The following is a 258363-nucleotide window of genomic DNA, read 5'->3' as shown; positions in this document are numbered from 1 at the left end:
GATGGGTTTCCCCATTCAGAACGTAGAGCTGTGCGTCATTGTTCTAAGCAGCCCTGCTACGCGTATCTGAAAGGAGGCGTGCTTCACAATCACAGCCTGCCAAGAGAGGAGGCTTACCTGCGCCTCAGGAGAACGTAAACAGCAGCAGCAGCAGCAGCAGCAGCAGTGACGTCACTACAAGACGGAATTCAACCTTCCCTTTCCCTCTCTTTCTGCCTCTCAGGAGAACTCTTGTGATGGCACCTCTCTTACTTCCTTAAGAGTCCTCTTCAAGACCCACATTTTCTCTGAGGCCTTTGGCTCAGCTGCTTGTTCCCATGCTCTGCTGTATCCAAGGCTATGTACACATTCATAGCTTAAAACGCATCAAGGTCTTTTCCACCTCACTGCATTTCAAGCCACATCTTTACAGCGCTGTGCACCCCTGAGAGGTGGTGGAGATGCGCATCACCTGAGATGCATTACCTGATTTGTTTCCCCACACCTGCAACCCCCGTCCCCTATTCCACAAAGCACTCACATGCACACGTGCAAAGAATGCCCCAAAGGTACGCACCTCAGCTTAACTGCTGCTTATGCTTTCAAACTGGATACAAGCATACTTTGATGGGAAACGCATCCAAGAGGAGTATTTCTCAAAAAACTGCAGGGTGCATATGCATTCTGGCTAGTGCCATATGTGCTCAGTTTCAAGCACCAGCAGTGGGGATTCACTGGAGCAAAGGGGAATGTATATATGGTCTAAGCCTGCTACTGAGTCTGAGCACCAGCAATGGAAACATGGGATATTATTTCCTTGCTTACCATGGCCTCCACCAGTGGCGTAGCGTGGATTGCCAGAACCTGGGACTGCATGGAGAGGTGGGTGGGTAGGAAACGGATGGAGTATGCATGCACACTCAACTGCCGAATGGTGTCCATGCCATCCAGGAGATCGTAGCCAAAGAAATAAGAATAGAAAACGTCATTCCATTGTCTGGAAAGGCAATTTCCTGGTTTGCATGGAGAAGCCATTTTCAATGGAGACCAGAGATGGAAGCATGCAGCTGTACTGAGGCAGTACCGGGTGTTGAAACCACAGAGCCTTGGGCTTGCCGATCAGAAGGTTGGCAGTTCAAATCCCCGTGATGGGGTGAGCTCCCATTGCTCGGTCCCTGCTCCTGTCAACCTAGCAGTTTGAAAGCACGTCAAAGTGCAAGTAGATAAATAGGTACCGCTCCGGCAGAAAGGTAAACGGCGTTTCCGTGCACTGCTCTGGTTCGCCAGAAGCGGCTTAGTCATGCTGGCCACATGACCCGGAAGCTGTACACCAGCTCCCTCGGCCAGTAAAGTGAGATGAGCGCCGCAACCCCAGAGTCGTAATGGTCAGGGGTCCCTTTACCTTTTTAAACAATTTTGTGCCTGGGGCAACCACCCCTGTGCCCCCCCATGCTACACCCCTGGCCTCCACCCCCCCCAGACTTTTGTTTCCCTTTTGTCAAATTTTAGGCTAAGGATGGGGAGCCAGATGTCATTGATTTTCAGCTTCCATCATCCCTGATTGCTGGCCTTGTTAGTCAAGGCTTATAGGAATTAGAGCCCAGACATCCAGAGAGCAACAGGCTCCTTATCTGTATTTGACAGATGTGTCCCCTTACACTCTGTTTATTTCTTTTGGCACCATCAGTGCACAAACACTTAAAAAAACCAAACCTATGATTCTCCTACCCACCAGCAGAACTGGGACAGTCTAGGAAGGTTTGCCCATGGCATGACGTTCCTGAAAGTTCCCTCACAGTTTTTTTCTGACCAAGACAATGCTCACGCCATACGTCTTAAGTTATTTATAGCTGCACAAGAACAAATGTGTTGTCTGACACTGTTATTTTTCATAATTTGTTTTACATTCATCCTAGAATTATTTTCAATGCAGAGGAGAGAGAGAGAGAGAGAGAGAGAGAGAGAGAGAGAGTGAGTCAGTCTATAACTCACACCTCTTGATTTCTGTCCTGTCAATCTTACTCTGTTGTTTCTTCACATTCAGCACTGATTTCTGCTCTCACTTTGTGTGTCAGTCTGTGCCAGATGGAGAAACATAACAATTTTCACCTTGTGGGCTGCTCCTAAATTGCCTGCTTTGACTATTCATTGTGACTGGAGTTCCCCCCCCCCCTGCTGTCCCAGGACACACAGTGTTCTAACTCTCTAAACTCTAAATCTTGAAGGCTTTCAAGATTTCTGCCTTCAGGGAACCATTTCCACATTTTTTTTACATTTCTGAATGCCCAGAATGCTCACACAGAGTCCAGACCTGGCCTCTGGGGGCCTGATCATTGCTCCACATAAACAGAGAGTGCAACCCAGAACACAACCAATGCACCTCTGCAACCCTGGATTGCAAGGGAATATCAGTAAGGGTGAGCTCTCTTTCTCTCTCTCTCTCTCTCTCTCTCTCTCTCTCTCTCTCTCTCTCTCTCTCACACACACACACACACACACATACACACACACCATTAAGCTCCTTGATAATCTTCCAAGAAACCCCAGAGTTCACTAGAAGACAATCTGAACACTGCTGGAGGGGTAGCCCTGTTAGTCTGTAGTACCCAAAGCAGCAAAGAGTCTTATAGCACTGTGAAGACAAACAAATTGAGTATGGCACAAACCATAAAGTCTTGGCCAATGTAGTGCCTTCCAGCTTTTTGGACTACAACTCCCATGATGGCTACAGCACAGCCATCATGGTTGTTCTGGCTGTGGGTGATGGGAGCTGTAGTCTAAAACGGCCGATGTGAACAGTGAGTTGTGTTACACAGTGCTTGGTCTCCAACCCCCTTGCTAAGTGTGCATAGAATTCCAGCCTGGAGCTGCAGTCCTATATACACTTACTTGGGTGCGTCCCATTGAGCTAAACGGGGCTTAAAGTAGAGTGGAAACGCATAGCATTGCACCGTAAGCAGAATGTTTGTAAAGCAGAATGTCTCTGTAATACATCAAAATCAGGCAGCTATAATCACAAATTAGTACTAGCGAATCTCTGAGGTTGCTATTTAATCAGCATGCTAGCATGATTATTTTCTCGGCCAAATGATTCTTGCAATCAAATGATTTAGCTATTTAAGTCATTGACACGTTGATGGGTGGGGCCCCTGCCATTTCCCTGCCCTCCTCCTCACTGCCCAAATGCTGCTGAAATCACACTATGACATCATAATGTAGAATAAGAATTAGACCACAGACCCATCCTCTTCTCACAGTGGCCAGCCAGATGCCTATGGGAAGCTCATAAGCAGGACCTGAAAGCAACAGCCCTCTTTCCACACTTGTGATACTCAGTAACTGGTTCTTAAATGGCATAGCATCTCCTACACTGGAGGTAGTAAATAACCACCATGCTAGTAGCCCCTGATAGCCCTATCCTTTGGAATAAGGTCGTCATATTTCTAGAAGTAACACACAAACTCTAAGACAGTGTTTCCCGAACATGGGCCTCTAGCTGGTTTTGCACTACAACTCCCATCATCACTAGCAGGCAAGACCAGTAGTCAGGGATGGTGGGTATTGTAGTCTGAAAAAACATCTGGAGACCCAAGTTCGGGAAATACTGCTCTAGGAGTTTGCCTAAATCTCATTCAGAGCCATCCAAGATGGTGACCATCACTACTTCTTGCAGCAGTGAATTCCAGAACTCAACATCGCTTTTCATTTGGCTCCACCAACCTCACTCTGACCGTAGTCAACCTGCCACAGGCCTTCCTTCCTACTTATAACAGGCACCACCTGTCAGCTTCCTCTACCTTAATGTGGCTCCAGATGGCATGTTTATCCAGTATTCATTTTGATTTGTTTGGTGGAGAGATTATGCAATATTACATCAAGCAGATGTCACCCCACATTTCCCGGTGCATTTCCCAGTTACATTTCTGGTTTGTAGCAGTTTTGCATATCCTCCAACATTTCTCCAGTGAAAATAGGGATGTCCTATTCCATAGTAAGATGGTGATGATTTATACTCCACCCATTTGACTGGGTTGCTCCATCATATATAAAAACATAACAAAACATTTATTTATTTTTAAAAAAACCTTCCCTATACAGGGATCCCTTCAGATATCTTCTAAAGCTTGAATAGTTGCTTATTTTCTTGACTCAGGGGTTGCATAACTCCATACCTTTCAACATTTCTCCAATGAAACTAAGTACGTCCCAAGGAAAAGCAGGACATTCCGGGATCAAATCAGAAACTGGCTTGGCTTATGAAGATCTGGGACTGTCCCTGGAAAATAGGGACACTTGAAGGGTCTGGGTTTGTAGCAGGTTTGTTGTGCAAGACCGCTTCAGGGAAGTTTCTACTGACAAGTCCTCCTCCTCTTCCTCAGTCCTATGCATGAGAGACTCTTTAACCAGGCATCTCTGGCTGATTTCAATGGTGGTTGGCACACTGCAATGCAGGGATAGGCCGAAAGCAGATTGGGATCTAGCTGCAGATTCTTAGCTACTTGGCAGTAGAATGGGAAGGGTTTCTGACTCTCCGTTAGCAGCAACTCAGCTATCATCCCCATCTAAATTAGGCTGAAATTAAAACGTTATAAAAGCTGTCCTCCTGGTATGGACTTTTGAGTGCAAGTACTGAGAGCTCAGACAGTTCAGTTCTGAAGTCAAACTCTGCAATTCAGAATGGACTCAGAGAGGCACCTGGGTACTCTTGAATTATAACCATATCTCTTTTGCGCTTGAATCTGCTTGATAGATCTTGTGGTTTTAGTTTTAAAACAACAACAACCAAATGGATCTGACCAATCTGAAGTCTGTCCATCTGCTGTGGGGAGAACATAGCCTCTGTTGTGTGAGGGGAAGTGTGGGGCTGGTCTTGATGGGCCCTCCCCATCTCTCTCACCTCTGTCACCAGACCCCCCTCAGTTTCCCATGTGTTCAGAAGTGCTCTCACATGAGGTTTGACTCCACATGTTTTACAATCTTCAGGGATCTCCCCAGGGTTGCAGATTGTGCAAGGAGCTGGGATGGGCTTCAGGCCTTCCCTCTCCAGTGAATTCCCTCCCATAGAGTTGGAAGGGAACCTGAGGATTATCTAGTCCAACCCCCTGCAATGCAGGACTATGCAGTCGTCCTATATAGGGATCGAACCTGCAGCCTTGGCATTATCAGCACCACACTCTAACCAACTGAGCTGTAGGTGGCAGGACTGGATAGCAGGGATGCAACAGAGGGGAAGCCAGAGAGCATGCCCCTTCATTTCCCCTCACGCAATGGAGGCATCACACCTGAAGACAAGCCATTTAGTAATATCTGTAGCCACTCAAAGGCTGCTCTGGAATCTCCTGCCTGTGCGAATTGGATCCGAGTTTAGGCTAATTTAATCCTGCATCAAGTGTTTTGTAAATGTACATGGCGTACCTTGGCACCATTATACGGCATTAATTCCTGACCAGAAAGTGAACCAAGGGGAATTCATAGCCTTGTTGAACATTTTCTTCTACAGATATGCAGCTGTTTGTTTAAAAAGTCGGGGGAATTGCTAGTCAATCGTGTTGCAATAACATTAGTTGCTGGCTCATTGAACTGATCCCTGCCAGCAGATGGCTCATTGCTATAGTTTTGGATGAAAACTCTCCATGTCTCAAGTGAAGAGTTTTTCAAAGAAAGGGGCCTGAATAGAGGCAAACAACTGCTCTTTAGCTGGTGGGTGCTGTGTGAAAGTCCTATAAGGTCTGAGATGAAGACTGGGCAGAACAGAGTCTTTCATTAAGACGGCTATGCATTTATTGGAACTCTTTCAACGCTGCTCTTCAATTTACAGACCAATCTGCAAGGTGGCTTACAATTACAGTAACTATTTCTTCTTCTTCTTCTTCTTCTTCTTCCTCTTCCTCTTCTTCTTCAGCCAACAGCAATTTTTAAAATTGCTAAAACAGCCAGGTTGATTGAAAATGAAGAGGAAATAAAAGCAACAGGTAGCAGCCACAGCAGAATCTTACACCTTCTAACCATTGAGTGATGTCAATGGGATTGTAGAGGGTTTCAAAGGTGTGGCAAAGAGTTTGTGCTGGATCCAGGAGCAGACTGGAAGACGGTGCCAGTTTCTAAGGAGGAGCTTCATTTGACCTGAGCAATGAAACAAGAGAGTGGAATGCTGGGCAGACATCAGGGGGCCAAGCTGAGACCAGAGAGAAGGAGGCTGCATTGCAGTAGCCCAAGTGAGAAGTGGCTATAGCATGGAAGCAGAGCTTTTTCCTCAAGAGACAGAAAGGATAGATCCCATTCATGCAATGTAAAGTGCATTGTTTGATTATGGGCCATATATGGGGGGTGTCAAAAGAGAGAGAGAGGAGTCAAAGATAAGGCTTTGTGCATCATCATTGGGGTGGAAGGGAGAGCAACATAGTGCGCTCTGTACTCAACACAGGGTACTCCAGAACTTGTTGGACTACAACTCCCATCATCCCTGATTATTGACCATGCCAGCTAAGACTGATGGGAGCCTCAGTCTGATAACACCTGCAGGGTGCCACATTGGCTTTTCCACCTGCCTAATCTTGGGGAGCAGGGGCACCTGGAGAAAGGCCCCCGTTGATCCCCTGCTGCAGTCTTCCCTGACCTGGTGTCCTTCAGCTGCTCTGGAGGATGCTGGCCAGGGCTGATGGAAACACATCCAAGGCACATGACTTTCCCCCCAAACAATCCTGGGGCCTGTAGCTTCTTCCTCACAGAGCTCCAATTCCCAGCATCCTTAACAAACTGCAGTTCCCAGGATTCTTTGGGTGGGGGGAACCATGTGCTTTAAATGAGCTTCGAATCTCTGGTGCCAGTGAAGTGGGGTGTGGTCAGGAAAACCCACATCACAACGTTTGGACATGGGTAAATGGAACTAGATATTACAGAGGGGGAGGGGGAACCGGACACCGACATCTCATTTTCAGTGGCTGTCGTGTCACCTTGTAACATAATAGTTCCCTGCATGGATTTTTTTTGAAAATGGGATGTTGTTGGCAGAGCTGATCTTTGCAGAGGAGCAGCCTCTTCCTAACAGGGGAAGTGTTTGGGATGGGAAAGGAAGAGCAGTGGGAAGCATAGATTCATACCTTTGTTCAGCTTGAATCGCAAATTCTGACATTGGTCAGAAAGGGGTGGGAAGGGGGTGGGAAGTCCATTCTTTGAGTCGCTCAGGCCGTGGCTTTTATGTAACAACAAAATGCAATTACCGTTCTCATAGCTTCTTCACAGTGATCCAAAATAATGAGAGATGCTGGGATGGCAACGGCTTTAATTCTGGATGCACTGCTAACCTGTCACCCTGGCAACTTGTGAGAATGTGCTCCTTGACAACTATGGAGAAAATGGAGAGACTGCTGTGGACATTTCCATAATACATTTCCAGGTTATTATTATGTTTCCCATCCATCCTGGCATTGCTGTGCATCCCTTAACTCACTAGGTTCTTTCTTTCTTTCTTTCTTTCTTTCTTTCTTTCTTTCTTTCTTTCTTTCTTTCTTTCTTTCTTTCTCTGAATACTGTTTTCTCTGTTGAGTTTCTAATCTGTTAGCTGATAAAGTTGTGGCAGAGCTGTCCGTTGGTTGAGAACACATTATTGTGCACATCAGATGCTGGTCTTGTGCACTCTGAATTTTATCTTTTTGGAAAGACGAGAAGAGCTATTTCTACAGATTGAAGAAGCTGAAGGGGAGGACTTCTACTGATGCTCAGCTGCATTTGCCTGGTGCTGCAGACCCAATCTTGCACCATATCAATTACTTATACATTCCACTTACTTAAGAAAGATGCTGGGAGGCGATCTGCTCTTCCATTAGAACAGAATGAATTTTGTGCCCATCTCAAAATGAGTTCATGTCCCAGCCAAGACATCTAAATTCATTTTAGCCAGCTGAGGTCAACCACTATGCCAGGGGCAATTGTAGTTTTGACCAGATTGATTATATTTTCAGCCGCTTCAGCTGGTGCTCTAGACACCCAGAGCCTGTGCTTTTCAGGAATTAATGGTAAAAGGAGGAACACTAGTTTGAAACTCTGTTAGACCTTTGAAAATGTTATCCTAGGCCTTTCAAGGGATATAGCAGCCTTTGCCAAGCTGGTACCCTCCAGCTATCAGAGACTAAATCCCATCAGCTCCAGCCAGAACGTCCTGACTTTTCATGTAAAAGGGTGTGTGTGTTTTAAAGTGCAACACGGTGAAGTAAACAATCCCTTCAAGCTACGTTTCAAAGTGCAATTCAAAGTGTTGGTACTGACCTTTAAAGCCCTAAATGGCCTCAGCCCAGTATACCTGAAGGAGCGTCTCCACCCCCATCATTCAGCCCGGACACTGAGGTCCAGCTCTGAGGACCTTCCCGCGGTTCCCTCACTGAGAGAAGTGAGGTTACAGGGAACCAGGCAGAGGACCTTCTTGGCAATGGCGCCCTCTCTGTGGAAAGCCCTCCCATCAGATGTCAAGGAGATAAATAACTACCGGTATTTGACTTTTAGAATACGTCTGAAGGCAGCCCTGTTTAGGGAGGTTTTTAATGGTTGACGTTTTAGTGTGTTTTTAATATTTTGTTGGGAGCTGTGCAGAGTGGCTGGGGCAACCCAGTCAAATAATAAAATGATGGTGCTAATAATAAACTTCACCTCAGGTGAGAGATGAAGAAGCATCTTGACCTGAATTCTAGTTCATAAGCCTGCGACTCCTTGTTTCTATATATGAGGGTGCCATACAACTACAAACGCACTTGTGATATACAAACTGTGTAACTTTGAGAACTTCTTCTTGAGCTTCCTTTGCCCCTCCTCCTTCCCGTTCCTTTTTCTATGTGTGCCATATCTCTTTAGATTGCAAGCTTGAGGGCAGCGACTGTCCTAGGATTCTTCTAAGTGCTCCAAGAGCCTTTTGGCTAAAGGGCAGGGGTATAAATGGCTGATGGGACACAGGTACTGAGATGTCCGAAACTTCTTCTTGCTGATAAATCTAAAGATCCACTTTGACCCCAAAGTTTGAGCATTTTTGGCAGAAATGATCCAAACAGAATGGCTTAAATTGATCATGAGTCACTCTCTGGGTACTGTGAATCTGTCCTGGGCTGTTGTCAATTGCCACAATATAACCATTTCTGCATAATGAAAACTAAACACCAACAAATCACCAGACCTCTCCCCCCCTTGCAAATTCCCTGTGATTCTGTTTGATGAGGGTTGAAGTGACCTTCAGAAGGTGAAGAAAGCAATTTGTTGCATTCATATTAGTGTCTGTGTTTGTCATAATTCTCAGGAGGTACGAGTGGCACATTGATGTTTGTGCTTTCTTGTGTCGAGCTTCACATTGATCCAGCTCTTTATTCTGCTGGCTCTTCTTGCAGAAGGCATAATAAGCCGTCAGGAGACCACAGAGACTGTAAAAAAAGTCATTGATTAGCTGCACAGAACAGTTGCCACAGAGAAAGTGGTGCATTTAGTTTCTGAGATGGCTTTGTGTGTGTGTTGATCTGTATCTGGGTTAATTACCAGAGGAACCAGAGAATGATCAGAAATTTATTGTGTGCATGCTAGTGCTGCCAACTCTGCTTTCCTGCAATGGATCACTGATGGCATTAAGTAATAACAGAAACCAAGTGATAGCTAGTTTTACGAAAGGCAGAAGCTTAAACACACTCCTTCCCCATGGGGCAGAGTAAATGGACTGTGATAAGCATATTCCCTTGCAGTAGTGCTCTGGAACAAGCCAGGACTGATATTTTTTCATTCTTTTTGTCTAGTTCCACAAACGCAAGATAATCCAGTGTCCTGAATTATGATGATCACATGAGAGAGAGAAAATGAGGATTGTCGCATTTTGGGATGAAAAAAATTACCACCGAAAATGGGTTCCCTGAATTATGATGATGATCATGTTAAAACCCCCAAAGCTGGTTCATATTGAGATAAATGCAATCGGCCAGCAAAAGGGTTATTACCCATGGCAAACAAAAGTATAGATTTTACACGTGGCTGAGATGGAGGCAAGAAGCTAACACTAGCACATGCTGACCCATACTGACCACATTTGGAGAAAAAGCAGGATGGAAGTGAAGCCTGTAAGGAAGTTATCTACATTACCAACAAGTAGTTACTAAATCTTTCTGCCTATTGCCCCGTACAGGATGTTTATTGCAAGTGTTGTTGTTTTACTCCCAACCTGGGCTTAGTGTGTTTTAATACACTGAGAGCAGTCACTGCTTGTCACAGAACCAGATGTACAACTTAACACCTGTAGCATCTAGTAGGGAACGATTCACCTTCAATCTCCATCTTGGGACTGAATCTAAGTGCAGACCTTTGGTTGGCCCCCAAAAAACTAATGCCCGACTGTGGATTCTGGAGTTTTGAAATTTGGTGACTCTTGAACCTGGCATCTGGAAAGGCAGTTGCCTCATAGACCACTGTGACATCGCCTTCCCACCAAAGGGGTTTACGGTAGTCTGCTGCTGAACCAGGAAACCTGGAGGGCAAAGCTGGGAGAAATTTACGTTGCATAACTCTGCCAGCAGTGCATGAGACTCTTAATCTCGAGCTCCACGTTGGGCAAAAAGATTCCTGCATTAAAGGGGGTTGGACTATGCCACAAATGGCTAAGACGGGGTGCTTGGGAAGATGGGCTGGTGACATTTCCGGCTGCGTTGCGTTTTCAGTTGGAAAACTACAGAGGAAATTCCCTGAAGTTATGACTGTCAAAAGTTCACAGGTGTTGTAAAAAGCCCAATAACAACAAAGCAGTTCTATAAAATCCATGGGATGTGGGTTGAGACTATGCATTCCAACAGCCTGCCCTGTTCTTGTTCAGCTGCAATCCATATCTGCAGATATCTGCCTTGCTCTTGAGCAAGTGTTTTGAAGCCTGCAGCTATCATGTCTGAAGTATGCACACACTTTGGAAAGCCTCGGTGCTACTGAGGCTTTTTATTCAGATTGAGATGGAGGATAAGGATACCAATTTCCTTTTAGTTGTACAGTATATAGAGGGGTTGTTTCAGCACCGTGGAAAGCGGCAGAAGAGGCACCACAGCTTTCATTTGGGGAAGTTTTGTATTGTATTTCTCTCTCTTTGGACAGTTCGATTACTGCGTTGAAAAGCAGCCTGGAGGCTATGATAAGGAGCAGAAGAATGTGTGTAGCTGCTCAACTCTTCCCCCCCTCCACTTGTCTGCTCAGTCCACAAACCTGAGATCTGCTAGTGCAAATTTGGTTGTGTGTTTCTCCTGCCATGAATGAGCCTTGTTTTGCATGCTCTGAGTCCTCTGTCCCTACATGGGATCCTGATGTCATAGGACTCCATGCCACAGTACAGGACTCAAACATTTCTAGAGAGGTCTAGCTACTTTTGGTGGGCTTGCTAGGACACGCTGCACATGATCTGGTCAGTGGGGCAGGATTGTTCCCCAGAGTGGCTGGGGAAACCCAGCCAGATGGGCGGGGTACAAATATATTATTATTATTATTATTATTATTATTATTATTATTATTATTATTATTATTATCATCATCATCATCATCATCTCTCCCCATGCCCCACAGCCAGCAAGGTTTGAATGAGAGGTGGGTGGCACCACCACCTGTCAATCATGTAGCATCACAATGATGTCAGGTGACCCATTTTCTTTTGCCCGTGTGCTTGAAATCAAACCACATGGGTAAAGGCACAGGGCTTTGCAGGTGCTGCTGAGAGGCAGGACTTGCAAAGCTCACCAGAGGTTCCATGCTACTGCCATAGACATAGACCCTATTCTGGGGTACAGGAACTTGGATCATATTTTGGATCCGGGCTGAACTTTTTTTTAGGAGCTGGCCCTGAACTAAACATGTTCTAGGGTCAACCAAAACAATGCAAAGCAGATCTGGCAGAGTCTGTCATCATCTCTAGTAGTTTCGCATCTCTACTGTTTGCACTTCCAAAGGTCCTTGAAATTATTTTGGATGTAGAAAGTAACACAAAGAAATAGAAACAGGACCTGAAGTGTTATACTGACCTTCAGGAAGAGGGGTCAGCTCCAGCTTGTGCCTCCATAGCAGGTTCCTCCTGGCAGGGTGGGCTGTCTTCTCTTGATGCTATTAATGTCATGATGATAAATAACTCTGTGCCATCTCTGCTAGGCCTCCCGTTCAGGGTAAGGCAGAACGTCTCATAATTTCTTTCTCTTTTCTTCCTAATTACTAAAACTGTGTCCCCCACACTCCTTTGTGTGCTGGAGATGAGAACGAATTTTTAATTCTCCCTATTCATTCTTTGACACCAGCTCACAAACTCAAATGTTGATCCCAAATTGTGCACTTGGGAATAACAGCTGACAAAGTCAAAGAAATCTGCAACAGCCGCACATTAAAAGGCACCAACTAAAAGCCTTTACATATATGGGTGGGTGAAATACAACCACGCAGTTTGTGGTAAGAAGGGATTTGAAGATCAGCCTGGGCACAAATGAGGATCCCATTATCCCTGGTCACTTTCCATTAAAAGTATATTTTGAACTCAGGGATGGGGGTAGAAATCTCACAATAAAATAAGATATGGCAGATTTAGTTGACTGTAGGCTTCCATAACTGCACAGAGTATAAACACTGGCCCCAAGTTTGATTGCAATGGCACCTCTCCCAGCCAGAGTCCCGATCACCCAGCCTGGTTATAAATCTTTTAATGACTTGCAATTACTGACACGGCACTTGGGCCAGGTATGTAACACATGACATCCATCACCAGAGCTCCTACTGGCCTCCCTTTCCTTCTGTTCTTGGACATTGCGTTCGAGGCAAAACCAATATTTGTGGCAGCCAGTCACAGCTCTGCACCTGAAGGCAAAGGGAACCGATTAATTGCATTTGGCTTGTTTTGCTGCTGCTTAATAAGAGCACTCAGATGATTTGCCTTAAAGGTACCGGTATGTTTTTGGCCCACTGCATTGCCAGCCCAATGTTTACACTGTAAAGCAGCCAAGCCCATCAGATAAGTGGCTGGATGCATATCACAGCTACTTTACATGCCAAATGAAAATATCTATCTATCTATCTATCTATCTATCTATCTATCTATCTAGGGTTCCATGATCACTGCAGATGGTGACAGCAGTCACGAAATTAGAAGACGCCTGCTTCTTGGGAGAAAAGCAATGACAAACCTAGACAGCATCTTAAAAAGCAAAGACATCACCTTGCCGACAAAGGTCCGTATAGTTAAAGCTATGGTTTTCCCAGTAGTAATGTATGGAAGCGAGAGCTGGACCATCAAGAAGGCTGATCGCCGAAGAATTGATGCTTTTTAATTATGGTGCTGGAGGAGACTCTTGAGTGTCCCATGGACTGCAAGAAGATCAAACCTATCCATTCTCAAGGAAATCGGCCCTGAGTGCTCACTAGAAGGACAGATCCTGAAGTTGAGGCTCCAATACTTTGGCCACCTCATGAGAAGAGAAGACTCCCTAGAAAAGACCCTGATGTTGGGAAAGATGGAGGGCACAAGGAGAAGGGGACGACAGAGGATGAGATGGTTGGACAGTGTTCTCGAAGCGACTGGCATGAGTTTGGCCAAACTGCGAGAGGCAGTGAAGGATAGGCGTGCCTGGCATGCTCTGGTCCATCAGGTCACGAAGAGTCGGACACGACTGAATGACTGAACAACAACAACAACAAATCTATCTATCTATCTATCTATCTATCTATCTATCTATCTATCTAATCTATCTATTTATCTCAAGGCTTAATTAAGGGGTCCACTGTTTATTCTTTTTCCTCACACTCCAAAATGGTTACAACGAAACCAGGATTCCCTGGGTATACATGTTCCTTTGAATAAACAAAGCCAGCTCATGTTTCTGGTCCTCATGGCTGTGGAAAATAATTAGACCACAGTGCTGGCTCCAGGTTTTGTGAGGCCTATGAACAAAGCAACCCCCCACAGGCATTTCCAAGACACTTTTGCCTACTTCATTTCCTTCTCCCTCGGGGCCCAAACCATAGAAATGCCCAGCAGGAGAGGACAGGGCAAGCATTTCCTCACACTGGTCACTGCATGCATGCTCACAGCCAGCAGGTGAAGACCAGCAAGGACGGTAGAGGATGTGCAGCAGGACTAGGAGTCTTCAGAGTGTGGATGTGAGGACCCTGAAGTGGTGTGTGGGATTTTGCAAGTGCCTAACAATGTCTACCCGTGATGTCGGCCCAGCATATGCATGTAGCATCTGTCGAAAGGCTCAGGAATCAAAAGGATCAGAGTCGGAGTGGGCAATGCCTTGCAGGGAACAGAGGATGGAACTTCTGCGCTTTATTCTGTCCTCCATTATTCGCCGCCTCTGTCCCCAGTTTCCCATGAGCAAACACAACTTCTATTTCGCTAAAACTGGCGGAAAGATGCTAAATATGCCATTCAAAGCAGGCAAACTGCATGTGCAAATTTACTCAGATGTGAGCACTGTATGTTTTATCCAAGGTTTCATTAGCATGAAACTCGGATTTCTGAGGGAGGAGCAGAGCAAAAGCTGTAATTTGCCATCTGCGGAGCTGTTGATGATCTTGCTGAACCTAGCGAGGGCTCCAGTGACTTTAAAAACAAAGCAAAATATCCAAATGTATGCAGTGTTGCAGGGTGGGGTGGGGTGGGGTGGAGCAAGCATGAAAGGGTATTGTTTGTGGGTATGTTAAAAGAGATCAGTTTAATATTGAGTCCTAACATCTGTCAGCCCTTTGGGGCTCTTTGGTCAAAGATGGCTTCCATTCCCCCAGAGACCCATAAATATACATGATGCACTTTCTGTGGAATGTTAGTGCAGAACGCCATCCCTTCTTGTTCTAGCCTAGGTAAAGGGACCCCTGACCATTAGGTCCAGTTGCGGACGACTCTGGGGTTGTGGCACTCATCTCACTCTATAGGCCGAGGGAGTCGAAGTTTGTCTGCAGACAGCTTCCAGGTCATGTGGCCAGCATGACTAAACTGCTTCTGGCAAACCAGAGCAGTGCACGGAAACGCCGTTTACCTTCCCGCCGGAGAGGTACCTATTTATCTACTTGCACTTTGACGTGCTTTCAAACTGCTAGGTTGGCAGGAGCAGGGACTGAGCAATGGGAGCTTATCCAGTCGCAGGGATTCAAACCGCCAACCTTCTGATCAGCAAGCCATAGGCTATGTGGTTTAACCCACAGCGCCACCCGTTCTAGCCTAGGGGCTGCTAAAGGCAAACATCAATCTGCTTTCAGTAAGAAAGAGAGTCCTAACACCCTTGGACAGGAGGCATCCCAGAAGAGGGCATTCTCTGTGGCAGCCCCTGAATGGTGGCTTTCTCTCCTCCAGAGAAGTGCATCTGGCATCTTCACTGAAAATAAAATAATTAATAATAATATAACTTTTGACATGGGCTGAAGACGTACCCTATACCCAAGCCCTTGATAACTCATATTATTAGGGCCCACCCTATTCTTCTGATGGTAAATGGTTTCCACTGGTTTTTAATGTTACATTGCTTTGGCAGGGCATGAGACTCTTAACCCCAAGAATAGCTCAGTTGGTAGTGCATGAAGCTCTTAATCTCAGGATCATGGGTTCGAGACCCATGTTGGGCAAAAGTTGAAACCTTGTGTCCCCTTCCAATTCTACAGTTCTATGATTTTATGCTGTAACCAGCCTAGGCCCTTATTGTGAAGGGTGGTTAATAATAATAATAATAATAATAATAATAATAATAATAATAATAATAGCCGTCTTGTCTCTTGAGCGGCTTGCAGATGAATGTTCAGATGCCCTCCTGCAAATGCAGCATAGCTCAGTTAATCCTTCGCTCTTGCTGCTTCAGTTTTGCTCAGAATCCCACCCTCCACCCACCTCATTCTTGCAATGAGAAGGCAGCTTCCATGGGCATGAAGGACAAGCAACATACACGACCATTGTCACAACTACTTTGGTCCTAACTCTCCATTCTCAACTCCCCTCCTTCTCCAAAAGATGGCCATTTCGCCACAGGTGTGACCCACCTTAGGTAAGCTTGTGAACTGCAAGCCATCAGTTGAAGACCAAGAGGTGTACCAGGCAGCTCAAATGCAGAGGAATACTGTACGTCCATCAGGTATGTAGCTGTGTTTTCCCCAGTACAAAACAACAACAACAACAACAACAACAACAACAACAAAAATGCACACTATGGCCAATTCTATAGTGGATTTCTTGCTGGTTAACTTGACATTTAACTAGTTTGCTTTTGAAATGCCAGTTGTGAGCAGCCGAGTACGACTGCTGATTAATGACCTTTTGAGGGGCTTTGTCTAGGCTAGGAAGAATGATTTCCCCAAGAACTTTCAGTATTTCTGCAGAGTCAAGTTCCCTCTGTGATAAGAGTGGAGTTTGCCTACATACGGACAGGAGTGCGGGAGATGAGGAAAGGCTGGTGCTGTTGGCTCAGGGACTGAACCTGCTGTCGGAGGACTCTGCATCCAATTGGGGGTTAACCTAGGGAGGCTTGAGCCCAACGCCCGCCAAGAAACGCACCTCCTCCCTTTTTGCCAATTTCTCAGTGGGAAGGGTCTGCAGAAAGGGAAGCAGTGCTTGCAGCACAGATCCCTCGCCCACTCTTGAGTGACGGCAATGCTCCACTCCCTCACTCTGAATGAGCTTTGTGACATCACCACAGCCAATTCAGAGTGAGAGAAGGAAGCTCTGACATTGTCACAGAGCCCACTTGTGTTGTCCACATAGTGCAGCAATGCCATCTCATTCACCAAATGGTTGAATTCGCAGTTTCTGAGACACAGTTAAGGAGGGGAAATGAAGCCCGATCAGCAATTGGAGAGTGGCTGTTAATCCTCAGAACCAGTCATGGAAAAGTTAAAAACATTTTGGGAGTGGGGATTTTGGGAGTTTGCACACCCCATACCAAATATACTTCCAATATATTTCCACACCAAATATACTTACTGAAGAATATAATTTGGCCTGGCCTTACTTGCCATGTACTTAATACATAATTATTTTTTTTGCATTGGCCACACATTACAAGCTGTAGAATGACTGAGAAGTGAGCGATGATTCTGAAATTGCAGAGATGGTGGAAAACTAATCTAAAAGATGTTTATTATTACCCTCACCCTGCTCTTCACCCTGTAAAACTGACCTTTGCAGTAGATACGGGAGTTAATAGTGGTTCATTCATTCCAGATGCCACCCCATAATTGTAGAGGGTGCAATTTAGACTTGGAGTGCATCTCCAACATACTCGTTTTTACTCGGTGGAAATTCAGAACCAAAGGGTGGGATAACAATTGCTTGACCTGACAGCGTAAACCTCTCTGCAAATAAAGCCACATAAATGCTCAGTAAACTATGGACATTGAATAATCTCCCTGCAAACTTTGTGCTAGCCGGTGGGGATGAATGCTAACCAAACAGGAAATGACCCTGGTATTTGTTTCTGGTTTTGTGGCTTTATTTCGGTTTATGTACAGTGCCTAGTTTATGCAGTTTCTTTTGCAAACAATAAATAACAATTGCAGAAAGCCGACAAAATCAATGGCACACTGTTAAAACTCTTGGCGTAAATCTTTTTTTTTATTTTAAACTCAATAAACTAAAGACTATTGATGGTGGGAAGTGGAAAACCTATTGTTTCCTGCAGGTGTTTAAACTCACTGTGCTGTGGGAGATTGGGGTTATTTGCAAGTTGCAGCAAACATTTTGCCCAGGGGTTGCACGTATAGGACAAAACATTCATAGACTCCACTTGGGCAAAGGGTGTTACGCAAAATCAAGTCCTACAAATGGTAGGAATGAGGCATTTGCTCATTAGGCACCCTTGAACACAGGGCCCAGTGCAAATATAGTACCTTCAGCACACAAATCTGAGGTGGCCCAGTGAGATCCCAATTCTGCACTGTGCGGTAAGAGTCTGAATGTCTGTATAGGGCTAGCATACTGCACTGTGTCTGAAAAGTCACTCCTGAGAATATATGCAATTTTTAAAGTTCTGTTCATTTGTGTCTGAATGGGGACAATGGTGTTCCTTTTCCACTGCAGGCGTTAAGTAACACAAGAACCTTAGCATTATGAATTGTCGCAAATTACCTCTGCTGTAAAGGGCATATATTTAAACATTAACTGAACTGTCACAGATAATGGGCAATATTCAACAAATTTTTGCGCTAGCGGAAGGATTGTACTAAGGGCGAGAGGAACCCTCTTCACACACACACACCCATCGCTGTCCCCAAATCTGCTCAAGAAGGTTGGGGAGCCTCCAAGAACAAATTCAGGGGGTGGCAGTGAGATACTTCACACAAAGATAAATGTGCCAATTGAGGATCACCCTTGATACGGCTGATTAAGTGGACTTCTGCCCGCAAAAGCTTATGCCAAGATGAAAATTGCTAGTCAGGTGCTGCATGGCACTTCGTTATTCATGAGAATATCTGTGTGCTTTCAGTAATCCTATTTTTATATGTTTGTGTGTGTGTGTGTTATAAATCTTCCTTATCACCTTAGTGTTTACAGTATTTCATTTGGCCCCCTGATCCCAATTTGTTATTGTCCTAGGGAAAAACCTCCCTAAAAACCTCCCAAATGGGAAACAACCAGAGAAAACAATAGGCAATTAAACTTGCCTCTCCGGCAGCAACATAACTGATGAAGGACCTTCAACAGGGATAGGGAACCTTTTTCAGCCCAAGGGTTGCATTGCCTTGAGGGCACCCCTGCAGGGACCACAGGCCTGTGCGTGAGGCTCAGAGGCAGATGTGGGCAGAGCCACAGATGTGATTCTTCCCTTTGTACAGTAGGCTACATTCCAACCTTGCAAAACCCAGAGGTTTCTCTCTATACCTCCAGGCAGGCAAAATTGCCGCAGTTCAAGGACCCAATCGAGCCAGGCAAAAGCACTCGAAGAGCGTGTGGAGCAGAGTCAGTAAAAATCAGGGAGAGAAATGTTGTAGCTTTGGGGAGCTTCCTGAGCGCTGGATAGATTTGGCCCTCCAGACCTGAGATTCCTCCCCATTGTCCATGAGGAAGCAAAGTTACAAATGAAGAAACGCACCCCCCCCCCCGCAAAACAGGGAAGTGGAGCAGTAGCCGTGAGCAACTCTCTAAAGCTGCCCTTCTTTCCCAGAACTGAACTAATGTGATGTTAATGCTTCCTCCATCATCTCTAAAATGGCAGAGTCAAAACAGTCTTGGTATCTGATCTGGAAAGCAAGCAAAGCGCAGTCAGCCCCCATGAAGCCAAGATACAGCACTGTGAGATAAATTATGTACATCCCCCAACTGCAAACATAGAAGCTGATGAAAGATTAGAGTTTTTGCACCTCTCCTTTGGGCTGTGCCCCAACCTCTGCTGAAGCTTTTCCTTCTCTGATGCCTCCACCCAGATCAGCTCTTTATCTATCTGCATGATCACTATTATTTTAGTAGTATATAGTATTGTTTTAATTAAGGGAGTATTGGGAAAGTTGGAGGGGGGGTAGGAAAGCATGCAGGGTTAAGGGGCACTGTGAGGGGCACCCTGTATACCTGAAGGAGCGTCTCCACCCCCATCGTTCAGCCCGGACAATGAGGTCCAGCTCTCAGGGCCTTCTTGCGGTTTCTTCACTGCGCGAAGTGAAATTACAGGGGACCAGGCAGAAGGCCTTTTTGGTAGTCACACCCGCCCTGTTGAATGCCCTCCCAACAGATGTCAAAGAGTTAAGCAACTTCATAGAAATCTGAAGGCAGTCCTGTTTCGGGAAGCTTTTAATGTTTGATGCTGTGTTTTACTTGGAAGCCTCCCAAAATGGCTGGGGCAACCCAGTTGGATGGGCAAGATATAAGAAATAAATACTACTACTACTACTACTACTACTATGCCCATTTTAGGGATGGACCAATCTGTCAGTTTCTCCTGGTTTCTCATTTTCAGAAGGTATGGATTAGATAGGGCTGCACGAAAATGCAAACAGAGCAAATGCCTCCCCCATCCTTGTCCATTTGGCTGTTTGTAATATGACATTGATCCGAAGCTAACCCACCTGCCTTGGAATAAGATGAAATTGAAGAAGAAGAAGAAGAAGAAGAAGAAGAAGAAGAAGAAGAAGAAGAAGAAGAAGAAGAAGAAGAAGAGAAGGAGTTTGGATTTGATATCCTGCTTTATCACTACCCTAAGGAGTCTCAAAGCGGCTAACAATCTCCTTTTCCCTTCCTCCCCCACAACAAACACTCTGCGAGGTGAGTGGGGCTGAGAGACTTCAAAGAAGTGTGACTAGCCCAAGGTCACCCAGCAGCTGCATGTGGAGGAGCAGAGAATCGAACCCGGTTCACCAGATTACGAGTCCACTGCTCTTAACCACTACACCACACTGGCTTAACACTTAACCTGGGCTTAAGGGCCTAACAGCACATTATGTTAACAGTGAATCATGTTTTTTGAGACTGCAAACAGGTGCAGCAAGGAGGGTGGACTGATTGTTACTGCCTGGCACTGTAGCATGAAGGGAGGGGAGGTTTAAGCCTCCCCTCCCTTCATCTCAGTAAACAGGTGGGCACACCTGTGGACTTAGAGAAAACTACTCAGGGTAGAGATGCAGCAGTTTCTCCCGTCTTTCAAATCCCAAAGTCATCCCAGTGCTGCAAAGTGCTTCTTCACCTATCACTATGAAGCTTGTATTGTGCAGTGGATGGGATTTCAGAGGATCAGGCCGTTTATTTGCCAAAGCAGGAAGTCTGTCAATCACACCCTGAAAAGGAGAGGGGAACAATAGCCTGCAGGGGTGTGTGTGTGTGTGTGTGTGTGTGTGTGCGTGTGTGTGCAGCAGAGGAAAGTAATTTCCAAGAAAATCCCATGGCTATAGTGCTGAGAAAGAAAACAAAGGAATCCCAAGCTGCAACCTAAGGTCAAGTCACTATGCTCCAACTAATCAAAACCAGAAACTGAGCATATTGCAGCATTTTAAAGGGCTCTTTCAAAACCAAACAAACAAAAAGCGAGCAGCTTCCATAAACATGGGCTGCTCTGTGGAGGAAGGATGAATCTGGTAGTTTTCCACTGACAAGCACATAAGCACATAGCAAGCCTTTCCCCATGCTTAAGGTATAACCAAGGGGGTACTCAGCCACTCACAGCTCAACATGAAACCCCTTCAGCAGAGGGTGTGTGTGTATGAGAGAGAGAGAGAGAGAGAGAGAGAGAGAGAGAATGGGATGCAGAAGGAATACAGCGCTCATGAGATTTTGGAATCTGCTGCTTTCACGTTGCACAGGGCAGCAAGGTGGAATCTAGACACGTATAAAAAAACGCTTTGAAACTGTTTTTAAAAACAGGTTGGGCTGCAATTGCCATCAACCTTATCCAATGGTCAGGGACAATGGGACCTGTAGTCTAGCAATATCTAGAGGGCCACACGTTCTCCACCCTTAAGGTATTCTGTCCACACCTTTGTCAGTCCAGGACTGGAGAGACCGTTGTATGTCCTAGGAAAGCTGAGAAAGAGAGCCATTTTTCTTTGCAGGCACAATGTGCTTTCAGTCTATTCACAGTTTAGCAGAGATTTGGTTCAGCAAGGACCACTGTGGTTTGGCAGGAACATCATGCTTCCTGCTCCTTTGGAAGCCCACAAAACCTAACACATGCAGGAGCAGCGCAGCCTTAGGAAAGCATCCTAGCTCAGCAAACACTGCCTTCTTTTCCCTTTACAGCCATGCCTCATTACGACTGCATGCCCAAAAGTCCATCGCGGGTCAGACTCTGGGGGCAGCTGGAGATGTCAGGAGGTCAAACTTGATCAGAGGCCTGGCGATCACTCGGATCTCGTCATTTACAGGGTTTGACTTGAGGTTCACACTCTGCAGAGACTCCATGGTGGCCAGCTTCTCGACAGGCACATCTGTAGCGAGGAAAAAGAGGGGTGAAATCAGTAACACCCGAGCCTGAATGCCAGCCACCAGCATGTTAGACATGGATAGCGGACGCCCTCCATTAAATCACCGTAAAAGAAACACAAATACGATTGGACACTTGGTCAGCCAAATGCTGCGAAAATGAGGCATGTATTCACAATATTAATTTATTTAAACGGTGCAGAGAAATGTATTAATTGGCAAAAAGGGCTACAGCTTGGTGGTACAACGCAGGATTTGCAAGTTCGTTCCCCGGCGTCTCCAGACAGGGCTAACGAAGGCTCCTGTCTGAAACACTGAAGAATCACCTGTAGTCTTCAAGGTTTTCAGGTCTGGGATCCACCTTTAGCCCAAACCTGTACTGCGGCAAGGCTCTATCTCTTCCTTCACAAATGACTGTAGCTGGTGTGCCAGCTGGAGCTGGAAATAAGCGTTCTCTACCACTGATGCCACTTGGGCCTTTAGTGACAAAGGTGGATCAAGAAGTACCTCCGAGCTATGTACCTACCTGTTCATTTGAGGAAAAATGCAGCCCCATCCAGAACAGGGCATCTATCCAATTCCCAGACCTGGGAACCAACAGTCCACAGCACCTATCTTGTGAAGATTTAGTAAATCACTTTAAAGGGGGGGGGGGAGGTTTGAAGTTGTTGCTGTTACAATCAAGCCATGTATAAATCTTATTAAATAAATAAATTCAGCTTCCGTTTATTGGTCCTCACCCAGTATATTACTGATTCCAGTATTTCATAAGGCTTTTGCAATCAGTATGTCCACTTGAAGCTCATGTATAAATCTTATTAAATAAATAAATTCAGCTTCCGTTTATTGGTCCTCACCCAGTATATTACTGATTCCAGTATTTCATAAGGCTTTTGCAATCAGTATGTCCACTTGAAGCTCATGTATAAATCTTATTAAATAAATAAATTCAGCTTCCGTTTATTGGTCCGCACCCAGTATATTACTGATTCCAGTATTTCATAAGGCTTTTGCAATCAGTATGTCCACTTGAAGCTCATGTATAAATCTTATTAAATAAATAAATTCAGCTTCCGTTTATTGGTCCTCACCCAGTATATTACTGATTCCAGTATTTCATAAGGCTTTTGCAATCAGTATGTCCACTTGAAGCTCATGTATAAATCTTATTAAATAAATAAATTCAGCTTCCGTTTATTGGTCCTCACCCAGTATATTACTGGTTCCAGTATTTCGTAAGTCTTTTTCAATCAAGGCATCTCTACCTGAAGCTCATCTAGCCAGTTTTTGCTACTGTACAATTTCTGCAGTGTCCATATTTAAAGGAAACAGCCTGCTGTCTGTACTTGCATTGACAGCCCGGCAAGAAGTAAACAAATAAAATTAACTAACCAAGTAAACTGGCTAATGTGACTCTTAGCACCGTGGGATGCAAAGCCCTCTGCTGTGAAAATAAATCTGCTGTTGGAAAGCAGACTCAGTCTGGCAAGTGAAGGAAGTAGTTCACATCACTGAGGGGAAAGAAATACGTGCTATAATGAGTTGGTTGCTGCCAGCTTCCTGCAAGTACCTCACTGCCTCCAATGAAAAACATCCAGAGGATTGCTTTTCTTTTTACATTTAATAACCACCCCCACATGCATGTTTAAAGCTTTCCCCCCATATTTTCACTCAAAATGGTATCAGATACACCAAGCCACATTCACGGGGCCGTGCCCCTGCTTGCTCCACTCACCAACTCCTGGTCATGAATCCCCAAGAGTTCCCCCTTTCATGCAACTGCTAAGCTCTGGTTTCGCTTTCCCAACCCCATATCTGAAGCCGCTTCTCTTTTATTCTGCAGCCCTGCTTTGCAGCCATTTTTCACCGTTACCCCTATGCCCATGCCCAGGACCGGATTTAGGTTTGATGTGGCCCTAAGCTTCTGAAGGTAATGGGGCCCTTTATATGTCCAGCTGTCCTTTGTCAACAACAAATTGTCACTGTTTTTCGTGTTGAATATATGCTATATGGTAATTTGTGGACCTAATAGGTATCTAAAGCCATTTGCCACTGTTGCTGTATGTAGGTTTAATTTTATTCGTTTTTTAATCTTATATTTTGGAAATGTACATCCAGTTTTTTCCCTTTAAATTTTTTTTGGAGGGGCCCCCAAGAGAGTGGGGCCCTAAGCTACAGCTTGTTTAGCTTATACGGAAATCCGGCACTGCCCATGCTTCTCCCCCTCCTTTTGTGCAACACCCTGACCTTGCACACAAACTGTAACTTCCTCCATCTTCCTCCTCTCACAACTACTAAGCAACCTTCCATTCAACTATGTAGCTGGCATCCCCCCCTCTTCTCCAGATCCACCCATGCCCCTGCTTTCATCTTCAACCCAACTCCCACGCCTCTCTTCCTTCTGAACCCCCTTGGGACCCCTGTCCCCCCCTCCACCTGCCTCCTCACTTTTCTCAACTCTCCCTTGCACAAAGACCACCCTTATTTCCATGTCTTATCCTCTCTCCTATTCTGCAGCCCCCTTTGCGCGTGCGCACACACACACACACACACAGACTCCCCATGTTGATATACCCTCCTGTATCTGTAAAGTGACTGCGAATCTCTTAAGAGTGAACTTGTCAGGCGCAGCTTGCCCAGTTAGAGGTTTGGTTCAGCTGGTGGAGGATGCTGTATGTATACAGGTGTTTGCTCCTTAATAAAGCATCACTTCAAAAATACGACATAGAACCTAGAACTTCGTGATGAAGGCAACGCATGGTACCAGGAGTGAAATGCATGATTGTGGGAAGGTACTATGGGATATTTAAAGCTAACAGGGTGGAGCTTTTCACAGCCCACTTCTCACTGTACTCAAACTTTGTTTCAAGCTGTCACTCACACTTTCTCAATGACACCCCTTGCTCACTCTACTCACACCTCTGCCATTGTTTAAAATGGCCCCACCGTTTCACTTTCATTTTCCTTTATCCAAACCTCTGCTGTTGTTTAAAACAGTGTGGTGTAGTGGTTAAGAGTGGTGGACTCGTAATCTGGTGAACTGGGTTCGTGTCCCCGCTCCTCCACATGCAGCTGCTGGGTGACCTTGGGCTAGTCACACTTCTTTGAAGTCTCTCAGCTCCAGTCACCTCACAGAGTGTTTGTTGGGGAGGAAGGTAAAGGAGATAGTTAGCTGCTTTGAGACTCCTTAAGGTAGTGATAAAGTGGGATATCAAATCCAAACTCTACTTCATCTTCTTCTTCTTCTTCTTCTTCTTCTTCTTCTTCTTCTTCTTCTTCTTCTTCTTCTTCTTCTTCTAAATTTTCTGTTTTACAATTTCAAATAAACAGTTTCGGTATAGGTAAAGGGACCCCTGACCATTAGGTCCAGTCGTGTCTGACTCTGGGGTTGTGGCGCTCATCTCACATTACTGGCCAAGGGAGCCGGCGTACAGCTTCCGGGTCATGTGGCCAGCATGACAAAGCCGCTTTTGGCGAACCAGAGCAGTGCACAGAAACGCCGTTTACCTTCCCGCTGGAGTGGTACCTATTTATCTACTTGCACTTTGATGTGCTTTCAAACTGCTAGGTTGGCAGGAGCTGGGACCGAGCAACGGGAGCTCACCCCGTCGCAGGGATTCGAACCACCGACCTTCTGATCAGCAAGCCCTAGGCTCTGTGGTTTAACCATACTTAAAAATATCTAATGACTTCCCTTATTCTATTTCCATGGTTCATTTTGCATATCTTACATCCCTGCATATTTTACGATAACCATTCCAATCGGTTTTCCACTATTGCATCTGTCAAGAATTATTTACTCTGTTGAATTTATCTTAATGCTGCCAGCGTTTTCAGCTGCGCACAGTTATTTTCTATATACTCAATAAACGTTTTCCAATCTTCTTTAAATGTATGTTCTTCTTGCTCTCTTATTCTATATGTGCAATCTGCAGGTTGTGCATATTCTGTCAACTTAAATTGCCAATCCTCTTTAGTCATGTAAAGCCGCCATTTTAAAAGCTGCCTTCTCTTTTGCTCTCCTCCCCACCCCACAAACTTCATGCAAATCCAGGATTGTGATGAGGCACTACAAATCCTCCAGGCAGACCCATGCAGAGCTTGTCTGAGGCCTTAATGTTATAAACTCAAAGGGAAAAAAGCAGCTGGTCCTTAGCAGGTCTCCCTGGCTTGCTTAGTCCTATGAGGCGGGGGGGGGGGCTGCATGGGTTTGCCTCCGGGGCGGGGGCTGTGTGATAACAGCCTTACATTTTTATGTATATAGGAAGATATAGCCTCTTGCTGTACTCCAATTTAGACTTGCTAATTTCTTACAGCTTCTGCTATCTCCCAGTAGTCTAACAATGAGATCTGAATTTAAACACAGTTAAGGCACTAGGGGAAAGACCATTGGCTGATGCAAGCTACAGTCCTCTATGCGCCTACTTGGAAGTAAGCCTCTTTGGCAGCAAAGAATAGACGTGAGTAGGATTGCACAATTACTAAGCGTAAACAAGGCCGTCTGCTGAGAAGCTGGCAGTCCATCACATGGATACTCCTCTAACTCTCCTGCTTCATGCTCAACACACACAGGCAGAGGAGCTTACTTGTAATGAAGAAAGAGATATTTATTCAGGAAAGTAGTGCTACAGACTTGGCAGCAGACATGGAGTTCAGAAGTCATGATTCAAGAGTTCAGAAAGCATACAAGGTGTTCAGATCTGGATGGAAGCAACCAAGATGTCCCAAATGTTTCCACACCCAGTTTCTAAAGAGAAGATGCTTCACTCATGAGACTTGCTCGCTTTGTAGGGATATTGTAATTACAAGCGTGTGCTCCTCTGAGGTGGTGGTGGTGGGGGGTTTGGCTCCCATCTGTGGAGACAGTGCCTGGTTCTAGATGACAACACTGTACCCTCTCGTTCAGGCTCTGCTTGTTCCCTGCTGCCTCCTCTGTTGCCTCCCCCCTTGGCTGCCCACAGCCCTCCCCAACCTCCAGTGAGACTCTGCCCTGCAGGGAGGTGGGAAGAAGAAGCCAGTATCCCTGCTCCCTCTTCTCGGAGAGCCCGTTCTGTAAGGTCCAAAGGCTAACTTTTGAATGCGCTTTTATCATCTCATTGACCTTGACACAATTAAGCTGACACAATGAAATGCACCATGGAGACATTCTTCCTCCTCCACCACCACCACCACCACCTCTTCTTCTTCTTCTTCTTCTTCTTCTTCTTCTTCTTCTTCTTCTTCTTCTTCTTCTTCTTCTTCTTCTTCTTCTTCTTCTTCTTCTTTGTCTTCGTCTTCAAGTGCAAAATGAAATAAAGAATTTGAAGGCACCCAAAGGTATGTGAAGGGATAGATGACTGGCTTCACAGGCCTTTCATTGCTCCTTCAAAGGACAAATTTGCACATTAAGGCATAGAGCTCAGGTGGTGGTTTGTTGTTTCTTCAGTGCCACAATGGAAAATAAGTCAGAGAGGGCTGGGAAGTGTTTCTGGTTGTTTGTATGGGAAGAAATCCATAAATGCTCTCTCAATGTTTTTGTCTCATTCTAGTAATGTCAGTTTGACTGCACCCATAGGCACTGTATATAATCACTCTAGATAGGCTATGTGGCATAAACAGTAACTGATTAAGTCCCACGTTTTCCTTGTAGTAAATTATGTTCTTTACTTTGTATGTTAGTTTGGCATGGGCTTTCGGACAACAAACACATGCGACCCAACCATGGCTTTGATAAAACCAGGTGCTTTCACTATCCTTCCCCCACAGATTTTTCTTACTTAAAATACTACAAAAATGAATTAGAAAATAAACAGATACTGTACAGGATTGCTGGCTTTAGATTTGTTGTAGAAAAAAAATTGGGGTTTGCTTTTGCAGCCCAACTCCCCAAGGAGTCCCTTAAGTCCATGATCAGTCAGAGAAGAATGGATGGAGGCAGGAACCAGTAGAAGGAAAGCAAGGAAGATCTTTATTTTCCTGTTGCAACAGAGTTACCCCCCCCCCCCACTTTCCAAGGAGGTGATGATCCAGAACAAAGGCGTGCAAGAACTTTTAAAGACTTTAGAAATTGCCCAGCCCCTTGGCTAAAGACAACCCTAAAACATCTCACATGCATCACAGACAAAGGCTGTCTACAACAGAAATTTGAGGGTGTGGCTTGTCCCTTGTTTGTCAAGATACCTGATAATGTTTGGTTATCATCAGTGCTTTCTTTCTTTTAAAAATGTTTAGGGGTGCTCTCATTTTGCTACTCATATTTAACAGCTTTGGGAGAGGGCAATTTTGAGCAAAGAAGCAGTGCAGGGAAGAAGACGCTTATCATTTTTTCTTTGTACAAAATTGCCTCCCCAACCACCCTTGGTTCAAAATGTAGCACAGAAAACTTTGGGATACAAGGAATCTGGAATGGAGAAAGGGCAACAAGAGAAAAACGATTAAGTGGCCAAGTACCTGCTCTCACTGGCAACTTCTCTTCTAAAAACTGCCCTCCCCAAGGCTGTTTTTCTTTAAAAATTAAATAAGCCATGGTGCCTTTAAGTGTGTTTGCACATAATACAATGCACTGAATCCATATATGTACTATTTATTCATCCTGTGGCATTCATCGGTCTGTCTCTCTGTGCCTGTTCATCCTCCACTAAAGGCCCTTAAATGGTGAGGTCACTCACAAGAGGACATAAATGAATTCTGATGGGTTTTCAGACACTGCAATAGATTCTGACTTCCTGAATGATATTTTGCCTTGCAATCCTTTTCAGTCCTTTGCAAAATATTGCACTTACATCCTCTAAGCTATGGCAGAATGACTAACAGCCTTGCCTGAGGCCAACAAACTTTTTTGGGGTGTGTGTGAAAGAATCGAATTCTACCTAATGAAGGAAATTTGAATCACATACCTACATTGCAACAATGGCCTGAGGCTACCAGCTTCATGATGCTAACGAGCAGGAAAAAACTCAGCTGCCCAAAGTCAGGAAGTTCAGCTACTTTTTGTGTCTGCCAGTTGGTAGGGATTCCAGAGCCAAGTTTCTGAAACTCTTGGGAGAGACTCAACCACAACAAAACTTTAGACAGTTCTATGGATGCCAGGATCACAAGCAACACAGCCAACTTCTTCTCCAAGTTCCAGCTTTTTATGGCATGTAATGTTGCCATGCTGGTAGCATTTGAAAACCTAAAGTTTCGACAAGAGTTAGCAATTCCAAACGTAAGTGTTTTAAGTTTCAAACAAGCCTCTTTTTTTACACACACCAAAAGCACACATGACCAAGTATGGCTCTGATCTACCACCAGAGAATATACAGTGGTACCTCGGGGTTACATACGCTTCAGGTTACATACGCTTCAGGTTACATACTCCGCTAACCCAGAAATAACGCTTCAGGTTAAGAACTTTGCTTCAGGATAAGAACAGAAATCGTGCTCTGGCGGCGCAGCGGCAGCAGGAGGTCCCATTAGCTAAAGTGGTGCTTCAGGTTAAGAACAGTTTCAGGTTAAGAACAGACCTCTGGAACGAATTAAGTACGTAACCAGAGGTACCACTGTAGAGGATTCTGGGCTGTGCATGGGAGCCTGCAGACCAAGCATTAGGAAAAAACAGTAAAAGGCTATTGTTGGTCCTCCTTTGACAATATCCATCCATGTTAAGGTCCTTTCATTTAAAAAGTACATGCAATGGAAAGGCTGCACTGTGGAATGAAGCTGTTTGAGATTGCGGTCACTCCATTCCATCTTTCTCTCTCTTTCTCTCTCCCCCCCCCCCATTTTCTATCCCTTTATACCCATCAGCCCACATTCCCTGGCCACCGAGCATGCTCAGTCCTTGTTCAGCTGCTTTTTGGTTCCCTCCCATATGGTTCCTCAGCCCCCACAAATTGTTTTTGTCCTTCTGCAAACCCTGGTGGCGGGAAGGGCTGCCGATACCTCTCTCTTGAACAAGGAGCAGTTCTATTTTGGCCACATAGGCAATGGCGCTCACAGTCTGAACCCTGGAAATAGAGGGAACCAGTGGGATCGGCAACAAAACGTTGACAGCGTGTAATGCTGCTGTCCAGGATACTCCATTATCATTTCCTATCCCATCTGGTTTCCTACCTCCCCACCCCAACAGTGACTGAGTCAACCATCAGTGGCCACCAGTCTTCAATGGGAAGTGTTAGGAGTCCCCCCCCCCCCCAGGTGTTTTCTCTAAGGATTTTTTTGGGTACGTTTTCAAAACCTTTGGTTCCCCCAAGCTGGCTGATACATCCCTCTTTTGCAGAGGTACCCAGTCCCCAAAACAATCCTTTTGGGGTTTTTAGGGGGTTGCGGTGCCCTGCAAACTCCCCTATTTCTCACCAGGAACTGGACTCTCCCTGGAGGGCTGAATCCCGTCTCCTTTCGGCTCCTCGTCCCGGCCGGAAGTCGGCCATCAATTTTCTTTTAAGAAGCAATGATGAGCTGCTACACAATGACAAGGCTATTTGCACCCCACTTTCTCAGCAACAGTAACCCTTTATTATCTGGGGATTGAATATAACGCTTCTGATGCCAGATTCCTGCAAATGTATAGCTTCTTTCAAAAAAACAACAACAAACATTTGAAAGGACCCTTATGGAGCCTGCTGGTACACTTACTTGTTTTGCCCCCAAATGCTATTATTATTATTATTTTAAATAAAAAAAATAAAAACCCACTTGAAAGGGGTTTTTCAGATCAAAGTGCAGAGAAAGAATATATATGTTTTTGTTGTTTTTATTTTCTTTGAGAAAACAAGGGCAAGTGAAGTCCAGCAGGGACCTGCTCTTCTAGGCAATCAAGGATAAACTTCAAAGCAGCACACACAGGCTCCTGCAGGAAGTAAGTGAACTCACAAGTAGGATTTTGAAAACTACAATTCCTCACCCTGTCCCAGCTATTCTTGAATATGTGAATACCGTAGTCACGGCGTTTAACTATGGCTAGCTTTAGAATGTTGAGATTTGGAAGTCAACCTTCTTAAATCAAGAGTTCAGCTTAGAAATCAAAAGAGATGAAAACAATATATTTTCTGTTTGGCGGACGGACCTACTTGTGTTTTAAGTTTATTGTGTTTATTGTGTTTTAAGCTTATTTCCTGCAATCATGAAGCCTAGAAACTTAATTTTAAAATGGAATTTTTGAATTCTCAGGTTTCTGTATGACGAGCTTTCAGGCCACTGAAATGTGCCTTGTAGTTTGCGATCTGTCCACCTCTGCAATACGATTTAGGGCTTCTTCCGTTCTGTAGGCAATTTTTCACTTTCAGGTCGATGCCACGTTCAGTTTCCTTTGGTGGCATTTCCAATTAAGGCAATCTTCTTTGGGACAGGACACAAACAAATCCAGACGATCTGGACATTCTAACAGTGTCTTCTTCTGAGGGTAAAACAGAGTTGCTGAAGCAGCTAATTCTGATATGATCGCCTGTGCTCAGTGCCAGATTTACATATAAGCTAAAAAAGCTATAGCTCTCTTGGTGGCCCCAAAAAATTTAAAGGGAAAAAAAACCTGGATGTACATTTCCAAAATATAAGATAAAAACAAATAAAATAAAACTTTTGTTATTGTCAAATGCCAATGTGTTTGCATTATTAAGTTTGTTATGAATAAAAAATCATTTTTAAATTCGAGCTTAATAATTATTTCACTATTAATATACTTCTTCTTAATTGTATTTCAGTTCAACCATTACTTTGATAAAATACATATTTTGTTATGTGCAAATGGCTTTAGAGACGTATTAGGTCCATAAATTACCATATAGCATATATTCAACACGAAAAACAGCGACAATTTGTTGTTGACAAAGGACAGCTGGACATATAAAGGGCCCCATTACCTTCAGTAGCTTAGGGCATCATCAAACCTAAATCCGGCCCTGCCTGTGCTGATGATTCATGCCTGGCATTTACAGTATCTCTCTCACTGCACTGTCTGATAAAAAAATAATATCCAAAACAGAATTAAACTCAGACAACTCACTGTTGCCACTTCAGCCCAGCCACGTGGACTTGAAGTCATAGTAGAGTTTTTCACATGTGCATGATAACCCCCCACCATTTTTTCCTGTTCATCATTAAGAACCCTTACTTTTTTCTCCTTCCAGAGGTAGCACTAACTATTCAGGCTCATTTACAAGAGTTAATTAGCAAGGCTGCAACTCCAGTTGTAATAATTAGTCTTGCTCTCTCTCTCTGCTTCCACTTCCTAGGCAGAAGAGGAAACACCCACTTTCTCCTTTCATTTTCTGTAGATTTTACGGGAACTTCTGAGAAGCAGCTATCTTAGCCCATGGCAGTAAAAACAAGAAAGCAACGTCTTGCATCTTAAACACTGACAGATTGGTTATGGCATAAACATTTGTGCACCAGAAGCCACTTCGTTCCAGGTGTGTGTTTTCTGTATAGTCGTACCTTGGTAGATTTTATTTTCATTTTCTGTAGATTTTACGGGAACTTCTGAGAAGCAGCTATCTTAGCCCATGGCAGTAAACACAAGAAAGCAACGTCTTGCATCTCAAACACTGACAGATTGGTTATGGCATAAACATTTGTGCACCAGAAGCCGCTTCGTTCCAGGTGTGCCATGGATATGACTATGTCTTATGCAACATGTGGTTCAGCAGTAAGAGGGCCACAGTTCAGTACAGTCGTACCTTGGAAGTGGAACAGAATCCGTTCCGGAAGTCCGTTCGACTTCCAAAACATTTGGAAACCAAAGCATGGCTTCTGATTGGCTGCAGGAAGTTCCTGCAGCCAATTGGAAGCCGCAGAAGCCCCGTCGGACATTCGGCTTCCCAAAATAGTTCGCAAACCGGAACACTCACTTCCAGGTTTGTGGCATTCGGGAGCCAAAACCTTCGAGAACTAAGCTGTTTGAAAACCAAGGTACGACTATACAGAAAACACACTTGCTCCCACGCATGAGCGCTTATATCCTGCTGAGCTTGGATGGGTGGGTTGGGGTGGGGACTTCTTGTCTGAAACACTAGAAAGGCACTACCAGTATGAACACTCTGTAAAACAGACCCATAGTCTAATTCTGTATAAGGCAGTTTCCTATGCCCCTTTGATTCTGGTCCTATGCTGTACTGAAGCAAAGCTTGCAGTTGTGCAGGAGTTCTGATAAACTGAGCACTGTCTGCATCACATCATCTAGGGCAAATACAGTATTACCCTCTTGAGCCAATGGAGGTTCTCCAGCTGGTTACGCAAGGGTGATTTCCAGCCCTGCCACCCAAGTTCCTTCTAACTGGACATGTCAAGGAGTGAGTCTTTCGCTTGCAAAACCTGTGTTCTGTCACTGAGCGACGACTCGTCCCCAATGTTGTGTTTAAAAGGGTCCCACCAAATGCAGAGTTTGCAACCCATGATTGTCATGAGTCCTGTGATGGTGTCCTGGAGGGAATGGTCAGATCTTGAAGAAAAAGTGGGAGGAGGTTGGGGATTTCACTGGATGACCTTGGGGAAGGGTCCAGCAGGTTAGTGGGTGGGGATGGATGAAATCTAGGAGGCATCTGAACTGGAAGGGGGGGAGACAGTGATTGAGGGAGTCAGGATTCAGGGGAGGGACCAAGTAGGTTGGCTGGCAGAGAGGTGTTTGGCTCATGTTAGCAGGCATTCCTAGTCAGCCACCTCCTAGAGTACAGTCAATGCCACTACTGGCTGTCAGCTGGGAGTTAGCCAGATACTGTGCTGGCACTGACGCCACCTCCATAGGCTAGGACAAAGAGGCACCAGGGCCATTGCGAACAAACCCCATAGGCTCAACCTTATGAGTAAAGAAGGGCCCATTTGCTTGCCCAGTTCCAAGACTCCAGCTGCTGAGCCTGCCCTGCTCTTCTAAAAGGAGGTGGAAGGAAGGAAGGAAGGAAGGAAGGGGCACGTCACTCATCAACCTCTTCACATCTTCACCATGCACCTATGCCTTTCTTGTACCTTCTACACCTTGCAACTAGTTTCTTTCCTACATACCAACCATTAAAGAATTTGGCAGAAACAGAAGTGAGAGTTTGAGTTCTACATCTGGTGATGCCAAGAAAGTAGGACTTTTTTAAAGCATGACACCTGTGGCATGGAGCTCTTACACAGGTAAGGGATTCTGGTAGTAGTGCATGCAACCAGCATCGTAGCCAAACTGGACTTCAGTTGTACAAGGACCAGGTGCCCTGATGAAATGAGGACTATGAATTTAAGCGACCTCCCTCTCTGCTCTCCAACTCTCTTCCATTCGCTAGCACGGAGTAAGTTCTAGCACGGAGACGCAGAAGCAGGAATAAAATCAGTCTGTGCCATTCAAAGTCTTAGTAATCAGGTAGCATAAAGGCAAGTTTTTCCTTCTTGCTTTTTGGCAAAAGTTTCAGGAGATGTTTGCCTTCATAAATCATAACAATTTGAATAGTGATTTCCTTCCATTATCAGCCAGTAAGTCATTTCAATGGCTTATTTTATTATTTAACAGTGGTAAGATGCTCACTGGAAGCTTCTGTATCACTTTATAGACAGATTTACAATTACCAGCAATGGTAATATGAAGCAATGGCAAGTGGGGAAAGCTCCAAGGATGAAAGGACCCATGAATGGCTCCCCGGCAATACACCGATAGATTTTTGCAGCTAAACAGCAATTGCATTTTAGTTCAGCTTCTGAGTGGAAATGAGATTAAATTGCTGGTTTTCTTTTGTAACACACTTCACAGCAGGCACCACTGAAAAACTTACAAAGCGACTTTTACTTAGCAGAAATGCCACACTTATCTGGGAACCCAGTAAATAACAGGCCGGTCAGTTTATAAGCTGCAATAAGTCGTCCTCCATACCTGTGTTCAGATGTCATGGTTTATCATGATGGACACAAGCTCAGACAAGCCCCTCCTCCCTCCCTTCTATTAGCACAGTCATGAAAAGAAGTTTGGAAGCTTTCGGTTCCATTTCTAATTAACCACAGTTTGTCATGTCATCAAAACCCAACAAACTGTGGCTAATCTTAACTGTGGTTTCGAAACAAGCCAGCTTCAAACCATGGATAATGAAGCTGGCCTGTTTCAAACACACTACAGTTAAGATTAAGTGCAATTTAGGGTTTGGAAATAACACTAAACAGTGCTTAACTGAAATCAGAAACAAAAACTTCCGATCTTCTTGTGGCCAAGAAGGGTGGGGGGTGGGGGTGTAATGTACAAGCCCAAATCTTCCTTGTCCAAATGCAGGCATTATCTTTAGAGTACATGAATGGTTTGCCTTGATCTGTTTCAACTAAGTACAAAATGTATTCTTCTTTGGCAAGAACGTTTCAGAGGAGTGGAAAGAAAACCTTTTAATTAAAAGGATGCCCTCATAATTTAAATAACAGTAGCTGATATATAGCCCATACTATTCTCTGGGAAGAACTGTCCCTAGTAGTTTACTTTGCTGAGTCACTGTAGATGGGCTATGTCAAGCATCTTGGTTAGTAGACTTGTGACCTAAGTACTCCAATTACTCTGGAGACCAGGTAGACACTGGGTACTACTTACTAGAAGCAGGTGGTAAAAACTTTGGCCAATTATGAAATAAGAAGAATGCAGAAGCTCCAAAAGTCAATTTAGGGACCAGTCTTCTATAGGATTCCCAAGGTGGACACAGCCACAGGTCTGCTGTTCCATCATGGAACGTGGCATCAGTACAGAACTTGGCAATTTGAGAATCTTGGTTGTAGTGCCCCGAAGTGTTTCTTTGGCTGCTGTTCTTCTCTGCCCTCAATGCCCATAGACATACACATACTAATCATCCCTTCCTTTGCTCTTTCCCTCCTGTCTCCCACATCTATCCCAGCATCCCCCAATTCTAAATCTCGGAAGCAAAATCATGTAGAAGAGACAAGTAAAAATGCAATCAATCACTACAGGATGGCTGGACTAGATGAACCTTGGGGTCACTTCCACCTCTATAATTCTATGCTTCTATAGTTGAACTATGGAATCTGTAGCTCCCCAGATGTCCCTATCACCTCTACTCCTGCTAGCATGGTCAACGGTCAGGGAGATGGGAGCTGCAGTCTGTCCACAACGTCTAGGGGAGCCCCCACACGTCCCCCACCACTGATATAGAGGATATATTCTGGGCTCTGAATACACTTTTTCTATCGAATTTTCACAACTGCTTTCTTATCTTGCGTTTGTTTATCAGAGCTTCATTGTATTTCTGTCTCGCTTTTCTGCCTTTGATACATGGAAGGCATTAGCTCTTTTGACATTTTTCTTTTCTTGTTTAATGGGCTCCGTTGGTGTTCAGGTTATGACAGCATCGCAAGAGAAGTCAGAATGTGTACAATTAAGGAGCAGATCAATGCCTGCGCTCTCACAACGGTGACACATACTTGTTATACAGGAGAGATTGGGTGGAACGTGCAGCAGATGCGGAGGTCTTTTAGAACTGTATGCTTGGGATGAAATTAAGGTAATTGCTGTCTTCTTTGTCCCTGTCTAGTAGGCAGCTGCAGCACAGAGGTTGCCTGCCTTGAACAATCATTAGAGGCTCCTGCCTTTCATTAGTAAAACAAAATATTGCTGCACTAGCCTGTTGCTCTTAGAAGAATATTGGCACTTCTAAGTACATATTCTTTAAGGCCATTGTGATAAAAAAATTCTCCTTGAAAGGCCCTCCCCGCATCGCCTTCACAGGACTTGAGGCCAAGATTGCATTCTCCCCTTTGGCAAAGTATACACCATTTGAACAACACCCAAACCATGCTCACTAGTCAGATGAAGGGACGAGTAGGTTTAATCCAGAAGTGGGGAACTTTCTTGTACCCAAGGGTCTTGTTCCCTTGTGGGCAACCTTCTGCGGTGTGTGTGTGTGTGCATGTCAGTGGCAAAATCAAACTATTGTTCTTGAACACCAAGGTATCCTCATGAAATCTGGTGCTGGCGTTGGCGGTCGCAATTTCGTATTTCGTGGGCACGAATGGTTTTTGACCCAAAGGCCTCTTCCTATGCTGCCATGTGCAGTGTGGGTGTGGAACTGGGCTTTCACCCACCTCCTCCAGGGTGCAGAGACAATCTGTGCAAGTTGGAGCATAAGTACATATAGATGTGTGTGACAACCTTGCACCCTCAGTCTGATTGCACACATGCACACACGTGCAAAATTGAAATACACACTAAATTGTCTATGTCAGGGTTTGGGAACCTGTGGCCCCTCAGATATTAGTTTGTTCCCTTCCTACGAAAGGTAGGCAGGAAGGTAAATAAATAAATAAATAAAGGTAGGTAGGTAGGTAGGTAGGTAGGTAGGTAAAAGACCCCTGGACGGTTAAGTCCAATCAAAGGCGACTATGGGGTTGTGGCGCTCATCTCACTTTCAGGCTGAGGGAGCCAGCGTTTGTCCACAGACAGCTTTCCGGGTCATGTGGCCCGCATGACTTAACTGCTTCTGGCACAACAGAACACTGACCAGAGCGCACGGAAATGCCGCTTACTTTGCCGCCACCGCAGTACCTATTTATCTGCTTGTACTGTGACATGCTTTTGAACTGCTAGGTTGGCAGGAGCTGGGACACAGCAACGGGAGCTCACCCCGTCATGGGGATTTAACCTTCTGATCAGCAAGCCCAAGAGGCTCAGTGGTTTAGACCACAGCGCCATCTGCATCCCATGTTCTACGAAATGAGCCCCAAATGGCAAACCAGGGATAAAACAATAATAAATAGAGAGTCAGTGTGTTGCAGTGGTAAGAGTACTGAGCTAGGACCTGGGAGACCGGGGTTCAAATCCCCACTCTGCTATGAAGCTCACTATGTGACTTTGGGCTGGCCGCCACCTCCCAGCCTAGCTTACCTCACAGGGTGGTTGTGAGGCTAAAATTGAAAGGGGGACAAGCATTTCGGCCACCTTGAGCTCCCTGGAGAAAAGGTGGTGTATAAATACATAAAATAAATTGAAAGCCGCTTAAGAGCAATTCCAGTACAGATGCAGAAATGGGGAAGAACTCAAAAGGCTTGTCAAAAGAGGGAGGTCTTCACTGGGTGCCGGAAAGACAGCAGGGGTGACACCTGCCTAATATTCAAGGGGAGCGAAATCCGAAAGGTAGGTGCCACCACACTAAAGGCCTGGTTCCTATGTTGTGGGTTATGGAGCTCCTCAAAAGATAGAATCTCCAGTAAGCCTTCGCCCACAGTGTGCAGAGGTTCAGGTGTTGCTGACTTACAACTCCTCTCATGCCTGACCACTGGGCATGCTGGCTGGGGCTGATGGAAGCTGGGAATTCAGCAGCATCAAGAAGGCCCCACCAGGTTCCCCATTCCCTGGATTATGAGAGAGCATGCAGGGTTTGACAATGCGTGAAGCAGCCTTGAAAACTGGGCACATTGGTGACTCAAATATTTTGAATCACTGCTGCAGGCAAAACTCTTTGTGCTGATCTGTTTCTTTCTTTCTTCTTTCTCCCGCTCCTCCTTTAAATCAACATTCCACTGAGAGCTGAGCACTCTTCCCAACAAATCACGCCTTAAGCAAATTGAAACTGGTGCAGAAAGATGCCAAGCATGTAGCATTCCTAATGGGATCAATGCCATCATGTACAGGAAATAACCTGGCTTTTGTTTGTTTGTTTATGCACAGGGAATTCAGTATTTGACATGTCACTGGTTATTCATTTGTTTTTAGTGGCACACTATTTTTTTATTTTTTTATTTTTACTATTTTTAGGTGTTATCCACCTACCAGGGCGGTCCAGCTTTTCATATAAAATGGGCCACAAGAGTACTTTGACACAGAACCCACAGGACTTGTTGCATGGGGGGTGGGCAGGAAGCCCAAAATTGGGTGCCCCCCCCACCCCAGACTTCACGCTGCCTTCCCAGCAGCAGAGGCACTGGGCTTTGGGAAGGGGGTGCAAGGCTCTGGGAGGGTCCTTGTGCCCTCCCACCTCCTTCCCAAAGCAGGGAAAGCGCTATCCCCCATCCCATTAATTTCCCATTTTTCTTTTTCAATTGTCAATATTCCATGAGTACCAAACATGCTCCGCCTTCACTAGGAAGTTTTTAAGGTTTTTTTTGTTTGTTTTTTGCTGGGAGGGGGAACCAAAACTCTGCAAAGCTGAGGTTTCCCTCTGAGAATGCTGATACCTCCTTCTTGTTTCTCAGTGGAACTTGCAATCTGAATTTGCTATTAGATGATTAAAGTCAGTGTGGTGTAGTGCTTAGACGAGTGTTGGACTAGCACCTGGGAGACCGGGGTTCAAATCCCCACCCAGCCCTGAAGCTCACTGGGTGCCCTTAGGCCAGTCACTGCCTCTCAGCCTAACCTACCTCACGGGGTTGTTGTGAGGACAAAATGGATAACCACTACTTGGAGCTTCTTGGAGGAAAGGTGGGATATAGATGCAATCCATCCATCAATCAATGATCAGTATGTGTGCATGACTAGAAGCAAGCAGAAAGCACAAAGCGAGGGACATGCTTGGTCAAGAATCTTGCAACTGCCTCATTTCTGCTGGGGCTCGGTATTATTGTTATTGACACAAAGTCATCAGTGTCAATGGCTCCTGACAGGCACAATGGGTTAAGTGTGTCTGGCTGCTAACCAGAAGGTTGGTGGTTCAAGCCCATGCGAGGATGGCTATAGGCAGGATTCCTGCATTGCAGGGGGTTGGATTGGATGACCCTTGGGGTCCCTTCCAACTCTACAATTCTATGATTCTATGACAGTTTCATTAGTATATAAATGAAAGGTCCCTGCCCTCAGTTTCTACTGAAAAGTGGAATGCCACGACGGCTCATGTTTAACTGCTGCCTCCACAAACAACAACTTAAGTGGAGCTTTGTTCCTGAAATTGTCTTAAAGTAGAATTAGCATTCTGAAATTGCCGTTCACAATATACCATATATACTTGAGTATAAGCCTAGTTTTTCAGCACACTTTTTGTGCTTTAAAAGCTGCCCTCGGCTTATACTCAAGTCAACCATTCCTTAAGAAGTGTACAAGAACGGCGGTTCTTTACTCTCCCCAGGCAGCTTGTTGCATTCCTTAACTGCTCACATAAATGCAAACTTTAGAACCCAGAAGGCAGAAAGCCTATCAGTTAGGGAAGTATTAAAACCCCACAGGTGCTCACTTTCCCTGGCTCCTGCTTAAACAGGACAGGATCCCAGCCTTCTCTGTATAACACAAGGGAACATTGCGCTGTGGGTTAAACCACAGAGCCCTAGGACTTGATCAGAAGAATGGCGGTTCGAAACCCTGCGACGGGGTGAGCTCCACAGCAGCAAAGGAGGAAGAGGAAGGAGCAGCCCAAATGGCTGCTTTGGGCTGCTCGTTCCTCCTCTACCACAGTGGCAAAGGTGAACCGGCTTATACTTGAGTCAATAAGCTTTCCCACATTTTTGTAGGGAAATTAGGTGCCTCGGCTTATATTTGGGTCGACTTATACTCGAGTATATACGGTAATACTTCCTCCTACAGTTGTGTGGAGTCATGCACGTTATGTATGGAAACAGAAATAAATGTCCCTTTTTGTAAAGTTTTGATCCGTCAAATAGATTATGATTAGTCACCTAACGTATACAGTGGGGAGACATGTAACAGAAGTCATCCAAAAAAAGAGAACACAACTGTTTCATAATTAAGCCAATTACAGGTAGTTTCATTCATAGGATGCAAAATAACTTCTCTTGAATGGAAAACTTGATCTTTTAAACTCAGTGGGTTCCTGGTGTTTACGGAACTCTAATGGAACACAAATAACGAATTCTGGATGCCAATTATTTGTTCACATAAGAACCCTCCTAATCTGAAAAGGTTCTATACAGAATAAACGTTCTTCATCAGTAGAAACCATTTTTTTTTTTTATAAAGATTTTATTATTTTTCCATATGCATATATAAAGAAAACAAAACATACACCAATACACTAAAAATACAAAATACAATAAGCAATAAACAAATCAAACAATAACACACTAAACATAAGAAAGACACATACAAACCTGTCTAAGCACTAATCTTTATCTCATTCTTATTTTATCTTCTAAGCATAGGTGGGACTTCCCCCACCCCCTCCACTGCATTGTTATTCCAATATACTTTAGGTAGCTATATATCTACTTTCATGACTATTAACCATCTTATTTGTCCTTAGATTCCTTTACTAAAAACATAGTTCTTAATCCATTCTCCAAATCTTCAGACATTCTTATTTATATCTTATATTATAAAATTCTTACCAAATCTTTAACTTAGATTTATCAAGCTAAAGCCTGTTCGAAAGCTAATTCTGCTCAGATATTCAGTTTTACACCATTAACTAAATAATCCTTAAATTTCTTCCAATCCTTCGACACCTTCTCCTCCCTCTGGTCTCGGATTCTCGCGGTCAGTTCAGCAAGCTCCATAAAGTCCATTAACTTCATCTGCCATTCTTCCACCGTTGGAATCTCTTCACCCTTCCAATTTCTTGCCAGTAAAATTCTAGCTGCTGTTGTGGCATACATGAAAAATACTCTATCTCGACTGGGTATCTGTTCGTTGGTCATGCTCAAAAGGAAAGCCTCTGGTTTCTTACTAAAGGTAGTTTTCATTACCTTTTTAAGTTCATTGTAAATCTTGTCCCAGAAGGCTTTGACCCTTGGGCATGTCCACCACATATGATAAAAGGTACCTTCCACTGATTTGCACTTCCAACACAAGTTGGTCGTTGACGGGTTCATCTTGGCAATCTTGACTGGTGTTAAGTACCATCTATATAACATTTTCATAATATTTTCTCTTAAATTATTACAAGCTGTAAATTTGATACCTTCCTTCCACAGTCTTTCCCAGTCCTCTAACATGATATTATGTCCCACATCCCTTGCCCAGTCTATCATTGTTGATTTAACCATTTCATCCTTCGTATGCCACTCTAGCAACAAATTATACATTTTGGAAAGATTTTTTGAGTTCGGTTCTATTAGCTCTGTTTCCAGTTTTGATTTTTCGACTTGAAAACCAATCTTCTTGTCTGCTTTAAAAATCTCATGAATTTGATGATATTGCAGCCAGTCGGTGACCTCGTAGAAACCATTTTTAAGTGTTATCTGCAAATAAAACTACAGTCGTACCCTGAAAGTCGAACGGAATCGACTCCGCAAGTCCATTCGACTTCCAAAATGTTCGGAAACCAAAGTGTGGCTTCTGATTGGCTGCAGGAAGCTCCTGCAGCCAATCAGAAACCACGGAAGCCTCGTCAGGCGTTTGGTTTCCAAAAGAATGTTCGAAAACTGGAACACTCACTTCCGAGTTTCGATTGTTCAGGAACCAATTTGTTTGGGAGCCAAGGCGTTCGGGATCCAAGGTATGACTGTATTGATAGTTGAAGGAATACACTTGGGGAAATACCTGTTATATTATTCCTTCTGTGAGGCTTATTGTACAAACACAGGTTATCCTGGAGCCAAGCTTCACAACTTCAAACACAGAAAGCATTTTTCCATGTAGGAAAACAAAATCCATAGAGTTTGAGAAGCAATACACAACTGCTATTTTTTTTTACCAAGAGTACACAGGGCAAAAAAAAAAGAACTTCTGCACCAGACTTCAAAGCACACAAAATACATTATTTCTTCCTACATTATAACATCTGAAAGAGGTCCAAGCCTGAAATAAACAGGTGACAGTTTATGTGATTGTGGCACCCAGCGCCCAGAAAAATGGTTTGAGAGCGCATAATACTGTTAAACAAGATTCAAGGGAATAAATGAGACACTGTTTCAAAGAGATCCTTTGAGCTGTCATAAGAGTCACAGCATCACAGAATTGCCGAGTTGGAAGGGCCACCAGCATGAAGCGTCCCTGACAGATGGCCATCGAACCTCTGCTTACAAACCTCCAAGGAAGGAGAGTCCACCAGCTTCTGAGGGAGCATGTTTCACTGTCAAACACTGAAGCAAACAATAAAACAGCAGGGTGGAGAGGGGAACATTTTGCAGCCCAAGGGCCACAGTCCCTTCAAAGCAATCCCTCTGCACAGGGGATATAACAGGGGTGGGTGGGGCAAGAGTCAAAAGTCGGGCACACACACACACACACACACACACACAATGAATTGAAATGTTACCTCTGCACACTGGGCTGATTTCTACACACATGCACACACTTCTCTCTATCCCTGCAAGCAAAAGTTCACCAGAGTTCAAGGACAAATGCTAGCCAAGCAAAAGCATTTAAGAGTACGACCCACTGCCTGGCTAGTGAGGGATGTGGTCTGGGGAAGAGCCCCAAGGCAGAAAGGTCTGAAGGACCTCAGTTGGCTCCTGGACCTCAGACCCCTCACCCATGCTGGATGAAAACCACAGCATATTCCACATTATGGCTTTGCATGAATTTATAGGTCTCCGTGTTGACATACGTCCTCTTTCTTTCGGGACACACTCTCCTTTTCATGGGTATGTAAAATGAGAGTCGTCATAGCGATCCATAGTTAAAAGTAGAAGACAGCAAATGTTAAAATGACTGTAAAACTATTGAAATTCATATAACTGAAAATCATAAATAAATATTGACAAACACTAAACAGACAATAAAACCACAACCAAATCTAACAGAAACCTTTCTTGCAAGGACAGGTAAAATGGATTGTGCAAATTACATCTCTTGAGTCCCCTTTACAATTAACGGGTTACCGGTATTTATCAAAATTATTTTCCCTGATTTTCCTAGCTGCCAAAGCATAGAGAGCAACTCTATATAAGTTGTGGAATCATCGGTGTCACTCTAATTCTAAAGGAGGAAAACAAGCAAACCTGAATCCTCCTTAGGCTTTCCTATTTTTGACTTTTTGCAGGGTGCTCCGGTGGCCAAGAGAATAATGTGACAATGCGGAGAGCAGGTATCAAGCCGCATTTCTGTGATGGCCTGACTGTGCGGACTTCAGCAATTCATGGGCTCTTGTAGATTCCATTCCTTATCTTTCAAGTGGAAATAAATATTCCTACCTCACACAGTTGATGGGAGGCTGGACACGTTAAAAAACCTTTCATTGTGCTTTGCAGGTTTAAAAAGTGCTACATAAATAGGCATCCAGTCATACCAAACTGCTGAGGACTGGAGGCAAATGGTGTGTTTAAGAGCTTCCTAGAAAGAGCACCCCCCCCACCCCACCTGAGATACTGAAGAAGAAGAAGAAGAGGAGTTTGGATTTGATATCCCACTTTATCACTACCCGAAGGAGTCTCAAAGCGGCTAACATTCTCCTTTCCCTTCCTCCCCCACAACAAACACTCTGTGAGGTGAGTGGGGCTGAGAGACTTCAGAGAAGTGTGACTAGCCCAAGGTCACCCAGCAGCTGCATGTGGAGGAGTGGAGACACGAACCCGGTTCCCCAGATTATGAGTCTACCGCTCTTAACCACTACACCACACTGGCTCACTGAGAATCAATCTCATCTTAGCTTTTTCCGATGATCTTTTTTAAATAGCCAAACGTGTTCCTGCAAGACAAACTCCACAACTGTTTATGTTCCTGCTGCCTGCTCGACTTCAAAAGTGTTCTCTCTGGGACCTGCTTGCAATTCTACAGCGAAGGTTAACAGACTAATTGCACAGAAGCCTTGTAAACAGTTTTATCGGCAATGCCCAGCCGCACTGCTGCCCAACTTCTTTTAGAAGCGCTCATTATGCGGAGCTAACAGAGACATCAAGGAGCAAAACAGTACCATTGGAGCCAAAATGGTCCTGAATGGTTCCTGAGTCTCATCCGTTAAGGCTGCTGTTCCACTTCAGCTTTAGGGGTGCATCAGGCCCGTGGCAATCCTTGACCCCCGAGGATCCTGGCAGCAGAAAGCCCCATAAAGATCCCTGGTAGCAGGCAGCACAATGGAAAAATAGATAGCAAAAGTCCTGGGCAGGCAGAGTTGCAGGACAAGGCACAACGGCAATCAGAAGCCATCTTGCAAGTACGTGAAGCTTTGTACCATCAGACCATGGAGCCCAGAATTGTATAATTTGAATGGCATTAGCTCTCCAAGGGCCTCTTCCCAGCCCTACTTTTCAAGACACTTTATTAAGAGTTTCTGGGGACTGAAAATGGGGCCAAGGAACATAGAAAGCTGTCTTCTACTGAACCAGACCACCGATCCAGCTAGATAGCAGGCAGCAGCTCTCAGGGTTTCAAGCCAGGGTCTCTCCTAACCCTACTTTGAGATCCTGGAGATTGAACCTGGGACCTTTTGCATGAAAAGCACCTGCCCTTCCCCTTCTGCATATTCTCCACTATTGAGTTATGGGTGTTCCTCAAGAACTGCCAGGTGAACCAGAGCACGAGTGAAAGAGGCAAAACGTTGTACTTGCAGTGGTCAGAATGAGGCAGAATCTTAAATCAATGAAACACGTAAGGTAAATGACCTTGTTTAAGCATGGTTTATCTACTTAAGAAACTGATGAATTCCATCTTTTACCAAAATCGGTAAGGTTGGGACACTCCCGTCACCAAGCTAAGCAGGACCAAGGATCAGAAACCTAGGAACCTCTGACCTAGGGATTTCAGCAGTTTTTTAGGTGGCACCCTTTCAAAAATAAGAGCTACAGGCTGTCTTGTTCTCTGGAAACAAACTTGACAAATACAAGTCAACAGGACCAAAATCCCAACCTTTATCAGTTTTGCAAATCTAGTTTTAACACCTGCCCACCAGCGGAATGATTACATGTAATAAACAGACTTTCTTCTTGCGTGTGCTGAATTTTTTTTTAATCTTTGCCACTGAGAGGAATATAAAAACAGAAAGAGAGAGATCAGCTTGCAACAGAATCAATCCCTTCTTCTCTGTTCTTCATGCAGTTCTATTGATCTTTTCTTCTCTCGTGTATCACAGCATGAAAACAATTTAAACAAACAAATATTCCAATTGCTGCTCTATCCAGAACGCCAGGGGTTCTTGGAAGAAGCTGGGGTGTTGCTTCTCAATAGCTTTGATTTGACCCAGTGGCTTGTTGCAACAGAATCAGCGTCTACATGGTGGGAATCAATGCCGCCATCAGCAATACAAGAGCCAGAGAGGGATGGGCTAGTTCAATCAGCACCATTCTTGCATGATGCACAGCTCTGAGCACTGGGGATTGTTATCACTGTCAAAAACTGATCCTTTCACATTTACATTCAACATTTACACTGGTACCATAACATACCTCAGGTTAAAAACACTTCGGGTTACAAACTATGCTAACCCGGAAGTAGTACCATAGCTTAATAACTTTACCTCAGTGTGAGAACAGAAATCATGTGCCGGCAGCGTGGCGGCAGCAGGAGGCCCCATTAGCTAAAGTGGTACCTCAGGTTAAGAACAGACCTCCGGAACGAATTAAGTTTGTAACCAGAGGTACTACTCTATAAGAATTAAACGGTGGCATTTAGGATGGTATTGGTGTGCAACCTTTCCAGTACTAGAATAAGGAGACACTTTTGTTTCCTTGCTCCACTGCTGGGCCTTGAACTTTGCTCCTTCTGTGTCTGGCCCCCACCTGCCAGATCACTGAAGAGAAGACAGAGCCTTTCAAAAGCACCTACAAAGCTAGCCCTGGCCATCTGCACAAGCTGCAGGATGAAAAGCGAGTTGTTGATGCGGCTCGTGTTGGAAGTGTTGGGATGCAAGTCAGCTTGTATCGGAGGCTGGACTTCACGGGAGAAAGCAGACAGAGAAAAACCTCCAAAGCTGCCCTGTGCTGACCCTCCCTCAGGTGCTGCACTGATTATTTTATTTCTTAGATTTACCCGTATTTTTCGCTCCATAGGGCACACCGAACCATAAGGCGCACCTAGTTTTTAGAGGAGGAAAACCAGAAAAAAATTTTTTCCTGGTTTTCCTCCTCTAAAAGGCTGGGGGGGGGGCGTGGAGGGATGCTGCTGGTTCTTCCCTGCCAACCCCATAGCGAAAACAAGCCTGTTTTGGTGAACGGGGTTGGCGGGGAGCAACCAGCAGCATCCCTCCGCCACCGCCCCCACCCTCCGCTGCGTTCAGGGGTGACAGAGAGTAAAACAAAGAGGGAGAAGGAAGGAAGGAAGGGGTGAGAGAGAGAAAGAGAAGGAAGGAAGGAAGGAAGGAAGGAAGGAAGGAAGGAAGGAAGGAGTGGTGTGTGTGTGTGAGAGAGAGAGAGAGAGAGAGAGAGAGAGAGAGAGAGAGAAGGAAGGGATGGTGTGAGAGGGAGGGAGGGAGGGAGGGAGGGAGGGAGGGAGGGAGGGAGAGAGAGAGAGAGAGAAAGAAAGGGGGGAAGGAAACCTGCTCTTGTGAGAGGTGGCGGTGGGATGAGCGCCCCGAAAGGAGCGCTTTCGGGGTCCTGATCCCGTCGCCACCTCTCGCAGCGACAACCGCGTCTCCCTTCTCCCTAGCTCACTGTGGGGCGAGCGGAGGGAAAGTGGCCCAGACAGAGCCCTCCCTCACCGCTTGCCCCAAAGCAGCGGGGCTAGGCAGGAGCTAAGTGTCTCCCGCGCAGCTCTGCTGCTCCAAAGCAAGCCGCGAGGGAGGGAAATGGAGCCCTCCCTTGTGGTTCGCCCCAAAGCAGCGGGGCTGGGCAGGAGCTAAGTGGCTGCTGCCCAGCTCAGCTGCTCTGCAGCTGGCAGCGGAGGTGGAGGGGGGCGAGGAAGCCCGATTTCGGGCTGCTCCCCCCCTCTCCTGCCACTCTGCTGCTGGCGGCGGCGGTGGGGGGCGCGGAGAAGCCTGATTTTGGCCTGCTTGCCCCTCTCCCGCCGCTGGGAGCCATGGCTCCAGCGGCAGTGGCATCTCTCCGATCGAGGGATCCCACTGCCGTCCAGTGCCTTTGCTCCATAAGACACCTAGATATTTCCCCTTCGTTTTTAGGAGGGAAAAGGTGCGTCTTATGGAGCGAAAAATATGGTATATACTGCCCATCACCAGAAGATCTCTGGACATGTTCACAAGATAAAAAAACACCAAGATAGAAGCACAAAACAGAAACAACAAAATAATAACACCCCATCCCTATCACAAATACATTTAAAAGGCTGTATGTAGAATATTAATCAGCAAAAGGCCTGGTTGAAGAGGAATGTTTTTGCCTGGCGCCTGAAGATATATAATGAAGGCGCCAGAAGAACCTCATATGGGATTCCACAAATGGGAGGCCACTGCAGAAAAGGCCCGTTCTCGTGTTGCCACGCTCCAGACCTCACATGGAGGAGGCACACAAAGAAACTCCTGAGGATGATCTCAGGGTCCAGGTCTGTTTATACGGGGAGAGGTGGTCCTCAAGGTATTGCAGTCCTCAGCCATTTATTTTCAGGGTTAGTGTCTTCACTACTTTCCCCCTCTTTCTTCCTCTTCATGTTGGGAGAGGAGACATATTTAAGGACAAAGAGCAGGCATGGCTCCTTGTATCTTGACCCTAGTTAGATAAATAGAACTAGGATCTTTCCTGCCTACTGTGTAGTTACTTGGACACACAGATTCCAAGAGCTCAGTGGCAAGAGGAGAAAGAGAAAGCAAACCAGTGATCTTATAAGTGGTAAGATTGGAATTGAAACCTCCTCAGATACAGCTCATGCTTTTCCCACTGCCATATACCAGCAGTCTGCCCAGCATCACATAGTGTTTTAACTACAGGGACATTAAATGAGCCTTTGCTTGTTTGGCAGCAGCTGGCCTACATTCTGGGTCATGGGAACATTAACTGGCCACTTTTAGCTATGGAGTTGCACAGAAGCTTAGACAGAAGGTGGACTCTTCAGTATGGAGCCCAACAGCATTCATGCTTCTCTTCCTCGTCCTGATTAAGAGAAATAGCTCTGATGCCACGTAGCAGGCAACATAGGATGTAATCTGAAACACGACAGACTGCTGCACGACGGACTGCTTCACTTGATTCACAATGCAATAAATCATACAGAGGCATCCCTATAGAGCCCAGGTAGGAATGAAAGATGGATGGCATTTTGTGAAAAAATGGGCAAGAAACCTCTGAATTCATCAATGTCTTTGGGAGAGACACTAACAGGTTATTTACAAGAGTGGTGGCCTCATTCCATGCCTTTTTTTTGGGGGGGGGGAATATTACAAGATAGAAAATGTAACTCAGGCCCTTGTCTCACTTCAAACTCTGCTTCCACCGCCAGTGTAAAATGCCATTGATTCTGCAGTAGTTTTGGAAAAATTGCCTTTTAAATGGTGGGGTCTTATATACCAATGCTAAGCAATTGCCATTACAAGATTCTGTGTTAACAATAGTCACTTATGTTCCATTCATCCTAAGGTGTACCTGTTTGTTGGCGCATACCAACCCACTGCTAAATTTAAGACTGGAATGTTTTAGCACCTGATTGAGATTGGTAACCAGGGGCTGCTGGAGTTTTTGAAATACAAAACACACAAATCTCCCTATGTATCAAATCAATAGAGCATTACCAATGTAAACACTGAAATATTCTATCACACACCGTTGTGATGAAACTGGTAATTCGCAACTTGTTGTGGGATGAGATTGTGCTGTGTTTGGGGACATGAACAAATTTATTCAGATTTATTTTCTGCCTCTAAACTATTACAGTGGTACCTCTAGTTACGAACTTAATTTATTCCAGAGGTCTGTTCTTAACCTGAAACTGTTCTTAACTAGAGGCGTGTTTTCGCTAATGGGGCCTCTTGCTGCCCCTGCGCCGCTGGCACACAATTTCCGTTCTCAGCCTGGGGCAAAGTTCTCAACTCAAGGTAACTCTTCCAGGTTAGCGGAGCTTGTAACCTGAAGTGTTTCCAACCTGAGGCGTTTGTAACTCAAGGTACCACTGTATATGGCACAGTTGTGGAACAATATAGACTGGTGCCTAGACAATCTGCAGAAAAGAATCATCTGATCTCTGCAGTTTAATTCATTATCCAAGACAGTTTATTCATATGCACAATTAACAGGAGAAAAAAAAATTAGTATTAGCTCTCCAAGTTCTCTAAGTTAGATTCATATTACATCATAATATCTCAGTGTGTTGCTGAGCTTTGGTACAAAGAAAACAAAAAATAGTCTGTACTTTACTTGTCTTAGGACTCCTTAGGTATGATGCAAGATGTCTCTCTCTCTCTCTCTCTCTCTCTCTCTCGGCCCAACAAATACTCTTCCATCTCAGCAAGCCAGTCCTTGTTTGTTTCATCATGTAATGCTTTTATAGTATGCAAAATACTTTACAATTGATTATTTACCTTCCTTGTCTTCACAAATTCATCTTTAATCTAATTTTTACAGAGGCTTAGATGAAGTGGCTTGGACATGGCAAGGAGAAGATGTTAGGGGAGCTGCGGCACAAACAGAAAACAAAGGTAGGCTGGAAATGCATGGAAATGAACGGCATGGTCTGCTCATCCACCAGATTAAAGGGAAAAAGAAGAAGTCATTATCAAGCATTGTTAGAACAGCTGCAAAATGGCAAGGTAACCAAAGACCCTCTGGGACCTTTGCAAAAGCAGGAATCAATGTCTTCCCCAAGGAGCCATCCAGATTGCTGTTTTATTGTGCATACATACAGCAACATGTTGTTGATAAATTAATAGTGTGTTTGAAGTGGATTTACAATGAACTGTCCACACACCAACCTGCTTTATCAGTTGTCTTCCGATGCTTCCCCAGTGTTCCTACAATACTGCATTCACATTCTAACTCCACTCATTCCACTGTCCATGTTCATGCCATCCTCAATGTGTCCCCCTGCCCCAAGCACATGTAACTTGCGCTATGCTGCTATGCCACCATTCTTCTATTTGCACACTTTTAAAGTTTTTATCTTCACGTTGTGGCTGCTGCACTAAAATCTCCACTCCTTTCAGCACAAAACCCCACAGGAATGCTGGCATCTTCTACAGACACTATGTGAACCAAACCTAATTCACAAATGTTGCCAGGATGCCTTAAGGCACAGGTGCTACAGTACAACAAAAGTGGGATGAAAACAATAAAATAAAATGGGAACGTTCGTGATGTAAAAAGTTTTGGGGTGTCGAAAAGGAAGGTATGGCTCATGCACCAGCTGATAATGAAGCAGTATGATTGCCCCAAAACTTTTGTGGGTCCAAAAATGCTGGATGTGGGAGCACATATAACCCCCCCATGCAATCATGAGCACAAATCATCATGAATGCACAATAAAAAGGATGTCTGGAGGCCCATTTTTGCAGCAAACCTGTCTTGCCCAAATCTGGCCCAAGTAGTCTCCTCCCCACGCCTATAACTGGAGGAAGGCCGCTAATCTCAAAATGTCCTCTTCTTTCTGGGGAAAGAAGCATGCATAGATGATTTTTTGACCTCTACTACTGCCCATGTCTGGAGAGGAAATCAAGGACACAACTAAGAGCAGGGAGAGGGTGCTACTATGGCATTGCAGCTCTGTCTTGTTTCTCTGGGCAGGGGAGGGTCCACAGGTATCTTCACCAGCTTCTCCTGGGGGAGGACACTGGGAAACCAGGTGTGGTGGAATGGTGTAACCTAGAAAAGGGCATGGCTGACTGCTGGGAATCCTGACCAGGAGGACTAATCTCTGCAACATTTCGTTGCAGGTCCCACTTGTTGCTGTATAGCCTAGACAAGACCCAAGAGAAAGTTGAGCTACATGGAGCAGAACTAAACCGACGGCTGCATTTAGGTAGAGTGGAGTGGAAAGTTATTTTTGTTAGGCTTGAATAGCTTCCTGAAATAATTAAGTGATGTTTACCAGCGCAATCTCGCAGTTCCCTGCTGTTTAATAACACTGTTCAAGCACTCTCAGGCATCACATAATTGGCCTAAACTGCTCGTGAAAAATAAAATAAAAGGCAAGGCAAGACGAGCTGTTCTGAACGGACTTTGTGCCACCTGGCACCATTTGAATAAATATGGAGCAGGTGGTTGTTAAGTTCTTTTGGGGGGGGGGGTGGCATATATGGCGGCAATGCACAGGCAACTGCACAACCATCACTCTCCAAACCAACTGAAGCACCTCTCAATTAAGAAAAAAAGACACCCAATGTAGGACAGTTATGCAGTTGCTTAAAAACCTACACATGGTTAAAAACTATTTTGACACCCTAAACCAAACCTAATCCAGCAGCAATGCATTGCAGTTTACCAGGTTCTTTATCATTCTCATTTTTGTGGTCCTAGGCAAGAAGCAAAAAAACAAATAATTCCCAGAAGGTTTGTCCATCTAGTTCAGCACTGTCTACCCTGACAAGCAGCAGTTCTCCAGCCATTCCAACAAGGGTTTTTCCCAGCCCTACCCAGAGGCACCAGGTATTGAGCCTTGGTCTTTTTTTGCATACAAAGTCTATGCTCACCACTAAGCTGAGCTATGACTCGGGCCAGTCTGAATAGGAGGAGACTTTCTTGGGCTTAAGCAATTCTAGCATGCGGGTATCATTTGCCAAACACCCAGCCTGGTACCTAAGGCCTGATCTGCAGGTATAAATTAATGCCGCAGATCCCGTTGGAAGTTACACAGCAAGTTCATCTCATTCACATGCAGTTCATACAGCTTAAGTTCCTCCCAGCCACACCTGGGCGCCAAGCCAACCGCTGCACTTCTGCTGTAGCGTCTTTGTTGGACACTATCCCAACATGGCCCTGGATGGGACGGGATGCTGGAGCTTCTGCAGGTAAAAGGAGAGTGAAGGATTCTCCACCATTACTCCTCTAAAAGGGGAGAAGGGGGGGATTCAATAAATGCACCCCTGGCACATGTTGGAAGTATGAGTGCAACTCTGCTTGGTGAGAGAGGTTTGCATGGGTTGAAGAGGCCAGACAGAGCCGTCTTAAGGGGATCTGCCACCCTGGCGCGGCTATCCCTCCGGCGCCCCCGCCATGCCGCCTCTCCACCGCCTCCCTCCCACGCTTGCCGCCCCTTGGGAGAGGGGTGGGCGAGCGGGGGGTGAGGGGCGTGGCGCTGGAGCGGCGGGGGGCTCTGCGCGCCCTTCAAGCGCTTCCGGGACGGGAGGCGAGGGCGGCCGGCCCGCGCAACCGGATGGCGCGGCACAGCCGAGCAGCTCGCGCGCCCGTGCGCAGCCGGCCAGCTCGCGCTCCTGTGTTCTGCTGGGCAGTCAGAGGGCGCTGCCGGCAGGCGCTGCCAGCGGGGCTGGAGGGCGGAGGCGCCCTCCACGCCATTGCGCCCTGGTGCGCCGCGCCACCAGAGTAAATGGATGAGACGGCTCTGAGGCCAGAGAAGGGAACCCTCAATTATTGCATTATCTCACTCCTCTTTCCCTTTGATCTTAAGACTGATGTTCTTAGGTTGCAACCCCCTCTCCCTCTCTACTTCTTTGGACCCTCTATGGAGACGTCATCTTGGAATGATCTCTGAGAATAAAGGAGCAAGCATAGCTCCCTTGGACTCCCAAGTCAGTTGGAATGAAAGAAACTTTCCTATCCAAGTACAGTCATACCTTGGATCCCGAACGCCTTGCAAGTCAAATGTTTTGGCTTCCGAATGCTGCAAACCCAAAAGCGACTGTTCCGGTTTGCGAACATTCTTTGGAACCCGAATGTCTGACGCAGCTTCCACAGCTTCTGCTTGGCTGCAGGAGCTTCCTGCAGCTGCAGGAGCTGCAGGAGCTTCCTACAGACAATCGGAAGCTGTGCCTTGGTTTCCAAATGTTTTGGAAGTTGAGTGGACTTCCAGAAAGGATTCTGTTCAACTTCCGAGGTACCACTGTATGTATTTCCAAGAATAAACATATTTGCTATTGTGTGTGTGTGTGTGTGTGTGTGTGTGTGTGCGTGCATTAAGGTCAGCCTGCTTGCCTACCAAGAATTTGCAAGCTGAAAGCTTCCAGGCTGTGTGCAAACCTTACTTATCAATCTAACATCACAGATGTCCTTTTTATGCCAACAGGTCCAAGTAAGATGTTATTAATCGAAGGAGCTGAGCTGAACCAGGGCTTCACAATCACAGTTAACTGTTAGCTTGCACCGCCAAATTCACAGTGTCATGAAAAACCTGGTGTCAATCAGGCAAGGCACATCGAAGTTGGCAGAAATCTCATTGATCCTAGTGGCTGGAAATGGTGCAACACACTGTGATCACGGAGACGGCTGCCAGGCAGTCCCCAAAATATACAGCCTTGTTCACAGTAGCTTTTTCCTTGATGGTCTTGTGTAACCGGATGGAAGAGTTTAACAGCATGAATCAATGAATGTGCTGAGAGTCGATAAGGTGATTAAGCATCAAAAGAAGGAACATCAAAGCAAATGCAATTGAAGTCCCATAAATGCTCAATCAGGTCAACAGATAACAAGCACCAACTGGTTATTTAGTTGCATGCTCAGAGAACCGACTTTCTAATTGATTATCATGAAACCTGATATTAGCCTCCACTACTGCCCAGAGCTTTGTGTTCTACTACTCTATGGGCCACTGTAGAATGTGCAGCCAAACGCTGCTGTTAAATTACAGGTGGGTAGCCGTGTTGGTCTGCCATAGTCTGCCATAGTCAAAACAAAATAAAATAAAAAATTCTTTCCAGTAGCACCTTAGAGAACAACTAAGTTTGTATGCGCAACTGCTGCTATGCTCAACTTCTAATCCTGCTTTCATTCAGAGTATCCTGGTCTTGCTCCTGCATCCCCATGGATTGTGGGATTGCGCCTCCCAGCCTCAAAACCTCAACGTGTTATCAAAACTGTTCCTTGTTATAGATCATATTTTTGATTTGCTGTACTAACAGCACTTCATAGTTCTGAAACAACTTGGTGGTGCCTGGTTATTTGACATTGGTGCATGTCAGGGAACTGTCCCCTATGCAGCGCAAGGTGGTGGAAGTGCTCTCCGGATGCTACAGAGAGCCCCAGTCCCACCTTGCCAGCAGCACCTCCTTTGGTAGCGAAAGGAGCGGTGAGACGTTCAGCGAGGAGGGGGAGAGTTCACAGGGGAAAGGGAGTAGTGGCTGTGGGGGTGCAAGAGAGACCCAGCACTCCCTTAGTCCCGAGGGCAATACAGGGGGAACGCAATTTCCATCGTCCCAAAGACGTCGTGGGGTGAAGAGAAAGGCTGGAAGGCGGGGTTTTCGGATACTGAAACTCTTTTGTTGGGGTCAGAACCGGAAGGGGCCATTCCCGGATTCTGACACCGCTTGATACAGACGTGAACTTTTTAGCTCTGCACTGTACATAGTTTGCACAATAAAATCATGGCTGCTTACTCATGAGCAACTAACTGAGAACCTTACAGTGCAGAATGTAATTATCGAAATAAAAGCGTTGATCGCTATTTTTGGTGTTGGCATCCGTCTGTCTCGAGAGACAATGGAGCGCGCTTCTGGGAGTGAAGTCCAACCACTGGAGAATCACAGGGCCTGCTGTGACTGCAGAGAACAGTAACTCATAGCTGCTGCCTCCCATGTTGCTTTTTGCTACGCTGTTTTGCAGATACTACAGAAAATAACTGTGATTTGGGCCTGGAATATAACACTATTATCACACAATTCCAGGAACCCTTTCTAGGCCTATTGTTCTATCTGCAACATTAATATATCTGCTGCAGGAAGATAGCTTAAAGCTTTTCAATACACCCTCCCTCCTAGCACATCTATATGAATTGATTCAAGCAAAAAAGAAGGGGAGGGGAGACATTAATCCTATCCTCACACCTTTTTAAATGTAGCTTACTATTAAGGTATCAGACCGAGATTCTCAGTTATTAAATCTAATGTATAGTAAAGTCTGTCTAAATGACTACCTCTGAGATGTCAAACTACATAAAAGCAGGAAGGAGCCTAAAATAACAATGGACACATTCTGAAAGCAGTTACACAGACAGAAAAATTGCTGTCCAAAAAGGATACTGTACTTTGATTTGTCTTCTTCAATCACATCCAGTATTTTGTGCCTAAGAGCACTGGAGGCCTAGTGGGAAATTACTGTATACAATGAACTAAAAAAGAAAAAAAGAGGACTACCATGTCCAGTCCTCTCTCTCTGAGGCAGCAAATTGGGTATTCATCATACTTCTAACTATGTTTGCCATACGCAAGAAGGGCATTTGTAGTCCTTCACTGTCGTGCCACTTCTCCCATTACAATGCTGCAAAAATACAAGCCTCTTCCTTGGCACAATCACTGGTTCATGCTTTGATCACTGCTTGCCTTGACTTCTGCAATCTTGTAGTGTTTGGTCTTCTATAGTCTCACTTTGGTCCATTGTCCACAACAATATTGCCAATGTCATTCAACCGTCCCATCGCTGCCTCTCCTGAAATCCCTACACTGGCTTTTCATCTGCCGCGTATCAAGAACAAACTCCTTGTGTTTACCATCCAAGTGTCTTCCATTTTCCTTCTGCTCGTATCTTGATATATTCCCTGCCTGTGACAATTGCTCATCCACCTGAGCAGACTGTTCCTTCGAACGACTTTGCCCCTTGTTCTTGCTGCCTTTTAAGTCTGCAGCTGCCTCTCAGAACACCTGTGCGATGCTGCCTCTCTCCATTCTTCCAAAGTCACCTTTTCTGTGAAGCTTTTGGAATGTCCCTCTGCCCAAACGATATCCACCAGCCCCAGCCAACCTGGCCAATGGTCAGGGATGATGGCAGCTGTAGTCCAACAACCTGAGGTGGGCATTACAATGGCTATGCCTGCCTCACAGAACCAAACCCAAATAAGTGCAAGTGTCACTGAGGGCCAAAATGCATGTGCATTCAGTTATGTGTTTAAACAAATATTCTTAACCTATTTTTATTTTGGAGAGGACGCAGTTGTGGGGCCCCCAATCCAGAACAACCCTGGTCTGAAGCGAGGACTTGCACCAGTTTTCAGTGGGTGGGAGCTATTTCTCAAAAAAATAAATGGTCTAGTGAAGCATGCTTGTTTGTTGTTGTTGTTGTTGTTGTTCAGTCGTTCAGTCGTGTCCGACTCTTCGTGACCCCATGGACCAGAGCACGCCAGGCACGCCTATCCTTCACTGCCTCTCGCAGTTTGGCCAAACTCATGTTAGTAGCTTCGAGAACACTGTCCAACCATCTCATCCTCTGTCGTCCCCTTCTCCTAGTGCCCTCCATCTTTCCCAACATCAGGGCCTTTTCTAGGGAGTCTTCTCTTCTCATGAGGTGGCCAAAGTACTGGAGCCTCAACTTCAGGATCTGTCCTTCTAGTGAGCATTCAGGGCTGATTTCTTTGAGAATGGATAGGTTTGATCTTCTTGCAGTCCATGGGACTCTCAAGAGTCTCCTCCAGCACCATAATTCAAAAGCATCAATTCTTCGGCGATCAGCCTTCTTGATGGTCCAGCTCTCACTTCCATACATTACTACTGGGAAGACTTGTTTAATGCTTGTTTAATCATGTGAAATAAGCAAAAACCCTAATCCTCTCTTCCATCTGTTGCCTTCCCTGTGTTGAACTTGAGATTGTATACGGAGGGTCCTATATTCATTTACTCTGGAAAGTGTCAGGCGCATCGATGTAACAAACAACAGCAACAACAGCAGCATTTGTTAATTATAATCGAGGGTATTGCTATCTTGAGCATTTCCAGAGCTGCAGAAGGTCCTTGTTTGCATTCCTATGTAAAAGTCCCACAACAAGTGATTCCTGCTGAATTGGGCAAAGTTTCAACCTTTGGGGTTCCAAATATTGATCCCAGACCTCTCTGCCCCCAGGACTGATCTAAATTTAAACTGGGTTCTAGGAAGCTTAAATTAATAAGCCATATTAATGATTAAACAGCAGATAGCCTGTTAGGTTGGCAGGAACCTTAAAAATGTATCTTTAAAAATAAAAACTTTTTAATAAATATTTTTAAGGCCACTGTCAGTCCAGCAGGTTATCTACTGTTTAATTATTAAGCTGAAGTGGTGGGAGGAAAAGGTCATCAATTAGTCACTGACAGATAGTCAAAAATATTCTCATCACACTGAGACGTGGCTGTCCTTGTTCTTCAGGAAAGCAACCGGGTCCACATTATAACTGCTGCCTCCCAGATGTGAGCCATTCACTGGGGAAATGTGACCATGAAAACTGTCAAGTGGGGCTTTTTATCACTGTTGTTATGAGTTTGTAGGAGCCAGGGTTTGTGGGTGCAAGACACCCACAATTCCTGGATTTTATTAAGTATTAGAATTGAATCAATGCTTGGAGTATTAATGATGGGCTGCCAAACGCTGCATTTGGCCTATTCGTATACAAGTCAAACTAGCTGAGGGGAATGTCATTGTGGGACTTGGGTCCAGTTCCCCATTCCTGGTGTATATAAGGACATGATCCACATACCCACTGACTTTAAAAGTCACCAGATGCCACTGCCTGTAAGACAAGCTTGAGTTAAGCCAGTGTTAATTCACAAACATGCCATGCAGGAAGTCGAGAAAATAGTGGTTTGCCTAAAGGCTGCCCAGTGAATTCATTGATGAGCTGAGATTTGAACTAGGGCATACCAATTCATACCTCATGTTTAAAATTGCCATGTTGCACAACCAAAAAACGACTTGAAATGATGCTTTATTGTGCATGTACACACACACACACACACACACACACACACATTTATTGTTTCTTACTGCCTCCTGACCATTTTTATCAATACGGGCCTGACGGACAGCTTTGCCAATATATATATTTTTGTTATCAGTAAAACGGGAGATAAAACATTTTGGTATTGATCATCCGTGTGGCTCCCTACGCTACATCTGAGACCAATTTATTTTCGAATTCACACTGACAAGTCCCTGTTCCCTTTAATCTATGAATTAATTGCCTGTCACTTCTCTCTGGCATTTTGAGATGCCAGCTGATTTCGTTTTGCGATATTAAAGATGTGTCCATGTTTCAAAACTAAAAAGAGAGTGAAAAAACACAGATAAAACTAAGCGTATGGCAAGCAGCCAAACAGTTGAGCTCAAGTCAATAAAGATGATTCCCCCCTCTCCCTTTTTTTATAAAAACAACAACAACTCAGATTTAATTAGTTCATTAACTTATACTTGCAAATTAAAATAAAAACATTCGACAAACTGAGAACGGGGAAGTCATGCTTCCCTGCCCGTTCCCACCCTAAGGAGTAGATCACCACTGACACAAAATTTACGTGCAATAAAGTTCTTCATCTGAAATCTCCAGTTTATCTAAGCAGTTATTCCAATATCCAGCGGCTTTATATATCAATCGAAGTCTAGCTCTGCAGTGATAGCACGGCACAGTGAGCTATCCTAGATCACAGCTAGGAATGCAAATGACATCCCTGCGTTTGGTTTAAGAACCATGCAAGCATTTATTTCCAGCACTCACAAATGCTCGAGGATGTTTGCAAGTACTGAACTTGGGGGAGAGGGGGGTGGGAAACACCCCACTTGCAAATGTCTAGTGTTTCCCTTGAAGAAGCTCTGATGGGGAACATATATAACAGCTTGGAGCTTTCACCCCTTCCTGCCTCTCAGTCAGCAGAGGTTTCTATGCATTTTCCTTCTCCTACCATGTAGCCTCAACATGCAGCAAAGATGGGCACTACAGCAGCAGCTCTCTTGCCTGGCTCCTTATCTTTTCTGCTCCCGTGACCTTGGAGGAAATGGGGTGGGGGCAGTCTGTGTATATTTTTAAGTGTTTGTGTTGCACTACTTGTCTTTGTAGTCAGGTCGCTGTTGGAAGCTTTACCTGGAATGGACAGAATTTGTTTTAAAAGGATGCAGGTTCCCCACCCCGGACCCAAATCCAAGATACTTTAATTTGGTACTGAGGATAAACATCCCTGCAGGGCACAGCTGGATTATGGCTTGCAACAGAAGCTCCTGGGAGTGCTCTGATCTGCAGCCCAAGTTTATAAGAGCCTTATACTTAGACATAAGCTTATAAGTAATTAAAATGATAAACACAACTAAAACCACCTCCCCACCCCACCCCACCCAGCCTACAACGCTTCCAATGATTATGTGCAGAAAGCATGAAAAGTTTACACGGCAGCAAGCAACAATCACATCATACAGTGGATGCTTGGGTTGTGAACGTGATCCGTGCAGGAGGCACGTTCGCAACCCGCAGCGCCGCTTCTGCGCACGTGCGGGTTGCGATTCGGCGCTTCTGCGCATAGCGTGATTAACGCTTGTGCGCATGTGCCAAAACCCGGATGTAACCCGTTCCGGTACTTCCGGGTTCGGCGCGAGCACAACCTGAAAAAACGTAACCTGCAGCATTCATAACACGAGATATGACTGTATAAGTTTTCTGTTTCATCTTTATTATTATTATTATTATTATTATTATTATTATTATTATTATTATTATTATAGCCTCAAATTAGACTTGCCGGTTCTACTAAATCTTCTCAGGATCTAACCAAACAACCTGTAGGAGATCTCCCGAAGTTTTATTACTATTTTTAATCTAAGAGCAGTCACAAGGGCCTCCAAATTTAACTGAGCAGCTGTTCGTTTCTCTTACATAAATGCACCCATTGTACTTATCCTGAAGCTCCTATCAGTCCTACAGCAGAAAACGTAGAGGGGCAACAAACAGTTCTTACACCTTGCTGGCAAAGAAAAAAAAAAGTCTTCTAAAAGATGACTCGCTTCCAGAAAAATAAAAATGAGCAGCGTCTTCTGCTCAATATTCAATTTCAAAGGGAAGCATGTGACCTGAGGGGGTCCAATTTCTTAGACTTAGTTTGCTCTTCAAAGGAATTTTCTTTTTAAAAAATGATTTTGAATCGTTTTCAAAGGGGGGGGGGAGCTGAAACAGCCCAGAAAAGGAGAAATACTTATACAGTATTAATGAATGAAAATAGCATAACTTCTTTTTTAAAAGTGTAGCTCTAATGCTTTCAGGTTAGAAAAAAAAACAGTGATGAGAATATTACTGCTGAGCAAAAGTGCCTTTTCCTTAGACCCTTCAATCGCAGGTGAAGTTCAATGCAAAGCATCGTCTTAAGTGATGAGACGTCCTATGAAACTCACACAATTGCTAAATTATGAAAAGTTGCTCATGGCAGAGTTTGGAAGATACAGAGACCAATAATAGCAACAGTAGTACTATTGCTTGCAGGCAATTCCTCTTCACGGCTGGCTACCAGGCTAGTGCTTAAACGCAAGGTTGCATTGAACATCCGAGTAAGTTTTATCTCAAGATCTTCGCTACTCCACAGTTGCAACAGAGAAGTCCTTGGATGCACAGATACAGTGCAGTCTCTTACCTGCGATCTCATTCTCTTCTAGGTTGATTGTTTCAAGAACTGGCAAAGAGGTCAGCTGTTCTGGAAAGTGACTAAATTTGTTCCTGGACAGGTTGATGACTCTCAGGTGTAGCAGGGTTCGGACCTCTTCTGGCAGGCGGTGGATACAATTCCCTTCCAGATTAAGTTCTGCAATTGGACAGGGTGAGAAATCATGAAAACCTGGCCAATTCAGAAAGACATTCCGCCAAACCGTCCTTTATTTCAGGCAGTGAGTGGCCCTGCTGTTAAAGACAAGTAATAAAAAAGAAAACAGAGATTGAAGGAGAGAAGTTGTCAGTGCTTGCTGGCCTCTTGCTAACAAAACAGGCCTAACAGCAGAAGCCAGCTTCTGTGATCTAATTCACATGTGGAAAGCTTGTTTCTCACACATTTGTGAGAATGAGCCAGTGGAGAAGACATTTCTGTCTATCTAAAACTCTCAAGTAAAGGTTGAAGCTGGGCTTCTTTTGTGGTGGGGTGGGGAGGATGCAGCTGTTCTGCAGAATTCTAGATGTCTCTTTTTGCAGACTGACACAGATGGAACAGCTGTGGCCTCCCAGATGTTTTTGGGCTGCAACAACATCCTGAGGGCCACAGGTTCCCTGTCTCTGATTTTGTGTGTGTGTGTTTTATTAAAGATTTTCTTGATTTACAAATGTGAAATGTCTCTCTTGTATTTTTTCCAAGTAACATTTTTACAAATCAGTTTCATTTCTTCAGACATTAGGAAGAAAAAGGGGGAAAGAGGTGGGGGGGGAGATAGGTAGGGTGGGGTGGGGTGACTATATTTCTATTTTACTTAATGTATGTAGGGTTTGGTGTCAGCGTTGTTTGTGCAGGTTCTCTGTTGTTCGCTTGTGTTCCTTTGGTGGTGAGAGGTTGGGGTTGGCCTAGGGTGTGCTTGTTCGTTTGTGGGTGGCGGTGGTGGTCTTTGTTTTCATGTCTGAGTGGGGTGGGTGGGTGTTTTGGATCAGGTTAGCCATATTGATTTGTATGCTGTTGGTGGATTTTTGTCATTGTCTTGTTGGGCTGTGTGTGTGTTAAGATATTTTTAATATACAGTCATACCCCGGGTTGCGCACACCCCAAGTTGCAGACGTTCGAGTTAAGAACGCCCGCAACCCACAAGCGTTTCCGGAGTGCGCGCGACCCCTGAATGCGCAGAACGCTTCTGCACACTTTGCACATGCGCAGAACGCTTCTGCGCACTTTGCACATGCGCAGAAGCGCTCAAATCATGCTACTTCCGGGTTTTTTCTTTTGGGGGGGGGGCGTTCGTGTTAAGCACGCCCGTGTTACGTAGTGCGATCCGGAATGGATCATGTGCATAACACGGGGTACCACTGTACTTCCATTCATCAGAATAAATTACAGGGTGGTTTATAAAAAAACAAAAACCTAAAACTATAGCTAGGGGATTAAAATGCAGAACATTAATTACAAGCGGAAGAAGACAAGAAAAGACACTGATACTTAAAATGACTGAGAGGACAAAGAAAAAGTTTTTTCCTGGTACCTAAAAAGTCAACAAGATGGTATCGGGAGAGTCTTCTCACATAGGGTATTCCACAATGCTACAAACAAACAAACAAACAAACAAACAAACAAACAAACAACCCCTCTGTATCTAGGTGACTGAGCCTCACAATGGATGGGGCTAGGGGGGTCTCAGGAATTATCTTAGAGCTCAAGCAGAATGGCATGCAAAAAGGCAGTTCATGAGATTCCCAATCCATTCAAGGCTTTAAAACAAGTAAGTGCCAGAATTTTGAAATGTGCTCATAAGCAAACAGCTATCCAATGAAACTATTTCGTTGTTGTTGTCATCACTAATTGGATTTCTTGCCTGCCTTTCACCATAAGGTCCCATGACAGGTTACAACAATATATACAACAGGCTTGTAATTTATTTTATTCAGATGAATATGGTGGGTCCTAAAAACTCACATCTCAGTTGTCGAAAGCGACACCAGGCTTAATGAGCTGGTCCATTCAAAATCTGGCAGCTTTATTTTGCACAAACTGAGTCTTCATGAGGTCTTCAAAAGGCCTGGTTTTCCCCCCAATTTTTTTTATTTATTTTTACAATTTTAAGCACATTACATAGTCAGTTAAATTTTTCATCCTTTCCCCCCTCCCACTGAGGAAAGCAGTCCTCTAAACCCCTCTCTCACAGGAGCAAATATTAATCATTGCAAATTTAACCTATTAAACATACAAATAATCATTGCTTAGGTCTGGCCCTTCCATAGGCCAGATATATTTCTTTCCTTGATTCCATTATATATTGACTTCCTCAGATCCCCCCCTGTTGAATTCACTGTCTATCCTCTTTACCAGTTTTCCAGTCATGGTCAAATCTATTTTTTCCCAATCTCAATATATTTTCTCCTTATCTTTTTAAACATATTCTTATAATCACTCGTAGCTCCTAACATTTTAAACTCAAACCTCAGCTCCTACGTACTTCTGAAACTTCCTTTGACCCGCATCAAATTTACCCCTATTTATCCTGATTATAACCCCTTAATTCTTCATTTTTCTCACCCTTCCCTCCCTCCGGTCTCAAAAAAATAGCTATTACTTCTTAGCATCCTCTCCTTGCATCAACATCCAAATCCATAGGTCTAAACCATATAAACAAGAGAAATAATAAAAACATATCCTTATTCACCCACACCAGCCCTCTCAAAAACAAAGATGCAAAATTCCTTCTCTCTTCTGTTTTCTTCTTATTTTTTGCAATATGAACTTCCAAATGTCCTTCTCATAGTGAGTTGCAGACCACACTGGCTGCACCTATTTTTTTTCCTTTTGCAGAATCAAATTTCTATTATCCATTCCAACATCCACATCTTCCTCTGACCGAATGTCACAGGCTGGCTTTTTTCTTCTTCTAATTTCTCCTCTTCCATAGCTCCTCGAACTGGTATTGTCATCTCCATGTCAATATTTTTATCCAAACTTAACTTCTGCGAAGTTAAATTCAAAGCTCTGTTGGCATATTAAGCTGAGCAGCTGCACAACAAGAAGGTTGAGGAGACTGTAGAGCAAAACTAGGAGTGGTTTAATGAAAAGCAAAAATAACAGAAATTACATCAGCTAACATTACATTACAGAAACATGACCCATACGGTGACCCACCACCCAGGGCACTGAGGAAGGTACGCAGACCTCCTTATATACCGTACCCGATTTCTGCCACGCCCAAATCAAGACAAACTCAGCATCACCTGCTGCACTGTCCCACAGCTGGAAAACTAGGTCAATTAATCTTCTTCATACTTTTAAAGAGATATTCCTGTGGAACAGTAATGAACCTTGAGTTAACATCCAACAAGCTCTCATAGCTTGGTCCATCTGTTTCACTTGCGTAAGGTCAAAATCGATGGTATCGATATGGGTTTTTATGTATAATTTACTTTTACTGTATGTTTTAGTGTAAACCCCTCTGAGTTGTCTCAGGTTTTTAAAATTTGTATGGATGATTGTGTTCTGACTGACGGTCGAATAAATTGTTATTGATTGATTGATTGATTGACTTGCTGCTGCATCTGTTGCAAAAACTCCAAAGTTTTTTTCCTGAAACTCCGCATAATACTTTCCCTTTGTCATTTTCAAGGTCAAAAAACAACTTAATAGTCTAAACAAAACCGTTAGTTATGCTGCTCTCGCAGCCATTTTGCCATTGTTTCTTGCCAAGTCTTTCAAGACCTCCGGAAGAAATGGGTAAAACTTTTTTAAACCAAAGTTCAGTCCAATTAATCCTGAATCATTCCCCTCTTTATTGGGGAAACATTTTCAGAAGTTTCCAAGTCTTTAACTTTTTTAAAAGCACCCCAGATACAAAGTTACACTGTTCCTTCTCTTTCAACTGTCAGGGACCGACCTCCGTTATTTTAAGTCCCTTCCTGTGCCGAATTCTTTTAAAGCCTTTTTCATAAATTTTTACTCACAGAATCCGAATGCAATCCAGATTTAGGAGAAATTGAGCACTCTCTCTGTCAGCAGTCGCTACTTCTCGCTGTGGGGGGTAGTGCTTGATCCACAGCTCCCGCGCCTTCTACCCCGCTCGCTCTCGGCAGCCCTTACTAAGGCTTACCGGAGAGTAGGGGAGGTGCGCTGGGTACCCGCCGGATCCCACGTCTCCAGGATGCCCTTCCTGGAGTTTTTCTGGGGGGTCGCCGCGCAGTTGCGACTCCCCCTTCCCCCACAGCGACAGAGAAACCTCGGAGCCGAGGTTTCTCCCGACTGAGCAGGATAGAGCTCAACCGGAGGTCGACTGGCAGCCTGGTTTAACACCTGAACAAAGCACTGCATAAACAACGGGATGAGACTACAAAGCATGCTAATAACCACCCCTCTCAGAACAGATCTCCAGAGCAAGAGAGATCATCTGAGTGTATGTCTGGTTTATGTTGTAAGAGATCAGAATTTATTTCTCCATATGGATCTCCATTTTCCTGCTTCACTTTATGGTTATTGTGGGGGTGGCACAGAAGACAGATACATGCTAAAATTTGGGTCTTAATTAATTTAAGGTTCACTTGGGTCCAATATATAGACATTTAGTTTGAAAGTTTCAGGATTTTGGTCTATTTCCAAGACTCCTAATTTCTAGAGCAAAACCTTGACTTTTTAGATAGATAACTTGAGCCTTCATTCAATATTCTCTCTAATGAGAAGTCTATAGAAATCTCTACAGGCCAATTTGAAGAGATACAGTGCTTCTGATACAATGCAAAAAGCATTCATTATTAAGCATGGTTTTGAAGACAGTTCACCAGGCAGTACCATGCCTGCCCACTATGTGGGCCTGCTGAACCCCCTTTTTTTTGCAAACAATTAACTAAAAAGAAAGAGGGAGAAAGCAGAGAGGGGGGCCCTTTCTATCCTACAGTTAGAAAGCGGTAGATTTTGAGGCAACATATCATAGAGAACCCACTTCAGCTGTTCTTAACATTTAATAATACTGTACAAAGAAATCCACATTGTCCCATTTTAGGGCAAGAGGCAAACTTTACACTCAAAAACAGGGAAAAAAGTGTTCCTTGCTGCATGGCGTTGTGCCATATATTTAAAAGGTACAGTATCATGCTTTTCTTAGCATTAAAGCAGTTTACGTAGCAGTAAGATCTAAAAACAAAAAAATGCACAAACTGAACCCAACAAATTGGGCAGGCAATCACAATTCCTTGTAAACAATTTGCTTCAGAGAAGGCTGAAGATGAATAAAGCCCTATCAGCCTCTGCCAAGCTCCTTGTCTGAAGAATGGAATTCTTAACAGGGCCAAACTCCTGTCCCGAAGACAGGTGCTACTTCTCCTAACTGAGACACCCTTCAATGTACCCACTTTCATTATAACTTCTTTAAAGGTAAACGAGCACAAGAACTCTGCTGAATCAGAGCAAAGGCCTATCTAGTCTAGCATCCTATTTCCCAATCAAGTGCCTAGGAGAAGCCCAAAAGGAGGACATGAGGACAACGACCTTCTGCAGATGTTCTCCAGCAAATGGTATCCAACGGTATATTGCCTCTCGACCCTAGAGCAGGTGGTTGCAAACTTAGGTCCCCAGCTGTTGATGGACTACAACTCCCATCATCCAACAACAGCTGGGGACCCAAGTCTGAGAAACTCTGCCCTAGAGGTTATGTAGCCATGGGGACGGCCTCTCTAGGAATCTCTCTAATCCCCTTTCACACTAAGTCGGCTGCCGTGACCACAATTTAGGGCAGCATATTCCACTGTTCAGCTACATGCTGTATGAAACAATTCTGTCTATCCTGGATTGCTATCTACTCCAGTTCATTGGATGATGCCAGGTTCTAGGGTTAGGGAGAAAAACACTTTCTACTTTTTCACACCATGGAAACTTTTATGGACTTCTATTATATCCCCCCCCCAATTAGCTTTTTTTTTTTTTTAAGCCCCAAATGTTGTAACCTTTCTTCATTACAGAGCTGCTGCAGCTTTTGATCATTTTGATTGGCCTTTTCTAGTTCCACAATAGCCTTTTTGAGATGCTGTGAATACCTAATTACAATTCATTTCCCAGCCTATTCTCTGCCATCTTCTTATGTGAGCAGCAAGTGGAAAGAGGAAGCCGCTGCCAACCAACAAAGGAAGGAGTCGGAGCAGCAATTTGCTTGTCTCTCCAGCACGGAAAACACTACCCCCTCCCAATGTTGCCTGTGGTGCAGATGGATGCCACAGCAATGATGGGCCTCTTCTTGCTGGGAGCGCAAGGCGAGGTGTCTGCTTTTGAGAGCTCTCCAGCTGCTGTAATGTGCATGACACTCAATAACTGACAAGGAGAGGCAGTCAGGCAATAAGCCTTTGCTGTCTGGTGGATGCTTGGAAAGGTTTCGTTACATCGCAGAGTAAGATTGCTAATACTGTACAACAAATTAGTATAATCAATGGAAAAACAAAACCCCCCACAAATCATACATAAAGGTGAATGATGCTTTTTACAAGAACAACCAGATCATGGGTAGGCAAACTAAGGCCCGGGGGCTGGATCCGGCCCAATCGCCTTCTAAATCCGGCCTGCGGGAAACAGTGTGTTTTTAAATGAGTAGAATGTGTCCTTTTATTTAAAATGCATCTCTGGGCAATTTGTGGGGCCTGCCTGGTGTTTTTACGTGAGCAGAATGTGTGCTTTTATTTAAAATGCATCTCTGGGTTATTTGTGGGGCATAGGAATTTGTTCATTTCCCCCCCCCCCAAAAAAAAATATAGTCCGGCCCACCACAAGGTCTGAGGGACAGTGGACCCCTGCTGAAAAAGTTTGCTGACCCCTGAACCAGATGAATTTTGTTTGCACGACAGAATGTGTTACCAGTTGGACAGGAGTTGGACTGGACACAAAAAGTTCATTGTAGTTTATTATTTCTGGCTATGGCATTTATCTTGCCCCCGGCACCCCCTCGGCCCATCCTACACCAAGATACTGCTATGACAGTGTGTGGATAGTTAGCAGAACTCTTAGGTTCAGCTGGCAGCGCCAGACAGCAAATGTTTTCCTTTGTGCAGTGGGAGTTAAAAATGTATGAACAGGAGTGGGGAAAGCAAAAGTGCATACAGTGCACATTATTCAAATTACATGGGAAATGTCAGCGGTTTTTCACCTGCAAATGAAAAAAAAAATTCATATCATACATATTTTATACATGTCCCATATTTGAGACTATCTTGCTTGGTTCTGAATGATTTCACTCCCCACCTGTTAACCTGTCTGCCAGGGATCTTGTTGGAGATAATATGAAAAATAATTATCGCCTTTTGGGGTGCATTTCCATAATGAATTGCACCACCTGCTATTCGGCAAGCAGAAGGCTGAAGGAACAGTCTCTCTCCAAGGAAGTAGTTCTAATCCCATGCTTTATAACTTAATGATGTGTATACACCTATGACCCAGTGCTATTTTTCTAGAAAAAGAGGTGCCAAAACTCACCATGAACGCCTTCCTTGTTCTCTTTATAATGGCAATGGTGCCCACCTGAGAGGTGCTGGAACCAAGTTCTGCTGAGTTCCGGCTGAAAAAAGTCCTGCATCTATCTAGTAAAATAGATACAATTTTAAGCAGGGTTGGGGAGCTTGTGACCCTAGTGTGTTGGACTACAGTTCCCATTATCCTTGTCAACTGAGCATGCCAGCTGAGACTGATGGGAGCTGCAATTTGGCAACATCTGCAAGATGTCTCATTGGCTTTTCCACATACCTAATCTTTGGTAGCAGGTGCACCAAAGAACGAACAAGAAACACATGACTCAGAGAGATCCGACTTTAGCTCAGACAAGTCCCGAACCAGCCCAATCCTATACACGAATCATCAACAGAGATCCATTATTTTGTTGCAGTGAACTCTGCCTCCATGCTGACATTTACAAAAAAGAAGGAAGGAAATATTGGCATGGGGGGGGGGGTTCACTGCAAATAAGCAAATAAGGTATCTCCGTTGACAAGTCCTCATGTCATATGAAAATATTTGAAAGCTATGGCTGAATTGCAATTGCAAAGGTAGCATTCTGGAGGCATTTGCTTTTTGATAGTATCCCAGATCACTTTGACACACACCCTGTTTATATGAAGGAAAACAAACATCTTGTTCACTCCAAGCTTCTGCTCCTTATTTATTTCTCTTAATCTTAAGTCGTGAAAAAATATGATTTTTTTTAAATGATGGCTTTCTTAAACGAATGAAGCATCATCATCATCATCATCATTATTATTAATGTGAAGAGTGAAATCTTGTAAGGGAGGACTGTTTTAAAACTTCTTCTTTGGCGATCACTCGTAGCCAAGTAAGATTGTCTTCCACAAAAACGGTTTTAACAGTGAGTCCGTAGGTGACTGTGGGGGCCAATTCTGGATCTACACATCCATCCACAGTGGGGACATAGGTTTCTCAGCGGAAGTTGATCATGGTGAGGGTTTGCCAAACGTGCCTTCCCCTTAGCACATTTCTCCCTTTTGCTCTGAGTTCAAGTATCTTCAAAGCCTATGACACCTTTGGTAAAGACCGTTCTCCAATTGGAGCGCTCGCATTGGAGTGTTTCCCAGTTGTCGGTGTTTATACTTGAGAGAGTCTTTAAACCTCTTTTATTGACCACCAGCATTACGCTTTCCATTTTTAAGTTCAGAATAGAGTAGTTGCTTTGGAAGACGATAATCAGGCATCCGCACAACATGACCAGTCCAACGAAGTTGATGTTGAAAAATCATTGCTTTGACACTGGTGATCGTTGCTTCTTCCAGTACACTGGCATTAGTTCGCCTGTCTTCCCAAGTGATGTGTAAATTTTTTCGGAGACATCGTTGACGCAATCTTTCAAGGAGTTGATGGCGTTTATAAGTGGTCCATGTTTCACAAGCATACAGTAAGGTTGGTAGTACAGTGGTACCTCTGGTTACGTACTTAATTCGTTCCGGAGCTCCGTTCTTAACCTGAAACTGTTCTTAACCTGAAGCACCACTTTAGCTAATGGGACCTCCCGCTGCCGCTGCGCCACCAGAGCACGATTTCTGTTCTTATCCTGAAGCAAAGTTCTTAACCTGAAGTGTTATTTCTGGGTTAGCGGAGTATGTAACCTGAAGCTTATGTAACCTGAAGCGTATGTAACCCGAGGTACCACTGTATAATAGCATTGAAAACAAGCATTTTGGTTTGCCTGCGAATGTCCCGGTCCTCAAACACTCTGTACTTCAATCGGGAGAAAGCTGCACTTGCAGAGCTCAGGCGATGCTGGATTTCGGCATCAGTGTTGGCCCTTGTGGAAAGATAACTGCCCAGGTAGGAAAAGTGATTGACATTTTCCAGCGTTACACAGCTCAGTTGGACTTGTGGCACTGCAGAGTGGTTGTTTTGTGCTTGTTGGTTCAGCACTTTTGTTTTTTGGATGTTTAGTGATAGGCCAAGCTTTTTGTAAACTTCTGTGAAGATATTTAGGATGGTTTGGAGGTCATCCTCCGAGTGTGTGCACACTACGTTGCTTTTAAAACTATGAACTCATGAAATAAGTTTCAGCACTGAAAGCACCTATAGCATTACAATTTGCCAATATATTTCCTGTTGTCTGCACCAAAAATTCAGGACTTATGAGAAATGGCTGCACTGTTATTATCAACAGACAGTTCAATCCTACAACACAACCTCGCCTGTTCTCCCTGTGCAAGAGAAAAAGGATACTGGATGAGACCAAGGGTCAAGCCAGCAAGCAAAATGTGAGTGCTTGGAAATCTGTATACTTCATATCCAAATGACCCCAAAGTGGTGCACTATCCAGTATGTGAAGCCTTAAACCACTTAGAACCATCTGCACTGTACAGTTAGAGCAGGATCATACCACATTAAACAGCCATGGCTTCCTTCAAAGAATGCTGGAACCCAATGGAGGCTGGTCCATTCAGGGAAGTGGGGCACTGCCCCTGAACCTGACTTTTACAGGGATCCAGGCAGAGGGCCTTCCCAGTAGTGGCACCCGCCCTGTGGAAAGCATAATTATGCAACTTCTAGAAGACACCTGAAGGTAGCCCTGTGTAGGGAAATTTTTAATGTTTGATGTTTTATTAGGCTTTTATATCTGTTAGAAGCTGCCCAGATGGATGGGGTACAAATATGATAATGATGCTGACGACGACTTGATTTCTTACTTTTCCCAGTGGATTAAATACTAGCTAATCAGGAGACCATGCAGACTGAGGAACAGTTCTGTGTATCTTTTAAAAAATGCCCTAACTAACATACCTATATACTTGAGTATAAGCCTAGTTTTTCAGCACATTTTTTGTGCTGAAAAAGCTGCCCTCGGCTTATACTCGAGTGAGGCAGGCGGTGGGGGTGGTGAGAAAGAAGCCCTTTCTCTCCACTCGTGCCGCTGTCGCCCACTCACCCCAGTCAACCATTCCTTAAGAAGTGTACAAGAATGGCAGTTCTTTACTCTCCCCAGGCAGCTTGTTCCATTCCTGAACTGCTCACATAAATGCAAACTTTAGACCCCAGAAGACAGAAAGCCTATCAGTTAAGGAAGTATTAAAACCCCACAGGTGCTCATTTTCCCTGGCTCCTGCTTAAACAGGACAGGATCCCAGCCTTCTCTGTATAACACAAGGGAACATTGCGCTGTGGGTTAAACCACAGAGCCCTAGGGCTTGCCGATCAGAAGAATGGCGGTTTGAATCCCCGCGACAGGGTGAGCTCCACAGCGGCAAAGGAGGAAGAGGAAGGAGCAGCCCAAAGGGCTGCTTTCGGGCTGCTTGTTCCTCCTCCTCCTCCTCCACAGCAGCAAGGTGAACCGGCTTATACACGAGTCAATAAACTTTCCCAGGTTTTTGTGGGAAAATTAGGTGCCTCGGCTTATATTCGGGTCGGCTTATACTCGAGTATATACGGTATTATCTGACTGTCAGTGTGATATTTGAACAGAAGCATGCTTAGTTTCTATTACCTCCAGGGAACCGATTGCCATACGGTGATAAATGCCATTGAAGACAACACTGACCGTACTGGGAATTGAGGGTGCAGAGCCCCAAGTTTGCAGAAGCTCAGTAGTTTGTACAGGCTGGGATTTCTGCTGTTTGCCAATTCGCTACACACTCTTACATTCAATTCCACTTTCAAGGCATTGGGCTAGAACAAAAAGCAGACAGTAAGAAGCCTAGAGTCTCCGAGATGATCAAAATTCACAAGCAGAAGTACACTCTTGGGCTTTGAAAAGGTAAGATATTAAAGAAGTTCTGCACAGTTTGACAGAGGATCAGCTTCCCCATTCCTTTGCAATTTTCTTTTATGAAATAACGTTTTGCACAGACTGGATGCCTTTGATGTCAAGGCGAATATATTTGTTGCCAAAGATAAAGGCTAAACGAGATATCATCTGCAAATCCGCCAATTTGCTAATGAATTTATCTCCCCGTGCTGGAACAGTTTTACTGTGACAAAGATGTGGATCAAAGATTAAGTCTCTGTTGATCTGGATGAAGAAGAATGCTATTTACTGAAACTGTGTTCCATAATCTATGTGGGTACCTTTCATGTTCTGGCACAGAGCATGAAAATTTAACTACACCAGAGATTATAACACCATCTTGTCTCTCATGATGAGGAATGCTTGCAGTAGAACTACACCAGCATGATCCTGGATATAGAATTTGATGTTACAAAGTGGTTCTAGAATCAAACGAAGCTCCTCCTCCCTGGGCAATCTGATTTCTAAGGAACATCTACAGCACCATTCCCCAACCTGGCGTCCTCCACACATTTTGGACCACATCTCCCAAGAGTGCCAGCCAGCATGGCCAATGGTCAGGGATGATGCAAGTTGCAATGCAAGACATCTGGAGGGATCCAGGTTGAGGAAGGCTGATCTAGAGTTAAATCAGAGAGACAGACATGTTAAAATAAAAGCCCAGCACACAACATATCTAGGTTCTGGTTTTTCCTTCTGTATAAATAATGATTGATTATTTTTTTAATCCATTGTCCTTAATCAGCAGAGAGATTATGGACACATCGCGTTCTAGCACGTGTCTGTGGTTTTAAATGTATTTCTTTATAAATATATCACCATTCATCTCCTGCCTCTTCTGCCCAAGCCATGTGCTCCGAGTGGCTTACAGAAATAGAACTACTCCTACACAGTGATTCAACAGAAAATTAAGTGGTACCCACTTCATCTGAGCTGCCACTGGAAGCAAAATTCTAGATCTCTCTCCATTGCCTCGCAGCACAAGCCAAATAATTCCCTTGCATGTGCTTGTGGTAGGAGAATCCGGAGCAAAACGAGTCCTGTACGAACTCAGAGGACTGTATGCATTGTTAACCTTGATGGATTGAAAAGAATCTACCGGGAAATGTTAACAGATGGAATACACCAAAAAAAAAAAAAAGCAACCTCAAGAAGGCCGCTGATAGCCCTAGTGCTCACGAAGCGGCTAGGGAGATAACCTTGTGCCTAGTAGACTGTTAAACTTCAGACTACTAAAAGAGGACTCACTCACATGATGGAGTGACCCCTCCTTCCACTGCTACCCCACTAACAATGTGCACGTAAATAATAAGATATAAAGGAGATGGGTTCTAAGCTAGCCTTCTCCCCAACATGCTATATTTCCATTTTGTAAGGATGTTCTTTTGCTTTTAATTGGAGAACTTATCTTCACGTGAACTCCCCATCTTTAATTGGAAGTGGCATAATTGAGACACAGGTCGACCTCACCATTCGTTGCTTTTGAGAACTGGGAAATGCAGTTACTGTCTGCATTTTATGCGGCGTACTTTGAATCTTCTCTTCGAGGAAAAACACCCCAGAACAGATAAGAACAGAAGAAGATCTTGCTGGATCAGGCCAAAGGCCCTTTTCGTCCAGCATCCTTTTCTCACAGTGGCCAACCCAATGGCTATGGGGTGCTAGCGAGCAGAACCTCAGCACCACAGCTCTCGCCACCTACAATTCCCAACAAGTGGTATTCAGAGGTGATGATTTGACAAATGATTTGATAAATCTTTCAAGGAGTGCCACCAAAATCCTTCCGGCTTCACAGCTGCTTCTGTTTCTTTCATCACTTGTACTGGAGACGCCAATATTGCCCTCTTGTGGACTGCGCTCAAAGGCATTGCTTTGAAGGATGCTTCACACAGAGCCAGCATTCAGGGCCTTGGGGTGGGGACTGTGCTGTGGGCTATTTAACAATTGTGCAAAGTATATTTTGTTGCATGCACCAATTTAAAAGCTGCAGAGTACAAGACAGAATAGTTTCACAAATGATTGCATACACCAATCACCTCCATGCATTCCTGCGTAGGAAAAGTTACAGGTGGGTAGCCGTGTTGGTCTGCCATTAGTATCTGAAGAAGTGTGCATGCACACGAAAGTTCATACCAAGAACAAACTCAGTTGGTCTCTAAGGTGCTACTGGAAAGAATTTTCTATTTTGTGTAGGAAAAGTGTCTGAAGCAGCCCCACGACATCTATTTAATTGTGAGAAACTCCAAGGAGTTGTATTGATTGTCATCAGACTTCCATAGTTTTCAGGATACAATCTACCCTAGTGACAAGATGGACCTCTACCTTAAACTCCCCTTTCTTTCATAAAACACATTTTCACTTCTTTTAATATGTTATCATCCAACCAAATCCTGCATTAATGTGCATTAAAACCTACTGATGGGAAAGCACCCAGGCATAAATAACAGAGCAGCCATGGACTGACACATCCATTCTTTGTCCAGCATGGTCTTGGTAATTAACTTAAGCAGGAGTGAATGGTATCCATATAAATGATGTGCTCTCTCAAGCAGAGCAAGTAGCACAGCAAGAAACAACACGCAACAAGTGTCTCGCAAAAACAGCGACATCCATCTCACACATCATGTCATCAGATCCCATTACACTGAAATTGTTTGGAAATGGTTATTAAGGTTGACATTTCTCCACAACAAATAGAATCCACATATATATGGGACCTTATCACCATCGCAAATCGAGTCTAGTTTCTTCTCTCTTTTCCAATATCTGATGTACCTTGGAGCAGCTTCCCACATGGCTCACGTTTGTTGAAAAGGCAATACAGAATCAACATTTGATTTCATTGTGAAGTAAACTTAGCTAAAGTCAAATGACAAACTCGGAGTGAGAACACCAGCAACCTTCTCAGCAGGAGGAGGAACTAGGAGCTTTACTAGGTGTGGGAAGACCACAGACTGTGTGCTACCACTGCTATCTCACCACCAGAAAACCATTCAGCAAAAATGGCTGTGTCACACCTGAAATGCCAGGGCTAAACAGAATCAGAAAACTCCAGAAAGTCTGAAGCCATGGGGGTGGGGAATGAAAATAGCGAAGATCACAGAGTACATTACTTAATGGCATGGTTTTATACTGAGAAAGAAGAAGAAGAGTATTGCTTATAAAATAAATAAAATTTAAAAATAAAGGTTTCCAATAAAATGGTAATGAGAATGGCTGAATGAGTCAGCCGTCTGGGTGTTTGTGAGATCCTGATAGCAAATGGTAAATCTTAAAAGCTGGCAAACTAAATCCAGCTCTCGGATCTATTGGGGAAACCTCATTTGGGAAGGAACGTTGCCTTGTTTGGTTTAGAAACACGGAAAGGGTAACGAAAGAAGTGGAGGAAATTATGAGCAATAAAACGAAGACAGCATTAGCTTTACAGATCATCATTTCAAATCCCCAGCTTATGCAGTGTTCTACCATGGATAGCGTATAAATTAGGGAAGAAACTATCCGATATTAAAATAGTGCTTGTGCATTAACATATTGCATTGGCCTCCATGTACTTTGTTTCAGGTAAAGGTAAAAGTAAAGGGACTCCTGACCATTAGGTCCAGTCGTGGACAACTCTGGGGTTGAGGCGCTCATCTCGCTTTACTGACCGAGGGAGCCGGCGTACAGTTTACAGTTAATTACAGTTAATTACAGCAGGGAAACTGCCTGATTTGCCCTTAATCATAGAAGTAATTTGATGAGGGAAGCAAGCACGGCTCTCTCTCTCTCTCTCTCTCTCTCTCTCTCTCTGTCGTGTGTGTGTGTGTGTGTGTGTGAGAGAGAGAGAGAGAGAGAGAGAGAGAGAGAGAGAGAGAGAGATTTTGCCCTTTCTTCTCATGTACTTTTCCTGGTCTATTGTACAATGTCTGCTACTAGCCCTGCCTGTCTTTTCTCCAAAGGGCTAACAGCACTCAGAGGCGAAATAAAGATTGCCTAAAGCAGGGGTAGGGCAACCTAAGGCCTGTGGGCCGGATGCGGCCCAATCGCCTTCTCAATCCGACCCGCGGATGGTCCGGGAATCAGCATGTTTTTACATGAGCAGAATGTGTCCTTTTATTTAAAATGCATCTCTGGGTTATTTGTGGGGCCCTGCCTGGTGTGTTTCACATGAGCAAAATGTGTGCTTTTATATAAAATGCATCTCTGGGTTATTTGTGGGGCATAGGAATTCATTAATATATATTTTTTTCAAAATACAGTCCGGCCCACCACATGGTCTGAGGGACGGTGGACCAGCCCATGGCTGGAAAAGTTGCTAACCCCTAGCCTAAAGGGTGCACAGGAGAAGCCTGTGGTCATGCTTCTCAACTCAGAAGCTTTTTGATCTTTTCTTTATAAACTGTCTTACATTTCTACAACAGCGTATCTTCAACCTCATCAGGTCTTTTAATGCCGTCAGCATAATACGAATCCCTTCTAAATTGTGATGGTGAGAAGTGAAGGTTTAGCTTAGACTGTTTGCCACTCAGCTGTGAGGAAAGATGCAACAGGCAAGGTGACACCGACTTCCTTACAGAACTTGCATTTCACAGCTTCCTGAAGATCCAATGCAGGAACATTTGCTACAAACCTTGCAAAACGAAACTGGCTGAGGCCTAATCCCTTTGGAATTAGGAACACCTCTTAGCCAGGCCCCTGGCAGTGTGCAAACAGCCGAAGGAGAACAGCCCGAGATCATCTCTCCATGCCAGGGTTACAGGACCAAGGCCTCTCTGACCATGTGATGACAGTCTGTGGTCGGACAACAAAAGGTCTGGAAGGAAGAGGCTGAACAGCAACCAATCTCCTGAGATCTTGGGAAGAGTATGAGAGCCCAGTCAGAGACAGCATCTTTCAATAGGATGGAGGCAAGACTTCTGCACTCACCAGGAGCAACATGAGATGTAGGGGCACAACTCCACTCCCTTCTCTTCCTCTAAATTCCTAAACTGGCTACTGAGCATTGGGCAGACAACATATATATCTTGTAGAATGAGCAAGTGTGTGCACACTCTTTGATTACCTGAACACGGGGCGCAAGCATGGGGGGCACACATGCACCCCTAGAGACCTTCCCAGGCATTCATAGGGGTCCTCCCTCCTGCAAATTAGGTTTGGAAGAAGAATTCTGTCATAGCCCATTAGGTGGTTGTGGTGTGTGCTTGATTGCTTTGTGTTTGTGTGCTGCTCACAATAGTTTCTCCAGCCTGGGTCACAAAAAGTTGGTAACTCCTGCAAACATGGTGTTTCCTACACAGAAGAAAAAGTCAAAACAAAATAAAATAAAAATTCCTTCCAGTAGCACCTTAGAGACCAACTAAGTTTGTTTTGGTATGAGCTTTCATGTGCATGCACACTTCTTCAGAGGGTGTGCGTGCAAAAGTGTGCATGCACACGAAAGCTCATACCAAGAACAAACTCAGTTGGTCTCTAAGGTGCTACTGGAAGGAATTTTTTATTTTATTTTGTTTTGACTATGGCAGACCAACACAGCTACCTACCTGTAGAAGAAAAAGTGTGTGAGAGAGGTGTAAGGGAGAGGAAGTCTTCAGTAGCCTTGCCAGGTCTTTGAGGTTGGGCTTATGAGCAACAGAGATTTGATCACAGATCTCCTGCATCATTCACTGTATGATGAAACAGTGCAGCTGTCAGAAGATGTTTCAAAGAAGATAGGGAACAGGACTGAAGTCTCCGTTCACAAAGAAGATAGGGAACAGGACTGAAGTCTCCGTTCACAAGAAGACAGGGAACGGACTGAAGTCTCCGTTCACAGTTGTTGAGAGGAGACTTCAATTCTGAGGGGGGTGCTGCTTGAAAGTGCACTGTAGGGTTGTTTGAAAGTGCTTTTGCAAACAGCCCCACTTTGCTCATTGAACCTTTTAAATGTATTTTTAAATCTTTGTTGGAAAGCTGCCCAGAGTGGCTGGGGAAATGCAGCCAGATGGGCAGGGTACAATAATAAATAAATAATAAATAAATAAATAAATAAATAAATAATAAATAAATTATTTATTATTACCTGTGTCAACAGGTGCTTTAAAGAGCATCGCAGGTATGTTTCCAAAAGGGAATTCTAACAGCTCCACATAATGACTGACAGGAGGGCAGCCCCACTCTCCCTATGGGGAGATAAAGACCTGGCTCACACTAGAAATTTTGTGGCTTATTTCAGGGTTCAGCAGCCTTTTCCAGCCATGGCCAGTCCACTATCCGTCAGACCATGTGGTGGGCCAGACTATATTTTTTTTGGGGGGGGGGGAAAGAACGAATTCCTATGCCCCACAAATAACCCAGAGATGCATTTTAAATAAAAGGACACATTCTACTCATGTAAAAACACGCTGAATTCCCGGACCGTCCGCGGGCCGGATTGAGAAGACGATTTGGCCGTATCCGGCCCCCGGGCCTTAGGTTGCCTACCCCTGCTTTATTTCTTCGCTATATACAAAAAAATGTAATGCTGTTGTGAAGTTGCAGTTTGCAGCGGCCATGCCATCTCCAGCGCAATGAATGGCAAGCAAGTAAACAGCAAGCAGCATGGGTGACAGGCAGCCCATACGAGCTGTTTAATGGAGGGGGGTGGTTCGCAGAGCTGTATGGCAAATCCCTCTGTTAAGAGCCTCCTCCGCTGTTAAATGTGGCCACAGGGAGGCGGGGAGCATTTAAAAAAAACCGTGGCCTGAAACACCTCCCCTCTCCTTTAAAAGGGAGTGGGGGCTAGGAGCAAGCTGCTAATCAGGCAGGTTACTAAAAAACCTGCCTAACTTCAAGTCACTGAATCATACAGATTGTCAATGCTGGGAGGTTGTATTTGCCTTTTCCTGGTCACACCTCACGAATATCTGAATGGTGACGTATCAATATTCTATTCTTTTGGCTTCAATTCAGACAATGGTTTCCTGTTCCACACTACAGGGTCAAAGGTAACCGGTTGTGCTATCACCAATACTGCTGCACAAGCGAGTCACTCTGCTTATCTTAAAATTTACAAAGAATGTTACAGACCGTGCTTTTGGCAGTCTAACGATTTGGTCCCACGGTTTATAACTTCCCATCTTCCGTGCCAAGGGCACTTATGCACAGATGAAGTAAGTTCCTGTTCTAAATACTCACCTGCCCTCACCCTAAGGCCCCAGGGGCGGGTTACAACAATTAGAACACAATATTGAAAAGTTTAAAACACTTACATTCACAGAAATAAGGCAAGTGCCCCAATGTGGCCCATGACTCCTGGTGGTTTTGCTGCAACGGATATAACCATATGAACCCCACGGGAAGACATCAACTTTGAGAGTTTATGCCAGGGATGGGCAAACTTCAGGCTTCCCAGATCTACTTTGTGTTTTTTTACTGGAAACCCAAGAACCACCAACCAGAACCAAATGCAAATGAGACAGAGTTAGAATTAATAACAAGGTGCCTCTGAGCACATTCTGAACCCAGAAATTTGTTTTCAAGAACCAGAACTGAATGAGTGAGCTCGTAGCCCTTGCACCCAGAAGTCCATTCCTGGTTAGGTCCCCCCACCCCACTCACTCACTGCGTTTCAGCAGCCGAGGTGGGGGAAGTAGTTCTGCTGCTGCTGTTAACTGGATGTCAGAATTCCTTGCTGAGCTGCTTCAAACCATCCAGAGACCCATCGGCAGATCCTGCTCTACCTTTTACCCATCCCTGTGTTTAGGCCATTCCGATGATATGGAAAGGGCTTCCAACCTCCAAATACAGTGGTACCCCCGGGTTACAGACGCTTCAGGTTACAGACTCCGCTAACCCAGAAATAGTACCTCGGGTTAAGAACTTTGCTTCAGGATGAGAACAGAAATCACACAGTGGTGGCGTGGTGGCAGCAGGAGGCCCCATTAGCTAAAGTGGTACCTCAGGTTAAGAACAGTTTCAGGTTAAGAACGGACCTCCAGAACGAATTAAGTTCTTAACCTGAGGTACCACTGGTAATCATCCCCTAACACTTTCCTGTTCCGCCTCCTGCCTCATCTATAAATTAGAGCATGCTGCTAACAGCTTTCACTTCTCTCAAACTCATACTCAAAGGAGCATGCTGCGCATAAATAATGGTAGCTACTGTGTAAACATGAAATGATAGGCCAGTTTAAGTTAGCCTGCTTACAGAATAACACTCATTAGCCTTCTCCAATAATTGAATTACCAATGCTTTCATAAACAGACTGGAACAGTTATCTGCATTTCCCAGCCCCTGAAAATACACCCCTTTCCGTCGAATGAATGGGTAGTAGTTATTTGCCTATCACAGTCTCTCTCAGCAGGTTCCCTACAGTACATGACCAACAGGCATAGTAAGTCGCTGCAGAAAGAGTCAAAAGAACATAGTGCCAATAAGTATCATGTTATTTGGAAACCCTGACTGGCTCCCTCAAGCATAAGAAGTCTAGTTTCCAATAAAATGAAACGCTTCAGATGCATTCTGTTCTGACTCCAAAGCCAGAGAGTTTGTTATTCCTAAAATATTTTGTTTAAAAGCATGCTGCTTTCTGAAAAGGCTTAAAAGCCCAAAATGCTTTAGGCAGAAGTTCCACAAGAACTGGTGGCAAGCTCAGGACAATTGAGAGTCCTACTCGCTATCCTGCCAGGTTTATGCATTTTAAACTGCGAGTTCCAGCTCCCATGTCTCCCTGAGCAGTCTCCATCAGCAGCCATTACACCTAGCTGCATCAGAAGAGGGATAAGAGAATGTTTGCCAGGGTGGAAATGCATTTAGAATCCTGCAGGTGGGTGGAGGAAGCAGATTGGAAAGTGAAAATATCAGTGGATGAAGAAAGAAGCAAGTATCTCTACGGCCCTTGCTCTCACCATTGCATCTTTATGAGGTTGCTTTTCATTGAAATCTTTCCCTGCGTGTGTTGCAGAACACACTCTTAAACCATTGCACTACTCCAATCCTCAACTGGCAACATCCAACGACGATCGGCTGCTAGCACAATGGGAACTCACTTGCACAACAGGGTTTCTGGTATACCTCCTTACCCCGCTGCCCTCTCTATGCACCCCAAATCTTCTCCAGAGGGTCCCCTAACCCTCAAAGCAGACTTGAGGGGCTCAAAGGGAAGGTGTGAGCAGACACCTCCGTGGGCTAAGATGGCTCTTGACCTCACCCAATATTTGTAGAATAGCATCATCAAGCATTACTTTCAACATCTCTAAGACAACTCCACAGACTAAAAGGAGGGTACCATTTAGGTAACAAGTGATGAACGTCACCCTTCAGGTTAACACCAGGTAGAGGGACATTAACATTTCCCACAGCTAATTTTCACCCAACCTTACAAAGCTTTCGCTACAACTGCTAAATATATTATCTCCCCACTGATTTTAAGCCTCTAGCTATCATTAACTCAGCTATTCAATCACCCTGTGTCTGTTAGGGTCCATTTATCAACCTGTGTGGGTTGTTTGCTTTTTCATGTCCCTATTAAACTACATCAAGGACTTCAAGTTTCATTACTTTCACCATCTAGATGTGTCATTTTCACTAATGCTTATTTTATTTATACACGGCCGTTGGATTACAGCCCGCTGAATGGGAATAAGATTTCTCTATTAATTCTTCAGTGTTCCGTATACCCTTCGAACTCTCTTTCAACACCTGTCAGCAACTTGATCAGATCGCAAAATTCATTTTGTTCCTAGGAACCGCAACTTTGGAGAGGAAATTAATTCTACCAGGCGATCGTTTATCCACGTTACACCATATGATATCCGTCGTACTGTGTACTCTCTATTAATCCTTAACCTTTTCTACCTTTCCAAGTCAGGAGCAGACAGAAGTTTGAGGAATCAATATCTCCCCACCCACCCCCAAGTAAGAAATGTATGAAGTTGCCTTGCACATCATCGCTCCATCTAATTCACTATTGTCTACTCTTGACAGGCAACAGCTTTCTGGGAATTCAGGCAGGGGTTTCTCCCAACTATACTTGAGATGCTGGCGACTGAACCAGGGATCTTTTGCAGGCAAAGGATGTGCTCTACCACTGAGCCAGAGTCCGTCCCAAGTTGTTGCTTCCCTGAGCTCAGTTCTGTGCTGCTTTAAAGAACTGGTAATGTACATCAATATAAAGCACACTTAACTCTACCTTCCTGCCCCTAAAGCTAACTTCTGCATTCACTTAGACAAAGGGCATGGAATCATTTCATTGTTGTTGCTCGTGGGTGTATACTAATCACGCTCCAAAACTGAAAAGTGAAATATGGGTAAGGCAGAAAGCAGCGTGCCTGTGAGGTCGACCATTTTTAGGCATGCCCAACTGATGTGCAGTTGTGGACACATGGGTCCTTTTGGACTCGGAAGAGGGCAGAAGCCTTAAATGGCTCAGGACCGTAATACCTCAAGGACTGTCTGTTTCCATATGAACTTCCCCAGACCCTGAGATCATCTTCTGAGGCACTTCTTTGTGTGTGTCTCCTCTTCGAGAGGTCCGGAGGGTGGCAACTCAAGAACAGGCCTTCTCTGCAGTGGCTTCCTGTCTGTGGAATGCTCTCCCCAGGGAAGCTCACCAAGCGCCTTCATTATATACCTTTAGGCACCAGGCAAAAATGTTCCTTTTTAACCAGGCCTTTGGTTGATTTGATTGATATTCTATGCCCTTTTAAAATGTGGCTTTTTGGGGGGGAGCATTATTGGGTTGTTGTTTTTATTTTGATTATGTGCATTGTAGAATTGTATACAGAATTGTGGGAAACGCAAATCTGCACTTGGGTCCAAGACCGAAACATAACCAACACCATCAGTGAAGCAAGAAAACTTAGTTAAAAGTCGAAAAATGCTATCCCTACAGAGGTCTGTTGTTGCTGACCTTTAGATTAGCCAGCCTCACCTATTCACAAACCATTTGAGAGTGTCTAAGGTGCCCTAAGAATCTAGTACTGATGATGATTTTCAGTGCAGTTTTACCAATGTTATGTTGATAATTTTTATTATTATTAATGGTTTGTAACTTTATGTATGGCTATACACTGCCTTGGTTCTTGGAGGAGAAGCAATAAATAAATAAATAAGTTTTTGAAAAATGACAAAGATGTCTGAAACACAAGCTAACATTTGGAAGAAGGATCAAGATGTCTCAGGGTCTCGCTGCCTCTTCAATTCCATGGTTTCCTTCAGAGATAAACACCTACCTCTCAGTTGGCTGAAGGTGGTGATAAATTTGCTGGTCACAGACTTCAGCTCATTATTGGCCAGAGTGATGAGATGGATTCCTTCCGAGACGTGCCTCATGACTTTGTAAAGGGCAATGGGGAACATCATCAGTTTGCAATCTGCCAAATCTACAGCGAAACACCAAGGGGAGGAAAGGAGGGCGATAGAGTGAGTTCAAGTTTTCCAGGCAAAATGTATTGTGTTCCAACACATCACATTTTAATTGTGATTCCCCGAGGCTCTGGCATGGTCAGTCCAACCTCACTGGGACCCTCTGCCAGATTGTCAGTTGTGTCTGGTCAGCATCCCACTCAACACCCATGAAAATACATTCCTAACAGACAAGGAGGACAGAAAAACCTGAGCAAAGCCATTTTGATCATCAGAGACATTCCATGAAGAAACCACACACTTTTGCCACATCAAAAGTGAATTAGATAGCATTAAAAGAACTGCTAGAGTTTGGACCTCAAGCCTTACGAGTGACTTCTTTTCCCGACTGTAAAATGCAGGAATGATAGCAAACTGGTCAGTATGCAAGTCTCTTTTTTTCTGCACTGGATTTCTCTGCCTAACATCTCTAGCGTTTCTCTCTAAACTAAATTTGCATTTCAGAAATACCCTGGATCTGAACTCCAGATGCCAGAATGTCACATTGATCAAAATAAAGTACAACAGGCTGGCATGGGGACAAACAAGTGCTGCTTGAACACTCACTTAATTCCAAGTGAGAAATCGTTTTACTTTAGTTTAATTAATCACATAATTAAAATCCCTATTCAGTCATATGTTCCTATGGTCTGCAATTACAACTCAAGGCTATTTGTGGTGTTTCTAGTTGAATTACCACGGCACGTTACTTTAAAGAATAGAAAAAAGACAAGGACGTTTGAACCAGCAAACGACCTGTATGAGGGTAAATGAGCAAGAGAGAGAGCTTCCTCCCCAGCCCTCATACAGGTACTTTTTATTGAACACAAAACCCGCCTTCCAAGATTCAAATCAGCCAATCACAATGTCCAGAGCAACTCCCCCCACAGGCCATGTGGCCATGAGGAGAACAAAGAATCTTTGAACTTAGCAGAACTGTTTTGATCTAACCCTACTTCCTAGGCTACAGGTAATTAGCATTCCAAGATCAGGTAGAAGAAAGACACAAGATTGATAGGAGGAAGTGAAAGAACAAGCATCCTGGCCATATTGACACTTCACAGGCCTCCAGGATGTTAGCAGATATACTTCAAAGAGACAAGAGGGACAGATGCTCTGAGGTTATCAAAGATACACTCATTGCCATGTAGTTGTAAATTAAACAGCAACCAAATTGGAAAAGAGAGACGTGACTCTGTTGCTAGCCAGCAATGGAGTTTTAAGACACAGCCAATTAATACAGCCAGATTCAGGTCATGTAGGATAAATATGAAAATCATATTTTGCCGCCAGAACCAGAAAGGAGCTTTGCACTCAAGCACAACCATAATTGGTCTCGGAATGTCCCGCTCGACTTCCACAATGTTCTTAGGCAATTTATTATTCCTTATTTATCCAGTATGAACACCACAGCTATTAATTCCAACTTTTTAAAAAATAAATAATGCACATAAAGGTGAGGTGTTTTCCATGCGTGTGTTTGTGTGTGTGGTGTGTGTGTGTGTGTGTGCAAATCTTAGAGCAACCTGCGCACCTTCTTCCAAATACTGAGCAAACACACAACAGCCCGAAAGATTTTCTTTCTTTCATGCAAAATGAAAATTGGACATACTAAAATTCCAAGAAGCAAAAGGCTGCTATTTTGGAATAATAGTACAAAGGCTTTTATTCTACAATCATCAAAGCTGCAGAAGAGGCATTCATAGTTCCATGCTGCTTAGCCACTGATTAATCATCTCCTTCCTTCACTGAGCGAGCACAGACACAGCCTTATAAAGCACTGTGGCACCTTAAAGAAGAATAAATTTATGGTGGGGCATAAACTTTTGCAGATTAGAAGAGCTCAACTTCATTAAAATCGCCTGGATCACAAAAAACTTAAACGGTAATAAATCTGTTTATCATTAACATGCCCTAAGACGCTTATTTGCCTTTGCTGTAAGAACACAGTAACTACCCTAGAATTAGTCACCAGAACATGCTGTGATGCTGTGCTGGGAGGCTATTGTTGAAATGTACTGAAGGATGCTATATTACTCTTTTGGGATCACCTTCATATCCAACTTTCTTTATCTGCAACCAATTACTGGTACTGCAGTGCAGATCCACTGGAAATCAAAACAGGATGATGAGCCACAACACTCATCCTCCAAGCCCCCTGGTCCATGGAACGTACTCTCTTCATCTCTGGCTCGGTGCAACTTCCCTCTGCAGCCTCCACATCAAAAACGGGTCAGATTCTCATTTTGCCAAATAGTGACCGCCTTCAGTCCTGCATTTCCCATTGATTCCTATCCAGACATTTTATCCACATCTCACTGCACAGCTTCTCTCTTGCCAACAAACAGCTTGCTTGTTAGATGTCTTGCTCCTCTCAAAGCCTTCAGCACACGTTACTGGACTACAACTGCATCAGCCTCAGCCTGCATGGCCAATGACGATGGGAACTGTAGAGCAGAGGGCCCCACATGGGCTGCCCCAGGTATAGACAATACTGTACTAAGCCAGACAGACCGGTGACCTGACCCAGCATCAGGCAGCTTCCTATGTTCCTATGGACACAACTCAATGGGCGTTTTGGGTGAGAGGAGAACACAGGGCAAAGGGAAAACGACCAACCATCCTCACAGGTTACAAAAGCCTTTGACCAACTGCAGATTATTATTACAATATAAAATCCAATAAACCAGTGGTTTTCAATCAGTGTGCCGTGGCACCCTGGGGTGCCTTGAATGATGGTCAGGGGTGCCGCGAGCAACACTGGCCTCTGGCCTTCTTTCCTTCCATCCCTCCTCTGATGCCCTCTTGCATCTCTCCCTCCCAATGGCTTGCACAGCTGTTTGTTGCAGCAGCCTTGGCTACAAGCTCCTCAGGCGAATGGTGCCTCTGGGACTGGCCAGGAGTGCTTTCCATGCCCATGTGTGGCAGTGTGAGGGGGCACCTCTCTTGGGGGGGGAGCACAGAGACCAGGGGCAGCAGCTGCCCAGAGGACTCCCAGGGGGAGGGGAGGGGCGGAGGCGAGGCTGAGGGAACACTCCACAAGGGAGGGTGTTCGAAAAGTGAGGGGTGTCACAGAAGAATGTAGTTGGTCAAGGGAGTTGTGGACTCAAAAAGGTTGGAAAACTCTGCAATAAACCATAAAATAATAAAGCTGTTCACAACATAGTAATGCTCATTACACACACAAACACATCCAATTAGCCTCGTTCATTTAGGCTCACCTGTACTTTCCCGTCAAACAAAGCTTTGGTACGTGCATTATTTATGACATGCTGCGCACTCTCAGAACCTTTTAGAGTGCTCAAAGAAACTGCAGCAGTAAGCTGATGCTTTGCCCAGGATGATCTTATGTATCATGGGCAGAAGACTACTTTTCCCATCTCCCTTGTAGATTATCACTGCAGAGCAGTTACTCTTACAACTGGAATGTTTTTGTGTTTCATTAAATCTTCATTTCATGAATATCCTTGTCTTATTACTATGCACCCCAGTGGCTCATACAAGGATAATTGCAGCTAAATCCACCTGTGTGTGTAATTTTTCACACATGATGCTATTTTCTCTCTCTCTCTCTCTCTCTCTCTCTCTCTCTCTCTCTCACACACACACACCACACACACACTCTGTGTGTTCGGGTGGCGCTGTGGGTTAAACCACAGAGCCTAGGGCTTGCCGATCAGAAGGTCGGCGGTTCGAATCCCCGCGACGGGGTGAGCTCCCGTTGCTCGATCCCTGCTCCTGCCAACCTAGCAGTTCAAAAGCATGTCAAAGTGCAAGTAGATAAATAGGTACTGCTCTGGCAGAAGGTAAACGCGTTTCCTGTGTGCTGCCTGGTTTGCCAGAAGCAGCTTAGTCATGCTGGCCACATGACCCGAAGCTCTACGCCGGTTTCCCTCGGCCTATAGAGTGAGATGTGCGCCGCAACCTCAGAGTCGTCCGCAACTGGACGCTAATTGGTCAGGGGTCCCTTTACCTTTACCCCCTGAAACACCCCATGAGAAACTCCTCAACTTGTTCGGATAAGGCTGATTGTGCAAGCCAGACACATCCCTTCCTCCAAGGAGTGTATCAGGCTTCCATACCCAACCAGCTCTGCCCCAATACTGCAGAAAGCTACGTTTGTTTCTAGTGGGGATTACCAGTATTCAGTTTTACCCATCCTTTATGACTGCCTTCCCCAACCTGGTTGCCCTCTAGATGTTTTGGATTCCAATTCCAGCCAGCTACAGTCAGCATGGAGGGATGACAGGAGCTGTAACTCAAAACATCTGGGAGCACCAGGTTAGAAAAGGCTGCCCTGTGGAAATACTTTGTGGATAAATTCCTTATGGCATGGGTGGGGCAGCTGTGGCCTTCCATATGTTGTTGTTGGACCACAACTCTCATCGTCCCTCGCCATTGTTCACATTGGTTGGGGCTGATGGGTGTTGGAACCCAACAATATCTGCAGTGCCATTGGTTCTCCACCTCTCTTTATGAACTGGTGTCATAACCAGTGTCTTTCCCACTGGAAGAGCACCTCACCATCCATCGTGAATCATGCTGCAAGGCCTAGGTGCGATCTGCCTTAGTAGCGACATGCAGACCAAAAATTGTTGAACAATGTGGAGATCGGACTAGAACTTAATTTTATTGTTCCAGTTACAGGTGGGTAGCCGTGTTGGTCTGCCATAGTCAAAACAAAATAAAAAATTATTTCCAGTAGCACCTTAGAGACCAACTAAGTTTGTTCTTGGTATGAGCTTTCGTGTGCATGCACACTTCTTCAGATACTTCATTTTTTTTTTAAAATCTTTATTGCTCTTTAAAATATTCTTACATATCTCACATGTGTGAATGAGTATATACAAAGGAAAAAAAAAACAAACACAACTTACATGCATCTACATTCAATATCTAAAAAAGAGAAGAGAAAAGAAAAGGAAAAAAGGGAAAGAAAAGAAAAAAAAGAGGGGAAAAGAAGAAAAAAAATGAAAAGGAAGAAGAGAAAGGAGACCAAAGGCATAGTAAGGAGTCTCCAGTTGACATTACATGATTAAACTTCAAAAGATGTACTTCCACTGCTTTAACAACGCTTCATTTTAAGTAATTACCTTGTTATAGCTGTCATTTATACATATTCCAATTTTTACAGATCTTCCAGTCATCGCTTTATTAACTTTAATTCCTTTCCTTATTCTAAGCACAACCAGTATCTTCTGTTCATATCTTGCTTCCCCAAATATTCATTTATATATTTCCATTGGTTTTTAATTGTTTCTTTTGAGGTACCTCTGATGTAATTCGTCAGCTTCGCAAGCTCCAGATACTCTACTATTTTACTGAGCCATTCATCTTTTGATGGTAACTGATCTCCTTTCCAATATTTAGCCACCAGCGTTCTTGCGGCGGTTGTTACATATAAAAAATATTTTTCTGTCTCTTGGTACTTCGTTAGTGATTATTCCCAATAGATATAGCTCTGGTTTTTTGCTATACGATGTTTTGATCAGCTTTTGCACCTCTTCGTGGATCAAATTCCAAAATTCTTTAATTTTGGGACAGGTCCACCAGATATGGAACAACGTCCCAGTCTGGTCTCTACATCTCCAACACTTGTTGTTATTGGATTTACTTATCTTGGCTGTTCTTTCTGGTGTTAAATACCATCTATGGTGTACCTTCATAAGGTTTTCTTTTATTTGATAAGAGGCGGTGAATTTGATATTTTTTGTCCAAAATTGGTTCCATTTGTCACTCTCTATTTCATGCCCGATATCTTTTTCCCATTTTATCATATTACTATTTTTTATATCTGAAGTCCTCTGTTCACCTTTTAGTAATCTATATATTGGATAATATTTTTTGTTTACAAACAATTATTTCATCTATTCTTGTTTCTTTTTCCCCGAAACCTCTATTTTTTACATCTTTTTGGAATGTTGCTCTCAATTGAAGATATTCTAGCCAACTTATGTTTAAGATCTTAAATCTGTATAATTTTTTAATTTCGGGTTTTCTTTCTGTTCTTCCACCAATTCCTTGTATATAGGCCATCTCCTTTTAGTCGTATTCTTGAAGTTGAGGTGGCCTCCACCGGTGAGATACACCAGGGTGTTTTTTGCATTATTTTGATTTTAATTCTTTCCCAGACTTCAATCAGGGCTTTTCTTACCAGATGGTTATTGAACCTTCTATGCATTTTTAGTTTCTCGTAAAAAGGTACCCGTGCCAGCCGTAGAGCTTGTCCCAGCCTTCCAATTCTAATGTTTCTTTGTTTTCTAATGTAATCCAGTCCTTAATCCAGATCCACCCTGCAGCATCATAGTAAGTTAATAGATCCGGAACCCCGAAGCCGCCTACTTCCTGTTCACTTAACATAATTTCTTGTTTTATTCTCGCTTTTTTTCCCCTGCCAAATAAAGTCTGCCAGATCTTTTTGGCAATTCTTTAGATACTTCGTCCCAATGATCACCGGTGCTATCTGAAAGAGGAATAGGATTTTTGGGAGTATCATCATTTTTATCATTGATACCCGTCCTAATAAAGATAACTTTAATTTCTGCCATTTTTTAAGTGATTCTTTGACATCTTTCCAAAGTCTGACGTAATTATTCTTAAATAAATTTGTATTGTTGTTGGATATCCACAAACCTAAATATTTGGCTTTAGTTTCGATTTTTAATCCCGTTACTTCTTCTAATCTTTTTTTCTCCATTTCCCCCATATTTTTTGTTAATTTTGGATTTTTCTTTGTTTAGCTTGAATCCTGAATTCTTCCCAAATTCGTTAATTTTCTCTAATGCTTCTTGTAAACTTTCTGTCGGGGATTCCACTGTAATAATTACGTCATCTGCGTATGCTTCACTTTGTAATTATAATTTCCCACTTTTATTCCTTCAATTTTCTTGTCTTCTCTTAATGTATTTAAGAGAATTTCTAGTGTTATAATAAATAACAGTGGGGAGAGGGGGCAGCCTTGCCTAACGCCTCTCTCGATTTCAAAACCTTCCGACAGCTCATTGTTTATGATTAATCTTGCATGTTGTTTGTTATAAATACTCTTAATTCCATTCAAGAATTTCTCTCCAACTTTCCACTTCTCCAAATTTTTCACCATAAATTTCCAGGAAATGCTGTCGAAGGCTTTTTCGGCGTCCACCAGCAACATTGCAATTTTTTTGCTAGGGTTTAGTTCTGCATATTCCCATAAATTGATTATTGTTCTGGTGTTGTCTTTAATTTGTCTCTCGGGGAGGAAACCCGCTTGGTCTTTACCTATCACTCTTTTTAATAATCTCTTTAATCTATTTGCCAGCACCCCGGTAAAGATTTTATAGTCTATATTTAACAGCGATATCGGTCTGAAATTTTTTGTTAATTTCAGATCCGCACCTTGTTTAGGGATCAAAGTTATCAAGGCATCTTGCCAAGAATTAGGGATTCTCTTTTTTTGCAGAATCTCATCTAATATAACCTTTAGCTTTGGTGTTACTATCTCTTTGAATCTTTTGTAGTATATTACTGGAATTCCATCCGGGCCAGGGGATTTTCCTGTTTCCATTTTATTTATTACATCCTCAATCTCTTCTGTTCTAATTTCGGCATTTAACATACTATATTCCTCATCTTTAATTTCTGGCAATTCTTTCCCATTTAGGTAATCTTGCATTTCCCTTTCTTCCTCCCCCTTATCTTGATATAAATTTTTATAGTATCTCCAGAATTTTGCCTTAATTTGTTCCGGGTCTGTTAACTCCGCCTCTCCATCCATTATTTTATTTATCACCCTGTTAGCTTGTCTTTCTTTGGCTAGCCATGATAACATTCTCCCTGGTTTATTTGCCTGTTCAAAATATCTTTGTTTTGTCCAGAGAATCCTCCTTTCTACCTCTTTATTTATCATGTCCGAAAGATGAGATTGTAGGTTCCTGATACTCGATCTTAATTCTTCACTCTTCGGGTTTTTAACCAACTCCAATTCCTTATCTCTTATTTGCTTATTCATTTCTATAAAATTATTGTTCTTCTCCTTCCTAATTTCCTTCATCTGTTGAATCCCAAATCCCCTCATATACGCTTTACTGGTGTCCCAGATTACCATATTATCCGTTGTTTGATTTTCATTTAGTACAAAAAATTCCTTTAGTGTCTCTTTTGCTTTATTTACTCTTGCCTCATCCCTCCAAAGTTCTTCATTCATCCTCCATCTCCCACTTGTGCATTTCCTGAATTTCATCTCTATCGACACTGGATTATGATCGGAGATGGATTTATTTAAGATTTCCGTTTTTTCCACATTCAACATTAATTTTTTTGAACCCAAATAGCGTCAATCCTCCCTCCAGATTTGTGTACTTCAGAATAATGGGTGATGTCTTTAACATTTGGATTCTTAGTTCTCCAGGCATCGTATAATTTAGATTGGTGACCAAATTGAAGAAAGATAAGGGGAGTTTACCGGAGTTGGATATTTTTTCCCTATCCGTTCTATCCAGGTCGATTGAGATCACACCATTCTGATCTCCCATAAATATCATATCTTCCCCTACAAAATCCCAAAGTTTTTCCTCTAAGTTCCTGTAGAACTCCTCTTTCCTGTTATTGGGAGCATAAAAACCAACCAAAACAATTTTTCCAACTTCTGATTGTATCTCTACAATTAATCTCCCTTCTTCATCTTTAAATAATAACTGAGGCTGTAACCCTGGATTGATGTACATTACTACACCTCTTTTTTTCTCTTCCCCCGCCACTATAAATTCCTTTCCCAGTCTTGCGTTCTTTAAGACCCTTGTATGAATTTGAGAGATATGCGTTTCTTGTAGGCATATGATATCCCATTTTCTTTTTTTCAATACATTCTACCCTATTCCTCTTTAGCTTGCTGTTTAAACCGTTTACATTCCATGAGACACATTTCAACATCGTAACTGTAATTCTATCTTTATTCACCGTTTATGTACTTAATGAGGAAAGCTCTAAAGAGAAAAAAGGAGAGAAAGAGGGGGGAAATGTTAAAAGAAAGGGACAAAGAAAAAAGAGGGCGCAGAGAGAGAAGAGGAGAAAAGAAAAAACAAAAACAAAAACAAAACAAAGTCCACGACGCCCAAAATGCAAAGGGGCGACGTCAGTTTAAAAATACACATTCCCTGGACCAGTTACAGTTTAGTCGATCGGAGGTCCCAAGGAAGGTCAAGATGTGATTGTCCTCTGTTTTCCAACCGCCACTTTCCCGTCGTCGTTGTCGCTTTGAATACTCTTTTCTGGACGTTTCTCGCCGCCCAGCTCCTCCCAGTACTTTCTCCAGAAGATTTCAGTATCATCTACGGATTTAAAAAGCCTTCTTCTTTCCTTAAATGTAAACGAGAGCCCCTCTGGGAACTCCCATTTGAACAAAATTCCATTTTTCCTCAATGCTGTTGTTATAAACTTATAGTTCTCCCTCTTTTTAAGCAGGCGAGTCGGGATTTCTTTCATTATTTCTATCGTATTTCCGTATATTTGAAGTGGTTCTGCTCTTCCTTTTAGCAAAAGCTTATCTCTCAGCAGTCTTGAGTTTAAAAAGATGAGGCAGTCCCCTGGGCCTTTCCTAATTTTGGTTTTATTCACTCTTATTCTGAAAATTTTCTCTATATCCAATATCAGCTCCTCTTCTGCCACTTTCAACCACTCCGCAATTGCTTTTGTGATTATTCCTGGAATGTCTTCATCCCGGTTTTCTTTGATACCTCTCAGACGGAGAATCATCTCCTTCTGCCTCATCTCCAAAACAGCTAAAGCGTCCAAAGTTTCTTCATGTATCCTCTTCAGTTCGTCTATTTCCATTCTATCTTTTTCTTGGTATCTTTTGATTTCCTTTTGTTCTGACTGCGTCTTTTTGATGTTCTCTTCTTGTTTTGCAGCTTCTCTTTAGCCTCTTGCACCATTGCGTCTAGTTCCGTCTGTTTGGCTGTCATTTGGTTTACCTTGGCCTGATAACTCCAGAATTAGGCTTGAGTTTTTCTCAATCTTACTTCCCATGAGCTCCATCTTTCCGTCCAGCGTTTTAATATTCCCGTCAAGCGTTGTTAATTTGTCACCTATATTTTTTCCATTCTTTCCATTACTGCCATTAGCTCTTTCATCTCCATACTGGTGTCGTTTTCTATAATTGAAGTTCTACGTTGGTGACTCAGAGCTGCTGCGTAGCTACTGGATGCTATTCCTTTTTTAGTTCCCATTAGCGTATTGCCACAATTTATAATATTTCAGTCTCTTTTTGTTTTAACTTTATATTATTAATTTTGCTACAATACCCGCTTCTTTCCTTTTATAGGGAGTTCCCTTTGGGAGTATTCCTTAGCAACTGTCCATATCCACTCCTCTTTTCCCTAAATTTAAATTTCCCCTGTGTTTTCTCAGATCGGCCACTGGGTGGCGTGTGTTCAGATAGTCTTTTTTTATTTCCAATTGCCGTTCTATTTGTGGCCACTTGGGGTCGCGCTTCTCTCTCTCTTACTTCTCTCCTTCCCTCACTTACGATCTATTTTCCAGCACCTCTTTGTCTTCTCCTTCCGCCCTCACTTATCTCCTCTCCTCCTATGATGGCGGCCCTTCTGCTGACTCAGCTTTCTCAAAGTGTTCCGGCTATTGGTAAAATTGTTTTTATATCTCTTTCTCAGGGGAAAAAAAACTTGAATTTGTATATTTGCACGCTCTTCACCTTCCCGCTCCCCCTTTAGCGGTTTTCTCTTTCTCTTTCTCGTGCGTGCTTATTAGTTTCCGTTTAAGCCGTCTGATATATTAAGTCCACAGGGGGTGGTTTACCGATACTTTCACCACGGTCCTTGGTTGTTTTATGACAGATATTATGCGTTGTACCGCAGCCCCCCTAGTTATTTCTGTCCGTTCTGCCGTTTAGCCTCTCAACGTCCTCTCCCTCCGTTATCACCCCCTCGTTCCAGGGTTGTGTTCTTATATATCTGTATATTTAATCCTTCCAAATTCGGGGGAGTTTGTTCTTTTGCAGTCTATATTTTAGTGGGGGAAAGTTCGGCGCCGCTTTGCCGAGAGTTGGGGCGTGTGTGTTGCGGAGGGGTTTATGCCCGTTTGCACGAGGTCCTCCCAGTCAGTGCTATCGCACCCGTTCAAAGTTTTTAGGGGCAGGAGACCCCAAATCGTGCCGCCGTGGCTTCTGCCCCCAGGATCCCCCCCTGGGGTCGGTTGACTCACGCTTCGTCACCCGTTTTCGCCTCCTTTCAACACCGGTCCGCCTCGAGATAGCAGGAGCGCGGATCCCACCCGGCACTAAGCACGCCGTCCCGGAAGTTCCCCAGATACTTCAGATTCTTCAGATGAAGAAGTGTGCATGCACACGAAAGCTCAAACCAAGAACAAACTTAGGTGGTCTCTAAGGTGCTACTAGAAAGAATTTTTTATTTTGTTTTGACTAATTTTATTGTGTCGGTCATTCAGTTAAACAACCAAAAGACCCAAAAGTCCAGTAAGAAACTGACTACAATATACCAGTGAGAAAGCATTCCTTACTCAATGAAGAGTTGTGAATAGTTACCGTATTTAGATCACTCACAGAGATGCAATTTATTCACTTCAAGAATACCTGCTACTTATATTGCTTTTTGATGTATTTTTTGGGCCTGCATGCATCAATACTTTCAGTAATTAACATTTTAATCACATTGGGAGGTGCCTTGCAAAGTTCCCTGCTAGGAGCCAGATCGTATCAACGTTTTCTCATTAACGAGCCTTAGCACAGAAAGGGTTTCAATTCAAGATGGAGCTGAAACTTCGCACTAAGATACAACTCATTCCGTTTGCTTGTGTTGTACTTCTGCTTTTAAAACAAGAAAACCCATAATCAATTCCATTTTTCTTATTGTTTTTTGTTACTTTATTAATATACCTAATTCTTCCTTTGAAACACCCGGAGTTGCCACTAAACTCCCATTCTTGCAGGTACTGAGCATGTCCTTAATTGGAACCTTAAACATATGCCACTGGATGTTAAATTCTAAGCATATTGCTCAGAACGAAGTAAGTGTTAATGTCACACACACACAAAAAACCTTAAATATGTAAGACATTTTAAAACCTCAAAATCTACTCGGCCTCTTATTTGCCATGTCCTTTGGTTGTTATTGTTAATACAGCTTTTCTGTGGATTTACTTGTGTTTAAAATTATAGTTCTTGCTTGTAATTTTTGTAAGCCACCTTGGGAGGCTTCTTGTTCTTGAAGAACGAGGTATAAAATTATTTAATAAATTAAATAACATAAAGAAAACTTTCCAATGATTCTACCGAAAGCTAGGTCAGGCCTTTCCGATAACATGTGTCATTCCTGTGTGTATTTAATTCTTCACATATTCTTCCTTTAACCCTTCGAGAGATATTCCTCTAAACACAAGCCCACAGGATTTCACTAAATGAAAAAGGTCGCATTTAAATATAAAAATGTTTTCCCACATATCAGCTTCATTCTCAACCACAGTTTTTCTACTCCACTGCATTATTTTATGTAGTCAAGAGTCTGAATCGATATCACATTGCGTTTTAAATTAAATCTATAATGATTTTATAGCACAGATCCAAATTGTCATAACAAGTAGCTGCAGGCATGGGTGCTTCTATCTTTTTTGCTTTCTTGTAAAACCGTTCACTACTCTTATAACCATATGGACAGTCCATCAATTAAATTAGTCTTAATGACAAACAAGAGACCGTAGCAAATTCAAGTTGCCTGCTACGAGGACTGACACCAGTGAGTCAGCATCTGCAAGGATGTCTTGCTGTCTCTTTGAGTGCCACTAGCAATAATCTTCCAAATGCTTTCCTCACCTGCCATATCTCTATTTTCTAACAAAACTCCAGTGCAGAGGAGCAGTTTTGCTGGCACGTTTTAACATTTCACCCTCCAGGATTATAGACGGCAGATTTGCTAAAGTTAACTTCAAGAACAGGTGTTGACCATTTTGAATATCTTCCTTGAGGGAAACTAATGTGACCATTTTGAATATCTCCTTGAGGGAACTAATAAATCCCTTTTCTGAAACAGGTGGTAGAATATTCAAATGTTGATCTGCTAATGTTGTAGCTTCAACGTTCCACCTTTTTCTTTAGGGGCTGTGATTTTGTGATATATATATATTATATATACATACAGGTATACACACCACACACACAGAGTACTTTATTTCATGCTTGAGTTGATAATAGTAAATACTTGATTGGCTGATTGATTTCTGTGTTTTCCCCACCTTCTTTGCATCAGGCACGTCTCAGCTCATTCAACTGCTGAGGGGGCCTTTGTCTTAAAACATTTGCCAGAAATTAAAAGTGACAGTGAGGTTTCATTTTGGAAGGGGAGCAGCCATGGCAAAAAGCTGACTGACTTACCACCTTAGACTGACCCATCACTCCAAGAGTGAGCGTTTGTTTTAAAATCAATGTTTGCACAATTAATGAAATCCAAGGAGCTGCTAAGTGATCTAGTGAATATGCCATCAGAAGATGCCCACGAAAAAGAGATGATGTGACTCGCACTTTCATTTTTTCACTGTCGCCAGAGCTGAAAAATCGAGTGGGCTGAGAGAGTTGCTTCTTGGTTGTAGCAGTGAAACAACTCCACCTGCTGGATGTCCAGCCAGAGTGAATAAAGAGTTCATAAACCACAACATCATAAATATAACTATGAGTGTTAATCTCATGAGCCCAGTTAATAATCTGGGATAAACTGATGCAAAAACATTGCTGACGCTAAGCAAATCAGTTCCTTGGATAGGATTACAGGTGTAACAAATAATTATTTGCAAGAGTTGGTATCATCCTCCATTACCGGTACATCCCTGAGTACAAATTCAATTAATACTCAGCCTGCATGTTTAATATATATTTGTTACTATATTCTTCCATGAGAAGGTTGTGCACAGACTTGAAAGGTCACATGCAATGAATAAAAAACCCATTCCCTAGGAGGCCAGTAAAGGAAGCTACACCAAAAGCTATTCACTCCCCTACTCTCTTTTAAGCTAACAAATGTGCAAGTGAACTAGTGAAAAGGTGGTCTAGTAACTTATATCAGCCTTGGAAACTTATGCAGAGCAGTAAAGATGAGATCAGCCATTACATCCTAACCTGTAACTGAAAATGATTGATGGATTTATTTTACTTCCTATCTTCTTAAATCCTTCGTCCATTTTCAGCATGCCAGTGGAACTCTGAGAATTTGTCAATCACAGCCTCCCTGTAATAATTACAAACCTCACAAGGTATTGTAAGAGGGGAGAAACATGATAAAGTATATTTTATAGCCAGAGCACCATAGGAATTATAACAGTGATTGATCCAACGCATCAGGACCAATAGTTGTGTTCTCTCGGCCTCCCTCCTCCTACTCCTCCTTCCCTCCTCCTCTCAAGCACTACTTGAATCATTATTCAAAGGTCAATTGAATAAAAATGGAACACAACTTTTAAAGAGAAATCAGGGATGCAAGTAGAGGGTTACACTCATATTCTAAGGTTGGACCATCCCCAAATGGATAGAGTGGAGAATGTAATATGTATATTGGTTTAGAGTATCAATGCATCTGATGGATGTGTGTTGACCATGTGAGCTTGAATGAAACTGAATATTCTTAGCTGTAGCTAGATCAAGTTGTGTTTATTGCTGTACAGAGAGCTGGGAATTTAACTGCATTATAGAATCAAATAATTTTAGAGCTGGAAGGGACCCCAAGGGTCATCTAGTCCAACTCCCTGCAATGCAGGAATCTCAGCTAGAATAATATATGACAGGATGGCCATCCAACCTCTGCTTTAAAAACTCCAAGGAAGGAGAGTCCCGCCACCTTTAATTGTCAAGCAGTCAATTCATTTAATGATTGATTGATTCAAGTATTGTAGTGTGAAGTGGGTTTTCTTTTTCTTAACTGTCAATCGTGTTATTTTTAAAAATGGCCTATGCTGTATACTTTAAAGGTGATGTTGATTGTAATATTTTGCTTCCTGGATATTTTGTTTAGTTGTTTACTATGGCTACTATGACTTCTCCATATATTTTTGAGGCTGATTGTTACGTGTTTTACTTGATACTAAATAGGTCCTTCTATTTAGTAGTTTATTGTGCTTTATATAATGAAGAAATTCTGTTTGTTTTTATATTCACTCTTTACATAGTTTTAAAACTGCTTAGAGTAGTTAAAACAGCTTAGAGTAGAACTAGGGTGTATTATCTTATCGTTGCTTTGATTCTCTCTGCTTTGAAAGAATTGAAACAGTGGCACCCGCCCTATGGAACGCCCTCCCATCAGAGGTCAAAGAGATAAACAACTACCTGACATTTAGAAAATACCTGAAGGCAGCCCTGTTTAGGGAAGTTTTTAATCTGTGATATTCTAATGTATTTTAACATTTGTTGGAAGCTGCCCAGAGTGGATGGGGTGACCCAGCCAAATGGGCAGGGGTACAAATAATAAATTATTGTTGTTGTTGTTGTTTTGTTTTTATACGCATTTCACTTCCTGCTCTGCCGAATTCTAGTTTTAGAGGAATTATGATTTTTTAAAATTCATTTTATTTTCTATGTCACCTAGAGCAGTGTTTCCAACCTTGTGCTCCAGCTGTTTTCGGACTACAATTCCCACCATCCCTGACCACTGGTCTTGCTAGCTAGGGATGATGGGAGTTGTAGTCCAAAAACAGCTGGAGGCACAAGGTTGGGACACACTGACCTAGAGAACTGGCATTGGTGGGCCACTGATAAGTGAAATAATAAATATTTCAGAGGAAAGCCAAAGTAATCCACTTACCAAGCGAATCTGCTTGTTTTCAACCGTTTCATTCACTTTTCTGGCTACTCTGGCAACTGCTTCTCCCATCTTTTCTCCATGCAGTCACGTCCCACCAAGAAAACACTTTGGTAGTTGCTAAAACAAACAAACAACAGATTCCATTGTAGTAGTACAGTACTTCATAAGGGGTTTCAAAACATTTTTTTACAGAAAGACAAATAGCACTTATTCTAAAACCAACATGCAGCTAAAATTCAGCATCGACCACAACCGCCAGGATGCCCCTGACCCCAAGAATCCTTACCAAGAGACAACATAACTGGGACAATTCTAAGAAAATATTGTCCATTAGTCTCCTTTCGTTCTTGCAACTGGTGTTGCCTGAGACATGCAAAGAGTTCAAAAGGCAAATACATCTTGCAGTGCAGAAGCTGGCCAGTAGATGTGAATTTATGCTGTGGGAAACATACACGTGGACATAAAAGGGCTACGCCTCTCCTTGTAGAAGTTGCAGCTCTTCGTCAGCAGCCTGCAGGGAAGCTGGAGTCGTTCTCCTTTCTTTTGTAAGTAAGATATTAAAAGTGGATCTCTGTCATCTTTCAGTTTATCTTACATCGAACATCTGAGTAAGAGGAGGAGTGAAATACTACCAATCCTTGTGAGTTATTTTCAAAGAAGCTAGATAGTTTCTAACAAGGAAGGCTCTATCAGGCCCAAACAAAAAAAGCAGGTTTAACTATAAGACTACAGATATATTCACATACCGGGGCAGGGGACAACTCTTTTGTTCAGTGCCAGGGATTATAAACAGTTTGCCCTAACAGTATTTCTGAAATCTGAAGCATACATATGGGAAGGAAATCCAACTGAAATCAACAGGCTTACATCTGGTTCCCCACCTTTGAACGATAAAACTATTTGTGTGAATCCCAGTGGGTGAATTTAAAATGATAGAAGATGAAATAAGGAAGAGAGGAGAAATACCTCCATTTACATATGAAAAGTTAGAAGGAGGTCCCATGCAGTTTGGCATTAAAGACAGAACCCAAATCAGAAAATATTCAAGGCTACAGAGGCAATTTACTTAGGAAAGGACTAACTTTAGACATACCGGGTACTCAAAGCAAAGCAACTTTTCCACTGTTATCAATGTGGGCCAACTCCAAGTTGCATATTGCCCATTATTATTTCCACAGACATTATTAAATTGGAAGACTAAAAAGGCACTCAAGAGACATTAAAACAGGCACCAGGCAGGCCTCTTTGGGGTGGGTGTTCTACAATGGAGGGGCCACTGTTGAGAAGGCCCTTTCTCAGTCTAATAGGAATATAGTCACTATTAGCTGTCCGGGTAATAAATTACACACATATTACCAGCAGTTTCTGGAGCAATCTGATTACTTACATGCTGGTAAAATGTCAGACTCCGGCCCGTCTATGTGGTCTGGTCCAACGTTTACTGCCTAATGCTCAGCATATTCCACTCTACAATTGATAGTGCGTTCTGCTGGCGTTTTAAGTTGGTAAAGATACTGTACATGCAAATAAATACTGAGAGGCTTTTCTAGCCACCACAAAAGCAGCCCAGCAGCTTGGTCCTATATTTAGTTGACAGCATAGCAAAATTAAAATGCTGGACCAGTGGTGGAAAACCAATCTGCTGAGCTGAGGGACGCTGCCAAACAAGTAATACTAAACCTGTCTGGAACTGGGGGTTATCTATGCCTTGAACGAATCTTAGAGTACAAAACTAGGAGTATAACACAGCCTCCATCTACCAACCACAACTGTGTTGGAGCGGAGAACGCACAAGCTCAACACTACCATGCACTGCAGCCCGTAATTTTTTGCATTCAACCAGCATTTATGCCACAAGTTTCTACATATGTACTGGCATAGTAGTTAAGTCTTGTTGATTTCAAAGGGAACTTAATTCTAAGTAAGCATGCCTAGGATGGCAGCCTTTTAAAGTTATCCACAACATTTGAAAAAGCTTACAACTTGTGAGGGCTGCATTATTTTTCTATGGTTGAAGATGACTACATATAGTAGACCCAAGCGATTTTTCAATGTACAGGTATCGTTCTAAATCAGTTATGAAGTCCACAGCACGGTAACGGTTTCATAAAATGTTATCTGGCAAACATCGCGATTTTGAGAAAACTGTGTAGCCAGCCAGTGCTTCCTCTGTTTCTTTTGATTCTGCAGCCCTTCCTTAACCCCGTGAAAGAAGAAACTGTGGTTGTTTTCTTCAGAGTGAGAACAAAAAACGTTGCCCTGTTATTTAACTCTTTCTTTACTCCCATCTCCCCTTCTGCCTGCGTGTGCATGAAAGAAGTCTTTCTCTCCCCTCTGTAATGCCTTTACTGCAAGTTTAATTAATTTTTAAAAATAAATCTACTCCTTTTGTAAATTATAAATTTGCCCCTAAAACTGCATGGAACATTAATATATTCTCCAGAAATCTTCGGTTGAAGCATGCTATCATTGATTTTCCTATAATTATATGCATCAAATTTAGATTTTGTTGTTCTTGTTCAACATTTTCCCTGATTAGTTGCATTCACTGTGACTCATCACTGTATTTTGGATTATCCTGGACCTGAATACCACCATTTGGTATCCAAGCCCCCAACCAAAGTCCTGTTTGGATGCATTTTGGCTCGCCTGCTGATGATTTCATCAGTGTATTGTGATTTAGACCCGTCACTTAGTAGCAGTTGCCAGGACATTATCATGTTCGCCTCTATGTAGCTCCATCTTCTTTCGGATATGGTGATATACTGGTATATCATGATGTTTAGCTGGTGATATATCGTGATATTGAAAACCAGATATCGCCCAGCCCTAAAATATAGTACTTTGCAATCCGGAGATACCAACCTGCCCTTCTCATGTTCCAAGGTCACATATCTCTCACACTTAGCTTGGATTCTGGGCAAGGACTTCTGCCTTTTTACTCTCTTGTTCCACTGCTAGGCTAGTAGCTGTTTTTAATCATTCCCCACCCCACTAAATATTTTCCAGTCTGGCATAACACTTGCCCTCCACAATTACATGAGGATTATTGAATACAGGCTCTGCGCACCAGCACACAAAACAGGCACTTTCCTAAATGTTACTTTCACAAGTCAACAACCCAGTGTTTTTTTTTTATTTAAAAAATGTTTAGGGGTACTCTCATTTTGACTCAAGAAAACCACCATTTCAAATTAGGAAAAATAAATACAGTAAATGGACAAAAGTACAAAGATTCGCAAAATGTTTAGGGGTATGCGTCCCCCTGCTTCCCGCCAGAAAAAAGCACTGCAACAACCAAACAGAACTGACCTGATCAAGATGTACATATCAGGTTGAGGGGACCCAGCTAAGGCTGTGTGCACATCACGCATTAAAAGCACACCCTTTCCCACATACAACCCAAATGCGGAGAACAGTAGTTCACCCCTCACAGAGCCACAATTCACAGCAGCCTTTCAAAACCAAAACCACAGTTCCATTAAATTTGATCCATTTGTTAAAATTTTGGGAAAAAACAATAAAAATGAATGGGCAAGAAAACAAAACCAAACAAAAGAAACTACAGTTCCCAGGATTCTTTGGGGGAAATTAATGTGCTTTAAAGAGACAACACCGTGCCTGGAGGCGAGCCTTCACTGAGAAGGCATTTTGGAACCACTGTCTAGGGAACAGGAACAAGCTATAAGTCTAACTTGAAACTGGAGACGACACGCAAAGCAGAACCTAGTTCTTGTTCCCTGAGAAGATTCCCTCCATCATTTTTTTTGTTTGTTTGTTTGTTTTAAACCCTTCGTTTCTTTGGTCGGGGGGAAGAGCAGCAGAGGCAGCTGCAAAATAGAGAGACAGAAAACGCATCCCACAACACACCAATGTTCCACTCAAGGCCTGTTAAAGGAAATGAGGCCTTGGACTACAACTCCCATCAGCCCACCCTGCCGCGGCGGATGGCCAGGGACGATGGGAGCGGTGGTTCAGCAGCAGCAGCCGCCGCCGCCGGGTCGCAGCAGGTTCTGTCTCCTTTGTGTCCTCCGCTCTGCAGCTGAATGGCAGCCGGAAGTGGGAGCTGTGCGCCGCGCTCGGTTCCTTCCCCACGAGCCGCGGAGCCTCCTGCGCTCCCTCGCCCTCGCCCCAACCTCCGCTTTGCTGGTTGGCAGATGCGCCTCTTACCGGAAAGCTAAGGCGAGCTGGTCCTTTGTACGCCGCCGCTGCAGCTCCACGCACCTGCGGGGCAGACCATGGTGAAGAGCAGCAACAGCTGCCTCTCCCCTTCCAGCAGGGATGGAGGAAATCCAACGCAAGGGAGCCGGAGGGGGAAGCGGCGGCAGAGCAAAGGAGAGCCAATCGGTGCAGGAGCCGATGCAAGGAGGCCTGCAAGGGAAAGGGGAACAGGCACCCAATTCCCTCCCCGTTTGGAGAGCGCCCTCCCCTGTTGCAAGGAAGGGACCCCGCGCAGCCTCGTGCCGGGAGCGACCGGCCAACTTTAGACTGCCACCGCGGAATACCGTGTTTGCATTTTAATTCCGTCCTCCTTCCAGTTAGAAAGCTATCCGATCAGAGAAAGAGCTGAGCTTGAATGTTCCTCCTTTGCGTTGTAATAAAGCAAAAGCTGCCCTTTTCCCTTATGGGGTACACAAGAACCCTTTGTAGGTTCTCCATCGGTAGGAGAATATAACAGAGGCCAACCAGAGAAGATTGAGAAGCAAAGACTTTATTATCGCTGTTGCGACAGGGTGACCTCCCCACACACAGGAGAGAGCAGGGGAGGGACCTTACATAGAAATTTGAAATCGCTCACACTGCCCTTCAAGACCATCCCCAGAAACATCAAACAAACGTCACAGAAGGGGTGTAACCCAAGACTACCACCCCAAATACATCATGGTTACATCATGAAAAAGGTAGTCTCCAACAAATTTCAGCAGAAATCTGAGAAGTTTGTTTTTCCCTACCTGCCAGTTTATATGATAATGCCTTATCTGATTGCCTTTCCTGGGTAGCCCAGCCATTCCTTTGAGATGGTAATACTTGGTTTCTGAATCTCTTACGCATATTGATAGTGTGTTCAGCTTAACATATACTTGCCAGTTACAGGTAGTAACAGATACTTGCCAGACTGTATTTACAGGGAGGTGTAAGTCCCAAAGAGAATTAGGAAGCTTTTCCTATTGTCTTCTCTCCTTGCAGAGAAATACGTGCTGGGGGCTTTAGTGTGCATGAGGAACAAACTCAGTAGCCCACCTTGCAGAGCCGTCTTAAGGGGATCTGCCGCCCTGGCGCGGCTATCCCTCCGGCGCCCCCGCCATGCCGCCTCTCCGCCGCCTCCCTCCCGCGCTTGCCGCCCCTTGGGAGGGGGGTGGGCAAGCGGGGGATGAGGGGCGTGGCGCTGGAGCGGCGCGGGGCTCTGCGCGCCCTTCCAGCGCTTCCGGGATGGGAGGCGAGGGCGGCCAGCTCGCGCTCCCGCGCGCAGCCGGGCAGCTCGCGCTCCGCGCGCAGCCGGACGGCGCGGCGCGGCTGGGCAGCTCGCGCTGCATCGGGCGGGCGGCTGCGCCGCGCCATGCGGCGCCGCGCGGGAGCGCGAGCCGGCTGCCCTCGCCTCCCGTCCCGGAAGCGCTGGAAGGGCGCGCAGAGCTCCTGTGCTCTGCTGGGCAGCCAGAGGGCGTGGCGTGGCCGGCCAGCTCCCTTGCCGGGAGTCAGAGGGCGCTGCCGGCAGGCGCTGCCAGCGGGGCTGGAGGGCGGAGGCGCCCTCCAGGCCATTGCGCCCTGGTGCGCCGCGCCACCAGCCCCAATGGATGAGACGGCTCTGCCACCTTGCATTCGTGTTTATAGCCCCGCCCACCCTTCACCATCAGGTCTCAGGGGAAAGCAAAGCAAATGCAGTTTATAGGAGGGTTATAAATAAAACTGCTCAGGACTGCAATACCTCACCCAGACCCTGTGATCATCATCTGAGGCCCTTCTTCATGTGCCTTCTCCACAAGAGGCCCAGAGGGCAGCAAAACAAGAACAGGCCTTTTCTGTGGTGGCTCCCCAGTTGCGGAATGCTCTCCCCAGGGAGACTCGCCTAGTGCCAGACGTAAACATTCCTCTTCTCCCTGGCCTTTGGCTAATTAAACAATCAGGTGGCCTTTTGAACTGGGTGTGGGTGTTACCGTTTAGTTTACTATGTTATGTATTATTTTGTGTTTATACTGTAATCTGTCCTGAAGGGCAGTGTAGAAATATAATAAATAATAATGTTTTAAAACCTACTAGCTATGATGCTTATGTTCCACCTTCATTGTCTCTGTGTGTTTCTGAATAGGGGAGAGTGCTGTTGTACTCAGATCCTGCTTGCAGACTTCCCATAAGTATCCAGTTGGCCACTGTGAGAACAGGATGCTGGACTATGTGGGCCTTTGGCCCTAATCTAGAATGGCTCTTTTCGTGTTCTTAATGTCACAGAACAACAACAGTAAAATAAAAAGTTCTGCTTCAAGTGTTGAAAATACTTGTCAAGTCATTGCAAGGTTACATTGCAAGGTCCTCTTGTGGGAAGGGAACGTGGGTAAGGTTAAATTGTTTTCTGGTAGAAAAAACTTGATTTTGTTGGCAATTCTGTTTTCCCTTCAGTGATTTTTCATGCTATAAAAAGCTGCTTTGTTTCCTTGGAGGAGGTAGCAGGAGCTAGAGATCATGTCACCTTTAGAGTTTTGGAGTAAGTTGTCAGCAATATGCTGATGACACACAGCTCTACTTCTCAGGACCTTTGTCTATCTTGCCTCTGTAATGGGACTGGGTGAGAGCTCAATCCACATAAGACTGAGGCACTGTTAGTGTGAAGCAGATATACAGATTTCTGTGCTCCATTAGAAGCTAATCCTATGCATAGGTAAACAAACTCAACAATGAGTCCAGGTGTGACACAGGATATACAGGTTTACTTCTATTAAAGATAAAGGGACGTGTCCAACTCTGGGGTTGCGGCGTTCATCTCGCGTTACTGGCTGAGGGAGCCGGCGTACAGCTTCCGGGTCATGTGGCCAGCATGACTAAGCCGCTTCTGGTGAAGCAGAGCAGCGCACGGAAACGCTGTTTACCTTCCCCCTGGAGCGGTACCTATTTATCTACTTGCACTTTGACGTGCTTTCGAACTGCTAGGTGGGCAGGAGCAGGGACCGAGCAATAGCAGCTCACCCCATCGCAGGGATTCGAACCGCCGACCTTCTGATCAGCAATCCCTAGGCTCTGTGGTTTAACCCACAGCACCACCCGCGTTACTTCTATTACTCTCCAGCAAAATATGATTTCTTTTCTAGAACTGCCTTGTTCAAGGTCAAGAGCATAAAGTTTATCCGGTACATTTGACTTTCCGCCTTGTGATTAAGTATGTTGCCATGTGTGCCAAAAGAAACATTCATTCTTTTTTACCTGTGGTGGTGAAGAATTACGCAATAGACAAAAATAAATAAACACCAGCCTGCATTCAGGCTCTATTAAGGATAGTTTCAAAATCTGATGTTACTCAATAGAGCCTGACTGCTTCTTACTTTTTAGTAAATCCCCACTTTGCTCACTTTGGCTGACTACCATCCTAAGTTGCTGTTCTCAAGTAAACACAAATATGAGACACACAGTAGCTGGCTGCTGTTTACAGGGTCTCCTGGGCTGTAGGTGCAAAAGTGAGCCACCAAAGGATGCCTGCATTCAGGGGTGCCAACTTGGAAAAAAATTGGGGTGGGGGAGGGCTAGGTAAGCTCCACCCTACATAATCACTCAGAAGATGTGGCTTATTCACACCATTTGAATGGCAATGCCCAGCAACATTGGGGAGGGGTTCTGAAGGCCCCAGAGTTTGCTCCGATGCCTGCATTCATCCAGCAGTTGTGCGCAGCATCAAAAAATGTAAAAACGAGATCTTTGGTTTTCTTTTTGTTTTATTGATTTTCAGTTACAAAAGAATTTGACATGTTGTAAGAATATCACAACTACGGAGAGAAAAGATACGATCAACAACAAAAACAAAACAAAACAAAAAAGGGGGAAATATATCAGAAGCAATCCCAGATCTTCGTTTCAGCGGGGCTTGCCCCTGGCTCCAGAGCACGAGGCCAGCTTCGCCTTCCTGCCCCCGGCGCGGCCTGGGAGGCGAAGAAAACTGCCCGAGCGGAGCCCGGCCCTCTCGCTCCGACGCCAGGCGTTATATTTACACGGGAGGAAAGCCCGCTAAGGCTTTTTTGCACGCCCAAGCAACCGCTCCGTCCCCGACACGCCGCTCCTGCCTGAAGCAGCAGCAGCAGCAGCAAGCGCGGCCCTCCCACCCGGCCACTCCTCCGCCGCCGCCGCGTGTCCCCGCCTCCCCTGGCGGCCCCCTCGTTTCCTGCTGCTGGCGGAGGCCGAGGGAGAAGGTGGCGGTGGAGGCGGTGGACGGAGGTCAAGAAGTGCCCCGCAGCCGGAGCGAGACTCGTCCGCGGAGGAAGCGCAGCAGCAGCAGCAGCAGCGCCGCCGCCCCCACCACCTCCTCCTCCTCCTCCTCCCGCTTTCCTTTCGTGTGTGTGTTTGTGTGCATTTGCTCCACCGCCGCCCCCTTCCTCCTCCTCCGCTTCCCTTTGCAGCCCCTTCGCGTCTCTTCCTCCCCGCAGCCCGGGACAATAGAAGCAAGGGAGATGTCCTCCTCCGGCGGCGGCGGCGGCCACCAGCACAGCCAGAGCCGCGCCATTCCCACCCGGACGGTGCTCATCAACGACTCCTCGCAGCTACCTCATGACTATTGCACCACGCCCGGGGGGACGCTGTTCTCCACCACGCCCGGAGGTAACATCAGAGCAGTAATAATAACCCTCATCATCTTGATGCACACGGGCCTTGCCAAGAGCTGTCTGCTGTGCATTTGCTAGCGGGCATTGCAAAAGGGGGGCGCGAGCGCGCGGGGTCGGGCGCCCTATAGGTCGGGGTGGAGGGAGGAAGAAAAGGAGACGTCGGAGGGGCGCGCGCGCTAGCGAGCATGGCCAACCAGGCTTTAAAAAGGGGGACGAGGCCGTCAATCATAAATGTAGCGGCGGGGTGGGCGTGTAATTTTCTCTTCCCCCCCCCCCCTTAATAACGTTGAGGAGGAAGTTGGGAAGCTAAGTCGCTATCGCAGAGTCTCCAGTCCATATGCTGGAAGTCCCCTTCGGTGGGACTTGCTCTGCCCGGGTCTGCAGGGCGCCCGCAAGAAAGACGCGTGTTAGCGCGCGCCCCGACTCATGGCGGCGAGGTGGTTCTCTCTTTCCCCCTCGTTGCCGGAAAGGGGAAGCGGCTTTTGGTGTACAAAGCATGGTGGGGAAGGGGGAAGTTTGCCCCCAAAGCTAACGGGGAGGCTCTTCCCTCACTCCCTGTCTCCCTCGCTCCCCGTCTTTAGTTAGCATTGCCGCTTTCCTGGGCCGACCCGGGTCTAACTAGGCCGCGCTCCCGGTGTGCGGGGCTGCTGGCGGCGAGTTATTTGTAAACAAGGCCCAGGAGCCTCGAGGAAAAAGCCCGTGACGGTTGCACAATAGCAGGGGAGGAGCGCCGAGGCGGGCGGGGGATTTCTCCGACAGCTGCAGCCCCTGGAGGGAGACGGAGCGCCGGCTCCGCCGAGGAGTCGGCCACCCTCCCAAGACACGGGGAGATCGAGGAATCCCGACCAAAAGAAACCGTGGAAGGATAACCCTTTTGTAGAGCTAGCCGGAGATACGGATTGTGCCGCCACGTTGTTGTGCCAGCCACATTTTGCACAAGCCTCTGTTCAGGCCTGTCCCTGGGAATTCAGCCTGCTGCTGCTTTTTCCTTAATGACTTTGTTTTAAAACTTAAAAGGCTCGGGCGCCAGAACCTCTGCGATCTTGTATGTTTAGGGCCCTATAGTAAAATAAACTCCTTTGCTCCACCCCGAATAATTTATAAATGCTGTATTCTTTGGCGTTTTACATGCATTGAATACTGTACTGGCAGAAGGTATGAAGGCAAGGCCTGCAAGATTCCTCATTTTACTGGTTGAGAGCTGGTTTGAGATTACAGAACAGAGCAGTGTTTCTCTCACTCCCCTCCCCCCTCCCCAGTTGGGTAGGCATTGCACTTTTCCTGCTTCACAGCCCAAAGCTCATTGCTGAAAAATGTGGAAGTAGGTCCTGCATTCTGAGCTGATTCTTTTTGAAAGACAAGACCAAAACAGTATCTAGGACTTGGAAACTGCAGCTTGTCTGTAGCCCAAGCATTAAGACTTGGTCTGAAGCTTAGTTTATTTTCCAGCCACTTAAAAAGGCAGGCATTAGCAGCTTTGTTCACCTTTCTTTTCATTATATATGCTTGAAATGCTGAATTGCAAATTATGGTGGCATGTGGCTTTCATGGCATTAGAATCATGGCAGCTAACAAAGTTGGATCTGGACCTCAAAAGCAGGTGATACAATAAATCTTTCAAGTCCTTAAGCCTTTAAGGTGTCAAAATGTTCTCCTTTTCTTAAACTAAATGGTGACACTGTGCTAGTTCCATACCATTGTTCTCTGCCCAATTTATCCTTCATGCCTGCCTTTGGCTGCTATTCATGTCATGTACACATGCTACTTTGATTTGTGCATACGTAGGCATTATAGATTGTGGGCCCCCTAAACCCTAGAAATTGATAAATGGTAGGGATTTGATGATTTGGGGTGTGAAGGGAGAAATGCAAACTGCAGAGGAATTCCTGGGCTAGTCTATGCAAAACTACCTGGCCAATCTAGGGCCATTAAGAAACCATTGAGGGTGAACAGAGGCAGGTTTGGAAGGTTGCCAGGGTAACTGTGTTTGAGGTGTCAGGAAAAGGGCATCTTGGTAGCAAGGGGTTCTGGGAAGGAGAAGGAGGAAGAGAGATTGGAATCCATCTTTGTGCAGGCTGGCTGCAAAGCTGACGGGGACTTCACCAACAGTCCACCATGTCTCAGTTCTCCAAAGGAACACAGACCCTGGGAGAGTGCCTGGAACCCCATGGAGTTTTGCCACCAGTTGGCAGAGAAAGGTGGAGGCACCCAACTTTTGTAACATAGAATCGCCGCCTTTCTTGCTACCCACTTTGGTGAGTCCTGGCAGGCTTGTAGGTTTAAAAAAGCTGCTTAATTTTACCTTTGCATGCAGCTAAAATTGTGCCTCTTTGGAACGGGGCTATCTGTGAACCTTCAAAAAGGCCTTCTTAAGGAGCTGCAGCTTTCCTTTTTTCAATAGTAGATTTCCCTCATGAACTCATTGCTTCCTGCTTTTCCCCTTTTAATCTAATCATTCCAAATTAGTCGTGATTTTGGGCAGTACTCATCTGTTTCTTTGACACATGGTAATTTGCTGTCCTGTGTGTCTGCGAAGGCTGCTTGCTGAATGAAAGTAATAGGAAGGGGTGTTATGCATAGAACAGTAGTAGGAACCTCATTTCAACCCCCTTCACAGCAGCCTTCTAGAAGCCACATGCCTCTGATTGGCAAGGACAGAGGTGAAAGTGGGTGGAGCAAATAATGTAAATTGTACCACTGTACTAGTTTCTACATGCACTCACCCCCCCCCCCACACACACAATCCTTGCCCCAGGCAAGCAAGAAGCATTATCAGAAAAAAGGGCACATTCCTGCAAGGCAAAAACGAGGGTGCCAAGTAGGGTTTGTGGGGTTTGTGGCTTGGTGTGGGGGTCGCTATGAGGAGAGCCCCAATAGCCAAGTAGAGAGGCGTAGGGGGCTGCATATGCCCTCCTGCCCTGAGGTTTCTCATCCCTGGCATAGGAAGTGTCAGGTTGCAAATTTTTTATTCTGTTTTGATCCAAACTTGCTGTGGTTGGGGATTTAACTAATTAAAATCAGTGACACGTTCATGCACTTCCCTAAAATAGTCGCTAATATTCTACACTTGGAACAAAATGTCCTTCAGTGATTAATTCAGTTATAATGGTAAGATTTTATTTGTGCACACTTAGAGCTCATGCAGATCATATATAACATTACAGTTCTCTAAAACAGGTTTGGGGAACCTCTGTCCCTCTAGATGTTGCTGAACCACAACTCCCATCATACCTGGCCATTGACCATGCTGGCTGGGGCTGATGGGAGTTGAAGTTCGAAACATGTGGAGCGTACCGAGTTGGGTAAGGCTGCACTAGATTCTAGTGCCTGTTGGTTTGGGGGATTTCTGTAAGAAAAATTGGGCTAGGTTTTCCTTGCTCTGTTCCAGCAAGATACTTGCATTCTTGAGTAAAAGTGCATACTTGGGGTCACTTGTCTATAAAGACGTAAAAAATCCGTACATGTACAAATACAATATCTTGCTTTATCATTTTAAAATTCTTCACTGGACAAGGGGGTTCTTTTCTTCCTTTCTTTTTAAAGGTATGCCATGCTAAACTGGTTGACCTACCCTTATCTTACTGAATCTGTCTAGGTCATTCCTACACTGAAATAATCATGAAAAGGGACAGAGCCTGCAGATCAAGCTGGCCTGTCTGTAATTTGGCTTTGAAAACAATGTTAGGTGCATGAAGCTATGATTCTATGATCTCCAAACATTTATATTTTCATAATTGGAACCCGGGGCCTTGTTTTGCTAGGCCACTTCTACTGTTCCAGGAATTGGAGCGAAATAGCAAGCATCAGAAACTGAATATTACTCCTGAGTGTAGCTGTAGATGTGTAAAGGAGAAGGGACTTAGAAGGACAAAGTATCAGCTTGCTTCTTAGGAGTGCCAGCAGTCATGAGGAACTGACAAGGGGCAAAAAACACAGAAATTTAGCAACATTTGGATTGTTTCCCCAGCTTATACAGAGTTTCTTCAGTTTTGTTAGAAGAAAAATTCCATGCTCATTCTGATTTTGTTTTGTTTCGTTTGAAAAGCACTGAGTGTGCCTTACTACCTGCCATGGACACTGGAATGTTGCCCAGGTCAACAACGGGGGGGGGGGGGGAGGGATTAGATGGGTTCCAGGAGCAAAGAGACATGAATGTTCAAGTATTAACACTTCTGCTGAAACCTGCCTTGAAAAGCAACCTCTCAGCAGGCCTCTTAGGAGACTTGTGGGCTGAAAACTTCGAAAACACAGTGTATGTCTCTCTCTCTCTCTCCCCCCCCCCTTTCAGGCAAGGCGCCTACTTATTTTCCAAGAACTAAAGAACATTGCCACTAGACAATCACAATCGTAATAAAAAAATCAATATAAACCATTAGGGTTTTCCAATAGCATTTCTAGCTTTGTGCTTTGGAGAGGCAATGACTGTTCCTTGTGCCATTGGTTTCTTCTCTCCCCACCCCACCCCTATATAGCTGCTAAGAAGACCTTTTAATTTATAATCACTACAGGCAATCCTTGATCAGTGACTATAGGCCTCACCACCCTGTCATCTTCAAGTTCAAGGGAGAAAGTAGTCTTCAGGCCCATTATTCCCTCTGGATTAAAGCTGCGAAACACAAGACACGTGTACAGATACTTCTTAGTTTCAGACTGCTGCGTTGCTTGGGGCGGTCAAGATCAAGGGCCCAGAGTTCTAAGACTTTTCAGGCACAGAGATAAACTGATAAGCTAGCACATAAAAATAAACTTTGTGCATGTTTGGGGTGAGAGGTAGACTACAGGATCAGAATCGTTCTTGTTGACCTCAGTTCCCCTGAGCTTGTAGTCTTGTGTTTGTTCTGTTCAAACACGAAGAGGGTTTTTTTTCCGTTTGGTACAGGATACAAAGCATTTTTGTTGCCAAGTAGCCCGCCCATGGGTGAGACATTTGAAATGAACAATGAAAATGGGGGCAAAATTGCATTATGCTGCTTTTTCAGGAACTCGGTTTGGGATGGTGCAATAAGTGAGCTGGCAGATTTGGCTAGGAAAACCCTTACATTGCAATGCAGCATTGCAAACGAACTGTTCTCTCTCCCCCAGTATTATTGCTTATCTTGGACCATAGTAGGGTAGGGTATTTTGCCCCTGTACTTTACTTATTCAAAGCTACAGTTTACACATACTGTGTATATCAAGTTTGAGTTTAATAAAGCCACCACACTGGGGGGGGGGAGTTTATGGATTATAACTTAGTTCAGTTCAGTTATGGGTAGAATTTAACAGCTTCTTTTTTTAAATAGTATTTCCAAGTGATCAGCTATTCTGATATGTGCTTCTTAGCCTCAGCTTGCACCTCTTAGTTTCAAATGCCTTTGCTTACTTTCCTTTTTGTATCTGTATTTTTATGAGGTTAATGACCAGAAAGATGACTATGAAACTGGCCCTTGAGCTGTTCCTCGGTGTCAACCGCAGCATGTGTTGGTTGCATTGCTGTCAGCAGAGAACATAACAGAACGCACAGAGCTGCCTTTTAGCCAGCCCTTCTCCTTCCAGTAGGCTTTTTGGACAAGTTAGGCGTCTAAATTCCACCGCTTGCAATGCCTTCACATATAATGGGGACTGTTATGCGGACGTTAAGCTACTACTTGAAAGGCAGTGCCACTGAACTCAGTCGTACCTTTTCCAAGATAAGTGTGATCGAAGTGTTGTATTGCAAGACTGAGCTGGCTCAGCTAGTAACTTTGGAAGGGAATACCTTTCGGCAACAGAATAGACATCTTCGGGGAAGTTACTGGGAGGGAGATATATCTCCTGACCATGCTTTTGCCTGCCCCTACTCCTTCAGCAGAGAAACCTCTTGAGCTCAAGTCCAGCAATTGGAACAAAATGTATAAATTGCATAATTTTTTCTTCTAATTCTTTATCCTTGCTGTGCTTTTCCTCTTGCAGAAATGGGGAGTTTGGGGTTCTGATTCATTGTAAGCTGGTTTTAGAATAAATACTGCAGATTAAAAAATGGGGGAGCTGCAGAAAAAAGACTGCAAAGCAGAGAGAATAGGTTCCTGGGAATGTGCTAAATGTTGACAGCAACAGGTGGTTACTGGAAACTTCAAGAGCCTTCTTTCTAGGTTCTTAAACAGAAGCGACTTAAACGTTTCCAGTATTTTCTCCTCTTAAAAAGCTGTTAGGATTTTGCGTGTTTTATTTTAATCTTGTAAATAGGTCTGCAAAAGTTGCCATACCTCAAGCCTTGCTCTGGTGTACGTTTTAAATACCTACCTTTATTCAGTTTTGTAACATTTGTGGCCTGAAAGAAAGGTTGGCAGTGCGGGGAACAATTCTTGTCTAGTTTACAAAAGCTTCCCTTGCTGTTCCTTTAGAAATGTTGCTTACCTTTCACAGCTGATTTGGGCGAGTGGCTGTTTACAAGCCTGGGTTATTCAGTTTCTGTATTACCTCTGCATCCTAGGAATGTGCACAAACGGTGCTGTTATAAGGGTTTCACTCTCCTAATCTTAGTGGAGCATGATTCATCGTAAGGGAGGAAGCAGTTGCTTAGCTGTGTTGGGCCCAAGCCATTAAAGGGCTCTTAGGTCACACAGTAAAAGCCACAGTTTGGTTGTTTGTAGTACTTCTGCAGCCACTCAAGCAATTTTGTTTACTGACTGCAGAAGGAAACTGGAGGCTTAGGTGTATAGCTCCAAAAAACAACAACACAAAGCAACCCTAATGGGAGGGATGGTCAGATCACAGGAATTGAGCCAAATGATGAAGATGGGATTTAAGAAGTGCAAGAGGTAAATATGTGACCAGATATGGGGAGTGGGTGGGTTGGAAGAGAAGTATGTGCTTCCCTGCCTCCCTGTTAAGTTTTTAAAAGTCTTCTCCTGTTTCTGAAGTGTTCGGCCTTGCCTCACTTTTTTCCGTTTTGCATACAGAGATGGAATTCATTCCAGACTGGTGCCCCTTGGTTTCATTCAAACCAAACAACCAGATAACTGCTGTTGAAACTATACAGTACTGCTGTTCAGATAACAGCTCTGCTCTTACTGTGAAATGAAGCAGAGTTCATGATATTGCCTTCCGAAAGGAGCTCTGCGGTAACAGAGAAGAACAACTTGTTTGGTTGGCCACGAGCATTTCCTGTAAATATACAGTCCCCAGAGTTTTATTGTTATGTGGCATGTGTTGTCAGAGACAGTGTTAGAAACTGGGATAGAAAAGCTAGGGGCCAAATGGCTTCTGGAACCTGGGTTTTGGGCACCAAAACAATGTTTGGTCGCCACTTTGGGGGAGGGGTATTTCGGCAGCACTATTTATTCTATTGATAAGCATGAATTAATATGCAGTTCACATGACACATTGTTATTATCACATTCTTAGCAGAAATGGTTAATGCATGTTTAATTTGCTGTTTACAATGAAAATACTGGTACCATACTTCAGTTTTCAAAACACTCTACTCTTTATTGTTAAACTCCTTAATATATTGTCTATCCTTGAGTATCAACCAGGTGCAAAAAAATGGCAGCTAGACTTTAGGCACAAAATGCACCTGGTGCCCTGCTAATTTTGAACCCTGGTCAGAGACACAAACTTCTCTGTTTTCTCCTTGTATTCATAGAATCATAGAATTGTAGAGTTGGAAGGGACCCTGAGGATCATCTAGTCCAACTGCTTGCAATGCAGAAATATGCAGCTGTCCCATATGGGGATCGAACCTGTGACCTTTGTTCTATCAGCACCATGCTCTAACCAACTGAGCTAGCCAGGCACCTCAGATTAGAACATGAACCCTGCTGGATTTGAGACCAAGGTCTATCTAGCCCAGCGTGCTGTTTCTCTCAGTGGTCAATGTCTGAAACTACCAAGAAACCACAGGCAGGGCATTAAAGCAAGTCTCTTCCCCTGTTGTGTTGCCCTCAGCACCTGGTATTCCAAGGCACATTGCCTCTCAGCATCCCTTCCTGTTGAACTGATGTGAAAACCACATGCACCCTTAACAGGACTGCAGGGAAGCAGCATGAGGAGCCCCCATCTATATCTACATGCTACACATGTAGTCAGACGTGTCATCTTTAGAATATATAGATAAGAAAACTGGTTTTCATCTCTCCTAGGAAATTGGTATCCATGCATCGTAGTCAGTGAATGCTGTTTCTTTAAAAAGAAAATAGAGCATTACCCACTCAGCGTGAAAATGGCAGTCTATTGATTCTACTTGCAGTACAGTTCTAAGTCTGTTCACTCAGATATAAGCCCTAGCTCGTTCAATGGTAGGGTTCCCATATTTCAAAAAGTAAAAACTAGGATAGCCTGAAAGTTGTTGAGCTTTGTTTAGACGAACCCCAGAGTTGTTTTACTATAAACATGATTTTTCGATTGAATTGCCTAAGATTGAGAACAAAGCACCACCTTTCGGAAATCCCCGCACCCCGATGTCAATTCCGGATGTATGGCAGCCCTATTCATTGGGTTTTATTCCCTTGTAAATAAGTTTACTCTCCTGCCAACCTAGCAGTTCGAAAGCACATCAAAGTGCAAGTAGATAAATAGGTACTGCTCCAGCAGGAAGGTAAATGGCATTTCCGTGCGATGCTCTGGTTCGCCAGAAGCGGCTTAGTCATGCTGGCCACATGACCCGGAAGCTGTACGCCGCCTCCCTCGGCCAGTAAAGCGAGGTGAGCGCCACAACCCCAGAGGAGTCCATGACGACCTAATGGTCAGGGGTCCCTTTACCTTTTAAATAAGTTTACTATTTGCAGCAAATTAATTAGCAAGCTGATGAGCTTATATAAAGACTTGGGACTTACTAGAGTTATTATATAAGTATTGTTTGTAACCTCATCTATTGGAAAATGATTCTGATAGGCCAATTATCTTCTTCCCCCACCCCCAGGTACCCGAATCATCTACGACCGCAAGTTTCTGTTAGATCGCCGAAATTCTCCCATGGCTCAGACTCCTCCTTGCCACCTTCCAAATATCCCAGGAGTTACCAGCCCTGGTACAATGACTGATGATTCCAAAGTGGAAGTAAACAATCTGAACAATCATGACGGGAAGCCTATAATTGGTAAGAGCCTGGCTGGAAGTAAGGCACATTTTGTTGTATAACTTTTCCATGATTGACTCTTAGGGTTTTGTAAAGTTTTGCTTCAAAATCATGTCATTTCTTTCCTCAGTGCAGCATATATCTTTTTATTTCAAAGTTTTGGGATATAGTGCTTTTCTTTGCCTTTAAGGAGCCTCTGCGTATGGAGCGCAGACTCAGTGAACTGTTGCACTGATCTTGTGTGGGTTGCTTGTATGCTGAATTATCACCCTTAGGCTATTAAAGACTCTGTAAAAGCATCCGTTGATTGACAAACAGGAAACTGCCTCCTGTTCTGTCATAACTATTTAACATTGGTGAATTACTGAAAGATTGTCTTGGATTTTGGATGGTGTGGTGAAAATTCAAGTCCAGACGTATGAGGTTGTAGGTCACACAGTCTCCGCCTGACACGATCTCCACCTTTCCACACCCATGTGGTTTTGGTAACATAACTTGCTCGCATAGACTAACTGGAGCATGAAATATCCATTAGGAGAGCTAGATTTCAAGCCATTCATTAGGACTATTGGCTGCAAGTGTATATTTAGGCTAAATGGGAGTTGGACAGCAAACCTATAGTGGGGGGGATGAGGCCAGTGGCTTCTGGCATGCATTTTAATATATTATTTGACTGGTCCCAAACTGGAGTTATTGGTATTTGTATTTAAAAATGTGTGGATTTTGTGATTTACAGGCACAACATCAGGAAGATAGTGATCAAGTTCACACCAGAAACAAAAATATAGAGCATGCTATATATATGTACTATATATATGCCCCCTGCTTCAGCAATGATAACAATAATTAACACAAAATCAGATCAAACAAATCAGTAAACAGCAGAATTATAAAAATAGGACAGCAGAAACAAAGAATAAAAAGCAACTTAGCTGACTAGTCTTTGGAAATAGAAAGGTTTTTACTTGGCGCCTGGAAAAGGGATTGTCAAACTGCAGCCCTCCTGAAGTTGTTGGACTACAACTTCCATCAAATATGATCATTGGCCATGGTGGCTAGGGTTCATGGGATGGAAATTGGAGCCAAGGTTAAAAGGGGGGCGCGGATTCAACCACCAATCACAAAAGAGAAACACACATTATTTCAAGCAAAAAAGTGGGAAGAATAAAAGAATATAAAATGATATGCTTTTTTTTTCAAAGAATGAACTAAAACAAATAGTATTCCTCATCCCTGGGAAAAAAGCCTTGTAAAGTTAAGACAAGCGATGGTCAACTTTAGGCCTACCGTACGTTGATGGACTACAACTCCCATCAGCCTCTGCCAGCATAGCCAGTGGTTAGTTGTGGTCCAGAAATGTCCGCAGGGCCACATTTTCCTCATCGCTGCATTAGAATGAAGTAGCACAATCTTGAGGATGTAGAATAAATTGTACCACTTCAGGATACAAAAAGTGTATACAGACTTGTATGGATTGGTATTTTTTCGATTCTCTCTCTCTCTCTCTCGCTCTCTCTCTGTGTGTGTGTAAATAAAAGTGACAAAATGTGGAGTTTTGCTCCACATTATCAATTTCATAAATTCATATATAAACACCAGCAGCTGCATACTCTTATCTGGAAATGATTCCAGACCAATCCTTTCTGCTGTGCTGTTTTTCTACTTAGAAGGAATTTTGTTTTTTAATGCACTCGTGTGCGCGTGCACCCCCCCCCCCCCACAACTACAATCTGAACAGCACACACCCCTGTCTCCTTATATGTATTAATGAGGCCTGCTTCAGAAGTCATGGAGGGCTGACAGAGAAACTCGCTGTGCCTCTTAGGAGGACACTTAAAATTGTACATGTGTGATGCTTCCTCAGCCTACTCCATACTGACTTGCGTGCTCTTATCCTTCAACCAGGTGATGATGCTCAGTTTGAGATGGACATCTGATCTTCCATGAGGGGCAACCATGGGGAGACAGCAACTCCTGATCACCTGTGCACATCTGATTTGGCCAACAGGATCAACAACTGAAGGGTGGAAGAAGAAGCTGTTTTCCACTGGAATCTTCACTTCAGCTTTTGAAGTGCCAAAGGATAAGAGGACTATTCACCCCCCCCTCCCCTTGATTCCCATTAGCCATGCAATGCTTCCCTCCTCCTCCTCCTTTGTTCCCTCCCCACTTTTTGTTTTTAACCCTTTCATATCCCTGGTTTGTGACTGAATGGAAACCCATGATACATTTATAGAGCTAAGGAGTGTCCCTTGGCTTCTCGCACTTTAGAGACAACTTACCAAATCATGCACACGCGAGAACTTGGCTTCCATCAGCATTTGGATAATTATTGCAAAAAACAAAACAAAACACAACACAAAAAAGGGCCACGGAAGGGGTGGATATATGCTTGAAGGGACACAACACTGCCATTGTTCTCCTCTCCCTTAACTGCTGTCAATTTAATCCCAGTTGGTAACCTGTTTCTGTGTATCTTTCATTTGTGTGTCCAGTGAACTCACTTGGGTTCTTCCGCTTCTCCTTACTAATTAGTATATCTCGACACTTGGTGGGGTTCTGTCTTGTACAAGGGCTTTGCTGTGACGCCTTTCCAAATTACAAGTTCCTGTCCTGTTCCTTTAGAAGAACAGGTGGGAAACCTAGAAAGAGCCACCACTCAAATCATGCATATTTCCTCCTAGTGCCTCCTAGAAACTCCCCATTTCAAACAAAAAAACACCCTTCTCTTTTCAGCTTCCTAATTTGAACCCATCAGTGTTAAAGGAGAACCACATTTCTTTCTGAGTTAATACCATACTTGATGGTCCTCTGGACTGTTTGTCCTCAAGTCTACTCTTCCCATTTTTTGCTGCTGTTAACATCTGCCGGATTCTTTCCAAGTCTACTATCGTGCCAAAAGGATTCATTGAAACACCCTGGCTGTGCTTGACATGAATAGGCTTTGCAAGAATCTAGTGCTCTTGCATAAGCTTGGGACACCCTAAGATTTACTTACTGGGCTGTTGGAATATGCCATTCTGATTTCATGATGTGTGAACTTCAGAGGATTTGGAGCGGCGGGCAATCAAAAAGTTGAGCAAAACCACCCAGCTGTGATCCTGTTCACCCATCTTCTTGCACATTTCCTGAATTCACACATTACTAAATCAGCTGGGAGAGCAAGGTACTCTTTAGTTGCTGATGGCCTCACTTAATTCGATTCTTATGGGTGAACTGCTTGCCTGGGCCTGAAAGGGAGAGAGCCCACTCATGGGAATGATAAGGCAGTTCAGGCTACCTTGTGAGAGTGGATGAGTTCATGCCTTGGTTGCGGTGCTAGCCGACAACTTGAACTGTGTAAAAATGCATCTCCCTAAGGCTGCAATATTTTGTCACATTTAATTGGATAGATCGATCCATTAAAACCCATTTTCTCGAGTAAAAAAAAACCCAACCTTTTTTAATCTGACTATTTTTAGTGCGAGTACCTAGCAGAACTTACATGCAGGCAGCCGAAGAGACATAACAGGAAGGAATGTTTCGAATATGATGCTGCTTATGACACATGGCGTGCGTCATATGCCAGGTATGCCAAGTTCCCCTCCCTGCAAACAATTTTTATTAATACGCACAGTTGGTAGGTTGATTTACATCACACTCCTATGCATGTTTACTTGAAAGTAAGTCAGGCTTGGAACACACAAAAAGCGTGTTCAAGAAGACAGCTGCTAAGGTTCCTATGCTTAGATGTCACCCTTCTCTCAGGTACCAAGCGGTTGATGGTTGCAGTGGTTCATATGGTATCAGCAGTGCTTTTTTCTGAGGGAACGCATACCCCTAAACATTTCGTGAATCTTAAGTTTGGCCTCATTGACGGGCAGTATTTAAATATGAGTAGGAAAATGAGAGTACCCCTAAACATTTTTTTAAAGAAAAAAAAAGCACTGGGTATCAGTATGCCATGGCAGCCTCTTTCCTGGGGCAGGATCTCATTCTGCTTTGGTAGTGTTTGCAAATGGGATGAATGGATCGTACGATCCACAGTGGATGTCACAGTGTGATGTGGCAATTTCCCCCAAGGATTTCATTCGGTTGTAGCTTGGTACCCCAGCCTCAGGCAAAGTGGCAGCCACGCTATACTTGTAACTTCTGAATCGGTCCTGGGAGTTAAGCTGAACACAAATGAATGGGCATTGGTGACAGAGAAAACTTCCAACACATGAACTCATCCCTTGGAATAGAATTCTGCCCCTAACATCTCTTCTATAAATTGGCAAAGATCTTACCTCTTCTTGTGATTTAAAAGGGAGGGTTTAGTAACTTTTTTTTTTCCTTTTTGCCTGCACTAAAATGTGAATATAGGAGCAAAATTGCTTTGTAACTGTTGATCTCTCAGGAATAGGCTCTGCTTGCAATGTTTCTGGGGAAGGCAACACTGCCCCTTATAAGTGGTGGTGCAAAAGTGAACTAAGCTGTGATAAGCAGAGGGGATGCTCTTCAGCCGTGTTGCAAAACTTCCTGATTTTGCTTTGTTTTTGGTCAGGGTAGTTCTGAAGTGCACTATAAGTCCAGCCCAGAGTCAGGGCACAGTTGAATTTCCATCCTTGCTCTTGCATAATTGCCAGCAGTTGTTTCTGGAACCTCGTCGGCTTTTCTGTTGATGAGGCAGAACAGAGACCGTCTGCTCTGCAGTGCTGACAGTAGTGGAACTCAGATTTGTCTATGAACTAAGCCAATTTAGGATGCAGTCATAACCCCATTTACCTGGGAGTAAGCCCTGTTGAATTTAGTAGGACTTAACCTTCAGGGTAGACATTGTTAGGAATGCGCTGTTAGTTGGTGAGATGGAGAAAGAGGAGGAGAAGAGCTGTACTTCAGGTGTTGCTGACAGCCACTTTTCTAATAGTATTTTTCAGAAACTCTCTTGGACTAAAGGAATGACTTCAAACTTGCACACACTTCCCAAATTTCCAAGGGGTTACGTACTATGAAAGACATTTGGTAGTAACCATTCCTTCCACTTCATAACAGAAAGTATATCCCTTAGCATGAAATGCATCAGGACTTTCTATGTGTCACAATCAGTTTTGTTGCTGCTGCTGTCGCCTCTGTAATCCTTTGGACAAAGATAAGGAAAGAAAGGCTATTTGGATAGTCAAGTGTAGATGATCATATTTCTCTTTCTTGCTCTGCAGCAAGTTTCCTGCATGTCTCCAGGCAAGTCTATTTGTGCCTCAATTCCCCACTTGTTAAGATGGGGAAAATAGACTCCTACCTCACAGGGTTTTTGTGAGGATAAATTGGTAAATATTTGTAAGGCACTCTCCCCCACCACCCACCCCCCAAAAAACCCTGGCAAGAGTGCCACGAAGAAACCAATAAATCTTACTTTTAATACCCAGCCAGGTGGTTCAGTCTTGGCCATGAAAGAAGAAAGGTTGCTAGCATCTCCTGGATTATTTCCCTATGGTGAACAACTTAGTTTTTAAGAGAGCATCATTTTGATGGAACAAAGGCTGAAGGGCCAGCAACAGTTGCTCTGAGAGCTGAATGGGCTCCTTGGTGCCTTTCCTCTGCAGAGGCTATGCCAGAGGTTTATCCCCCTTGTGCATTTCAGTTGCCCAGTCCCTTTTTGCCTGTGGCTTGGCCTGCCCAGGGGAGTGAGTAGCCAAGCTGCCCAAGGAGAGCACTCTTTCTGGGGAGATGGCAGAAAACCCTTTGCCCGTGACTCTGTTCCATGCTGAAGAAAAGGGCTGAGATAAAACAGTATAAGGATTGGGGGAGCTATATGAAAGGGCCCTGGGCTGCCGGCTGCCCATCACTTCTCTAGCATACAGCAGTGCTGGGCTGAACCAACTGAACACTAAGCCTACACAGCAGCCTTTATAGTTCTGGCTGTCTAGTTTGAGGGAGGGGGGAAGAGTCCTTTAAATGTCAGTGCAATTGCTGTTCTCTGTATAGTCTTCTTGCTGCACCATTTTATTCAGAGCTGCATCCTGTGCTTCCAAGTGGTGCTCCGGTTTATGCAAAGATCAAACCGATTCCCCATCAGGTTGTAAGTTGTGGTTGATTGAACAACCACAAATACATATTCAGTGGCTTGCCATTTTAAGACGACAGACCACTCAGGCACTCCAAGCATGCCCTTTCCCGTTACTATTAATCCTGATTCCATGATACAAACCAATATGTAATTTGGAGGTTGTAATATTTATTTACCGCTTTCAGTCAGGTGAGACAATGGAAATTGTTTCTGGTCTGTGTTCCTGATACAGGCAGCCATGTTGCATCACAGATGCTGCAGGGCAGTATTTAGATTAGTAAATACATTTTGGGGGTTGAGCGGTTTTGAGGACCCTGGAACTCATTTTTTTTTAAGGTGCAGGAAGGAGAGAAGAATTGGTCACATGGGGATAATTTTAGTAGCTTCATGAAACCAAACGCTGTGCCCCCCAGCTGATCATTAGACTTAAGATGAGGCAGCTTTTGAAATGGCTTTCCTGGTCTCTTGTTTCCCCAGGTGTAATCATAGGAATGCAACCTGCCTAATTAACTTTTAAAACCATTCTTCCAAGAGTTGGCGCGCTAAGCAGTTGAACACCGCATGCAGAAGACTCGTTTTGTAAATCGCTGTTGCTGCTCTGGTCATTTGTGGTACTTGTCTGTAGTTGACCAGAGGAAACTTTCGAAGAAGGTGGTTCTTTTAGGCTGTTTCAGTAATGCAGGCATGTGTGAGCAGAAAGGCTAGTACAAATCATTTCATGGACAACTGCAAGGCTGGATATAGGACACAACTTTGGGTAATCTGAACATCTTTATTTAAAAATTGTGCCTCTTCCCAACAGTTTCCTCTTGGAAGCTAGTGGGGGAAGCAAATAGGGCAGGCCACATAGTCTTCATATTGGTTAGTATATTTTATCCTAAAACATTGATTTTTTTATTGAAAAGGGTTTGCCAGAGATTTGAGTTTTATTGGAGCCCTTTGAAAATAAGATGCTGTCATTTCCTTCTGTTCCCAGCTCTGCTCAGTGATGTGCCTTTAATTGCATCCCTTAAATTGCCGATTTCTTAATTTATTTATTTTAAATATTTCGGGTTAAAACAAAACAATGCAGAATTGGGACCCTTTATATACCGGTACAGGTCATCCTCCTTCAGTGCTCCAAGAATCCATGAAAGTAGGATTTCTAATCAACCCTTTGAAATTTCGTCTTGCGAAGCACAGTCGGAGGAAGCGCGGTCTTACGAAAAAAAATCGCAAAACGAAAACGTCACAGACATAGGAAAATTAATCTTGCGAGTCACCCTTTCGTTAGCGAATGCCTTTCGTCTAGCGAGGCATTCGTCTTGCGAGGTACCACTGTAGTTGTATTGAGAAGGCACATTATTCTTTCCTCCCCACCCCCCCCCCATTTAAAAACAGTAAAGGTATTCCTTATTTATGAATGTGGCTACTATAGAGGTATACAGTGCCTATAGGAGTTCTGCAAGGCCTATAGAAACCTGTCTTAGAGCCTGATCCATCCTATGCATGCTTACTTGGAAGTAAGCACCATTGAGTCCACATAAGGTTACACCAGCTGCTTTTTGAGTTTCCCTCTTGGTTTGCGTGTGTTTTGATAATAGCGTAGCACATCATCATCCCATTACAATATCCCATTAAGATCTTGTAACTTCTGGAAATATAAATCTTCATTGGCATGGAGCCCAAATGAATTCCAAGGGCCCCTGCATCATTTTGATAGTTTGGAGCTAATGGAACAGATTACAATCCACTTTATGGAAAGTTGCACTTTAAAAAAAAACCAACAACAGTGCAGTTTTCTGCAACTGCACTGAGGAATAGTGTTTAACCCTTGGCAGTCACTTAAAAATGTTTGCTGCTGACTTTTATGCTGTAATGATGTTACTTGAAAGATTTCTACTTGATGGCTGAGTGAGTAAAAAGTTAACAAAAAACAACCCGACAGCAAGTTAATATTTTTACCCCCACAAACTCAAAACTGCAATTTCTTATATTGTGTCTTCCTCACAATGTCACCACCAAAGCTATATGATGGGTGTTTGGATCTCGCTTTTTAAAATAATCTTTGGGTGGCTGAGACTCCCAAGTGCTGTTGTGACAACTCTGATCTATACCAGTCATTTTGGGTTAACGGGGCTGCAATATTTAGTCTATCAAACATTTTGGTCAGCTGAAAAAAGGAACAGTAGATTGAAAAAATAAACTTGTAATACAAGTACTTATACAAATTGCAGTGAAAACACCCATTTTAGAGTCCCCCCCCCCTTTGTGAGAGAAAAGGGGTCTTTTAAGGCAATGTTACCCTTTATTTGGTATTTTTTAAAAAAGCTATTGTATATGCAAATATATGCAGTTTTAATTAGTTACCTGACTAAAACTTAACAATCAGCTAAGATTTATTTAATCACTTGACAGCCTTATTGATCAGTCTATATTAGCTTGTCTTTATGCACACTAGTAAGTGGCGAGTCAGGGATGGCCAATGTCTGTATTCTGTGGCTGTTCTGGAGGCCAGAAATGGTGTTTTGCCTCCCAAACTGGATGGTGGCCAGGCAGATTTTGTAATAAATGGTGCAGTCTCGCAGTAAAGGAGCATCACAGTTGTGTCTGAGCCTAGACATCGCATGCAAAAAGCCAAAGAGAGTTGTAGCATGAACCGTATCTCTTGCTTACCCCACTTGCAAACATTCCCACCCCACCCCTTTAGTGCTGAAATTGTAGGGTACTTTTTACTATGCCTTTGATTAAAGTACATTAGGGCCACTAGCTAATACAGTATTGGAAGATTGGGAACTATGAGGCTACCCTGGAAGAAGGAGTATAGCTGCCCTTATCGCCTAGTGTAGTAAGGAAGCAAATTGTGGCTTCAAACATTGCGACGTTATGAAGACACATCCGACATGGCACAGTGGTATATGATTTTGGGGCATGTTGCCAGAAATACCTAGATAACATGCATTTTGGGTGCGCCTTCATTCTGAGATAACCAAGGTGTACAAAACGCCATGCAAAAAAAAAAAGATGGTAAATGTAGTGCATACATTGGCTGAAACCTGTGGTTGGAGTAGGCAGTTTTCTGCTTCTACTTGGCTTCTAAACTTCCAGCTTTCTGACATAACTGCCACTGAAAGGAAAATGTGCCAGGAGGCCTGAGCCTCTACTATGCCTTATGTTTCCAATGCCCTTCCTCACCTATATATAAAAAAACGAGTATTCAAGCTCCAGCACCTGACTCGTCTTTGTTTCTACGTTAAGTCTTGCACCGTGAGTTTCTTGTTGCAATAACAAGTCAGGTCCTGGGTTTTCAAAGAGCACTGTTGTTGGCCCTTAGCTAAGATTGGATATTTGGGCTTGCTGTACCTGTAAGAACCTTTACAGCCCTCAATAATTGTTGCTTTAGTAAGCCTTTTGTTCTTACACCTTTGTATTTGGGAGCCACCAGCTGGCTCTCGCAACCAAGGGTTTGGTGCAGATGAGTCTTGAGTGGAGTAGAAAGATTGGGAACTGAGCCAGTATTTCATTTTAAAGGGGGATGATTGTGATGGTCTGGAATCAGTAGTCTTATCAGGAAAATGTAGTTTCACTTTTGCTTAATTTCCCCCCATGGGTAAATCCTGATAGGTAGCTCACCGACTCACACACATCACCATTTTTTGTGACATAGACTAGAATTGAAGATATTCAAGTACTTAACATTGTTAACTTCTACTGTGACTTAACCTCTGTTGTATTAGTAACACCTTTAGTGTACTGAACTAACAGCAACATAATGGATGCTTATATGTGGCCTTGGAATCTGTTCTGTGTTATGCTGGAGTACCACATTTATTGACTTTGAACAGAAACCACATTTGGAAAAGTTGGCCAAATCAGTGGTGGAGTTCTTCGTACTGTCACCAAAGATCACTTGCACAGCGTAGTATCAAGTTGTACAAGTATTTCCACCAATGAAAAATGTTTCCAGGCCCCAGTTAAAAATCACATCCACTATTACTTTAAGTGTCACATTCTATGGTATTTGGTTGTGTACATAGGATGTAAGTTGCTAGTGGGATTTACCACTGTAAATCAACTAAGGCACTGGAAGGGATGCTAGTTTCCTTAAGAGACCCAGAGAATGTTTGAGATTTCACATCAGTAGGCCATTTCTTGCCCTGGATGCCTTCAAGCAACCAACACCAATTTCACACTGGGGAGTGACATTCTAATGTCAGCCTTGAGTTCCTGCTGTCCACTGCCATTGTAGCTCTGATACTTCTCTTTGCAATTTCTGGTGCCTCTCAACCAATGATGATACTGTCCTTGAAATTTCAATAGATTGTTTTATTTCCACTAGTATAGTTAGCCATTGATTATATTCAGTATTTCACTTTAGGTCTCAGGACTGTGCTAAAACATTCTGGAGTAGTTTTGTAGTTGGGATATTTTGGCGTCAAAGATGAAGAGATGTTTCACTCCTTTTTTCCATATGTGCTAATTTTATTTCTCTCTAAATGTACTTGGCTGATTGATGTAGCAATGAGTTTTAACTCAGTTCTTCTTTCTCTCCTTGGGCTGGGAGAATAGTCCCTTCTGCATTTCCGTAATTGTTCATAATGGTAAAAGAGTTCATACAGGAAACTTTGATAGGCATTTTGAGAAGTAAACTTTTGTTTATGCCCCTGTGACATTCTGTGAACTGAACTTGATCGCAACAGTTCATAAAATGGATTTACAGAAATTGGCTGCCCCTTATGCACATTCTGTGTGGCAATGATCTGCTTGCCATTTTCTTCTTGTCTCCTTCATCCTGACGTTATGCTGCACAGAAAGCTTGATAGGTTGAAAGATTGGCTTTTGATAGTCATCAGCAAAATTGGGTAACTGTGGAAAATTATAAATCTCTAGTGTGGAGAAAGGGTGAGTGCAAAAAAGAAATATGTATGTGGGTGGATGCTTATACACACACACAAATATATATTATTTTATAGAGAAATAAAGAACTGTGTTAATGCTTTTAATGCAGGGAGAAATTTTACTTAGGGCTGATCATAGGGAATATCTGGTTTATCAGAGCATATATTTCACAAAACCAGCTTTACAACATCCAAGGATAGTTTATCTTGATCCCAAAATGCAAATGCGACAGGAACCAGGTATAAAAAGTATGTGTGCAAATCAAATAAGATGTGGAAGATTTCATCAGCATCTTGGTCTGTGTTTACATCAAGAACACAACAGGACTTCCCTTCCTCCTCTTGCAATCTCCCTCTCTCATGTCAATCTGCATCTTCGCAGGATGGTAATCCAGTGTGCCTTTCTTCACCTTAGACAGGAGAAGAATTATTAACATTTGTGGGGCAGCTTGTTTTCTGGGTTTTTGTGGCCTCCTCGGGAGAAGTGTGGAGGCTGCTGCCAATAAAATTACTGAATGTCCCTGACATTTTTTTAAAAAAATGGTTATACCTGTCTCCTTCCTATTTACTGACCATTTCCTTCCTCACCTTCCATATTCTGTCTTTGTTTAAATGTAATCTTGATTTAAAACAGAAGTCGTCTGAACAATCCTTGGGCTACTTCTGTACAAATCTGGTTTTTACTGAAACAGGTGTTTAGGGAAAACACTCTCACCAATGGTTGCTGTTACCATGAGATCAATAAAGATATTGATTATATCAAGCTACAGTGTTGTGTGTTTTTCCATATAGAATCAGTAAGAAAATGTGGGGTTGAGGATAGCAAAAGCCAGAGCTGAGCACCACATTTCTCCTCGAAGAAATAAAACTCGATAGAAATACAGTCATACCTCATGTTGCGTACGCTCTGTGTTGCGTACGTTCGGGTTACGCACCTCCGCAGAAGCACAAGAACTCACGGACTTGCGGGTTTTTTTCTTTTTCTTCATTCATGTTAAGTACGCCCGGGTTACGTGGTGCGACCCAGAATGGATCGCGTACGTAACACGGGGTACCACTGGACAGAATAATGGGCAATAATGGGATTTGTAGTGAATTATTATATAAAAAGTAAAGGGACCCCTGACCATTAGGTCCAGTCGCAGACGACTCTGGGGTTGCGGAGCTCATCTCACTTTATTGGCCGAGGGAGCTGGCGTACAGCTTCTGGGTCATGTGGACAGCATGACTAAGCCACTTCTGGCCAACCAGAGCAGTGCACAGAAATGCTGTTTACCTTCCCGCCGGAGCAGTACCTATTTATCTATTTGCACTTTGACGTGCTTTCGAACTGCTAGGTTGGCAGGAGCTGGGACCGAACAACGGGAATTCACCCCATTGCGGGGATTCAAACCGCCGACCTTCTGATCGGCAAGCCCTAGGCTCTGTGGTTTAGACCACAGTGCCACCCACGTCCCCGAATTATTATATAGCATATAATAATTACCAAGAGACCTTCAACATCCATCATTTTGTTGATCATCACAAAGTCCTTGCTAGATAGGCTGATGTTACTGTTAACTATTGTGTTAGAACTGGTACTACTGAGTAATGCAATAGGCCATTCACTTTGAGAACCTGTTCCCCCCCCCCACACACACACACACAGATGGGAGAAGAATACCAATAATCAATGGCTTATATTTTCTTTGATATTTTCTTGTGAACCTAAATTGGCATCAGAACATTTAGATCTTGTTTTAGGAGGAAGTTCATCCCTCTTCACCAAAACAAAGACATCTCCATCATCATTGCCACAAAAGTTTCCTCATTTATTCCCGTTTCTTCTTTCAGGAACATGAGGGTGATTTCCTGCATAATTTTTACCTATCAAGAGTGACAATATAGATATATTTTAATGCTTATTTATTGAACAAGACATCCTGCTCTTACATGGAGTTCCAAGTGGTCTCTCAAATTAGTGGTCAGGTCCACACTCAAGTTAGCTTCGGAATGCAATAGCTTCTGGTATCCACAGTCCATATACCAGCTCCCAGTTACAATATTTACAGTCTACTGAATGTTTACATATGGCATTGGAGTGATGCTCTTATTTGGCTACAGCCATTCATAAGCAGAAACTGTTTTCAATGGAAAGTGTTACCTAGGGCCAGCCTTTCAATTAGAGAAGTGTAATATCTGCCTCAAAAGTACAAGTCTTGCAAAAACTGACTGACTAATGAACAGCAGCTGGCTGCTTCTCCTGTCAATACTGACACCCTCAAATTTAGCTTCTTGAAGCCCTGGGATTCTGAGGAAGTGGTAATTGCAGTGCAAAAGTCCTGCTGTTGCCTGACTGGGATTGGGAAGGAGATACAAGGAGACCATAGTGGCGCTGGGGTGGGATGCAGTATGTCCAGGTTGGGAAGAGGAGAAAGGTGTGGTTCACAGAGCTGTCTTCTAGAAAGGACACAGGATGGTCTGCTTTATGTACATTTTGGGAACTTGTTTTCAGTTTAGCTCATGTGAGGACCTGCAACAGAATGTTGCAATGCATCCTCCACCTAGTGCAGGCCAACTTTTCACCTGGGTTTTAACCACCCTGGAACAGGAACTTTATAGGCATGTTGAGCTGAGGGCTCTGAGAAGTGGTGAGAAAGTTCTCTGGAAAGCATAAGGACAGTATTCCCTTTCTTCACTTCCCTACTCTCTGCAAACCTTCCACTGTAGTATTACATAATGCTAGCCCTGAACCCGAGCTGATTATTGTCAAATAGTGGGCATAGTGGGAAGGTTTCTGCAAAAAAGGACCGTGTCCTTTTCCGTTCACTTCCTCCAGGCCTCCCCTTCATGGGAATGATATGTAAGCTCCTTAGAGAAGTGAACTCCTTAGAGAAGGTATAAATGTAGCACAGTGAAGTCCCTCATGATAGAAGGCATTGTATTGCTTGGGGGGTATACAACTGAGGAGCTCTTGCCTATCTCCTCAAAATCCACATCGAAGTCCACTCTTTCATGGAACTCCAGTTCTTCCAAGTTCAGTAAGTCCAGAGTTTATTGTGCCTTTGCCTCTTGGTGACTTTTGGGGTCTCCTGCATAACATATTGGCAGTGGATATGCTGGGCCTTGGTAATGGGACTGGATTAGATCCAACAAACTGAAGCTCAAACCAGATTAAGTCTGGGGCACTGTTAGTGGGCAGTTCCATAGACTGGATGGATGAGAAGTTTAGCTGCTCTTGGTCATTGTGAATCACATTGGAAGGAATAAGGCAAAATGCAGTGACCAGCAGCGATTGGCTCAACCCCCCACCCATGTACAGTATAGGAGAAATCTTCTTGATGTCCTGTGTTGACAGATGAAAGTTGGAACGCTGCTTATTTTGGGACTTGGATGTGGGCCATACAGTGCATCGGCAGGATGATACCACCTATGCTGATTTTGCATCTCGATCCCCAGCTATTAACTAGGAAACTTTCAGTTGTCTGCATGGCTAACAGTGAATTTCCACTTTTGGCATGTTGTTGTCAGAGGAGAAAAAGCCCTTCAAATGACGCTTCCTGTGCTTTGGCATGTTTTCTACTGCCTGAACTGAGAGCACATCCTGTGTGGTCTCAACTTGAGCGGGCCCTTGCCAAACTCAGTGTAGCAACTCCTGCTTTAGTTATTCTAAGTAATAACTTATTGCTTCAATTATTCTGCTTACTGTCTAAATAAAATGTAACAGGAACAGGTGCCTGTGGAGTGTGTGTGTGGGGGGAGATAAAAGGAGAGGTGAAAGAGAGAGACCCATCCTCAACTTAATTCACCACTGCCCTTCTTCACCTGGCCAGGTGGGCACCATCACCTGCCTTGTCCGGCTTCTTATTCCAAAGGACTTTTGCCCAGTCAAGATGATGACATTTGCTTACTGTATGGTGGCACTTTTGGGGAAGGGCGCCCCACATCAGGGGGGACACAACTTGAATAAAATTGGGGGGGGGCAGGTTCTGGCAAACCAGAGCAGCGCAAGGAAACGCCGTTTACCTTCCTGCCAGAGCGGCACCTATTTATCTACTTGCACTTCGACGTGCTTTTGAGCTGCTAGGTGGGCAGGAGCAGGGACCGAGCAGCAGGAGCTCACCCCGTCATGGAGATTCAAACCGCCGACCTTCTGATTGACAAGCCCTAGGCTCTGTGGTTTAACCCACAACGCCACCCAGATTATAGGGTGTACCAAATTTTGTCTTTGCTCAGGGTACCATATTACCAAAGTCTGCCTGGGGATAGGGAATGAGTCAGTAAGGAGTTTGGCTGAGATCCTTATAGGAGTACAGCAGCCTGCAACTGCAGGCCCCCCTTTCCTTCTTCAGCATCCCTGGATTTATCACCACAGTCTCCTGCTGCACCAAATCCTCTGTTCCCTAGCATCCTCCTCCAACGCCCTCAGAATGCCTCCTCCATAATCCCTCTCCTCACAATATTGCACCTTCATAAATCCTGAACTCACAAACTTCTATTGCTGCTTTCCCACCTGAACTCCAGGTGAAAATCATTGTATGAAGTTTTATGTTCAAGAATTGCCTCATCCACTCTTACGGATTCAAACCTCCCTTCACCTCAGATCTTTCACAATTGTGCCACAGGCCTACATTTTAGCAATAAACTCCCTGTGTTGTCTTCCTCCTGGCTTAGAAGACTGTTATCAACACAATCAATTTAACCACAACTCTCACAACAATCTCTCCAATCCCACACCAAATTCCCTTTCTCCGGATTCTCCTGCATGTCATAGCAAGAAATAATACCTCCCTGACTCATCCTCACAGCCTCCATGGTTCTCTGATTCACTTTATACCCTCACACCCTCCGTAGCTTTGAATTTCTTTTCAAAGGGGTTTGCTGGGGTTTCAGAAATAGTGAAAATTGGGTGGGATGTCTGCCCTAGGGAAAGCATCTCACTTGCAGGGGTTCACCACTGATATGTTTCTTCAATACACACCTGCCTCACTTTAGATGGCAGGGACACACAAAGAGGATATCTGAGGATGACCTCAGTTCACAGGCAGGGTGGTGTGACATTAGGCAATCAATCCTTCAGCTGCCCAGATCCAAACATTTGAAGCAAGGTCCGCACCTCTGGCCCTCCAGATGTTGCTTGACTGTTACGATGATCAGTTTCCGTGCTTTCTGGCAAACGAGTAAATCTGCACACCCAAGTTTTTGAAGCCACGTCCATCCTTCGGCGTTTCAAAACATGCACTGAGCTTTTAGGTTTTAGTTCTGCGTAATGAGGTGTGTGGAAAGAAAGAAAGAAAGAAAGAGGAAAGGAGGGGCGGGGCCGAGTGCTGCTTTTTCCTGGGACGGGCGCAAGAGCAGTAGCTGAAAAGAGCCATCTGTCTGCGCCGGGAAACAGCTGCAGCAGCTGGGAAAGCGCAGCCGGCTGCGCATGTCCCTCCCTCCGCCGCCGGCGCTTTTGTGCGCACATTTGTAGCCAAGCGAGGGCGACCGGTGAGCCTCAGGGGGTTCCGTCCGCTGGAGAAGAAGCGGCGATCGGAACCTGGAGCTACGGCAAGAGGCAGGAACTCCGCCCGGCTTCTTGTTTTGGGGAGGGAGGGCGGCTGCCCCGAGAGGCGCGCGCGGCAGTGGATGCGCCCCGGGCGCTGGGGAGGAGGAACAAAAGGCTGCCCCAGGCGGCGCACCTCCGCGCGGCTCCTCTCTCCAGAGCCAGCAGGGGATGCCGTCCCTCCGGTGAGTGAGTCCCCTCCTTTGGTGCTCCGCTTTTTGGGTCCGTCCCGCCGCCCTTGCTCCCCGCGTCTCCTGGCGAGCTGGCAGGAAGTGCTGCTGCTGCTGCTGCCTGAGTCTCGTCTCCATGCACCGGTTTACCGCTAAGAGCCACCGGGAAGGAGGAGAGGCAACAGGGGCCGCCTTGAGTTCCCCAGCCCTCGTGACTCCCGCAGCCCGCCGGGGATCGGAGGCCTGCCCTGGCGAGGGCAGCTGTCGGGGCTGAAGGGCAAGATCTCAGCCGTCGCCCCTGCAGACTTTCTTGGATGCGAGACGCTCGCTCGCTTGGCGAAGGGAACCTCGCGTTGGCATCCCGGCGCGCTTCATGCCTACTCGTAAGTAAACCCCGCGGGGCTCATTGCAGCTGGCTTCCTTGGAAGGGGTGCTTAGGGTTGCAGCCTCACAGCAGGCCGATCCATGCGTTTACTCGGAAGTGAGTTTCCTTCAGTGGGACTGAATTGGGTTCGTATCCTGTTGCATGCATGCATACTCTGAATGGGCAACATGTGTGCGATCCAATATTTTTCCTTTTTTTAGAAAAAAACAAAACACCCCATTCCTGGTTAGAGACCAAAAGGCATTGTTAAATTAGGCATTGTTCCACGGTTTCCTTTGCATAGGTAGGGGAAGGTGTGGGTACAATTCTCTGTGTGGGTCTCTAAGGCAGTCATCTCCACCCTGACCTCTCCAGATACCTTGGAGTACCAGTTACAGGTGGGTAGCCGTGTTGGTCTGCCATAGTCAAAACAAAATCGAAAATTCTTTCTAGTAGCACCTTAGAGACCAACTGAGTTTGTTCCTGGTATGAGCTTTCGTGTGCATGCACACTTCTTCAGGTATCTGAAGAAGTGTGCATGCACACGAAAGCTCATACCAGGAACAAACTCAGTTGGTCTCTAAGGTGCTACTTGGAGTACCAGTTCCCATCAGCCACAGCCAGTGGGGCCAGTGGGGCTAGTGGTCAGGGGTGATGGGAGTTGTGGTCCACAACATCTGGAGGGCTTCCAGGTTGGGGAAGGCTGCATAGAGGGTATGAGCCAGCCTCACTTTGGAAGAGACACAGAGTGAAAGCTCCTGTGTTCAAAACCTAGGCACTCTCTTACATACAATGGTAAACAGCCCTCTTGTGTTAGTTTGTGGCCATCATCTAGAAATAACTAATGTGAATCTTAGTAGGATTTTTTTTTTGTATGTGTGTTTAGGATCAGTTTTAAAGTGTGTTAAGTGGTGGTTGGTGCATGGCTAAAAGAATTCACACATGTATTATTGTTGGTATTTTTACTCAGAGTAGACCTACTGAAATGAATCAGCCTAACTTAGCCGTGTTCATTTATCTCAGTGGGTCTACTCTTAGTGAAACTTAGTGGAATGCCACCCTGTTCTGTTCTGATCTCTTGTCTCATGCCTTCTGTTTTAAGCACTTCTTTGTTCACACAGTCAATGGGGGTGTCTTATTTCTCTGCAACAGCCTGATAATCCACAATGTTGCTAAGTGGAGGGAAGCCCACCTTCCTAGGAAATTGAGCTTTCTCTGCTTCATCTGCATTCCGTTTGACTCTTTAGCCTTTACCCTAAAATATATATATATATCTTCCCAAAAATACCCTCAGGGGGAAAAAGAAAAAACAAAAAACATTCCACATCTTCCCATGGGATCCCTGATGGAATCAGTACTCTGTAGTCTAGCACAAAAGCCTTGCAACCAGAGGAGGCAGTTCCTTCCATTAGGAAGGAAATAGGTTTGCTTTGTGTTGGGAGTTACAAGGCCTGCACTGACTGGGAGCGATATTTAGCATTTTCGAGGCTTTCCCTGCTAGACTTGGCCATGTACCAAACCACATTGTGTGCTTATTGCATGAGTCTTCTCCAAATGGAATTGGAATTTCTTTGCTTCACCTCACTTGCTATGCTGTAAGATACAAATGGACACAATCATAATAGAAAACCCTTACTGAGTCAGCACAGGCTGCTGTTGGTTTCCATGGCATGGCTTCTGCTTTTACTTAAATACACTATACACCCAGGAGCAGGGGTGGAGCAAGGGGGCGGGGGGCGGTCCGCCCCGTGTACCTCCCTGGGGGGGTGACACTCTGGGGGCAGGCTCCACCCCCGTGATTGGCGCCGGCGGCACGAAAACTTTTTAAAGGCTGCAATGCGCGAACAGCAGCACAGCGTCTGTGCTGCTGTTCGCGCGCTGCAGCCTTAAAACTCGGCGTGGCGCTGGTCAGAAGGGGTGCCGGCTGCTCGCGCCCGCCCTCTTGGGTGGACTACACATGTCCACACATGCGCAGTCCATCCAGGAGGCTGCGCACGCGTCGTGACGTCGGGGCACGCGCACTAGGGAGCGGCGCCCCGCCCCCAGGGGGATGCCCTCGCGTTTGCCACCCCGGGCGGCAAAGCGGCTACCTACGCCGCTGCCCAGGAGGGTGCATCCAGACCTGTGATGTATTGGCCACCCTCCATCCCTTGACATGTCACTGTTGCTCCTTTCTAACCCCCATTTTCATGTTCCCCCTACAGAGAAAAAGAGGTTTCCTTTGCATAGGTAGGGGAAGGTGTCGGTACAACTGTGGTCCAGGTAAAACTAGGATCCCATGGAATTAAAAACAAATCCTCATGCATTCACATAACTTTACAAGGAGACTCCAAAAAGCGCACTACAAAATGAAAGTTTACAATGGTAGTAAGGCGTTGTAGATCCTGTGTCTGCTATTAACAGGGGGGAAAAACATTGATTCTCCTGGATAGTCATGACATAAGATGGCAGCAACACCATCAACAAATCACAGAAGTCATCTGTAGACAATAGAAGACACCTATGATTTAACAGAGGTTTTGTGTGGATCCCTTGTAAAAAAAAAGTTATGAGGATCAAAAGGATTAATGTATCAGGTCCATGTTTTTGCAGGTCATTCAATGGAGATGTGATTTCAGGATGGTTTGGTGGGGATGGAGGGGAGGCAGGATCCATGGGGAGATTATTCCATTTCAATATTATTCAATTTTCTGTGTAAATTGCACCTGCCTTATTTCTCTGGCATTCCCTCTTTTCCCTCTCTGGCACTGTCTCCCTCTTGACACCTGCAACACCCAGCTTTGTTTTCTTTGCCTCCCCACCGATCACTGTTTTCCTCCCCTTTCTCCTGCCCTTCTTAGTTGCTCCAATTTCTGCTCAGGTGCCGCTCTGGGCCTTGAAGAGCATATAGAGCTGAAAGAGGAAGTGGGAAAGAGCACCACTCTTCCCATGCTTGCCTTCATCTCTATGTGCTTCACAAGAAGAAAGGTAACACTTGCCTCTTCACCAGGAGGTGCGGAGGACGAGCATTGGAGTGTGTGCAGAAGCTTTGTGTGCACCAAGGAGTCTTCAAGGGTGCCATTGTGCCTGAGGGCATCATGTTGGGGACCCCATAAATATGGTTTAGTAAGCCATAATGTGCATGAGCTGTGTCCTGAGCACTCCTGCTTTGCTCCTCTTTGCACAAATGGGGAAATAAACCATGATGGGGATAGCTTAGCATGACGTCCAAGCCCAGGATCATGGTTGTGCTTGGTTGTGGTTTAACAGGGTGAAACAAACCAAGATTCTGGATTTGTATACTGGGCTATGCAGCTAAACTATCTCCATTGTGGTTTGTTTACTTGCTTGTGCAAGGTGGAGGAGCAAGCAGGGGTGCTTGGACTGTGTGCACAGGTTAGCCTACTAAACCGTACTGAATGGCTTGGTGTAATGTGAAAACACTTGTCCTTTATTATCATAGACTTTTTTTTAAAACAACAACAACATATTTTTGATGAACGCACATTGTTGCTGCTGTGTGCCTCCGTGTTAATTTTATCTGTTGAAAGGGAAGGACTCAGATTTCAGGCAGAACACATACTTTGAAAGATATTTGGTAAGAGGCCTTTTCTGTCCTTGGAGAGCCACTGCCAGTCAGAATATTAGACAATACTGCGCTGGCATTGATAGAAGATTGCTTATTACGTTCTTCTTAAAGAGGCTGTAATGTCACCCCTTCACAATCCTAACAAAGCTTCTCCCATTTTTTGGTTGTGGTTGGAATGTGTCTTTTTGTTGTTGTTGTTGCATACAGCTTATATTTTACTGACGGTTGCATCTGTGGGTGTTCAAATTCAGCATTATCCCCACCACCTAAGAGTGCCTCTCTTGTCATGCGGATAGTGCATCAATGGCATAATCAAGTGGGTGCTCTTGGCTGGTCTGGCAAACTGTCTGTTGTTTGCTCTACTCATTGCTTTCTGAAGCAGAAATCCTTGTGTGCTTAGCTACACCTGTGCATAAAAGACAGCAGTCACAAGCTTGCAAGGGTATCCTAGAGAGCAGCTGGGCTTCTGGTGTTTTGGCTCTCCAAATGTGGAGCTACTAATATCTTGCCCTTGCTTAGACTGGGTTATGGAGCCTTTGCATGCCTGTATGTTAGTAGTAGTAGTAGTAGTAGTAAAGGTAAAGGGACCCCTGACCATTAGGTCCAGTCATGTCTGACTCTGGGGTTGCGGCGTTCATCTCGCGTTACTGGCCGAGGGAGCCGGCGTACAGCTTCCGGGTCATGTGGCCAGCATGACTAAGCAGCTTCTGGTGAACCAGAGCAGCGCAAGGAAACGCCGTTTACCTTCCCGCCGGAGCGGTACCTATTTATCTACTTGCACTTGACTTGCTTTCGAACTGCTAGGTGGGCAGGAACAGGGACCAAGCAACAGGAGCTCACCCCGTCGTGGGGATTCGAACTGATGACCTCCTGATCGGCAAGCCCTAGGCTCTGTGGTTTAGACCACAGCACCACCCGCATCCCGCCACCCATAGTAGTAGTAGTAGTAGTAGTAGAAGAAGAAGAAGAATGAATGAATGAATGAATGAATGAATAACACTGGGTTGCCCCAGCCACTCTGGGTGGCTCCTAACAAAATATTAGAAACAATTTAGGCTTCAGACCTGTAACAGTTACCAGAGAATAAATCTCATTAAATTTCAGTGTAGGCTTACTTTTGAATAGGCATGTATAGGATTGCCCTGTTGATGACAGTTTTGTTCTAGAAATTTGTTTTGTTGATAGAGAATTAATAAGGTTTTTCTTGAGCATTTGTGCTCCGCATACAAATCCAGAATGCTCAAGAAAGAGTGTTTGTTGATCACTAGACTTCGTGTATTTGTTGCTTTTTCACAAAAAAGCCACAGAACCCTGTCACCAATTGTTATGTACAATTCTTATCCATGCATCTTGGAAAATCTTGTGTTCTTATTATGCAGTTACAACAACCAGTGCTTTTCTCTCTCTCTCTGGGGGTACTCAAGGGTATGCAGTACCAGCACCTTTTTTCTTTTTACAATTATTTTGTTCTTGCAGTCATTCATGCTGGCACCTGATGGGTGTGCAACCTGAAAGGTTTATCCAAGGAAGGTGGTAAGATAGGCACATCCGTAGGTAGAGTCCAGCTCTCGTTCCCATTCATTGTGGATGCATATCTGAGGTATTAGGTCTGAGAGTAGGAGCATAAGCAAATGTCCTGGAAGCAAATTAAAATGCACAAGGCATTAAGACTGGTATCTGAAACAGGTATATCCATATATGATCTTCACTGTGCATTGTCTAGTGGCAGGCATTTTCCACATAGTTTCAAAGTCTAGAGAAGAGTTTTGGAATTAATTTCCAGTCTGCACGCCTTGCGTTGCACAAGTCTCAGTAGACAAACACAAGACCTGTGTTGTTAAGGCTGCAAGCTTTTATAGCTGTTTGCTGAGGACCAACTTCAGTGGGGATACAAATTAAGAATTTGAAGATAGCATTTCCTTCTAACGACATATTATGTTTGCTTTATATAAAATCGCCGTACATACGTTACATTCTTTACAGATAAACTTAAGCAAAAGGGGGGAGTTGCTTGCAATGTAAAGGCAAAGGGAACACAGTTTGAAAATGGACAAGTGCAATTGCATGCATTTAGGTTACAGAAGAGGAGGATTGTGAATGGCGACTTGCAATTTTATAAACTAAAGCTTTCTTGCACTTCCTTCAGTATCTCAAAAAGGCACCTCTCCTGTGGTTTTAGTAGAATGCAAATGTATCCGAGCAAGAGGAGGTAGTTAATCAATTTTTAATACGTAGTTAATCAGCTGATAGCCCTGTGTGTTGTAGGGAAAAAAACACCCCACAACGCGTAGTGCTTGCTTACACATGTTTTGAAAAGTGTTTGATGTGGGTCAATGCTGTGAAGCAGTACCTGAGCTCTGCTCCACGTTCCAGATCTTAGGAATATGTCATTTGTAAGTTTTCCTCCTGCTGTTGAGCTGCCCACCACGTGTCAATGGGTAACATTTCTGTAAAACCTTTCCCAATAGTTTCAAACAGAGCTTTTCTGAGCTTTTCATGTTGGTGATACTCTTTTTAAACATACGTCATTTTGCAAAACAGTAATTTAAGTTTTGCTAGCAAACTGGAGGTTAAACTAACCCCTTTCCAGCCCCGGTAGGAGCAGGGGGAGCGTTTGTGTGACACACCACACAGTTTGGCAAGCTCTGGTTTAAAGGAAGCAGTTTGTGTGGGAACACCTTACTTTGCCAGAAGAGGTCCCCATTTGACAACTTATTGAAGTTTTTGATACGCTATAAATAAAAATAGAACCGAGCTGTCCTGGTGTTAAATGTGATGGTAATGAATAAAAGAATGCAGCAATGAATAAAAGGTATAGATCTAGTATTAAAGTAGCTGTTGACTTTTGTGGTTCATATTGATGGCTTTGCTGTGCACCACTTGGAGATTTTAAAAATATGAAGTGGTTTAGAAATGAGCTTTAGGTGTCGAAGGAAAACAGCAAATGATTGTGGATGAAAAGTGGTGGGAACCCACTGACCTTCTAGATGTTGCTGAACTACAACTCCCATCAGCCCCAGCAAGCATGGCCAATAGCAAGCGATGACGGAAATTGTCATTCAGCATCACCTGAAGGGCCAAAGGTTCCCCACATGTGGGATAAAGGAAGTACAGTGGTACCCCGCAAGACGAATGCCTCGCACAACGAAAAACTCGCAAAACGAAAGGGTTTTGCGAGTTTTTAGTTGACTCGCGAGACGAATTCGTCTATGGCCGTGCTTCGCCAGACGAATTCGTCTTGCGCAGTACCACTGTAAGCCGGCACCGGACCACGCCACGCTGCGTTTTAAAGCTGCAGCGAGTGAACAGCAGCGCTGCTGTTCGCCCGCTGCAGCCTTAAAACGCGGCGTGGCTCCGGTGCGGGTCGGAAGGGGCGCCGGCCGATCGCGCCTGCCATCTTGGGTGGATTGCGCAGTCCACCCAAGATGGCGGGCGCGATCGGCCGGTCCGTACATGCGCAGTCCACCCAAGATGGCGGGCGCGATCGGCCGGCGCCCCTTCCGACAGGCGCCCCCGGACTTTTCCCCCATAGGAACGCATTAATTAAATTTTAATGCGTTCCTATGGGAAACGGTGCCTCGCAAGACGAAATTTCCGCAAGACGAAAAGTCTTGCGGAACGAATTAATTTCGTCTTGCGAGGCACCACTGTAGTACTGTCGTGCTTCCATGTAACTGTCTCTTTTTGGGATCTCAGTGCTGGGGGAGATCTGAAAGTCATTCAGAACTACCAACCATTGTTAGATGTGCTCATTCATATATCAGCTTGCATCCCTATAATTCACAGAGAACATAATGGCATATGCCATCGCCATGCCAGAGGCAACTGAAAGTAAAAATAACGTTTCTGATCTTAACCTTCCACATTTATGTCAACAAAGAGGCTTGTGGCACCTTAAAGATGGAGCAGATTTATTACGGCATAAGCATTTGTGCGTCAGGGTGCACTTGGACCTTGGTGCATGAAAGCATATGCTACAATAGACGTGTTAGTCTGTAAGGTGCCACAAATCTCAGTTGTTTTATTTTTTGTTGCAAATGACTAAGACAGCTATTTCTCCGGAAGATGGCACATTTATAACAACATCAAACAACTTGCGCTGCTTGAAGGAGAAAGGCCAGTGGCAGAGATTGTGGCAGGACCCCCCCTCCCCTATTTGCATTACCTTTTTCAACCATCTCCTAAAACTTTTTAAACAAGCAGGCTTTTTAAAATCCCAAAACCCATTCACTCAGGGGACTTAATGGAGGCCTGGGGCTACTTGACCTTTACTGAAGTTAAAATGGTGACCAATGCAGAGGATTGTCCCATATTGGGTTGCTGTTTGTGCCTGTACGACAAATTTGTGCGGTTTCCTTACAAACATATTTTTTTCAGAGCATAAGCGTCTCTCACCATGGAACTCACCATGGAACTCTTGCAGATTTTCTTTAGTTAGCTGTTTCCCCCTCTCCTCTTGAGCTCTCCAGTTTCACAAATAGTATTGTGGCAGTAAGGGTTAACAACAAAGATCTGTGAAAGGAAATCTCCACCTCTTGGAAACAGCTTGGCAACAGTCCTTATTTGAAGAAGTGGGGGGTGGGGGTGGGGGGGAGAAGAGAAAATAAAATGAAATGAAAATAAATCCATTCTCTGGGCAGCTTTGCAACAATTGGCAGTGACAGGAAAGTATCCCCCCCCCCCCGATTGTTGCAAAATTCTGCTTAGCTTTGAATTTTGCTTTTTTTTTTAAAAAAGGTAATAAAATGTGAACTTTTAGCTCTTTTCCTTTGTGGGCCTGCTGTGTCTTGGCCATTCTATCTGTTTGAAAGGACCGCTGTAAATCTCCACCACTCATTCCTTACAGGGGAAATGGTCTGATTTCTTATGTCATGGGTTTTAGTTTTCTTATCTTGGTGCTCAGAGTGAGGCGTGCTTAAGCCTATCGAAAGCAAACCCAGGCCACAGCACGCTCAGCAAGCATGCCCAGCAAGGAGTTCCTGGGCCAAGCCAAAGTAAAATGAATTCCTCATGCCAGCTTGTAAGGAGCTTGGATGTATCTTAACATCCATAGCATGAGCATTGTATTAACAGCCTTCCAGGCCTTCAAGCGTTACCATTTTCGGGCACTGCCTGGGTTCCCTTTACATTCCACCTGATGTTTATTGGGCTGGATGCCTTTTCACTACTTTTCCTTTGGCTCCGTGGCCTTCTATAAATATTTGGCTTCTGCTTGGCAGCTGCAGTGCAGGTTGGCAGCGTCGTGGTAGGAGGAAGCATAATATTTAAAGAGCGTGTCTCATTTATGCATGGTTGCCACTTAATCCAACGCTTTCTCAGATGAAACTTACTGGCCATAGAGAGAGATTCCAAAAGGTGAGGAATGTGATAATGTTAAGGGTGGGAAAAGATATTTCCGTAGCCCTACCTGGAGTTGCCTGGGATTGAACCTGCGATCACCTGCTTACAAATAATCAACTCTACAACTGAGCTGGCTGCAGACGTTAAACAATTTTCCGCAGAAAAGTTTTAGAAGCCAATGGTGAAAAGGTTCACAACCGTTTACCAGCAGAGCTGGCCCTACTATTAGGCAGAGTGAAGCCACTGCCTCGTGAAGCTGATTTTGGGTGTCATGAAATAATAGCAAATTACTGTTTTGATTGTTGTTGTAGTTTTACTCCCAAGGTGAGATGCTTGTGAGATCCCCCCCCCCCGCATTTTGGGTGCCAAAATGTGAGTACTGCGCATCTTGACTGGGGGAGGGCACTTGGAATTTCTGCCTCAGGTAGGAAAATGTATTGGGCTGGCTCTGCAAAAGAAACGTCACAGCAAAAAGCTATGAGATGGGGAGGATTTGGATGCATGGTAGGCCTCCTTAGGCAGGGCAAGATCTGTTTTGCTGGGTCCGGTGTGTGTGTGTGTGTTTGTACCTTCTCTCTGTCTCTGTTCTGATGTCTGCAGCTGAATCTGAAGAGAAATTTGAAACTGAACTTATATATATTTTAGTTGGACCTGGAAGCTTTTGCTTTTCTTCCCTTGTGCTATGGTGCCACACTCTGTTTTAGGTTTTTTTGGGGGGGTGGGGTGGGGCAGAATTACATACTGCAGGTGAAAATGGATGGCGGATGAGACATGAGGAGTAATAAGCTTGGAGCTGCTTTGTGCATTCGGCGAAATAGTGAGAAAGGGATGCGCAACTGACTTATGCTTCCAGGTAATGCGAAAGGAGAATGGGTGCATCTCTGCTGCAAAGTGATGCACATGTGGAACACTGACATCTTGCCAGAGAGGAGCTAACAGTTCCTTATGAAACTGCTGAGTCAACATTGTGCCAGCCACCTCAGGGCCTGGTTCACTGCGGGAATGATTAGCAGTTCAGTGCAATAAGATGGATATATTTTTTTAAAATGACTGGAAGTATTGTTGCATGTTAAGAATAACGGACCTCTTATTACCTGCCAGGAGAGTGGTTAATACTAAACTGAGCAATTTCTGGTGCTTCCACCGACCAACACAATAAGAAATGAGTCTTGAGTCTTTGCTCCAAGCAGATTATAATTTAGATTTTTAAACAGTCGTGGAAGTGATAAGGGGTGTGTAGAAAAGTTATTGGCTAGGATGAAATTGACTGAATGCAATCAAGTGAAGTTGCACATAGGCTATTTTCCATTAACATCTCCCTTTTCAAAGAGAGAAGATTTCATTACCGTAATTCTCCTCACTTTTCCAAATACTCAAGGCTGCCTATGCTTTTGGAAAACACGATGAAAACCATAGACATCGGTATGCAGCCCCTGTAACGCCAGCCAGTCAAAGTAGATAACGATGCATTCTTATGTGTTTAATTTTACATACTGATAGTTGGGTGGGAATAAAATATGTTAGTAATTACCTTGAGAGTGTTGGAGCATTTCAAGGAAAGAACAACCAGCAGTCGATTCCTTGCCTTACGGATTCTGCTTTTCCTCCTGGATTGGTCGTTCCTGAGGCATCTCCTGAAAAGGAGAATAAACGTGAAAAGCAAATGATGGCAGTAAGGTACATCTAGAAAAGCATCCCTGTCAGGGGAGATGGTGATGTTTCTCAGAGGTGCAGAAGAAGCCCGTCCAGTGGTTCGATTCCTGAGCCGAGAAGTCTGCGCTTTCTTCATCATTTGTACGGCGCCTTGTCCTGCCTTAGCAGTCTCTATGGCCTGTGGTCTCCTAGTGCCTTGTGGCTTTTGTTGCCAGGAATCCCAAGCTTTTCATTGGCAGAGGAGCCCACTGAGCTGGCCCTCTTTTTATATAAAGCCCACCCCCCACCCACCCTCCAGCACACAGACAGTCGAGGCTGTTCTGCTCAGAGCGTGCAGATTCCCGCGGCTCTGCCGGCCCTGTTTTCATTGGCAAACGGGATAGGATTTTTGATCTCTCGAAAACAAAAGTGCTACAGTCTCTCGGCTTCGGCTGAGAGGACTCTGCTGCAGCAATTGTTTTGCCCCCCACCCCCAGAGATGGTTTTAACTGCTTAGCCACCGAAGTAGCAGCGCCGACAGCAGCAGCAGCAGCAGCAAAGCCCTTGATGGAATGTCCTGAGAATTTGCGGAGAGAAAGGAGGGAAGCTCCCTTTTAAATCGCTCCCGAGAAAGTCGGGCGGCATCGTTTGAATCGCGTTTTTTAAATGTATTTATTTATTGTTATTCTTCGGTGCACCAGGAAAAGGATACTGGATGCCCTCCCCTGATTCCTCAAGTCAGGTACCTTCGTAGTTGTACAGAATTTTCTCCTCCCTGCTGTTCTCTTTTATGGTTCGAAACCCTTTCCTCCCACACTCTGGGATGGGGAAAGGGTCAATTCTTCCATGGGTGTAAAAATCTTTGATACCTGTTTTGCTTGCCTCATTTAAGCAGGTCTTTCTTCATCTGAGCTCTTCGCTTACTAATTTCTGTGGTTATTTAGTAGGTTTGTTAGCAAATCAGAAATGTCAGGTGCTTAGCCCCTGGATCTTCTATTTAAATTTTTAGGTTTGTGGAAGGTGCCTTCCATTCTTGGGTGTTGCATGTCGTCTTGATGCAGTTGAAATGTAATTTGCTTTGAGCATGAGGAGCACGTTGGAAACATAAATTTATTTGCTACCTTTCTGCACCAATCTGCCTTTTTTTTAGCTATATGAAACAAAAGTAATATTTCACAAACTGGAGATTGACTTTTTAAAAAAGAAAGAAAGCAGAACAATACGTAACGTTTATATACCGCTTTAGGTTGTTCAATGTGTTGTCTAGATATAAACCTTGATATATGACTGACAGGAAGTTACGAATGTTGGGCTTATCTGTGGAATGGAAATTATTCTCTCTGTAATCAAGGAGGGACTACTCCCCCCCTTTTTCTGTTATTTTGTTTTTTAAAGCTAGGATTCTGAGAATTCTAATTTGGAACTTGTGGACAATAAAAAATGTAAGTGAGACTCTAGGTGGGCAGTAAGTTGTCCATCCTCCATATCTCTGGTTTTCTTTTCTTTTTTCTTAAGGACTAGCATGCTGATCTGGAAGTGAATACTGCTGCCAGTGGAATACATTTCCAAGTGCGCTTAGAATTAAAGCCATAGTTTTATTTCTTCTCGTGCCAGATTTGGAAAACTCCCATGCAGCAAGTTTCTTTGGCAGTCTCCCAAGTCTATTTGTGCCTCCCCGTGGCTTGTTTGTAAGCCTAACGGTTTTCAAGACAGTATACTATAGCAAATGGGGGGTGGGGGACCCATTGTTTCCCCAGCAGAGGCAAAGGGCACTTTGTGGACAAAGGAGTGGGAAGGAAAGGCCTTATGTGATGTTATGCTGAATGGTTTTTTTATTTAATATGCTTTATTGTTCATATCTGCATCTGTACATCAAAGACATAATCTTCCTTATTTTACATAAGTCAGTTTTGTCAAAACAAAAATCCAACAAAAGAATATAATTCTCCTACAATATATTTAGTAAATAATAATAATAATAATATTTTATTTATACCCCACCCTCCCCGGCCAGGTCCGGGCTCAGGGCGGCTAACACTAAATATAAATTACAATAAAACATAATAGAGAAAAAAGAAAAAAACAACAGTTAATTAAAATATGGCTTAAGTTTGACTTCCCGTCCTTTCCCAATTTCCCCACTCTAATAAACCTATTGCCTCAATATATTACTCATGAAATAATAATTTTCATACATATATAAATCTGTTTTCTCCCTTTTATATGCTGAATGTGTTAAGAGATGGACTTAGGCTGCAATCGTGTATCCCAGGAGTAAGCCCCCATTGAACTCAATGGAGCTTGTACCTGAATATGTTGTTATAGGATTCTGCTGTTAGTTAGCTCGGAGGGCAGCAGAACATTTTGCACAGCCATGTGCAGCCCATGAACCTGTTTGAAACCTTCAGAATGAGGGTATGGGAAGGTTTGAAATGGATTTGTGTACTGGGAGTGGCTTCATTGGTCTGCTGTAGCAAAACTAACCTTGTAGCTGCAACTGGTTTACTGTGTTATTTATAAACCATATCCACACCATGGCTTCCCCCACGGAATCCTGGGAACTGCCGTTTATGAAGAGTGCTGGGGATTGTAGCTCTCTGAGGGGGGTAAACAACAGATCCCAGGATTCTTTGGGGGAAGTGATATGCTTCAAATGTGTGGTACGGATGTGACTCTAAGATTTTTGTGGGCTAGAAACTGCCCCATCTTCATCAAAGATGTTTGAAGTTGTTCTCTTGTTACTCTCTCTTGTATTGCTCAAACCTTTGTATTGCTTACCTTTCATATGGGAGGAAAAAAACCTGTGTGTGTAGGACAATGGACCTACCCCAGCAAAAACACTTGATGCATGTGATATAGTAGGACAGTTGTTTTCATCCTTTTCGAGTCCATGGCTCTCTTGACAAGCTACATTCTTTCTGCGGCTTCCCTGTGGAAGCCACTTACACTGGGACGCGGGTGGCACTGTGGTCTAAACCACTGAGCCTCCTGGGCTTGCCAATCAGAAAGTTGGCGGTTCGAATCCCTGCAACGGAGTGAGCTCCTGTTGCTCTGTCCCAGTTCCTGCCAACCTAGCAGTTTGAAAGCACACCAGTGCAAGTAGATAAATAGGTACCACTATGGCGGGAAGGTAAATGAGTTTCTGTGCACACTGGCTTCCATTACGGTGTTCTGTTGCACCAGAAGCAGTTTTGTCATGTTGGCCACATGACCCAGAAAACTCTCTGTGGACAAATGCTGGCTCCCTCAGCCTGAAAGCAAGATGAGCGCCACAACCTAATAGTCACCTTGGACTGGACTTAACCATACAGCGTTCCTTTACCTTTTACCTTTTTACACTGGGGTTCCGTTACGGGATGCTTTACACCTTGAGCAAATAGACTCTTCCTACCCTTGCTGTCGGCAAACTGAACAATGAAGTCACAGCTGACAAGAGGAAGCTCTGGTCTCTATCCTGTTTTTTGGCTTCCTTAACCAGGCAGCCAAGAATCGTGCCTAGGAACTCAGACTTCCCCTAACTGGTGCCCTCAAGATCTTGCTGGACTACAGCTTCTATCATCCCTGACCATTGGCCATGCTAGATGGGACTGATGGGAGCTGGAGTGCAGCAATATCTGGTAGGAAAAAAGGATGAGGTAACTGGAAAACGACGTCTACGGGGCTGCTGTTTTCTTTGTGTTTGGCATGTACGAGATCTAATTTTTGAAAAGAGGAGTGCTGGGATATGGGCTTTTATGGCGGTCCCTGTGCCTGATCTGCAAGCCCTACCACACCCTAGATGTGTGAGGTGGGAATGCAGCCTGCATCTTCAGAAGCCCTTAGGTTGATTCATGCGTGCCTCAGCTGAATCTTGGAGTATCAGGACTGAGGTCTGGCTCAAATTAAGCCCTGGATGTTGAGCAGAACTCTAAAATTACACTTCTGCAGGCACTGAGATTAACAGACGTGTCTATTATGGAGGGTGCGCTGCCAGCTGTCTGACGGGATCAGGCTTTGTGTTCCAAACCTGGCTCCAAACCATGCCTTGTCACAGAACTTTTGTTAAGAGGCTGCTATAAGGAACAGAAAAGGTTTGTCTGTAGGCCTCTGGACCTGTCTTTCTGTCTTGTTTTCAGTAATGTAGTGGAGTAGTGAAGCAATCTTAAGCTCGCATGCACCAGGAAAGTAATTGTGCTAAAAAGAACTTAGATATTCTTGCTGAAGGAGTGGGGTCATGTCTTGCTGGCCTTTTTGTAGTGTCCTGTGAAAGATCACTTAAAGGGGACAAAATGTGTGGGGCAGTATGAAATATGCCCCTGTTGCTGAGACAATGAGGTTGACCATCCCTCCCTTGCTGTACTGCAGAGAGGATGGCCAGGTTAACTGCCACAGTGTTTTCTCTGTTTCCTTGGCAGTGGGTGTGGGAATGTTCTGGGAGGCGGGAGAGGATATATTGTTTAATGATAACTTGTGTTGGCAAGTTCTATGTCTTAGCAGAGTTTAAACATTCCCCTTTAAACGCACAGCGGTTTGCTTGTTGCAGGTTCGTCTGAACCTCTCTATATAGGATTATTGGTAAGATCCCTTCTTGTCCATCTTAAAAAGAATAGACATGACAATCTTATTAAAGTCTATATAAAAGTAATTTACTCACATTCACTCAGTTCACAATTGGATTCCTGAAGGCAGACTTAGGTTACAAAAGTATATATACATGCGGAACTATCCCATAAGGGATTCAGGTTGGTAGCCGTGTTGGTCTGACGCAGTCGAAATAAATAAAAAATAAAAATAAAAATTGTCCAGTGACACCTTAGAGACCAACTAGGTTTGTTCTGGGTATAAGAAGAAGAAGAAGAAGAAGAAGAGGAGGAGGAGGAGGAGGAGTTTGGATTTGATATCCCACTTTTCACTACCCGAAGGAGTCTCAAAGCGGCTAACATTCTCCTTTCCCTTCCTCTCCCACAACAAACACTCTGTGAGGTGAGTGAGGCTGAGAGACTTCAAAGAGGTGTGACTAGCACAAGGTCACCCAGCAGCTGCATGTGGAGGAGCGAAGACGCGAACCCAGTTCCCCAGATTGCGAGTCTACCGCTCTTAACCACTACACCACACTGGCTCTCACCAGTGTGCATGTGGTGACGGGCAGTCACTTCTGCTAACATGTAGAAAAACAAAATTGAGAAGAAGGATTAAAAGAAGAACGTGTGCTCCCCTACCCAGATTAGGCCACGCCCACATCTAGTCACATGCAGAGGAAGTTTGTCCCAGCTCAGGAGGAAACAGTAAGTTTTCTCCTGGCTGGTACAAAGCATCCCCTAGCATGTCCATTCTAGGAATGTTGTACTTGATCGCTATGTGTTTCACATCCCACTGTGGGTGGGTGGGTGGGTGAGGGGAACTCCTTTGTGTGCAAGGCAGGGGTAGCCCTGTTTGTTATCAGTATTGCCCCCACATGTCCAAATATGATATCAAGCATGACTTCATCTTGCTCCCTGTCTGATGCTGGATTGGGTGGGGTTACTCAAGGAGGGGTATGCAAAGTGGAGAAATGTATACTGCAAAGTATACAGTCGTGCAAAGAGAGGGTGGGGGTGGGGGCATCATTTGCCCCCTCCAAAATCACAACTTTCTTTTTGTCCTTAGAATGTTCAAACATTCAGCCACAGCCCTAATTCATGGTACAGAAATTAACACAAGGTGGGACTGTCAAATCCACTTATTTACTCTTGCCGTCATTTTGAAAACTACTATTACTGTACTGAAGCAAGCAGACTGAGGATTGTGGCATAGGTTGCATTTTTTTTTTTTTAAAAAAAGCAGATTTTGTTTACTTAGAAATGTATTTCTAAGCTGCATAACATTTTAAACATTTGCAAAATGATAACACTAAACAATGTAATAAAAGCTGAGAGGAAAAGCAGAAGTCCAGAGGTAGCGGTACAGGGTCCAGTCTTATGGATCAGATAAAGCCTTTGCGCATATGCCTTTACAAGACTCCTAAAGCCAACAATTGATGGTATTTCTCTTTTATTTACCAATATGATCTCCAGTTTATTTACAAATATGATCTCAATGGATGTTTGACTTTGGAAACCATGATGTTTCCAATCTATTATGTAACATTAAAGAAGTGTTTGTAATTCATGATTTTGAATTGGGTATGGATCCCAAATGTTATTTAACCAGGAAAAATAAACATTGGGAGGAATTGACTTGGTTCTCTGTTTTGCCAGTTCCCCCTCTGCTTTGGCAGAGACTGTAGCGATCGGGATGGATCAGCTAAGATAATCTCCTCTGCTCTTCTGTTTGTTCTCCTGCTGGTTCAAGCAACCTAGTCTCCCAGAATCACAGAATAAGTACAACCCAATGAAAACAATACATGTAAAATCATGCTAGTTACATAAATTCCCAATCTTACATTGCATTCAATGAAATCTTACCTGGATATAAGACAGCACAGTGCAGGATTGCAACCTCCCTCAAGATGCCTTGAAATCAGTGGAGCTTATTTCTGAGTAGTAGACATGTATGGGATTGCACCATTAGATGCATGCTCAGCTTAAGGAGAGTGACATTTTTATGGCATTCAGCGTTGCAAAATGTGGAATTGACTGCTAGGATAGATAATAATAATAATAATAATAATAATAATGATGAGGCAGATGATGGAGGATTGGCTGCCATTAGCTTTGATAGCTAAATAGAAGCCTCCATCATCACAGGCAGACCCTGCTTGTCATCTTCCCAAAAGCAACTGGATGGCAATTGCTGGAAATGCCATTTCAGTGTTTCGTATACCAAACGGATCACTGCGCTTTGCAAGGGAGGGCCTCCTTCCTGCCAGTAATACCCATTAGGACATCTCTTCTGTGCAAGGTAGGAATTATGTATTTTCTGTGGTGGCACCTAGACATCTGTATTGTCTTTTTGAGATGAGCATAAACAGTTGTGGAGTGTAAAGGGGGTGGGGTGTCTGCTAAAACCTTTGTTTGCACTGGTGGTGTGCAGGGTTAAAGAGCCCTTTCCTTGTGCTTTGGCAGCTCCCAGAGAGATGGATAATGAGACGTGGTGTTGTGGGAAGCTCACAAGGACTTCAGTTGTTGTCTCCTGCAGTACATGCTGCTAGCCAGCTCGTATTTTCCATTGCAAGTCTTGGCTTTCTTCCACCTCGCTCACCTTCTGTCATGCTCATAGCTCCTAGAAACCTTACTGACATTTATATTCTAACTTTCCTCCAAGAACCTCAAGGGGGTACACACACATGGTTCTCCATATCTCCATTTTATCCTCAAAAGGCTGATAAGACGGGGCAAATGGCCCAAAGTCACACAGCCAAATTTGTGGCAGAATGGGAATTTGAATTCTTGACCTCTCGGGTCCTAACCTGACACTTTAACCACTACACCACATTGGCTCTCCTGATGGAAGTTGCAGTCCAACAACATCTGGAGGACCACAGATTCCCCATCTTTCCTGTAAAGGCTGTTAATCTAAGTGACAAAAATACAGTCGTACCTTGGTTGACGAATGCCTTAGCAGTTGAACGTTTTGACTCCCGGAAGTGAGTGTTCCGGTTTGTGAGCATTGTTTTGGAAACTGAACGTCCGGCGGGGCTTCTGCGGCTTCCAATTGGCTGCAGGAAGCTCCTGCGGCCAATCAGAAGCCGTGCCTTGGAAGTCGAACATTTTGGAAGTCGAACAGACTTCTGGAACAGATTCCGTTCGGCTTCCAAGGTACGACTGTAAATCCAAAGTTAGGTATTGCAATAAAAAGCTGTAGTGAAGGGGGCACAGATCGCCTCATCTTCTGTGTTAACGCCAGACCATCAACACACCCCCTCCTGCCTATGACACACATAGATTGAGGCTGCGGTGTACCATATTTGGAGAGCAACTGTACCCCTACAGCTGCTGGAGGAACAATTGGCTGTAGGTGACAGAAAAGCTGTGTGTCACAGGGGAAGACAGAAGCCCCCTCCCTTTCTCTCTTTTTGCACCTCCAAATACAGTGGAACTGCAATAGAACTGGTCAGGCTTCCCAACCCCTAAATTCCTCTCCATGCTGCTCCTTTTCCAGTTACTAGCAGGTAGATGATTCTGAATTAAGTTTTATTTGGGTAGTTGCTAGGCTGCATGTATATAATCTGGCCATGGGTAAGAACAACTTATATGAGTTGATGAGAGCCTTCCGATAATAAGCATATTGCCTTTCTGAGCTAACCTCAGATTGCATTGCAGCGGCTCCAAGCAAAACTGGAGAGCGCAAGGATCCCCTGCCCTAAAACAGGGAGGTTGGTTTTTGCTGATGTGCTTTGTGGTGTTCATCTGGTCCCCATTAACTGGTCTAGTGCTACTAGTCACATAGGATAAAACACAACCAGAGGTGGATCAGGGGCTTAATTCTATTTTGTAAAGTATTGTATTCATGTATTTAGAATGGCCATGTACTGCATTTAATAACTTGCCCAGTCACCATAGATGATCAGGAATCCCATACAGGGGAATAAGCAGGCTGGTGGAGGCAATGTTTTTGTTTGCTTTTAAGAAACATAATTTGCAGGACGCACGCCCCCCAATTTACAGACTGTGTTCTTGGGTGTCTTAATTCTTTCAGTGTGGAAATATTATGAGTTTCTTGTAAACATGATCGTTGTTGTTTTCAGGACTCTCTAAATTGGCAGGAGGAATGGTGGTTTTTGCTACGAATAGAACAAAATCATAGTCTTGAGTTTCCAAATATACATCCTTTTGTATGCCGTGTGCTCTTCCCCAAGCCAAAGATTACACATGAATGTTTCATGTTATCTTAAGTGCTATGTAGGATTTAGGTTTTGCCTGGGTGTTTCCTCTTATACTGGGTCAAAAACCTCATGCTGATTCTTAGGTTCTTTTCCTTCTCTTGGCATCTACGAAGAGATTTCTGGTCACCATGATGAGCAGTTCTTTGCAACTATAGATAACCACTTCATTCTTCTTTTATGCAAAGGCATCAATAGATGTGGTGCCTGTAGAATCAACATGAGTAACAACACAAATTCCTTGCCAAACCCAGTTTTGCGGTTTCACACACACACTTTCTTTCTTGACCCAAGATTGTGGGGCGATAAGATGCATGCCATCCATAGCTCTTTAGAGGAACAGTGAGATACAAAAGAAATGGCATTATGACATCATAATTGGGGGCCTCTCCAGATTTTCCTTGTATTTGTGCATTCATGATTTGTGCATGATCCTGCTTTCAAAATTGTTTGCTTTTGCAAAAGCTTTGGGAGTGGACACTCTCCTTCATATCTAACCAGTGCATGCCCTGTGGCTTTCTGCTGAAATCCTGTAATTTTTCATACTGCAAACATACCCAGGTGTTGTTCTTTTGGTCTCGCTTTTTTTGCACAAGAGTGCCCCTCCAGGCCTCAATAACACTGGGGGGAGAGCATAGCAGAACAAATAATGAAATGGAATGATGTGTGGACAATACAGTATGAAACCACCATGAATTACTGCAATTGCATCAGCGGCATGCTGCAGAATTTATCTTAAAAAACCCATCCATCTAGAGGAGCCCAAGTCAATATTTAACGTGTATTTCTCTGCTATTAAAGGATACTTATGGTCCAAAATTCTAGTGGTTGTTTCCACCCTGGGGGGGGGGGAATCTTGATTTTTAAATTTATCCCAGAATATTCAAGCTGTTCATACCTATCCACTACTCTGTTCCCTTACCCTTCAAATTTTGCTGTCAATTGCATGGCTTCAGATGCCTCTCAGATAAAACTGAATTCTGGGCTATAGGATCCCTATTGCAACCCCTGAAATTGGCCCCAGGCAAGTTTTAGGACTAGCCCATTAGTTACTTTTGAAAATGTGGGCAATAGACTCCTTCAGAACAATATTTTAATGGATGCTTGGAGAAGCTACTGGAAATTGAGGCTTTAAAACTCCATTTGGCTTAAGTACTCATGTTTCACTGTGCATAACAGTAATAAATTTGGGGGAAAGAAATTTAATCTCTCTCTTCATGTAAACACACTGAGGTTCTAATAAGCCATCTAGATTCCTTGGTTTTTGGCAAGCAGCTTCTTCCTTTGCACATATTTGATGAAAATTATATCTGTTATGTCTAGGTTTCCACCATTTCTCCTTACACTGAAAACAGATGTTGTTAATAATATTTCCTCAGCAGTGCATACCTCTGTTAAGTTAGTTCTTGTTCTCCATACCACGATTCCAATTATCATTGTGTGATACCCTTTGTTGAGTAGTGGGAAAGATGGATGAAGACACAGCTCTTTAAACGACCAGCTCTTTATTTCAGCTCTGAGTCCTGGACTGACTAACAGCTTAGCTGCCTGGCTTATATAGTACTCAGTAACTTGCAACAGTAACAAACTCCCTCTAGCTACCCAATCCGTGAACGGCACTCTCAATCCTTCATTTGAATGTTGTGGACCTTAGTGAGAACTGCAGCCAGAATGAGTACTGCAGTTAAACTTAATACATAACACCCTTTCTATCTTCTTGAAGCAATAACGGCTTCAGTTAAGTTGCCCAGTACAGTTATACTGGTAGATATAGTTTAGAGTAATTTAGAAAAATAGAATTGTAGAGTTGGAAGGGATAACAGAGGTGGCCAAACTTGGCCCTCCAGCTGTTTTGGGACTACAATTCCCATCATCCCTGACCACTGGTCCTGTTAGCTAGGGATGATGGGAGTTGTACTCCAAAAACAGCTGGAGGACCAAGTTTGGCCACCACTGGCACTATGAGGATAATCTAGTCCAACTCCCTGCAATGCAGGTATCATTTGCCCAACTTGGGGCTTGAACCGACGACCCTGACACTAAGAGTCTGATGCTGTACCAACCGAGCTATACCAGCCACAAGAACACTTAGCAGCGGTGGGATTCAAACCCACACCTCCAGAGAGACTTGCCCCATAAGACATTCCCTCTTCCCACTGACATATTATTATAGTATGAAATAACTGCATGCACCCTATTGTCATTTTAAACGTGAAAAAACAACTCCCAAGTTTTACCCCAATGTTTATCTTTAAGGCAACTAGAACAGCATGGTTTTTTTGTTTTTGTTTTTTCAGCCCAGCAATTGCAGAGCCTTGCTTGACAGCCTCCATTGCATATTTTATTTGGTGAATTCAGCCCTGTATATAGGCTGGAGGGTTTTCAGGGATAGAAATATTGGCCTAATGCAGGGGTGGCCAACTCCCAAGAGACTGCAATCTACTCACAGAGTTAAAAACTCAGAGTTAAAAACTGGCAGTGATCTACCCCCCTTTTGGGGGGTTCGGGTCAAACTTGTTGAGTTTTTTCAGGGAGGAGGTAAAATGTTTGAGCTTTTTTTAGGGGAGCCACAGTCGTTCAGCTTCTTTGGAGGGAACCAATGATCTACCAGTGATCTACTGCAGACATCCAGTGATCTACCGGTAGATCACGATCTACCTGTTGGACATGCCTGGCCTAATGAGTAACAACTAAACAAACCTCTACTATCTTGCAGCTGTGCAAAATTTCCTTTACTGTGCAGTCAAGGTAATTCTCAATTAATTTGTGGCTCAGTGAAATGAATTTTCTAAGGTTTAACGTATGACCTACTGGGCTGTGAGCCTATGTACGAGGAGGATACTTAATATGTTATTGCTTTACCAAAGACAAAGGATTATTGTACGGCATCTCAGTCTCATTACTGGCTGATTTGCTGTTGTCAAAAGCACTCAGCTCATCTACCAGACAGACACTGCTTCCATGCTTCACAGTCTGAAAGCTCCTTGGTGCTCAGTTTAAGAGGTCTTGGCTGCAGTTGACTAGTTTCTTCTTCACTTGTTCTATTCTCTGTTTGCAAGATTGGATTGTGGTGCATCCCGCTATACGTGAGAGTTTCATGACTTAAGTGTAGTGCAGTGGGATGGAGCAGGGTCTCTGTGTGGGAGACCCCGCTCTGTCACAGAGCACCTCATGTGAGCACTGGGGAGACTCGAGGAATTTGGTCTTTGCAAATTGCTTTGCAAAAAGACTTGATCTGCACTTCTCAGGCTAACGTGGGGGTCGGAACGTAGTTGCTGGGACCGTGTTCCAAAGTGCAGCTAGGCAATGAAGCAGCATGCTTATTTTCTATTTCTCCACCTGTGGCAACATAGCTTTTCTTAGCTGAGCTCTACAAGTACGCATTTAAATGCGTATGTTGACAGAAAGTGCACGTGTAAATATTTTGAGATGATTAAAAAAAACAAAAAAACAGACAGCCCTACAGATTAATGTGGGAATGAAATGGAGCAACTCTGCCAAGGACTGCCGATATCCACGGCAAGGTTGCTCCTCCCAGTGCGTTAACTGTGCTGCAAAAGAGGGATAAAGAATTAGAACTGCTAGGCCGCCTTCTTCTTCTTCTTTTGGATAGCCTGTTTGTCAGCGAGATTATGACAGCTTTTGCCTGCTTTGTACAGGTCCTCATGGCTGCAGCCTTCAGCACAATCACTCTAGGTCAGTGTTTTTCAACCTTTTTTGGGCAAAGGCACACTTGTTTCATGGAAAAAATCACGAGGCACACCACCATTAGAAAATGTTAAAAAAATTAACTCTCTGCCTATATTGACTATATATAAAGTAATTCTCTTGAATTTTTCAATTTTTCCCACGGCACACCAGGCAACATCTCGCGGCACACTAGTGTGCCGCGGAACAGTGGTTGAAAAACACTGCTCTAGGTTACAGTCCCACTGAAACCAGCGGCACACTTTGAAACTTAATGGTTTGGAGACTCTTAAGAAAGCCCTGCAAGGGAACTCTGAAGTTGAACTGCCTCCCTGCTGGAGCCCTGGTCGCAGGGCTTCTTGATGTGCCACAGAGCGACAGGGCCACAAATGTTCTAGGAGCAGGGTGAGATCAGACGAAGAGGTGTTGCCGATTATAAAAAGGCCTCTCCTGCTGCACAGGAAGTGTCTCTTGGCACGGATTGAGCTTAATTGAACAGCCCGCAAAAGCTGCTGCCTTGGCTTGAGTGGGGAAAACAGGAACCTTTCCCTCCCCTCCTAGAATTGCGTGCCTAATGTACTTTCCGGCAATTATAAGGGGGCAGGCTGCTTCCTTCCTTTTTCCAAGAGGTTTTGGTTTCAGTTGGTTTGCAAAGGAACCCCTTGTGCTGATGCGAAAAGAAACCTGGCGAAGTTTGCCCCCTCTGCAAAAAAGTGGGCCACTTATTTATTTATTTTTTTGCAATTTGTGTATCTCTCCTTCTGTCACTGTTGACTCTTTGGCTTTTGATTGACCTCTGTTTTGAAGCCTTGAAGAAGCAAGGTGCTGTAAACCACGGCGCAATTAGGAGACACTGTGTAATTCATCGGGATAGCCTTACTGTTTTGTTTGTTAAAAATATTCATTACTTGCTTTTCATCAGTACAGGTAACAGGGTGCACAGAAAAAGCAACCAACCGCTTCATAAAATAACAATACGTATTAAATAAAGTATATAATCAAATAAATAAAGCAGCTGAAAACAATAGTGCAGCGTAAACAATACAGTCGTACCTTGGATCCCGAACGCCTTGCGAGTCAAACGTTTTGGCTCCCGAACGGCACAAACACAGAAGTGAGTGTTCCGGTTTGCGGACGTTCTTTGGAACCCGGACGTCCAGTGCGACTTCCGTGGCTTCTGATTGGCTGCAGGAGGTTCCTGCAGCCAATCGTAAGCTGCGCCTTGGGTTTCCGAACATTTTGGAAGTCGAACGGACTTCCGGAACGGATTCTGTTCAACTTCCGAGGTACGACTGTAATCAGCTTTAAATGCCTGGGCAAATAAAACAGGTTGCGCCCAATAAAGATGTCCTGTTTTCACAAGGACTTCTGCTTGTACAACAGAAATCCCCCTCCTCTTCCCTTTGTGTGCCTCCCAAATATAATGTTTTTTGGTGGTGCATTTTGTGGAATAAAACCCAGGGTCTTTTAAGGAAAGTTTATTATTATTATTATTATTATTATTATTATTATTATTATTAACAATAGCAGAAAATATCTAAAAAGTAAAACAGAACTTTTTACAATAATACAGGATCATCTTAGGCTTAGAACATATAAGGCAAACTGGCACATAAAATTGCACCTACCTGCCGAAAACCTTTTAAAAAAAATAAGCTGACATCTGAAACCAAACAGAAGATGATTAGCTATTACTCATTGCTGAAATATATCATACCATATATGGTCATGGGTTTGTGTGTGTGTATGTGTGTGTGTGGGGGGGAGTGCTGACCAGGACTACCTCTGTTTATATATTCAGCAAAGCTATGCCAAGTTGTCTCGGAAACGGCACTGCTTGTGTTATTTCCGACTGCTTTAACCAAACTGGGTTAGCTTCTCAGCTAAAGCTGCCTGCCATTTATTCCTCATGCACAGAAAAAGAGATGGACTTTAAGGCTGGAGAAAAGAGGCTTGCAAGTGCATGGCAGGTAACAAACCTGGGCTGGATCTAGACACATCAAAGAAGCGTTTCTGTTAAACGCGTTGCAAACTTTGTATGAAAAATTGGGTAAGCAAAAACCAAACTCCACAGCGCCATCTGGTGTCACAGTGTTAGAATGCATAAACAGCGCATGTAAAGCGTTTTTTCTTTGCCAGTGTAGCTGAGTCCCCGGTGGAGACTTGGAAACTGATTGGAATGAATGTGCATAAAACACTACTTTCAGGCAGAGCAGTTCTTTAAAATGTTGTAGCATCCATGTCATACTTTTTGCAAATTTCTAAGATCCAGCAAGATTTACTTAGATTGAGTAGGATATAAATAAACAGGGATTCAGGATAACTAATTTTACCTAGTCAACTATGATACATATCGCCAGATCCTATGCATGTTCACTCAGATCCAAATCCAATGAGTGCACTTATTCACAGCTGAGTGTGCATAGGATTTCCGTTTTAAAGTGGTTATATGCTGCTGAAGAGTTCAACATTCTAAAGTTTAACTGATTTTTATTTGTTCTGTTTTTGCTACTTAGTTACATTATAGCCTCCTCCCTGGTTCACACATCAGATTTATTAAGCCAAAGCTAAGTGTTATGTGTGAACCCTGCCCAGAAACCTAACACTGGTTTGATTGCTACCAGCAAACTATGAACTGAAGCCACAGTTGATTGGTGGCTAAATAATATTTGTTTCAACTATGGCTTGGTGCTATGTGTGAACCCAGCACCCTTCCTTAACCATAGTGTGTTCGGCCACCCCATGCCAAATGCTCACTAAACTACAAAGCCATGGGGCAAGAGCTGCTGGAGAACAAGACAAATGTTGGACAAACAGGGTCTGTTTGATTGTCTGTAGGACAACTCATAGTTAACTCATGGCTTACAAAACAACCATGGCTTAGCATTATATATAAACCAGGCCTATGAAGTTGCTCTTATTCTGCACTATGACACTGATATCTATATACAGTTTCTGAGCTTGGATAAACTTGATCGTTTTCAACTATGTTTTTTCCTAAATTTTCCCAAAGGCCAAAGCTAAGACATTTGAATACCTACGGTTGTGGTTCAATTCCCCACAATGTATGGGATTGTTTTTTCCCCTCTTGTTATAAAAAAGCAACGACCCTAGAGAGCCTATTTACTTTCTTCTCCCCACTCCCTCCCCAGCTTCAAAATTCCCAGAAACTTCCCATTTCTGCTCAGTGCTGCCCACCGCTGCAAGTAAAACATAATCCTTTTAAAATGCCCTTTGCCTCTCCCTAATTCTGTCTGAATTTCATCAACAAGCCTTATCCAGTACTGTTTGCTGCTTTTAAAGTCACTCAAAACAAGGAGTGCAAGCTGGTGGCTGCAATCACAAAGATAAGGTCCCATCAAAACCATCTCCGTTGGAAAGAGGACGCGCCATTGACTTTAAAAATGCTGTTAACATTTTGACAGAGGAACTTGAAAAGAAATGCATGGGGATGTGCCGGATGTTCACTGGGAAATGCCAGAGGACAACCTGCTCAATGAAGTCATTTCCTTCCTTGTTCTCCAGAGCACTAGCTGTCGCTTTCTTCCACAATAACATTTCCATTTTTACTGCTTCTTGCTGTTGTCCCATTTTCCTCCCATGGTTCAGGCCATCGACAGATGTGATTCTGAATTTGCACACTGAGCTTTGAAACGGAAATACCTTTGTCTTCCTTGAATGATCTCTCTTTCCTGTCAAATGAGGCCCTTTGAGAACACACCGTGTCAGCAAAGGTGCAGTTCTTTTTTTAAAAACCAAGTTATTTTTTTAAAAAGAAAACACCAAGTACTAAGCCTTGGAGATCAAACCAGAACACTACTTTTGCTAAAGGTTAGCAGTAGGCTAGGTGGGCCCTCCATTCCTGGAGGTAGGCTTTTATTAATGTTCTGAGCTCTGGTTCCCAAAGATTATGACATAGACTTTTTCAACATCCTCTTCCTTTCTGGGGAAGGAGGATATGGGGAGATGCCATGCAAAACTAGTTGCTTGAGATCCCTTTATCCCCAACTCCCATGCTCCTGCTGTACTCACAGGGGCGGAAGAGAATCACGGACCAGCATAGCCCATGTCTTACTGATGGCCAAGGTTAATTCTCCTGGTAGGCATCCCCTCTGACAAAGAGGTAGCTCTGAATGTGTTGCATTCTGTTCCTGTTCAGGTGAATGTACGCCTGACTGCCAGGTAGGGATAGGGGAGCAATTCTGTTCAGTTGACATTAAAAGGCAAACCTACCTGATGTGTGCTTTCCAAACTGTACACGAAATGATACAGAGCCATCCTTCAAAATCAACACTTCTGAGTTTTGCAATGCAGTTCTCTAGCCAAATAGTGTGTACCAAAATGCAAATACCAGGGTAAAGTGTGCATAAAAATGTGTACATATATTGGTGAAAATAGCATTAAAACGTATTAGGGAAAGCTGCTTAGCAAAAAAATGTGCATATTAGCTAAGATTGAAATCTCACGTGGAGAACTGAACTTAATATTGGAAAAAGGAGAAACAGAAATCGACAGATGCACCCATCCGTCCTTCTTATCTACATAATCAGGAGGATCAGCTCTTTCTGGACTACAGTGGTACCTCGGGTTAAGAACTTAATTCGTTCTGGAGGTCTGTTCTTAACCTGAAACTGTTCTTAACTTGAGGTACCACTTTAGCTAATTGGGCCTCCGGCTGCCACCGCACCACTGCCGCGCGATTTGTGTTCTCATCCTGAAGCAAAGTTCTTAACCCGAGGTACTATTTCTGGGTTAGCGGAGTCTGTAACCTGAAGCGTCTGTAACCTGAAGTGTCTGTAACCCGAGGTACCACTGTATATACTATTTTAGGCTACAGATGTTGTTTTGGATGCTCACTGTTTGTTTACATGATGGAGTCATACCTTAGCCTTCAGTAAATTCCCAGCAGGGCTTACAAAACTTAAAACCAACATTATTTTTAAAGGAACAAAAACAAACAAAGAAATGATGCCTGCCTAAATATTGAAAACGGAGTATTTACACATTTCCTACCTGCTGGCTGAAATAGAGCTGCATTGCAGTAATTTAGCTGATCATGTGGCTCAGCTTGCTTTGCAAGTCTGCAACACTCTTGGGCTGTTTGTGTGTGCGTTGTGGTTTTCTGTGTTTCCAGGGTGGTTCCTCCACTGGCTTTTGAATCCATGCACACACTGCATTACCCACAATGCAGAGCTGCCCTGCCGTTCCTTGAGAAATAGTGCTGTTCGATGTGTTCCCTCTCTCAAACCACCTTCAACCCAAATTGAAAGCTTAAGCCACATTTACTTCGTAGTTGAGCTGAGGTGTACATATCTGAGACCAGCTGTTGCACATGCGCAGATGACAGCTTCATGAACAAGAGCTAACGGGGTTGCAAACAGGTAATGAGCATTAAGGCATCCCCATCGCCTCTGTGTACAACAGTGTGTGAACGCAGCTTGAAATGCAGCTGGGGCGGAGAGGAACTTGCTGTGGTGTTTTAAGCTGCTAATGTGCATCTAGCCTTAAGTTCTGTTACTGAGCAGTATAGTGGTACCTTGGTTTACGAACTTAATCCGTTCCGGAAGTCCGTTCTTAAACCGAAACCGTTCTTAAGCCGAGGTGCACTTTCCCTAATGAGGCCTCCCATCGCCGGTGCCCTTCCACTGTTCGGCTTCCGTTCTTAGACCGAGGTAGAGTTCGCAGACCGGGACACTCCTTCTGGTTTTGCGGAGTTCATAAACCGAATAGTTTGTAAACAGGGCTGTTCTTAAACCGAGGTACCACTGTAGTATATTTAACAAGAAAGTAGAGGTTTAAAAGCTGTGATTTGCTGAGACTACTGGGGTTCTGCGGCTCATGGAAGTATTTTACCAAGTTCAACGCTCCAGCCACTAATATTTCACTGGCTTTCAAAATAATGGCACGAGTCTGTTGAAATCCGCTTGTGTTATGAGTATCTTCTCTGCTTAGGTGTGCTAGAAGGCATTTAAATGCCAGTATTTGGGATGCAACGGGATGAGGGGTGGGTGGAAAAAGAAGAATCTTCACGGCGCTGCTGTCTAGCTCACTGGCCTTTCAAGGTTTTTTTTATTTGTCACATTTATACTGTGGTACCTTGGTTTTTGAACAGAATGTGTTCTGTTTGACTCCCGGAACCGTTCGAAAACCAAAGCGTGGCTTCTGATGGGCTGCAGAAGCGTCTTGCAGCCCATCGGAAGCCACGGTGGATGTTCAGCTTCCGAAAATCGTTCAGAAACCAGAACACTCACTTCCGGGTTTCGATCATTTGGGAGCCGAGGTGTTTGGCTTCCAAGGTACGACTGGATACCCCTTTTTCCTCCAAGGAGCTCAAGGTGGTTTGACGTGGTTTCTCCCTTCCCCATTTTACCTCCGCAACAAACTTGTGAGATAGGTTAGGCTGAGAGACAGTGACTGGCCCAATCCTCAGTGAGCTTTGTGGGGATTCGAACTCTGGTCTCCCAGACCATAGTCCAACACTCTAACCATTGTGCCACACTGACTGCGACTTGGACAAAGGCTTTTGGGTTTAAAGAAGGGTACGTGCATGTTTGGGCACTTGAGGGCGTGAGTCCAGACTCCCCCCCTTTTTTGCATCGATTCTCCCAGCTCAGAAAGAAAGAAAGAAAGAAAGAAAGGTGAGGAGATGCATCCATCGAATGAGCCCAGTCCTGGACAGATGCATCCTGCAGCTGTGCGCCTTTTTCTCCTCCCCAATAGACACACTGTCTATATTTAGTTCCATTGTTATGTTTGTCTTTGATTCCTTGCCAAACTCTCTGCTTTGGTGGAATGTAAATTCAAGATGTGTGAATAATTGTGGCGCTGGACAACCAAGGGAAAGGAACGAGGCTCCCATGCGAGGGGCTGGTGCAGGATCATTCTATGGTAGTTAACTCTGCAAAGTAATTTTTTGAACAAAATGTGGAGTAGCCCCTAATAAGCAAAGGGCTGAGCGATATCTGGTTTTCAACATCGCGATATGTCAGCAGCTAAATATCAGGATATTCCGATATATCGCGATGTCTGAATTTGGAGATCAGGCGTGGAGGTGAGGGAAGGAGCAGTCACAGAGATCGCGTGGCTTGAGGGGATTGGGATGGGGCAGCCAGTGAAGATGCACATCCACTGTGGCTGCTGCTGCTTTCCTGCTGACCGCGAAAAGCTGATCTGCCTCAGTGCCAGGGGAAGGTTTTGCGACGGTGCCTTGAAGTGAGGGCGGCCAGCTGCCTTGTTTTCCTTCAGTGAGAGGGGAAGGCAGCACCTAATAATTGGCTGCCCTAGTCTCGCTCAGATCAGCAGTGTTATCGGCTGGGATCATGGCACGATATCGGCAGTTCATTGAAATTGGCTGCCCTACTCTCCCTTGGTCCTGCCAACCTAGCAGTTCGAAAGCCCATCTGAGTGCAAGTAGATAAATAGATACCGCTCCAGCGGGAAGGTAAACGGTGTTTCCGTGCGCTGCTCTGGTTCGCCAGAAGTGGCTTAGTCATGCTGGCCACATGACCCGGAAGCTGCATGCCGGCTCCCTCGGCCAGTAAAGCAAGATGAGCGCCGCAACCCCAGAGTCATCCGCGACTGGACCTAATGGTCAGGGCTTTACTCTCCCTCAGTTGAGGAGGGACATATTGCTGCATATTGCTGGGTCAAAATCATTATCGCGGTGCGATTTCAAAACCAATTTTGGCCAACATATTGAATATTCGCACAGTGCTAAAACAGACCATAAAATTTGTGATATCACCATACAAAAATGACAAAAATGTAGTTGGTGGGAGGCACAGATGGGACCGCAGACCCCGGGTGCATTCTGTGGTCCCCAGACCCCTAATTGGGAACCACTGCTCAAAAGAAACACTTGCCTGACAGAATCGGTGTCTTCAGCACTGGGTTGTTGTCGTGTTTTTCAAGCACATCTCCCTAATCTAGAGCCACAAGAGCTCAAAGCTCAAAGAAAAAATGTGTACTGTAAATTCCAATGAACCTGGAGAGCTATCTTCCTTGGGAGTGTTACATGTGAGCTACCTGCGTGTTACTAACTCCTGAGTGACCTATTGCAAAGAGAGAGACAAAATCCTGCAGCAGTCTTGCCACCTGATCTGATAGTGATTGGGGTTAGCTTGGATTTAGTGTCCTTTGTGGATTTTGAAAGCAGGTTTCCATGTTTAGTGCAGTTGAGGGGGTGGGCAAACGTTTACGCTTTCTAGTGAATAAAATGAAAAGCTAATGCTGACTCAGCAGTTGAGGTTGCAGCTGCTTTGCAATCTGAGAGCCCTTTCCTTGAGACGTTTGGAGCGGAGAGGAAGCAGACTCAATCCAGAGGAAAAACCACTTGGAAGACTATGAGTCCTTTTAAAAAAAAAATGCGTTTTTTTTTTTTTAATTTGGGGAGAAAAAGGCAGATGGTTATTTCTGTGGATGGTTCTTTGGCCATTCTGGAAAGAAACTCTATGTTTGTTCACTCAGTTGTGAAACCCCTATTCTCTTTCCCTTTGTTTCAACTCCTTTCATTCCCCTTTGCCTCTGTCCCCCCCTTTTTAATTTGCTGCCCCCAACATTCTTCTGGAAGAGCTGAAGGTTTGGTCTTCTGCCAGATTCTGTTGGTTTTGTGGGGTGCTGCTTTCTGTGGAAACGAGGTACAAGATGTGTAGGCATTTCAAGCATCAGAATGAAAAGCAAGCAGGACGATTTTCGCTCCCCAACAGCTTTCCACAGAATTGCACCAGTCACAAAATTGCATCAGATTGTATGACCATAGGTTCTCTCTGCGTTTGATCAGGAATCCTGCAGAGTCCCTGGGAATGCACAGTCCCTGATAATTTATTTCTGTAAAAAATCGAGCAAGTTTCCAGCCTTTAAGAGAGAGGCTTTAGATTCAGTTTTCTACATACATAAGATTCATTTCCCTACATAGCTTTCTGACTTTGCTCGGCCAGCTTTGAAATAACTTGCCGATGAGGTAGTTTAAAAGTATGTTTAGCCAAGCAGGTAAATTTAAGCACATAGGCAAATCAGTATTTGGGGAGCCCAAATTGTTGAAGTTTATTCAACGACAACAATGGATGGAGCCATTAGTGTCATTGGCCCAGTCCTGTGGAATACTCTGCCAATGGAAATTCATCAGGTGCTTTTGTTTCAACTTTTAAATGCCTGCTGAAGACTTCTCTAGACCATCTGGCATATTAAGAATTGCATCTTTCCACAACAGTTTTCTGATTTTAACTGTTTTATTATGTACAGCCGTTGTGAACCACTTTGATAGTTTCCTTAAGGATTAGCAGAATACAAATATTTTTTAAAAAATAAAATAATATACAGTCCACAGAGTTTCAATTTTTTCCTCTTGGCTTCAGAATTTGATTTTACACACAGATTTTTTTTGGGTCTCTTTTAAAAGTACACTTTATACTTGACAGTTTACTATGGTCCTCTGCTGAAACGAGCCGACGACAAGCGATGATGTACTAACTTTCCTGAACGCTCTTCTGTCTTTGGCAATCACTTGTAGCCAAGTAAGGTTGTTTTCCATAAACACTGTTTTTACAGCGAGTCCATAGGTGACTGTGGAGGCCAATTCTGGATCCACACATCCTTCTACAGTTGGGACATACTTTCTGGGTGGGAGTTGATCACGGCGAGGGTTTGCCAAACGTGCCTTCCTCTTAGCACATTTCTCCCTTTTGTTCTGAGTTTGACCGTCTTCAAAGTCCATGACACCTTTGGTAAAAGCTGTTCTCCAATTGGAGCGCTCACAGGCCAGTGTTTCCCAGTGTTGTCGGTGTTTATACTACATTTTTAAAGATTTGCTTTGAGAGAGTCTTTAAACCTCTTTTGTTGACCACCAGCATTACACTTTCCATTTTTAAGTTCAGAATAGAGTAGTTGCTTTGGAAGACGATAATCAGGCATCCGCACAACATAACCAGTCCAATGAAGTTGATGTTGAAGAATCATTGCTTTGACACTGGTGATCTTTGCTTCTTTCAGTACACTGACATTAGTTCACCTGTCTTCCCAAGTGATGTGTCCCTTCTCCTATACACATGTAAATGGGATGCATTCATTCTCTTGTCTTGACTGGAGGACTGTTTGAGGCATGCTCTGTGTGCCAATTTGCCATCTTCACTGGAACTGGGTCCAGGCGCTGCAGCATAATTCTAGCCTGTCAGTTTGGATTGGCTGTTTGGAAGTTTTGCTGAATGAAACGGCGTTCTGTAGCAAATGAGGCCGGCTAAAGGTCCATTTTCTCCAGGCCAGAGCACTGATGCTTAAAACCAGCTGATTTCCTGGTGATGCCGTGAGAGTGAGAGGCTGGTGTATGTTTGGCTAGCTCAAATGCTTATTACGGTAATCTTCCTTTTGTGGACGTGGACACAGATGAATTGTGCAAAAACTCCGCTGGTTTTTCTACATGCACCCCACACACAGACAGTTGTTTTGCATGATTACAGCATGGTGTTTATTGTGTGTTTGTGGAGGTAATTTCATGCACATTATCAGCAAATGTATGCACAGTTAATCTTAGCTAAAACTAGTGTCTTAGTGTTCAAATTTACATGCTTCTGAAAAATTGTAGATGGATGAATGCTAGATTTTATTACTGGAAGAGCTTTCTTGTCCCTTAGTGGGGCATTGCATTGGTTGTTGATGTTGGCTTCTGTTTTCCTAATAAAAGAACATCAAACTTTCCAATGTTTCTCTGATGAAAATAGGGACGTCCCATTTATTTACACATCTTACCTGGTTGCCCCGGCCACTCTGGGCAGCTTCCAACACATATAAAAACATAATAAAACATTAAACATTTTTTTAAAAAACTTCCTTATACAACCTCTAGTTGCGTTCACCTCCGATTACGTATCCTTTGGGATATGTATGTGGCAAACCCAGAAGTATTTTTCGGGTTTCGCCGCGCATGCATGCGCAGAAGACTAAACCGCGCCATGTGCATGCACAGAAGCGGCACCTCCGGTTGCTAATTCCTCGGGATGCGGCCGGAGCTCCGGAACAGATCCCATTTGCAAACAGAGGTACCACTGTACAGGTTTGCCTTCAGGCGTCTCGGGAGTCGGATAACTCCATACCCTCCAACATTTCTCCAATGAAAATAGGGACATCCTAAGGAAAAGTGGGACATTCCAGGATCAAATCAGAAATTGGGATGGCTTCTCTAAATCAGGGATGCCCTGGAAAATAGAGTCACAGAGGGTCTGGAACGTTGTTGAGGGGAATTATGAAAAAGCTTGTGAATTTAATACAATTTTGCCATTCCAAACACAACTTGCAGGACAACCCAACACAAGTTTACCTAGAAATAACTCCTAATGAACTTGATAGAAGCTTGCTTTCTAGGAAGTTTGTGTGTGTGTTTTAAGATTGCTAACTTAGTCAGATAGGGTCGGCAAGGCTCTTTGGCATGTATGGCAGAAGTCAAGGCCAAAACGGGACAGCCTTGCTTTTGTGAAGTATATGGAACATATGCAGTGACTTTTGCTCCAGCCCAGGAGTAGGCAGCAGATTAATGCCAGAAAGGCTGACTCCACAAAGGAGACAATTGTGACTGATTGAGGTTCCTGTTCATGTGAAGGAGCTCCAACATGGGTGCATCTGTATGTGCTCAGATACCAGATGCCCGGGAGTATGGCGGAGGCTATGGGGTATGCAGTGTTGGGGTAGGGCCTGGAAATGTGGCCCCACTTTCCCTCTACACCAGTGTTTCTCCAGCTTGGGTCCGCAGCTGTTGTTGGGACTACAACTCCTATCACCTCTAGTTAGCAGGGCCATTGATCAAGGGTGATGGGAGTTGTACTCCAACAACAGCTAAGGACCCAAGTTGGAGAAGCACTGGTGAAGAGGGAGAAGTTGGGAGTCCAACACTGAACAGCCTCGGTGACTCCTGGTTTCTTTTTGTATTCATTGGCTTGGAGATAAAAATCTGCAAGGGACCTGGGGTGGCATACAAGGGGCTATTAACCCATTTCAAGTACTTTTGAGGTCTACTAAGCTGAGAAGTAGAAATAAGCCACGAAAATCCTCCTTCAGGGTTGTGTGTGGGTTTGAATCCAGGTTTTACAACACTGTGCTGACTCAAAAGCGTATTTGACAGGAAAAGTTAAACCAGATATTTCAAATAAACATTCTCCTTCTGTCATGTGTATCAGCATTTCTTTTAAAAAAAAAAAACACCAAGAAAAATATTCCCATTATAGTAACAAATGAGGGGGAAGGGAGAAGCAGAAGTGCCTCTAAAGAGAATTTTCTGCCGCTTTCTCTGAAGTGTCAGCTGTCATTTTAAGGACATCATGTTTCTGTAGGAAGGAGTCCTTAACGAACTCCCACATGAGCTGTGTTTCAGATCCTGACAATATAGCTGCTGTCTTTTGAGAGCACCGCTTCCATCTGTCTCCTGCAGGCTTCCATACGTCAGTTTGAGACTCTTGCGGCGAAATGTTTGGCAGCAGAAAAGAAATCTTATTTTCCTTTTTGGAAAGTAAATGCGGCTAACCGAGGAGGACTATTAGTAGCAGTCATAGTAGAGTGATGACACTTGCTTTCCCAGCGGGAAAAAAAGGCTTTATCAAAATTTGCTGATTGGAAATGGTGCTCTCCCCTTGAAGCATTGCATAGCATTCCTACCATAGGAGCCAACTCCTAGGGGCCGATGGTGTGTGGGTACCACACCTTGTGATTGATTATGTGGGGAAGGGGCTTACTTGCCACCCCCCGATATTTTATTGAAGTTGGAACCCCTGCTTCCCACCCCCCTTCCCCGTTTCCTGCTCTTCTTTTGGAACACAGAAAATAATGAAGCTGCGACTGCCAAGCCAGTAGCAACTAGTCTGGCCATTATTCCTTCGCAAGAACAGGACCGTTATCTGAACATGCATAGCTTCTGCACATGGTGAACTGGATAGAGCGTGTGAGGCCCGAGGGCCAGGCTTAATGCAACTTGAGGCCTGTTGATATCTTTAATTGAGGCTGTGCGAGAGAAGGAAAGAGGCGCTTGTGGGGTTTCCTGTCCCAGGTGCGGGAAAATACATCGACCTTGCTATGCACCTTGACCAGAACCCCTTCTGCCCTCCCCTCCCATAGCTCCAGTTCTGTATTCGAAGGGGGTCTTAGCTATATGCAAAAAACAAAATGTGAAGAACGGCAGTGGGAAACCAATGAGCTCACTGGCCCATGCTCTTTTCCCTGTGGTTCTTCTCTTGCTTGCACATTTGTTTTTAAAGATGCACTCTTCCTCCAATTACTAGGTCACGAATGGCCCCCTTCCCATGTCACTGCAACTGCTTGGGAGTTCCTTCCCTGTAGTGAAAATCCTATGAAGTGTGATGATCATGAATGTGAACAAAGCAACCATATCGGTAGGGCAGTAGCATGAGACTTGCCCAGCTAGGAGTGAGGAACATCCCATCCAAATGTTTGTGCACCTCTGAATGTTTGTGCCTGCAAAGCCCCTTTCAGCCAAGGGAGAATGGGATGTATGTTTTCTAGGAAACACACATTCTGCTTGATCCTCTGAATGGGAACCGAGCAAAAAGTATTTAGACTTATTGAAGAAGAAGATTGAAAAGGATGAAGCAGGTTTTGGAATCCTACCCAGACACGTTCTTCTATTACGTATATTCTTAAACTGTTGATTTTATCCATATTTTGATCATTCTGCTGTATCGACTTGTGATTAAAGTCTGTTGATATCGTCATTTTCTTACGCATATTTGCTACTATTTTATGTAAACTCTGTAGATATCCCCCCCCCCGCCCCGGTTAAGCATCCTGTAAAAACTTGTTAAACAAAATAACAGAAAGGTAGGGGTTTGCAACAGCATCTCAGTTCATGTTCTTTGCTACTTAGTGCGGCAGCGTTTTAGAGACCAGAAACGGCCTCTTCTGCCTGGTTCAAACAACAGGAGAATCATGCCCTTCTTCATAGAAGTAGAATGCAATTTAAAAAGAATGGAGAGACTGAAGGAAACTGCCCCTAAAATGCCAACAACTCTTCTATTTCTTGCAACATCTGGAGTTAACTTCTTTTAAAAGAGAGAATTTGAGGTTTTTGTGGCGGAAGAACTGTTTTGCCTTCTAAAAAGCCATTCCCTTTTAATGATGTGCCAATTGCCCTTGTGCTGCATTTCTTCTTATGTGTGGTGGCGGCCAGGAATATTAAAACTCGACTAAATGCTATCACAAATGGCAGCGTTTTTAAGATCAAAGATTTACAGATTAACTTTATTGAAAACTAGCTGTGTAGAAAGTTATCCTCCCACATTGGCTGTTTTCCTTTAAGTGTATAGCAATTTCTGGCTGGATGGTGAATAATGGTATGCCCAGTTTCCCCTGTGGGCTGTTTTTAATATACGGGGTCTAAGATGGTAACAATTTCCCATAGACATTGGTGCCATTCAGAAGATTACGTATGTTGAACTTCGGTTTGCTCTTGGGGAAATTACTGCCACAACAGTACACCAACTTGCAATTCACTATTACAGCCTGTTGTTCAGTCCTGTTTGAAAGTGCTATCGTCCTTTGGTTAATTTCCACAATAACCCTGCATAGTAGCAAGAATGTTTATGCCACTCATTCACCTCAGTTGATTTGCTGAGATGCAATCTGGTCAAGTTACTTCTGCATCTTCCGTTTTCTCATCTGTGCAGTGCAATTGCAATACGAACGGTTAAATCTTGCACCAGCCTTTTGAAGTGGATTGTCTCTCCTGTCAGTAAAGTCCTAAATGGTCATTTAGGAAGATCGAATACTTTGGGACCTTCTCATATTAATATTTGTGATACGGTTATTTCTATAGTTATATGTAATTTTTTTTAAAGCCCCCACCACCATTGCTTTTAAACAATTCATTCTAGGATTCCTCTTTAATTTCAGTGCCTTTGCCTTTAATCTTCCTCTATTGTGCTTCTTGCTATGGTATTTCCTATATGCCTTTCTCACCAGTTCATAGCTTTTAAAATTTAACCCACCGAGAAAGAGAGCTTGCAGCGCCCTGAGGCTGACGGTCTGTGTATTCAAAACAAAATTAAAAATTAAAAAATCCTTCCAGTAGCACCTTAGAGACCAACTAAGTTTGTTCTTGGTATGAGCTCTCGTGTGCATGCACGCTTCTTCAGATTGTCCTTCATTGAATCTCATGTTGCAAGATGCTTTTGGCTGCCGCCAACACAGCGATAGGAAAGCAGGGTGGTATTTATTGTCATGTTTTGCTTCAGAAGCCTTGTCAATTAGTGCATTGCAATTGGCCTGGACCAGGTTAGCTTCTGCTGCAATTGATCCTGGGGTGTGGAGGAAGTTCAGGTTGGAGTTAAGACATTAATGCAGTTGTAAAGCTGCCACGGGAATACTTGTGTATCATCCTCCTTGATTACTCCCAGCAATATGGAACATGTGGTGTCATTTTACTGCGTGTTTCTCTCTCCCACCCAAGGAGCAGCCAACAAAGCAGATTCAAATTGGGGAAACCTGCAGAATAATGATGATAAAGTATGCCGTGTGTGTCTTGGGTGACCCAGCAAAAGAGGTGCGTGACAGATGAGGCTGTTGTTTATGGGAGCATTTGCACACCATTCCACTAGAACTCAAAAGTGAGCAGTGAACAGGGTAGGGAAGAAAATGGATTCTACCAAGTGGGTTGTTCTCGACTGGCTGAGTTACACCAGCAAGTGTAAGCCAAGGGGGTTGGGGAGACTTCACCGTCGGAGTTTCATGTGACTGACTTTCCGAACTTGCAGCTGTAAACATCAGTCTCTGCTGCTTAGAAGGCAGCCAGCTGCTTTGAGCAGCTGGAACACGTCACCACGAGCATGTTGTTCTTGGGAACTGAGAGAGCTCTAAGGAAATGTTGCCTCCTTCACTCAAAAGTCACCAGTTCTGGGAATAAACAAATAAAGCGGCTAAAACTTTCACCTAAAAGTGAGCTTCGGAAAAAGTAATTTTCGGGCCAAGGCTGTTTAGCAGGAAAACATTTCATGGTTTGACCATGCCTACTCCCATGCTAATATAGTCAGGATGTGTTGACTGGGTGGGTCTATATTTGGTGTGTCTGAAATTGCTAGCAGAATTCTTGACTTCCAGGAACAGAGTCTCTGCTTCTCTGATTCCTAGAATTATTTTCCTCCTCCAAGGTGGCAACACAGTTTTCAGTGCGACGACAATTTCATTTTTGCTGTTCTTGGTAACGAAAGCACAGCCCTCCGTTGCTCTAATGATGCAAATAACCACTCCACTGCGGGATAAATATACTTTCCAAGGGGTAACTTAACCACAGTGTGGATGTGACCACTTGGTTAGGCTGCACCATCCTGCTTGGTGGCAAGAAGAATTACACCATGCAATGAAGCTACCTGATTAGAAGTCTGAGGAAACAGTAAAATTCTCTTTACCAGTTGGCAGGATACTGCAGATACATCAAATGGCCGTGTGCAAGTTATCGCTGGGTAAATGGCAGTCTGAAGCCATCCATGGTAAGGCTTTCTTTGATATGTTGCGTCCTAACATTCTCACTAAAAACTCTAAAACACAAGAGAACACAACAGAAACATGTTGTAACCCACTCATAACCTTTTGAACCATGGTTTTTTTAAGGGTTTGGGTGGGGTAGGAATCCAGGTAATGCTATTGATCAAGATAAAGGTGTGCTTGTCTTAATTGAAGTTCTTGGTCTGCTCCTCTGCCAAATACAGACCAATTAGGGATATGGGAATGCAGCCAGTTTTGCATTTTGTTAATGGAAGATCCAAGCAGGCAAGGAAACGAAGCTCTGATGTTCTGGCCCCCTGCTCTAGCTGTCTTATTATAAATCATTCGTATAACACCATCTGTTTTGTGGCACTTGGCATAAAGAGGTAGGGCAAGTCCCTATCCCAAGAGGCTTATAATCAATCTAAAATAGGCACAGGGAAACAAGAGAGGAAATGGAAGCATGGGCAGAAAAATGGGATTGCTTCAATTGCATGTACTTGGGTTAGTTACAGGGTTGATCATGAGCAATACTGTAGACCTAAGTGGGAGAGAATCGGGACCCAGGAAGGAAACAGGAAGTACTGGGACAGGAAGTCAGGGAGAGAACCCCACCCATGCTATATCTAGGCTGGAGCAAACTGGTGTGTGAACCTGCGCAGAACTCAATCCAACATTTTACCTCCAGTCTAAATCCTTCAAGTGCTTTGTCGCAGGTAAGGATGACAAATTTGCAGCCCATAATCCCCTCCTGGGGGCTAGTAGTCAGGGATGGTGGCAGTTGGAGTCTAGCACCATTGATTTCCTCAGCCTTGCAATAATGTGGAGGGACTACTGGGATTATACACGAGGGGGACAATGTGCTGAACAATATGAGGCAGTGAACAGGCTTTTCAGAGGCCTGGTGTTACAGTCCACAAGTTAGGAGGAGCCCTATAGAGCCCACCTGGGCGAAGATGCCACACCCAAGCAGTCTTTCTTGACACACACAGTTTATTCCACCTATTGGGATCTTGCAGGAATATTCCAATTTTAAATATTCTTCTCTGTTTCCCCACGTACACTATACAGCCTGAAGGAAGAAGGAAATGTCATTGAGCATGCATGTAATAGTGCTTGATAAGGGATGTATTGAGGCTTTTCCCTAATGTTGCAGACAGCACATTCCTATGGAAGGCAACAACTCTTTATAAAATAACAAAAATCCTTCCAGTAGCACCTTAGAGACCAAAGGTGCTACTGGAAGGAATTTTTTTTATTTTTTATTTTGTTTTGACTATGGCAGACCAAGACGGCTACCTACCTGTAACTCCTTACAAACAGAGGCCAAGTCTTGTCTAAAACGTTTCAGTAACTTCTGAATATAGTCACCCAAACTCTTACTAGGCCTAGCATCTCCCAAGTCTTAATCACCAGGTGTGCTGGGCCAGGTGTTAATGTAGTCTGCTATAGCATATCTAATTGAATACTAATTTAATACCTGTGGGTCTGTTGTTGTGGGTGCTTCTGGTTAAGTTCTATTTAAATAGGGGAAGACTGGAGTCAGGTCTTATTAGCAAAAAACAAAAACAAAACCCCAGTCTCTGCCCCAAGATGCTTGCAAAATTTTGACCATGAGTGGCAGGACTGGAGGCAAGGGTTACAGGAGAGGAAGATAGGCAAATGAAGTTACACATGCTTGGGCTTTGTTTAGGGTTGGAGTAGGGTTAAGCTAAAAGATTCATTGAAGAGGTGGGTTTTGAGCAATGCTTGGAATGAAGTGATTCAGATTAACCAATTCACTGTATTAAATCTAAATCTCTGAACTGCACCTGAAAGTAGTTCGTGTAATTTCTAGGTGAACTGAACATGAATTAAGTTTCTTTGGCGGTGGAACTTTGGGTGATTTTTAATTCAATTCCAATTTTAATTCATTACGTACTGTACTGTATACATGCTACCCCAAGCAAATGTTACTCTATGCTTCTTGGTGAGTTTTCTTATTGCTTTTCTTAATGCAAACACACACACACACCCCACCCTGTTTTGGGGGGGGGAGGGGGAGTAGGTTTGTGGCGCAAAAGGTCCAAATCAATTTAACTGTGTGACCTGAATTTGCCAAAATATATAAAAAAATAAAAAAAATTGTCCAGTAGCACCTTAGAGACCAATTGTTTGTTCTTGGTATAAGCTTTCGTGTGCATGCACACTTCTTCAGGTGTCTGTGTCACACCAACACGGCTACCTACCTGAATCTGAATTTGCCAGTAAGTGACTGGGGCCTATCTGAAAATAGTCACAGTTTAGAAGCACCAACAAATGGAGAAGAGGGAAAGAACGAATGGTCTGGAGAAGTCATTAAGACAGTTGCTCAAAAGCAGACTTCTGATGGGTAAAGTGCTATGTGGATATTTTATGGAGTGTGCTTAGAAAACAAAACTTTGGGTGTCAAAAGCCCACCTGCTATAATCAGTATCATGATACGCTGGCTTGTACTTAATTGCTTTGGAATTTTGCAGGATGTGTCCCTTTGTTTTTCAGCTAATTGCCCATTCACCCACTTGCTCAGGTGTGCCATCTGCTGACTGACTTAAAAACAAAAACGTATTTGGCCTCTTTGATATAAATTTGTTCTTCTTTCCCATGCATTTATTTTTTTAAAGATGCATCTGTCACAGCAAAATTCTCATTAGAATGAGGCTTCAAGGTGGGTCAGTTACAAATTTGCCCACCCCCTTTGGTTAATAGGCGAAAAGGTGTACCATTTTAATCAGTTTAGGTTCTAGAAGGAGTCTCAGGAGTGGTCTTTTACTGCTGCTGCAGCAGTTAAAACCCTTATCATACGACATTTCAAAGGCTTAAGGCATTGACAGTGGCATAAGCTGCTTTCTCAGGCAAGGATCATTCCTCTTCATCATTCTAGTCCACAAGCCTTACTACACAGAGGAATATACACATAGTTAAGTGGCTTGTGGTGTGCAGCTTTAGGCTGCAGCGATGCAGCAAGCTCCGTTTCTACTTCACAATACCCTTGCTGTGAGCCACAACTGTTTGTTAAATTGCCATTACAAGGTGGCAAGAGAGCTTGCCCTTAGGAATTGCTCAAGTAAAAAATAGGTGGTGTGTATCGGGGTGGGGGTGGGGGTGGGGGGCTGCTGAACATTTTGCACATGTTCATGGCCCCATCAAAATACAAACAAACAAACAAACAAACCCAAACAAAACTGGTGATGCTTGGGTCCCCAAAACAACGGACAACCCCCCTCCCACTCTCAAAACAAAGAAGGGGAAGTCACTCCTTCCCCCCAAAAAGGAACAGACAGCCCCCCCCCCAACCAAATGATCATCAAAAGTATTTTATTTTAAACGTTGAAAGGGGCAGATGACATTGGTGGGTGCAAAGTGTGGAGGCCCTCGGGTGCAGTGATCCCCAGAGGTTACCAGATAAGCATGACAATGCGTGACACTCGCACATCACATTTTGTATGACTCTTCCAAGGAGCCAGGTATTGCCTGTGTGGCATGCTAGACACACGGTTAGGAGTGTCACGTTCCAAATATTTACGTGGTTCTGCATGGGACTTGGCATGAAGGCAGTGGCACTCAGGATGCTCTCTGTATAGCTGTATGTGAACTTGGAGAAAGATGGGAAAATAGATTACGGTGACAGATAAAGAGAAGCCTCCAAGGCCTATGTGGATTTGATGCTGTGGGGAGGAAATGGTGGAGAACAGGCTGTTAATTAAAAACGGGATACTGGCTCATTCTGTCGTAGCCACAAGCTTCCAGTTCAAATATTGTCTTTGTCACAAGCTCTCTAGATACAAAGGGTGTCCAAGTTCCTGTGAGAGTTGGAATGTTATTAAGCTATTTATGAATAGGATTAGGAAGAAACAAGGCTCAACTTCGCACTTCGGTGCTGGAGTGTGTGTGTGTGGTGTGTGTCCTGCGTTTTGCAGCTTAACGTGACTTAGTTTCCAGGAGTTTTAATGAAATCGAATCTTTGAGTCACAGATTAGCCTTGGGACCTAGAAGGTAGCACTCAAGATGTATCTCTCTGTGTTTTCCCAGTAATGAAAGAAGGCCCATATATCTGGGATTAACTTGGGGAGGGGGAGTCTGTAGTGGAATCCAACCACTGCAGTAGGCAGTGCAAAAATATCCTGCATATTCCTTGGAGGATATAGCCACTTCCTCAAACTAGTCCTGTACTCCACTCATGCTTAGAAGCAACAAAACCCATCTATAAATGTCAAGATAAGCATAACTGGTGGAACTATACATGGGTGGGATTCAGCACCAGCTCATCTGCTAAAGATGCTTGGCACATCTGCCACAAAACTCCAGCACTGCAGAGTGGTTTTTTGGGGAGATGCACAATCACTCATTTCTGAAGGGCACAGGCCAGGCCTGTCTGATCTTCCTTTCCTGCACTGAGTGTGCAACATTCTCTATCACAATTGCATACCTACCGTAGGGGAAGATCGGTGGTGGCGGACGAGCTTGTCAATCATTGCTTACCTTTCTGTTGAGGAGGCAATGGTAAACTTGCGTGGAGTTCCAGGGTTTCCCTGAAAACGGTTTAAAACACCGCCGTTCTAAAAGGATTATGTATGTTTGTGTCAAATCCAATTTTCCTCTTCCTGGATATATTTGTATTCCTTCCTCCTCACTCCAGAAAAAGCAGTCTTTTGATCTTTCTGTGTATCTCTTCTTCACCTTCTGATTTTGCACAGTTGCCTGTGGATTATGGGTACAACTGCCAGCACAGCTCAGCAGACGACGACGGCAACATTTGAGAATATCCACGGCAGCGGAAGCATGGAAGACCGCCATTCCCTCAGCATCCACTCCTTCCAGACGGTTGGCCTCCACAACAACAAGGCCAAGTCGATTATTACCAATAAAGTGGCACCTGTAGTCATTACGTGAGTTGCCCCACAACCAGTGTTGTTCCTGAAATTCCTTGAACCTCCGTGCCGGTAGCTTAGAGAACCATTGTCATAGAATCGCAGATCATGGAATCCCAGAATCATAGAGTGGGAAGGGACGCACCCTGAGGATCATCTAAGTTTAACCCCCTGCAATGCAGGAATATGCAGCTGTCCCTTATGGGGATCGAACTTGCAACCTTGGCATTATCAGCACCATGCTCTAACCATGCTCTTCTGAAATGCATGTGGCTGCTTCCCCGTGTCTTCCTACGTCAAAGGTTAGATGCAGAGCAGACGGTTGGCAGAAGAGGCATCGCTCAGTGGTAGAGCATCTGCTTTCAGGCAGAGGGTGCCAGGTTCAACTCCCAGCATCCCAGAACCTTGGAGAGCTGCTGCCAACCAGTGTGGACCATTCTGAGCTATACGAACTCTGTATAAGGCAGCCTCCTCTTGTAATTCTACCTGTGCAGTTTGGTTAGAAGAGGCAGTTTTCACAGACTTCTAACATCTTAACGCCTCTTTTCGTCTCTTCTCAGTGCTCCAAACTAGGGGTGGAAAGAAAGTAGACGGGGATCTACTGCCAGATCTTTGGGTGATTTGCAGTATTTGTTGCACTGGTAAAAAAAAAAGGAGAAGCAGTAAAAGCCCTATTTAATTGCAGAAAACCCCACTATGAATTTCTTCCATGTGCTTCTTACAGCTACAATTGCAAAGAAGAGTTTCAGATTCACGATGACTTATTGAAGGCCAGCTATACTGTGGGACGGATTACGGAGTCTACTCCGGAGCATTACCTTGTACAGGTGAGCGCTGTAGACTTGGCTCGGGGCATCCAGTATGCACGGACTGAGGCATAAGGATGTAAGAAGAGCTTCTCCCCCCTTAACCCCCCCCCACTGTGACTAACCAGGTACCTCTGGAGAAAGCGGAGCATGAAGTCAGCTGCCCTCTCCTGCTGTTGCCCCATCTGGCAAATGGCCTCTGGGTAGGAGGTTCCCTACAGCCAGTACAGCAAATAGCCGTATCTTCCACAAATCTGTGTCAACCCTCCTTTTAAAGCCATTTTAGCTAGTGGCCATCACTGCATCCTGTGGTGATTTATGCTGTGACTGATTTATGCGTTGTATGAAAAAGTTGGCTGGAGATCGTTCCATCAGTGTGAACATTTCAGCTTGTTGGTTGGAGTGATCTCCCCTTTCCTTCCCCTGGACCCTGTTTTGGAGGTTCCCCTGACCCTCCCAAAATCAGGTTTGTGGGGTTTGGGTGCCCAATGGGGGCACAAAGTCTCATTGCACTAGCAGAGAACCTTGCACTGGCTTCTGCTAGCGGGACTAAATCAGCTGAATCTGACCCATAGCATCCTGCCTTCTTTGCCACCTTGAAAATATGCATTACACTTTTTCTACTTTCTTTCCCCCTTCCTATTTATTTACAGGGGAAATACTTTATGGTCCGTGATGTATACAGCAAGCTAGATGTCCTCAACACTGCCAGCAGCTGCGGTGCTCCGAACTTTCGGCAGGCGAAAGGGGGATATTCTGTGTTTGGGATGGGCCAGCCCAGCTTCAGCGGATTCAAGCAGGTCCTGCAGAAACTGCAGAGCGACGGCCACAAGGTCTGTGCGTGCATGGAAGTAAAGCTAATGCACAACTCAGAATGCGAACGGGAACAGCAGTTTACTACTCCCACAACCCTCCCCACGTTCTTTCAACGCATAAGGGGGGTTCATGTGAAGCCCCTGCTGACCATTTTAGTTTTAAAAATCCTATTCGCTTTGAGGTTGGTTTTTTTTAACAACCCTGGGGTGTATACATGTTAATGAAGCAAAGAATAAATAAATCATTGGGCACCAGCACAATGACCCCCCCCACATTTTTGTAAACTTTTAGTTATTATTATTGTTTCATTTTGTACTGCATATAAAACAATTATAACAACCTACAAAAATTACCGTATTTTTGCTCCATAGGGCGCACCTCGTTTTTAGAGGAGGAAACAAGGGGAAAAAAATATTTTTCTGGTTTTCCTCTAAAAGCCCTGTTTTTTTGAGGATCAGCTAAACGTTTTGCAGCTTTTTTGCAAAGGGAAAAGCCCTGTTTTTTTTGAGGATCAGCTAAAAGTTTTGCAGCTTTTTTTGCAAAGGGGGAAAAGCAAAGCTCCTTTTGCAAAGGGGGAAAAGCAAAGAGGAAAAGCTCTGTTTTTATGGGGTTCAACTCACATTTCTGCAGCTTCTAAAGGAAAGGGAGCCTTTTCTACAGTTTCCAGGCAGATAATCTAATCAGCCAGTCACATGTCGCTGGGGAAACAAACAACCTCCCTCTGCAGCACATTCAACAAAGGAGGGCGGGGCTGAAAGGGAGCCGGGGACTCTCATCTCTCTCCCGATCTCTTGCTGATCAGCTGCTGAGCGGGGTCCTTTCAACACCCCCTTTTCTCTTTGTAAAATAAAAAGCATGATCCTCTTTTGGTCCCTGGGCATTTCAGCTCCAGGGACCACCATTCGCCCCATAAGACGCACAGATATTTCCCCTTACTTTTTAGGAGGAAAAAAGCGCGTCTTGTGCAGCGAAAAATACGGTACAAGGCGAACAAACTATGAAATAGTAGGATGAGTAGTTGCACAGGAGTCAAAATAACAAAGTCCAAGTAAATGCTTGTCAGTTTTATCAGATTGAGGGCACAGCCGCTACTGAAATCCGTTGCCCATCCGTTTCTACATTTGAGATGTTAGCAAAGCATTTTGTGTGTGCCTTTGTGTGCTTCTGATTATGTCGTAAGTTCCTATCTGCTTTCAGCTATGATGTGCCGTTAGCCTCGTGCTTCCGTGTCCCTATAACTATACGAATATGTGTGTGGTGTTCTTACACTCCCACTCCCACATGTGTGCATGTGTTTGATGAATCCAAATATAGCTGTTGAGTGGGAACAGAACAAAAAGATTCCACTTTATTATGTACATGAAGACCGTGATGTAGCTGACAATCTTTTCTTATTCTCGGAACAGCACCTAGGAACTTTGCCTTGAGCTGTTGTTCATGTAGCACATAGCCCATATAGTTAGTCAGGGTCAAAAAATAATAATGCTAGAGGTTAAAAAGAGAGAGAGAGGTGACCCATAGGAAAGTGGCAATGCATCAAATGGGCTCTTATCCGACATCAACTTGCAGCTTAGCTTACCGGCACCGTGTAGCCAACACTTTCCTCTCTGTTGCAGCAGGAGTGCATTGTATTCTGTGTCCGCGAGGAACCCGTGCTTTTTCTGCACGTGGACAATGACTTCATGCCCTACACTCCCAGGGGAAAGGAGAACCTGCACGAAAACCTGCACAGCCTGCACAGGGGTGTCAAAGTCGAAAACCTGGAGCTCTCTATTCGGAAAGAGGTGATTTTTTGGGGGGGGAAGTGTCCGAGGAGGTTGCACGGTACTGTGGGACCTGCTAGAGATGGGGTAGTCCGTTCATTCCTTGTTTCAGTGCCTTGCCACTTAAATCCACTACAGCAGACATAGGCAGCTATTCCATGTGCCTGTTCCTGGGAACCAGAAGTGGGCAAGAGTGCCTGTGGTGCTTGGGTCCTGCTCTGAGGGCTTCCAACAGGCATCTGGCTAGCCACTGTGAGAACAGGATCCTGGGCTAGTTCTTAAAGTCAGACCATTGATCTATCTAGCTCAGGACTGGCAGCACTGGAGTCCCCTTGCACATAACGTGTGACCTTTATTCCAGATCTTCTGGCTTATTTTGTATATAAAACAAAAATATATAGCTAGATGGTAGGTATGCACTTAAATTATTCAGCTGGTCATGTAGTTTATTTATGGGAAGTCAGTATGCATGTGTGTGTGTGTGTGTGCTCACTGATATTTTTGTGTTGTAGAACTGGGAAGCCGTATTAGACAACTTCATATTCTGCTGAGAGGATAAATGGGTATATTAGCATGGTATTCTGGGAGCCCCTTTGTCATGGTGTAGTCCAGCATTGTTTCAGTAGCACCTGCCATACTGGGTAGGACTGGGCTAGGGATAGGAAGTGGTTCCCAGGTTGCCATGGTAACCTATCTGTTAAAAGTTTTCAGCAGGATACGCTGATATCTGCCATGGCGCCTCTGGATTCAGTGACACAGCTCCTACTGGGATTAACCATGTGAGTGGGTAGAATGGACTTATTCCTCTAACTTGAAATTTACCAGAACAGCATGGCACTCTCATGTCTCTGTGGTAAAATATTAGGCCAATGGGTACTCTTTGGGAGGGTGTGTGTGTGTGTGTAGGGAAGTTGTGGAGGCGTGTTTTATAAAGCAAAGCTCTTCTCAGGTTTGTTGATTGGATTTATCTGTTGAAGATACACGACTTCGCCCAGCTAAAGGAGAACACATATTACGTCTACAACGACATCGAGCATTTCAAAGACGAGCCCCATTCGGTGAGAATCCGCTATGAAGAAGACATCCACGTGACGGAAGAAGTGTATAAGAGGCCCGTCTTCCTGCTGCCATCTTACAGGTAACTTTTCCGTGAGAAAAGAAAATGGCCCCTGCTTGATTATATCATTCGTGTTAACTTGGCTATCTCTTTTATTTTCAAATGTTCTTTGCCCATCTTCAGCTTCCTTTTCCGCAGTGTGTGTGTGTGTGTTTTAGTAAGGGTTCCGCCCCCCCCATAAGGTAACAGAACTGTAAAAACATATTGTACTTTCCTCAAGGACAAACATTTTACCTGTAAATAGATTAGATTAGCAGTAGTATTCCTCTGCGTTCAGAAGTGGTGGCAGCCTGGAAGAAGCCTTTTCTGTGGCAGACCCGCCTATGTTGTGGAACACCCCACAGAGGTATTAGATACAGCCTGGCCTTTGACACCTGAGATGTGTGTTCTCGGGACGATCCATCATATTCCTGTGGCTGTAATTTGTTTTAACTGTTTTTAATTCTAAATTTCAGATTATTGTCAGGACAGGTAATAATAATAATAATAAATAACAATAATACAGTGGAACCTTGGTTCTCGAACTTAATCCATTCCGGGAGTCCGTTGGGACTCCTGAAACCATTCAAAAACCAAGGCACGGCTTCCAACTGTCTGCAGGAGCTTCCTGCACTCAAGCGGAAGCCACACCAGATGTTTAGCTTCCAAAAAACATTCACAAACTGGAACACTTACCTTCGGGTTTGCAACGTTTGGGAGCTGATTTGTTCGACAACTAAGCCGTTTGAGAACCAAGTAATAATAATGGTTGTTGTTGTTCAGTCGTTTAGTTGTGTCCGATGCTTCGTGACCCCATGGACCAGAGCACACCAGGCACTCCTGTCTTCCACTGCCTCCCGCAGTTTGGTCAGGCTCATGTTAGTAGCTTCGAGAACACTGTCCAACCATCTCTTCCTCTGTCATCCACTTCTCCTTGCGCCCTCAATCTTGCCCAACATCAGGGTCTTTTCCATGGAGTCTTCTCTTCTCATGAGGTGGCCAAAGTACTGGAGCCTCAGCTTCAGGATCTGTCCTTCCAGTGAGCACTCAGGGCTGATTTCCTTCAGAATGGATAGGTTTGATCTTCTAGCAGTCCATGGGACTCTCAAGAGTCTCCCTCCAGCACCATAATGGCAATGGTGTTTAAAGAATAAAAGTATTTTTGTTGAGAGGGGAACCCTTGCACGCAGCCCGTAAGTTCAGAAAGCAAGCAGGTTGTTACACCACTGAGGCACACAACAAGGGCAAGAACCAAACACGGCCCTACTACAGAGCTGGGGGACGAGTGGAGTGAATTTAGCAGGTTGCCACAGGCATCGTATGTGGGTTCCTCCTCCTTTCCATGCTGGCACATTGAATTAACCTAACTTCTGGATGCGTGGAATTGACAACGCAGTGTAAAAAATATAAAACATCGCCTGTAGTTTTGATCCTTGCTGTTTTTGTCTCTCTGCTGCCAGTAACACCCCCTGCGTGTGCCTTCTTTCTTGGCAGGTACCACCGACTGCCTTTGCCTATGGATGGAGCCCCCCTGGAAGCGCAACTTGATGCTTTCATCAGTTTCCTCAGGGTAAGGGCTGCCAAAGAAGGTTAAGGTCTACAAGCTGCCTTGAGTGTAAAGGTAAAGGGACCCCTGACCATCAGGTCCAGTCGTGTCCGACTCTGGGGTTGCGGCGCTCATCTCGCTCTATAGGCCGAGGGAGCCGGCGTTTGTCCACAGACAGCTTCCGGGTCATGTGGCCAGCATGACTAAGCCTCTTCTGGCTAACCAGAGCAGCGCACGGAAACGCCGTTTACCTTCCCGCTGGAGCGGTCCCTATTTATCTACTTGCACTTTGATGTGCTTTCGAACTGCTAGGTGGGCAGGAGCTGGGACCGAGCAACGGGAGCTCACCCCGTCGCAGGGATTCGAACCGCCGACCTTCTGATCGGCAAGCCCTAGACTCTATGGTTTAACCCACTCTATGGTTTAACCCACAGCGCCACCTGGGTCCCTTGAGTGTAGCAACCCTCTATTTTAAACAGGCGGCAACATGCAAAGCTGTTGTTGTTCAAGGTAGCGCAAGTTGGATGCCATTTGTTGGTGAAAGATTTATCTTTCCTTCCTTTTGCCTGCTGCTGCCATGCACATACAGCTAAAAGCGGTGGCCATTATTTGGCACTCTGGAGCTTGTAGCTGAATACATGCGTTTGTTGGCAACCTATATTCACTTTGGGAGCATGTCTGGAGTTTCGCGACCATGTTTGGATGCCTGATGTGGGAAAACCCAAATGTCTACCCACACAGTTTTGTTTTGTTTCTGTTTTTTTAAAAAAAGGTGTGTGACCCAGCCGGAAGTTTAAAAGACTTTTCAAAAAAGTTTCATTGGTTTTGTTTGAAATCAGCGGGGCTTGAAACTGCAAGCATAAGATTGTTTTAGAAATGAAATACTTTTCTGTTGATAACAAGAAATAGAAATGTATTTTTCAATATTTCTGCCTCCCAAGGAGTTTTCAACCATGTTTAATATATGAAACTAATTTGAGGAAGGTTTTTTTGCGGGGGGGGGGGGTAAGAAGATCTTCCTGGCTTTTGGGGACAGTAAGCCGTTTTGGAATGTGCTATTCTTTTTTTGTTGTTGTTCATTTTTATATTCCACACTCCACAAAGAGCACTCAAGGCAGCTCATTTTAAAAAACAAACTAATGGTACATCATAAAAAAAGAAATCAAACAGTAGTAAAAGAAACAGCAGCAGCATGTAAACATCAATCACTTCTTGTCTTCTTGCCAACTCTTCTGTTTAAGGCACCCGGTCAACTGTATCCTCTATCCCACTCCAGTGTAAGTTGGGAGTTGAGGCATTCTGGTTTTCCACATTCACTTTAGAGACTGATTAGATTTTGTACATTTTATGTAAGCCCCAAGTAAGTTTGCGGATTGGACTTTGTCTGAAATCATTGGTTTCTCCCCCCCCCCAAGATTGCAATCTAGCATGAAGTATCAATTGCAAGTCCAGTGTGCTTGGTGGGATAGGCAACCCTGCTTCCTTCCAGATGGCATGGGACTTCAGTTCCCATCAGCCCCAAGCAGCACAGCCAAAGGTCAGGGATGCTGGGAATTGGAGTCCCAGCAGCATTTGGAGGGCTACAAGTTCAGCATCCCTGGATTAAACCATGTGTGACATGAGCAACATAACTTATCAACCCCCCAGATAGCAAAATGAACAAGATGGCGGACTAGTTTGGGAGAAATGCCGCTACCCTCTTTCTGCCGTGTACTTTTCCTTCTCTTCCTCCTGTGCTGCAGTGGTGCAAGCCTGTTATTTCCCAGATTGTAAAAGAGGCCTCTCCTCTGGCCCCATCGGCTGCCAATTTGAGGGAATGGCAGCCCAAGAAATGTCCTTGCACTGTATTTTTGTCCTGCAGGAAAGTCCAAATGTGCTCCTTCTCCAAGACCCCAGCAGGCCTCCTCCCGCCCTGCTCTTCAGCTGCCAAACAGGAGTCGGAAGGACCAACCTAGCCATGGTTTTGGGCACTCTGGTGCTTTATCACCGCAAGGGTGGGCTGCAGAAACAAGAGTAAGTATGTCTTTTCATCCTGAGCTGGCATAACGGAAATGAAGCTGGGAGGGAGCAGTGTTAGTTTGACGGGCATTGGAGATTCTGGCTTCCCTTAGATCCAAATGTTGGAGCTGTAGTCCATTTGGAACTATATAGTTTCAAGGGGAATAGAAGACTCTTTTAGGTTTCGCCTCCATACACCACTCTCCCTTGTAGATCAGTCTTTGTACCCTGGTTCTCAGTGTCTTACTTTCCATTGTTGCTATAACTCTGATTGGTGGGAGCAAGTATGACAATGCAAATAGTTCGCAGTGTCTCATGTAACTGAGCCATACCATAAACTGTAGGGGAAGCGTGTGTGGGAACCCTAGATGTTCTTGGGCAGCCTTTCTCAACTTTGGGTCCCCAGCTGTTGTTGGACTACAACTCCCATCATGCCTAGCTAGCAGGACCAGTGGTCAGGGATGATGGGAGTTGTAGTCCAACAACAGCTGGCAACCCAAGGTTGAGAAAGGCTGCTGTAGGGTTATTATTCTGGGGAAAACGAAGCATGTACTGCTTACATTCCTACATTCCTGGAGTTGAACTAGAGGACTGTTTGGGTCTCTTCCAACTCTACAGTTCTATGATTCTGTGATTCTATGATCTGAATCTTTGATTCTATGATTTTAGGTGTTGCATGTAGATGACCAAGTGCTTCCAAAATGCAGAACAGGAAAATAGGATTATGAAAGAATTGGCTTGGGAGACATTGTTGACACCTGCAGCTCTTGAAATAAAATGATATTTCATTGAGTGTAGACGTATATGGAGCAGGGGATTACATCTGATGGATATTTTTGAATGGGTAGAATTGTGCTCTCAAGTTGACATAGCTTTTGTGTGTGTGTGTGTGAGAGAGAGAGTGTGTGTGTGTGTGAGAGAGAGAGAGAATTCACTTCACATTAAAGAAATTATATTTTGACCTTTTCCAATTACAGCCTTCCACAGCTCGCTAACTCTTTGCCAAGGGATCGATTTCGAATTATTCAGACCTTTATTGACATAGTACCGAAAGGCCAGCAGATAGTTGAGGAGGTAAGCAAGTTTGCATTGATTTGCAGATGGAGCCTTGGGAATAAAGTCCACGACACCCATCCCCTGCTGCTCTTGCCCTGCTCTTGACTCCCTTTCTCTCCCCCCCCCCCATTACTGCTGTCTGAAGTCCTTGCCCGCGGCAGCTGCTGATGTAGAACCAAGCACGCCGTATCCCTTCAAGGCTAAGATGGTGTTATCGGGCACCACTTGTTGTCCAGAAGCGATTGTCAAAGCTCTCTTCACAACAGCTAGTCAAGGGTGTAGAACAGAGCTTTCCAGATTGTGTGTCGTGTGAACACTCCCCAAGCTCCTGGGGCTGGAAAGGGGTTAGCTTAACCTCCGGTTTGCTAGTAAGGCTGAATTAACTGTGCCGCAAAATGATGCATGTCCAAAAAGTGTGTCACCAACATGAAAAGTTTGGGGAGCACACACTGGTTGCAGTGCTCCTTTAGCATTCTTTGCATAATGGTTAATGTCGGAGGTTGATGATGGACTTTCTTTCTTTTAATTAGGTTGTACCTACCAGCACCTTTTTGGGGGGTTCTATACAAATGCATGGAATAGTAAAACAAATTTAATAAAACCTGGATTAAGAGAACAGCACAGTCAAAACCAAAGCTGTTTATTCTCCCTCGTTGTTCTCAACCCTCCAATGAAGAAAGGGAATGCATCTATGATGGAAACTTTTCGATTACCTGTGAACTTGATAAGTTTGGAGGTTGTCCAGAAAGTAACCTCAATTTTGAACTGTTCTGTTAAACTGGGAATGCCTTTTCAGGTGATAAGACCAATGGGGCGCAAATGTAGCATGCAAGAGATTGAAGGGGATGGAATCCTCTCTCTTGCGTATATTGACATTTGCCTTTTGGCTTTCTAAGGTGGATTCCGCCATTTCCTTGTGTTCGGAAATGCATGACATGAAGGAAGCCATCTACGAGAATAAGAAGAAGCTGGAAGGGATTGGAGAAGATTATCGGATTCAGGTATTGGTCAGGCTGAGCCTCCTTCTTAAAATTTTAAGTATTTAATTATTGAATTAGTTTACTACTTAAAATCTTGACCTAAGCTTATGGCGTTATTAAGTTTCCTAAAGTGGCGTCCACAGCTGGGTTTGGCCCATGTTATAATTATGCCTTTCTAAGGGACATTGGGATATTTAATGTAAGTCTACCTCAGCTCACAACTGATGCTTCCTTGAGAGAAAGCCCACCTTTTAAAATTGGACTTAGGCTCCACTGCGCTATACATTAAAGCCGTCTCATACCACTTTAAACAGTCATGGCTGCCTCCAAAGAATCGTGGGAACTGTAGTTTGTTTAAAGTGCCAAGAGTTGTAAGGAGACCCCTATTCCTCTCACAGCACTGCAGTTCCCAGAGTTTCCTGGGAAGAGGGATTGATTGTTAAACCACTCTGGGGATTGTAGCTCTGTGAGGGGAATAGGGGGTCTCCTAACAACTTTCAGGGGGGTAGTGACTTAGTTGTGTTCCCGCAACTCATTCTAGCTAGGAACTTATATTGGTATACATGCACATGTGGCTTTGCCTCTGCAGAATATCTTAGCATCTTGCTTCCCTACAGTCGTTAAAAAATAAATATTATACTTAGCATTTTACGTAGTGCATTAAAAACCTTCCAAGGGCCATAGAGTAGCATTCAGTAGCCCCATTCAGCATAACGCGTTTTATAGAAATTGTACTTGCTCATTAGTTCTCCCAAGCTTCATTAGACATTTTCTCCTTTTGCATACCAGTTCATTGTCAGTGTTAGGTGTTGCCTCTTATTGGACCCACTGTTGTTAATTAGTGTGTATAGTTCTCAAACGTTCCGGGGTTTGGCTCCATCTGTCCTTGCTGCTTCTTAGATTTTTCATTTCGCTTTTTGAGAAAATACGCTCTCCGTTGCTGACATGCAGCTCTTTCCTAAAAGTTGATAAGAAATGTGAAAAAGGAAATATGAGCACAGGGGACACAACTGCTTCAATTTTCCTTTTGGGTGCCTCTCTCCCCTGACCTCCCTGCGCCACCCTTCCCCCCCCCCCGCCCCCCGGTTTGCCTAAAGACATAAACAGGATAGACTATAAAATTCTTCAGGTGTAAATTATGGCTATAAACAAGGACAGTTTGTACTGAAAGTCAGAAAGCTTTCCTAATGTTTATTCAGGAAACCGGAAGGATATATTGTTTTTTCAAGAGAACACTTGCCATTGAAGATAGAAGTGCTTGCTATTACTTGTTTTTTTATCATCACATTTGTAAAGTACTTTTCCTCCAGGGAGGCTCCAGGCTTTGGGTGGTGCCAGGGCTCACACCAGAAGGGATTTATCTTCTGCGCCACCTCCTGCTTGGCTGAAGGAAGACTTAACTGCACTTGCAAGGAAACTGTTTTACACTACTGGGGCAATATGTGTGTGGTGGCAGGGCTGAACTCTCATAAAAGCTTGTTCCCTCCCATACCTGGGGGTCTTATTCTCTTGCCAGCTGTGCAATGCCTTTGTCTCCTTTCCTTTTCTTCCTTCCTTAGCAAGCGCTGGGTCTGGCAGGCATGGAAGGTGCAAGGCAGGGCTGGTGAGGATGTGGCCTGGGGGGCAGGGAAGGGGTGTGGAATGAGGAGAATCTCGAGGGCCGGATGCAGGTGTCTGAAGGGCCACATTTGGCTCCCGCCCTGAGGTTCCTCATCCCTGCCTTAATCCAGCTCTGTTGGCTGCAGTTAGTAAAAAAAGCGCCATATGCAAGGCTGTGTAAGCAACTCTTGGTTTTTAATTTGTGCAAGGAAGCTGTGGCAGCTTCACCCCAGAAAAGAAGATTGAAGTAACAATTTTAAATGTTTCATCAATGTTTACTGTGCTTATTAATGTTTTAATTTGTTGGAAGCTGCCCAGAGTGGCTGGCGGCATGTAAATAACAACTTCCCCTTCTTCTTCTTCTTCTTCTTCTTCTTCTTCTTCTTCTTCTTCTTCTTCTTCTTCTTCTTCTTCTTCTTCTTCTTCTTCATCATCATCATCTTGCAGTGTTCCAAAGCCCCACCTCCTTTGATACTTAACAGTTAATTAGTTAGCATATAAATGAATTTTTAGAACACCATTCGGTTAAATACAAAGTTCATTCTGTTGATGCATACTGAAAAACTGTTGCCTAGTACTTTTATCAAGAGGTTGAGAACCCCCTTTTTTTTAGCCTGAGAGTCTTAATTCCCTTCTAGTCAACATTCTGGGGGCCACACTCACACAGCCCCCTCTGTCCTCCATCCAACTGAATCACCTGACATCCTGTCACCTGACATAATGCTTCAAAGCATTATGGGAGTTCACGGATGCGTTCTTGCCCATCAGAAACACACAAAGGAGGGGCGCGGTGGGGAAAGGGGATGTGGTCTGGCAGGAATCCCAAGGAGCAGGCAGAGAGGCTCGGAAGGCCACATTCACCCCTCAGGCCTGAGGTTCTCCATCACTGAGGTTCATCCATCCACCCTCTGCAGACTACCCAGGGATGTGGCATCCTATGGTGTCAGGTGAATCAAGGAAGAATCGAGTGTGATTTAAGCACTTCCTTTGAATTCTTTTAGTTTAAAAGGTGGCAGGTGCAAACCCTGCTTGCAGAGGAGCAACCTGGTTGGTGTGCCAAGCACAGACCCACTGCTTGAGGCAACTGCCTCACTTTGCCTCACTCAGGTTTGAAGATCACTGGATGACCTTGGACCAGACACCGTCTTATGACAGCCTTGTCTACCTCATAAGCTTGTTGTGAGGGGGGGGGGTGGGAAGGATGGGGAAGAACCACTCCATTTTGCGAATGGAGCTCTGGAGCAGCCATTTTGCGAATGGATTTCCTGTCAGGGTAAATTTCAGTTTGGCCTTTGCAGGATGCGGCTGGCGTATGTCTTCAGCGGCTCTGAGAAATAAGCCTTTGGACCCCGCTCTACATTTCAAACACAGGGACTGTTTATTTGAAGTTCAAACACAGCAACAGCTCTTCTTAAAACAATGGAAAATTTTCCTAGGGTTATGTTCTCATTGGACAAAATGCATCATGGAGAAAGAGCGATGTGTGTCTCTGTAAATCTATGTTTATAGCGTATGCCATGCCTTGTAAATCTCTTGATTCCATCTCAAAAGCCGCTAATGGCTGCCTGCTATAGAGTGGCTAAATATCCTTCTCTTCACTCAACCCCCCCCCCAAAAAAAAATCTGGAACTGCAAAAATGGGAGAGGTTCACGTGTACCTGGCAGGACACATCTGGTGGGCAGGCTACATTTGTCTTGATAAATCACATATAAATCTGATACTTGCACCATTCAGGTATCAGGTTTTCTTGTTTCACTGAGAAAAAGGCAGGAGGGGACCGTTTTGTTTAACAGGCTTTTATATAAGTTTACGCTAACGAAAAACATGGTATCGCTCACTCGACAAGTGAATGTTAGGGGGCAACCATAAAGTGTGTCACAATTTTAAACTATTGCCTCACCTTCACCCCACAGATAATTAGGGAGACTTTCATGTGCAGCGTGCCCAGTTATCTCTTCTCTCTCTCCCTTTAATGCATAGCTGCATATTTTCCATGCAGGAGAATGTTCAGTTCAGTCCTCAGCGTTTTCCCTTAATCTTTTTGATAAATGACTTGTGGCCGGATTTCTCTTAAGGGGGGATAACAAGTAAATATTAATGAAAGGCAGTTATGTAATGTTGCAGATTTCCAGTGGACTGCTTGCCAAATTCTTTCTCTTCCCCCGCCACACCTCCCCAAAACAGAATGTAGTCCCTTTATAAATAGAGTCAAATGTTAAAGTTCTACATTTTCCATATGGAGAGCCAGTATGGTTTAGTTTTGGAGTTCAACCGGAGGAATCAATCAAATTCTCACTCAACCATGGAAGTGTTGAAAACCAGATATCGCCTAGCCCTACTCTGCAGGTGAGGGCCTCTTGGAGATACCCTCTTATTAGGATGTTCATTCTGCACCGTCAGGCTTTTAGTGTGGTAGCACCTACGTTTTGGAATGTTACACAGCTTCCATCTTCTTGGTACCTACCAAATACAGTCCACCTTCAACAAAACTTTTAAGTTGAGGTCTGTCCCAGTCTGCGACTGTATTGGAGATGCTTTTAAGATGTTTCTATTATTTTGTCACTTGGTGTTTGCTGCCCAGGGCTCCTTTGGGAGGAAGGGTGGGTTGCAAATTTAATAGCAACAACAACAACAACAACAACAGTGGCAAGTGCCTCTTACTAATATTATTATTTGTGTGTTTGCATTGTAGGGGAACAGCACCAAAGAGTATTTCCTTCAGAGGACGTTGCAGAGCCTTGAGCGCTACTTCTACTTGATAGCTTTCAACTATTACCTTCACGAACAGGTGAGTATTCTTCCCTGAGCTCCTAAACAATGCTGTGCATTTTCCCACCCTTGCCAGGTGTACCCAGTGATGGGGTGCAGACATCTTACATATGTCAGAGAACGTGGAACTAAGAGGGGTAGGAACCGGACACCTAGCCTCTTTCTTCAGAGCCTCGTATTGCTTGCTTTGTTCTTAAAGAGATTTTATATCCTGCCTTCCCATCAAAGATGGCCAGTGAGCCTAAGTTTCTGAAAGCAAATCAGAAATTATTATGGTTTATTTATTTATTTATTTGCAGCATTTAGACCTGCCTTCCCTTTTAGCCAAAAAAGGCTGTCAGAACAGCTTACAAAAGCCGGTTCCAATAAGGTCCCTTGCCCCTTAAGACTTGCCGTCTAAATGCAGGAGGAAAATGAAATGGGAGGGAAGAGGGGAAAGCAAGCTTGAAATTGAAACTAAAATATCCTTAAAAGCAGCCGCAAGAGGCAAAAAGAAAAAAAGAAAAAAGAAAGAAAGAAAGAAAGAAAGAAAGAAAGAAAGAAAGAAAGAAAGAAAGAAAGAAAGAAATGAGGCAGACAGGGTCTCTGTTGGGAAGGGTGTTCCACAGCCTAGGCACCACAGCTGTGGGGTGGGAGAAGCCTGAGTGAACCCACATGGAAAGTGGGGGGTCCTGGCAAAATGCTGAATCCACATTGTTTAGTTCCACCCTTATAAACATTTCACTTGCACACAATGGAAATTGAACGTGAACCCCAGAGAGACTGAAATGAACATTGAACCCATCCATTCATTGAAAGCTTCTCTGCTGGCAAGCTCTTGGGGGCAGACATAGGCAAACTCAGCCCTCCAAATGTTTTGGGACTAAAACTCCCATCATCCCTAGCTAACAGGACCCAGTGGTCAGGGATGATGGGAGTTGTAGTCCCAAAACAGCCGGAGGGCCGGGTTTGCCTACGCCTGCTCTTGGGAGTCTGTGGTCAGGTCAAATTGTAAAGGGAGTTGGCTTGTGTAAGATAAACTTTTATTGTGCTAGCCAAAGGCCATGGCATCAAGTTGGCTGTTGTCAGTGTCACTATCGTTCCCACTGCTCTTCGCCGTTCACTCAGTGGTTACTATGATGAAAACATTACGAGCCCTGGTATAAAATAAACCTTCAGCTTAGTTAAAACAAGCAAGCCCCCTTGACAATTTGCCATGTTGGTTTACATCAAGTGTTTCCCAAACTTGGGTCTCCAGCTGTTTTTGGGCTACAAATCCCACCATCCCTAGTTTAGCAACACCAGCGGTCAGGTTGAGAAACACTGGTTTCCAGGGAAGGGAAGGGAAAAGAACAACCTTAATATCCTGTGCTGCGACATCAGATTTGGCCGCCGTGCCTTGTGTCTTCCATTCCCAACAAAACGTTTACATAATTCTCTCTGCTGCTAAGATTATGGCCTCAGCTAGCGGCATCTTCAGCCAATGTGCGTTATTCCATAAGGAGAAGATAAAGTGGGTTTATTTTGTGTGCCAACGGGATGTCATGTTTTCTAATGATTACTTGTGATGTGTGCAGTACGTTGATTTGCAGCCTGCTTCTGACAGTGTCCCTGTCTGTCTTGTCTCCCTTTCTTGGACCGGAAGTATCCCCTTGCCTTTGCCCTCGATTTCAGCCGATGGATGTGCAGGCACCCTGAACTATACAGGCTCCAGGCCAACATGAACCAGTCGGAGCTTGTGGTCACAGGGGAGCAGATAACTAAGGGGGCACGGGTGCTGGTGAGTCAACTATTTTGAGTTATTGTTGTTGTGGTTATTATTATTATTAAATATATTTACCCTGATCAGCCTGCCTACACTCCCTGACTCTTGAACACCCTTCTTCGGAGCCATCTTGGACAGCAGCTCAGCATTTTATTACATTTCTGTAAGAATTATTTTTATTATTTATTACTGCTACAACTACATTTATATCCCGCCTTTCCTCCGAGGAGCTCAAGGTGCCGTACACAGTTCTCCCCCCCCCCCATTTTATCCTCACAACAACCCTGTGAGGTAGGTTAGGCTGAGGCCGAGTGGGGATTCGAACCCTGGTCTCCCAGGTCATAGTCCAACACCGTAACCACTGTGCCACACTGGCTCCCGCTTGTGGATGTAATTTATCTCCTTGTTAAAGGGTTGGACTATACCCCCTTTCTCCCCTACCTCTACACGCTCAGCCTTCTTCTTCTGATGTAGTCAGGTTTTGTAAAACGTAACAGCACGTTCTCCCAGGGATTCTGTTAAACGTGAGTGTGCGCAGGCATGCCTGATCACCAGCGGACATTGGTGGCATTCAGTGCTAACCCTACTCATAGTAGCCCCATTGATGTTAGTAGATGTGTCTATGTTAGGTTCGATAATTTCAGTGGGTCTGCTCCGAGTGGGATAGAGTTGAATGCCACCCATTGAGCAGATTACCCTCTGTATCTGCGTATGCTTTGGGTGATTTCAGATCTGCATCGCATTCATGTGACTTGGGGACTATTGTTGCACTTTCTGTAGGCCACCCTTCCCCAACCTGGTGCCCCCCCCGGATGCTGTTGGGCTGTGCTGCTCCTCATCCCTGACCGCAGGCCGCGTTGGCTGCGGCTGACGGGCTTCATCTGGAAAGGCACCACATTAAGTTTTTAGTTTAACTGGGATTTGGAAGGAGGTTGTTGGTAAGAGCTGCTGTCCCTCCCAGTATGATTTTGCCAAGGCAGGAAGTGCTTGAGGAAGTGTCTCTGGAAACTGCATGAGCAAAAAGAATGTCCAGCTTTTCCTAGTTGGTTGCCCGCAGCCTTTAGAGTTCTGCTTCTGCTGCAGGCGGTGGATGAAAGGTTTTCTCCAGATGTGCTCAGCACGGTCAAGGAGATGAGCGTGGCCAACTTCCGGAGAGTCCCCAAGATGCCCGTGTATGGGATGGCACAGCCGAACGCCAAGGTAATTGAACAATGCTGTGTAGTTTCTAGGAAGAGAGACTGAGATAGGGCCAGAGAGCTCTCAGATTAAAAACAGGCATTATTATTTAAATCGAAACAGGAATTTGATCCTTAAAAAAAAAGAGAGAGAGAGAGAATGGAGTTTCCAGATTTCCCACACCTGTGAAACCCAGTGAAGTTGTGAAAACAAAAGGAAACTAACTGAGAGCCCTTGAGAAACAGTCACACAACTAACCACTTGTAGGGTTGTTGCATTTCTAATCTTTATAAATGCAGACATCATTGTAGTTATTCATTCTCTTATTATTTATTTATTATGCATTAATTTAATTTAATTTATTTATGCATGCTTTTCAGGTTTATACATTTCACTAATTTTGCAATCATTTTAATATTTCAAAACTTGACATCCTTCCCCCTCTTTCTGCGGTTCCTTAAACTTATTTTTAATATCTTCTCCATATCCAAATTAACTTGATTTGCTCATTTATTCATCTACTTTAAATACATACATTTATAAAACTGCAGGTTATTATAACAATCCTGCCAATGTTCTTATCTGCTTACAATTTCCATTCTTTTATAAAAAGTTTGTTATCTCGGTTTCTTATTCTCCCGGTAAGTTTCGCCATTTCTGCATATTCCTTAAGTTTTTGTTTCCATTCTTCCTTTGCTGGGACTTCTGCTTCTTTCCATTTTTCTGCTTTCTTTCCATTTTTTTTGCCGCTGTAGTAGCATACATGAATAAGTTTCTATACAGTTTCAGTAGTTCTGTGCCTATAATTCCCAAAAGAAAAGCTTCTGGTTTTTTTTTAAACAAACATTATTTTAAACATCCTTTTCAATTCATTATATATCATTTCCCAGTAAGTGTTAACCTTACTACAAGACCACTATTACTCATTTTATTCAGGCTATTGGGAATGTCTTGAGCTACCTGACAGATACGAAGAGGAAGTATTCCCACATCTTGTGGGTCAATCTTCGCGAAGATGTGGTCTTAGAAGGGAACGAGCAAACCTACACCATCCGGGAGGTTGGCAACCTGGAGCAGCAGATTACAGTGCCTGCTACATCACCTGAACAGCTGGAGGTGAGAGCTCAGGCGCTTTTAACTTCTCCTTTTCCCTTCGCCAGGCAAGTATTGGGAAACTTTTGGGTTGATCTGGCAGTTAGCATTTCACAGCAGGCAAGACACTCTGCATGAATTGGAAAAAAATTATAGTGTTTCTCTAGGCTGGCTTCTAAGGATGCTGTGCAGTTAAAAAGTATCCAACAAGGAGATTCTTACTGTCTGTTTACATTTGATGGCATGTTGCATCTTTCATTGTGGCTGTTGTTGTATTGGTGTGACAGGCTAACTGTTGTGCACGCCCACCCCAAGCCCTGGTTTTTAAACTGTTACAATGCAGGAGTGAACAAGGGGGACGCGTATCCATGGTGGCATTTTGCTGCATCCGAGTAAATAATGTGTGCTCATCACAAAGGACATTTTTCAGCCTGTTGTCTTTTCCAGATTTAACCTTTGCGTCTCCATATGGAGCTGATCGATCCTCTCTCTTAGAAATAATAGATGCCAGCCTTGCTTGTTCTCCCCCTGCATTATTTATCAGACGAATTGAGTTTGAAAGTATTATTGGCTCACTCCATTTATTTTTTTTAATTCCACTTTGGAGCACCTTGAAGCCTTAAATTGATCGGCTTTCTTTCTTTTCTTTTTTTAATTGATTTTTATTGTTTCTCAAAGATTTAAACAAATTTGCTTCGCATACAATATACCATTCTCTTACATATTTCTTTTTGTCTTCCCAACCTGGTGTTTTTGTTCTTACCCTTGGTTGCTGCATTATGCTTTTTATCAACCCCCCCAACTCCATCCCCCCCCCCGTATCTCGAGTCCTGCTCACGATTTAATATCGCTATAATACTACGACAGTATAAAAAAGGCCTCCAGTTTTCCATAAACAGTTCATCGTTTGGGTCCCTTAGTTTTTGCAGTCAATTTCACCATTTCAGCATAATCTATTACTTTTATAAGCTATTCTTTTTGGGTTGGAATCTCTTCCCGTCACAGTTGTTGCATACACAAAACGATTAGTCAGCATCTTCGGAGCCTCCATCCCAATTACAAGGCTTTGGTTTTTCTTTTCTTTTTTTGGGTGGGGGGGAGAGCACCAATTTAAATCTTTAAAAATTCATCATTATTAATGGCATCAGCTTTCATAGGCCTCGTTCCATTTTGTCAGAGGCATGCAGTTACGAAAAGTAGGCACACAAGGATTGTGGGGAGGGGAATCGTAAATAAGTGAGGCTGGTAATTCCTAACGAGCTGTTTGTTTGTTTGTTTGTTTGGCCTCATTGTCCCTCCTTCAGAAACTCGAATCTGTTTTGAAGAATGACCTGCTGAAATCCCAGAAATGGCTCGAGGTCTATCTGGAGCAGGAGAAGCAGATGAAAATGTTAAAGACATGCCTGACCATGCAGGAGGTCTTCAACCAACACAAGAGCACCTGTCAGGGGTTGGCGTATAAACGGGTTCCCATCCCAGACTTCTGTTCTCCTAAGGAAAAGGTAAGCACCACACAGGGACCCCATATCTCCCCCCCCCCACACCTTCTCCCACATGGAGAATTTTAAGATGGCTGATACTTAAGCAACCCTTCTCTCCGCTTGGCTAGCCTCCTACTGAATAGTCCAGCCTTTTGTGGGTGCCTTTATTTTTTGGGTGGGTGGGTGGGGGCAGGGAAGTGAAGCCTCTTGTGAAAAAAAATAATTTTACGGCTGCACATAATGTTTTGTCCTAAAACCATTTGTTCAACTAGACAAAAAAACCAGGAGCCATTATTTTTTTCCACCCCCCCCCTTTGCCCCGTCCACTTGATTTTGCAATAGGGATGCCCCCAGGGACTTTATCGTCTTCGTGTTTTTAAGTAAACAGACCTGATTTGTGCTTCATGAAATGCAGTTGTCCTGTGGTTTTTGCACCTCTCCAAATTATGTGACACAGTTAACATGACTCAACTAAAGTCTCAAGCTGCTCAGCACCTGGATGGGGATGGGCCTGTCCTCCACAATAAACCCTGAGCCTAGGGCTTGCCGATCAGAAGGTCGGCGGTTCGAATCCCCACGACGGGATGAGCTCCCATTGCTCAGTCTCAGCTCCTGCCAACCTAGCAGTTCGAAAGCATGCCAAAAGTGCCAAGTAGATAAATAGGTACCGCTCCAGTGGGAAGGTAAACGGCGTTTCCGTGCGCTGCTCTGGCTCGCCAGAAGCAGCTCAGTCATGCTGGCCACATGACCCAGAAGCTGTCTGCAGACAAACACCGGCTCCCTCGGCCTATAGAGTGAGATGATCACCGCAACCCCAGAGTTGTTTGCGACTGGACCTAATGGTGAGGGGTCCCTTTACCCTTTACCTTTATGCTTCTTTAAAAGAGGCATTGGAATCTGCATTAGTTAGGTGCTATTTAGAATCCCTTTGCAGCAACTTAGCGTGATTAAAATCTGGTCTGTTTGTATTGAATTTGCCTCATCAGGGCATTGCTGCCACCTAAAGGCCTTATGAGGGACAGAACATACATTTGGCACATGCCGTGAGTACAGTACTGAACACATGTGAAAATCACACACACACACACCTGGGAAAGACTAGGCTGCTCACAGATGCCCTTTGTGTGCCACCTGTAGGACTTTGACCAGCTGCTGGAAGCCATGAAGGGTGCTCTGGCCGAAGACTCCCGCACAGCCTTTGTGTTCAATTGCCATAGTGGCAGAGGAAGAACCACCACAGCCATGGTCATTGCTGTCCTCACCCTCTGGCATTTCAACGTATGTACTAATTAGGAGACCCGTGAGGGGTCTGGGATTCTGCAGGGCGGGGTACCTGATATTATGGGCAAAAATCCTTCCTGAAATGCGTGTAGCGCCCAGGGTTTAAATCTTCTTGGTGTTAAAAGTCTCTCGGCTTCTGCAAAACAGTTTTAAGGGCTAGTTTTTTCTTTTCTTTTTTCAGTTATATTTTATTAAGTTTCAACTTTTTAACATATACAATCAAGACACAATAATATTTTTTCTCTTTCTTATTTTTTTTTTGGCTCCCCATCCCGTTTTTCTTGGAGTTGTTCTTTCTCACCTTCCGCTGCACCCTATTTTCTGTCTTTAAAATCAAAACCACAATATTATAATCTAATTACTCCTGTTGCTCACAGCTCAAATCCTGCTCGCGAGTTCACTGTACCCTGATATTTCTTTAAGTAGTCCAAAAAAGGACTACTTAAATTTTGCTGTTAATTTAATTAATTTTGCTGTTAATTTTTCCCAGTTTTGCATAGTCCATTATCTTGCTTATCCATTCTTCTTTCGTGGGAACCTCTTGCTTCCACTTCTCGCATAAAGAATCCCAGCTGCTGTTGTTACATACATAAACCACTTTAATATTTTTTGGGGGGGGTAAGGAATTTTCTTAACCTATGCAAGATACGTAAATAGAAATAATGGATAAAGGATACATTTTAAAAAAGAATGATACCTTTTCTAAAATGTAGAAAGTGAAAAGTACCAGAATTCTACAATATTCACAGTTCCCTGTGTCTTACATGGCATGTTACTCACTTCATAAGCAGCCATATATTGCAGTTAGCAATTCTGTGATACTGTTATGGTTTCTCTCTTGTGTTGCTCAATAATCAAACCTAAGACTCCTCTTCTTGGTGCTTCAGGGAATCCCTGAGATGATTGAAGATGAAATTGTCAGCGTGCCTGATGCCAAGTACACCAAAGGAGAGTTTGAGGTGCGTATCTTCCACTTTTAAAATGAGGCAACAGAATATTCTTAAGGTAATGTTTCTGAAAGGGCAGCCTTAACCGCCACAAATAAATAAGCCAGGACTATCACCAACAACACATCTGAGTGCACAGGTGATCTTCCATCTTGCTTGGTTGCTGTTGACATCGGTTTCTGCCACATCTCTCCCGCTCCCTCTGCAGTAACTGAATTCCGAGGACCAGAATTTTCAAGAGCTCCACCCCCCCAATGTGGTGAACCTCAAAAGGACACACCAGGACAAAGATGTTTAGCCCTGCCACATCCTTTTGAGTTCCTGGCAACCTGGCAAGGCGAAGCATCTTCGACCCATGTGTCCCTTTGACAATCGCCAGAGCATCTTTGCCAGGGATGTGCAAGGTGAAGCATCTTTTCAAAAAAGTAAGGGGGCTGGCAGTGGATGGGTGTGGGATGGTGGGCCAAGTCGGCCTGGCTGGATTGGGTGGGGGGGCGTCACACATGTGACATTATGCATGCGCGGTGCCCCCCCCCCCAATATTGAGCTCAACTTGGCACCGCTACCTTAGTTTGCAGCTCAGAAAAGAAAGGGGCGAAAACAAAATATTGAGGAACAGAATCTTTCGTCAGTGGTGATCTGAATCTGGCATGATCCACATCTTCCATGCTATTGGGTGGGTTTATACCACCATACCCAGGAGGTCAGTAAGACATTTTTGCAGGCTGGTAACTCTTGTGGGCTTATTTGCAAGGCTGCGTTAAAGGGATCTAAAGGGTCGGAGCTAAGTGTACATTCTTGGGACTGGCATTTGTACTTTTCTGTCCCTTATGTGATGTTTTTACAAAACTAGTAGGGAACAGAATTCCAGAAATGGTCTTTTGGGGGGGGAGGGGCAAACTATTTCCCTTTTTACTTCCCCAGAATAAAATGTCAGTGGCTTAACATTTGGTCTTTGTGAAAGAGAACATTCCAGGTGGGAAGGTTTCATGTTAAGCTGGGCTTTTGTCTGCCAGGTGGTCATGAAGGTGGTGCAGATGTTGCCAGAGGGACACCGAATGAAGAAGGAAGTAGATATGGCACTGGATACAGTGAGTGAGACGATGACACCCATGCACTATCACTTGAGGGAAATCATCATATGCACCTACAGACAGGTAAGCCTAGAAAATGCATACCATGGATGTGCTTTGAATTTCCGCACGCCTTTGTTGACTCCCTCTGTTCTTTACCATTTCACTCTGCTATTACGACAGACATAGATCTGTTGATACTTGGCGATTAGTTTCAATGGGCAGGGCTGGACGTGCAAATGAGATGGCGGGAGTAGTACAACAAAGGAGAGGACAGAGACACCAAGAAGCAAAGGGTGTTTGCTGCCTGTTTGTTCAGATTAGATACGAGATCAACTGCTGATCTCAGGAGCTGAGTGGACAAGTCAATGGGGGAACGGGCTGCAGTTTCGATTTGAAATGGTTTGCCTGCAGTTTCAGAGAGCTCATCTTTGACTGATCCACATGTTGTTATAGCTGGGGCAGGGAGGGTCTGTCCCCCTGCTGCAGAACCTTCTGCTGAGCTTGTGTTCAGGACTGTAAGAAATCCCACACCTAGACAATCAAAATTCTGTGGCCTTTATCAGTTATAAGCATTAAGCAAGCTTACATAATTTCTCACATTTAGCTTGGTGTATTCCGCACGTGATACTTTGCTTTGTCTCTCTTGGCTTTTGTAGTCATGGGAAAGGGGGCAAGGAGCTATCTTATCTACCCTGAAGCTATCCTTCCTTGTAAGATACGTGCCCTGATTTGCATTGTCAATAAAAAGGACATCAAAGCCTGCCGGCTTCTACCAGAGGTGCTGGTCGGTTACAGCAATCATGTGCACAAGCGCTAGTGCTCACAATCATACTGCTGTCAAACACCACCCGCCCACAGACATTTGCACGTCCTCTGCAACAATATATCTGGAAAGGCACTTCTTGCGTACAAGTACTTGTGAGGCTTTCTTTGCATGATATTTCATGGATGGCAAAGGAGCTTTTTTAAAAACAAAACATAAACATGCTATCACATACGTAACTGAATCGTGATTCTGTGCTAATATATAGAGATCACTGATTCCAGCACCACTGCCTCCCTGGAGTCATTGAAGCCTGAGGCACTCTGACACCAGTTAAAGAATGCTGAACAATGTGGGTCATTGTTGGCAAACATGACACCAGTCCCATGACAGCCTAACCTGCGTGGAAGCTGTTTGCAATTGTTGATATACTGAGCAATGGTAATATATATTAGCCAAATAACTAGTCTTCAGGTCACAGAGTTCATTATTTACCCAAAGCCAACAGGGGGCAGCCGAGTGCCTTTGGATTTTCCGATAATATGTATAGATGCTGTTCTGAAATCTTCAAAAATCCAAACAAAAATAATAGGAGGAATTGCATACCACTTTAGATAGCTCAGGATACTGAGTCAGTGTGACAGTCATTTTCCTTCCAATTTAGAGATGGCTCACATCTACGTGTTTGCTGCTTGATGCCCTGCATGTGTGAATGACCCATCGTGCATGGAATTATTTTTATTTTACTCCATTATTACTTACTTCACATATGTAAACACCGCAGGGGGAAATTTCATGTCGTCTCAGAATGCAACCCCAAACGCAGTCCTTCCCCCCCCCCCAACAGGCTTCATGGTTATTCTGCCTCCTGTAGTGAAATAAACATACATGCATATGGGAATCGGATCCAAGATCTAGCTTAGGAAGCCAATGTTCGGAGCATTCACTGCCCAGACCCAACACACAGCTTCAAGCTGTTTGCATATAGGGTGGTTTCTGCTAGTCATTAAAAGAGACCTTGTGCAGTATTGCAGACACAGAACTGAGCCTGTGTGTCTCCCCCCCCCCTTTTTAACTGGCTTGTCTTTTTCCCCATTACCCTGTCTGGAAAAACCTGTTTGACTTCCCTGCTATCAAAAGCCCAGCAGTTCAAGATGAATGAAATTTGGCTTTCCTGCCCCAGCCGCAAAGCTCTAGGGGAACTGCGGTTCTTGACAGATGTGGGCTAGTTTGGAGATCACATTGACCTCTGCTAGTGTGCCTAAGGTTTATGAGAAGCAAGAGCCTATAGCTGGCGGGGGGATGGGGGGTGAAAAGGGCCTTAAATGTGGAGGTGGGTGATCTTTGTCCTGTTGAAGACCTTGTTGCTTTGATACTTACCCTCTATCTTCCCTTCAGTTAATAAAAATGAAATTCAGCATCCTAACTAACATTTATCCCTGAATACATCTCTTCTCCCTTTTACAGCTGTGGGCCTGTGTCATTATGTGAAGCTTTTGGGTGTGCTTAGTGAGTGGACAATCCCACTAGATGGCAGGTTTCAACAGCCAAGCACCCTCAAAGGCTACGAACACAGCATTATTGCGTGATATAGTGAAAACAACAAAACCTTAATTTTAAAACGTCATTATCAAAGTGTGTTTTAAAATCTCACTGTCAATCTTGTGTGCACTTTTCTTTAAATAGCAAACAAACTTTTAATATCTCCATATTCTGGATTGTGAACTTTTTTTAACACACACACACACACACACACACACACACACACTTGTTCATAGAGAGCTGGTGGAGGATTTCCCCATTTGGTAGTACGGTCCATGCAAGACTTACTAAGACTAGCAATGAATCTGATCCTTGCATGTGCCAGGCTGTGTGCAGGCATTTCCACACCTAGCAAATGGTTTGTACTTTGATTTCTAATCAACTATTGGAAAGTAAGGAAAAGGTGGCTGAAATAGGCTTCTGGTTGCCTGATCCTGAGCAAATATTTAGTATTGTCAGAGCTGGCAGCAGCAGCCAATGGTCTACTAGTGTGTGGGTAGCACACATCCCCTAAATTAGGATATGTCTTGTGCATTCCTGGGTATGCAGAGGACTCTGTATGCAGAGGATTTCCCCTGAGCTATGCCTCTTCTTTCTGACTTGTGCTGAGTCCGGTCTGGAGAGCAATACGCGTAATCGTGTCTCAACTCCCGAATTGCCCTTGTGGAATTGGGGCTAATTTAATTCATGCATGACTAATATTTTATCAATGATCTCTGTGGCCAAAAGCACCAAAGGTCTGTAATGCATAATTAACAAGTGAAATAGGTGGAAATGCCACAAAGATGCAACAATGGCTTTAAAAAATTTTTATTTTATTTTTTTGCTAGGGAAAAACAACACCATGGCTGTTAACCATTCCTGGCAATAATTGCATTACAGTGTGACACTCTGAATGCATCATAGGAAGGGCAATTAAAAGGCATACGCATGAATAGCCGATGGGCAGGAAAAATAATGGGGTGGCTATCACCTTCCAGTGCTGTTTGTGAGCTCCCAGAATTACCACTACCGATGAAGTAGATGGGCTAAATCCAGCTAAGGATCTCTCCACACTGAGAGCCAGTGTGGTGTAGTGGTTAAGAGCAGTAGACTCGTTATCTGGTGAACCAGGTTCGCGTCTCCGCTCCTCCACATGCAGCTGCTGGGTGACCTTGGGCTAGTCACGCTTCTCTGAAGTCTCTCAGCCCCACTCACCTCACAGAGTGTTTGTTGTGGGGGAGGAAGGGAAAAGAGAATGTTAGCCGCTTTGAAACTCCTTCGGGTAGTGATAAAGCGAGATATCAAATCCAAACTCTTCTTCTTCTTCTTCTTTGGCATTATCTCCTTGAATACAAAGGGAACAGGGCACCAGGAGGACAGAGTCTTTTTTTTTTACATATGAAAGTCTCTAGTATGGTTAGTAACACTTAACAGTTGTTTTAAAAATGGGTTTTAAAACAGCCTACCACCTCCCTCTCGGATTTATAATCTTCATTAGGCCATATCTTTCAATACGTACTTTTTGGGACCCAGGTTTGCTTCTTTGCTGCCGCACCGATTCTGGGAGGACTGGTGCCTTTTAAGTTTTTCAGGTTTTCCTGGTCGGTATAAAATGTAAATACAGAGCCGTGGGACATAAGCAGGTAGTCTTCTCCCTGCGTCTTGTGAAAAGAGTCCTCTTTCCAGTGACCTCGAATCAACCCTGCACCACGTGGTGTTTTTGGAAAAAAGGAAAGCAGAAACGTTTCAGAAATAACAAGCATTTACCTCCCAGGGCCTTTGTAGGGGGGAAAAATGTCAGCCTGGGCTCAGTATTCAGGATTGGTGTCTGTATGAACTAACAATAAATAAATAAAAAGAGTTGTTCTGGAGGGAAACTTCACCTTGAAGTTACTTAAAAAATAAAAAAATAAAGAAATCCTGGTCAGGACTGCAGAGAACGCCTCGTGCTGAGAGTTTCAGCAGTGCTTGCAACCTGCAATGGAAAAATGGAAAATTATCTCCTTCCCCAGCTCCTGTAACTGTTCGGTTACAGACTGTGTTACCAGAAATTTGTCTCTCCTAGGTTTTCCAGTGTGGCTGTGACATGGCCTGACTTTTGTTCTGTTAGAGGTACCAGTAGCATTATTTATATGGGTTGGGGATCTATGGCCCTCCAGATGTTGTTGGACTCCAACTCCCATCAGCATGGCCAATGGTCAGGGATGATGCGTGTGTTGTCTCGAGCAACATCTGGTGAGTCTCATCAGCTTCCCCACCCCTGATAATATGGAAGAAAGACTTTTATTCCTTCTCCTTATGCTTTTCTTAGGACTAAAATGTCAAGACGTGCTGGTGTTTTGTTTTGTTTTTTAATTTACAAATTAAGAGTGCCTATTTCGACTCTCTTAATGCATAGCTAATCTGTGCTAAGTGATCCCGAGTATGCACTTTTTTTGCTTTCTTGGATCAGATCAACGCCAACCTAGGTCAGCAACCAGCCGGCACTAAGCAGTTCACCAGGAATTTGGCCAGTGAGCCATGAGCTATCTTGGCAGCAACAGAATTGCTGCTAGTAGAATAAGGGTTATTGGCAGGCTATAAAGTGAATAAGGAAGCAACATTAAAAAAAAAAATAGGCATTAGTGTAACATCAAATTAAAGAAAGACAAAGTTGATTTTCTGCTGTAATTGAAAATCATGACCAATACGATATTTGGAAATTAAAATATCAAATAAAATGGACAGTCTATATGCAAATGACTATGAATCACTTTATATGGAATTTGGTACTCTAGTTAAACAGTGGAGAAAATTGACTCTTTTTCTTTTCAGAAACTCTATGGATAAAATGGTTTCGTTATCAAAATTACATTTACTGCTTCACAGCCGAGGAGTGTGGCCAAGTCTAAGAGAATTGTCACTAAACAAGGGCTCCCTTGGAAGTTCATATGCTACACCGATGCTCATTTTTGGGGGGTTACCTTTTTGGAAAGCCCTTGACATACCTTCTGGAGAGTGAAGAACGGAAGCAATAAGGCAACTTTTTGCTGGTTGCCTTAATATTAGTATGGGCTAGAAATCAAAATGAATATTAACTGGGATGTTATGAATCCAGTGCCAAGGATTCAACCCCATGTGTAGCCTCCATCCCAAAATTTATAGATTGCTGCTCTTGGCTACATCCAGTAGTCCATTTTTAGGCCACAGCTGTGATGACAGTATTCCAAGGTCAGGGAATTTTTAAATTCCACATCATATGTGTAATGGGCAAGATTGGTCTCCCAGTGAATCCTCAATTGTTCTAGTAGAGGGAGACTTGTACGTAGGGCTGCTCTAAATAGTCTCCTGTTGTCATTTTCAGTCCAAAAATGCTGCTTCTGGGTGGCAGTGTATGCAGAAATATTTCCCAGGGAAAAACAAACTTGCATTTGAGAATATTCACCATTTATTCTCATCCTGCTCACTGATGCTTTAGCATTTTCTCTCTCTCTAGATTCTGATTCTTTCTCCTTCTGAGTTTAACACAGGAGAGACCATGTCACGATGGAGTGACATGTGAGGGCATCACAGACCTGTTACTGCTCAATTGGAGTTGACTCTGATGATATCACTGAGGCGAGGTGAAGCCAGTTGAGGAAGAAAGGACAGTGTAAATCAGTGGTGGGAAACCTTTTACTTTCTGAGGGCCACGCTGCTTTCTGAGTAACCTTCTGGGGGGCCAGATGCAAGCGGTGGAAATTGCCAGAGGCAAAAGTGGGCAAAGCAATGGATGTAAAATTTAGTTTTATGCAGAAGGATAATTTCTACAAACGTCCTTCATCCCAGCAAGCAGGAAGCAGGATTCAAAGATAACATTCCAGCCAGACAAAATCACTCAAGGATGATGCAAAGCAGGGCCAGGGGTGGGGGCTGGGGAGAAGAAGAGGAGTTTGGATTTGATATCCCACTTTATCACTACCCTAAGGAGTCTCAAAGTGGCCAACAATCTCCTTTCCCTTCCTCCCCCACAACAAACACTCTGTGAGGTGAGTGGGGCTGAGAAGGGGGTGTGGCTTGTGGAGTGTCCCAAGGGCCAGGTGGTGAGGCTTGGGAGGGCGCATTTGGCCCCTGAGTCTGAAGTTCAACATCCCCGATGTAAATGAACCAGGTGAACCTTTTTTTACAACCATTGCTGGGAAATAGTTGAGAGCTGGGTGCTTTTTGGTGGGAAAGGTTTCTGAAATAGAGCAAGTGCTCTCGGTTCAGCCCTGCTTTGGATGTTTCTCTTTGCATTTTAAGCCTCCGTTCGATACTTAACATGACAAGAAGCGATGTGGTCCTTTGAGACTTAACGTGGTTTATTATGTACAAATGTGGAAATGATTAACATCTGCCCAGTACTAAATCAGGGGAGGCGTTGCTCCAATCAGGCTGCTTTGGGTTGTCTTTGCACTCTTCAACTGCTGCTGTTTTCACCCCAATGATCAAGCATAGCTGACTCTGGGGCCTGGAATGTGTGGGGTTGTTGTTGCTGCTTTAGCACAGCAGTGGGTTTTTTTTCCTTTTCTGTACTAAATGGTTTCCAGGTGACAGAGGAGAATGCCATGCCCTTGGCTCTCTCCTAAAACACTGGTGGATTTTAAAGGTCTCCCCACACCCCACCCCACTTTGTTTTTAACGCAAGTTCAGGTGCCTTTTGAAACCACGTGCCAAAATTCCAAAACGGCAGCCTTCGAGCCTTGCCCCACAGTATTGGCACAAAGCTCCCTTTCTCCAGCCCAGCGAGTTCAGCAAAAGGTCAGCAGGGAAATGGGTCTATGGCTGCTAACTTGCTTTCAAATATTCGTCCAAAGCAAAACAAAATAAAATAAAAAATTCCTTCCAGTAGCACCTTAGAGACCAACAAAGTTTGTTCTTGGTATGAGCTTTCGTGTGCATGCACACTTCTTCAGATACACTGAGATGGAAGTCGTCCAAAGCAGTAATAGGTGGGTGCAATTGTTATCTCTGCCTTTCTCTTGCTGAAACCGGCTCTTGCTCAAAGGTTCAGTCTCCATCAAGGTCCTCCCAGCTTTCTTCGCGACTTGTACCAGCGACCTGACCACAGCCAGGTGTGGCCCCTTCAACCTTGCCTGCCACATTAGAAACAATGACGCTTTACCCCTCCTCTTTTCTTGTCTCGTGTAAACTGCTGCAGATTTCCTTGGAGAATATTCCCGGTTTGTCATAGCTTGTTTGCAAGTCTCTGTGTCAATTTCTTTCTTTCTTTTAATGCATGCTTGTTCATTCCTTCCAAGTAAACCTCACGGTTCACATGCCACGATGCCTAAACAGCGGTTGGGTGACTTTTTGCAGGCATTGCCCACGCCATCAAAACTTGCAAAGGGGAGGGAGATCAATAAATTGCCACGCGGATCATCTTGTTGCATATGGCGTTTATCTGTGTGAACGTTGGATTTTTATTGCGGAACGAGCCTTCCAAGAAGCTGCTAGTAAGGAAACCTTTCAATAAAATGCAGGCTACTTCTTCCACCCATATCAGGTTCCTATTGCCTGCTTTTGTGCGGCAAGAGCAATATTCGCCACACAGAGTTGCAAGAGGTGCTTGGTTAGGCACTAGGTGTGCCTTTGGCAAGAGAACAGCTTGCTGTTGAACAGGCTCCTCATCAGATGAGCACGATTTCCAGGTTGCGTGTGAATTTGGATTAGCTTACTTCATCTTGTCCCGATTGTTTTTGTTATTGCCAGGGTAATGGAACTGCTGTGTTTTTGTCCAGCAGCTTTACTCCAATCCCTAGCATTTGAATGAAGGCATTAAAACGTACCCCACGCAGGTGGGTTACGACATGTTCCTCCCTGCAGATCCTAAATGGCACATCTTACCTGCCAGTGCTGTACCCTGCAGGCTTTCCGGAAACAGCTTGGAGGCTTAACTTTCTGCACAGGCTTTTTCTTGAAGGAGAGGGCTGAGTTGGTGGGTTTGTTTCCTACTGTTGTGCTAGAGGCTAAATCTCAGTAATCTTGTGCGGACTGCTTCTTTTGTTTTTATATATTACTGTTAACAAGCTTGTTTGTTTCTTTTCTTTGTTATTGTTCACCACATTGTGAGCAGTTTCCTCGAGGATGACTGGTAGTGCCTATGCATGTTTTTAAACCCAGGGGACTCAATGGGGGTATTGGAGGGGGGAAGTGTGTCATATATGTTTTTAAAAGAAACCTATTAAACAGATTTCTTTCTTTTTTAATCCCGCTGTTCCAGCAAGAAAATGTTGTAATAATATTGGAATACTCAGATATGGTAGGTGAAGAGAAGAAACTCAACTTAAGGACAAGTTTACACAGAGTCTACAAATGAGCATTCAAGACTCTTGTAAGCCACGTGGCTTTATGCAGATGGCTAATGTTTTCTCAGTGACAGTGGTGGAGGAAGCCTCTTCACCGCCCAGGGCAGCGGAGTGGAGGCACCCCCCTGGGGTCGGGGCGTCATGGCACGTGCATCATGATGTCACAACGCACGTCGGATGCACTGCGCATCTGGGCCGGCATTGCTGCTCCCACGGCAAGCCGGCAAGTGAGTGGCAGGTCATGGGGCTGTCCTGTCCGTCAGTAAAGAAGCACAGACAGGGTGCCGGGCAGCGGGGGAGTGGCGGGAGGGGCTAGGGAGTTTCACTCCCCCCTCCCCTGGAACCCGAGGCAGAGTGCTCCCTACGCCCCGCCCTTCCTACGCCACTGCTCAGTGACCCATCTGTCAGTTCACTTTCCGAGTCAACACCTGGTGGCTTCTTTGATTTGGATCAGTAGAGGACAATAAGGATGTTGCAGCTATTGTCTTCTTTGCGATCCAAGAAGAAGCTGGAGGGAGGCTGAGCAACCAGTGGCACTGGCAAAGGGTTGGCTGGGGGCATCGTCAACTGACTATATGGCAGCTGTCCTATTTGGTAGCTATTGCAGCCACCTTGGATGAATCCCAAACCGGAATTAAGATTGCCGGAAAAAATATCAACAACCTCAGATATGCTGATGACACTACCTTGATGGCAGAAAGTGAGGAAGAATTAAAGAACCTTTTAATGAGGGTGAAAGAGGAGAGCGCAAAATATGGTCTGAAACTCAACATCAAAAAAACTAAGATCATGGCCACTGGTCCCATCACCTCCTGGCAAATAGAAGGGGAAGAAATGGAGGCAGTGAGAGATTTCACTTTTTTGGGTTCCACGATCACTGCAGATGGTGACAGCAGTCACGAAATTAGAAGACGCCTGCTTCTTGGGAGAAAAGCAATGACAAACCTAGACAGCATCTTAAAAAGCAAAGACATCACCTTGCCGACAAAGGTCCGTATAGTTAAAGCTATGGTTTTCCCAGTAGTAATGTACGGAAGTGAGAGCTGGACCATAAAGAAGGCTGATCGCCGAAGAATTGATGCTTTTGAATTATGGTGCTGGAGGAGACTCTTGAGAGTCCCATGGACTGCAAGAAGATCAAACCTATCCATTCTGAAGGAAATCAGCCCTGAGTGCTCACTAGAAGGACAGATCCTGAAGTTGAGGCTCCAGTACTTTGGCCACCTCATGAGAAGAGAAGACTCCCTAGAAAAGACCCTGATGTTGGGAAAGATGGAGGGCACAAGGAGAAGAGGACGACAGAGGATGAGATGGTTGGACAGTGTTCTCGAAGCTACTAACATGAGTTTGGCCAAACTGCGAGAGGCAGTGAAGGATAGGCGTGCCTGGCGTGCTCTGGTCCATGGGGTCACGAAGAGTCGGACACGACTGAACGACTGAACAACAACAGCAGCCACCTGGAGGCTTCTCAACGTGCATGGGCTCATTCATGGATTCCTCTGTGAACCGGGCAACGGATTTTAGGAGTTGTATTTATTCCGAGCACTATGCAGGGAAACTGGGCTGTCACAGAGCTTATAATGTGTAGCTGGATAATAACTTAAGTGGTAGATTTAGACAGTGAAGTGGATTTGCGGTGGCTTCTAGGATATTTTTTTAGGATGTGGTTTTTTTGGGTTTTTTAAAGTAGTGTCCTAAAAATAAAGCTCAAATAGCTTTCTGCATGTTCTGTTCAGTTACATAGGACAGAGCTGAATAACTGGTGTCTGTGGCGGTGGTCTGCAACACAATCCTGATTTTAAATTGCTATTGAAGGCAAACCTCCTACAAAGTTTGATGGAGCAATTGATCAGCATAATATTTTGAATGCCTCCTATTGTGGATGCCTGTAGATTAGGTTGCAATGTCATTTTTTCGGTGCCCCCCCCCTTAATCCCTGCTGAGTTGGACTTCCACATCAGGCAAGTTTCCTAAGTTCTAACTAGGAGGGATTCATCCACCCCCCCCCCAAAAAAAAAACACTTCTGCCACACACCAGGACAGACAGGCATAATTAAACGAGAGTTTCTCATTGACATCTGTGTACAACTCTCTGGGAGGATGAAACTGAAACATAATTTGTGCATTAATGTCATCTGCTTCCTGTCAGCTTGGATCGCAATTTATATGTGGTCCTCTGACTTTTCCGTTCAAGAAAATGACAAATTGGACTTGAGCTTTTTGAATACAGGATATGCTTTATTTATGTAACTTATTTAAAATTTGCTCACATTTTATAAAATGGGGAGCTGATGTAAGTGAGAAGTACATATAAACCCCATGTGGCTTTTATTTAATTTGGTTCTATTTTGATGCAAGAAAGGTTGGGTTAACGTAACCACCCATATTTCAGTCACGCCTCAGGCGAAATTTGGGCTGTGGAGGGGACTTGCTCATACCCTCCTCACCAAGGAATTGTCTACAGGGGAGGCTGTCTTATCCTTTTGAGAATCTCTACTTTGAAATTGTAAAGCTCAAAAGAGAACTGGCAGGATAGCTGGTGAAACCTTGTACTTTTGATAGGCTTAAACTAGTTTAATGATGGGATGAAGGCAGGTCAGGAAGTACTGGTAGATTTATAGTTAATCTGCAAGAGTTTCTGATTCTCAGCAAATGAACAATGAAGTCTTCCCTCTGCCCTGCAAATTAAGCTGTAGACTCCCTGATGTAGCTTGAGGTGCTGATTTCTACATGTTTATTTGCAGCTCCTCTCGTCTCAGCTAACAGGGCATGGTGGGTTTTGGCTTCACCCCTTACCACTTGGCTCTGGTTAATAGACCTTAGGGTTTTTGTAGTAAGCGTAAAGTGGCGCTGTGGTCTAAACCACAGAGCCTAGGGCTGGCCGATCGGAAGGTCGGCAGTTCGAATCCCTGCGACGAGGTGAGCTCCTGTTGCTCGGCCCCTGCTCCTGCCAACCTAGCAGTTCAAAAGCACGTCAAGTGCAAGTAGATAAATAGGTACCGCTCTGGCGGAAAGGTAAACGGCGTTTCCGTGCGCTGCTCTGGTTCGCCAGAAGCAGCTTAGTCAGGCTGGCCACATGACCCGGAAGCTGTCTGCGGACAAACGCCGGCTCCCTTGGCCTATAGAGCGAGATGAGGGCACAACCCCAGAGTCGTCTGCGACTGCACCTAACAGTCAGGGGTACCTTTACCTTTACCTTAGATCGTGCAGACCTAAAGTCTCCCCACACTAGCTCTGGACTTAAGCTATCCCCAGCTGCTGTTCAGATGCTGAAAGCTTGGCGGTGCCCTTGTTTCTTCCCCTTGCAAGCAACTTTTTCTCAGTTGTGTCCATCTGAGCTCCTAATAAATGTATTTGCTGAGCCTTTTAGACCATATTCTTAGACTGCAGTAGCTGCAGCATGTGCCTGTGACTCCTTGGCCTGTGCAAGCAGGTCAACCATACAAAGATATCTGAAGAAGTGTGCATGCACACAAAAGCTCATACTGTACCAAGAACAAACTTAGTTGGTCTCTAAGGTGCTACTGGAAGGAATTTTTTTATTTTTTATTTTGTTTTGACTACGGCAGACCAACATGGCTACCTACCTGTAACATACAAAGATACACTGTCAAACAGACCAGTGGCACATTAATGTTCTCCCAGATTCCAGCATAGCTTCACCACTCCAGACACCCCAGCATTTCTAACCTGACCTGTAAAGAGCCAGTGTTGTGTAGTAGTTAGAGGGTTGGACTAAGACATGGGAGACCAGGGTTCAAATCCTCCCATCAGCTGTGAAGCTCACTTTGGCTGGTCATTCACTCTCAGCCTAACCTCTCTCAAAGGGTTGTTGTGAGGGTAAAGAGGGGGATGAGGAGAACTATGTATGCCACCTTGGGCTCCTTGGAGGTGAGGGATATAAATTAAATTAGCGAGAGAGAGTACTTCCAGATGAGACCTGAGGCACTGTGTGGGCAACAGACTGACTGTGCCCTTGCTTGGGTGGCACAGTAGTATTGCTCCTGCCTGCCTGCTGCTTTCCTGGTCTGCCAGCATCAGGGACCTCCTTGTGCTGTTGCCTGGGTACCTGTAGTCATGTTCCAGCCGCACTCTTCGGATCTATATGTACCAGGTACCCATGTGAACAAGGCAGACTTACTGGTTGCAGCACCACGGATAGCTCCAAATGAGCAACTTGCCCTGGTGAAGGCTAGAAGCGAATGGAGGCTTTGTTAAGTCACTTCCTCCAGCCCTCATTTCCTAAGATCCAGCCCCTGAACCTAAAGAGATGGTGGGTGTTAAAGAGCCCAGCCTCTTGGCCTTCATACAAGCACCTTCTGTGTCCTCCTTTCTGGCATGCTCCCTGCAACTTTCATCAGGTGCGGTTACATTGGAAGCGCTTGATTCTTCTGATAAGTCAAGATCACGGAACAGCATCTGTGCTGGCTCGGGCTCTGCAGGCTCCAGACCACCAGCCTCCAGTTCTGTGAGCACCAACCTTTGGCTCTGAAACGCCAGCATCAGGAACGTGGTACAAGTCCACCCAGACGTGGCTGTTTCCTCCTCCTCTGACGCCAAGGCCATGACAGATTCTTGACTTGGATCCTAGCCTGCAGCTGACTTAACTATGAATCTATCCCAACAATGTGGCCATCTCTAGTTCTAATCCTGCCAGGATTTGCACTTCGGCTCCCTATCCACAACCCAGCGATGAGAGGTGACTCCCACCTCCAGGTGCCTCATAATGGTTGTGTGATACCTGGCACAATTTGTCATCTAACGCCAGGCCCACTTTTGCTCTGGCATCCTCCTTCCCCACTTGTGAATCTGAGCCAAATTCTGTGCATGCTGTCTGCTTCCATACAACTTTACTGTGTGGCACCTGCAGCTGGAAATGGCCATGCCCCTAACACCTGCAGGACTTTGAGACTAGGGCCCCAGGTCATAGAAAACACAGTCCCCTCATACAGCTGTAGGCACATCTTTTTGCTTTGTTTTCATTTTAAAGTGCTTATCGGGGGAATGTCTTACCGATACCAATTTTAATCCCCAAATGTAAACTCTGCATTGGCCTTCTGCCAGGCAAGGAACCCCCACCCATTGCAATCAGTGCTGAAAATGCACTGGCTAAAAGCATAGCAGATGGTGGCTATGTGCCATTTCTCTTGGGGTTGCTTCCTGTCTGGTGGCTACAGGCAAGCCAGATTTGCAAAAGTGATGGAAACTCCCTGCTTGGATATGAAGATAAGTTACCTGAAGAAATCTCTTGGGAGTAAATTTTCCTGTCCTGACCTTCCCTCTGTGTTTGTCAGTGACTCCCCTAAAAAACCTTCAAGTTGTGGGTGAGGCTCCGCTCTTGACCAGTGTAACGATGAGGCAAAGTGGTTGCTGGCAGAGAATCAGGTTAGAACCCCAGCCAATCCAAACTTCATCCAAAGTTGACAACCCAGCTGTCAACAGATAAAACTCTTTTGAATTTTATCAGTTCTGGACTTTGGTGCTATAAGGATACATCAAAATGAATGTGGCACACCACAGCAAAAAAACAAAACACACCCGCATAGCAAACCAAGTTGCATTACAGATATCACCCATTGGATGAAGAGAGCCATTGAGAAGCATCCACAAACCAAAGGTCTTGGAACTTCTTGGCTCATCTCAACAACTCAGGGCTTTTATTCATCGTCAGCGTGCTGCAAGTTTCTGAGAATGCCCATCTAAGATGAGAGGACAGTAAGCATTTTGGGGAGTGACACAGGATGCTGCTGCAAGACAGAAGGTGCCAGTTGTTTATATGACTTCATTGGCCCTCGGTACCATGGAGGATGCAAACCTTGGTGTCCAGCTTAGGTGGCATATAGAATAGAATTGTTGAGTTGGAAGGGACCCTAAGGATCATTTGATCCAACCCCCTGCAATGCAGGGATATGCAGATGTCCCATACGGGAATCAAACCTGCAACCTTGGTGTTGTATCAGCACCATACTCTAACCAACAGAGCTATCCAGGCTGGCAATATGAAGTTTGCTGTTGTCTCTTCAGGTTGCTGTTGTCTCTGTTGCCTGCTAACTCCACACTGATTTATTTGGCTACGAGTGACCACCTCTGGCCCTGCAGAGTGAAGAGAATAAGCCCTGTTATGTAAAGCTAAGCATTCCTATTTGAAGAGCGGAGAATTTTGTGCAAAATCAACACGCCAAAGCTAATCCAGCTACAGACACCACATTGCCCTGCAGAAACACTGCTGGTGAAAACCTATTGCCTCGATTACACTGAAACCCAAATAGAACTTGGGCATTAATCTTCAACCAGCATCTGGAGCCTGTCTAGCTGCATCTGAGCTACTGGCACATACCGCAGCTTGGCTGAGATCATCACATTTTCTTCCTTTGTTCTCTCTTCCCCTCCCCTAATATTTCTGGGCCGGGGAGAGCGTTTTTTGAGAAAACAGGCCGAAGCATTGAATAAGCTCTAACTCAAGTAGGAGCTTTCAGCAGCATCAAGTGTGAAGCTTACGTCGAAAATATACTGTTCCCTGGAGAAGTTTTTACCAAGCATCTTTATCTTGCTAGTGGATAAGGCATGAAAAGCTACACTTTCCCTAAAGTACTTTTAGAGTGATAGATTGGAGGGCCTCATTGGTAGGGGGAGAAGTAAGGCCCTTACTGGACTGTAATGGCTTCCAGCCCTTTTGAGTAGAGAGAGGGGGGGATATATAACTTATGTATGTAGCAGACAGATTGTCTGCTTAGAGAAACAAATGGCTTTAGCAGACAGAAATAATACGTAAGACACTAAGTACAGGCCCTAAATTTTCTCTGCCTGACTTGCCCTTTTTTCTTTTTTGATTCTTTAAATAAATCCTCTAACTTTTCTATTTATAATTAAGTTGTAAGACTCTTCTTTGATTAGATTGTTTTCCTTGGGCAAGAAAAATGAGCTAAGCACAGCAAATCAACACCAAACTGAACTTCCGTTTACTTTGATCCAAGTTCTATTAACATGTTTTACTCTCAAATGCCGTAGTTTTATGACTGTGGATCAAGATTGGTTTTAACTGTGCAGCTACACACACACACACACACACACACACACACACACTGTTCCCTGTTGATTATTTATAGAGAAGATTACTTCAATGCAGGATTTCGCTTCCTTGCCCTTCTGTTCTCATTGTTTGTTGTTTGTTGTTTGTTGCTTTTATTGTGCAAATTGTCTCTCTGGTTTTTACACCCGCCACTTAGAGCCAGGTTGGTTGAAGAGAGGGGAAGTAAGATTGTAGATTGGAATCATGTCCCCCCAAGTTAATTTCATTTCACACTATTTAAATGCGGCTGGCTACTTAAATGAAGATTGGTTAATTTCGGAAGGGGGAACCATTGGGTTTGGGTGGGATATGGACTCTAAAGTTCAAATGTTCAAATCTTCTTAACCGTGAAGCATACTACTAGGTGTCCTTGTAAGTTCCTTCCTTCTATCCTGAACAAACCCACAAACAAATTTAAGAACGATGGTTTCCTCAACCATTCCCTCTTTTTGAAATATCCCTTCTTTTTTTAAAAAAAATATGATGTTACAAATAGAAGGAAAATTTAATACTTGCCTCTGCGTCCCTAAAGTTTGATGCTTTGAATGTCAGAACTGTACTTTTGCTTAGCACAGAAACCATTTTTTTTTCAATGGACTTTTGGCATTTTTGTTTGTTTCTTGGGGAGATGAGTTGGGTGTTTATGTGTGTGTGAAATTGAACCTTTATCACTAGACCCTTTTGAAGCAATTGTGTGTGTTTAACCATGCAGATCCCCAAAGGGCATGAGAGAATATATAGCTGATAGGATATTTGGGACAGGAAGTGGGTTTTGGGGGGCAGGGGGACGGGTTACCCACACAACTAAGAGCATACCAGCATAGAGACATAAGGATTAGTATGTATTTCTTGGAAAGAAGCAAAGCATTTCTTTGTGTCCATGGAAAGACTTTAAATCTGAATGCAAGTCAATACTGTTCTGTTCTTTCAAGTGCCGAGAAGCAGCTAATGTTAAAGGTTTATGATGAAGTTTAATAAAAAGAAGAAGAAGAGAGAGAACTTGAGGCTGCACATTTTCACCTTTTTAAATTCTTCGCTTGGATATAGCCGAAGAAGAATTTCCCAATCATAAGCAGGATGAAATCAAAATCAAATGAGTTAATTGTGACATGTTCTAGTCTGTATACCACTGTGATTAGCAGCTCACAAATGTTATGCTTAGGGAAAAACCTGAATGGACTGTCCACACATTCCTTGTATTTTTGATGAAAACTTTTTGGGTTTCTTTTTGGACCCCAGTTGATAAGCTTTCTCTTTGCTGAGAATGAATAACATTAAATGAAGTAAGTGTGACTTCTGAAGGGAAATGGGAATATTTTTATGTGCTGGTTATTTTAGGAAGAAGGGACCTACAGCAATAGTGAGAAACCATATTCCAAATGCCAACCCGTCATATGCCAGAAACCATCAGCCTTTTAAGACCACCAACCTGACTGGGATGTTCTCTAGAGATACCTCTTTGGCAGATCGCATGTCTGAGGTCTCGCCACATGTAATTAGAGCAGCTTTGGAATGCTGTGAACTGTCATATAAATTGCCTTCCCAAGTCCCTTAACTCTGCCTTAAAATTGATCTCATGGTTTTCTCCTTTTGGGTACTGGCACATTTTATCTCAAGACAATACAGAGTTTAGTATCACTCTACTTAATCATTTAGTTTTGTCTCATGGATTGTTTAGATCATTTAGCTCATCAGAAAAGCCGTGTATTTTTCACAGTCATTGGGGCAGTGGACTGTAAGGAACAGAGGGCAGAAGAAGAGCAAGCAGATCTTCACTTTGATGTTTAGTGAAGCCAAATCTGAATTCTAAATTGCCAGTTAATAATAATAATAATAATAATAATAAGAAGAAGAAGAAGAAGAAGAAGAAGAAGAAGAAGAAGAAGAAGTTACTTACTTACTTATACCCTATCTATCTGGCTGCGTTTCCCCAGCCACTCTGGGCAGCTTACAACATATATGAAACATAATAAAGCATCAGAGATTTATAAAAAAAACTTCCCGATACAGGGCTGCCTTCAGATGTCTTCTGAAAGTTGTGTAGTTCTTTATCTCCTTGACATCTGAAGGGAAGGTGTCCCACCGGGATGGCACCACTACCAAAAACGGCCTTCTGCCAATTCCATCCCATGTACCTTTGGGTGACCCAGGTGGGTTACCTGGGATGACTCTATGCCTCAACTCTAGACTAAATATGCACATGCAGATGACCTTCACAGGTTTTGTAATGGCCACCACTGATTGTTGTATTCAAAGCTTATGTTTTTCCCAATGGCATTCACACATGATTGTCTGCTCGTAATCAGCTGCAGATGATTCAAGGGATGTACGGTAAGTCCAAGGATGAACCACTTCAAAATCTCACCAATTTTCACCAGAACCTACTTTGCACTCAGTATGCGTAGGAAGCTCTGGCATGAACTACCTTTCTGCATTTTATTTGGAATTCTGCAATGGAATGGCAGCACTGGGTTGGTTGCATACCTCCTGCATTTTTTCCAAGGGCGGCTTCTGCTTGTTTAGTCGTGAGATTAAAAGCGCCGGGGAGTGGAGAACCATGTACCCCGCCTTCAGCTCTGTGGAGAAAAGCCAGGATGTATATATATATTGCCAGGATATACATCTATATGTGTGTGTGTAATAAATAAATGCATTTACTGAAAAAGGAAATTGGCAATAAAAGTGGAAAATGAAGAATAGCAGCCGGTGAATAATGTTGTGCCGGAGATAGATGAAACGCAAGGAATTAGCCCAAATGGATGAAAAGTACCAGCCCACCGAAAAAAATAAAAATAATTACCAGGTCTGCTTCTCTCACACACAAAGGTTAATCAATTTGTTTGTCAGGAAGAAAGAAAAAGAACTATTTTATATAAAAAAGGTTCTGCTTGGTTGCCTGAAAGCAATTCTTACTCACCACAAACGAGTGGCTGTTTACAAGACTGCTGAAATGTAATGATTTAAAAGCCAGGCAGAACTCGGGGCAGATAGATACTGTAGTGGAAGAAGGACCTGGCAGCCGTTTGAAATGGGGAACGTCACAGTAAGATCAGGTTGCTACTAATAATGAGCTTCATGTCCTCTTCCTATGATTCTTTATGATAATATTCTGGCAGCTATCCCGCGGGTCCATTAATTTTTCAAGACAGGAGATCACAGAGTAACCGTTCTGCTTTGGGATTCTTAAAAGTTGTTGCATTGCAGTGCTGCAGTTGGACACACACGCGCACACACACACACATAATAAATACGTATGTTGCACGTGTGTTTAATTAGAACGAAATGTCTCTTGAGCCTCTGGGTTGTTGCCAGTTTGGGTAGCTGTCAATGGAGCCTGCTTTCCAGCTGTGCCGAGTCTGAGTCCAAAATTTGGTCTGTTTGTTAGCATTTGGAATACTGCAACTTCCATAGGCTGCATTCCCGCCCGCTCGCCTCTCCAATTAATATTTGCAATCTAAACAAAGCAATGTTTAAAACTGAAAATAGTGGCGTGTTGTGAAATACTGCCAAATCAAAACAAGGAAATAACGGCAGCGTTTGCCGCTGTTTGCTGTCGTTTATGCACTGGGGTGCTTTGGATACAGTTAAAAGCAAATTAAGTTGCGTCTAAACCCTGAATGAGCGAAGTGTTAAAAGAGGAGTAGCTGACTTTTCTAAACTGTTGTAGCTGGCAGTCCTATGCACGTCAAGGATGCCCCACTGAGCCCAATGGGGACTTAATCCTTGAGAAATATGTGTAGGATTGCAGCTATAGGGTGTTAGTTAATGGCCCTGTTTTCTCAAGCCCTCAGGTTCTTCCTTTCCAGTTTTGTGGTGTTTCTATTCTATGAAGCTTTAATTGGTGTTTTCTACTTATAGCAAAGTAGCTGCTTAAGAGGTCATTTTGAACTGGAAGATAGCTGGTCTCCGTGTTTGGCCAGAAACTATGAATAAAACCCTAGCACACCTCAGGCTTCCACCTCGGTGCCTGCTGCTGTGTGGTCATGACTCAGCTGAGGTCAAGGCAGGGACAGACGATAGGAGGGGACTAATTCTTGGTCATCACAGCCTTTCAGGAATAGAAGCACTATATAAAATAATGGCACCGTTTATAGCTTGGGGTGTTTGTGTGTGTGATTTTTTTTTTAATGCACATGTGTACGTGAAAGTAGATGCATACAATGCTGCTTTAAAAAAAACCAAACACTTATTTCGGAGGGGTATTTGTGTTTAAAAGAGGAAATAGTTTGCCTTAATGAGAGCCTGGGATGCCAAGTTTAAATGCCATCCTGTTTTAGCCACCTTCCAAACACTGCCGGTTCTCCTGGCATGAGAAGCCGGTTCATTCTAAGTTGACCGCAGCCAGAGTCTTCAAGGGAAGTTTCCCACAATACAGTTCCCCCCCCCATGGTTGCAGAAATTGCCGTGTGTGTGTGTTGGGTATGTGTATGCATCGATTTGTAACGTTTGCAAGTCTCTTTCCACACCAGCCCCATTGTCCCTTTAGTAGCCTTTGGATAATGTGCAGCCCTGGCCCGGAGGTTCTCCAGACCATCAGGCTCCTGCTGGCAAGGTTGTTTTCTATGCTTGGCACACCCCTGTACGGAGCAGTTTGTGAGCTACTTCCATAGAAGGGCTCCTGTGACTGAAGCATCCCACAGTGATCTTAAATGTCAAAGAGGAACTAGGGTTGAAAACAACTACATAGCGGCAGGCCCAGCCTTTCATCGAAATGCCACAAAGTACCCCGCTTTGGGTGGCAGGTCCTAGGGCAGGTGACTCTTAATTTCCTTCCATTTGTGGTGTTCAAAAGCAAAGTCCACCCTCCCATCCCCCCCAAAGAAAACCAAAGCTCCCCAATCTATGGTTTTGAATTTGGGCTTCAAGTGCAAAAGCATTTAAGGCCCCAGGGGCTTTCCCAGCCCTGCCCTGGGACTCAGTCTAGGATCTCCTAAATGTAAAGTTTCGGCCCTTTGCAACCTTTCTACGGCGCTCCTCCCATCCGACGGGCAGCTTCAGAGCTCAACTTCCTAGCACAGGAAGGAGGAGCCATGCCGCTGCAACTCTCATTCCACCATGGTCATGTCAGAAGAGGCCCTGAGCTGTTGCAGTTGTGGCACTTCCTTTGATAAAATGCAAGATGGCTTGCCCAAGTTTTGGGACTTGCAGGGCAGTTCTGCTGTCTGGTGTTGGCCCTTAAGCAATTGTATTATTATTATTATTATTATTATTAATAATAATTTTTATTATTTTATTTTCAGGGCAAAACAGCTAAGGAGGAGAAGGAGATGCGGACGTTGCAGCTGAGGAGCCTCCAGTACTTGGAACGCTATATCTATCTCATCTTGTTCAATGCATACCTGCATTTGGGGAAAAAGGACTCCTGGCAGAGGCCTTTCAGTGTTTGGATGCGTGAGGTAAGCGCTTTTCCAACACCATTCACTTCTGACCGTGCCAAACAATGCCCTGAAAAGCCCAGATATTAACTTTGAAGGAAGCACGCCAACATGTATGCTTTTGTCTGATGAGCAGCTCGCCATTCAAACAATCGCAAAGTCATTATTGTCATTATACTGCCGTTTCCCTGCGATGCGACATTGGTCATCTATACTGTTACAGACAAGCCACCGAGTTGCTAACTCCAAATGCTAAGCACTAACACTGGCCATTTAACAGATGTTGAGATTTGTGAAGGTCGCTGATTTGTCTTGTTACGTTTTGAACTTGCTGGGTGTTTTCCCAGCCTCTGCTGCTTAATTGTCATACTTATAAAAAAAGAAATTGCAGCCATGCTTTTCAGTATGTAAAAAAAAAAATGACCGCCGGAGAGAACTAGATTCTAACAAAATCATAAGCTACATGAAAGTGCTGTGGAAGCTTTAGGTATTGTTTCTGTTGCATATCCCACACACTCCTGTTTAAGTCCAAAGTGTTAGCCATGCAGCGCAATATCTTTGCTCCGCTGGATTGACTGCAGTGAGCTTGACCGCTGCAGGATCGGGATGATGAAACGCATATTAGGCTGTTGGGAGACCCATTACCTTAAATGTCTACATTGTATGTCTGTTCAGTAATGGTGCAGTGGATGGTGACCTATATGGGAGCAGCATTTTAGGGTCTTTGGGTTTTGTTTCCCAAGCCTACATTTCTGCCCTCTCAGTTTCACCAGTTGCTCATAGCTGCTGCTAGCGGTTCACCCAGCTGTCGCAGAGAGCTTTCCCAGCCTTCCACCCCACCCATCATCACACCGTGCCCTGGGAAAAAATAAAAGCACAGCAAACACAGCCTGCTGCTGTTGCATTCCTTCTGGATTGATTCCCATGGAAAACAGCTGTTTTTGTATTTTGTTTTATTTTATTTGGTTCATTGTCCTCGGAATATCTTTTTATTTAGTAAGCATATCTGGCAGAAGTCTCATCTGAGTGGCTTCAGTTGACCAGGAGCTGTCGAAATGCTCTGGCTGCAGGCGCACAGCTTCAGCGGGACCTAGCTCTTGGTCGGCCAGTAGCTCTGCAAGAGCGCCACTTTGAGGGGAGAGTTGGGGGGAGTTGCTGAAGGGACCTACAGCCCCATCTTCCTCTCTCCCTGGAGTCCACATGCTTTGGGCCTCTCTTGGGAGCAGCCACAGTTCTGCTCTTGGCAGCTCCAGCTAAAAGGATGGAGGCAAGCTATTCATGGATGCAATTCATGGCTCCACGATTGTATGCATAAATAGGGTTCTTGACTTCAGTAGGTAGGGGTGCACACCTGGCACCTGTTTCCATAGATCAGGGTGTGTGCTATCCAGACCTGTCCCAACAGAAACCAAGAGGCAGCTTCATCCGTTACTTAGGTTATTATTTACATGTCATTAGTGTTACCTACTAACCTAGTCTTCGAGACCAGTGTTCTTCGACCTCAAATGTTGTTGTCCTGCAACTCCCATCTTCTCCCTGACCATTGACTAAGCTGGGTGGAGATGATGGGAGTTGTAGTCAGACAGCACCTCAACACAAATTTTAAAAATGCATTAAGAATCAGATCAAACAACTTCACAAAAAATATTTTCTGTGTATAGGATGCCCCCATGTATAAGACACTGGGGGGCTCAAATTTAAGAAACTGGGGGGAGATGGCAAAAGTTGTTCAACTTTTTACAGAGGATTGCCCAGAGTTTTTTTGGGGGGGGGGATATTGCTGAAAGTCGCTCACCCGTGTTGTAATGCCAGGAAAGGAAGGTGCAGAAAGCAGGGGAAGATAGGTTAACCAATGAATCAAACAGTTTAGCTTCACCAACCACTGCATGGAAAATACAAGCCAAATATATTGCCCCACATAATGACAAGTATGCCTTTCTGTCTCCAGTGTGTCACTTTGGAATGTTGTCAATGCAGAGGAGTAAGTGGAAGGGAGGCGTTTTAAAAGCAGCTATATGTTCTGGTCAATATGGATGTTTCAATCAGCGCACTGACACGGAAAGCACCCAGTTTTTAAATCATTCGTGGAAATGCTTAATTCCAAGCTTCGCCGACCCTCCAGATATTTAGATACTGTGCCTCTGCCATGTGTGACCCAAATGAAATAACGCAGCTAAGGGCCAATTCACATACTAAGCCGCCTCATCTAAATTCCCCATCATATCCAGCAAACTTTGCATGGCATGCAGTGGAGGAGCAGGGGGACCTTCCTTTTTCTCCAGTTTCCACCGGTAACTACAAATGAGCAGGTTATTAACAGACAGCTTAGTGAGGGCTACATGCAGCCGCTTGTCTGAATCATCCTGCCGAGTGGCAAGGAGAACATTATCACATGCTCATACCTCATTGGAATCTGGGAAGCTGTAGAATTCTAGAACTGGGTTTCCCCACTGATACGTAAGTGTTCGCTGGAAAGGGGAACTGGTAGCCTCATGCTGGGGGGGGGGGTGCTTTCCAAAACAAAATGGACTGGGGATTTTCTAGGGAGGACAGAGTACAGAATAGTAGCCTAGTATTCTGAGTGCTGGAGGGAGGTAGGATTAGATCAGCTAACAGGACAGCTGGCAACCCGGAAGAATTTCCTCTCTGCAGGTTGAAGAACACATTAAATATTTGGGGAGCTGAACAAAAAGGAGATCTGAATATCAAGACGCCATCCAGAATAGCAGCAAGATGGTTGCTCTAAGTGGCATTGTGACAGAGGGTGGAATTCCACATTGCTGCTTCCCGAGTGGAATGATTCCTCTTCCTTCCCTGCTTTTGCTGTTCTGGGCTCCTCCTGACCCCACAGGGTCAACTGTGGGGGGCGCACAAGGGAGGGGGGAAGCCCCAGTGCACAGCTGGAAGTCCTTGCACAGGAGGAGGCATGTTAGGAGAAACCTTCCCAGAATCTCCATAGTGCTGCTGCCTTAGCTGCTGGGTGACCTTGGGCTAGTCACACTTCTTTGAAGTCTCTCAGCCCCACTCACCTCGCAGAGTGTTTGTTGTGGGGGAGGAAGGGAAAGGAGATTGTTAGCCGCTTTGAGACTCCTTTGGGTAGTGAAAAGCGGGATATCAAATCTAAACTCCTCCTCCTCTTCATTCAGACAGGAGATTTTTGTTATGTTTAAAGCCACCAATTTTGTGCTTAAATAGAAACATTTTGGGTTGGAAGGAAGCCACCCAAATACATCTAGGCGTTTTGCCCTCTCTGTCTCATGCTGCTACCATGTCATGTTCTCCCCTCCAAATATTGGTCTCGTTTAGTGCCTCCTCATTGACTGCACTCCCAGTTCCGTCCTCGGTTGCGCACTCTCTCTTTCTCTCTCTGTGTGTGTGTGTGTGCGCGCGCGCGCGCACCTCCCACACGGTTGTTCTTTCCTGGTTTATCCAGAACTCCCACAAATACTATTCTTTTTTTCTCCTGCCAGTCTTTGAGAGGCACCTCAGTTTCACACATCCAAGATCTAATTTTGTCCTGGAGAGAAAGAATTGTGGTTTGTCCGTAGATGAACTCCCTGCTATTTCTCCGTTTTGCTCTCCCACTCTTTCACTCAAGCAGCTTAGAGAAGATGGAATATCATTGTGTTAACCTGTCAGGGCTAACCTGCTACACTTAGCAGCTAAAGAAGATATGTGTGTTTTGAGTGATTCTTGTTCCTTCATTTCTGTGTGTCTCTCTCTCTGCTCCTCCAGGCTGCTGGTTTTCTTGCAAGTGTATTCTGCAACATCTCATTGATTAAATTAGAGTGTATTAGTGGTGGATTTATACTGGACCGTCCACACTTCATTCTGCTTTCTTAGTTGTTCTGCGATGCTTCCTCGGTCTTACTGGAGGGGCTGTCTTGCGCTATAATGCAGCAAAGGTGGAACAAAAAATAAACCGAAACCTTCATGGTGTTATGGTGTCAGGAAGTTATGAGGACATACACTGATTGGAAATGAAACCGTACGCCCACTCCAAAACTTTTGCAGGCACAAACAGTGTAAAAAGTGGGATCACATATAACCTCTGCAGTATCCTCCTGAGCACAAATCGTCATGAATGCATAATAAGAAGGATGTCTGGAGGGACTCCAAATCATAGGCACCTTCAGAATTCCCTATCTGAACATCAACAAGAGCAACAAAAGGCTCATAAAATACACTTCAGAAATTAGGATGGGTTAATTTCCTGGACATCTTCTGGACCTCTGGAAAAAAACCAGTCTGTAGGATTGGACCCCCTATTCCTGGCATGCAGCAATGATGCCCTCTAGAACAAACTTTCTCAACCTTGGATCCCCAGATGTTGTTGGACTACAATACCCATCATCCCTGACCGCTGGTCCTGCTAGCTAGGAATGATGGGAGTCGCAATCCAACAACATCTGGGGACCTGAGGTTGAGAAAGGCTGCTCTAGAAGCTTTTAATCCTTGCTTTAATTCATGCTGCAAATGGGGTCCTCCTTGCCTCGTGTCATGCTGTGAAAAAGCCTTGTCAGTTTCTCCTGCTTCGAATAGCAGAAGTGAAATTAATATTGTCCACTTGCAGCATTGGGGGGGGGGGGGTAGCAGGGATGGAAAGAATGGGGGAAGGGGAGTGAAATCTGCACTGCTTCTTTTCTAGCACAGAAGTGTGCATCTACCTCTACCCTTCTCCAAAATAATACAGCTTCATTGTCACTTTCTGAGAGACTCTCAGAAAGGGGAGAAATAGGCACATTTGACTTTTTGGTATTTGCCATTTCAGTTAAGAGCCTGTGTACCATATCCCAGGACCAGATCTCAGTCTGCTTTCCTTTCCCATATATTCTCCCTCTTGCCCCACTTTTAATCATACTGCCTCTTCCTCATCCTACCTCTTCCCTGCCACTTCCTACCAAACTTTCAACCATGTCCCACTTTTTGTTTGTGGTGCATAGGAAGGGGGCGGGGTGGAAGACACAGAGGAAAAGGCAGTTCTGCCCTTGTTGTAAGAATGTATGTATGTATGTATGTATGTGCCGTGCATGTCATGGCTCCCTATTGTTTCCAGCTCTGCTCTTTCCACAAGTGAGGTTTCGTAGTGTCTGTGGCTTGGCGAATTAATCTCCATGCGGTTTGGTCAGATGGACATACACAGAAGGGAATGGAATTCATGTGCATTCTTCACAGATTACAGCTGATTCATCAGCTCTCGCCACTTCGATGCGCTATTTTGCTCTTCTCTCTCTCTCTCTCTCTCTCTCTCTCTCTCTCTCTCTCTCTCGCTCCCCCCCCCCCCTACTTTGCTGAAGAGAGCTTAGTGACAGCAAGAGGGGAATGTTGTTGCTGGATAAACCTGGGGTGCTGGTGAGGATTGCAAGAGGAGACGTTAAACTCTCTCCCAGACTCCCCTACCTACAGTATTGGCTGCATTTTTTTGGCAGCTCGTGCCGAGAGACCAAAGTGTGAACACATCTTTCAAGTTTTCCTAGGCTGCATCCCTGTACACAGGGGGACTGGCTTTTGAATTAATACGTACAGGATTGCACTGTGAAGAGTACTGTTTTCTTGACAGGTTTTGTAATCTTATTTTACTTCTTTTTGCACGGGACAGTTGGGCACAAGAAGAAACCCCAGCCGCACAACAGAGCGTTTCTCTGGTACAGTAATAGAGAACAAGCAATATCCATTAACACTCCCCAGATTCCACATGTATCTGAAAAACTCATGCATGTTTAAAGCATGGCATACAGACTTCCATCTCAAGAGGATGTAGTCTTGCCATTTGTCTTAGAAGTAGGTTTCCACCTAGGGGGAATATTTCTCCTCCTTTGTGTCTGCCTGCTGCTTAGGTAATGGATCCTTGCAGGTACATTGTTCTACTTCAAACAAGCCACGCTGCTTCCTTACCCACAAAACAAGTCCATTGCAAAGAAAGTTGACCCCCTTCTCATGCCCACTCTTCTCCAGAGACAGTGAATTATTTTGGTGTGAGGTGGCTTGGTGGTTCTGTACATCTCCGGAGAAGCAGAATAGGAAGCCATGTCACTATATTCAAAGCTGGGCTGAGTTGCTCTTCCCAGGGGATGAGGTCATGTTGAGGAAGTGAGGGAGATCAACTCCAATCCATTGCAGTGTTTGCCACCAAGGCACAGAGTCCCCCTGTTTTCTTTCATAAGGTATCAAAGCTGTCCCTTGAAAAGCATCCTCCTTTGCCCTATTATTCCCAGGCACAAAAGGGTTTTCAAGGCCTTTCATTTCATTGGACCTTTGGCCTTCCCTCTTTGGTTTTTTATTTTATTTTATCAGCACTCTGCCTGTGCTGTGGTTGCCCCAGCGCTGCAACTTGAAAGGCTTTGTAGAAGCAGCCAGCAATGTTGATTGAGCTGGGGTGGTCCCCTCATCCATCTCTCGCCCTCTCTCCGTTTGGAAATGAGAGCTTTTTGTGTGCATGAGAATGGGAGAGGCCTGGAGAACTGTTGGCCGATAGAGCACCACCTCTCTCTTTTGCTCCAGTAGAAAGGAACCTTCCAAGGCATCCCTCTGCAACAAATTAACCCTCCAATTAGCCTCTTTGGTAAGAGGCGCAAACGACAGCTCCACATTTTACGTGACAGGCATGATTATGCAGGTGTGCCAATCCGGCACCACTGTTTCCTGAAACCAGTATGCAGAATGTGGGTGACATCTCCATGTTTGCAGATACCCATAAACATGCAACCTGGAAACCACTTGAAAACCATGATCAGACAGCAGTTCTCAAATATTTTCCCCTCCACCCCAACCACTCTAAAATAGTTGGGGGTCTTCCATTGTTTTCCTTCCGTGCCAGCATTGTGATCAAACCATCAGCATGTTATGAAAATCATGGGTGTCGTAAACCAAGCCACTAAGAAGAGCCCTATATGAGTGGAGGTTGTGGAACAGAAGGGGTCTGTGGACCACAGCTGAGAACCTCCAAGCAATTTCAGGAGGTGTACATACGCTTGCCGGTTTAGGATTACACCTTGCATCAGATGAAGTGGTCTCTGCTCTACAAAGCCTTTTCAGGTGCCAGGAGGCTTGTTAAAAGAATAATTCTGGAACTCTAAATCTGTCTGCGTATGGAGAAAGATACAAATTTCTTATTGGAAAAGCCGGCGTGTGTTCTGCCTCTTCGACTGCATATTTTAAAACTCAAGCGAGGCAAAGTCAAAATGAAAAAGAGGATTCCAGTTGCTGCTACCAAGCTTGCTGATCTTTGGATCAATGATTGGCAGCTCCTAGGCCAAATCTGGCCTGTTGACCATTGCCATGTGGGCCGCCAGTCACCAAGAAGTAAAAGAAGGGTGTGTGGAGGAAGCAGCAGCAGCTGCAGCCTTGTTAGAAAGAAACTAAGAAGCTGCTTTAGACTTTGCCAGATTATTAGTGCACCTAGTCCAATATTAGTGCACCTAGGTCCAATTAGTGCACCTAGTCCAGACAATTGGACTAGGTGCACTCTTCTCTTAATAGGTAGTGGGGTCTTTCCCATCGCCACCTGCCTAAGATTATTGTCACTGGAGATGCCAGGAATTGAACCAAATACATTTTGCATACAAAGCATGTCTCTCCCACCCCACCCCACCCCGGATCCTTTTGGAGGATGGAGTAGGAGGTCTGATTTTTTTTTATTTTTTTTAAAAAAGTAGCTGAGGGTTGGTTTGGTAATGCTGTGTTTGCAGAATGCATCTGTGATCATCAACTTCCATTGAATTTTGAATATTGTATTGCTCTGAATGTAAGCCATGAGATCTCTTCAATCACAACTTCTCTACCCTAGAAGACCACGCTCAGGTTCTTTTACAAGCCAGATTTGGGGGGGGGGGGAGAGAGCGAAGTGTAGCCTGTGTTCAGTCCAATATGTTATTCACTGAATAGTCCCAAGGGAGTCACCTCCTACTTCAAAAGACAGGGTGTTTGCGTGTTTTGAAACACTCCTTAGCATGGGCAACTCCACTGCAAATATAGCTCCAGTGGTTAAAAATAATAATGAGTGGAATTGCACAACAAAATAACCGTTCGGTGACGGGAGAAGGTGAAAACTGTGCAGACAGAGGAAAGCGGTGTGGGTGTCAGAACGGGCTCGTTTTATCGGTGTCCTTGAGACGAGCCTCTGTCCCTCTCCTGTTTGTGTCAGCTCTAAGTGGGGAGTCGCTGACTGGCGTGTGATGGGAAAGCCTCGGCTCCTCTCCGTCTCAATTAGCTTTGCTAATTCATATTGGCATGTTTGATCTCTTTGGTGAGAGATGAAAGGGGCATCTGCCAAATGTGGTTACAATCAGAGCCCCGGCCATTCTTGGTTGAAGGGACTTGCTGGAAAACGACATTCACCCCGCATGCATGTCTGGGGCGGGGAGGAAGCGCTGGAGGGGAAATGAATGAGGGTGGGGACATTACCGGTGTCCCATCGATGTACAGCATGAAGCGCAGAGGGAGAGAAGGAAGGAATATTATCTGCACGAGCTCACTTTGTGCTTGGTTAGAAAGCAGAATGGAGCTGGAATGTGCTCTGGTTGCTGAACTGAGATAAGTCGAAGATGGTGGCCCTTGTTTATTTCATTCTCCTAGGGGAGAAGGCTTGGGAAGAAAGCTCAGTCAGCGTCACTCTTTACTCCTGACTTGAGCAAGTTTCCTTGAATCAGGAAGGCTACATCACTCCATCTTGTAGAGCCCATACCATCCAAGGGAGTTTGTTGCACCAGGAAACTGATCGAATAATGTTTAGACTTCTAGGAATACTGAGAACAATGATAAGCACTGGGAGTTCCAAGCCCTGCTTGGCACCTTCTGATCCATCAGTAACTCACCACATGGTCCACCTTGAAGCCTAGGAAAGGTGACTTAAAAAAAAGAAAAGAAACAAACATGTTGACTTACAAATTGCAATTCCTGGTTTGTTTGTTTTTTAAGCCTTTGCCGATCATTTCAAACACCAGTCACTAGATGTTTGCAAGAGTTAAATTTGTAAAAGCTGCAATTTTCTTCCATAAAATTAAGAGCACCCACATGAAGAAACCTACAGACTGCTAAACTAATAACTTCTTAGCAATTAAATCAAAAGATAAGGATTTCTTTTAGAAAAAGAATTTGCTTGTTCCAATTAATACAGAGGGTTTTTATTTTTAAAAATTGTATTAAAAATTAATAATGTATGCACATTACATAACAAAAAAAATCCAGAAAAAACGAATACACGTGGAGCAAATTTATGTAAGTGTTCCCTATAAAATACATATGTTGTCCTGCTTCTAAAGAAATTGATTTAAAAAAGATGTTTCTATATGTGTTACATCACAATGTTTATCTAATAGTAGTCAGGCTGAAAAATAGTTTTTCTATAAATTGGTTATACAATGAAAGAATGACAAACTGTCTCTAAACATCTCTCCACAGAGAGGTATGAGTCAAAGGAGAAGCCCAATCATGTTCTTTGTTAGCCGCAAATTTTATAAAGCAAAGCCAGTTCTCGTGAAATATACCTTTCTTTCTAGGACCGCGACCTCTTTGTTATTTGCTTGGCCAGTTTCTCCATTATCACTAGACACAGGGGTTAACATGAGGTTATGAGTCAATCTTAGTGGGCCAGACAGTTAAAAGTTTTTTTCACCACACTACCTTAACAGGAAAGCCCTCCAGAAGGAAGAAAGAGCTTCTGGAAGTATGCCTTCTGGCTATGAGCAAACGGTCCCAAATAGATGGACCAGAAGTTATTTAAGCCACATTTGATTTGATAATGCTTAGAAATTTCCGCTAACCCCACCAGCAAACATGAGTATGTTGACGTCACCAAAAGCAGCCTTTGCCAAGCTGCAACCCTCCAGATACTTTCAGCTACAGTTCCCATCGGGGCCAGCTGTGGCATGGCTGCCCTGCCTGGGGCTGATGGGAGTTGTAGTTCAAAACATCTGGACAGCACCTGGCTGGCAAAGGCTGCTCTAAAAAACGTCAGCGGCCATGCGTGCATTGTTTGACTGTAGGCCTTGTCCTTTTTTCGACATTCCCCATTTTGACTAAGGTTGCATTAACATGAGGAATGTATTTCCAAGACTCCATCCTGTACCCAGGTCTCGTATCTAATCTCTTACATTTCGATAGCAAACAGGCTTGCAAATGGGAAAGGCAAACCCTAATGGAGCAAGATTCATAGCCTTAGATGAACTAATAGTTAAGCATGGATAATGGTGAAAATAGATTCTGCGGTGAATCCCAGTCGATTGGTCATCTGAAAGGTGCATTATAATTTGCTAATTCTTAGAGAGGAAAATAATGGAATAGTGTCTGTCTGTCTGTCTCTCTCTCTCTCTCTCTCTCTCTCTCTCTCTCTCTCTGTGTGTGTGTGTGTGTGTGTGTGTTTAACTAAATCTATTTTCATACCACCGAGATAGATAGCATTTCCTTATAATACATTTTGTATTGCTTGGAGTCATTCTCTGGCACCTGAAGCTTTGATGAATGGATGGGCGGTTGGCATGGGGGATAAGAACGAAAGTTTCAGGGAAATAGTGTGGATTATGCCTTTCTGGAGTGCTTGGGTAGGAAGTTCTGGCTTAAGAACAAGCATGGAGAGGAACACAAACAAAGCAGATGTTCGCCTAATCCGCCGCTGCTGCAGCAGAAGTAAATGAAACATACTCTGAATGAGTCTCTGAGCTCTCCTCTTGCATGTATCTGAAGTGGGTCAGGGAGACATCCCAGATGTTCCAGGAACAGCATTTCCTTAGGTTTTATAACCCATCACCCCCCCTCCTCGCAGCCTCCTTAATACTGACTCCCGTGCATTCTTGTTGTGAAATAACTTCATAACAGCAAGAGCATGCATTTCCCACAATCTGAATCTCATGTTGACAGAGAGAAGGAAACAGATGCATTCGTGTTTTCTCTCTAAGTGTAAAGCCAATTTGAGGTTTTCTGGCCATTAGTTTCAGCACATCTTTTTCTAGAAAAATAGCACCGATTGGGGTGGTTGTCCTAGCTTGGTGTGGGAAGGGGAGAAGGAACAATAGCAAGAAGAAGGTAGACATAAAAGTGGGGACGAGAAGCCACTATGGTGGATATACACACACACACACACACACACACACACATGCTTAAAGGTGATGTGGCAGAAGGGAGAACCCAAGATGAAGTGCTGCAGAGTGCAGAAGCGACATTTGCAGGAAGCCCCTGCAAACACTAGCCGTGTTGAATTGGAGCAGGGTCCAGGTGTGCACACGATCGGTGCTGTTTGCAGACATGTCTGAAATGGAAGGAAGATACGGCAGTGTTCTTTAACATGCTGCTAACGATGCATACAAGCAGTTCTTGCAAGAGATCTAACTGCCAACTGCAAAGGACATTTTGGGCCATTCCTCCTTTCCTGACCTCTGCAAATGACTTTGCCGTTGCTCTCCAGAGAACCAGAGCTGCCTTGCTGTTCCTTGCCGCCCCCAACCCCCATATGCTGGTCATTTATTTAGGATGTCGCCTCATCTTGTCTCGTCCCGTCCCCTGTCCCTGCCCCCCACGCTGCAAAATGATGAGGCATGCCATCTCTGCAATGTGAACACTTGCTCGCCTGTATACATGGAGGAATTTAAGAGTATATTTCCCTCCCTCCTTTTCTTTCCCCTCCCTGCTTCCAGGTGGCGGCCAAGGCTGGCGTCTATGAGGTCCTGAACCAACTGGGTTTTGCCGAATTTGAGAAGCTGGAGGACAAGCCACTCTCCCAGCTTCGCTACCGCTGGCAGGAGCAGAGCCGAAGTTCACTGCCGTTCCGGGGAGAGTTTGTTTAGGACCTGGTCTTTTCCAAAGCACAGTGAGGATCGCAGCACTTCTCCCCACACGGCTGCATCACTCTCTTTGCTTCTCCAGGTGGATTTTTTTAAAGACTTTTTTATATATAAATATAATGTGGAGAAATACGTCTTAAGGGAGGACTGTGAATTGAAGAAGACATTAAGCTGCCTTGAAGACGTTTTCGTAGGGTTCGTTCAGACACAATAAAAATAAATTAAGATAACTGCAGACGAGTGTCGAGGCAAGTGATGTGTCCTTCCCTCTCCCTCCCCCCCGAAGTCCCTCCCAAAATGGGAGCTATCCTGCCTTATTTTTACCCCCACCTTCCCAAACTTTTATCCCCTACAGGTCTGTTGTATACTTCACGTGTTAAATAATATGCATGTGCAGGAAAAACATACATGGCATTGCTGCGTTTGGAAGTGGACAGTTTGGGATCGTTTTGTCCTTCCACGTGAATCTCTTGATATTTTTTATGATGAGGATTTCAATTTGTATGGTACCCTTTTTGACGGTGCAAGGAGCTACTGCTGTTAGAGAGTTTGGCTCGACAAAGAATGGGAGAGGTCCACGGGGGTGTCGCTCTGCATATCTGTCCCATGGAACATAGGATGGAGAAAACATGGGATGGTTGTGCATGTGTGGTGCTTTCTTCATCTGCCCATTGAGCGCAGCGGAAGACTGCTGTGCACACATGCCTTCTAATCTCAGTCTAGATCATGCTATGGTAACCTATATGGCCCTCCATAGAATCCCATCATCCCTGTCCATTAAGCTATGCTGGCTGGACCGAATAGGAACTGGTGGAGTCCAACCACAAATAGAGGGCCACAAGGTACCTATCCCTGGTTTAAATAAAGACTAGACTCGCCATTAAGGGAGCATCTTTCTGTTCACAAGCAAATGCAGGACACTAGAGAGAGGGAACTCTTCTGCAAAAAAGAGGAGACACTCTTGACACACTTGCCCTGTTGGAAGGAAGGGGAAGAGCATTGTATGCACAGGTTCTGCTTGTGGTTCTGAGGACCAGGGTAAGTAAAGTGACACCATCCTGGTGGACCTGGTTGAGGACTGGTTGGGGCAGTGAGTAGAAAGACCCTGATTTGCAAAAAGGCATGTCTGAGCAGCCAGAAGTGAATAAGTGTGTCAAATTGTTGTAAACAGTCCATCTTTTTGGCCATTAAAAATTGTTTTACGGAGCAGACTGGAAATAAAGAATCTGATTTCAAGAAATGTAGTAGGAGACACAGATAATGAAGCAGGTCATTGGTCCATCTAGCTCAATATTGTCCACACTGACTGGCAGCAGCTCTATGAGGTATTGGGCAGAAGGCTCTCTCCAGCCCAGCCGCAGATGACCTGGGACCTTCTTGCATATGAAGCCAGTGCTCTGCCACTGAGCAACAGTCCATCTGACATAAAAAGAAGAAGCAAGAGCATCTATCAAATACAGGGAGAAGAAATTTGCAGCAACTGAAAGGTCTAAATGTAAAGACCCCTGTGCACAGCTGGGCCCATTTCTATGCATTCTGGTACACTAAAGATTTCCTGTTTCAATGACTGAGCCTCATGTTGTACCCAGGGGCTGTTGCAGATGGGGCAGCACCGAGTCTGATGTAGGAGCAAGGATGCTCCTATGATGTTCAAATGGTCCTCGTGGAGAGATGCAGAAAACGCCCACTTTCTTAAAACCAGGGGTCTTCACAGAACAGAGAAGTGGAGGAAGCTTTGGTCCTCTAGATGTCAATGGGCACCAACTCCCACCAGCTCCTGCCAACATATCCAGTGGAGAGGAATTATGGGAGTTGTGGTCCAGCAACATCTGTGGAGCCACAGGTTTCCCATTCCTGCCTCAGAATGGAACAGAGCTCCCTTCTTCCAAAGCCTCAAACCCATTGCATTGTGCAGAGCATGTTTTTTAAAAAATAAAATAAAAGAAAGAAATTTATTTGCCCAGGTAGTCTGAAGTGTGCGACTTAGTGATCAGATTTGCATCATTTCTCCTGTGTTTGCATGCGTTATTTTGCTTTGCTAGAAGCCCAACAGGGTGCTAACTTCTACCTCCAACTACTGGAAACCTGACTCAGCCACTTCTCTGGCTTTGGCAATTTTCTGAAGGCTTTGCCCAAGCATACTTTTGCACCCATGAGAACCAGAAAGATGCTTTAAAAAAAAACACAAAAAATGGAGATTCCCAAGAAGCTGAATTCTGTTGTGTGTTTATCTCTTATGTGTGGCGCTCTCTCTCTCTTAATCCTCTTGCTTTTGAACCCCTGTATCGCGCACAGAGAAGCTGTGACTCTTCAGGTGTTGGTTCAATGCACCTCCCATCATCGCTGCCCTTTAGACTTGCCAGCTCAAGCTGAAGGAGTTGCAGTTTTACATTTGGAGGAACACAGATTCCACAGCATTTACCTAAACAAGTAGAGCCAGCTGTATTGGAAATTAGGTGAGGTGCATCAGAAAAAGCAAACCAGGTACTTGTAAAATGACAACAACAACCCTGCCTTATGAATTTGGAGGATTACAATTTTATGCGGATGGTAACGAAAAAAGACAATGCATACAACATTTCAAAACAATACATGAATGGAAAGGAAGGATCAAAGACCTGGGTTAGAATAATGGGAAACAGAAGGGATGTCAGTCATCATACCCACAACCAATGGTGTAAATCATATTGGGGTTCCCGCCCCACTTTTGGAGTAAGCTCTGCCACAACTACAAATTCTGAACGCCATGTGCTGAGTATCTTGCTTCTGGGAAGGAAGCAGCGTGGCTCTCCTCAAATATGAAACATCTGATGTAGAGTTTTATTGTTCTGGTGGGATTTTTAAATATTTGTTTTTTTTAGCATTTGAATAATTTACAGGTGATGTCACTGAATAATGGACTTGGTACAGTATGTAGCAGACCGTTTCTATTAGCTGTTTCTAATGCAACTGTCCAAAAGCTAGAATCTTACTCCCGTAGACACTTGTGAACTGTCAGAAGATATATTGTGATTCGGGAATAAAAGGAAGCTGCTGTATCATATTTACGGAGGTGCACTGTGCATGTGTGTGCTTGCGCGCACACAGTTTTGGTTCGTATTGCAAAATCCGCTTGTCCTGCTTCTCCAGTCACCATCTGGAACGTGGAACTGAGGCTGCATTACTTTGCAAGGCAACTGTTATATACTGTATTACTTTAACTATGTGCTATGTGAAGACATGGGTGGCGCTGTGGTCTAAATAATAATAATAATAATGATAATAATAATAATAATAATACTGTATATTCTGGCATATAAGACTACTTTTTAATCCAGGAAAATCTTCTCAAAAGTCGGGGGTCGTCTTATACGCCTAGTCGTCTTATACGCCGGAAAATACGGTAATTTATTATTTGTACCCCGCCCATCTGGCTGGGTTTCCCCAGCCACTCTGGGCAGCTTCCAACAAAGATTAAAAATACGTTAAAACAGGGCTGCCTTCAGGTGTCTTCTAAATGTCAGGTAGTTGTTTATCTCTTTGACATCTGAAGGGAGGGCGTTCCACAGGGTGGGCACCACCACCGAGAAGGCCCTCTGCCTGGTTCCCTGTAGCTTTGCTTTTCGCAGTGAGGGAACCGCCAGAAGGCCCTTTGACCTCAGTGTCCGGGCTGAACGATGGGGGGTGGAGACGCTCCTTCAGGTATACCGGGCCAAACCACTGAGTCTCTTGGGCTTGCTGGTAGGAAGGTTGGCAGTTCAAAAACGCACGATGGGGTGAGCTCCCGTTGCTCTGTCCCAGCTTAGCAGTTTGAAAGCATACCAGTGCAAGTAAATAAATAGGTACCGCTGTGACGGGAAGGTAAACAGCATTTCTGTGCGCTCTAGCACTCGTCACGGTCCTCCGTGCGCCAGTAGCGGTTTAGTCATGCTGGCCACATGACCCGGAAAACCGTGTGGACAAACGCCGGTTCCCTCGGCCTGAAAAGCGAGATGAGTGTCGCAACCCCATAGTTGCCTTTGACTGGACTTAACTACCCAGGGGTCCTTTACCTTTTATTTTCCCTTATGTGAAGAAGTACTTTCTTTAGCTGTGAACCTTCCAACATTCAACTTCATTGGCTGTCTCCAAGTTCAGTTTTTCTTGACACTGTCAAAGTCAGTGATATCTTGGAGCGGAAGGGGAGGGGAGCAGACAACAGTGCTTAAGAGGCAAGATCCGACCCCTGAACTGTGGTTGTTAGCCACCCCTACTTTAAAGGTTGTCCCTTTGACAGGCACCGGATGGTACGGACACATTCCTGCAGGTGCTGCTGCTACTTTGCGGTCAACCTATGTCAAGGTAGTCGGCAGCATATCGATCGCTTTACGAAAATTGCCTCGCTGCATGTGGGGCACTGTGCTATGGTGATAACTTGTGAAGCGAAAACAGCAGCAAAATCCCAGCCTCAGCCACGGATCATCTAGCATATGCTGGAATCGGACCATAGTGAGGTTAAGGATATGAATAAAAACCTCCGAAGCCTGCAGCTTGCCTTGAGATCTTTTGTTTTGTTGGGGGGGGGGGGCAAAGGAGGAGGCCAAGGAGGATGGCGATGATGCATGAGGATTGAATTAAACAAAAGAGCAGATTATAAACTTTCCCAACAATGGCCCTTTTGTGAAATAACTACCCACTTCCCCTCCAGCCATGCCCCTGTCACTCAGCAGAGATCTTTGGAAGCCTTGCTCTAGCCTCCCTGTGCAATTAATTAAGCCGTAATTGCTTCGGAAGTCCACGCTTTTGATCTTATCCGTGTAAATGGAAAGCTTGGATGACATCACCTGGAGGCTTCCTCTTCATTTACCAGACCCACAGCATTAGGTGGCTTTGATAAGCCTCTTTTTTCTTGAGCTTTCAGCTTCCCTCTCCCTCCAGGGTATTTTATTTATACCATTAAAACGCAGTTTAATGAGACAAAGCGGAAGGGCCGTAGCTCAGTGGGAAAGAATCTGTTTGGCCCGCAAAAGGTCCCAAGTTCAATCCGTGACATCTCCAAGTCGGGCTAGGGCAGACTTCTGTCTGGAACCCTGGGAAGCTGCTGCCAGCCAGTGTAGGCAGAATTGAGCTAGATGGAGCAATGTTCTGACTCTGGAGAAGGCAGCTTGCTGTGTTACTAATTTCAAACAGCCAATTCTTTGGATTTGGGGGGGAAAGGGGGGGCATAAATGATACCAGTTAGTTCAGGAGGACTGGTACAGGGAGTTTTAGGAAGTAGGTAGAAGGAAGAAGAGAGAGAGAGAGAGAGAGCACCTAAACTCCAATGAAATGTTTATGTAAAGTGAAAATGCTGCTAGCTTTCTCACTTGCTTTCCCCCGTAACACCAAAATGTTTATATATAGCCTCATGTTGGCTGAACGAAATCCATTTTAAAAATAACCTCCAAGTGGAATAACGTGATCTCACTCACTAGATTAGCAGCTTGTCCCATCGGACAGCCTCCAAGCTCTTTGGGGAATTGCTTATCACTTGCATCCCAAATAACTGTCAGGAAGCAACTTCCGCTCCTGCCAAATGTCCCAAGCCCAGGCAAGAGCTCATAAAACCTGTGAGCTCCAATTACTCCAGGGGGAAAAAGGAGGGCATCCCTGATTCCTTCTTACCAAATGTTTTTCATCAGTGGTGGAAGTTGGGGTGAAAATGCTCCAGCAATATTCCCTCCTCTGTGGTAGTGGTGGATGACAATCTTGTGTGCCAGCAGCTTCTCTGCTAACAATGGGAAATGCCTTTCGCCAGAATGACTGGGAAAGTGGTGTACCTACAGAGCCCCCCCCCCCCCGGAAGATGGAGAGGAGATTTGCATCTATGCAGATGAAATGGAGGGGCAGGATGCGTGTTGAAAGTTCCCTTGGCAGAGAAACACTTAGGGCTCATCCACGCTTCTGCTTGTTCCACGCATAGATGGCACGAGTGTGGGATGCAAGGGTCTGAGTGGTGGTGTCTTTGCCCATCCTCATTTCCCCAGGAAACCCACTCTTTAGTGCTAAATTGGAGCAAACATCCATCTGGAGAAAACCCGGCTGACGTTTGCTTCAATGCAGCGGTAAAGATTTGAGTTTTCCCGGGAGCAAGTAGCAGGGCAATAAGTGTGGGTGAGAGCTTGTAATCAAGTATATATGTATGTACCTAAGCAGTTGACTTTGATATAGTGCTTTCCCTATAGGAACCTGAGAAGAGCCCTGCTGGATCGGCGCCATGCTGTTCTTACACCATCCTGTTCTCGCAGTGCCCAACCAGAGAAGCACACAAGCAGGACTTGAGTGCAAGAGGACTCTTCTTCCCCCATGTGGTTTCCAGAAACATGCGGCCTCCAAAAGTGGAAGAAGTAGAACATATTGTGACTAGTAGCCATGGATGGCTTTTGCCTCCGCGAGTTTTACTATGGGCTGTGTGAAGGATTATCCTGAACCTTCCAACATTGGATGTCCCCCAAGTTCTAATATTATGAGAGAGAAACTTTGATTCATCCATGTTCTCCACGCATTGCATAATTTTATATGCCTCTATCATGTCTCCACCAGCAGCATTTACGGTCCTTTGGCCTAAACAAAAAGGATCCAAACATGGTAACCATTTTTCATAAGGAGGAGTTGCTCCACTCCCTTCATTGTTTTGGTTGTCCTCTTCTGAACCCTTTCCAGCTCTACTATACCCCTTTCTGAGTTGACCAGAGCTGTCCACGGTATTCCAAGTGTGGTCGCACCATAGATTTGTAGAAGGCATTATGGTATCAGCAGTTTTATTTTCAATCCCTCTCCTAATGCAATTTGTCTTTTTCTTGGCTGCTGCACGCTAGGTCAGAATTTTCATCCAGCATGAATGACTTCCACATTTTCTTTCCCGGTCAGTTTCTACCATTTCAGACCCAAGAAATGCTGGAAAGAAATAACTATGCCCAAATCCATTTCAGATTACAGGGGCAAGTTGATTTACTCAATTCTGTTACAAGGTAATGTTGCCTTTCACTGACTTAGATTCAATGAACAACCCACAGCTTCGAAGGTGGGCTTTAAAAAATTATTAATTAAAGGTATGCCAAAACTACATAAAGGTCCGTATAGTTAAAGCTATGGTTTTTCCAGTAGTAATGTATGGAAGTGAGAGCTGGACCATAAAGAAGTCTGATCGCTGGAGAATTGATGCTTTTGAATTATGGTGCTGGAGGAGACTCTTGAGAGTCCCATGGACTGCAAGAAGATCAAACCTATCCATTATGAAGGAAATCAGCCCTGAGTGCTCACTGGAAGGACAGATCCTGAAGCTGAGGCTCCAATACTTTGGCCACCTCATGAGAAGAGAAGACTCCCTGAAAAAGACCCTGATGTTGGGAAAGATTGAGGGCACAAGGAGAAGGGGACAACAGAGGACGAGATGGTTGGACAGTGTTCTCGAAGCTACCAACACGAGTCTGACCAAACTGTGAGAGGCAGTGGAAGACAGGAGTGCCTGGCGTGCTCTGGTCCATGGGGTCACGAAGAGTCGGACATGACTAAACAACAACAACAATAATGCCGAAACTAGTACTGGTTTCTCAATGGTGTCGCAAAAAGCTTTGCCTCCAAATAGATCCCTCCTTTGTTTTGCGTATTCCAGTGCTTAGCTCGGGTAGAATGGAGAAGCCCTTGCACTGACAAAGTCCTGTATCCAAAGTGTGCCCTCTGAGCTGAACAGGAGACCTGGAGCAAAAGGAATAGTTCTCATTGTCACAGCATTAGTAAACTTGCTTTTCGAAGTTCCAACCGCTCATCTGTCTTAGTTCTCAATCCTTGACGTGGCATTTGGGACCTTGCCAAGGAGAGGTTGTTACCAGAAGGAACAGTTGAAGCATGGTGGGGGGAGAAGAGGAGGTGTCCTAACAGCAAACAGACAGAAACTCTTGTTTAAGAAATATGCAGCACGGCATGTTTAAGGCCGAAGCAGAGCTTGGCACTTAACGCTGTGAAATGGCATTTCGGTCTTTGAAGGGAGACATTCAATTCCTGCTCACCAATCAGGGACACAGCTTGCGGTGGACCAAATGAAATTGACCTTAACTTGCTGGAATCCTAGAAATATGATAAGGTCAGTCTTCCCACCAAACTGATCCCTTCCTGTGATTCAGACCTCATGTGATCAACACTCGGGAGCACCTGCATTTCAGGACAACTCACTGGATCTGGATCTGGAAATTGGGAACAATTATACAGACCTGTATACTTGGCATAATCTCCAGATGTACAAACTTTCCATTAAAACCAGCTTTGCTTTAACAAGAGTGACTGGGTCAATAATCATTTCAAGGTATTAAGAAAGTCCTTGCAATGCACTTGCAGTTTAAAACTTATATGCAAAAGTGGGTCTTCAAATCTCACCAATAATCTCCTGTACCGCCAAGGAAGTCTTTTTGTGTCCTACTAAAATCTACAAAAGTTCCTCCTGGCCATTCGCAGAACCAATGTGTGCCTTTGGAGATGTAAAAGGAAATGCATAGGCAAGAAATATGAGCACTAAGCAAAGCTGTTATCTGATTGCTGCACTGTGTGTTCAGGTTGCTATTTAACTGAATTTCTTAGCAGTAATTTCCACTCACTTCTCCTCAGGAGGTCAACTAATGAGAACCATATTGTAATGGGGGACTAGGTCATAACAGATCTCTGAACCTAATCATCACAGTTCCCTAAGAAATAAAAACAACTTCCCCTGTTTGTAAAGAAAGCCATATACTATGTCATAGTATTAACTGGGTGTGTGTGAGTGTGTGAAGGTTAGCTTGATTGCGATAAAAATATTCCTTCATTGCAGGGGGTTGGACTAGGTGACCCTTGGGAACCCTTCCAACTCTACAGTTCTATGATTCTCTCTCTCTCTCTCCATCACCACTGAATTTAATAAATACAGAATCAGGCACATGTGTTTGAAGGAATCTGAAGAATATTAAATACAGAAATGACTGCTAAGGGATAAAATTGTAGGGGCTGCCTTGGCAACTTCTAGAAAAAGTAGAAGACATTAAAAAACAGATGCACAGCCATATTCTATATAATTTTAATGTGCTATAACTGTATTTACTTTTCAGCAGCAGACTGGTCTAATTTTGGTATGATTTGTTCCTTCCAATGTATGTGAGAGATTTGTTTATTTAGCTGGTCCAAGTTTTGGTTGACTGGGACCTGCAGGTACTGGCCGGAGTCTGCTGGGCCTATTTTAGCTGTTGGGAGGTAACAGCAGTTGCTGCTAATGGTCAGTCAGCAAAGGAAGCAGGTAGATAATGAGGGAAGACACTCAAGTCAGACACAGGATATGTCAGGCCCTGAACAACTCTAAGGGGCAGCTGGTTTTGTGCTCATCGGATGGTTTGTGTTTCAGGAAAATGGGTTTGGAACCACAAGTCCTTATTCTGAAAATATTTATTACCTATCATGATTACTTGAATGTATTGTCACATTGATCTGGTGCAATTTATTGATCTATGTTTGGATAGATTCCTTCCTTCCTTCTTTTGACCACTTAGCCATTATGGCCAAGAGGCAAATGGTTACCATTGGTGTGCCCAAGGATTTCTGCGTACCTGGTGGAATCTCTGACTTTTCTTTATTTCCGCAACAGTCTCTTGCCTTCCCCTGTACACTGTGGGGGGACAAGAAGTGCTGTGAATCAGTGGGAGAGCATCAGTTTTGTATGCAGAAAGTCCCAGGCTCAATCCTGGCATCTCCTGAAAAGCCTGGGAAAGATCCCTACCTGAAACCCTAGACACCCCTGAGCTTGATGGGCCAGTAGTCTATTTTGGTATAAGGCAGCTTCCTTTGTCACGGAACTAATGTTTGTTTTCCAAAGTGGTTGGCTGTGCCTGTGGCATGCACAGTGCATGACTCCAGAGCAGCCCTGAGCATTTGAAGCACAGCGCTGTGGTTCTTTGGATCCTATCCCATACAATTATACACCGACACAAATCATACACATTTCTACGGAATGGGAGGAGGAGCTCTCTTGAAATGCAGCGTTATTTTAAAATGTGTTATCTAGGTGGTGCCATGCCTAAATAGAGCACAGCAAAGACAGGCGGGTGATCTGGGGTTGGTCCAGTGCTCTTGCTGTGCATTGTTTGTGCTGCTTGTGGTCTGTCTAGACTCAAGACTTCTACTTGGTTTCTGACCAGCTGTGATATTTGTGCTCTTCCTCCCCGTCTTTAACATCAGTGGATGCTTGAGCCTCGACCGTAAAATGACAGCAGTTGAGCTCATGCTTGAATTATAATAACAATGGTTAAATTAAGCTCTTGTGGGAGGGGGACTGTGTAATTTTCTGGACTTTTTTGTTCTTTTATGTGCCTTCATGACGTCACCTGCTTTCTTTTGAGAAATAGACCCTTTTGTTTGGTTTCCCCTTTTATATTTAGAATTGTTGTCAAGCGTTTTCAGCACAGGAATAGATGGTTGCCTTTTCTCTCTCCCCCCCCCTTTTTGTAAAAAAAAAAAAGGTTTTATCAGATCCATTTTTGTATAAAACACATGGGAGAAACCTAGCCAATCAACACACAAACTGCTGCCACATAACAAGGTACTTAATTGTGTCAAACTTTGAATCTAAGGAACATACAAATGTTTTAAGTCTACAATCGATTGTCTATGCTCGTCCATTTAACTTTTTTTTTCTTTTAATCCACATATCCCCATATTTCTTCTGTCCCAGTTACAGTACAATGACAGGGAGAAAGAGGGCTGTTGAAAAACCCCTCTCTGCAGTTTTCTGCTGCCCCCTCTTTCCAAACAGAGACTTGTGGATGTGAGGAATTACACCTCCCCCAGCAATAGTAGATTGCAAATGACGAGGAGTGGTACGTTTTACCTTGAGATCCTTGGAGGCATTACCTGCCAATTCCAAAACCTCTCACGTAGAGTTGGACCCTAGATGGAGGGTGGTGGTGGAAATCTTACTCAAGCAAAGGAAGGAAGGAAGGAAGTCCCTCCCTGCTCATGGAATCCCTATTGCTAGGGGATACAAAGCACATCTTCATCCATTACACCTGGTGGACCACCTCTAAGATTCTTGAAGCAAACGCTTTAAAGTGTGACTGAATTAGACAAAAACTTGTGGGGCATCATACAGGGACAACTCAGGAGGCAGCCAGGGATTGAACGTAAGGTTTCACACTCAGGCTTGTTACACGTAATGGTGAGCAGAGGAAAAGAACTGCAGACACCTGTTTCTCCTGCATTTCCATCCCCTTGTCCTTACTGGTTAGTTGGTGATTGACCAAATTTTAGAGATGCTCTTGGTTAAATTGTTTGCAAGGGTTTCCAAAGGGGTGGCCTTGTTTGTCCGTCTCAGCAAAAAAACAAACGAGATTCTTGTGGCACATTAGGGAATAACAGAGCAATCCAAAACACCTTTTGTGCTGTGCTGTGCTGTGCTGTTGTGTGTGTGTGTGTCCCAATGCCCAGCCCTGCTGGTCTCCTGGAAGCCTCCACCTGCAGAGTGACAACGGTGTGACTCTACAGGTGTGAAGGTCTTGCTCAGGATTACTGCTGGTGTTGTCGAATTCATCTTAGAATTCCTTCACAGAGCTTTCCAGAGGCAGGGAGGAAGTGGAACTGAGCTGGCCCAGGCTCTGTCTTTGTTTTGTTGTTTACAACAGTGTTTTCCACACTAAAACCTGTTGTCAGGAACATCTGCCCCACTCGCTTGCATTCTGCAATTAGTTTAAATTAATCCCATCAATTAAGGTTTTCCACAGTCATTTATTGCAACTCTTTGAAAGCAGTTAATTGGCAAAAATGCTGCAATTGGCTGACAGCTCTACTAGAGAGCTCAGTTTCCCCCCCTCCCCCCGGACTAATTCAGCTGTTTGTGGGCATCTGAGAAAGTGGGTGAGAACCAGCAGAAGCTTATTTTGCCAGAACAACATTATAGCATACTAACTCGAAGGTGGGTTATGTCTGCTCACCCAGAACATGCTGGATCAAGTGGGTTTCATATGACTGAGTGGGAATTTGAGCCAAGGTCTGCCACGTCCAACGTTCAAGGGTGGGGAAAGTTTGATCCTCTGGATGTCATTGAACTACAACTCCCATCAGCCCCAGCAAGACTGTGTCAAGGGTTGATGGAAGTTGTAGTTCAGCAACATCTGGAAGGCAAAACGTTCCTCACACCTTTTCTAACTGCTGCACCACATGGAAACCTTTAGGTCCCCATACCAGCACCCTGCCATTTTGGAAAACGCTTTGGGTGTCTTCCTGGGGCCTTTCCAACTCCCCCCCTTTTTTGATAGCTTTGATGAGGTGGCTCCTCCTGGCCAAGGAGCCTGTCACAGCGCCAAGGGGGACTCTAAACATTATGTTTAGGCTCACGGCAGCTCCTCCAACGTACATCTCTGCCATTAAGAAGCCTGCTCAGAATGAAAACGTTCCATCATTGCCCAGAATGCACCCATTGGCCCTGAGCCACTCAGTATCGTTCCAGCAGGGCTGCTGTTCTTTAAAAAATAATTTCCATGTTTTTATTTCTGTGATGTACCACCATACATGAAGCCCTATTAAATTCTTGGCCCACAGCACAGAACAGCCATCTGGGTTTCATTGAGCAGTGAAATAATATGGTAATTAAGAAACCGTGGTGGAGCCAGGGCTTGGGAGGCTAAAAATAAAACCAATTTCTGCATGAGACATTGTACCTCCAAGCTTCATTGACTTATCTCCCCCAGCCCCCATTTTGCCAGCCATGTGCCCCCTCCAGCATCTCCCCCACCCACAACAGCCTGCTTTATGCCCTTCCCACAATAATTAATCTCTGCCAAATTAAACAGCTTAATTTTTTTCCCCATTTCACAGTGTTGGGGAGTAAAATCCGGAGGCTGCCCTGGGTCAGAAAGCATGTACGCTTTTAAAAAGACACAATGGTCACATTCACGCCATGCATTTGAAGTGCTACGCTACCACTTTAACCAGTCATGACTTCCCCCCACCCAAAGAATGCTGGGAGCTGTAGTTTGTTAAGGGTGCTGGGAGTTGATAGGAGACCTCCCTCCCCCCACTTCCCCTCACAGATTAACAATTCCCAGGGTTCCCTGGGAAGAGGGGTTGGATGTTAAACCACGGTGGAAAACTTCACCGGTGGTTAGTTAAACCCCAGGAGTCATTGCACTGACTCTCACTTTGCCCCTGAAACCTGGAACCCACTCTGGAAACGTCAGTGTTTTCTGGCCCAGAGTATTCGAGTTTTTCATTGATGCCAAAAGCGGAGAGCTCCTTTCTTGCATCATGCAGATAACATCACATGTAAGCCGAGGGATTTACATAGGTGGCCTTATCCAGAGGGGTACAATGTGCTTGATTCTCCTCCCTGAAAAAGAAAAAGCGGGACAGCTGAAGAAATTTGCCTCCTGCATAGATGAGCCGCTGCATGGAAAAGCAGACACTCTTGAGATGTTATCTGCTCACCAGACCCAGGGAGTGCAGGAACACCACTTAGTTGAAAAAGATGACGGTCTGTTTCTGTCTAAGGCGCTTAGTGTCTGCAGTCTCCTCCTGGAGTCGTGGTCTCTCCTGCAGTAGAAAACGAAGAGATATGATGGCTGGGAGAATAAAGATGTTAACGTAAGGGCCTTGCCAAAAAGGAGCCAAGCGGTAATGCCCTGGGGTAGATGCAAGAGCTTCCGCCCTTATCCGGCATGGCTGATCAATGAACGGAATGAAGACCCCTCAGATCACCCTCTGGATTATTAAAAGTTATGGAATGAAATTAAGAGAGATCTTGAGGTATGGTCAAATTTGAAATTATCTTTGTTAGGCTGAATTTCTGCAGTGAAAATGAATGTATTGCCAAAGATGTTTTTGTTTCAGGTATTGCCTGTTATTGATAATGTGAAATGTTTTAGTGAATGGCAAAAGGTATTATCCAAATTTATATGGCGGGGGGGGGGGAAGCCGATAATTAAATACAAATTACTAACAGATAGTAAAGAAAGAGGCGGATTCTCCCTACCAGATTTAAAATTATATTTTGAGGTGGCAGCATTTTGCTGGCTCAAGGATTGGTTTATGTTGGAAAATACCGATTTGCTGGATTTAGAAGGCTTTGACAATGTGTTTGGTTGGCATACTTATTTATGGTATGATAAGATTTCGGCACATAGAAGGTTTAAAAATCATATAGTTAGGAAAGCATTGTTCAATGTTTAGAATAGATATAAAGACCTGCTCGAAAGGAAAACAGCTAGATGGATCTCTCCATTGGAAGCCAAGGCACGGAAAAGGTTAAACATGGAAACCAAGTGGTTGAAATATAGTGATTTACTGTTGCAAGAGGAAAATAAGTTTAAGTTAAAGCCATATGATCAAATTAAATATAAGTTAAATGATTGATTACAATATCATCAGATTAATTAAATGTTTAAGGCAGACAGTAATAATGCTTGTTTTCAAGCTGATAAATCTAGATTGGAAACTGAATTGTTGGATTCAAAGATAACAAATCTTTCTAGAATGTATAATTTACTGCTGGAGTGGCACACGAAAGATGAACAGGTTAAATCTGTGATGACTGATTTGGCTAAGGATGTGGGGCATAATATTATTTTGGAGGATTGGGAGAGGTTATGGAAGAAAAGTTACAAATTTACTGCATGCACAGTGTTGAAGGATTATGATGAAAATGTTGTATAGATGGTATTTAACCCCTGTAAAACTTGCAAAAATGTATCATACATCAGATAACAAATGTTGGAAGTGCAAAGAGAAAAAAGAAACCTTTTATCACATGTGGTGGACGTGCCACAAAATAAAGGACTTCTGGGAAAGGATTTATAATGAATTGAAGAAAATGTTAAAAAACACTTTTATTAAAAAACCAGAAGCCTTTTTGTTGGAAATTATAGGGAGAGAAATCCCCCCCAAAAGACACTATTTTCTTTCTGTATGCCACAACAGCAGCAAGAATTCTAATTGCCAAATATTGGAAGACTCAAGAGATGCCTACAGTGGAAGAATGGCAAATGAAAATGATGGACTATATGGAACTGGCTGAACTGACAGCGAGATTAAGCACCAGAAGGAGGAGACGGTGCTAGAAGAATGGAATAAATTTAGAGATTATCTGAAAAAATATTGTTTTATTAAAATTAGCACATACCTTAAGGAAGTTATATTAGATTCTTGGTATGTTGTATGAAATGAATTTACTAAGTTAGATATTAGAAAGAAATAATTAGATGTGACTGTGGAAATGAGACTGCCAAAGTAGATAGGCAAAGAAATTCAGAAGGTGGAGATTGACTCTGAAAATGTTAAAGAAGAAAGGTTAAGAAGATATTAATTTTCATTTTATGTTTTGTGTTTATAATGTTAAGTTGTATATATTTGTTGTGTTTTGTTTGTATTGTTGTTGAGAAAATGAATAAAGATAATTTTAAGATCACCCTCTGAATTAGCTTTTAGACACATAAAAGGTAAAGGGACCCCTGACAATTAAGTCCAGTCACGGATGACTCTAGGGTTGCGGCGCTCATCTCACTTTATTGGCTGAGGGAGCCAGCGTACAGCTTCTGAGTCATATGGCCAGCATGACTAAGCCGCTTCTGGTAAACCAGAGCAGCACATGGAAACGCCATTTACCTTCCCGCCAGAGCGGTACCTGTTTATCTACTTGCACTTCGTTCTTTTGAACTGCTAGGTTGACAGGAGCTGGGACTGAGCAATGGGAGCTCACCCCATGACAAGGATTCGACCTGCTGACCTTCCAATCAGCAAGTCCTAGGCTCTGTGGTTTAACCCACAGCGCCACCCATGTCACATAGCTCACAAGAATTTAAGAAATCCAACAGCCACTGTCTGGGTTTGGTGTCTGAGGCGATCTGTGCTGGATTGGGTATGGGGGGCAGCACACAGCTTTTAACATGGGTGGGGAAACCTTTTTTGGCTACCCTGTGGACTGACTTTGACAGGCGGGCAGGGCAACCCACCTGTAAATCACATGGCATCACACCCATCAAAATCCTGTGCATGTTGTTCCCAAGCACCTGAAAACCAGCTGGCTGGAACTTGGGAACCACAGCACAAGGAGGGTGTTGCCAGCTCTATACCCAGTCCTTTTGGAAGAACTGCACATAGGGTTGGCAGTCTATTACCTTCCTCTTATTCTGTGATAACTGCTGGGTCCTCTTCTGCCCACGCTGACAAAGCAGTTTGCAAGGAGAGAACAGGCGAGCAGATGTGGGGCATTGATAATCATCTTTGTTATTATGACGGTGATTTTGATATCATAGTGTGTGAAGGCTTCTGAAACAATACGGTCAAAACAATCTTCTCCACCTTCCCAAATATGACATATTTCTCTAGTGATCTCATGGCCATTGCAAGTCATGTTTCTCTGTCAACAGTTTTCTGAATGTCAATGTGTCTACTTTGCAATTAAATATCTTCCCAGACCTAGATCCTAAATGGATAGAAGAAAGCCTTGCACAAGCCGGCAGGAGCCATACTAAGCTGCTCTCAGCTCTCGGCTTAGTCACCCCTCTGTGTACTGCATCCCTCTCTGATAAGCAATAACCACAAGAAGGGAAAACAGCAATCTGCAAATATGCCATTAGGTTTTGCGGGGGATTGGTGGGGGGGGGGAGAGACGTCTATGTCTGGACCAATTTTTGTTTTTTAACCACAATGTGCTCACTCTCTCTCCCCCCCCCCCAAACTTCTGAGTCATCTCAAACTCTGGAGGCTGGACTCAGCTCAACCACCAAAAAGGCTTTTGCATGCCAATGTCTGTTTTATTTTCATATATCAGGAAAGATGCGGATTCCTGACAACCTAATGAGCTAACCAAAAGGCGTGACAAGCAAACGGAGGAAATTTATGTTAGCGCCCCAACATCTGCAATTCACAGAGCCCTCAATCATTTCTTCACTTCTTTAATGTTTTTTTTAAGTGATGGATGCTTTCAGATGATATCTCTATCCCACGGTGGTTGCGATCAACGCAAGGTTTCTACATCTAGGCAGTACTCCATTTTTAAAAAAGCAGATTACTATGCATTCAAGGAAGGAAAAATATTAGTGTATCTGGGCCATGCCCAGTGAAAGAACTCATCTACTTCAGTAAACAGCACAGCAGCCATGAGAGGCCAAAATGGAGGACAAGAATGGGAGAAGGACAACTCTGAGCTACTTTGTGCAAGCTTCTTTACAGGACGGGTCATAGCTCAGTGAAAGAGCAACCAATCTGCATGAACAAGGGCCCTGGCTCAATTCCTGGCCTCTCCAGTTAGGGCTAGGAGAGACTCCTTGTCCTAAATCCTTGACAGCAGCTGCCTGCCAGTGCCTACAGTATTGAGCTAGATGGACCAAGGGTCTGAGTCAGTAAGAAGCTATATAATGAAGGAGACAGACACGCCTACCTCTGTGGAAAGTTCCACAGCTTAGGGGCTACCCCCGAGAATGGCCTCTCTTGCCCACTCCTGCCTGAGTTTCTGAGGGTAGCAGAACAACCAAGAAGGCACCCTCCACCAATCTTATCACCTGAGAGGGTCTGTAGGAGAGGACAAGGGTCTTTCCCGTATTTGAAACCCGAGTTGTTTGGGGCTTTAAACCTTGAACTAGGCCGGGAAATGAACTGGCAACCAGTACAGCTGCTTTAAAACAGGAGTTATATGAGATCTGAAAAGAACCCCAGCCAGTAATCTAGCTGCTGCATTTTGGACCAAGTGAGTCATCTTCAAGGACAGCCTCCTGTAGAACACATTATAAAAATCTAATCTGGAAGTTGCCAGAGCATGGAGCACAGGGGCCAAGTCACCTCCGTCCAACAGGGGCTGTAGCTGGAGAACCAGCTGTAACTGAAAAAAAGGCATTGCAAGTCACTTGAACTTCCAGTCAGTGATAGGAGCACTCCAACACTGCAGACCTGCTACTTCCAGGGGATAGTAATCCTGTCCGTAGCAGGCCATCTCCTCACCTCTCAGACATGAGGACCTGGGACATATAAAACCTCTGTATTTTATGAGGGGCCCCCCTGTTTACTGACCCATATCCAGCCCATCACCACCTAGGCAGCACAGCAAAGATGCAAGAGGGAACTCCCTCTCCTTGGGGTAGCAGCTTGGTCATCTGTTTGGCGCTGTGCTTTCCTATTTGGCAGGACGGAACTGAAGTGACCTCATGACCTTGTGGTGTTTGCTCTCTCCCTGGGGCGCTTAGTCATCTCTATCATCCTGCCAAGTGGTAAAGATTTCGCCACATCAGCAGAAGGTTATATGCACATGGTAAGTTTGTTGTCAAATGGAAGATGTTGATGGCCATCTGTACCCAGAACAATTTTTTGGAGGTATTCAAATGGATGCCGGAAAGCACCACTGGAGTCTCATAATGAGGCCTGTTTTGCGCCCACCATTTTGACAAAGCAAGGAATTCCCTGCAATTATTGTTATAATTGTTACAAATTGATTGTAGGCTGCTATGGGCTTCTCCAGACAACCTATTGAGCAAGATTTGTCTTGAACTGCTTGCCCAAAGCTTCAACGATGCCTGGTCCTTTTTTAAACATTTGTTCTTATTTATTTGTGCAATCTTTATAGATCTGTAGAGTTGGAAAGGACCATGAGGGAAGCCCTTGCAGGAATAAATTTTTCCCAATGGGGCTCGAACACACAACCCTGAGATTAAGAGTCTCATGCTCTACTGAGTGTGCTATCCAAGTTGGTGGTCATCACTGCCTCCTACCTGAGTAACTTCCATGGCTTAACTATGTGCTGCATGATAGAACTGATTTGTGAATGGGTAGCAACAGCTCCATATTGCTCCCATGTTAGCTGCTACAGGCACATTCCTTGTTTCTTCCCTAAGAAATACATACTTGGATAGGGCTGGTATATACCACAAAATCCCCAGCTGTTGAAATGTACCAAACACTCTGCCCAACTTTGCAGTGCTGTTAAGTCTTTGTCCTTTGGTTGACCTATGGTTTTAGGAGCTGATGACTCAAGGATGACTCAGCATCACCATTGCTGCTTTGCTCCTGCTCCTCAGCAACCAACAGCAAAACGAGCCCAGCTGGAGGTTGGTTCCTGCACCAGGTTTCCGCAGAAGTTCATTTACTGGTCCACTGCTGTTCAATATCCTTATTCATTAGTGTCAAGGAATGTAGACTGGAGATTGGGCTGATCAAATTTGTGGCTGGTACAAATCTAAGAGGGATCTTGGATTCTTGAGAAGATAACAGCAGGATTAAAACCCCCTAGCATAAATACCTTTTCATAAAAGAGAAAAACTGGGTCAATATAAATAAATCATGAATCACGACTCATGTAAGAGGTTCGCATGGGGGCTGAACTGCAACCAACGGGCACAAATACTGGATTGGTGAGGGGAGCACAGCAGTGGGGCAGGAGAGTCAAAGAGAGAAGGGCAACAGAGTAATTTTAGCTCACGGTGGGGGATGCATTGGACATGAATCAGTGCTATGGGGCCACGGTCAAAATGCTCCCTGGTCAGGCATAACGCTGGATTTACAAAAAAACAAACAAACCAAGGCATGTAATCAGTGAAATCATTATTCTACCCTGCTTAGTTCTGGTTAATGGTATTACAAATACAGGAAGAAAGAGCACAAGCAGAATAGCTCTCCTCTCTTCTTCTTTTACAGTAAGGTAAATTGGTTTCAAGCATTCACAGTCCTCAACTGGCACCGTCAATTGAAATCAAGAACTAGGAGGTCACCGGAGCAGAGAAGCAAAATGGACAAACCACAAACGCAGGTGCCATGATCCAGGAAATGAATTTGTGGAGCTGCGACTCCAAATTGGCATTGTGCTGCCAAGTCAAGTTGCTTACAATCCTAACGCTCTTACTTGGAAATTTCATTATTTCAGTGTATGCATGCATGGGATCAGAGGGATTTCACAATGGGCACCGCCATTCTGTATTGTATCTGCAACAACTTTATTAATGTTTGGCCTGGAAATGCCTTTTGAGCTTGTAATTCAGGGAGTCAACTCTCCCTTCTCCTCAGACCTCTGTTGAAATAAGCTATATATCCTTCATCTTGAGACTACCTAAGAATCTTTCAATCCATGTTGTTGGAAAATGGTTTGCTTGACTGTTTAAAAAGGTAGTTGGAATTTCTTACCAAAAATAGGAGGGGAAATTGAATGCAATAACCCTTACACAACTGAACTATCACTTATTTCTCAGCAAAAGAGCCACAGGATGAGCAAAGTTATTTCTATAGCAGCAGAATCCTAAGCATGTTTACTTAGTCATAAGTCCCATGTTTAATAAGTCTTCTAGATCTTTTTGGCTACACATGCAATGCACACCTATTTAGGAGTATGCTCCACTGAACTTAATGGGGTTTAAAAGGTAAAGGTACCCCTGACTGTTAAGTCCAGTCGTGGACGACTCTGGGGTTGTGGCACTCATCTCGCTCTATAGGCCGAGGGAGCTGGCGTTTGTCTGCAGACAGCTTCCGTGTCATGTGGCCAGCATGACTAAGCCACTTCTGGCGAACCAGAGCAGCGCACAGAAACGCCATTTACCTTCCCGCTGGAGCAGTACCTATTTATCTACTTGCACTTTGACGTGCTTTCGAACTACTAGGTGGGCAGGAACTGGGACTGAACAACGGGAGCTCACCCCTGCACGGGGATTTGAACCGCCGACCTTCTCAGTGGTTTAGACCACAGCGCCACCCACTTCTGAATAAATAAATATACTTCTGAAAAAATATGCCTAGCCTCAAGTGATGAGCCTGAAAACTAGATAAATCTGTTATGGCTCCATTCCTTTTTCTCTTTGTAATTTGAAATGCTCACCTACTATTGCTGGTTTGTTTAATGCAACGTGAATTAAAACTCACAATAAAACCTCTCTGACTTTATTAGTCAGCCTGAGGTTGCATTGCACGTCATAATTTAACGGTGTCCTTCCTTCGTTTTGAGCTAACTGAAGAGTTGAGGCTTACTTTGTTGTTGTCATCGCTGCTGTTTTTAATTTCCAGCCAAGCCCCGCCCCCCCCAACTCCCACCCTAATTCATTCCCAGTTTTGTTCCTTCTATAATGGGCATGCAACCAGCAGCTGACAGCAAAGTGTCGCCTTTTGCAGATGCTTGCCTTGGTGAATGTTGCAAAGGGTCCTGGGCGAACAAATATAACCAGCAAACTACATGCACGTAGCAGGTAAGAATCAGGGCCTTGCTCAGGTGGACTTTAGCAGCCAAACTCTCTAATAATTCAGAGAGGTTAAAGATTCTGAAGCCGCTTATCTCTCTGAGGTAGCCCTTGATCAACAGGTAACCATGACTTCAGTTTGCCTTTCAAGGTTCAAGGGACAATGAACAAAAAACACTTGAGGAGGGACTGGAGCAGAAAAGACAGGAGGTCTTCTTGTTGAGGCATGGGGCATGTAACGCAAGGAAGTGTGGAAACAAACCCTAACTAATCAGAAACTTGGTTGCAGAGGGAGGCATCCTGAAATGAGGTCACTGGGAATTAGACTGACAAGCTGGGACGTTTTCCAGGCTCTACTGTAAACAGCTAATGAGAGAGCCCAGGAGTTGTGCAGAGAAGAGGGATACTTACTCTCCTTCTAGGAACAGATTCGCTGGGAAGAAATAGCAAGCTCTTCAGGAGAAGCTGACAAGCAAACAAGCCAAATGTTATTTTAGGCTGCACCATAGCTTCTGAGTCCTCTGAGGAACCATGGAAGGAGCTGGGGTTGCTTAGTCTGCAGGAGAGATGACTGAAGAGGGGCATGAGAGGACTCTTCGAGTCCCCAAAGGGTTGCCACACAGAAGAAGGCAAATATTCGTTTTCTACTGGAGAGGAACTATCTCTAATAGGACTTTCACTAATAGGCTTAAGTTACAAGAGGCCAGAGTTTGGATTCAGAGAAACTTCTTGATAAGAAGAGGAACCTGGTAATGGAACCAGACATCCGGGGGGGGGGGTTCTCCCTTGATTCAGGTCTTGAAGCAGAAGCTTTAAAAAGTGCACCGTGCAAGCATATAACATTTCCCTAATTTTCATTCCCCCATAGAATCATAGAATAGTCGGAAGGGACCACAAGGACCACCCAGTCCAATATTTTGTCCCACATGACCCTGAGATTAAGAGTCTCATGCTCTACCAACTGAGCTATAACTCAAACTATAAGGCGCAGGAATTTTTTTTATTCACACTAGTGCCTTTGACATGTGAGATAATCGAGTATAGCAATTTAAATCAAAATCTGAGATGCAGTAGCTAATATTTAAAAAATAATAATTGTGGTGATCTGTCATGGAACAAACCCACTGAAGAAGACAACAGTGGTTGCCCAGACCTTCAAGCTTCAGGTCCCAACCCTTCCCCCACAAATGTAGGTCCACCACTGGCCCAAGGTCACCCAAAGCTTCATGCCTGGGAGGGGGGATTTGAACCCTGGTCTCCCAGGTCCTTAGTCCAGCACTCTAACTGCTATACCATACTGGCTTTCTGATGTTCCTGATTCTGAACCTCAGGCTGGTGGTTCAGGAACTTGTGGAACCCGAGCCAGGACCTTTGTGGACACCTTTCTCTCAGCCCCGATTCCCTTGAGGGGTCAGGTATCTCTTGCACTACTATGCCTGCCCAAACATTGCAAGGAACATGTCAGGTGGGAGGCCACAGGTAGGAAAGTGCTTGCTTCAGGCCAGATGGATGGTCCATTAAGAATTCATATTCTTCAGCCAGGAAGGAGGAGCTTGGGTAGAGTGGATAATAAGGCCCCAGTCCACCCTGGAGTAAGTGGCTCACTAGGAGCTCTCCATGGTGCTGTCTTGTGGTATCTGTTATGGACTGATCAGAACAGTCAACTCATGGCCTCCACTGCACTCATCACAACTTCCCACGCCTCCCACAGTGGTCACAGTCCCCACCTCCTGCCCATCAGCTGCCCCAGAATAACACCCAACATTGGTGGAAATAAGTACAGTGGTACCTCGGGTTAAGAACTTAATTCGTTCTGGAGGTCCATTCTTAACCTCAAACTGTTCTTAACCTGAGGTACCACTTTAGCTAATGGGGCCTCCCGCTGCTGCCGCGCCACCGGAGCATGATTTCTGTTCTCATGCTGAAGCAAAGTTCTTAACCCGAGGTACTATTTCTGGGTTAGCGGAGTCTGTTGCCTGAAGCGTCTGTAACCCGAGGTACCACTGTAAAGCCCACAGACACATAAACTTTATTTAGGTGCACTTTTTAAGGTCCAGCCGACAACTTGTGGATAAAACCGTGTTGCTGTGGCTAAATAGTGGATAAGGTGATGTACCCTTTCCCTTTTTTATAGATGCATAATTGTGTTTTAGATTATGTTTCTGTCATCTTATATGCCACAGATTGTTTCAATATGTTGAGAACAGCAACCCTGAATACAGAAAATATATAAATGAAGACCTACAATATTTATCAGATGCTTTTCTGGAGCAAATGCCTTCGCAAGGCAGCTTCTGTAAGACACTAAAATACAATTGGGAATCAAGTGACATGCAAAATATATTACCGCCCCCCCCCCCAAAATCATCATTACATAATAAAGCATATAAACCATAACGCTAAAATTTATCAACCAGAGCTGTACATTATCAAGCCAACCCAATGCCATTTAAAACAAGGGAACAGCTTAAACCCTGCTAAATGCCAGTTAAAACCCATATGAACACAGTATTATTATTATTACAAAATAGCTTTATGAAAGAAAGATTTGGTGTCTTTTCTGGTCAGCAGCAACCTGGCTGATGGTCGTAACTGGATGAGGCAAGCCAGAAAAGTGTTTTAGCACAGCACTAATTAAAAGTTCAATCAAAATAAAATAACCTGGATCATAAAACTGTGCCCACTGCAAAGGTTATAAAGATCCTGTGATAGGTTCATCCGGTCATTA

The 258363-nt window shown here is 44.3% G+C and overlaps 3 protein-coding genes across 7 annotated transcripts; 2 read left to right on the top strand and 1 right to left on the bottom strand.

The window, feature by feature from the left end:
- Positions 1-20627: 20627 nt before the first annotated feature.
- LRRC20 (leucine rich repeat containing 20) lies at positions 20628-103654 on the bottom strand. Of its 2 annotated transcripts, none has more exons than XM_033149100.1 (5): positions 103460-103654; positions 99290-99406; positions 83330-83479; positions 60889-61056; positions 20628-21837 (listed from the first exon to the last, which is right to left on the bottom strand). In XM_033149100.1, the coding sequence occupies exons 3-5, from the start codon at positions 83457-83459 to the stop codon at positions 21692-21694; spliced, it is 444 nt and encodes a 147-aa protein (XP_033004991.1). In that variant the 5' UTR covers positions 83460-83479; positions 99290-99406; positions 103460-103654; the 3' UTR covers positions 20628-21691. The 2 variants fall into 2 exon arrangements, with proteins under 2 accessions (XP_033004991.1, XP_033004992.1); XM_033149101.1 differs by lacking the exon at positions 103460-103654 and adding an exon at positions 100677-100793.
- A 3987-nt stretch (positions 103655-107641) lies between these two features.
- On the top strand, positions 107642-119840 carry EIF4EBP2 (eukaryotic translation initiation factor 4E binding protein 2). The gene is made up of 3 exons (XM_033149099.1): positions 107642-108082; positions 116969-117145; positions 119030-119840. Exons 1-3 carry the CDS (start codon positions 107935-107937, stop codon positions 119059-119061), a joined length of 357 nt encoding a protein of 118 aa, XP_033004990.1. The 5' UTR covers positions 107642-107934; the 3' UTR covers positions 119062-119840.
- A 13983-nt stretch (positions 119841-133823) lies between these two features.
- PALD1 (phosphatase domain containing paladin 1) lies at positions 133824-234721 on the top strand. Of its 4 annotated transcripts, none has more exons than XM_033149095.1 (20): positions 133824-134103; positions 178276-178467; positions 179174-179276; positions 179909-180088; positions 181691-181855; positions 182812-182972; positions 184425-184500; positions 186338-186489; positions 187452-187548; positions 188427-188531; positions 192803-192898; positions 194504-194638; positions 195707-195823; positions 196736-196915; positions 198196-198393; positions 199510-199650; positions 200541-200612; positions 201617-201757; positions 222578-222733; positions 234340-234489. In XM_033149095.1, exons 2-20 carry the CDS (start codon positions 178289-178291, stop codon positions 234487-234489), a joined length of 2604 nt encoding a protein of 867 aa, XP_033004986.1. In that variant the 5' UTR covers positions 133824-134103; positions 178276-178288. The 4 variants fall into 4 exon arrangements, with proteins under 4 accessions (XP_033004986.1, XP_033004989.1, XP_033004987.1 ...); XM_033149098.1 differs by lacking the exon at positions 234340-234489 and adding an exon at positions 228142-228238; XM_033149096.1 differs by lacking the exon at positions 133824-134103 and adding an exon at positions 174174-174276.
- Positions 234722-258363: the final 23642 nt, after the last annotated feature.

Source organism: Lacerta agilis, chromosome 5 (genome assembly GCF_009819535.1).
Source record: "Lacerta agilis isolate rLacAgi1 chromosome 5, rLacAgi1.pri, whole genome shotgun sequence".
Classification (NCBI taxonomy): Eukaryota; Metazoa; Chordata; class Lepidosauria; order Squamata; family Lacertidae; genus Lacerta; species Lacerta agilis.
Note: the sequence above shows the minus strand (reverse complement) of the source record. Positions and strands in the feature narration are given on the sequence as shown.

Coding starts and splice junctions, on each gene's coding strand:
- LRRC20 (XM_033149100.1), bottom strand. CDS start 83,459: ATGATGTTCCCCATTGCCCTTTACAAAGTCATGAGGCACGTCTCGGAA. Junction 61,057..83,329: donor CACCTTCAGCCAACTGAGAG/GTAGGTGTTTAT, acceptor GTCCAATTGCAG/AACTTAATCTGGAAGGGAAT. Junction 21,838..60,888: donor AGAAGAGAATGAGATCGCAG/GTAAGAGACTGC, acceptor TCCTCGCTACAG/ATGTGCCTGTCGAGAAGCTG.
- EIF4EBP2 (XM_033149099.1), top strand. CDS start 107,935: ATGTCCTCCTCCGGCGGCGGCGGCGGCCACCAGCACAGCCAGAGCCGC. Junction 108,083..116,968: donor GTTCTCCACCACGCCCGGAG/GTAACATCAGAG, acceptor CCCCACCCCCAG/GTACCCGAATCATCTACGAC. Junction 117,146..119,029: donor TGACGGGAAGCCTATAATTG/GTAAGAGCCTGG, acceptor TCCTTCAACCAG/GTGATGATGCTCAGTTTGAG.
- PALD1 (XM_033149097.1), top strand. CDS start 178,289: ATGGGTACAACTGCCAGCACAGCTCAGCAGACGACGACGGCAACATTT. Junction 194,639..195,706: donor CTAAGGGGGCACGGGTGCTG/GTGAGTCAACTA, acceptor CTTCTGCTGCAG/GCGGTGGATGAAAGGTTTTC. Junction 195,824..196,735: donor TGGCACAGCCGAACGCCAAG/GTAATTGAACAA, acceptor CATTTTATTCAG/GCTATTGGGAATGTCTTGAG.